This window comes from Cupressus sempervirens, chromosome 11 (assembly GCF_028749045.1).
Source record: "Cupressus sempervirens isolate cs-2001-9-10 chromosome 11, ASM2874904v1, whole genome shotgun sequence".
Classification (NCBI taxonomy): domain Eukaryota; kingdom Viridiplantae; phylum Streptophyta; class Pinopsida; order Cupressales; family Cupressaceae; genus Cupressus; species Cupressus sempervirens.
Window position 1 is genome coordinate 637780196 of NC_143128.1, and position 288358 is coordinate 638068553.

Below are 288358 nucleotides of genomic sequence, written 5' to 3' on the forward strand. Positions count from 1 at the left end.
ATATATTCAATGTTGTTTTATGTCCATAAACAAAGCAACTCATGTGGCACATATACAAATTTGTATGGATAAATAGCAGCGTACATACCATTCTGTCAATGTTTATATGGTGGGAGGCAGTTCTCAATGTATAATCCATATGAGGCTTCAATTCATAACATTGTTGGCATGATCTTGAGATGCAATAATGCAAAAATGGCTTTCCTTCATCAACTGAATGTGAAGTCGTATCTTACTCTATCAAGTTGCAAAATGTGAGTATGAATTCCAATAGCGCTTTGATAACAATTCAATTCATCCCCCAAAATGAAGAAATGAGGGTCTCTTAAATAGATTTTTCTAAAATACTCCAATGGTTGAGATCAATTTCAATCAATGGTCAGGATTGAAGATGAGGTTCAGTTAAGGTGGAAGATTCCCAAATTAGAGGGAGTTAACTAGCTCAGATCTAAGTGTAAGAGTCAGCCAGTTCAGATAAACTTTAGTGTGAGAGTAAGTGATCTAATTTGATTAGTAGTGAACTAGGAATTTCCATTTTTGAACTGAAGAGAAAATTATAACCTTAACTGAACCTCATCTTCAATCCTAACCATTGATTGAAATCGATCTCAACCGTTGGAGTATTTCAGGAAAATCTATTTAAGAGACCCTCATTTCTTCATTTTGGGGGATGAATTGAATTGTTATCAAAGTGCTGTTGAAATTCATACTCACATTTGCTCACATTTGCTCACATTTTGCATACACTTGCATCCATAGTTTAATTTCATTTAGCTTAACTATGCATATGTTGATCTAGTTTACTTTATTTTGTTCTTGGATTACATTTCATATCTCATTTAAAATAATTTTCACATTCATCTAGGCTAGCTACATTCATCAAATCCTTCGTTCTTAGAGGGTTTGGTTTCCTACGCCTCGATTCTAAGGATATTAATAGGCAAAATCCTTCTAGATAGAAGGTAACAAGTCATCTTGTAGGATTTCTCTTGGATGAACAATCTCATGTTCATTCCGGGATGAATTCGCACATAATGACAATGTTGAAGTGTGTGTGTTAATATAGGCCACAATTCATGCATACATTTTTGGCGCCCACCATGGGGCCGAGAAAATCAATTTCTCTGGCCTTCTCTGCACTTTTTTTATTAGTTTTCAAGCTCTTTGTCCGAACAGTTTCATACAGATTCCAGAATCTTCGCACGAGATAATCCATTTTCGTGTGAGGATTCTGAATCTTTGCACAAAGATTCTTTTTAGTTCACATGAGAAAGTGCCTAGGTGCATGAACCTTCATGTGGCCGTAAAAAGATTTTGCACGGCTCTACTAGAGATCTCACATGAGATCTTGTTACAGCAGCCTCTGTTTCAAGCATTTTTTCTTTGCAATTTACTCAATTTTCTTAACATACTTTTCTTGGAATCTATGTTTCTCTGTTTCTCTGATTTCTTGCTGCTTAACTATTGTCTGCAAGATGATTTTTCAAAGATTCCTTAAACAACCCACTCAAACATGGACTAATGGTTTGCTTGCAGGATGATTGCCAAAGATACGTTTGACAAAGACCATTTCTAAAACCCACAAAATAGCATGTCTTATTTATTGCTTTCAAAACATAGATTAATTAGGGGCTTGTGAACTTCCTAGGGTGCAAGACAGAAGAGTAGGGGATTATGCTCTTCACCACTTGGAGGTCATGACCAAGGGTGAATCAAAAATCTAGACACTTTTGAAAGACGGCATTTTGAAGAATGCAAGCAACTTAGTGGTTATCTAGTACGGCTCCTTTTCTATGAAGAGATGATGATTTCCTTTTAGGGAATCAAAATCTTGAGAAAGGACAAGTCTAGATTGATTAAGCTAAGTCGGTAAATCAACTTATTTTTCATGTTTGGATGAGAAAGTAAGGTAGAGGAGTATGCTCTTTCCCCTTGGGGAAATCAAAAACTTTGACCCTTACAATCAAACCACCAATCCAAGTCAATCATTTAGAAGGCCTACTGGAGTGATCCAACCTCCGAGAAGGACCCAAGTGAGCACACTTCTTTTGCCAGAGATTCTAACTCACTATAATCAAGATGCTTTGTAGAGCGAAAGACTCCAAAGCTGGATTAATTTCTTCCCCTTGATTCTTGATATCACATATCAAGGGGAAGCTTTGTCTGTGCACTAGTCAGTGCCAGCCCTTGGCTTGTTAAGCAAGTAGTGTGCACTTTCAAATATTGGTGTGGGCTACTGGTCTCAACTCTGCTTGCAGAGCCACCAAAAATTAATACGAATAGAAGCCAAGTAAAAACCTTTAGTTAGAAGCCACCCGATTCACCTCTAAAAGGAGGCATAATCTTTGTGCAAGGAGGGGGAAGAATCTCTCCTGTAGAACTCACCATAGGCATGCTACTGGACATTTGAAGGTGGTATATGCACTAGTCCCCTACCACAAGGGCACTCATTCAGCGTATACTATTGAGTCCTTTGAATATACCAAAAACACAGGGGCCCTCTAGGGGTGACATGGTTGTGTGCGGTACATGCATACACATAAGATGTGGGACAAAGATTTTTCCTTCTCTACCAATTTTTATTTTTAGGGATAAAAGTGTGTTTTTTCTTGAATCATAAACAAGTCCAAAACTATCTACAATGAATGAAGGTCAAGACTCCCCTATCCTATCGAGTTGCTTTGCCCTTGATAGGATTTTTTTTGACTACTGCTTGCTTCCCATTGTCTTGTTCAAACACATTGCCTTGATTGAATCCTGAAACATTGTCCAAATGTATTATTGAGTTAACCTCGTTGTCTATCCAATCAATTTTTTTTGATAAATTTGTCCAATCTATCCAACAGTCTGAAAATCTCTTCGAAATCCAACATTGTTGTTAATCTAGTCCTAATTTTTGCGTAGACTTGTACTTTTTTGCACGAGAATTCATCTTTTCACACGAGCTTGTTCAGGTCTTCATGCGAGATCTTGTGTATACCTGCGTGAAATCTTGCCTCTATCTTAGCTGTCCTATCATTTCTTTGTGCGAGATAGAAAAAGTCCTCACGCAAAATTAAACTACTGTCATGAGTCTTCGCACGATCTTGTGAACTTCCTCACACAGCTTGTAGAGAATCTTCGCTTGAAATCCTGCTCTAAAACTATCAAATCAGTCAATTTGACCAATCAGTGATCTTCATCCAATCAATTTCCTGTACTGAGTTGTCCTTTTCTATCTATGCACAGTCCTGAATAGTGGCATTTAGTTGAACCAAAGATTTGTGATCCACATTTTGACTAGTCTTATCTTTTACTTCTCTGGATTCTTGTTTCTTAATGCTTGTCATACTCTGTGTTACAATAGTCATAACCTTTGGCTATTCTAGCCTTCAAATCAGACTACTCGTGCCTTAGTATATGGCATTCTTGTCTTACCCTATTGAGACTCAGTCTTAGTGCAGTTCTTATCCAAGTTCTTGCTTCTTGTCCTTGTCTATGATTGTCGCAACCAAGAGCAGCAACATATTTTATCCTCTTAGACTTAGATGGGGTTGTGTTATGGGTCATAATCATAACAGAGGTCACTTACCTTTCGTTACACAATCTGTATCTAGTTTGACTAGTAAGGCATCTTCACGATCCCCCTCACCTGTCAAGTCAACTCAAATTCAGTGAACATTTTCCATAAACCTGCAAAAAATTAGGAATCCTTTTTACCAAGAAAATACTGAGAGAGGTAGAGGTCCTATATCACCAAACACGATGTCTGATTCTTTTTTTAGAGGACCTTTCAAAACACAACACACTAAAACTAAACACATTCCTACAATGACTAATCATAAACCTGAACATGGTAGTTATAGTCAACATCAAGAACCACCCAGGAATGACAAAGAGAAAGAGAAAGAGAAAGACCATGACATCGATGAGGAATAGGAAGAGGTGGAAATACTCCCTGAACACATAGCAAAATGTCAAAGAGACAAAAACTTTCAAAAGGTCATGGGAATCCTACTCAACAAAGAAAAAAAAAAAGTACTTTCTCAAACTTTCCCAAGAGGGAGCTAAGCTGCCCTCTCATTTCAATGTGGAAACCATTATCACACCTGAAGAAGAAACTGAGACTTCTAAATTAGTAAGTGATCTGAGTCTCTTAATATAGTCTTGCATTACAATGCTTCACTTGCATAAGCATGCAATTCGATTATGATTCTATTTCTCCCCTGTGTGATGAAGGATTGGGGGCATCTTCAAACATATCAGGTTTCTCCACGGCTGCACAAGCATTTGATTCATTGATTTGCGCTCCTCAATGGAATACCTATCACTATCAAGTAAAAACATGCTACATGATATGCTAGTCCATTTTCCATATGTATTGCATCCATATACTCATAATATTTAATCTACATGCTCATAATCACATCATATCAAAGTACAACATACATCTCATAATCATCATATTGATATCTCATGTACATCAAAGTGAGGTAGACACAAACAATGGGATGTACACACTGATACTCGGCTCAAAAATATTGTATATATATCTATCAAAAAAATGGGTCAGTACAAAAATGGGCACTACTCCAGTGTTATTGATCAAAATGATACAAAATGGTGTTAGCACACCAATCAATACATAGCCAAAGATCAAAATCAACAACCAAACACACAACATCTAACTATGTCCTCTGCTCTCATCTCCAAGAGGAGCAAGAGCAGGAGCAGTAGTTGGAGGAGGAGGTGGTGGCATGTCCGACCTCGCAGGAGGTCATGCACCTCCAAACTCTCGTGCATACTATGAAAATCATTGCACCTGCAGAGCCTCATCAGCCACCACTGTCGAATATGCAGCAAAATAGTACAATGCTCTGGCTTACTATAAGCAGACCTCATCCTACAGCATCCTTGCTCTCCACTCAGCAGTCTTAGCATGCTCTCTCCATCGATCGATCTCCCATTTCTACTCCACCAGCTGTGAGTCACGGACAGCTACCTGTATTTACAAATCTCCCAACTATTGGGAGGCTTGACAAATCCTCTCTCGATAGCTTCACACTGTGTCCTATGTCCCAGTAGTAGAATGATCAAGCATTTCCTCATCCAACATCTCAGGTGCCTACCACTGTGGTAGTGCTTGCTGCTATCGTGGTGTCTACTCCTTGGTCCTCAACCTCCGTTGTCGACCGTGCTCTGCCCCGCTACCTCTAGCCCCTGGATTGGATCTCATCTATCATGCAGGGATCTCTACATGCCTCATCCTATGTCACACCTCTGGTACTAGATCCTGTGGCTATGGTTGTGCCTGTTGCTGTTGAGGCACCTGACCTGCCATCCCCAGTGGATTAGTAAATCATGGGAATGGATGGCTAATCAAATGAGCCTGATAGGAAGGCGTCATCATTACATCTGCTACCTCCGAAAGGTAGTCCCACTGAACTGTAGCTAGACTATGTACATCTATCATGGATCAGCCTAGATCCATACATGGAGGCCACCCTCACTCTACATCCCTCTGCAGTCGGGCGTAGGCATAGTACTCCTACGAGATATCTTGTGGTCGGCCATACTGCCGCCACACCCATGAAATCACAAACTGCTCTATGATCTACGTGGTCCTTCCCAATAGTGGTTGTGAGCTAAACATCCAAGGCAACTCTCTCTGGGCGTCATCCCAATCCTTTGTCTCTCGCCAGGGCTGCCATACGACAGAGACCAAGTCATCAAGACGTATCCTCCAATGCTCTATCTTACCCAGGAAGACCTGGGTAATATGCCCTCAATATCTGTAGATATATGGATCCATCAACTCTCGAGCATCCTCGTGAATGGGTCTACATACAGAAAGATGTTCCCATGCCCAGATCTACAACACATAAACACTGGTGGCCATAATCTTCTTCACATGGAAGACTATCTCATGCATCTCATGGAATAGGTGGGCTAGCATACACTAACCCCACCCAAAAATCTCACGTGCCTCTACCATCCGATGAAGCATAACTCCCCACTGACACTCTAGCCCATGCTATCCTCTATCAAGCATCAGAAAATAGCTTAGAAAGATCACTAGCACAAATGCCAGTCTGTGCGTATGTCCATATGTGTGCATCAGCTCATCCCAACTGATGGCTCGACCTCTCTGTAGCTCCCTCCCAAGCACAACAAAAAGTGCCTTTATACCTACTCAGGGCACCGTATCATAAACAACTCGTGTGCTATGAAAAGGGATACGCAATATCCTCTAGATGTCCTCCGGGGTGATTGTCATCTCTCCCACTAGTAGATGGAAGGTGTTCATCTTTGAATGGAAATGCTCCACCAAAGCTGAGTAGGCCGTGATTCACCATCATGGCTGGGATTCGGCATAGAGAGGATAGGCCCAATCACTCGATGTGTGCCAGGTCAGTAGCATCGAGACTCTGAAGTAAAGGGTCGTAAGGCAGGTAGTGTGACCTGAACGACACATCACCAAAGACCTCCTACACACATAACCAACAATGACAAGCAAACAATCAGTACCAGAATGAAATGGCAGAACAAAGCTAATAAAAATGCAAATTTTAAGTACAAAATTGAAAATTTTAAACTCTGCTATCATGGGTTCTCGCACGAAGATCTTCAGATCTCCCGCAAAGATCTCAAGATCTTGCGTGAAGTTTCTCTCCTTTGCACAAAGAATCTCTTCCACATGCGAGAAACAAATTTTTTGTGTGCGAAGAACCTTTTTCTTCGTGCGAGAGGTGGGTATCTCCCACACGAGAAACCTCATCCACACATATGAAGAAACAATGCACCCTATTTCTTCACTCGAGGAAAGAACATCTTCACGCGAGAAAGGACAATCTCGCGCGAAGACCGATTGGACAACCCTAAAACAAGCTAAAACATGCAATAAATGACCTCAAACTATGTAAAAGCAAAAGTACGAAGGTGGGAAATCAATGACTCATCGGTGGTCCGTAGTCTGTTGGCCGGTTGTGTCGTCTGGAGCGCTAAAAACAATAAAATCTCATGTTCACTACCATGTCTCTCAGAGCTCAATTCACTAAAGGACAAAATGCACAAATGATTTGAAAATGACCCCTTGGGACCTTATATAGCTATTGACCTAATTTTTCAAAGTGCTTCAATTTGCGCAAAAATCACCCCCTGGCTATTTTGACCATTTTGCATCCATTTTCGGGATCAAATTCGAAATCTGACACACCTTAGTGCCTTAAAAATGCATTTTAAAATTTTGGGACCAACACGATTGAACACTTGTGCGGTCCAAATTTTTTTGATACTTTCTGATTATTGGAATCTTTTCAACTCAAAATTCTTCATATTTTCAAAATTTATGTTTGAAAAAGTCAACTCAACTCAACTCAAATCAAATTTGGCCAACTTTTGGTCAAATTTGATCTTCTAGACCTCAAAACCATTTCGAATTAACTCTAAATCTTCTTCTAATTTCCTCTACATTCTGTTGAATCTCAAATTTCTTCTACTACTGTACATCATATTTCTAGTGTGTCATCTTTAGATTTTGCTCCCGAGGGGGCAAGATGATTACATCATTGAACTTGAATTTCAAATCAATTTGAATCTTCATCGCTAGGGGCATCTTGTTCCTATCTTATGTCCTCATCATTCAAGGCATCTCACCACTAGGGGCATCTTGTTTCCCTCTTTCTGGCACCTTTTTCATCTTGTCATCATTTGATTACAGGTATCGGGACAATCCAAACCTTGACTCCTGAGGATCAAGCCTCGTCCTGGGGATGGTCCTATGAATCATAAATCAATCTTAGGTATCTAGGTGTTCTATCTGGATCCTTAAAGATTAAGCTTCGTTCTAGAGATAATCTTTTAAATGCTTTCAATCTTAGGTATCTAGGTGTCCTATCTGGATCCTTAAAGGTTAAGATCCGTTCTAGAGATAATATTTTAAATGCTATCAATCTCAAGTATCTAGGTGTTCTATCTGGATCCTTAAAGGTTAAGCTTCGTTCTAGAGATAATCTTTTAAATGCTTTAAATCTCAAGTATCTAGGTGTTCTATCTAGATCCTTAAAGGTTAAGCTCCATTCTAGAGATAATCTTTTAAATGCTCTCAATCTCAGGTATCTAGGTGTTCTATCTGGATCCTTAAAGGTTAAGCTATGTTCTGGAGATAATCTTTTAAATGCTTTCAATCTCGGGTATCTAGGTGTTCTATCTGGATCCTTAAAGGTCAAACTTCATTCTAAAGAAACCTTTTAAATACTTATCAATTTTAGGTATCTAGGTATTCTACTTGGATTCCTTGGGATTAAGCTCTGTTCTAGAGATAGTCCTTAAAAGCTTATCAATTGGTCTTTGTATCATCAATTTCGAAACCAATCTCATTTCTTAATCCTCACATCATGCTTTCTGATTTTCTTTGAATTGAACATGTTGCTCGCACATTCATTCAAAGAGGGGCAAAATGTAATGCCCCAAAATTGGCTCATTTCCATGATCACCAATTCTGGTTTATTTTGATCAATTCTAAGACCTATTCTAATAGGCAATTCTCATTTTGCTACTCGCTACTTGACTTAATTTTCAGATGCAGAAAACCCTAATCTGCATTCATCATACTCATTATTTAATCCCTATAGTACGCACTCATATTAGCTACATTAAACCTATTTGATTTCAATTTAATTTAATATAAAGTATTCATACTTTATTAAATTAAATTATCTCCTAAGGCTAATGTACTACAGGATTAAATTTATTTTATTTCATAAATACGCCTATCTCAATTAATTAAAAGGAATTATTTAATTAAATGGGGAAGGTATTTCTAATTTATTTTTGTAAAGAGGGGTAAACGCTTTTAACCTAGAGCTATGAACCAGTGAGGCCACAACGGGGGACCTCATCCCCATTAGATTTGAACCTTGATGGCAAGGATAACAACTCAACAACTTAACCATCACAACATGCCACTATTGGCAAGAAGGTATTTCTAATTAATTAAATAAAATTATTTAATTAAATGGAGAAGCTACTTCTAATTAATTAAGCAAAGTTATTTAATTAAATAGGAAGTTATTCTTAATTAATTAAATAAAGTTATTTGATTAAAAAAAAAAGTGTCTCTAATTAATTAAATCAAATTATTTAATTAAATAGAAAACATATTTATGAGAGCATATCTCATTTTATTAAATTGAGTATCTCTCCTAATTTTCTCTTCAGTTCAAAAATGGAAATTCCTAGTTCACTGCTGATCAAATTAGAAGTGACCCTGATCACTTACTCTCACACTAAAGTTTATCTAAAATAACTAACTCTTACACTTAGATCTGAGCCAGTTAACTCCCTCTAATTTGAAAATCTTCCACCTTGACTGAACCTCATCTTCAATCCTAACCGTTGATTGAAATCGATCTCAACCGTTGGAGTATTTCAGGAAAATCTATTTAAGTGACCCTCATTTTTTCATTTTGGAGGATGAATTGAATTGTTATCAAAGTGCTATTGAAATTCATACTCACATTTGCTCACATTTTTCATACACTTGCATCCTTAGTTTAATTTCATTTAGCTTAACTATTCATATGTTAATCTAGTTTCCTTTATTTTGTTCTTGGATTACATTGCATATCTCATTTAAAATAATTTGCACATTCATCTAGACTAGCTGCATTCATCAAATCCTTTGTTCTTAGAAGGTCTGGTTGCCTGCACCTTGTTTTTGAGGATATTAACAGGCAAAATCCTTCTAGATAGAAGGCAACAGGTCATCTTGCAGGATTTCTCTCGAATGAACAATCTCATGTTCATTTTGGGATGAATCTGCACATAATGACCATGTTGAAGTGTGTGTGTGTTAGTATAGGCCACAATTCACGCATACACAAAACACTAAATTAGGATTGAAGTGAGGAGACTATGTACCTCCAACCCAAGAAGGCTTTTTTTGGGTTAAAAACCTCATAAGAGGAAGCTGCTATTCAATTACGGAGTGTGTGAATGGGAGTCTAATCGAGTAGAGAAGTAGTTTTTCCCAAAAATGTGGTAACCTTGAATTAAAGAAAGTTCTGATGGTTCATTTTCAGATCCATAGACAAGTTATGGAGGATATAAACAATGCCTGAGACTATATTGTACTTTTTTGACTTAATGTCTCATTAAAAAGGATGGAAAAGCATGCAAAATGCTTGACAAAATGAAATTCTCGTTCTTGGCCTATTGCTTTGAAAGATTCATTGAGTTTATCTCCAAACATTAAGTCATCCAAATTCGGATCAGCATCCTTATTTTCTTTGGCATTCCGTATATTTGAGAAAAAGATTGGTAATCAAATTATGAAGTATAAGTATCAGAGGCTGGATTATGCTCCCATTTTAAAAAGTACACTTCCAGACATTGGTGATACCATTTTAGGGAGTGTTTTCCTTCAAGATTTTTGGTCATCCCTTGAAAGCGAGGATAGGACCCCATTAGTCAAAAAAAATTTGGAAAGTGGTTTGGCTCGAGCAAGAGGGCACCCAATTTTAGTACAGTGTCTTGATCTAGTATTGGAATGCTAAAAGCCTACCATCTGAATACCAGGGAAGTTATTTCATCAAATAATAAAGTAATTGTTTGTCTAGATCGTATCTCTATTGCCATTGCTTTTTGATTGCCTACCAAAGTGTAGTATGCCAATATCAATCTAAGAACTGCCAAGGAGTACTTTATCTCGAATCAAACTTAGTGTTTGAACACTGTTGCCAGGTCATGGCTCTTGCAACCAAGGAAAGGGAAATCTCAACTAGCTAAATCCATTCATAGATCATTGCTAAAAGAAGACATAGCAAACATGGTAACTCTATTAAGTAGGATAGTTGGACTTCGAGATTCACATGAGTTTGAAGGTTGAATGTTCCTGTTTATTAACATGGTCTGCGAAGGGAAGCAACACATTGATTGGCCTGAAATTATCAGTGACTCACTACATAGACAACTCATGGGTCTTCAAGAAAATGACTACTTCTACATGACTTCATACCTTTTCTATGCTATTGCAAGTACCAAAAGTTGGCCAGGACTTAATTGGTAGGGTATTTATAATGATGCAACTCTCATTTACAATCATCTTTCTCAAATTCAGTATGACAATAGCCTGCACCATTTTAGAAGAGTGAATGATGTGTTTACAATGCTAACTGTAAGAGAAATTCAAGGGAATATCAGGCTTAGAATTTCACCAGAGGTAGAAATGAAAGAACAAAAATATGGAAGTTTTTTCATATAGTTCTCGAAGTTTACTTATATCAGTTTAGCTGCCTATGATCGATGTCCTCTAATGTTACCTATATTTGTTGATGATAAAATGGTCTTGATTGAAATGTGCAAGCAAATTAGTCAAATCAATAAACTCTACAGGAACAGGAGGATAGATGAAATACCTTTTCCTATCAGCATCAGACATTATACTTGTGATACTGCATCAAATGCCAGGAATATAGAAAGATCTATTGCCACAATAAATTTGCATCCTTAGACGATGTTTTTCGCTTATGATAGTAAGGGATATGCAATGAATGAGTTAAAGTTAAATCCCAGTCTTGGTCACTTCCTAGCTCTAGAGGACTTTTGGGAGGATTGTGAAAATGATTTTGAAGTTAGGAAGAGAGGCTGGATGTGGCTTACAGTGAGGCAGGTAATAGACTTCAAGATGGATATTGATATGATAGGTGTAGATGATAATGAGGCTTCCTTGGTTGATCCTTTCTACTATGAGAAAATCAAATTGCTAGATCTCCATCATATTGATTGGTCGATTATGGAGTTAAAAAGCTTAAAAGAAAGGACTTCCTTTGTTCTTAAAAGGACAAGAGACTGGGTCAGTAAAGTCAAAGCAAAAAGGGCAGCTATTGAATTCCAAAGTAGGGAGAGAAGAGGTGATCAAGGAGAATCATCTCAAATGGAATTAAAGGAAACTTTTGGTGAGAAAATGCAGCAATTAGATGCAAGTGTTCCAGATCAAGATGAAGATCTAAATCATCCAGTTAAGTTTACAGTCAAAAAGAGGAGGACAAAGATGAAAAGTAAATCTACTAGATCAAATCAGGAAGGAAATGAACCTAATATGAAGGATCAAGGAACTCCCCAAGCTATTGAACCACACATTCCCATTACATCCTCTCATGATGTAGCAATCCCTCATTTGAGTCTCTCTCCTCCTAAGATATCATTAATAGACATCACACAACTAGATAATCAATTATCTAATTTAGAAGATTTAATGATGATTTCTGAAAATATAACAAGTGATGTGCAAGTTTCAATTACTACACCTTCACGGTTCTAAAATAGTCTTCAGAAGAAGAAGAAAGTTGTTCAAATGATTCCACCTCCATTTGATGTGATCTCTAGTTTCCTTTAGAAGCCTCCTAAGGTGAAAAAGACCAAAGTGATGTCTAGGTTAGCCATTGATAAAACTTTAGGCAACCTATGCATAGAAATAGCCAAGCCCATAATTGAAAAGAGTGTTGATGAAGCATCTGAATTAGACTTCATTTTAGATAAGGTTGATCTTGGTCCATCTACTATAGAAAGAGATTTTCAAAATTTTGAAGTGACTGCTGCCCAAATGTTACAAAGGGCGAAGAAAGAGAAAAGAACCAAGGAGCAACTCAAGGAACAAGTTCAGATGCTGGTATCTTATATCGATTCAATCAGTGATTCCTCTAATGCCAAAGTAGTGGTTACTTCATTGGGTTTAGCAAGCCCTAATGGTATTTTAGATCATATTTTTGTTGAAAGAATAGACAAACACAAGTCACATAGTATGATGATCGAAGCTTAGATAAACAAGATGATAGAAGATGCTTAAAAACTCATAACTGGAGTGAAGGAGATATATGGAAAAGCCATTGAACAAATATAAGAAATTTCAAAAGAGCTAGAAAATAGCAAGGAACAAAAATCCACCTGGAAAAAATTAGTTGATGAATTAAAAGAAATGGCCAAGTTAGATACAAGCATCCTACTTCTTGAGAAGATTATTGCTGATCCAAGTGAGAACCAAACACGTATCTGGAGTAAAAGTGTTGGTTGGAAAATGATAAACATCAGCAAAGGGATCACTGAGTTTGAAAAGCTAATAGCTTCTTGGGAGCAATTGAAAACAAAAGTTACAGATGAATTAGTCTCTACTATCACAGGTGGGGCAGCAGTAAGTGACCTTTAGCATATTAATTGCCAATTTCTCTTTGATTTCTTCAGTGTCCAAATTCATTTAGAAATAGAGAATCATGTATCAAATGTTGAAACTATGATGAAACTCAGCCTAGTTGTAGTCATTCTAGGAGATTGTTACATTTCAGCCTATCGACAAGAGTCAAAAGAGATTCAGGATAGATACTTCACAGCTAAACTCAGGACATCTGGAAAATGTGTTCATTTCAAACTATGAATCAATGATGATCATCCTAGATATATGCTTACAGGGCTTTTTGAGATAGGTCAATTATGTCCAGATAGATAGAGTTAGTAGCTAGAAGATTAGTGATTGAATATGCATACATCCTTAGAAGCTCTAGCCAAAAGTTTTATGTTTTAAAGTTTTCCTTGTAGAGGTTAGTTTTATTGAAGTTAATTAACCTCTCCAAAATTATGTATTTTGGAGGTGGTTATTAACCACGAAGAGGTAGTTATTAACCTCTATGTCTATATAAGGACTCCTTTTGGCTTTGTAAAGGGACTTTTTGGTTTTAAAAATAAGGGAACACTATGCTGGAATTTTGATCAAGAGATCAATTTTGGAAAGTATGTACAGTTTTTATCTCTAAAATTGAAAAATCTCTATTATCTTCTTGGTGCAAGGAAATGAAATGAGATGTGTTTTTGATCTCTTGTTCTAAAATCAAAATTGTTGCAATTGTAGTAGGCATTATTACAATATTGTGTGAGTGTTTATGAATGATGAATGTGCATGGTAATACTAGTCACTTTCAAGCGTAGTTCTTGATCACCTTTGTCATCATTCTTGTTTACCCAAGAAAGTTGTGAGGTCATGTGGTGCATTTGTCTTGAATGGCTTTCTCTTAATCTTTGAAGTTTTAGATTCTTTATTTGAAAACCTTTTAAAAATTATATCTTACGAGGGAGTTGCCCCTCTAAATGCAGAGGAAGGCCGCATACCAAGTGCCTATCCAACTATTGTGAATGGTTTTTCACATACAATCTGTTGGGAAAATTCTACAGTGACAAATTTGTTTACCAACAATATTGACTCAAATTAGGCAAGTTGTCTACATGAAAGAAAAATTACTTTAGGAGCAGCATTTTCTTGGGTAATAGGCTAGTGTGTTGGCATAGTAAGAAGCAAGAATCTACTACACTTTCTACTGCAAAGGCTGAATATATAGCCACGTGTTCTTGTTGTCAACAGGTTCTTTGGATGGTTAAAACTTTATTAGATATGAAAGTAAGAGTGTCTAAACCAGTTCCTATCTATTGTGATGATTAGAGTGCAATCAGCATTTCTAAGAATCCAGTTATGCATTCACGTACCAAGCACATTGATGTTTGTTATCATTTCATAAGAGAACATGTCTTGAATGGTAATGTTGAATTAGAATTTGTTCCTTCTTTAGATCAGCTTGCTAAAATATTTACAAAACCTCTCTCAAAAGCTACATTTGAAGGATTAAGAACAAGATTGGGGGTGTTATTTCTCTCTTCTCTTGCATAAGTTCATGAATGAGTGATAGGTTTTAGGGGGAGCATATTTTGCTTATCTTTTTATTACACTAAAACCTTGGTATATCTCCTTTGTCATTGATGTCAAAGGGGGAGTAAAATGAAGATGTCTACATGATGTATATATAGGTATAGGTACACATGGATATGCAGGTATATAGGTACAGATACAGGATATATAGTTACACATGGATATAAAGGTGGAAATTGGTATTGACATCAATACCAAAGAGGGAGTATGTTGAACCCTTGGTATTTGGTCTTTGATTGTTGTCATTGATGTCAATAATGAGAATATGATATGGCTAACATCATTTAATTATCTTATTTGATGTCCTCCAATAGTGTTTAAAACATATTCAAGACAAATACTTATGTGTTATGCAATTAACACTTAATGTTCACATTGTTTTTGAAAACGGATATAAAAATATAGCTTTGGTCTATTAGAAAGTTGAAAAGCTTTTTTATCAAATAGACCCCAACTATCATAACTTTTTGGAAAGGACTCAGAGTTAGCTAAAATGGTTCATCATTAGTTTTTACATAACACATGTATGGAAAGAGAAAAAAATATATTTATCATAAACAAGTACCAAATTTTTATGACAGTTTTCAGCAGTTTTGGTCTAATGAAAGTTTGTGGTATGTAAATGCCTCCAAAATTTTGAATTTCTTGGTTTATAAGTAGAGGATAAATTCCTCTAAAACATCTAATAGGTGGTTTTCATAGAAGTTTCAAAATTGGTGTGAAATTCCTTGTAGACTGAACAGTTTGCAGGTAGATTTTTAACAGCAAAGAAGAGGGTAATGATTTATGTTTCTATTCTCATATTTATGATTTGATTTTTATAGAAGAAGTTTATCAAAGGTAGAAGAAGGGATATATATTGCTGCTTTATTCATTCATATCAGTATTTGATTAGATCTTTCAATAGAAAAAGAAAATATATGTAGATATTGGATGTTTTGAGGAGAATACAAGTATATCCTACATTGTGTTTTCAACAAGAAGTTGAAACTAGTGATTCATGATTTGTGTTGTAACAGAGATGATCCTCTAATTTTATATCTCATTTTTTCATTTTGGAAGTTGGTGCTTCTTGTATTCATGAAGTTGGTGCTTCAGGTGTAAGGGATTGGTGTTCCTTCGTATTGGTGTTTCTAAAATAGGGTGTTGATGCTCCCTAGAGTTGTAGCTCTAAAAAAATTTCCCAAGAGGCCAATAAAGTTTCGGATTCAAAGTGGTTTTTTACCCTAAGGGGTTTTCCATGTTAAAATATTGTGTCACTTTGTTATTCATTAACTATCTTGCTCATGTGTTAAATTTTTATAACTTGTAATTGTTTCAAGTTATAACTAAGGAACCAAAGAGAAAATAATCTATTAAGTTATAATGTTTACTAAACTATTTTTATTCTTTAGGGTTTATTTAACATCAAGATAACAATTTGGACACAATATAACTCATACCCATCAATTACACATAGGCATTGCAAATACAATTTCCATTTCTCAAGGGTTCTTTCACGTTATGTAACATGTATAAAGTTTTAATAATTAGATGTAATATTAAGCTTAATGTGCATAACCATAATAAAATAAATAGATACATAATCTCATAAGAAAATATATAAGAAAACTTGATATAATGAAGTGCAACCAAATAAACAATATCCATTACACATGTCACAATACAATACATTATCCCATGGGATCTCAAGATACATGATATATGAATACATATATACTATATTTGAATAGAAAATCTCCAAAACAAGAATATGAAGGATACAATCACAAAAATATCCAACATGGGTGCCACTCTATGGTGGGGGGGGGGGGGGGGGGGGGGGGGGGGGGGGGCCAAATGGTAAGAAGTCACTACCTCATGACCTTGTGAAAACTTAATTAGGTTCACTCCCCTTATACAGGGCTGATAATGCACAATCCGCATACAAATATCAAATCATAAAATTAAATCCAAAGCAAGGAGTCTTGAAATATCTCTCTACCTCAAGAATACCACAAAATACTCATAAAGAAAAGATAATAAATGTTCAAATAATATCAATTGATTAATACCAAAACCACATACCAAAGTCAACAACCAAATATCAAGTCCAAATCAAGTATCAAGACCAAAAAGATACAGCTACTAAAAGGATATCCACTTCCAAATCAAATGAAAAATAGAAAAAGAATAATAATCAATGAATAATTGGCAATCATCAATAGAGACTAGAACCACAAATAATAAGTAACATCCAACAATAAGTAACACCCATGAGAGGAAAATCCAAAATCTATAGAGGAGACTTGGGTTGCATGCTAGGGAGTGTAATCACATGGTCAAACCACTTGAGTTACCCTAGAATGGTCTCTCACTATACCCCAGACCCTCAAGTGTTGAGTTACCTTAGACTAGTCACTCTGAACCTTGGACCCTCAACATGACCCATATAGAACCAAAATACTCTCTCATGAAGATGAGAAATACTAGTCATACCACCCACTAAGTATCATCGCATTCACATCATTAGCATATACAAGAACTGAAGACATGGGTGAGGCAATATCTCTATTTATCTTTATAATATTTGTCTAAATGTTTTAATTACTATGTTATCACTAATTATACACCTTACAATAGGTTACCAAGTAGCACTGACCACTTTGGGCCCTAGACCCCTATTGTAAGCCACCCCCATAGAGTGCACTTGGAAAACATTTGTTAAACTTACAAACCACAATTGTCTCTCATACCAAAAAGTAATGATAATCGAAATCAGTTCCATGACAGGTAACCGGAAACTATACTAGTTCTCAAAACCCCAAATATCATAAAGTTTGTCAAAATAATTCTCATAAACATAACTTCAAATTGAACCACAAATACATCAACACATCTAGTAAAATAATCATCATAAAAGAAATTGCACAAGCCTCTAGTGCACATCCCAATTTGGCCAACTAAACAACTAAAACAAAACCATCACGAGACAAATACCACAAAACTTCAACCGAAGCATATTAAAAAAACATAAGGTTCCATACATGTGATTCAGATTCATTTATTTTCAATGGTTTGATTTGGCCATAAGGTTGATCTTATTCATAAATATTACAACAATAATATGTTTATTTTATCCTTCATTAAATTATCCATATATACAAATTTTCCATTATGATTCAATTAAATTTGTAATTGCTTGAAGTTAATTGCAATCTAGAAATAAATTCTTAATTGAATTAGATTTTAACTTAAAATTAAAATATAATAATTTAAATTTGTACTAATTAAAAATTTTGAATATATTCTTTATTTATTTTTTCCTAAAATAAAATTTAATTTACAAGATTAATATAAATCATAAATAATTTTATTTTTTTTAGTAATGGAACAAAGTCTAGATTAATTATTATTATTTATTCAAATTAATTATGAGTATTTGTTTAAGTTCAAGTTTACTTGAACCCAAGACCTCCCACATGTGTGTGTGTGTGTGTGTGTGTGTGTGTGTTTAAGTTCAAGTATACTTGAACCCAAGACCTCCCACATGAGAGGCTTGCAAATTACCATTGTGTTATAAGTGTGTGTGTCTGTGTGGGGCTTGCAAATTACCATTGTGTTATGTGTGTGTGTGTGTGTGTGTGTGTGTGTGTGTGTGTGTGTGTGTGTGCGTGCGTGCGCATGTGTGTGTGTGTCTGCGTCTGCGTCTGCGTCTGCATCTGCGCGTGCGTGTGTGTGCGTGTGTGCGTGTGCGTGTGTGTGTGTGTGTAGAGGAATGTATTACTGACAAACTAATTTAAAATAAAGAATCTCAAAAATTAAGCAAAGTTAAATGAAATATTGATAATACAAAATAATAATAAAGTGTACCTTTTTAAGATTAGCTCCATTTATATGAAGAAGGGGTTATGTGGCCCCCATATATATATAGGAATTTTATTAATGACAAACTAATTTAAAATAAAGAATCTCAAAAATTAAGCAAAGTTAAATGAAATATTAATAATATAAAATAATCATAAAGTGCACCTTTTTAAGATTAGCTCCATTTATATGGAGAGGGGGTTATGTGGCCCCGCTCCCTCTTTCCTTCTTTTAAAACATTATTATATTAATATGAGTTATATAGGGAGGAAGTGAGGCCTCACTTGCCACTCCCTCTTCTCTTCCATAAGTAATGGGTTCACACTTTATTAAATTGTCCCTTTTTTACAATTTATGATTTTATTTTCTTCTTTTTTCTTTTACAATTTTTTTTGTGCGAATTATGAATGGAAAGGGGTGGAGTGAGCAATCGTTTGGCATGTGACCCCACCGCTATCCATTTAAATTTTTATTTTTTATTTTTTTAATCAAATTATTGTTGTAGTTTGATAGGAGAAACAATTTCCAACAATTACATTTAATTCTTTTTATTTCAATTTGATTATGAGTAAGTAAAAATTACAAGTTTCAAATAGAGGAAATTAGATAATTTATGAGTTTATTCCACATAAATTTTCAGTCAAACCTTAGTTGGTTTAATTATTTTCTCTAGTTTTCTATTGGTGAATATTCTAACATCAAAAAGGGTTTAGAGATTAATATAAAATCATGGGTTTCCAATTCCTGTAAATTTTAATGTAAATTTCCTAACGGTTGCCAAGATTTGGTTTTTCTAAGAAAAATTTCAGCAGCATGATTCTATTGTCTTACATCTTTCACAAATATTTTTAATCAAGGGTGATTTAAATCTATTTCTAAATTACAAACTAATTTTTTTTCATATATTCCATTCAGAAAAAAATTAAGCAGTCAAATTCTAGCAATGTGGCAAACACGAGGAGATTTTTCCAAAGTAATTTCCAAAAAGGCTTCTCAAGCCCTGCCTCAATTTGACTACTAAATTTTAGATTAATCTAGTGAATACCTGCTATCCAAAATACTCATAAAATGACCCAAAAAGTCTCCAATAAATAGTCCTAATCCTACCTAGGGTTTCCAATTTATGAAAAGAAACTCACTTTAATTAAAATATTAAATAACTTAATTTATTAAATCTTCCATGCACAATGCACTTTCAAACTAAGATATTCTTTTCTTTTCTTTTTCTACTTTATTAGTTTGTGTAAAGCACTTTTTAAAAGCATAAAAATTATTTTAATTAATAATAATACTTAAAGCCCTTTAATTATGTGCAACTTTAATTTTATTATTATTAATTAAATAATTATAATAATCAATATTTAATATTTAATATTTTAATTTCTCTTTTTCTACTTTTCAAATTTAGACTTTTAAGTTAAAGTTTTTGAAATCAAAAATACATATTTAATTAATTTCTAATTAATTTAATATCATTATATTTTAATATTTCTTTTTAATTAATTAATATGTAATAAATCAACTATCGTATGATTATTCAAGTGTCACAATTAAATTATTTACTAAACAATTCACAACTCCTAAACCACATAAATGTCACATACAAAAATAGACCAAAAACCAAAATCAAACAATATGTACAAAGATAAACTCATTGGTTTAAAAAGAGTAGTCAATTAGATACATGTCCTCCTTCTCAAGATAATAGTCAGGCTTAGACTAAGATTTAGACCTAAACATTATCTCCCCACTCTTACCATTGAGTTATTGCAATAGAGCACTTGGAACGCCCCACTCAAGAATCCAAAAGAAATAAACCTAATATGATACAAAGCTTACTAAAGAATTTTTTTTTAATAAGTTTAAACAACATGAAAGTAGCAATGTGGAAGTGATATATACAAATGCAATTACAATATAGATTTCATTCCTCAAGGGTTCCTTCACATTGAGTTTTGTTTAAGAAATGTATGTTAATTAGTTTAAATCTCAAGTAAAATGTTTGGGATCCTAAAGGAATAACAAATACATCATATCATAAGAAAATGCATAAATACAATGAATTATGTCTAATGAATAACATCAATTGCATATGATGCAGGGTATGCAAGAATAGATACAAGTACATCAAAATACAAGATACATAATTAAAAATATACATCAACTAAATAAAATTCTCATAGATAAGAATAAGAATGATAATGGTACAACTGTATCAACGAGAATCCTACATCTTTCAATCTAAGGGGGGGCCAAATGGCAAGAAGTTACTACCTCCTCGCCACGTGGTCACCTAATCAAGCTCTCACTCCCACTGTGTAGGAGAGATAATGTATGATCCACACACATATGGGAAAATAATAAAATAATCCTAAGCAAGAGATCATGATAGCCAAATCTACATGAGGGTACCTCAAACTACTCATAAAGAAAAGATAACCAAAGTCAAAAAGACACTCATTCAAAACATCACATACCAAAATTACCAATAGATAACAATAGTCGTCAATAAAATTAAATCACCAATATCTAACTCCAATAGTAAAAACACTACCAATGAATAATTGACACTCATCAATAAAATTCAACTATCAACAATAAATGATATCCAATCAATAAGTAATAACTCACAATAAATATACCATCAAAAGTAACATCCAACAAGTACACCACTAGAGGAAAATATAAAACAAATCCTAAACGAGACTTAGGCTACATACTATGGAGTGTTATAATATATGCCAACTCTAAGGTTACCCTAGTAGTCTCTCAGAACCTCGACCCCCTAGTGACTCTATGTGGAACCAGAATACATTCTCATGAAGATAAGGAACTAGTTATACCTCTCAAGGTATCATCTTATTCTCACCCTTAGCATATGCAAGTCTCTAACTTATTAGTTTAATTTATCTCAAAGCATGGGTGAGGCAAAAAAATTAATTACTATGGTATCACTTGTTACACAACTTGCAATGAGTTACCCTGACATAAGAATATACTTGTTATTCTAAATTATTAATATAAATATACATACGTGTGTACGTGTGTGTGTGTGTGTGTGTGTGTGTGTGTGTGTGTGTGTGTGTGTGTGTGTGTGTGTTTAAAAATAAAATAAGAATGCACATATTAATATAAATTATTATTCTAATATACTTATTTAAATCAATAAGTATTTAAATCTCAAATCTCTTTGTGTATGCAAAATATCATGCAATATTATCATATTATTAACTTAAATAATCTTATCATAAATGATTTAATTAATAATTTAAATTTATATATTATTAGATTAAATATTAATATCATTTTCATTTTCAAAAATATCAATTTGACTTCTATTTAAGTCTAATATTAATATTTACTTTTCCTTAAACTCATAATGCAACTACAAGTAACTAAAACTTGAAATCATAATTTTAATAAAGTTATTTACAATTTCTCTCATAATATTTAAATATTCATAACTAGATGATTATATAGTGAACTCTACTATAACTTCTCTTAAAATATAACTACGTCACAATTATATATTTATTAATTTGTAGCTCCACTTGCATTAATAAATATATAATAATTTATAATCAACTAAGAGTTTTAAAAAGAATTAATATTAAAAACTGTCCAATAAGAAAACAGGTAGTATTTATTTAATTGTTGAGAAAAAAAATTAAAAAATAAATTTATTTTTAATTATTTTTTTATTTCCATAATTAATAATTAATAAAAAAATTAATCTAAAAATTAATTATATTTTTATAATAAAAATAGACATGCAATTATTATTTTCACGTGCCTTTGATCTTCTGAAAAATGCAAGCATAATATTCTTTGTTCTCTATCATGAATGCATTTGTTTTTCTCCAATTTTTCTTCTGTGAAGTTTCAATTAAGGGTTTGATAATAACAAGTTTTCTAATTCTTCCAACTTAGATATGAAATTTTTAACCATTTGCACAGATCCAAGTTACTACAATAAATCAAACAACCAAATTGCAAGCACTCAAGAAAACATGAAAAATACAAATCTTTTCAAATGAATTTATTATCATGGGTTTCAAACCTTGCCTTAGTATGTTGCTACTAATCTACACAATCTGGTGAAACCCATGCTAACCCAAAACCCTTGAAACTTCTAATAATTATTTTTCTCTCATTCCAAAATTTGCTCCCATAAACCTGAGTGTCTCTCAAATGAACTACAAACTCTCTAATAAAGAACCATAACCCTGACTAGGGTTTATGCTCTCCAACATTTCAAAAGCCACTAACTTTATTAAAAATATTAATATTTTAATTGTTTAATCATTTCGTGCACACTTAAATGATTATTTTTTAATTATTTTTCTCTAGTTTATTAAATTGTGCAAGTGCTATAAAAAGCATAATTTTATTATTTAAATTAATAATAATTAAAGCTCGTATTTAAGTGCAACTCTAATTTAATTTTTATTAACTAATGAATTACAATAACACAATATGAACTCTTTAATATTTTTATATATTTTTATCCAATTTCTTAATTTAGACTTTTAAATTGAAGCACATATTTAATTAATTTTCAATTAACTAAATTTCATCATATTTTAATTTCTCTTTAACCAATTTTCTAAATTAGACTTCCAAATTAAGGCTTTTAAATTAAAGCACATATTTAATTAATTTAAATATTCTCGTATTTGAATATTTTCTTTTTAATCAAATAATATCTAATAATTCATAATATTATATGATTAACCAAAATATTATAATTAAATCATTTATCAAATAAATCACAACCAAATCCACATAAAAATAACATTACCAAAATTGACAAAACTCAAAATTAAACAACACGAGCAAAAATAAACTCATGGGTTTAAAAAGGGTGGAAAGTCAGATACATGTCCTCCTTCTCAAAACACGTAATTAGGCTATGGTTGGGATTGGACCTGAACATTATCTCCCCATTTTTACCATTAAGTTGTTCCAATAGGGCATGCTCATCCTATCAATTCATGGAAGTTGATGCTTGGTACTTGTAAAACTATATAAAAAACAAAAGTGTACATGTGTGTGTGTGTGTGTGTGTGCACGCACATGTGTGTGTGAGAGAGCTAAACTAGCAATGGCGAGGAGTGGTACATCATGTAGATTTTGACTAATAGGTGATTATGACTCCCTCCCTCAACCATATCAAGCACATTAAACATAATTGTAAAATAGACACACACACACACAATACACATGCAAGTATGGGGTAAGTATAATAGTAAATCCTAAATATAAATAACATCATATTCTAACATGAACATCTCATCATCATGAAGGCACAATAAACTTCTTTCTAAGATACATCATATGACATTATCATAAAAGTAATTTTGTTAGCTAACTAAGAGCAATTAAAGCATCCTCGTTGCAAGTAGGAAATTGTTACAACCTGACATAATCAATTACTCAACATATCAAAGTATTGCATTTCAAATATCAATTAAGGGCTAACACATCAATAGAAGAGTCATGTAGAACTTTAACAACTAAGTCTATGATAATAGCAAAAGAAATTGTAGACACACACACACACACACACACACACACACACACACACACACACACATAAACTAAAAAGAGAATGGTGGGGAGTGGTACATTGTGTAGATCCCAACTCCTAGGTGACTACGTAATGAAGGGTGACACCACCCTTACCAATTCATAACCAAAAACATGACAATATGAAGATAAAGAGAAGATAAACTATTTATTAAAATATATATTAATACTTTAAATTCCTTAAAATATCAACAAGATGATATCATAGCTATGACTTCTTCCAAAAGAAGCTTACAAATTCTTCCAAGATGAGAGAACTCCTAAATAAGAGTTTCCAATCTAAGAGCTTCCACAAGAAGAGTCTTCACACCAAGGGATTCCAACTAAGATCTTAAACATTAAGATCTTTCACCCCCAAAGCTTGCAACCAATGAACTTTCACAAGAAGAGCATCCACCATAAGAGCTTCCATCCAAAAATATTTCATCCCAAGAAATTACACTTTTAGAGTTTGATTACAAATGTTCATGTGTCTTGCTTATATAGGCACTTACCACCCAAGATATTGCAAACACAACCAATGTTGGATTAAAGGTAAATGAAACTATCTCACAATAAATATTAAATTATTGCTCAATTACAACTAAGCACCACCATGTGGTCCAATTAGAAAAGTGCATTGCTTGTGTGGTCTAGAATAGATATTAAATGTGGTATGTATAAAACTTTCAACAAGCTTCTAAAATGCCACCTACATGCCTCGATAAATGAAATGACAGTTTTTTTTCTTTTATTCCACCTGTTAACCTTAGTAAATGAAAATACCTTTTTCTCTCCTTTTTTTCATTTTTTTCATTTTTTTCTTCCATTTTCATCATTTTCTCTCCAATTTTGTTTATGTCATGCCCCATTTTATTATGTGGCACAAGATGCTCCAACATCAGACACCTAAGATAGGGAAATTTCTATGAATATGGATTCACAAAATGAAGTAGTTGTTATTGATATTTTGTTTTCTTCTCTTTCAACACCTTGTTGGAACAAGTATTTGTTGCCAATATATTTCTTTTTTTGTTCTTTTCCAACACCTAGGTAGAACAAGTATTTGTTGCTGATAATACTCCTTTACAAATAACATCATCCAATTGTAACTCCCAATGTCCTCCAATCTTGTACAATCTAATGTATTTATAATAAATTATGTATTACCATACAAATCTTCTTTTGCATACCAAGCATCACTTGCAAGGCCCTCATATAAACCATCATCATTATCTTTCAAATCCATCTCAAATTCAGCATGCCACAATTCATGAAGATTTACCTCTTCCACACCTTCATATTTGTTTTCTTCTTTAAAATATTCAACAAGGCATGTAACAACTCCTCTTCTTTGACCTTCAACCAAGGCATTCATCTCTTACTCTACAACTGCAATCTTCTTTAACAAATCATCTTCTTTAATTATAGGTTCATGAGTATTTTCATCTTCATGCTCTATGAATTGTGTTTTGCAACTTTTTCTTGTCATCTCGCTCCAATTTTCTCAACTCAGCGAATCTTAAGAATCCATCAGTTCGTAAAAGTCATCTTCTTCTATCTCTTCTCCATAGTCATTTCTTCATAAGACAAACTAACCCAACCTAATGTCTTGGTGCAAACTACCTCACACTCGGCTATCTGTCTACACATCAGAAACTCACTCTAATACAAGTAATAAAGGGCCACAACACCCTTAACAACTCATAACCAAAAACATTTTAAAAATATGAAGATTAAGAGAAGAAAAAATTATTTACAAGGCATATATTAACACTTGAAATCCCTTACAATATCAACATGTTAATATTGAATAGCTGTGACTTCTTCCAAAAGAAGCTTACAAATTCTTTAAGATGATTGAACTCCCAAATAAGAGTTTCCAAACTAAAGCTTCCACAAGAAGAGCCTTCACACCAAGGGCTCCCAAATAAGATCTTACACACTAAGTTATTTCACCCCCAAAGGTTGCAATGAAAGAGCTTATAAAACAAGAGCATCTACCACAAGAGCTTCCATCCAAAGATCTTTCATATCAAGACCTTACACTTGAAGAGATTGATTACAAGTGTGCATATGCCTTTCTTATATAGACACTTACCACCCAAGATATTACAAACACAACCAATGTGGGATTAAAGTCAAATGTAACTACCTTACAACAAATATTAAATTCCCACCCAATTACAACCAAGCACCACATGTGGTCCAATTAGAAAATTATATTTCCTTTGTGGGCTACACCGAATATTAAATGCATGATTTAAAAAACTTTTGAAATACCACCTACACACCTCAATAAATGAAATGATATAATCTTTAATTTTTTTTCTTTTATTCCACATATGCACCTTGGCAAATGAAAATATATTTTCTCTTCTTTTTTATTTTTTTCTCTTTTCATCACTTTCTCTACCCTCCATTTTTTTTATCTTACATCACTACGACTCCCTCCCTCGACTACATCAGGCACGTCAAATAGAAATATAAAACAAACATGCACACCATACACATGCAAATATGGATTATGTACCATTAATAAATCACAGATATAAATAGCATCATATTGTAACATTAGCATCAAATCATCATGAATATAACAGTAATGATCATTTAAAGACATATCACATTATGTCATCATGAAAGTAATCATATTTACCAATACAAATTAAAGCATCATCATTATGAAATTAATCATAATAATCAAATTAACACATGAAATGCATCAACTTTGCAATCACTCATGATATAAAATCTAATCATAAAGTAGTGTTATATAACTGTAAAATCAAGCATCTCTGAAAACTATGCATGAAAACTAGGCTAAAAGAGTTTGACAAAAGGAGCAAGTGTTACATTAAACACTACCTTTCGCACTTTATTTTCCATTTATTCAGCATGTTATAGAGGAAATTGGGTACATTCATTAGTTAGTCATGTTTGAGGTGTCTTATGATTTTGAAATGGACAACATGAAGCTTAGATTGTTAACCTTAACATGTAAGTTTTTCTACAGTCCCACAGAAAGATAATCTTTGTGTCCCTTGACTACTATTTCCAAAGAAATGTCACTAGCCATGTGAATTCAACCCTATTTTTTCTTACATCCCTACCTTCTAGAAATAGATCGCTTATTGTTGCTTTTCCTATCATGTTTACAATTATTTGTCATATGATATCTATTTTCAATCCGATGGAAAATGTTTGGTTATTTCTTAGATTCATAATGAATTTCCACCCACATATTTAGTATATTGGTCCATATTCTTGGTCTTTTAAGATGATTTTATGGCCTATTGGTTTATAGTGAATTGGAGCACCTCCTATTTCCACAAATTCTTTACTCTACAAACTCCTAAATTATAAATGTTAACTAAAAAGTTTTTTTAAAACCCCTTCTTCTTTCTACACTTTAAATTTTTTTTATTTACAAACTTCTTCCTTATTCTACAACACAACCCCTAATAGAAAATATTTCATCAACTAAAGTCACTTTGAAAGGGTTATCATAAAATATTACAACTACAAGCGTAAGAAGATGAGAGAAAAAAAGTAAAGAAGCGCATTATGGTGAAGTATATATATTAATCTCATAGACCTTGGGAATTAAGATTTGGTGGGATAAGATACAAACATGTATTTTAACTTAATGAAAAAATAATAAAATGTGGCAAATACTCCCCACCCCCCACAACTTAAAATATGTCATGGTTCCACACTTGTGGATGGATAGATAATATTAAATGCAATACAAATATATAATTATAAAAAGGGAGAAATTTTGTAATTTGACTATTGCTTAAGAGAAATATTGTGTTTACCTTGCAAATATGACCAAGGTAGTGCATTATGATTACTAAATTGCTATGCAAACTAAAGACTTGAAAATTAAATGTTCAAAAATAATGGAAAAGTAAATGTGTCAGTCAAGAAAATTGTGATGGGGAAGTGAAGTGGAATTGAAATGGAAATAATATTTCCACATAAACATGGAAATTCTTTTGTGAATTTCTTGCAATATTAATCAAACATGTGGTGATATCGAAGGGTCACTTGATTATCTTAAGAAAGAATACCATTGTTAGATTATGCAATATGGTTCATAAACTTCTTGCTAGAAGGTCTGTGAAAAAGGTGTAGATGGTGGTCGTTGACTAACAGCTTGAATTTGACATCATCTTTACTAATTATCTTGACAACTCCATTATAATAAAAATTTTGAATCTAATAAGGACCCAGCAATCTAGTTTGAAGTTTCCTCAAATTCCCCTTATACCTTGAGTTATACAAAAGAGCCCAATCTCTAGGACCAAATATTTTATGTTGGAATTATTTTAGAATAACTGAGAGTTGGGGTGAATCAATTATTGAAGGTCCATATGCAGAAATAGAAATTTTCAAAATTCAATGAACCCATAAAACATTCTCAACCATGCATGCATTCATTGTGTGTTAACCAAAACTGAAATGTTACTATCAAATCAACATGCAGAAATGTAAAACATAAAATACAACATATCCATCAGCACATTTGACACAATGATTTAACAATTTGAGAAAAACCACTAGTAACATGCTACTCCTTTTTCACTCTTCTGAAGTGATGCCCTATTAAAGGCCAACCCTATTAAAGGTTACAACACACACTATTAAATGTGACCTTGTTAAGGGATTTCAATCACCCTGTCAAAATGAGCCTTGTTAGAGGACTTTAGGCCATTCACTTGGAATGTCACCCTGTTAAAGGATTTTCTAATGACTGTTAAGTCAACCTTACTCCAAAGGATTTACCCTGGGCTGATACAATTGTTAGAAAGTAGCAGTAGAGCTTTGATCTAATACAACTTACAACCTTACTTGCAGATTATAGATCACTATTCAGTCCTCAACTCTGCTTGGCTTCCAATCTTTGCAACTCTGATAGCTTGTTCACCCTTCAAGCATTCATCCTCCTTAAGCCTTCTTTCTTAGTACGTCATTGCAAACTTCTTCCCTTGGGTCACTTGATGAAGCAAACCCTTTTTCTTTTTCCTTGTCAACTTTTTGCATCAAAACTCTCTAACCTCTTTTCTTCATGACCATACATCCCTACATATAGGAAATTAGAATACTTTCCCTCTCATTATCCATCACCAAAATTAGGGTTTTTGATGCAGTAGGTAGGATACAATATATCTACCCCATATCTTGTCTTCTCTAGAAACTTCTCTTAGAATCCATTTGAATTTTCCTCCAAAATGGTATACATAAGATTTTATGCCACCATCTCTCAATCTTATCTTCCTCCTGATTCACAAGTTCCAAAAAAACAAAATTTTCAGCTTTTATTTGGTGAATCTTTGATCTTTTCATAATGCAGTAGCTCGACATTATCAATTTACTGATGCTCAACACATATTGTGTTACTCGACATCTACTGTAAAATCACTCGGCATCAATTGGATTTTACTGTGTTTGGCATCAACTAAAATTACTCGGCACCAACTAACTTGCTCAGCATCTACTAACTTACTCAGCATTCACTAGAATTTTCTTTCACTCGGCTCCAACTGACTTTTTGCTTAGCTTGCACTAACTTTTCTCAGCACCTTCTATGAACTTGGTCAAGCTTGGCAAATGAACTTTGTTCAACCTTATTCTTGTAAACTTTCTAAGTATAACCAATCATTTTGTAACCTCAAGTAGATCATCAATACATTATGTTATCACTGTCTTAACTGATTATTGCACTTCAATACATAATCATAATTCAACCTTTCCTCTAGGTACTTTTGTTACATCTTATTGATCAAGTCCTCCTCATCAATCAAGTAAGTGATAATGCTTGAAACATATAAGCAATTGTCTTACCAACATGTAGCAGGTTTGACATTAGTGACAAAATAATGATTGAAACACACAGTCTTCTTCAACAATCTTTCTACTCAAATGATCTTTTCAATCATATATCAACATTTTATTCTTAATTTATTCTTCATGTCATTTTTTCCTTTGCTGTTGTATTAATTATTTGTATTGCAAGATTTTTTGTATCATCTCATGTACTCCATCCTAACAACTCCATTAGAATAAATTTCCTCAATCTTATAAGGACCTAACAATATAGTTTGGAGTTTCCTCAAATTGTCGGTATACCTTGAGCCATACAAAAGATCCCAATCTCTATGACCAAGTGTTTTATTCTTGATGTGTTATTCATGTCATGTTGTCCTCTGTTGTATTAGTTCTTTGTATCATAGGGTGTTTTGTATCATCTCATCTAGTTTATCTGGTTGTAATACTCTCTGTTTGTGCTTGTGATAGATTCATGCCTAATTAAAACATTATTTTTAGTTATTATGTTCAAAATCAACTAGAATCATTTATTTTTTACCACATACCAACTCAAAAGGGGTGAACATTGTTGCAGTCCTCCATATTTTCCTATAATCACATATTGGTTTTGGCAATCTATTGACCCAATATTTCTTATGCAATGATATTAGTTCGGTTAAAACAACATATATTTCTCTACTACTTACCTTATCTTTCCCATTTTCCTGAGGATGGTATCTGGTTTATTTCTTGTGCCTAATTTTATATTTTTACCACTACTACTACGAGGTTAGATATGAATTGAGCTCCTTGATTTGTCACAATTGCTCTAGGCACACCATACTTCATAAAGATTTTTCATTCAAAAGCTTTTTATTCTTATTATCCCTAGAATTCTTTATAGCTTTAACTTAGCCCATTTTGTCAAATATTAGTACAAACCAAGATATATTACTTCCCATTAGAAGGCGAATCAATGGGTCCTATAAAATCCACACCTTACTAATCCACTAGATTAATAGAGACTTGTGAATGCGATGTAATTTTAATAGATCTTTATGGTCTTCCCATCCTCTAGAATCCATTGCATGTTCTAGTACATCTCATAGCATCCTTATGTAGAGTAAGTTGATAGTATCTAATGTTGAGAAGCTTCATGGTTTTCCTTTTATAAGAGAAATCTCCACCACAAGGATCATTGTGATAGGCATGGAGAATAGGATTTGTTTCATCCTTCGTGATGCAACTTCTGATTGCATTATTTGACCATGTGTAATATAAGCACCCTTGAATCCATTTGAAGGTAAAATTATCTTCTATTAGCACCATCTTCTTCTCAAGAAAAAAATGTGGGGGTACCTTTCCTACTACCAAATTATTGGTAATGTTTACATACCATGATGTTTCAATGGTTATAGTAAATAGGTTCCCATGTAGAAATAAATCATTAATAGAAGGTTCCTCAATGTTTCTTGTCATCATAGACAAAAAAAATCTACAACATTTTATTTCCTTTTCTTGGTGATGATGGTTATACTAAATTCTTGCATCAAAAGCAACCATATAGAAAGAATAGTGGAAACAATAGGTTTATTCATCAAATATTTGATTGTAGCATAGTTATTATGAACAAATACCTAATTTCATGTAATATATTTTTTCAATTTATTTAAGGCATAGATGAAAGCTAATGTTTATTTTTCTATGATAGTGTTAATTCAACTGTGCTCCTTAGAGATCCTTGTTGATGCAGGAGGCTGCATTTTCAAAAGTTCCTTCCAGAACTACTCCCATTGTATGATCTGAAGCATCTATGTGAACATGGAATGGAGACTCTATTGAGGTCCTTTTAAGGATAGGAGATTGAGTCAATACAATCTTGAGATTTTGAAATGCATGATCATAGGTTTGATATCCACTTGAATATTGCATATTTTCAATCTTGTGTACAATGGTCTTTTAATTTGGTTGAATTGCTTCATTAATATCTTATAATGACTAGAATGACCTTGGAAACTCCATACATCCTTTTTTCTTAATAGATGTTGTGAGATTTTTTATTACTTCAATTTTAGACCCTTAGAAAAAATATAGCTCCATAGGACTACCCCTTCCTGTGTCATAAGGAAGGACTTCCTATTATTTAATAAAAAAATCCATGTATCTTTGTAGCATATTTTTCAAATTATCCGATGCTTCTTGACAAGATTCTCCATAGATGGTAAAGTTGTCCATATAAGTTTTCGTACATGTATAAGATATATTTGAGAAGATGCTAATTATTATCATTTAAAAAGCTTTTGGTGCTTGAAAATCTAAATTCCATATCATGCTATGCATACGATGCCCATGGATATGTGAAATTGGTCTTCTCTTGATCCTCTTGTCCAATCTCAATTTGATTATATCCAAGTATGATAAATATTTCTTGTTTGCTAGAGAATCTAAGAATTCATTAATGAAAACTAATGAAAAGTAGTCATTCTTGGTTGTTGAATTCATCTCCCTATAGTATACACAAACTCTTCATTTTCCTCCCTTTTTACAAATAATAACCAAGGAAAATACCCACTCACTATCAGAAAAAGGGTCTATGAAACTTTTAGTCAATATTTTTTGTAATTCTTCTTGTAATATCTTTCAAGTGTGGGGTTGAATCTCCTCTAATGTTGACTATCCTCCTTGAATCCTAAGTGTGTAGAGTTTTGGATCCAAACCATTCTTGACATTATAACCTAAAAACAATCATCTTTATGTAACTGCAAGAGGGTAATTAAGGGTTTCGTTTTATCAAAAGTGAGCTTGTTTGATCATTTTTTATTTCTTTCCTAATGATACTTCCATCTACCATGTAATTTCAACCATGAATTCATGATTAATTTTTGACATTTTGATTTAATGAGTTAACAATGTGTACATAAATGTCATGTTTTAGTATAGGTTGACAAAGTATATTTTGGAAATAATGTCTATAGTAAATGCTAGCTAGTGATGTATTTTATCAATGAAACAACACCATTAGTGAAGCATTTGTAAAAAACATTTTCAAATAGGTTAGTGAGAAAATTTTGATTGGTTTCACTCCACGAAGGGTTTCCACATAGGAAATTTTGTACATGAGTTTATGTGTTATTTGGTCTCTACAATTGACTTATCTATGTTATGTCATTTAGTTTTTTTAATTTGTTTTATTATGATCAATACTTTTAAATTAGTCTTGACTATCTCAAATGTATGATAAAGAAATATTATTTGTGTTCAAAGTTATTCATTTGATCTACTTGAATATATTTAGAAATATTATTTATGTTCAAACTTATTCATTTGATCTACTTGAATATATTTATTATGCATTGTGCTAAATTGATCAAAAAGCCTTGATATTTTTTATGTTTCTACAAAGAGCATTTATGATAATTTGAAAATGGTATACCATTGATTCACCTCCCACTCCACTCATAGTATCATACTCCATGACTCAACATCGGCTCAAAGCCCTAGTTTATAGAAGTCTTGGGAGTGAATGAGTGGATAACATTATGATATCCTAAAACAAGAAAAGTCACTTGGAAAAATGCCACACCTACCTTCTTGGAATCATGCATGTAGCCCAAAATAGCCACTCACATGTGCTCTTACAACTCTCATAAGGCATCTCACTAAATGAGACCAAGGTAGGAATCTTCTATGATAAATGCTCTCCTGATAAATAATGACATATTTCATTATCATCATTCATGCACTTAAAACTCATTGTATGTCTCCAAAAATATAAAAATAGAAGATTTCAAAGGGGGTGCCTAGCTATTTTATTCTTTCTTAAAATTCCAAATAGTAATTGTACATCATTTTTTATAGGATCTCTTTTACCATCACTTAGTAAATGTGATGCAAGAGCATCCTAGGTGTAATAGCAATCTTGCATCACAAAAAAAAATTCCCTTTTGTTTCTTCAATAAGGGTTGTCTTAGTGCAAAGTCGTTGTCAAGAGGGTTTTCTACTTATTAAGTCAATCATACAAGCTCGGAATGTCCTAATTTTAGAGGTGGATGTTCAACTTGGATATATTAGCCTACCTGTTGAGGCTCAATATTATATCATGAGTATTCATGGATTTATTACAGATTTTTGGTGTGCAATTTTTGTACAAAAACTTTAGGCTTTCCGTTGAAGACCTTAGAGCCTCCAGATGGGCTCTAAAATGGGGTCAACTATCACACTAATTGGACCCTTTAGATCAGAAGCTAAGGATTTTGAAAAGTGGTTATAATAGCCAATTAGAGAAATGATTCAGAAGTTATAGCATTCTAAAGTTGTGCCAACCAAAATTTCCAAAATAAGTGTCAAAGGTGTATCAGGCTGACTCTGTATGTAATTTTAGAGTTAGTTGGTCTCAAGAGTTAGGGTTTGATGTCTAGAATCTTCCCAAGCAGTGTAAAAATGCCTATTTAAGGAATGCTTGTACATTGTCTATAACAGCTCTAGGGTGATAGTTCACAGCTCTGTGTTGCAAATTATTGTAAGGAAGGCACCCATGTGGGTTTGCATATTGTATTTCAAAATTATGTAATTCTCCATTTGCGACAATAATAAAAAGCCCATATTTTGTTCTCATAATCTTTTGTTATTTCTTTGTTTATGTTATGTGTTTGTGGTATTAAGGGGAGCATCCTTCATCAAAATTGCTCCCCAACTTATGGGTAAATTACAAATAACATTGAGGGATTAAATAATTCAAGGATTTATAAGGTTGATTGCATTGAAACCTAACAATTATATAGACTTTCCATGGTATTCTTCTAACACTTTTCTTAATTCCATGTTTCTCGTTAATTTTGTTAACTTTTTTCTACTTTTCTAAACTTCCAATTTGTTTATTTTAAAATTTTGGTACATTTTTATCTCTTTATTGGTAGTGACCCACATTGGCAGTCTTCTTAGTGTGCTCACTCTCAATCTTTCTATTTTTTTCATCCTTCTGCAAAACACTTATTGCCACTCTTGAGTTTTTTTTTTAATCTATTTTTGATGCTTTTATCCTACATGTTCAACTATTAGGTAAACCTATCTTAATCTCATATTATCTCCTTTGGCCATGAGTGTTAATAATTTGGTATTTTATTACTCATTTTATGCATCCAATTATGCTATTGTACACTCACTTTTCTTTTAGGGATCTATTTTTCCTTTTAGGGGTCTCTTTTAAAGATTTGAACCCCCATCATTCCATTCATTATCCCTTCTTTATCAAACCCTCTCTCAGGGTATTTTTCCATTATTCTCTAAAAAAATGTGCCTCTTGTATCATCTCTCTTAGCAAGTTTATTTGGTTCTCTAAGTTATTCATTTCCCAAGTGAAGTCTCAATAATGTAACCAGTATTAGCAAGAAAAATGGATCACTAGGATTTTTTAAATTGTATTATACCCCAATAACAACAATAATAGAATAAACAAAGGTTGTGTAATAACTTATCACAATGTTGTAATAAACAAGAGTCATATATATCATAAACAATAATAAAATTTACATTTAAATCAACACCAATATTTTCCTATCTATATTATATTATATTACATTATCAAGCTCTTAGAATGTAATCTTTACTTTTTATGTTAATAAATTCAAACATTACCGATAAAAAAAACCATTATTTTTATCATAATGCACTACCTTTTCTTACCTTATTTCCTTATACATTATTTTTCTCTTGTATGTGTCTGTGTGTGCCTGTGTGCATGTGTGCACGTGTGTGTGTGTGTGGAACATGTCTCATATAATATACTCACTTTCATTTTAGGCCTAGTTGATCTTATGTTTAGCCTGATATTTGTGGCTACCTATGTTAATTAATACTAGAGTTAATTATTTTCATTTTATTTTATTATAAGCTCTACCAATGTAAACCTTGAAAGTCTTACATTAATGAATAACTAATTCTTACAAATATTTTCTTGTAGAATCATGTGTGATTTGTCAATATGTGCAAGTTGCTTCATTATAATTTATAAGTCTACATTAGATACCAAGTGCATTGTGGAAAAATGTCCTAAGTCCTTGGGTTTTAATCCTTAATTAAAATTAAAATATTATTCTTGTCTAAGCATTGGCATTGGCATTGGCAACTCCTTATCTAATTTTATTTCTAACTCTTTGGATGTCGTAATGTCATTCCATTCAATCCAAGCACATGGTTTGGTAGAAAGAAATGTATCAATGTCTCTTCCTACTAATATCTAGCTAAAATATATATGTATGTATGTATGTATGTATATATATGTCTATATGTATATATATGTATGTGTGTGTGTGTGTGTGTGTGCGCGCGCGCGCGCGCGTGTGTGTGTGTGTGTCAATTATGGAAGTAACATCTTGATTATGACAAGTTGGGGATCTCGGTTATTTATTAAGAGTATTATGAGAAATATAAATCTAATAATGTGTCATGGTGGCGAGATGCAAAATCAATGTAGAAAATCCCCCCTAGTGCATGTCTTTGTATCTATCCAATTTTCCTAGTTGAGCCCTTTAAGGGTCAAAAGTATGATCAATTGAAGTTCAAAGTAAGTCACAAAGATTTTGTATCTATGTCAGAAGTATAAAGCCCTCAATATATTCTCTATTAATCAACGATGCTCATTTTTTTGTGTACCTCCTTTCTACAAAAAGGTTTTGTTAATTCTTGAGTCTGCATATGAGGAAGAGCCTATAGATGTCTCATTAGATAGCAATAAAGTTTTTGAAGAAAGAGAATGTTGAAAACAGATTGATACAAGTATGATAAATATGTTTCAATCATTGTTTTGTCACTGATGTCAAACTTGCTTTCTGCTAGTAAGACAATTGCTTATATGATTTAAGTACTATCACTTGTTTGATTAATGAAGAGGATTTGATTAAAAAGATGTAACAAAAGCACCTAAAGGAAAGGTTGAGTTATGATATAAAAAGGAGTACAAGAATTAGCTAAGACAATGATATCATAGTGCATTGATAATCTACTTAAGGTTGCAAAGGTTGGTTACACTAAGCAAGTTCAGAAGAACAAGTTAAACAAAGTTTGTCTACCAAGCTTGACCGAATGGAGAGTAGGTGTCGAGCAAAATTAGTGCAAGCCGAGAAGAAAAATTCGTTGGAGTCGAGTAAAAGTTTATTTTAGTGTATGCTAAGCAAAATAGTGGATGCCAAGTAAAGTTTATTTGATGTCAAGCACCAGTAAACTTTAGTTCGTGTCAGATAATTTTTAAGAGGATGTCGAGCAACGCAATATGTGTCGAGCATCTGAAACAAGTTAATGTTGAGTACCAACATTATCAGAGAGATCATGAATTTGATGGATCTAAGCTAACAAGTTTGTTTTCTTAGATTGTGTGAACTAGGTGGAAGATAAGATTGATGATCTCGTGGCAAAGAATTCATGATAAACCATTTTGAGGCAAATTCAAAGAGGATGGAAGGAGAAGTTTCTAGAAGTGATATGGAATGAGGGGTTGATTCATTGAATCCTACCTAATCTGTCCTAACCCTAAATTAGATGATGGAGAATGAATGACAAAAGATCTTAATTCTCTATTTATAGGGATAGTTGGTCAAAAGCAAGGGTTGTCATGTGTGAGAACCTAAGGAAGACAAGGAGTGAAGGGTATTGCTTCATCAAGTGACCTAAGTGAACAGTCTGCATTGGCAAGTTAAGCAAGAAGGCTTAAGGGTATGAATGCTTGAAGGGTGAACAAGCTATCAAAGCTTAAATGTGTGAAAACCAAGCAAAATGGAGGATTGAAATAGAGATCTTTAATCTGCAAATGGAGTTGTAAGTTGTTATTAGATCAAAGCCTTATTGTTACTCTCTAATAATTGTATCAGTCTAGGGTAAATCCTTTGGATTAAAGTTGACCTAAGAGTCATTTGTAAATCCTTTAACCGAGTGACATTCGAAGTGAATGGTATAAAGTCCTCTAACAAGGCTCACTTCTAACAAGGTGATTGAAATCCTTTAACAAGGTCACATTTAACAGTGTGTATTGTAATCTTTAACAAGGTTGGCCTTTCACAGGCCATCACTTCATAAGAGTGAAAAAGAGTAGCATGTTACTAGTGTTTTTTTCCAAAATTGGGTTTCCATGTAAATCATTATGTCAAATGTGTTGTTGAATTTTTTATGTTTCATCTTTACATTTTTGCAAATTGATTTGACAGTAACCTACAAGTTTTAAGTGAATGCATAATCTTTTGAATGCATGCATGATGATAAATGTTTTATGGGTTCATTAAGCTATGAAAAGTTTTATTTATACATATGGACCTTGGATAATTGATTAACCCCCTTACACCCCCCCACCATCCTTAGTTATTCTAAAGAATTCCAACAAAAGTGAGTTGATTTGAACTATTATGTGAGCATGTTATAAAGCTATTAGAAGTGTCTTTAATAGAAATGGAGTTGAATGCTTAGACTTTTTCAAGAGAAAAAATGACTTTCATTTTCCTTAAAAGGATTTTCCTTCCAATGTCGAGAATGAGAAAAGGATGATGACATCTAGGAAAGGAATTTGGACAACTATATCCATGAAAGCATCTAAAAAAAAATTTAAAAGGCCTCTTACTAGATGACGTGGAGATCTTGCATTAATAAGAGATTGGACAATATATTGTTGGTTTACTTTCATCCCTAGTAGAAACTCCTGCCTATTAATCTAAAAATAATAATCATGATCATGAGTTAATCACTACAAATGTAGTCATCAAATATGGTTAGTGATAATTTATGCCTTCCTAAGATAGTTACATATGAAGTATGTGGCTAATTATAGACAACAAGAAATGTTCTTTAGAATGATGTGATCGTGTAATCCTAATATGTAGGACCATGAACCTAATATCCTTTACAACCATGTACAGCGAAAGGGGGCAACTTATGCCCTATAATTGCCCTCACTTAGGGCCACAAGACAAGTTTAAGAATATAAGAATATATATATATATATATATATATATATATATATATATATATATATATATATACGGGGTTTAGTTTTAACAATAAGAAAAAGTGTAGATGGATTAAAGACTAAATACATTTTACATATTCCTTAGAAAAATATATAGATAACTTGTGCATAGATATACTTTTTATTATCTCAAGATGACCTCCATATATTGTCATTATTTTGGGTATTTCATCATCTGGTCTCTATCCATTGTAGTAAAGATTTTCTTAATACACAGTAATTTGTGCCTCCCTTATCTCGAGAACTCCAAAGTGAGTTCACTTTATGACTACTAAATCACCTAGTTGTGTGAAGTAATGAGATACCTACACAAGAAGTTGAACACCTATTGGTGAGTCCCACCCAACATCTAATTCAATTACTCAATGTCTCATTTCCTTTGCTACCATTATACTCTCACCTTTGGCATTGCACCCACCTACTCCTTAAATTAGTGATTGACATCTTCAAATAAACTCCTCTATTTGTAGGCCAATGGATGGGCCCTCTATTATACTTCACATAGGTCAAGTACTTGATAACATATTTTGGGCAATTGTTTAAAGTTCTTTCCAAATATTTTTCTTGATTGCACAACAAAATAAAGGGTGTGAGATTCAATAGTGTTAGGTCTAGCATCGTTTAGACTAGAGTGTTGGGTCTCATCTAAGCTTCGCAACTTGGTCATAGCTATAGTCATTCCCAATTAGTACCTTGATTTCACTATTATATGCATTGAATTGTTTTGTTTAATGTATAAGGTATATGGTCCCTTAAGTTTGTTTTCCTTAATAAAAATAAAATTTTCCAGCAACTTCAATCTTCCATAATTTTGTCAACTTCAACTAATTATCATTGAATTAATGATATTTTTATTTAACTAACTAATGAGTATAAATAAAAAGAACTTGCATAGAAACACATAATTTCACTAATCTATGTTTTTATCCATTCTCAAGCTAACTTTTGTTTATTGTCATTGGACTAATGATTCTCGCATACCTTACCAATAACTAAAAGTCAAAAGAACTTGATACACAAATACATCTAAACATGATGCATTGAATCCAAATGTGACTGCAAGATGGTGCCTTGATACACAAATGCATCTAAACATGATACATTAGAATTCAAATGTGACTAGATAATGGTGCCCCTGCCCATTACATAAACAAGGCTAATGTTCCCCCTCCTATGCACCCTAATTGCATTTACATAGGCCTTCTCTATACATGGATTTGGTAGCAATAATAATGTCATGTTACAATGTTAGGTTATTTGGTCATGTACAATGCTTTGATTGTGGGGGTTGTGAATTCTCTTGCACTAAGGGGCTGCATCAATGGAAGGCTTGCTACTACAATTATTTTCTCTTTACATCAAAATGTTTGGCCCCTGCCTTTCTCGTTGTTGGGCATTTTCATTGTATGTGGACAAGATTTGTTGAACAATGAATCTTATGATACTTTTTGAGTCTATTACATAGGTTTACCCTCTTCTAGCCTTCTCTTTCAACCCTTGCAAATTTATGTTTTCGAGACTTGAAAGCCTCTAAAGGAATACTCGAGCATTTTTTGTCCATGGTATCTTATCATAAGCTTTAGAACTCTGAAGAACTTAGAATTCGTGTTGAATGATCATTTATAGTTCTGTGGCAAGTGTTCCCTCTCTAAACTCGTGGTTCCCTTATTTCAAACCTATGGCTAAAGCTCTCAATATTATGTCAGTTTGGCAACAGTCCCTCTCTATTTCTTGCTTTGAGAATATCAACAATGCCATCGGTTATTTTTTGCAAGTGATTTCAACCACTTCCCATTTTTGGGTGGACCACAACATGTCTGAGATGCTTAATGAGGATGTTTTGATAATTGAAGATAAACATGAGGTTTAACTATTTGATTGTGAGAGCGTATCATTCTATAGTGTGTGAGTTTTCACAATGAGACATTGCTTATGAATGTTTCCAATCTCATTATATGAATGCAAACTCTATCATATGATGGTAAAATACCTTCCCCAATCATCTAATTATGAATGTGTCTATTGTTTCAGAATCTAGGGGATGAATATCCACTTTCTACCCCAACTCCATTAGTGGACCGAGATGTGACCTTGGTGCAACCACTTGAAGTGGTGCCCCTAAGGATGGACACAATTTGATCAATATTTTTGCTACCTATTATGACTTTTCCTTCTAAATTGGCTCGGACAACATGTAATGCCCCCTTTCCCTATGATCAAATTTAATATAAATAAGTCAATAAGATTAGTAATAATCAATTTATTATTGTTCAGATAAGAAAATAATAACATATAAAATAATATTAAATAACAAGCATAATAATATATTATATTATTATGAATTCATAATGCAACTTGAGAGACCACATGATGGTAAGAGCTTGATGGGATGGAGTCTGCGTGCAGTGTCTGTGCGTTGTTGTCGTGCCCTAGCTCTTTCCTAGGTCTGTTGTGCGTGTGACTGCGAGAGGGTGTGTTTTGATTGCGTGGAGGAAGGTATTGGGTGCGAAGCGTGGGTTTTCTGCAAGCTGAGCCTTGGTAGTTGCATTCTTGCGGGCTATGGGGTGTTGAATCAGGTGGAGCCTGGATAGTGACCCCCTGCAGTGATCACCACAGGGATGTGCAAGATATGTCTCGAGGTGAGCCTTTTGTGGCTACACCCAACATAGTTTTACATGACACGGAGGACATGCATCCGCCAAAACAAGGGGCGAGGGTGTTTGATAATGGCCTTTTTTCTTAGAGCTCAGGAGCTACATATTCAAACCCGTCTGGTGGATCTCGAATCATGAAGATAAACGGGTGTCTTGAATGATGCAAAGAAAGACTGAAATTGATAAATCCCTTATGAAATGATTTTTGAGGACGTTGAGTATTTTTCAAGGCACTCGTTGTATTGTAAATTTATGGGTTTACAAGTATCCCTTCAATTTCTAGAGAATTGGGCTCGGAGAGTCTGGGAACCAGAGGGCGAAATGGAGGTCACATTACTTGCAAATAACTTTTTCATGGTCACATTCACCTGCATGGCTGATCGGAACAAGGTCTTTGAAGCTAGGCCCTATTTTTACAACCAGGTTGGGCTATTTGTTAAACCATGGCATGTAGGATTTAATCCTTCTAAGGAGCTTCCGAATCGGGTTCCAGTGTGGGTTCGATTACCCAGATTTCCAATAGAGTGCTGCTGAGAGGATGTTCTTCATATGCTTGCCTCGATGTTGGCAAAACTAGTGGGGCCTTCAAGTCAAACCCTTGGTAAGAAGGTGATGACCTTTGCTCGAATTTGTGTGGAACTTGATTTGAGTAGACCGCTGCCAAATGCGGTAGAAATGCATGCAAGTACTCATTCTTGGATGTAGCAATTGGATTATGAGACCCTTCCTTTCCGGTGTCGTCTGTGTCATGAGTATGGCCACCTACTACGTAGGTGTCCGAGGGCCAAGTTAGTGGAACAGCAACCTCCACCTCCTTTTCGTAACATTCCAGGTGCTGATAAAGGGAAGAAGCCGATCTCTGGTGAGGGTAAGGATGCTGAGGGTTTTGTTCACGTTAAGGCTCGGAACCGTAATAGAGGACAAAAGAGGACTCTATTGGAGAGACAAGAGGAGGATACTTTTAAAAAATTTGAGGTTCTGGATGAATTGGGATAGCATGGAGTCAATCCAGGTTTTACCAGTATGGATCACATTGATGCAGAATCTGACTTGGAGATTGTCTCTTCCATTCCTCATCCTGTTCCACAAGTGGAACCTGCCATGCCTATGGTCACTGAGGGGCAGCCAGGGGCTTAGGTGATTATGGAGTCAAATGATTTTTTGGGTCAGGGAGAAGTGTTTGCTACCCTTCTAGTACGAAATGTTATTTCGGATATGGAAAAGCATGGCAAGTCTTCTCCTCATTTGGGTATTCTTCAGAAGGATGGCAAGAAGGGGGTTTCGAAGAAAAGTGGCAAAAATGGGCGCAAGAAGGACATAGAGAAGATTAAGATGATTGGGGAGAATTTGGTGGAGTCAGGATCTGTCAAGACCTTGGATTCCCATTTTCCAGGCCCCCCCAAAATGATCATTATTTCATGGAATGCAAGGGGCTTGAACAGTGGCCCTAGACTAAAAGTTGTTCGAGATTTGGTTAGAAGTCATTCCCCTGATGTTCTTTTTCTTCAGGAGACCAAGTTTTTTGTTGAGTGTATGATGGGTATAGCACCTAAATTGTGGAGGAATGGTCAATGTCAGTGCATTGGAGCTCAAGGTTCTTTCGGGGGTGTGGCATGCTTCTGGAATCCATGAAAGATCCAACCTTTGTGGTGGATTTCATTTAGGTACTCCTTATCCTTGGTCTCTCTATGCCATGATTCGGATCTCTCTGAAAAATGAGGGGGTATTGCAAGACTTGAGCCCTCCTCTGTGCTTCTCTGAGATAACATTTTGGCTCTCAATCTCGTGGATATCAAGCCTAGTAATGGCCAATTCACTTGGAATAATAGAAGGACAGGAGATAATTGCATTGTTGAATGATTAGACCAGTTCATGGTTTCCTATTTTTGGGTGGGTAGATTGTGGTCATCCAGGTCTGAGATATTAGATTGGAGAGGTTCGGATCACTGGCCCATAAAGTTAGCGATCTCCTCAAATCGGCTGCCTCAGAGGTCACCTTTTAAATTCTAGCTCATTTGGTTGAGGGACCCAGACCTGTATGGCTATGTGGCTGAGTGGTGGAGGGATGGTAGACCTGCCTTTGGTACAACAATGTACATTTTTGCTAAACTTCTTCAATATGTTAAGTACCAGCTTAAACGATGGAACAGGTATAGCTTTGGAAATATTTTCCAGGCAAAATATGTGGCCCAGGCTAAGTTGCATGATATTACTAGGTTGATTAGGGAAGATGGGGTGTCAGAGTATTTGTTGCAGGAGGAAGCTAGGGCTCTAAAAACCTTGGAGGAATGGGAGCTGAGAGAGGAAATCTATTGGAAACAAAAAGCTCGGATTGACTGGCTTCAATAAGGTGATAAGAATATTGTTTTCTTCTTCAACTTGGTGAAGGCCAGGCGACATGGTAATTTCATATCTACGTTGGTGACTAATAGGGGGGAGATTCTCTCTTCCTCTCAGGACATCTTCAGTGAAGCTGTGCAGTATTTTTCGTCTTTATTTAGGGAGGAATCGCAGGGGGACTTGGTTGAAGAGGCTCAAATCCTTTCTTGTATTCCTTCTTTAGTATCTTTGGAAATGAAAGAGCAGCTTATGAGTGCCATATCTTTGGAGGAGTTAGAGAGGATTGTTTTGCAGATGTAGAAAGGAAAAGCTCCAAGTCCATACGGCTCTCCAATTGAATTCTTCTAGGAATTTTGGGATATTATCAAGTTAGACTTATTGGCAGTTGTTCAAGAATCCCAGAGGAACAAGCAAATGCTTCGGGCCCTGAATTCTACCTTCCTTGCTCTCATCCCCAAAGGGGAAGGCGTTGACCGGTTAAATCAATTCCGCTCTATCTCTCTTTGCAATGTTATTTATAAAATTATATCTAAGCTGATCGCTGATAGGTTAAAGAAGTGGCTTCCAATACTAATTTTTGAGGAACATAGTGGATTTGTGACAGGCCGCTAGATATTGGATGGGGTGGTCGTGGCTACTGAGACTATTCGTTCTATGGTCAATTCTAAAGATAAGGCTATATTCATTAAGTTGGATATGGCTAAGGCATATGATAGAGTTTGTTGGTCATTTCTCCAAAAGGTCTTGAGAGCCTTTGGTTTTGAGGAAGAATGGATTAGGTGGGTTATGAGTTGTGTGAATTCGACTTCTTTTTCAGTCTTAATTAATGGAGAACACTCTGATCTTTTTGGTGCTTCTCGGGGATTACGGCAAGGCGACCCCTTTCTCCTTATTTGTTTCTTCTTTTGGCGGAAGGTTTGGGACGCTTGATAAAAAAGAATGTTGAAGGGGGCTACATTCAGGGTTGGCAATGGGGAGGAAGCCTTCCTGTGCAATCTCACCTACAATTTGTGGATGATACGGCTTTGATGGGCATGGCTACCATTCGTGAGGCTTCTAATATTCGTAAGGTGTTGGATGTTTATCTTGTTGCTTCAGGACAGTTGATTAACAAGGGCAAATCATCCATTTTTTTTCTTCAACACTCTGCTCTCTATTCAAAGAAGAATTGCTCGTATTCTTAGATTCCAGATTGGTAGTCTTCCTTTGCTCTACCTTGGCATTCCTATTTCGGGTGGTAGGCCGTCTAAGGAATCTTGGCAGGATATTCTAGATAAGTTTTGAGTCAAAGTTACTCATTGGACCCATCACTGGCTTTCATTTGTTGGTCGGGTCAAATTGCTTCAATTTGTGATTCAAGCTCTTCCTCTGTATAGGAGTATGGTTCAGGTGGCACCAATTAGCTTTGTTAGGGAATCGGATTCCCTAGCAACACAATTTTTATGGGCTGGTAATCTATCTTCAACTAAGTGGAGTCTTGTCAAATTGGAGGTTGTTTGTAGCCCGAAACAATTAGGTGGTCTCGGATTACGGCAATCCTTGCTAACTGGTACTGCTTTGGCTGCCAAATTGTATTGGCAATGGTGTGTGGAACAGGACCAGGTATGGGCTAGAGTTTTGACTCAAAAGTATCTTCCTGGGATCCCTCAGAAAGATATCCCGCGGTATAGCTTGTATGGGAAAGGCTCGATGATTTGGAATACTCTCAAGAAAGGGGCTACGCTTATTAAGGGTGGTTTATTTTGGATCTACAAGAGTGGTTCAAAGGCCCAGTTCTGGTATGATGCTTGGGATGGCTATCCTCCCATGGTTTCTCAATATCCTCATTTACGCATATTAGCCCAGGGATTCTGTGATGCTGGTTGGTCAAGGGTGGTGCGCGACTTTAAGTCATTTTCCCTTCAGGGTCAGATGGTGGAGGCAAGGTAGATGAACCCAGAGGAATGGTCTATTTTTGGTTTGGAAGTGGAGCGTGCTGAGCTCCAATATATTCTTTCTAGGCGAAGTTGTAGTGCCCTTATGAGAGATGATGTGTTGGCTTGGTCCCCTAATCCCAGGGGTGCTTATATTGTTTCCTCTGGATATTAGGAGTTTCTCTCCCAACAGCTGGTGGGGGAGGAGGTTCAATGGTGGAAGAAAGTCTAGAATTGGTTTTCTTGGCCAAAATGTAATTGCTTCATTTGGGCTTTAGTCCAGAATAGATGCCTAACTTGGGACAATATTCACAAAAGGGGTTTCTCTGGCCCTTTAAGATGCATCCTTTGCAGTAGTGGAGAGGAAGACTCTTCGCATTTGTTCTTCTGTTGTTCTTTCACCCTACAGTTATGGCATTTTTGGTGGGGTGTTTGGAAACACCCGTGCATTCATGCCTCCTCCTTGGTTGATTTCTGGATGATCTTGGGGAGGCCCCCATCCTTGGCCCCCTTCCTGCAAGATGTTTGGTATGCTGGACCTATCTTTCTGCTTTGGCAAGTCTGGCTGGAATGAAATCGAAGAATCTTCCGGGGGGGAGCATTGGGGATTCATCAGGTTTGGAATAGAATTTTGGGAATGGTTCAGGATACTGTCTTGGCTAAGAGTGAGATAAGTGCTACCACTTGAGAGAGATGATGCTACGATGGTTGATAGGCTCGGGATACAAGGAATATCTTTGGAATTACCCTGTGTCAGGAAAGGCAGAAATACAAAGCAAAAAGTTCAATGGATGGGGAAATGGATGGTCCCTCCTACTGGCATTCTAAAAATTAATACAGATGGTTCGTCCAAGGGAAATCCGGAGCCAGCTGGAATAGGTGGGATTGGTGGGGATTCTACTGGATCGGTGGCCTTTATTTTCTTAGTCAATGAAGGGATGCAAACTATTAATAGAATGGAAGGTCTGGCTATTCTTTATGCTTTGAAGCGGGCGTATGCTCTGGGATGGCGTAAGGTGATTTGTGAATCTGATTCTCAGGTTATGGTGAATCTTCTCCTTGAGAGGAAGAATTCGAATGTTAGTTGGGAGTTGTCTTTGATAGTGTAGCAGATCTTACAGATTAGCTCTGTGATGGATTCAGTGTTGTATGCCCATATTCCAAGGGAGTGGAATAAGGTGGCAGACTGCTTGGCAAAATGGGCATCAGGAAATATAGATGGTTGGAGGATTGATGAGTGGGAAAAAATGCCAGGTGAATTATGTCAAGACTTGGAGAGGATTTTGACAGAGGAAGTAAGTGAAATCAGGGAGAGATGATTTGGTTTTTAGTGTCTTCTAGGGCTTTGGCCCTTTGTTGTTTTGTACTGCTTTGTTCTAAAGTTCAATAAAGTTTTTACCCCTCTTTTTCAAAAAAAATATATTATATTATTATATATTATTAATAAACATATATATATATATATATATATATAAACAAAATAAATAAATGATTAATGAAACATATATTAGTGATTCCCCCATTCATATTCATTATTATTGATTAATCTATAAATTCAACTAATAAGAGCTCTTTGAGAGCTAAGTCCCTGCCTCTAGGGAAACAAATTGGACGTAATATTTAAAATTATGCTTTTGAAAAGAGAAGTTATAAATTTTAGCAAATTTAATTTAGATTTTTAATTAATATTTTAAATTTTAGTTTTATAGAATAATGTGGCAACGAGCCATTGTCTAAAAATATACAACTTAATGTAATGCATTTTAAAATTACGAGATTTGAATTAATAGATTTTTAACCACGAAATTTTAAAAATTTAGAATTTTATTACATAAGTTAAATTTAGAAATTAATTATTTTTAATTTTTTTAATTAATATATACTAAAGTCTATATATAAAGCAATACAACTCTTAATAGTAATAATATATTTTAATAAAAAATAAAATTTAATAATTATTGATTTATATAAAACTAATTTTTAGAATAATTTAAAATATATTAACATTTTTTAAAACTATTTTGAAAACCAAAAATTGTGATATTAATATTGATAAGACATTATTTTTGTTGTCGAAAATAAAAACATGATTGAGAAAAACAAAAACTAATAAACTTTAATTAATTTGGAAAGTCGTGACCCAAGCTTGGTCGCAGCTCCTTTTCAACTCCTGCCAACATATAAGAAGTAATTCTTTATCTGTAGAACAGGTGAAAAAATTATGAAAACGGAGAATCGTGGACCATGGTTTCACTTATCCGAAATGTCGTGGGAAGTAGATATCAACTAACCTGAACACACAAAGTCTTCACAATGTCAAGGAAATACCCTCACGACAAGGAGCGAAGGAAGGACAATGACAGTCTGGTAGGAATGATTTAGTATCGAATACAAAGAATTATCGAATGAAGAACACATTCATTTCTTTACTATTCATCAATCGAGAAGAAACACAAATTTGTTTGGTAGCGGAAGACAGTAATCCTAGGGGATGAGATGTAAAATCAATATCCTAGGAATAGAGATGATATTATCCCAACCAATGAATATGCAATGGAGAGAAACAATGTGTAACCCATAGAAATACACATATATATCAAGCGATTGTGGAGCTCGAGCGGGCAAACCACATAATAGACAGAATTGGGTGGATACGAAAGAGCGTGGGTTCAGATATGATGAGTCGAAGATCTATAATGAACAGTACCAAATATTAGAGACTATATCTCAGTCAATGAAATATAAGGCTTGACTCAGCAAACAAGACTTACTTCGATGTCTATCATGGACTATCCAAGAAGAGAAACCAGTCTACTATCAACTGAAGGTATGTTCTACAGACCAGAGCGAAGAGAGATGGGAAGGAGGAAAAAGAAAGGAACAACAATGACTTACGATAAGAGTAAGGCTCAACAATAGTAACTGATATCTAGCAATGACAGTATAAGGGAGGCCCAAAGTTATAGTCGATAGCAATAGACGCTACTGGCACAACTATTAAGGAATGCATTATTAATCCAGGGTAGAACTTCAAAGATAAGAGGATGAAACAGAGGACTATTAGAGAAATGCAGTGGAGAACACAGGGACAAGACTTGTTGATCACATCAAATGATAATATCAAAGTAGAAGTTCAAAACATTGAGTTTGGAGATTATCAAAGGATATCACAATCTGTTTATAAGGAATCATAGTTTATAAACCAATGCTATAGCATACTGGTTTGAGAACTAAGTAAGAGAGATATACATAGTAGGATAAAGATCCAAATGCATACTAAGATGGAAGAGATGCCCTATAAAAGATACCTTGAAAATACTAACAATAGTCAACCGAGACTTTTCCCAATAGCATGACAACTATGTGAAGGCAACATATTCATTTCGTCCAAACATTAGAAGAAGATACCAAATAAGGCAATAATTTTAGATTCCATATGCATTGCATTATCAACATTGAAGTTACATGAGGGATATTGTCTAACAAAAGAGTTTTGGTAATTTGAATAAACTTGGTGGTACAAATTTGAAATGAAGCTATCATTGTCGCCTCTTACCCAATACACATAATTTTAACAAGATGTTTGTAGCACAGTAAGAGGATGCAAGAAATTTGTCTGAAATTACTAGAGCAAATACAAGGGACATTACAATAGTATCAAATCATGATTTTTCCATCCTGTAGGGTGAATCTTAAACAAAGATCAGCATATAAGAACAAAATTTGTCATCAACGATATGTAGAAGAAGAATAAAAAAAGATGCGCGGTCATAAGGGGAACCAATTATTTTAGACAGCAAATATATGAATCAAAAGGCTTAAAGAAATGGAAAGCATTAGTGCCATGGCTACAAAGGATTGCTATTTAGATTAACAATGAGTTCATATAATTGGAAGAATGATAGGAGACCTCATCCATTGAGAACACATAAAAATTGAAGCCTCTATTCAAACTCTATCAAGTAGAGGTATAATTCATATCAAAGCAGGCAGAGGAACATTTTGGAAATAGTGACATATCTATGTAGTGTTAACTGTACATGGTAAAAGGATACTTATCGCATGTAGTACAGTAAGAGATAACACAGAACAAATACTTTATTCATATATGCAATATATATGCACTTCAATGCTTATAATATGATTATGCTCATTACAATGATTACAATGATGATGATGATCCAAAGTCCCTTCTGGATAGTGTACATATACTTTTCTGAAGGGGTGACTCAATCGTCACGGACCCATTCAGATACAATTCTACCCATTGGCTACAATATAGAATTTACCGACAACACGCAACTTGGGTCCTTGGACATAACATATATAATTTGCAGATGCTTCAAGGGTATTAAGTGACCAAGATATATCTTATATTATGGAGCAAGCAAGGTAAAGGCAATAACAAATATCAGATCAAAGCAAGACTTGGTTATGAGTAACTTAGTAAAGGAATCCTCATTCGCATCAAATTCGAAATAAAGATAAAAGCAATGACATTCTAAATTGAATTTTATAATTCCTAGTATGGAATTAAGGCAGAGAGCTAACCTCTCTGAATGACTTCACAAGATATTCTATAATTGAATACTCTTAAGGAAGTGAGGCAAGGAATCGAGTATTCTCTAAAGGATAGTACATATTGTTAAGGAAAATAATATGTATATGTAAGAATGGATACACCCAGAGTGGGTATCCATAAGGCCTAGGATGAGGAAGAACTCTCTCCTAGGAAGGATGGATATATCAAGATTGATTATCCATAAGGTCTTAAAGAGAAGTATCGTGAGAAGATGGTGCTTAGTGGAGAGTTGTTCTATTAATTAGAGCCCCAGGAGCTAAGCATCTGATCACTTCTCCTTAAGAAGGGTTTTAATTGGGAATTAGGATCTTATAAGTAAATGACTTACAAGATTGAATAATGTTCTTATCATGGTTTTGGAGTACTAACATATGATGCAAGTTTATTTTTCAAGGAGTTAGTTGCCACTAACTTCGGTAGCCCGAAAATGATAATTAGAGGAAGGAGTTTACATGCGTATGCATTTCTTGTATCAATGTGTATACTTCATGTCTACATCGTGTCTTCATACATTGATTATATATATATTGTGTGCATGCTTTATGTTTTCATATATCCTAGTATACAGTTTTTTAGTGAGTGTTGGGATCAAAGACATCAACTTGGAGTATCCAAAGCATGAATGTTCGTAGTGAGGGTCAATGCGCCATGGACATTATTAGCAAGTGTTGAGATTGAGAACATTCTATCAAGATTGGTTGTTAAAGTTAAGAGGACATTCTAATGAATGTTTTAGAAAGGAATTAAGACAAAGACTCTACTTCTTCGAAGACTTACTTATCCAAAAAGGAAGAAACACCCAAAAAAAGGAGAATCACAAGTGCTACAATACATCAAGATAAGTTCCTTCTTTAAAAACATTCTTAGTAATGTAAATTTAATCTTGCGATATTTAAATTTATATTTTTAACTATCCAACCCAAATTGAAATTGTTGTTCCAAGATTATCGATCAAATTATAAGGAAAAAATATTGAATTTCTTGTGGACAAGCAATTTTTGGGAGGAGCGGATTGTAATGGCCCCTTTCCCTAAGATCAAATTTAATATAAATAAGTTGATAAGATTAGTAATAATAAATTTATTATTATTGAGATAAGAACATAATAACATATAAAATAATATTAAATAATAAGCATAATAATATATTATATTATTATATATTATTAATAAAGAAATATATGTATTATTAGAATAATAAATTAATTAAAATATTAATATATAGACAAAATAAATAAATGATTAATGAAACATATATTAGTGATTCACCATTCATATTCATTATTATTGATTAATCCATAAATTCAACTAATAATAACATATAAGAAATGTTAGTAACATACATCAATGATTGAGCAAAATAAAATCTAATAAACTTTAATTAATTTGGAGAGTCGTGACCTAAACCTAGTCGCAACTCTTTTTCAACTCCTGCCAATGTATAAGATAATAAGATAAGATAAGATAAAATTATTAATGTCCACGAAAACCAAAATAGTTTATGAACTGAGCATACAAACAGAAGAGCTAGCCAAGTAAAGGCACCAAACGGTGACTGAAAAGGGACAAAGCAACAAGAAGAAAGAAAGACAAGGTAAGGACTAAGGGTCCTTCATTGTCACAAAGAAATCCATAATAGAGAGGTACATCCGTGGACAATCCATAGTCTTCAGATGCCGTGAAGAACCCCTATAGGACTAATGTTTCCTGAAGAGACTGGTACAATGTCTGACAGATCTGGAATGTGAAGTAGTGAAAGGCCTTTTCAAACCCCGTAGAGGAGACAAAGGAGAGAAAAAGGTGGTAATGAGTTGATCAGAAGTTTGTCTCTAATGAAAGGACTGCAGAGTATTCTCTTGAAGATGGGCAGCCTCCTGAAGATAAAGTGCTAAACACCATTGATCAATATAGCTGAAGAACATCGAGAGAGAAGAACAGTCTCTGAAAAGGCAATAGAATCTCCCTCTGATCTCATAGTAATGAGTACAACGAAATATGAAGTGAGTCTCAGTCTCAACCTCCATCAGAGTGCATAACTGGCATAATCGATCAGCCTAATCCATATGGTGATCAGTCTGAGCCCTGAGACGATGAGAACCAACCCTAAAAGAGCCCAAAGAGAACCGTAATGCATGATTCCAACGTTGGTAAAGATAGGCAGGGTGAACAACAATACCATCTTGAATAGAAAGAAAATGCTCAGCATAGAAGGCCATCTTAGGTCGCAAACCACCCAGGGGATGACACCAAGTAGTGGTAATGTACTGCCTATAGATATCCTGTCTGACATGCTCGTTCAACTCCTAACGAGAGGGAAGAAGATGAGTCAGGGCATCCAGTGAAAACTGTTAGGGAGGAAGATGATCAATCTCAATCCCAATCGAACCCAACAAAGAGGTGGCCTAAGCATACCAGCATCTTGATCTAGCATAAGTGTCAGATCTCATAATCTTCACCGAAGAACAATATGCCAAAAAAGAGTATCTATGTCAGTCAACACCTGTCTCCATAAAACCACGAAGTCGATGAAGAAACCAAATCAAGTCAAAAATAATGGCAAGTTTGAGAGGATGAGCACCAAACTCCGCTAAAACAATGTTGTGAGGGGTGAATATGTGACACCTAATGATACGACACAACAATAGTGTCTGGACCCGCTCAATAGAAGCCCAATCAGAAGCAATAAGAGAACATCCCCAAACCACTGAACCATAGAGGACTGTCGGATGAATCAAGGAGTCAAAAAGGAACAACTTGGATGAAATCTCCAGAAAATGATGCCTGAAGCATTGTCTCTCCAACAAAGCCAAGGAGCCCATACCCTTACTGATTCTGGACTAAATAGCAGGTCTCAAACTGAAACGTGGTCCTGGGAACTTCACACCAAGATACATGTAGGAGGGACTAATCTCAACCTCCTTCCCCTGGAAGAAGAAATGGAGATGAGAGGTCTTTAAACAGTTAAAGACCATAACCCGTGTCTTAGATAAATTGACCACAAGCTATCGCTGAGTACAGAAAGAAGCAACACTATCAAGGAGTCTCTGTAAGCTATCGGGAGAAGAGGCCAAGAGAACGACATCATCAGCAAAGAGGAGAATAGAGATCAAAACCTGATGTAAATAACACCCATCTCCTGGTTGAGAGGATTTCATAAGGAAATCCTCCAACTCATCAATATACAAGCCAAACAATATAGGGGAAAGAGGACAACCCTGCTTCACGCCAATGGTGCTCTGAATCGAATCAGAAAAGCCCTCCGGAGTTTTGAGCCTACCAGTAACCTTCTCATAAAGTCTCAAAATAGCAGTGTATAACATATCTGAAATCCCAATCTCTTGAAGTCGCTGAAATAAAGCCAACCTAGGAACAGAATCAAAAGCCTTACGAAAGTCCACAAAACCACAATAGACCTTCTGAGAGCGGTGTCTAGCCTCCTCAATGATAGCCCATAGTGTAAAAACATGATTCATAGTCTAGTAGTTTGCCTGAAAGCCAGCCTGACCTCTCGCCCTACATCCCCATCTATCAAGCTCACTGGATAACATTGTGTTCAGAGCAATGGCATAAAATTTGGCAAAAGTATGACCAATCATAATAGTTCTATAATTTCCTGGATTAGAAATAGGCTCAGACTTGTGAATAGGGTAAACAACATATCTAGACCAGAAATCAGGAAACCCAGTGCAAACCACTCTATTAAAGAGTGTAGGAAGGTAAGATCCAAGAACTGAAGCACCAAGTTTGAAAAATTCTGCTTGAAAACCCTCTTCATCAGCTGCTCTGCTGCATAGATCTGATGGCCTCCATAATGCTAGAATAGGTGAACAAATGGCAGTGGGCAGGTGGAGTGAAGTATAGAGGAGGTTGTCCAGGAATGTCATAAAGTGTCATGATATGGGAGGTCAGAGAACGGTAGTCGAGAGTGGAGGATGGGGGGGGGGGGGGGGGGGGAAACGAGGGAAAAGGGTACGCCAGAAGATCCGCGGATTCTGGATAAGCGTGGAGCAAAGGGTTCTACACTGAAAAGAGGCAAAGGAACATTTCTTATGACAAAGAAAATGCAGATAAGAAATGCGCAGATGGGTAAAGGCAGGAGACTGAGCCTCAAAGGCGACACGAACAGAGCAATGGAAAGCTTTGCAGTTAGCATCAAACCATTTATTCATTAGACAGGTATTCAGACGATTAACTGTGAGAGAGAGAGGGGAACGGTTGGGAATAGAAAGGAGAGCAGAATCCCATATGGCGGAGGCAAATGAATCAAACATGTCTGAGGTAGCCAACGAGTCATCAAAACTAGCGGGTGACAAAAGACGCCTAAGGTGATAAGTAAAGAGCTCACCATCACTCTCAAGGTAATGGAAGCAAGTAGGAAGGGAGACGGTACTAGTTCGGCAAAGCAAGGGTGAGGAAGGATGGGGTGAAACGCAAATAGAAATGCTAAGAAGAGCATGATCGGCTAACGAAAGACGCAAAATGGTGAAATTGCGAATGGAAGAAATGAAAGGAGGAGAGGAAATGACATAGTCAACAACACTCGCACCACCACAGTGCGGCCAACAAGTAAAGAGGTCTAATCCAAGAAGGATAAACCATTCAGGATCAACAACCCAGAAGACTCACAAAGCTGGAGGAGGTGGCGACCATAAACAGAGAACAACCCAAGAACATCCTCTGAAGTGCGCTGCAGGCCCATAGTAGTCGGATCTAACTCAGAAATGCAGTTTGAATCAGAGCCATGATCATGTAAAGGGATCTGACAATCCTTGGTACGAGCATTGAAATCACCAAGAATAACAATATCTCCTAAAGCCTCAAACTGCAAAATACTCTCCTGAAGGTCAAAATAGGGATCGCCATCCTCCAGGTCATGAATAGCATAGGGAGAAGAGTTCGGAGGAAAATAACAAACAGCAATAAAAATATCTCTCTGTCTATATTTTCGCCGACCAATCTGGACCCACATAAATTTGGCAAAGGCATCAGAGTGAACAACTGACGTAACCTTGAAAATATCATCTCGAACCAAACAAGCAACACCCCCAAACCCACAAACCCCACCAGACGTCTGAACCTCATCCCTACGCACTGACAAACACTGATAACCATGATAACCTGGAAGAGGACGCATAGGGCTCTCGTGAGTCTTAGTAACGACCAAAATATCTAAAGACCCCAACACATCCTGAAAAAGACCAGGTAATGACCATAAAGAGCCATTACTATTCTAGCAGTTGACAAGAAGAGAAGATCTCTTATTATCAGGCTGTTGTCAAAACCGTCACACTGATTTGGAGGTTGTCCTCTCTACCCAACCAACAAGAGGAGAATTGTGAACCACTGCCTTAAGATTCCAAATAATAGCCCATTTTCTAGCACGTCTAGCCTCTGTCACAATACCCCGAGCCTGTTTAAGTTTTGCAACTTGTGCTTTAGTAAGATCTTCATCCAGATAGATTTTAGAGGGGAGAGAGAACAACTTTCTCTTTGCTCTAAGGGCACGAAGCCTATCCGAAAAAGAGAAGAATTTGATAAAAAGGATGTCCCCCGTACCAAACCAGCATTTATCCAAGGTGATGTTCGAGATGCCAAGTTGCTCAGAAAGAAAGGCATGCCTAGCAGCAGCAGGGTCAAAAGTGGGTGAAAGACCCTGAACGTGCAAGTTGAGCTCACATGCCCACCGCACTCTCTCGTCATCAATCTTACCTTGAACAATCTTGTCTATGCTTAGTCTCGGAGTAGTAGTATCAATATTTATACAAAGTGAAGCCCATGATTTCACCTTCTGTTTCGTTTTCGCAACCATTTCGGTATGTTGATCGTTGATTTTATCCAGTCCAACAAGTTGTTCTATAACTACCTCAATATTGAATTTCAGCATTGTTGTTTCGGAGATGAAGGTATCTGCGAAATGTTTGATATTTGATTCAGTTGACTGTTTGAGATTTGTGAGTTCTGTCGTTAGGTTCCCAATCTGATCTCTCAATATGATGGTGTTGGCTTTTAACTTGACCACTCTGTCACAAAGCTTAAGAGAGAGCGAAGATGCGTCAACAGCAATGTCATTTAGGGTTGCATTGTCACTCTCTATTTTCTTCATGCCCTCAAGTAGTTGTTGGACTGTGATTGGATCGAGTTGGAAGTTCAAAGTGGACAAACCAAAATCTGCCATTCTATATTTAAATCTACCCAAAATCAATACAGATAAAGGTTTGACACTCTGTCGAACACTTCCTGTGCAATCATGAAGCCCTACAGAACCCTCGCGAAAGCTTGAAATAATGAAAACAGCAACAGCAATGGCAACTAATGAACGAGAGCGACAACGGAAGACCACGGCAACGAAAGACCACGGCAACGAAAGCCACAATGGCAATGGCAACTGAAGAATGTGAGCGAAAACGAAAGACCACAACAACCAAGCTCCTATCTCTGTTGTTTGTCGAGCAAGGCTTGTGCTGCTTATGCTCGCTTGTGCAAGAGAGGATGGAGACCCAACTAGGGCATCATCGTGCAAGACAAAAACCAAGAGGTAATTCTTTATCTGTAGAATGCGGGTAAAAATTATGAAAACGGAGAATCACAAACCATGGTTTCACTTATCCAGAATGTCGCGGGAAGCAAATATCAACTAACCTTAACACACAAAGTCTTCACAACATCAAGGAGATACCCTCAGGACAAGGAGCAAAGGAAGGACAATGGCAGTTTGGTAGGAATGATTTAGTATCAAATATAGAGAATTATCGAATGAACATATTCATTTCTTTACTATTCATCAATCAAGAACACAAATCTGTTTGGTAGCGAAAGACAGTAATCCTAGGGGATGAAATGTAAAATCGATATCCTAGGAATAGAGATGATATTATCCCAACCAATGAATATGCAATGGAGAGAGACAATATGTAACCCATAGAAATACACATATATGAAGCGATTGTGGAGCTCGGGCAAGCAAACCACATAATAGGCATAATTGGGTGGATATGGAAGAGCATGGGTTCAGATATGATGAGTCGAAGATCTATAATGGACAATACTAGATATTAGAGACTATATCTCAATCAATGAAATATAAGGCTTGACTCAATGAACAAGACTTACTTCAATGTCTATCATGGACTATCCACAAAGAGAAACCAATCTACTATCAACTAAAGGTATGTTCTACAGACCAGAGCAAAGAGATGGGAAGGAGGAAAAAGAAAGGAACAACAATGACTTACGATAAGAGTAAGTCTCAACAATAGTAACTGATATCTAGCAATAACAATATAAGGGAGGCCCAAATTTATAGTCAATAACAATAGACACTACTGGCATGACTATTAAGGAATACATTATCAATCCAGCGTAGAACTTTAGAGATAGGAAGATGAAACTGAGGACTATTAGAGAAATGCAGTGGAGAACACAGGGACAAGACTTGTTGATCACATCAAATAATAATATCAAAGTAGAAGTTCAAAACATTGAGTTTGGAGGTTATCAAAGGATATCACAATCTGTTTATTAGGAATCATAATTTATAAACCAATGCTACAATATATAGGTTTGAGAATTAAGTAAGAGAGATATACATAAGAGGATAAAGATCCAAATGCATACTGAGATGGATAAGATAAGATAATGATATTAATGTCCAACAAGAGACCAACTAGGGTATATGGGACTGAAAGATACAACAGTACAAAAAAGAACAACGTGGCGAGAGTGCCAAAAAGGCGTCCAGGAAAACAAAAACAAGAAAAGGGGAAAAACCACAACCTTGAAAATACTATAAAAGATACCTTGAAAATACTAACAATAGAGGAGATACCCTATAAAAGATATACCTTGAAAATACTAACAATAGTCAACCAGGACTTTTCTCAATAGCATGACAACTATGTGAAGGCGACATTCATTTCATCGAAACATTAGAAGAATTCCAAATAAGGCAATAATTTTAGATTCCATATACATTGCATTATCAACATTGAAGATACATAAGGGATATTGTCTAACAACAGAGCTTTGGTAATTTGAATAAACTTGGTGGTACAAATTTGAAATGAAGTTATCATTGTCGCCTCTTACCCAATACACATAATATTAAGAATAAGTTTGTAGCACAGTAAGAGGATGTAAGAAATTTGTCCAAAATTACTAGAGCAAATACAGGAGACATTACACTACATTTGGCTCATGACTGGATATAAAATGAATTAATAAATTTAATTAACTCAAGGAAATGGTAATGCTTCAGCTGCAGCGCATCTCCGAAGGTTTTTATCCACTCTGAGAATTGGCATTAATCAAGACAGAACAACTACCATTTTTACAATAAATGTATTATTTCATGGCTTTTCTTAGATACTACTTTATGTTTCCGTAAGTGGTAAAGTCAAAAGAAAATAGTTTTAGCTTGACACATCTTTCTACAGATATACTGAAACCATCATATCCTTGTAGTTTATTCCTGATTTTTTTAAGTCAGCAATCTACGAGATGAGATTGCTTGTTTCATTTTGGAAACAAATTATATCCATTCTTCAGTGCTCTTTTGCAGGCCAGGTAGGTTGCTTTCCCTGCCAAGTTTAGCCAATAATACTGCTGATGGATACAAAACATCCCCCTTATTAAGGACTAATAAATTTCACTTGAGACTAATTTTATTTAACAGTCATCTGTTCTTTAATCGAAAAACATGACTTGTTTAAGCCTTGTATCACTAGGTTGCACACTGCAGCACAAGCAAAGGTGTAATACATATTCAGAATACAACTATATAGCCAACAAAGAACATATTTTCCACTCCAACCAAACATTATACAAATGCTCCATATATAGGATTCATCAAGCATGAATTTTTTACTCATGTTTGTTGCTCCATCTGACCTGTCATATCTGCCACCAAATTTGACATAAAGGATACATGTTTTAAAGATAATCAATTTGCATCCAAAAAACAAAATGAAAAGAGCTATAGAAAACAGTTTCCTAGAAAGCTACACATACAGAACTATGAATCTATAGGATTCATCAAGCATTCCAGTGAAACATAAAGGAAAACATATTTATCTTAGTTGTTAAGATGGCCAGAATACGTCTCCATGAGAGCAATGACAGTAAACAAAGAATTAAAATAGCATAAAGGTAATCTATTTTTCTGTCTTCGATCCCTTTAATTTCCATCGAGAGTACGAGGAAGTTCTAAAGGTATACTCATTTTGAGACGAGGCACCACAATTGACTTGGTTTTCCTGTGACTTGTACTCTTTAGGTTTGGGTTCCCATGATGATGGTCCACCTGTTCCGATTTCTACTTCTCTCAAATTGCGAAGGAATGTGGGACCAAGTTTACCAACTCTCCCTTTAGCTTGAATGCCTTTTGGGTTTCCCCCCAGAATAGACACCACACCACTATCCACTTTATCTTTTAATATCGGCATTTCACCAGAACCATCAGAATTCCTCTTTTCCTTAGCAACTTCATTCTTTAATGTTGCAACCTTTTCCACAGGAGCAATTAGATCAATGAAAGGCCTGTCATCATTGCTGTCATTTTTGTCCAATTTTCTTTCCTTTTTATCTTCACCCTTGCTTTCTTTAGAATGTTTTTTACGAGTTCTCTCGTGTCCCTTACTCTTGTGAGTTGTTAGACTTGGACTTATATCATTGGCATCCTCACTGAGATCCTCATGATCATGGCTCTTCGATGATCCTTTCCTTTTCTTCTGGTGTTTTTGAATGCTAGCAACAGGATGTCCATCAAGGATCTGCAAGTTTGGAAGCAATTCTTTGATCTGCACACACAATATTAGCATATTATCACTCTTTGTTTCCTACAGATGAAAGAATTAGAAAATAATTTAAATTGTTATTCATATCTGGGAAAGACCAAAGAATTAGTTAAATACCTTATACTGATATTGCTCGTCTTCACTTACACCATTCCCATGTAAATTGAGGTTTTTCAATTCATGGAGAACACCAATAACCTACAGTTCATTGTATGCAAAATTTGCTCATAAATTTATGTTTCTCGGCATATTATTATACATTGAGCCATAGACACATATGGATTACCTACATTTTATCCTTCAACAAGAAACACAACAAACAAAGAATAGAGTTGCTTTCCTATCATCATTATACCTGTATTTCTGACCAGAGACGAAGATGATTATGTCCCAAGTCTAGGATTTGAAGCTTTCCATTTTGCTCCAATTCTTTTGGGAGATTCTGTAAAGAAAAAACAGATTCTTAAGACAGATATCAATTATTAAAATTAACTTTTATTACATATACTGACTTTTGCATTGAGGAAATTGATAGTTCTCACACAATGCATAATCCCATAAGAACTGTGAACAAGACAGTATAACTGATTGGAAGCATTAGCAAATAAGAAAGTAAATTTGATAACAATGTAATACAATACCCTCCTAGTATCTAGTCGTAAGCAATACTCATTTAGATTCAAAGTTTTTATGATGTAATAGTATGTACTAGTCCGGTCTTTTGCTTAATAAGGAATTTATTTGTTGCAGCCCAACAATCGGCATTCTTTAGCAACTGTTAAAAAAACATGTAGAGCATGCTTTTGGACGACAAAGGGAAAATGTATAAATGATTTTAGTACTAATATCAAATGTACAATATCCTTACAACTGTCCCAAACAAATACTGGACCTTTATCTACTGGTTAAGGTGAAGCATCAACAATGTTATTAACTATGATTGACAGCATCTGTGCATATATACCAATTTGCCATTGTATTATTCAGCCTGCTGTGACCTTTTCACAGGTCACCTCCATTGCAAATAGGGACCCCTCTACATTTCTGCCCATTTGGTCATTTGCTTGTGTCCCTGTGGCTCAGTTCTCCAAAGTTCCTTGTGTTTTGAATGAGCATTGAGCAATTTATGCTAAGTCTGGAATGAAATGTCACCTGCCTTCACTTCTGAAAAGGGGTTTTTTGTGAAAAGCAATGAATTTGGTCCGAGTATGAAAAGGGATTGATCTTTCAGAAAGAATGCTAGTAAAATTTTGAACATTTTGATGTAATTGTTATTTTTGGAATTTTTTATTTTTAGCTAGTCTATTTTAGTAATTTTCACATCTCAGAATGAGCTAATTTAGTTTGAACTTACTATTTTTATGCATGTCTATTTTTAGTAAGTTTCACTGTCCCGGATTGGCCTAATTTTTTGTTTAAACAAACTTACTATTTTTAGTAAATCTAGTTTTGACAGGTCTATTTCTGGCAGCTGATGAACACTGACAGAAGAACAAACAGAAGTACCCAGTTCTAAATCCAGAAATATGAACAAATCGAGCAGATGATTCAAACTCTACTAACTCTAAGAATGCCCAAGAGAGAAAAGAGCAGAGAAGATGTTGAAATTTCATTGAGTATGGAGGAAAGTTCTTGATCCCACCACAATGAATGCCTAAAGTGGAAAATCATGAGAAATTGACTTAGTATAGGAGAATTCCACCGACATCCTAATGAACGCCCAAAATGGAAAAATCTGAAAAATGGCAAAGCGTTGATCAAAGAGACATGAAGGAATACCAAAAGTACAAGAAAAATCCTCCACATCAAATTGCTGCCCGAGGGAGGGAATCCTTCTAGTCCATGGAATTGTGCCCAAGATGAAAAATCCCTCACAATAGCAAATCAGCACTCTTAGGAATCCACTGCGTTCACAGAATTCCTCAACATTCCAAAAATCCACCCAAGGAATTCCATCCAAGTGGTAAAATCCTTCACTCGGCCGACACTAATCCACTACATTCATGGAATTCCTCAACATTCAAAAAATCCACCCAAGGAATTCCATCCAAGTGATAAAATCCTTCACTAGGCCTAAATGGCGCTCTAAAGCACTAATCATTGTGTATCAAGAAATGTATTGCGAAGTCAAGAATCCTCCACAATGACTAGATGTGCATAAGAGTGTTAATTTCACCATTCCAAGAAATTCTTCAAGTGAAAAACCTGCCTATATATCTAATATGTTCCCATGGGTGCAAAAACAAAATGGGCAAGAAATTGGTTTGAAGTATTGAAAATCCACACCTGTGTCTAATTTCACTCAAGAAAGAGTTGAAAAGGAGATGAATATAATTTGCACAAGTATGTGAAATTCTTCATGTCAGTATTTAATTGGCGTCCAAAGTTTAAACTGCAAACCATTGGAATGATGAAAGTTGCCTGAATGTTAAAATCCACTTCTATATCTAAAGTGTGCCAATGAAATAAGAAGTGTAATTATGACAATAAAATGACAAGATAAGAATTTTCCAAGACAATGACACCTAATGATTAATGTAAGAATTTTTGTTTAGCAAATTATGCAATGACGAGAGCGAATATCTCCTTGAATAGCAACATGGAGAGATATTTTATGCAAATGCTAAAATTAACTCATTGCCAATTCTAGGCAACCAGTAGCAAATGTCGAGACAGATCAATCAAGTTGTTGCCCACAGAATGTCTCCAACAAAATATTTTCATACAAGTCACATTGAATTCTCCATGGAAGGGTTTTTTGAAAAGCTCATGGAGGATTTGGGAAAACCCAAACCCAAAACATATCTTCAAAAACACTTTACCTCCAATACAAAATGACTCAATCAAGAAATTAAAATATAATATTCCACCCAATATAAAATCTGAAAGTAAATTTTCAAAATATACAAGCCCATATTAATATTAAAATCCCAAATCCATTAAAAATGTTGAATAGGTGACTCAAATTAATTACGTATATTATTTTACTCGAGCATTGCTAACAACAACTATGACCAACAAGAAGGCACAATACACAACCCACTGGTCTCATCACATGATACAAAGTAGCCGACAATTACCACACGATAACTGGGTGGTAGATATAAACAACATTGTGTTGGTCATCCAAGAATAGGAACGACATTTAGGCTTAGAAACATGATTGGTCATACGACTTCAATTTACCTGTCTTCAAGTATAATATAGGTAGGAGTCGATGCCTGGCACCTACCATTACTCAAACACCAAGTGTCACGAGTACCAATCACATTAACATAAATAGCGGCATAATCATTCTTTGGACGTTACGACACTACCCTACCCATTTTCAACCCATTAATAATCATTTTGTAACAATAATTATCAGCCATAATAAAGATAACATGAGATATCAAGGGAGATCATCAACTTACATTGTTTATCATTTAACCATGACAACATAACCTTGCTTAAGCCATAATGTTAAACATTATTAATCATCGATTATTATAGGAAATCTCGTTAAGGATCATTCATTAGCATTTACATCAGTAATCATCAAATGATAAAATAAATCATTCAAATCATTAATTAATATCAACATCATTTAATTAACATCGGAGATAAAATGATAGATCTCCAAAACAAGTTACTAGCAATGCATGATCACCCATAATATGCATCTGGGATCATCTCAATACTCATCATATAATTACCAGTAATGGCACAGGGCCATCATAACATTTGTGCAAGTAAATGATATCGGACATCACAGTAGTGAACAATAGTTAGATTCATCATCCACACACCAATATCAAGAGTGATAAGCGAACAATCACATAGATACCAACCACAAGGTATGTCCCAAATCATAATACGCAATCTGCTAACAGCCCCGCATAGTTTGAATCATCAAATAGGCACCATCATCTCATGGACCAAGACAACTAAACAGCACATACCCATCTAGAGGATCACACAATAAAAAGCATGCAAGAAGGGCAGTATACCTGCAAATTCTAATAATAAATTTCAAAGAATCTTTCAAGGCAACATTAACTGAAGAAGTGATAGAGCTAGAGATTCCCATCCCAAAGGAAAAATGTCACGAAGAAACATGTCTGAGCAAGAGCAAATACAAGTGCATGGATAGCATTCAGTTGCTCCAGGGTGTTTAAAAGAGAGGATGCAGCAAGATCCTAAAGAAGAGATTGATTGTGCACTAGAGTTGTAGGAATTATTGAGCAAAGTAACAAACCAATGGAGAAAGCCAAGGCAACAAAGTTCTCCAAGGTCACCAGGGATGAATAAAGGTGCAGAACTATACATGTAGCCATGTCAAAGGTGGACAAGGCCAAGGACAAATTCACCCCAGAGGAGTGTGATGTAACCACAATTGACATAGGGTGTGTTACTCAATAAACTTGTAGCTACATATGAAACAATAAATTTATTTTTGTTATATTTCAACTGTGATATGATTCATGTGCAGTAGAGCTGTTGATCTCTAGCTACATTAAAGTTATTAAAGTTCTTCATTCTGCATTTACTTTATTTTATGCAATTGGAAATTCTCAAAGTGTCGCTTCTAATGTGTTTAATGTTTCTACTTGGTAAGCAATATTATTATCATGTCGTTTTGTCTCTCTGTCAGCAGATGTACAATCCGTCATTTCAAATCTCAGCATAAGACATGAATTACTCTCTTAATTGTTGTCCACCCTAGGAGGCTGTTGTCGTGGCAATTCCAACTCCTTCCGTAACCATCATGTTCAATCTTTTTCAAAATTTCCTTGGCATAATGAAAATTGGCAAAGGTTGGATTCAGCACTTTTACCATTTTGTGCTATGTCAGATCAGAAGGATATCGCAGATGTCGTGGCATCAGTCATTCAGGCATTTTGGTAAAGACAATGTGTGTATTCTGTGAGAACGACTACCTCCTTTTGAGTGGGCTGTGTTCTTTGTCAATCTAGTAATCAGATTATTCTTCGATGTAGAGTTTCTCCTTAGCGTGTAATCTCAACAGAGGTTTTTGTATTGCTTTTCAGTTCTATAGTTGTACAATCTCATCAGAGATATTACATATGATTATTCAATTCTGGTTGTTTTGGAAGGCTGAGCAACAGTCATCACAGCTTGTACTGTAAGCTTGTACATGACTATCTGCTAAGCTATTGCCCTTCAGATTTAATCTACAGTTTGATTAGAATCTGTGACAGACTCTATTTTGGAGCATCGTAATTCTTCTTTTGAAATAAAATATATAGGTTTGTGGGCAAGGTTGTTTCCCCCTGTGAAGAGGGTTTTTCCCAAGGTAATTTAGTTGTTCTGAGCATTTTAAGTTTTATTATTTCTGGTCCATATATTTTCAGCATTACTAAGGCATTGTGATGGAGGAATTTGACAATTCTACCCACGAACTCAGAGAAATGATAAAGAAGATGAAGAGAACTATGGAATGTTGAAAAGTGAAAACAAGGCTTTTTGCGGATAATTGCAATGCCTAGCAGATCCAGCTAGGCAGGAAGGTCAAGCATTTGTTCTCCTTACATTTCTTCTGAAAGCATCTGTTGATGACATTTAAAGAATAGGGAGAGTCACCCAAGGCACTGAAAAGTTGGCAAAGAATATTTAGAATATTGCCTATAGGTTTGTTGAAGACCTGACTCAAATGTATGCAAAAGCTTAAGTTGTCCTTTCCTAGATATAGTTCATGGATGAAGCAGAGAAAGATACTCATATTTATTAGAATGAAACCATCCCACACTATGGGGATTTGATGGTGTTAGAAAATTAGTCTTTCCTTGGATGTATTAAATAAGGGATATTCTAAGGATCCCTACAACTAGTTTTTCCTCTTGTGAGGACATGTCATATTGTTGTCCTCTTGTACAAGTGTGAGGATGTCATATTTTTGGAATTCCTTTAATAAGGAATTAGTTTGTCCTCAAGAGGATGTTGACACTTCGCACACATGTAGATTTGTGACTCCTCTCTCTATTTTGAAGCATTGTAATTCTTCTTTTGAAATAAAATATATAAGTTTGTAGGCTGGGTTGTTTCCCCCTGTGAAGAGGGTTTTTCCCAAGGTAATTTAGTTGTTCTTAGCATTTTAAGTTTTATTATTTCTGGTTCATATATTTTCAGCATTACTGAGGCATTGTGATGGAGGAATTTGACAATTCTACCCACGAACTCAAAGAAATGATAAAGAAGATGAAGAGAACTATGGAATGTTGAAAAGTAAAAACAAGGCTTTTTGCGGATAATTGCAACGCCTAGCAGATCCAGTTAGGCAGGAAGGTCAAGCATTTGTTCTCCCTACATTTCTTCTGAAAGAATCTGTTGATGACATTTAAAGAATAGGGAGAATCACACACGGCACTGAAAAGTTGGCAAAGAATATTTAGATTATTGCCTATAGGTATAGGTTTGTTGAAGACCTGACTCAAATGTATGGAAGGGCTTAAATTGTCCTTTCCTAGATATAGTTCATGGATGAAGCATAGAAAGATATTCATATTTATTAGAATGAAACCATCCCACACTTGGGAAATTTGATAGTGTTAGAAAATTAATCTTTCCGTGGAGGTATTAAATAAGGGATATTCTAAGGATCCCTACAACTAATTTTTCCTCTTGTGAGGGCATACCATATTGTTGTCCTCTTGTACAAGTGTGAGGTCATATTTTTGGAATTACACACACATGTAGATTTGTGACTCCTCTCTCATCTCTATTTAAGAGATGCTCATCTCTCATTCTTTTACACATCACATTGATGTTATTATAAATGAGCGTCTCTCTCTCCCTCTCTCTCTCTCTCCCCTTCTCCCCTTTCAAAAATATCTTGTCTCCTTGCTGACTCTTTGGGTGATTTCTCCAAATTTTTGCTATTCTCATGATAACATCTTTCTTCATCATCCATCTCTCTTGGATTGTGTTATTTCCTTGCTCTTGTTATTTTTCCCTTCATGATATCAAACTCAAAGCTCGGTTACTAATCATTTTTGAGCGAAAGTTGATGAACATTACCCATCTTGTGGAGCACCCTTGTTTTGAGCATAGTTTCAAAAAACTGCGATTAATAAGAAAAATTGAGATATATCGTGAATATCTTCACTGATATAATCACCCTTTATGCGACACCGATATTCTAATGAAAATCATGGCAGTATGTGACAAAAAATCACTATATCGCACCGATAAAAGGTGAGAAAAACGTTGAAGAAGTCAACGTCAACCACTTAAAACTGAAAATATGAAGAAAATAAAATCGCTGGCCCTGAGTTACGCATTTAGGTTTGTGTAACCTAAATCCAACTTTGACCATTCATTTTGTTTTGTAGCAAGTAGCGATTGCGAGTGGAAAAAGACAGCAATGAACCTTGAATACCAGACTACGAACAAACTTGGAATACGAAACTGTGACTGAAAAATCTGAAAAAAGACATCGGCTCTGTCTGAGACTGACAAGTTATCTAGGTAGGTCCATCTTTCAACTTTATCTCACTATAATATATAATTTCAAATTTTTTAATTGTGTGTCACCTCTGTCCGAGTATATTAAATATTTTTAAATTTATATATTATATATTGTCAGTCGGCTCTATCTGACCATTTAAAATTTAAGTTTATATGCAATCCAAATTCCATATTTTATTATTTTTTAATGAGTATTTTATTATATGATTATAATTTATAATGTCTTATAGTTATATATTTAAAAATAACTATTTTATTTTTAAGTGATCCTTTTATACAGTTTTTGTTTTATAATCATATATAATCATGAATTGTAAAGTCTGTAAATATTTACAAAATTAATTATACTATTTTATATTTAATGATTTTATTTTTAATATATAACTATATAGTTAAACAGAATTATATAATTGTATATAAAAAAATTACTTTACAGCAGTATTATATAATTATAGTCTAACTCTGCTCATTTCTTTACAAGATGGCTGGTGGTAGAAAGGACACATTATGGAAATATGGGATCCCCGGAGAAGTCAAAGGACATGTCGAATGTATCTTTTTCCAAAAGCATATGACTTCAAGTCTAAGTCGATTGAAATACCATCTTGCAAAGATTTCATGCAATAATATTACACCGTGTGATTAATGCCCGGAAGAGGCTGTTTACCGCATAGGTTAATTAAGAATTGCACACAGATAATGGACACGAGCATGAACAGCAGAACTCTTATTATTATTCGCATATGCCAAACAGTACATTATGCTTCAATGATAAGATCTCCTGAATACAATGCTTCCCAAAGGGGTTATAAATACTTTCCGAAGAACTTTCCCGAAGGAGTCCGTTGGCCATTTACAACATGTCGCTACATAACAAAAACCTTTCCGAAGGGACCCGTCGGCTACATAACAAGAACCTTTCCGAAAGGACCCATCGGCTGATACACAATTTCCTTCTCAAGGGTCCCGTCAACTGATACACAATTTCTACCGACAACATCATCCCCCCCAAAAAGAAAAGTCGTCTCCTGATGACTATTACAAAATCTCTGAGACAAATCAACAACCAAAATACATTGACTGACTAACTGGTCTTCAACACTGTCACCTTAGCCAATCTGACATCTGACCCTGATAGCCACCTGTGTCGCTTTCTGCCTTCCAATTCCGAGTACACTAAACCAAGTGTCGCTGCACTACCTCCAACTAGATGATCAGCTCCTCCTGAGCTCTCTACGCATCCACCAAGACAGCCTCATGACCAACACCTACTCTCAGTGCCTTTGGTACACAGACACTCCATGCCTGCAACAGCTCTAAGTCTTCTCAACTGGTCAGACTCCCACGACTGATATCCGCAACGACTGGGGGTCCAGGGGGCAACGGAACACACCATTTCTGTCATTTCCTGCTGATTCTACACTCTGGCAATCACTGATGCTTCCCCTTCCCTATGGCATCATCTGATACTCACTCTGAGCATTCTTGATTTGTCGACTTTTTTTTTTTTTTTTTTTTTTTTTTTTTTGTAGAAAACCTCCTGTCACCCTTACACCATACATCCTGCCACTGTATCGACTCCTTCCTTATGCAATATCCTGTAACGTCCTCCAAAGTCTGAATGCAATAGAAGCCGCACACCAAAACCCCACTCTTCAGAATCTGTAATCTTGCAATCCAAATTCGTACACATGATATGCTTGCAAAATCTGTACAATTACCTCGCATTCCAAATTATAATTTCCGTACGCTGTCTTTACTTCCAAATTCTGTATGCCGTACGGCCAAAATCCGCAATGTCAATGGCTTTCCTCAAAAATCCATACAGCACATGTAGAAATCCGTACTGATCAAACCCCTAAAAAATCCGTACGGTCACTATACTAGAAATCCGTACCATAAATGTTGTTGAAAATCCGTACTAGGATACCATACAGTGATTTCAATAAAGTTCGTACGTTAACTTTCTCAGGCTATTAAAAACCGTACGGTGGTCTCAGTGTTACAATATGCAGCTCTTTAAAAAAACTGTACACTGCAAGAAAAAGTCGTACTGCAACAAAACCGTACACCAACTTTCAAAATGGGAATCGTACATTGTCTTAAAACTGTACTTCAAAATGAAAACCGTACATTGCCTTAAAAACCGTACTACAAATATGAAATTGTCCTAAAAACCGTACAACAGCCTTCAATTATGAAAAACCGTACGGTACTACCTTCTCCCTTCCAGTATGGAACCCGTACGGTATTCTCCCTTTCAGATATGAAACCGTACGGTATTTTCACTTCAAATATGAAACCGTACGGTACTTTTCCCTGAAAACTGTACGATACATAAGGAAGCCGTACGGTATTCTTCCATCCACTAAGAAATCCGTACGATGCTTATGGAAGCTGTACGGTACTCTTTCCTTCAGTGTGAATCTGTACGGCACTTCCCTTCGCCTATGAATTCCTTTAAATATGAAACCGTACGGTACCTCTTTTCTCTTTTTTTTCCTTTTTTTTTTTTTAAAAAAAAAATTTCAAAAAAGGAAAAAATAGCAGTCAGTTTTCCCTTCGACCGTCGTCACCGTCGGTATGCAATGACGAAGGGGTCTCCCGAAGGCCATTCTGTGATGCAGAAGTCTTCCGGCCGTGGTATATCTTCAACTTCGAGCCATTCACCACTTGAGGCACTTCCTATCCATCCAAAGTCCATAATTTTATTGCTCCATTGTCCCCTACTTCCTGGATCTGATACGGCCCGATCCACTTAACTTTGAACTTGCCTAGTTTGATCTCATTCCACTGTCCGAGTTGAAACCTGCTACGCCTGTTCTGTGTCATCTCCATATCGCCCAATTTGTTCCCAAAGTTCGCTACCATGGACTCCGTCAGTTGCCCCTTTTGTTCATCAATAACACATTCACTTTGTACTGCTGCAACTTTTATTAAACCCTTCCGCTTTGTTGCCTGTGCAGACCGTATCATGTGTCTTCCTTGTTGCTGGTACCTTTCTGCTATATTTGTGGTTCGACGTAATACTTTCTTCCGACACAGTCGTACAGTAGAATCTTTCCTTCTTTTGGGTTCGTACTGTATGTTCTGTCCTTCAGCTTCAGTCATACCTGCGTTTCCTTCTTCGGCTTTTCTGTGTTGCTTCGAACATTCATTTCCTCCTTCGGCTTCTCCATGTTCCTTCAGACATTCATTTCCTCTGTCGGCTTCTCTGTGTTCCTTCGGACATTCATTTCCTCCTTCAGCTTCTCTGTGTTCCTTCGGACATTCATTTCCTTCTTCTTTCTTACCTTCATCGATCCTTAGCATATTACAACTTGGAAAGAGCTCGTAATCCTCTATCTACCAGTGGTAAAGACCATTTACTGAATCCAGATCGTCATCTCCTTCCAATCGTAGGACTCCCTCCTGATCGAGTTCCATAATCTGCCTCCTCTCATCGTCTTCTTCTTCAGAATCCGACGATAGAGCTTCTTCTCCAACCATCTGAGTGTGTAGATCGATGACATACTTCCGACCTTTGCTTTCAAGTGATAAAGTATTTTTCTTCCAATCGTGTTTTGCCTTGGCTTGTATCAACCACCCCCGGCCCAGAATGGCATCATATCCTCTCCGCTTCAGTGGGATCACGACAAAGTCCAATAGGAACGGTTGTGTTCCAATCATCACTGGTTGCGCTCTGAGTACTCCCAATGGCTTGATTCCATGTTGATCGGTCGTTAGCAGCTGGAAGGTAGGCGGCCATAATGTCGACTGTCCCAACTTTTTTCAAGTGTCTTCGGGCAACACATTGACACCGGACCCTCCGTCCACAATTGTTTTCGTCAATACAGTCCCAAGAATTCCCATTTCGACGACTACCAGATGGCGTCCGGATGAGAGGGCTAATAGCATCGGATCTTCTGCACTTGCGCCACTTTCCTTCCCCTTTTTGTCCGCTGTACTTGCTCCACTCTCCTGCTCCCTTCCATGTTCTCCTGGTAGTTGAGCAACGAGTATCTCGGCTTGCAATATTTGCCGTACAATGTTTTGTTCGGCGCAGTTCCGTACGGAGGTACTCGGCGTGTCCTTGAGGTGTGTTGTTTCTATCTACGTTGCTCTCTGGATCTCTGCCCGTGCTTCCTCTAGTCTCTTCTTTTCCTCCGTCGGATCAGGGTATAGCTTCGTCTGCTTCCGAGTGATTGCCAGAACTTCTTCGTCGTTTGTCCCGACGGTAATCAAGTTTACTCCAAACTTCGGGCACTTAGCATCGTCATGATCGCCAAGTCCACACCATCGGCATAGCAACTTCGGTGTGTTCGTCGTTGTGCACTCTCGAGCAAAGTGACCCCACAGATTGCATGCGCGGCATTGAACTATCGGCCAACCATTCGCATCATACTGAATTCGACTCCTTTCGCCTATATTGTTGTTGTTGCTATTGTTGTTGTTTTGACCGTGCCGGTTGTTTTTGTATCCGCCCGATGTGGCACCTTCCGTACTGGTGTCCCCATTCCCTCCTGACGGAGATGCCTCCTGTGTCAGTAACACTTGCTGCAGTGTTCTTGTTTTCAAGTTGAAAGGGCATTCCTTTACCGGGTGTCCCATAATCTGGCAAATCTCACAAAATTGATCTTTCGAGCATGATCCCTTCGTATGGCCTTTTGTCTTGCACTCCGTGCACCAAAGGTCGTTGCCCTTAGTCTCCTTGTTCATGTTTTTGAACTCCCTCATCATCTAAAGCATGTCCTTCTGCAGAGCACGGACTTTCTTGCTACTGCCTTCATCGTCGCTGCTATCTTCTCCCAAAGGCTCGTCGTCATTTGAATCGGATGAGCTGGTCTTCCTCTTCTTCTTTGTCTTCTGTTCACTTTCGAGGTTCAATGCCCGATTGTATGCTTCAGTATATGTCGACGGTGGCACGATCTTCATCTTTTTCCGCAGCTTCGGGTGAAGGCCTTCAATGAACCATCTTTTCTGGAGCCCATTTGCCAGCTTATTCTCCATTTTACTGATTAAGTCCTTCAACCTCCTGGCGAAGACCCGTACTGTTTCATTCTTCTTTTGTTTGGTATTGAATATCTCCGCTACAATTTCATTATCGTCGCGCAAAAGTTGAAATTCTGCAATGAACTCCTTCTTAATGTTATCCCAACTGTTTAACTTTTGTGGATCAGTATCAGTAAACCAATCAATCGCAACACCCCGTAGGGTAGTGGAAAATTGTCAGTTCCATTCATTTGTATCTATTATGCCATTTGCCCTCCAGATGGTTTCACATATTTTACAATGTCGAATGGGATCAGCTGCTTCATCACCATCAAATTTAGGCAACTTTTTCTTCGGACCTGCCATTATCACTGTATGTTGGGGGTTTTCTTGTGTACCTGCGTTGTTTTGCACTCCCGCGCTGTTTTGAGCACCTGCATTGTTCTGAGCTCCCGCGCTGCTTTGAACACCCGCGTTGTTTTCTACACCTGCACTGTTTTCGGCTTCCGCGCTGTTTTCAACACCCGCGATGTTTTCGGCTTCTGCACTATTTCCAACACCGACGCTATTTGCAACACCCGCGTTGTTTTCGACTTCCGCGCTGTTTGGTGAAGAAGAGGGTTCGTCAACTGAAGTTGTTCATTTCGGAAGTATATCTCGGACAAAGAGGTCACTCCACGCTCGTGCTCCCTCAGCACTCCGAGCCGTGCGAGTCGATCTCCTTCTGTCAAGATTCTCTTCCCGTGGCGTATGCAGGTTTAGAAACTCCTCCCTCGCTTCTTCCACCAAATCAAGTCGTTGTCGAGTCTCCTTCAACAATCCTTCCGCACTCCTATTTCCGTCGGCAATCTTCTGGAATCTCCTTCGGCGCTCTATCTGCTCTGGCCAGAATTAAATTTTCCTGCGCAATGCGTATGTCATCCTTTTCCTTCAGCTTACTCTTATCTTTGTTCAACTGATTCGGCATTTAATTCATATCCGCCTGCCTGCGTATCAGGTCCATCGGGCAACGGCGCCAAATGTTTACCGCATAGGTTAATTAAGAATTGCACACAGATAATGGACACAAGCACGAACAGCAGAACTCTTATTATTATTTGCATATGCCAAACAGTACATTATGCTTCGATGATAAGATCTCCTGAATACAATGCTTCCCGAAGGGGTTATAAATACTTTCCGAAGAACTTTCCCGAAGAAGTCCGTCGGCCATATACAACATGTCGCTACATAACAAAAACCTTTCCGAAGGGACCCGTCGGCTACATAACAAAAACCTTTCCGAAGGGACCCGTCGGCTGATACACAATTTCCTTCCCGAAGGGACCCATCAGCTGATACACAATTTCTACCGACGACAGAGGCTACAAGAGAGGCTTTGACAAGCCTTCAAAAATATGCACAAAATAAGGCAGCAAAAAAGAGAACAGTTGAAGCCATGGCAGTCCCAATGGAGACTTTTAATTCTACAAGATCAAAAACTGGTGGAGAGGCTGCTTCTTCTGTTGAGCCTCAAATACGAGGATCGCGAAGTGTGAATGAGTCTTTAGCAGACTTTTGAGTTCCACGTAACACTCCTGATGCTCAATCCAACTTGCTAGGCACTACATGGAACAAAGAGATGCATGAGAAGACAAAGGTGGCAATTACAAGATTTTGGATCTGCAAAGTTATTCCCTTTAATGCTTTATGTAGTTCGTATTGGAATCAAGTGGTAACTTCAATTTCTTTGTCTGGTAAGGGGTTCAAGCCCCCAACTCCTTATGAGGTGAGTGCGTCGGTGTTCAATGACGAGGTAAGAAACATTCATCAGCTTGTGGAAGAGCAAAGAAAAGTTTGGGAATAAAATGGTTACACTATTATATCTGATGGGTGGACAGATGGCAGGAATAGGACACTCATCAACTTAATAGTTGCCTTAGGGGGATAGTTGATATTTCTAAGATGCTTTTGATCAAGTAAAAAATGCAGAAAATTTGTGCAATATGTTGGGTGAGGTGGTAATAGAAGTGGGAGTGGCTAATGTCATCCAGATTGTGACCGATAATGCAACTACCTATGTGGAAGCCGATAAACTTTTGATGGAGCACATACATGGGTCTTGAATCTTATCAGAGAGCATACTAGTGTGCATGACATGGGTCTTGAGTCTTATGAGAGAGCACACTAGTGGTAAGGATCGTGTACGAGGAAGGGTCACGTAGGTTGCTACTAATTTTCTGAACTTGCAAAGCATATCTGAGACATTGTTAGACCTAAGGCTCATGTTTCTAAATAAGAAATGGTTAGCCAATCATTATGCCAGGAAGCTTGAAGCATAGAAGATTGTGAGGATTGTATTTGATGCTAGCTTTGAAGAGCTAATGGAAAAGATCCGCAAAGTAAGTTTTCAGGTCTTCATTGATGATTTAGTATTTAATTTTGAAATATTTTCATTGGCTGATTTTGTATTTTTTTTATGTCCAGGTGTCAGAACCGTTTGTGAAGGTTCTATGAATTGTGGATGAGGATAACCACCCCATGGGGTTTCTATACGAGGCCATGGATAGGGCCAAAAAGGTCATTCAACACTTGTATAGGTCAAATGAGACCAAATATAGACCCATTAGAAACATCATTAATCGTAGGTGGAACCGACAACTCCACCAAAATATTCATGCAGTTGCCTACTACTTGAACCCCAAGTTTTATTTCTCCAACACTTTTAGAGCAGATGTAGAGGTTCAAATTGGCTTCGATACACGTACTTGAAGATTGGTTACTGATTTGGACCTCTGAGACCTCATACTTGATGAGTTACAAAGCTACAAGAGGGAAGAGGGGCCATTATTTTCTTCTCCTGATTGCAAACGTAGGCGATACACCTTACAGCCAGGTAAAAAAGAACATGTATTTAGTTTTATCATACCATTTATTTCACTCATGAAGTTTGCTAGAAGTTACCAAATCATAAATGGTTAATTTTAATCCTTGCAGCTCTGTGGTGGGAAGATTATGGTGCCACAATATCTAATCTCCAACAGCTTGCCATCTGAATTTTATCACAGCCTTTTAGTGCTTCTGATTGCAAAAGAAATAAGAGTACTTTTCAAAACATATACACAAGGAAACATAATAGGTTGACTCAAAAGCGCTTGAATGACTTGGTTTATGTGAAATACAACCTTCTCTTGCACGAGAAGAAGGTGAAAGGGCAAGCTTCATATGAAGCACTAGACTTGGATGACATTGATCCATATTCAGAAAATTGAATTGCTCATCCTGATAGTGAGGATGCAGATGCGGATGTGGTGAATCTTTATTGACAGATGAGTAGCTTGCTGAATTTGATATAGAGGTAGATTATTGGGATGCGGATGCGGCAGCATGTGAGGAGGAGCACGAGTTTGGTCATCCATCAGAGCTTTTGTCAAGTGTAAGGCACCTATTAGGGCACCTGTTGAGGATGTTGCGACAACAACTACTTCAACACCACCCACCCGGTAGCAACATCTCTTTTGAGTTTTACTCGTAGACGCAATTTATGATTGCTACCTTTAGTTCATTGATACTAAGACTGAACTTAATATGTATTCAAAAGTTGTAGTTTCATGGAGTTTGAATTCTATATGTATTGAACTTATTTATATTCAGATGTTGTACTTTTTTTTGGTATATGATTCTAGCACTATAATAATCCACTAACTTTTAGTTGCTATGAATTATTGTTTAACTCAAAACTTTAATTGATATATGGTGGATATCTCAAATCATTATATGTTCTACAAATTTTGTGTATGTATGCGTTTTTTATATTTTAAGAAATTGTATATTTTCAAATGTTTGATAAAAGTGTCGATTTATCACAAGTTTTTGTTGAGTTCGAGATTTTCGAAAATTTTGGGTCGGCCGAGATATTGCCAATTCCAAATTTTTAAACAATGGTTTGGAAACACATTTTGAGGACAAGACAACAACTCATTTCATTTACTCATTTGTGTTGCAGGTTACTTGATTTATTTTGTTTTTTATTTTAATCCCACTTTAGAAGGCTTGCCACCAATTTGTAATTATTCTGTTTTAAATCTGTAATACTAACCCTCTTTAAAAGGCTTGCCACCAGAGAGTTGTTTTTATTTTTTTATCTTTTTCAAAACATAACCTTAGTCGTGAAACAACAAGGTTAGAGCTTTGTTCTCTCAATATTTTGCTTGCGGTTTTTAAGAAACCTAACTTCTCTTTCAGTTCTTTTAACAGATAGCTTTGTGCATGCAAATTTTTAAATGTTTATTATAATATTTGTATAAATTTTCAGCAAGCCCTCAAAAACGTTTATTATTTAATCTCATTATTTCTCTGTAGTGCATCTATTATAGATTCAATATCTTTAGATTTAATTTTATACCTATTTATTCTTGAAGTTTGTACCCATCTTTATCCCAACCCTCATTCTTTTTTTTTTGCCTCCAAGCTCACCACAGTTCTGGTTTTTTTAGCAGAGTTTTGCATCATGTTTAGATTCTTCAAATTTTATCTTCAATGCTAATTTTATAGGCTGTCGATATAATTTTTACATATATTTTCATTGCTTCTACATATTATTTAAAAAAAAAACTGTCTTATCGCTGCTAATAAAAAATAGCGTCTCTATTTTTCCATTGCCACCTCACTTCGGCATTTTATGTTCTCATGTCATCATCAACCCACAATCATTAACTTGCTAATTATAATTAAATTAGAATATAATTAAAAATTTCCTGCTGCCAACTCCATTCTCCGTTCACAAGAGATCAGAGTCCTTTTTTATTACCTAATTCCTGAATCAATTTCATTTAAAATATATTCTCTTCTAGCAGCATTTTTTAATCATTATTTCTGTCGGTTTCTATTTTGTTTAACGTTTATTTTTTTAATATATTTCTCTCATTATTCCCTATGTTATTTCTCTCCTCTTAATTCGATAATAGTCTTTTTTTCATGTGTTAAAAAATAGAACTTCAAAAAACCTAAGTTTGTTTCTTTTAACAAACAAGAGCTCTGAGAGAGCTTGAGTCCCTGCCTTATGAAATCAGTAAGTGAAGCATTAATTGAATGAATATGAGCAATAAATGAATGAAGTCATCAATGTAAGAGATGCATATCAAAATATACAACATGACATGTTTGATCTAAAAGAATGAATCTATAAGTGTTGTGATGATCTTGCACTGATAACTTAGCTTTGGAAGAAAGATCATTTTGGTAAGAAGAAATGTTATAAGATGGAGGTTAAACAATAGAGCCCATGCTTATCCTTCAAAGATATATCACAAAGTAGATGCATTATCACAATCTAAGTGATGATTGGTCATTAGTAAGTGTATAGAGGAAAAATAAATGAGTGATAATAGAAAAATCTTGTATATAGAACAAATTCTTATCCATCTATAATGTTCTTTGAGAATAACAACTATAGTGTGACTGATTGTTTGTGTATTGATTTTGCAATGGCCTAATTGAATTTGCAAAAACTAAAACATGAACCTTTTTTTATTATATTAAATTGAAATTTATTTCTTCTACAATTACAAAATGTTGTCTCTAATTCCATATTACGATTAAATAAAAAGAAAGGTAGAAACACATTTATTCAAGTAATATGATACGTAAAGCTAAATTAAATGAAATTTTTTTGTTAATTTTATTTTATTTTCTTTAATATCATTTTTTATAAAAAGTTTAAAATACACAAGCTTATCACATTTTTTTTAAAAATAAAACACACTTTTATCATTTTTACAAAATTGGAACTCTTATGTTAGTATATGTTTCTTGAGAACTTGATATTGACTTTTATTATGAAATAACAAAATTTTAGGCTTCATCTTATTAGTGCCTAGTTTGGAACTATATGCTTGACAAGTATCATAGTTGCAAAGTAGAGAATAATATTAAAAAAAATCTAAAATTTAAAATAAATTATATTTTGATATTTTTAATAACATGTTCAATTGTTATAAATATATAAAACTTATGATAAACTCATAAAAAGATAATTTTTTAAGACAATAATATCAAAGCTGTTGTTAAAATTCAAATCATTACAATTCATGTATATGATACATAAAAACTAATTATCCAATAAATAAATTTCACACTTCATACATAAGCACTAAAAATTAAATTTGAATAAAAATTATTTTAAAATGATCTTTAATCATGAATTCATAAACTATTTAATTTTAAATATGGTATAGCAACTATAATTTGAAATATAAAAAATCTTTTTTAAAGTGATATTTTTTCTAAACTAAAACATAGTTCAACAACTATAGTTTATAAGTAAAATATATTTAATAATTTCTGGTGTTCTTTCTTAAGTAATAGAACAATCTAACTTTCTCAAGTACAATGCAATCAATACGGCTGTGAAGATATGAATGTGAGCAGATAAAATAAGTCAGTATGAACGGTGTCTTTGTTGAACATAGTCAATGTTAAAATTAATGCTCACCAACAAAATGAACTCATATGGCAACGTTAGATTAAGTCGGCCGAGGGTAGAATTGGCAGTTGAGTGTTCGGATAATGGAGGTTTCCTGAGGCATGGAAAACTTCGGCTTCCATTGGCATAGCTCTGCGAGGCTACCAGAAGTGTGAAGAAGGTAAATGCTCGAGTGTCTCTATCCAATGGTTCGGTGCATAGTCAATGGGGACTTTGGAGACAAGCGTGAGCAAAAGGCCATGTCTAAGGGTTGGAGCTGAGCAAGGCTCCACACCCACCACTCACAAAGTTCTCTGTAATTCATGTCAAATGGAGGAATCTTTGGTTCAGTTAGTGCTAGAAATCTCTGATTCAGCTAGTGCTAGAAAAGCTTTTTTTGGGGGGATGCCTTTTACCTTAGTGGACGGTGAAGGGAGATGGAGAAACGTAGCTGCTTTATTTGTAAATCTGTAATTTCATAGGGTCCCCCATCACTCCACCATTTGCAGCATTGAGACATGGAGAGGAGAGAGATGTTGTTGCTGGGGTTGTCGACCATCCCTGGGCAAGTGCGGCACCAGAGGAATGCCCATCTTCTCCAGATGATTCACTGGTCCTATGTTGCTCAACATCAACAACTGAGGGCTCCCCACTGCCCCCGCACTCAATATCAACTCCAGGAAACCATGATTTGCATTCAGATATACCTTTTAAATGAGGCGGTTAACAGTGGCGCATAAGAGAAGATGGAGATTGTGGGGATTAGCATCTTTGAGGAGATCAGCGGAAGAGGAGATTCAGTCTATGTTCCCTGCCTATGGCAGACAAAAACCACCACCTACCATGATTTTTATTACAGTGTGTCAGAAGCATCTAGACATTTGGAAGAAAGTTGTGGAATTTAATTTCTACAAATTTTGTCATCAAAAAATCAATTTTACCTCTAGGAAAATGGGAGGCAGCCAATCAAAATAAAGAAATTAATGTGTAAAAATTATTTTAAAAATAAATCATTTTAAAACTTCAAGAATAAGATGAATCGAGATACAAATTAATTGGTGGACCACTACTGAAAACATTATTACCCTGCCTTATGCAAGGCAGGGACTAACAATCAATCGCACATTTTATTATCTCCACCCGTGGTTGCATTTTAAGTTTTGAAAAACATATTTTAGAACCAAACATTTTTTAAATTTTAATATTACATTTTCAAGTGCAATTTTGCTCTCATTTTTCTAACTTTAGTGTTAAGTTTTAAAAGAATTCAAAATAAAAAATTCAAAGGTAAAATTTTAATAAATAAATCAGTTTTGAAGAACCAATGTTGCCAATGCATATTTAATAAGGAGATCTTAGAAGTTTTAATACACCAAAGCTTTCACCTTTTTATTCAATTTCTACTATAATTGTTTTTAGAAGATTTTAAGTTTTTTATTATTTGCTTTAATTCTCTTTTCCTCCCTCCTATGTACGAGATCTTACTTTTTTCAAAGGTTAATTTTTTCAAAAGGGACTCGTTAAGTTTTTCAATTGCACTTGTAAAATTTGTTAATTTAAATTTTATTAAGTAATAAATTCTCTTAAAAAAAGTTTACTTAAGTTATTTAAAAAAAAGTTAGTTTTTTTTATTTGAGTTTTATTTAAAATCTTTTTGTGTTATTATATTGCTCGAGTATTATTTGCATGTGTTTTTTTTCCTTTCTCATTTTAATAGGAGAGCATTTATTTTTTATTTTTTTCTCAAACTAATTCAAATTTTTTAACTGATTTAAACAAAGGACATATTTTATTTTATTTTGGTATCTAAATTTGTTGTAATCATGTCAACTTTAGTTCCAAAAATCAAATTAAATAGCTCTAATTATCATTCATGGAAAACCCACATTTCTTTTAATTTTCCTTTTAAAGATTTGTTATATGTTGCTACTAATCCAGCGATTGAACCAGCTGCCTCAGCTCCTCAAGCCAACAAAGATGTATGGAAGGCTAAAAATAAAGAAGCTTTAGATTTAATTGGAATTTCAATGGTTTTCGATTATATATTTTGATTGAACAATGGTCAAAAGCCCATGAAGCATGGGCAATCTTAAAGAATACTTGGGATAGTACAACTGAATCAGCTAAAATGCAGATTTAAGATCAACTTGAAGATCTTAGGTATATTGGCTTTAAGACTATGGATGAATTTTTATTAAGATTTGATTCTCTTGAAGGTTAATTAATTGGGTTAATTAATTGGCTTAGGAGTTACATTAACTGATATATGTTTAATTCATATCACTCTTAAAAAGTATCCTCCTAGGGAATTTCAACAGTTTATTACTAATATTCATGCTCAGCTTGCTATTCCTAGTTTAGCTCTCAATTAGCTTATGCAATTTTTGAACATTTGTTACGTCAAGAGGAAGCTCTAAGTTAATACAATTTGGTACTCTCAAAACCAATTAACATGCTTTTGTCTAAAAATCAAAGTCGTAACTTTAGATCAAATGATAATCATAATTCTCGCCCTAATCATCATAATAATAACAATAGTCATAATCACTCTAATAATAAATCTCCTTCTAATAATAACCGTAATACTAGGAATAATAATTATAATAATCAAAACAACTACTCTCACTCTAGGGCCCATTGCACCTATTGTGGAAAAGTTGGTCATGTTATCAATAAGTGTTTTGAAAAGCAAAATAATAAAAAGCCCATGAATCGCAGTAAAAAAATAATCAAACACCTAATCATAACAAAGGTACCAATAATGGTCAACAATCTCATCGTGCATCTACATGGAGTTATAATGTTTCTAGACCACTAGAATGGATAATCAATAGTGGTGCATCTCAACATGTACCGATCATAAAGAAGTGTTTGATTCTTGGCATCCTTATATTTCCAACATTCCAACTCAACTTGCTAACAATCATAGTTATAAAGTTGAAGGTTTAAGTAATGTTATTGTTCCTAAGGGAAAACTTCATGATGTGCTTTATGTTCTTGAATTGAAATCCAATCTTCTTTTAGTTGCCAAGTTATCTCACGATTTTAGTATTGAGTTTTATAAAAACATGTGCTATGTTATTGATCCTAAAAATAATCAAGTTGTTGCTAATGCAAAAATGGATCATGATAACTTATTTAAATTCTATTAATTTTCTAGTTCAAGGTATTCTTCACATACTACTATTGATCTTAATGTATGGCATGAAAAACTTGGCCATTTGAATTCTAATTATATTACTTTGATGCAAAAAGAAAATTTGGTTGATGGATTGCCTCATATTATTCCTCCCAAACTTGTTTGCAATGGTTGTATGAGTGGTAAGATCCATAGAGAACTCTTTCCACATGGTAAATCTTGGAGGGCAGCTCATAAATTGCACCTTGTTCATAGTGAACTTTTGGGGCCCATAGAGAACAACTTCATCCAAGGATCAAGGTATGTACTCACATTTCACTCATCTTTGTTGATGACTTTTCAAGAACTTGGATCTCATTTTTGCATAGTAAAGATCAAATTCTTGATATATTTGCTGAAACTAATTTATTTGTTGAGAGGCAATCTAGATTTAAGATAAGGATCTTACAATTGACAATGGGATGGAATTTGTGAATAATGCTTTTCATTAATCATTTGGAATTAAACATGATCTTACTATTACTTATACACCACAACAAAATGGTATAGTGGAAAGGAAGCGTAGAACTATTGTTGAAATGGCTAGATGCTTACTACATGCAAAAAATATGGGTTGTAAGCTTAGTTACCGGTTCGCTTGTACAGCAAAATTTTGCAAAGGGTTTTGGGTTCGTTTGGGTTCGTTTGGGTTTGTTCGTACAAAAAAATGTAAAAATTATTAAAAAATTATATATATATATATATATGAAGCCTAGAAGCATTGAGTATCATAAAATGATAAAATTATATGATGTAAACTAACTTAATCATTTAAACAACAAAAACACCATAGGTATAAACTTCAAACATGTAAGCTGTAATCATAGCATCATGAATAAAGATCATACCATCATATATTTCAATTTTCAAGTTCAACATCAGAGATTCAAAACATTAAAACTTAAAAGTAAATCATTATCCATGAGTTATAACAGCAAGTGCAAGTATCATTGTTTCAACTTCAAGTCAAGTAATCATAATGTATAAAAATTTTAAATTCATCTTCATCTTCTTCTTCTTCTCGTAGTCCTTCCGCATTAGTTGACTCAGCAATAGAGCCAAGGCCAATGGGATCAGCACCAACAACAGTAGTATGGGCATCAAAATCTTCAAAGTCTTCAATTGTAAGCCGAAAAGCAGAAATATCCAAGTCCGCCAACTCTGCATTTACATCCTACCTCTTTGTCTCTCCTTTGTATTCTTTAGTCTTGTGCGAGAGGAGACACAAGTCGTAATGCACATACACCAAGTTTTCCACTCTTTTTGATTGCAACCTATTGCGCTTCACTGAATGGATGAAAGAATATGTGCTCCAATTTCTCTCTGAAGTGGATGAACTAGCAATCCATGAAGACATGAAATGTAAACAATTAAAATAAATTTTAAATTATGTAACTTGAATCTTAGAATTTCTAACAATTTTTTTTAATTAAATGTACTTGTGATATCACTTTGATTGCAAGGGGCTGCAACCTTTGAAATCTTTGGCCATGGAGGTACCACCAACTATGAGCATCCTTCCTAAACTGATGACGAAGAGCATCATTACTTAAGTTTTTTGCTTCCACAAACTATATAAACTCATCCGTAATCAAATCTCACACTTCATCATCAGGAAAGAGTCTTTTAAATGTTGTCTTGTATCCATCAGACACTTCTATGTCTCTATAGGGTGGTAGCCTTCCCAGTAGATCAATATATTGGGTGCTATAGTATTTGGGTGTTAATGCATAGGCAAGAAAATATAGAGGAGTGGTCATTTTGTTCCATCTTTCTATAACAATTGCTCGCAATTGAAGGTAGTCTTTCGAGGATCTTGTTCCTTTTCATTTACAATTTGCTTGGTCTTCTCAAGCATTGAGTCTATGCCATCATAGATCTCTCCAAGGCAAGGCCTATCCATGTTTACGTACCTAAGCATGATCATAATGGGTGCAGTGAGATTAATGAGATATTCCACATGTTCCCACCAATTTCCATCCAATATCCACTTCCTTATTGTGGTTGCCCTCTCAATATTGCTTTGTCGCCATATAGCCCAATTGTTGTTGGTTACCATATTGGTAAGTGCCTCTTTCACTTGCATAAGTCGTCTCAGGACGATTACATTTGATGCAAAATGTGTCTCAACAACTTTTAACATAAAATAGAGCAAAAACAATACAAATTGTTAGATACATACTTGAAAAAAGAATATACATCATTACACAATCAAAAAATCAAAAATTGTAAGATACTATTTTTTTTTTAATTAACTAACTTGAGTTCGAGTTTACTTACCTTCAGCAACTCCAAACGTGAGAACATTCTAAATATCCCTCAAGTCATGTGGTGGTTTGTGATGCACATTTGGATGTCCTCAGCTTCTGCATACATCTCCTTGATCCACTGAATACTCTTCCCAATCTTTTGTAGCATAAGATTGAATGAATGAACTGCACAAGGTGTCCAAAAAATATAGCAGTATCTCTCTTCAACCAACAAACCAGCAACTCTACAATTCTTTGCGTTGTCCACTATGACTTGGACAACATTTCTTGTAAAGTTTTATATATCTTTTATTTGGTGTAAATCTAATTTCTATATATATGTAATGATATTAAAAGACTTTATATTCTTAAGGTAAATACAATCACAATATACTATCTTGATATTAATATAATTGAATTGATCAAGTAATTAATATAAGAAGTATTATATGTGTTAATTTCTTATTTACTAATGTATTGAAAAGATAATGATTATACTTGAAATGTGATGGGAATAGAACTCAATTGCCTTGGTGATTGATTGGTCAATCCCATCGCATTCAGATATATGTAATATGAAGCGGTATAGAAGATTAAGATGCGTCCCTTAAAATGTCCCATCGGTTTAGAACGACATGAGGACTCGGAGTGAAGCAAGCTGACAGACTGACAATAATCTGATTAAAAACATTCACCGCTGATGCAAGGTATCGAACAAGGAGTTCATTATAATGTGTTTTTATATTTATTACAAAGTGTTTGATAACTATTCAACTTGTTTCGTAGTGTATATATATTTATATATGTGTGTGTGTGTATGATAATAAATGTATATATAATATTATATATATGTATATATGGATATGATATATATAATTAATGAGCAATTTATATAATGTTGTAATAAAGTATATACACATAATAAATCTATAGACATAAATATTTGATTTCAATTTCTCACATGGCTAACATATTTAACACTCCTTTAGCAAGAAGGAAATTGAAAGAAAATAAACAACTTCACACAATAAGGTGTTATCATCATAGTGTTTGATAAGGTTTAACCCAAGAATCAAAACACAATGGATTTTCATGGTGTCCGGCAAAATCTGGCCCGAAGAACCATGAAGGTTATCGATGTGTCCGGCAAGATCCGGCCCAAAGAACAAGGATAATCCAAACTTCAAACAGAAACTGTTTGAAGACAGATCAACTATAAATAAAGTCGTCACTTGATAATAGAATCAAAACACAAGAAAGGTCGTCACCTTTCACAACACAAGCTTGCAATAAAAATTTTAGATTCATGAATATGATAGTTTAATAAATGCATTTACAACAATGTCATACCAAGTTTACCTCTGAAGTACACAATTTTCAACTTCGCAAGAGGCTTGGTAAAAATATCAGCATTTTTCTCATTTGTACTAATATAACTTAATTTAATAATGTACCTACCAACCATATCTCTTATATAGTGATAAGGAGTCTCGATATGCTTTGATCGATTGTGGAAAACTAGATTTGCAAAAAGTTTGATACAACTCTGATTATCACAATAAATCACTATAGGATTTAAAGGTTTTCCAAAAGATCCAAATAGGAGTTCCCTTAGCCAAACTATTTCACGTGCTCCCATCGAGGTAGCTACATACTCAGCTTCAGTAGAACTTAGGGCAACAACTGGTTGTATTCTGCTGAACCAAGATATCATTGTTGACCCAAGACTGAAGCAACAACCTGTAGTACTTTTAAGATTTGACTAGCAACCTACCCAATCTGAATCAATATATCTTTCAAGATTTATCTCAACATTTTTATACTTTAAACCAAAACCAATAGTTCCCCATAAGTATCTCAAGATGTGTTTGGCAGTCATTAAGTGAATCTTCTTTGGTTTGCACATGAAATGACTCGAGACATTGGTACATAGCATATGTCAGGTATGGTATTTACAAGATACACAAGAGATCCAATAATTTGTTTGAAGTGAGTAGGATCGATGTCCTCGGAGTTTATGGCTTCTTCTTTTAGCTTGTGCAAGTTTGTTTCCATTGGAGTGGATAAGGGCTTACTATCCATCATTCCAAATCTAATCAGAATATCTTGAGTATACTTTCCTTGATGTAAGAAAATGTAGTCCTTTTTCTGATTAACTTCTAGTCCCAAGAAGTAGTGTAGTAATCCTAGATCTTTCATCTCAAATTCAGCTATCAGGTCTTGTTTGCATTTTTCAGTCAATTTATCATCTCCTGTGATTAATAAGTCATCAACATATAGAACAAGTATTAACATCTCATCTTTTGAGGTTTTGAAGTATATGTTTGAGTCGGCTTCATTTTTTGAGTATCCAAGTTTGGATAGATAGTTGTATATCCTTTCATACCAAGCTCGAAGAGCTTGTTTTAGACCATAGAGTGCTTTCTTGAGTTTACATACATACAACTTTTTATCTTTCACAGTGAACCCTTCAAGTTGCTCTATGTAGACTTCTTCACTAATGATCCCATTTAGGAATGCAGTTTTTACATCCATTTGATGAATCTTCCATCCTTTGGATGCTGCAATTGCAATGATTGTTCTTACAGAAGTGTAACGGACCACCGGAGCAAAAGTTTCTTCATAGTCAATGCCAGCTTTCTAAGAGAACCCTCGAGCAACAAATCTAGCTTTGTGTTTTTCAATACTTCCATCTGCGGCATATTTGATTTTATATAACCATTTTGAAGATACAACTGATTTGTCTTTAGGTCTAGGTACAATATCCAAGACATCGTTTTAAAGTATGGAATTATATTCTTCCACCATGGCATCTTTCCACTCTAATGAATTTAGAGCTTCTTCAGTTGTTGATGGTTCAATTTTATTTAGCTTAGATATCAAAGCAATGTAACATGATTGATTTCGAGTTCTCTTGCTTTCTTTTGAGATCTCATCTGGTTCTACATTGTTTTCTTCAATCATCTTCCTTGCCCATAATGTTCTTTTCTTCCCATTGCTAATTTCCTAATTAGCTATATCTAATTCTCTTCCTTCAGATGTGTTCTCCCTCAGAGTCTTAGTTTGTCTAGATCCTTCATCTTCTGAGTTTAGTTCATCTTCTATGCCGGTTGAAAGTTTTAAAGCAAAGTGTTCTTCAAAAATTACATCTCTACTTATTTCAACTAATCTTTGTTCGGGAATATAAATTCTATAACCCTTGGAATCTTCACTGTATCCTATAAATATACCTCTTTCCAAAAGGTTCAAGTTTAGTCCTTTTTTCTTTGGGTATGTGTATGTAGACTGGACATCTAAATATTCTAAGATGACTTAAATCCGGTTTAGTCCCTGAGAAAACTTCTTCTGGTGTAGTATTTTTTAGAATTGAATGTGGACATTTGTTTTGAATGTATACAGTAGTCTTAGAGGCTTCTACCCAAAATGAAGCGTGCATATTTTAATCATGTAACATGGCTTCTGTGGCCTCAATGATGGTTCTATTTTTTCTTTCTGCGACTCCATTTTTTTGAGGATTATAAGGTACTGTATGCTCCCTCTTAATCCCAACAGAATTGCAAAAACTTTTGAAGATTTCAGATGTATATTCACCTCCATTGTCATATCTTAATGTTTTAATCTTCTTACCGGTCTGATTTTCTACTAAGGCTTTGAAGGTTTTGAATTTTAATAGAACTTCATTCGATTCTTTGACTTTCAAAAAATAGATCCAAGTCTTCCTAGAGAAGTCATCAATAAAGGATATATAATAAAGGAATCCCCCTATAGAAGGTGTGGGCATGGGTCCACATAGGTCTGAGTGGACTAGTTCCAAAACTGATTTTGACTCGTGTCCACTAGAGGGAAATGGTCTTTTTATAATTTTCCCTACAGCACATCCTTTGCAAGTTCCTATATGGGATGAGTCTAGTTTAGGGGTTCTAAAAGTGATTTTTTCTAAATTTGGAAGAGAGTTGAACCCAATATGCCCAAGTCGTCTATGCCATAATTCATTAATATTTGATGTTTCATAACTAAGGGCTTGCTTTTGAATATTGCTTAATCTAAATAATGTTCCAAATCTGGATCCTATGATAATAGCGCTTTTTAGATTTGAGTTATTAGGCCAATATAGTACTTTGTCTTTGTTGAAGTTGACTTGCCATCATTAGTTAGACTTGAGATTGAAATGAGATTTCTCTTTATACCTGGTACAAATAAGACATCCTTGAGATTAAGTGAAGCTCCATTTTTTAATTTGATAGAACAAGTCCCAATGCCTTTGACTGGATAGGTGGAGTTGTCTCCAATTGTGACCCCTTCAGTAATATGAGTTCCGAATGTATCAAATATATCTCTGAATCCAGAGATGTGACAAGATGCACCGCTGCCTATAATCCAAGCTTCCTTATTTGAATTTACTTCACTTGAAAGTGCAGAATAGTATAGTTGATCTTCATCTTCCTCTGTTTCAGCTAGGGAGGCTAGTATTTTTTCTCTATGGACAGTTTTTGAAGGTGTGTCCAATCTTCTCACACCCTTGTAACACTTAACTTTGGAGTAATCATTATTTCTCAAATTCTTTTTCTTATTATTGAATTTTCTCTTTCGCTTATTTGAGACAATGTGAACAACTTGATTTTCACCTTCTTGATTTGAAGTGATTCCTCTAGAGATTAACCTTGACTCTTCTGATATGCATTCATTTTTTAGCTGATCAAAGGTAGGAATTGAAGGTCTACTTACCACTTGGATAAAAATATCCCAAGACATTGGTAGACCTCTAAGAGCTATTAATGAGAGCTCTTGATCTTCTATTTTGTGTCCAATAGATGATAAGTGTTTCTTGGTTTTAGAAATTTTCTCGAAATAAGATTGAACAAAATCTCCTTTTTCCATTTTAGTATTCAGTAGTTGAGTTTTTAAGGTGATCCATCTACTTGAGTTATTTATCTCAAATGTATTTTTTATGGTGTTAAATAATTCATATGCACTTTTGATATCTGATATGGAAGGAAGAATGTGATCCTTTCATGAATCAACAATAATTTTCTTTGCTTTATTGTTCCATCTTTTCCAGGGAAGTCCTTCTGATTCATTTTGAGGTATTGGAATATCTTTTTCAATGAATGTTTCTAGTTCCAGTTCTTGAAGAATCGTAATAATACAAGTTTTCCAAGAGAAAAAGTTTGATGCACCTTCAAGTCTATCTTCAACTCTGACATTGTTTGTCATTATGTCTTTCCCTTTTTTCATTTAAATGAAATTTGAGATTTCTCTACCAAGTTGGCTCTGATACCATGTAAAGTTTTATATATCTTCTGTTTGGTGTAAATCTCAATTTCTATATATATGTAATGATATTAAAAGACTTTATATTCTTAAGGTAAATACAATCACAATATAATATCTTGATATTAATATAATTGAATTGATCAAGTAATTAATATAAGAATTATTATGTGTTAATTTCTTATTTACCAATGTATTGAAAAGATAATGATTATACTTGAAATGCAATGGGAATGGAACTCGATTGCCTTGGTGATTGATTGGTCTATCCCATCGAATTCAAATATATGTAATATGAAGCGATATAGAAGATTAAGATGCGTCCATTAAAATGTCCCATCGGTTTAGAATGACATAAGGACTGGCAATGAAGCGGGCTGACAGACTGACAACAGTCTGATTAAAAACATTCACCACTGACGCAAGGTATCGAACAAGGAGATCATTATAATGTGTTTTTATATTTATTACAAAGTGTTTGATAATTGTTCAACTTGTTTGGTAGTACATATATATAATATTATGTGTGTGTGTATATATATATATATATATATATATATATATATATATATATATATATATATATATATAATTAATGAACAATTTATATAATGCTGTAATAAAGTATATACACATATAATAAATCTATAGACAAATATTTAATTTCAATTTCTCACATGGCTAACATATTTAACATTTCTTGCACCCACTTGTTCAATGGCCTCAATTAGAATATTAGCAATGAATGGCCCATCTTTTACATGCCCCTCACAATCCAATACTTTCAAAAACATTGCCCCTTTAGGGGACACCACCAAAACATTGATCAATGGACAATTTCTAGCATCTTTCCACCCATCCGAAACAATTGTTACTCCTGTCTCAATCCACGAATCCTTGATGGGCTTCAATTGCTCATCAATCAACTTGACCTCATCATCCAACAAGGTGGTTTGTACTCTCTCAAAACTGGGACTTGAATACTTGGCAGGTGCTTTATTAGCACTTCTCAACATCTGCTTGAAATATGGAGAGCGAACAAGATTAAAAGATAGCCCATTTCCATACAAGCATCTTGCTGCATCAATGTCGGCAATTTCCCTACTCTGATTTTGAAATGCAGTTTCAAGTGGTCCCTTTCTTTTGTGTCGAATGGGTACTTCATTTTGAGAATCAAGGGCAGTTGAGGTAGTATAGAAGGGGTGATTTTCTATCACAACATCTGGGGTGGATTTCATTCATTTTGTTTGTTTCTTACTCTTATTACCATCAATGGCATTTTGTCTAGGTTTCTCTCTCTCTTTTCAGCTCGCTCATGCTCTTCAATATATTTTAATACTACTGAGTTTGACACAGATGCATTTTTTTTTTCCTGGACACTTCTTCACTCCTCTACCAAGGTATCCACACAAATGATCCACCACACGATAATATGAACTATTTCTTTCTACATCACAACCCCAACATTTCCAACGGAAGCCACCACCTCCTGGAAGAGGTTCTAGAATATCCACATACTTCCACAAAGGAGAATCAAATGGGGGTTCTTTTCTTTATGGAATATTGGCATTGCCTACTGAGGAAGATGTAGATCCCTTTGAAGCTAATTTTCCTATGATAAGAAATTGTGTACATATTGACATATTGATATTATTATTGAGAATAAAACTCTAGCCTTTAATATTTATGAAACATTGAAACAAAAGCAAAATAGAACAAGAACTTACCTCTTCCTGACATTGTAAGCTTGCAAAGATGCAGCAATTAGACACAAACACTTAAATATAGCTAACAATCCAGTCTTCCAACTCCACCTTGCACAAACTTCTTTTGCTCAATCACCTATTTGCACACCACAAATGATGTTAGACGCCAAAATAACCTACTTAAATTCACTTTTTAGGGCAACCGGACCTCAAAAAATATTAAATCTGTTATAAAAAGTGACTTGAAAGTTACCCAACAGTGGAAATCCGTCCCAAATTCATGACGGGTGTGATCTGGGCAGCCCAAATTCGCTCAGGTTCGAATTGTGGGCTGTGGGTTCGAACCAGCCCAAGGAAATACAAACCCTGGTCAAACCTAGGTCAAACCGGACCCAAATTTTGAATAGGTTCAAACCCAGGCAAGGCTCTTGGGCCAATATGGCGAACCTGAGTAACTAAGGTTATAAGTTTTGAGTTGAAGCTATGGCATGTGCTACATATAGGACTCTTACTAAAGCACTCAAGGACATTACTCCCGAAGAGGCCGGGTCCAATAGGAAGCTCAATCTTAAGAATTCTTTGTTCTATAGCTTATGTTCATAAACCTAAACAAAAACAGAAAAATTTAGATGCTAAATCTTCTCATTGTATTTTTGTTGGGTATGATAAACAACACATTAAGGGCTCATTTGTTTGCTGGAATTGAACAGTAATAGGAATCAACAAATTCCTAAAAAATTAATTCTCAGTTTGGGTGAGCTAAATCCGAATTGGGAATTGGAATTCATAATCCCATTTTGGTTTCAAAATCAGAAATTGCAATTCCACCAAAATAAGTGGTATTAGAATAGGCAATTCCAATTCCCATTCCCCTTTTAATATTTCATAAGTCTGCCTAATCCCATGGGTTTTGCAGGAAGCATTATCAGGTTTTTGGCATACGACATTTTTTGCTGCCGCAGACATCACAGGGCAATCTGCTTTAGTGCCCTTCTCACCTGTGCCCAGGTTGCAGTTTCACGCGGACATCACAAGTCAATTTGCTCCCAGGAATTCACTGCTTTTCCAGTCTGCTTATTTGTTTTGTTTCTACAGTGGCTGCTACTGATTTCCATTTGATTCTGAGGTTTTTCTTCTCTTGGTCTACGAACTTCTCATCCTATGAGAGAATGTTCTTCCATTTTCAAAAAAGCTTGCAAGCCCTTTATGAATGACTTCTTGAGGCTTTATGAATTTTTTCAACAGGGGTTTCATTTTGATACAAGCCATGGGCTAGGAATCTTCTTGACATGGCATTTCCTCTGTATTTAAAACTAGGAATTTTCCTCTATTTTTAACCTTTGAGGTTGCCCGTGAATACTTTCAGATCTGCATACAATGTTTGTTGCGTATTTTTTATCCTTGTCACTGAAGCTTGCAGATTCAGACCACACAGCTGACAGAAGGCTAAGGAAGATTAGCTATATTGCATTATGATTATGAAATAGTCCCCTGTATATATATAGTCTAATAATAAGGCTTCTAAGGAGCTTCTACTTGAATCCAAGTTAGCAATAATGACATCTTGTCCAAAGCATGTTTTGTTCCAGAGCGACTGGGGAAGGGTTTGCTGATTGGCATTTTCTAGGCCCAAGAAAGCCCATGAATGAGTAGTCTGCAACTTTTGCAGACTGTTAGGAACCACAGATATTACTCCAGGGAGCTCTGGAGCAGAACCATTCTGTTTACTGGAACTTGAACAAACATTTGGTTTGCCTAATACATGGGTCCTAGTCAGGCTATCCCCAAGTTTCCTAATTATCGATTGGATATCAAGGCTCTTAAGCAGAAACAATGGTAGAATAATTATTTTTAGGAGTGCCCGAATCTTTTTAGTTGTTTCTTAATGGCTCTCAATTTCAGAGTTATAACAGTCATTATTCTTTCTCAGATTTGAAAGCATAGATTTTTATTGGGTTCAATTCAAGGATTTTTTGTTATAAGAGATTTAGAGTGCTACTAAATATGGGGATATGGAAATTAAAATGTATGGTTTTCCTTTTTGGGATATGCAGTTTTACTATAATACTTGTATGAGATATAGAAGCCCTTGATGCTAGATTTTGGCTCTTTCCACACATGTCTTTTCCAGACATCGGCAAGCATATCATTCTGTGACTGATTTCTTTTCGCCTGGAAAGGACTCCTAGTCTCTCTCTCGGTCTTCTCTCTGTCTCTTTGTTTGCTTTTCTTGTTGTTTGTATTTATTTTTGGACACCTTTGTGTGTTCGGCCTTCTCTCTGTCTCTTTGTTTGCTTTTCTTGTTGTTTGTATTTATTTTTGGACACCTTTGTGTGTCCTGCTGCTGTCAGCCTCATTTTTGTAATCTTCCAGTCCCATAGACCTTTCTTGGTCTTTTGTTGGATATTAATATCATTATCTTATCTTATCTCCAAGTGTTCATCTGAATTGGGTTCTCTATTTGAGTAACAGTACTTAGTGAAGTTCAAATTGATATATAAGATCTGTATTCCATTAAATTTAGCTGTCTATTAAGCAGGGTGTGAATCAAACTTGGGTAGGATCAGACATGCCCATTTGTATAGCATAAACTTGTTATATATGAATTCTAGAGTTATATATTTACCATTTACAAAAAAACCGGAGCAAATTGTATCCAGCTCAGGATGGACCGTGTTTTAACTGTGCATTCTCAGTTAATTGGCCTTTTATGTCATCATGTAGCCGCTGTGCCAGGGAGTTAATCATCATAAAACGGTTTGGTTTCCAACAGCTTGTGGCTTCTTTGTATCAGCTTATCAATCTTTGAAGTTTTTTCATGTAATTAATGATATCAGATTTTACAATATATAGTTTGATTTACTTTTTAATTTTTGGATTAGATTATGTATTAGTTGTTGAATTAATATTTCGGATCAATCCACAATCCATCATCAGAATATTAGACACTAAACAGAATATTAGTGTTTAGGAGGGTTTCAACCCAATTTCGCTATGGATTGTTTCCTACTTATTTAGTTAAAGATAGAAATTATATTGTTACACCTAATTCTCATATTTTGTTATCATCAAGTGTGTCAAAGGTCTGATGTAATTTCATTGTCCGATATTTTCACTCCTTGGCAATTTATTCTACAAAAATAGAACCCCCTTGCAAAAGCAATTCAAGAATTCTCCCATTATGTCTGCTGTGATTTTCTCATGTGGCTCATTTTGGCACGCGAACTTTGTCGTGTTCCTGTACCACTAAAGAATCAAAATGGTAATCACAATCTACCTTGCATGATACCAAGGGTCTTGAATTTAGTAGGTTGATGCCAAAGTGATGGACTGCCTTTATGTGGAATCAATGGCAAGACAGAGCTTTCTCTCTCATCTGTCATCTGATATACTCTATCTTGTTCATGTTTTGCATGATGTTTAATCCAAACTTCACAAATTGTTTGGATCTTGTAGAATAAGAAACAGACAAAATGAAATGGAGTTTTCTACTTCTCATATATTTTTCCATGATAACAAGATTTAATCTCAATAGAGTAGTGACTAAATTTGGCTTGATATCACTATGAAACAATATACTTGTAGAATATAGAATTATTTAAGGTTTATATATATGGTCAGACTGATGTTGCAATTTAAACTGATCTAATCTAAAAACAGATCTGATCGTGATCGCTGCTATGGAATTATTGACATTTTATTGATGCTCTGCCTTGGTTAATGCTGATATTATGTATTAAAAAATTCTGATATGTTTCATGCAATAATCAGAATCAGATCTTATTCCAGCTCAAAATACTTATTCCATTCCCATTCCATGCTATCTCAACTTTCTAATGTTGGACTGATGTTAATAAATCAGATGTCTGCTATATTTTAATTATTTCCTGCTGATAATAAGACCTGAGTCTAATTCCTTTTCTGCCTCCCCCTTCCTCCTTCTCAATAGAAATATCTTCCCTTTATATCTTTCAAAGGATTGAGTTACATCTTTTCAACTAGCAAGGGATGGGATTATTCATAGAGTTTTGTTTGTTATTCCTAATTAATTGCTATTTATTGGTTTGGCCCTTATGTAAATTGTTGCCATTTTACTTCAGGTTGGCTTCTTCATTTATTTTTTTCACTTTACGTTTTATTCTTAGTGTATTTGCCTGTGACTAGGTTTCCTCAAGGCTGTTTAGGTGAGCGTGACAGGCATCCTTTTTTTATTTGTACTTCAGTGGAGCAATCACTTCCCCGCCCCCCCCTCCCCACCCCTCCCGATATTTTGTAGATTGCTTTAATTCCTATAGTGACTGCATTGAAACCTTACAAGTGGTTGAAGCACTTAGATAACGAGATAAGGTTGTTGGCTACTTCTTGTTTAATGGAGGTTACAAGAATTTTGGCAACTCAAGAACCTTACGAAGAAGACACAATGAAGGAGGTACGTAAAGCTAATCATTGACAGTTTTCAAAATCTTGGGGACATCAACAGTTGTCATTTCTCAACAAGGGCAACCATATTCAAGTCATTTGCAGAATCAGAACGTGCAATGTCCTGCTTGATATGAGATTGTATGATTTAATACGTACCATGTTTCAGCATTTCTTGGGCACAATTGGGGAAAGACGCCATGTAGATATTTTTGCAGTCGTGGAGACTATTATAGTTATGACCATAAATGAGAGTGAGACTCATTTTCAGCCTCTTATGCATACGTTGTTACCAATTTCAAGGCAAGAACAAGATGCTTCAAAAACTGCTTGTAAGTTGGTCAACAAGGTGTTGAAAAATGTGAGCCAAAAATTGAGAAGCGGGCTAAAGAAGAACTAAATATAAGGGAATTACAGGTTGTTGGATCCCAGGAAACAAGCAAGAACAAACTGAGGGAAGAACAGATGTTTTACACAGGCATATTTGGTCACTTGGTCATACTTGTGAGGATAACAAGGAAGAAGAGTCAGCTCAAGAAGTGCAGATCACCGCTGAGGAAGTTGAGGACTCGTTTATCTAGCTACAACATGATGAAGACCATGAGATGGAAAACACTATGGGTGATGGTACGGATTATACTATCATCTTATTTGGTGAATTGGAAGTGCTTATTGACAAGCCTTTTCATGAGAATGTCCATCTACAAGATATGTCCAAAATGGGTCTCTCCATGAGAATGAACCATTTGAAAACCATGATGTCATAGTTGATGAGTTGATGCATTTTGAGATGGAGCACATTTCTGAAAATGATGCAGCTAAAAGGGATGCCCAATCTAGAATCTAAGAGCTAGAGCAAGATGAAGCTACTATAGGGGCCGATTTGAGGGACCAATCAGAAATTCTATTTCTAGTTGCTGATTTTGGGGCATATAATTAGGAGAATTAGCTGAAATTATCCAATGATATGATCATTGCAGCCTTAGTGCATTTTGATAACACCCATAAAAAAATGAAGAAACCTTGTGGGACGTTAATAGTGTTGAGAAGAAGGGAATAACAAATGGAATCAATAGTGCATACCTTTACACTCTTAAGAGGGCATTGGAAAGAATGAAATCAGAATGTTTGAAGTTATTAAAAGACAGGGATATGGCTATCAAACATACAGACGGTAAAGAGGAGGCAGATGAGCTTTGTCTTCAATTGAGTACGACACTCTTCTCCATATATCAATAAGAAAATCAGATTTCTAGGGCAAGCACTCACATTGATGATGGACATGATCATACAATCAATGAGATCATACACATTATAGAAGGGATCTATAAATAGAATTTCATTTTGTCTGTTTCTTATCCACAAAGTAAAACAGCCAAGAACTTTGAAGATTTTTAAGGATTTAAAACTTGTTTCAAGCACCCTTTATTGAATAAACCATAGAAGCACAATAGCATTGGTAATTGTTATTTAAGTTGTACTTGTCAAAATGAACAAATAATAGGCTACAACTGAAGAATTAATCTCAATTGCTGACCTACTTTGCCAAAACTAAGTGGCGAGATGACAAACCTAAGAGAATTATAATGGTAAAAAAAAGGCATCGTGAAGAGTAACATTCAGATACAAGAACAGCAAACCCACTTAAAATGATCAAAAATGTGGAAACATTCTCACAAATAATTCTAATCAAAAGCATAATATGCAATTCAACAGATGCTTGATGCTTACCATTAGCTGATTATGAGAGAGACGGAGCTCTTTCAAATCCACACAGCACTTTAATGATGTTCCAATTGTTTGCAATCGACAATATGACAGGGATAACTGGAAAGAAAGAATATAAGTTTTAAAATCAAATAGCTCCCTTCTCATTTACCCAGTATAGTTGTCATCTAAAAATTCTTATGTGACTGTAACATTAAACAACAACCTACTATAGAAAACCATCAGAGACTGCTTACTTTTGAGATTGATGATATCTTTGCCAATGACTTTCCCAAATCACGAATAGGGTTATGTGAGAGCACTGCAAAATAAAATTAGAATTTCATTAGAACTATGCTTACCACAAAGAAAGAAACAGAAAAACAAGAGGAGCTTAGGCAAGCATTGCATTTTATTGTACTGGTGCTCCCATTTACAGACATGCAAGTAAATGTCCGCTCAGCAAATATGCATACATGTTTCTTGTATATGTTTGTAACCCTTTGAACAGAAGACAAGCATCAAGCATCAAGAAGACAAACTGAATGCTTATGCAGACTCTTGTTTGGTATTTTAAGACATCCACAATTTTGGACCTACTGCAGGTAGTCTCATTCCATAACAGAAGTTTACTAGTATATGATGCATACTCAACAGTAATATTAATACCGTACTCCAACAAGTTTCCAGGACAGCAATGGCAGGGGATGAGAGGGTGAGTTTCTGAGATATCTTTTCTAGGAAGACATCTTTGAGGGGATCAATAGGGATGTCAATTAAACAAATAGGGAAATTTTACATATAATAAATTTCAATAATTCATATCATAAAATATTCATGATATACATTATAGAACCTTATTTCATAACATTTGAACTGAATCGAGATTCCATAAAAGAACATACAAATTTAGTTAGTCAGGCAAATTAGTTTGCGGTTTTGTTTTCCAATGTGTTAACCTTGCCTGATATAACCCCCAAGAATAGACTTCACAATTGAGTGATACCATAATAGGTTTTGCTCTTGTGTTCCACCCTTAAACACCTGAAATACTGTATGCTCCTAATTAAGTTTCCACTGCCATTTTTTGAACTTGGTTTGTTCAGCTATCAAAAAAGAGAGACTGTGTATTTAGCTTCAGCACCGGTAATTTCAGATGCTGCTGCTGATGTTTTAGTCTTGTTTTGCCTGTTGTTTCTAAGGTTGGAACTGAAGTATTCCTAATTGGGTTGTGAAAAATATGACTTTTGAAAATCTACAACCAACAGTGATTCCAATTGTTGACACAGGAAATAAGGATGTTGATCAAAGGTTCTGAGAACAGTGTCATTTGATGAGAATATACTTTGCTATGTTAAATTTCAATTCAGGATTTGGTGTTTTTTTTCCAACTTTGTGTCATTTTTCCTAGGTTACTGAATCGGAATCAAGATCGGAATCAGGTACAGGTATTGGTAAGTAGATTCAGGATGCCAGTAAGAAAAATCATTCAAGGTATGCCTTTTCAATAAACACAAAATCGTAAATATATACATATTTGTGACCTAAAAATCATAGTGTTGTGAATTTTCCGCACCAGCCTCATTGCAGATGGGGGCACCCTCTTTTCACTTTGGCTGTTAGTAGGTGCTAGTTTAGAGTAGATTGGCAACATTTCGAAGGTTTAAGGAGTCTTGCTAGTTTCAAAGATCCAAGTCTTGGGCAAAGTAAGTCTTTAGTAAGGCAAGAGTTTTGAGTTGGAACGTCAGATTTCAAATCCTTAGACGTGCTCAACCATAATGAAGAGAGAATAAGTGGTTTCCCAACTTGATACAATCGCCATAAAGGATGTCAAAAAATTTATCAATCCCACATGTCAAAGCAAAAACGAAAATTGGGATAGGGAATGGTCAAGCAAGGGGTATGTTGTGCATGAGATTTGGGTGAGGATCAGAGTTGATTGTATACTTAGTCAGCTTTATGTGATCAAGTCAAGCCCAAGGGTTTGACAAATACTGCTCAAGTCGTGACATGAGCCCAATAGGATTACAATTTCTGACCTCCAACTTCATGCATGGCACCCAACTCAAGTGCAATCTCTGCCACTCACATAGAGCCCCATGGCTGGAAACTTTCCATCTTGGTATTTTTTAAGGTGTGTGAGCCTAAGCATAAGACAATCTCTACACAAGGTTAGCCTTCAAGCCCAAGAGAGACATTTTCCACCAAGTCCAAGGTGTTCGAGCCCAAGAGTATAGCAATTCCGTCTCAACATATACATGAACCCATCTCAGGGACAAATACCGATCAGGTCATCAAGTCGAGCCCAAAGAATGGACAAATTCCGCCAGCCATTCAATTTTCGAAAATGCTAGAACGCATCAGCCCAAGGAATATGCAATTTCCACCAATGCTCAATTGCAATAAAAAATTGATGAAAAAAGGGTTAAACAAGTCGGGCCTACTCTTTAGTGAATATGCCTTCTAAAGCAAACCACACCGATGCCACTATTGCCCATGTGTCTACTGTTGGAATCGATCCTAAGAGTTGGTGTGCATGGCCAGTGACCTCCTTAATATCTTGGAGTTGACATCTGGCCCTACGATCTTCCTAGTCCCCTACAACAGACTCATACCCGACCGAGTGAGATGCTTGCAGTGAACTTGAACTCGGCAACTCTGCTAACCAGATGTCGTTCTCACCTCTGGTTACCTTGGTGATCGAACTGTTGGAGCTACTCTATCGTGAAACCTATCAGTGATGACATGACTAGAGGGAATGGATGTTACTGTCTCCGACTAATATTGACTTGCCCGCAACCCTGCACATCTACTGTATTGCGTACAAAAATGACTGCACACTACCACAATCTTCTTGCCAATACTAATCAGAGCTCCACGGGTGGGGTTCTGTGAGTTATATTGGTGCTAACATCTACTATTATTGATGCCGTATGTTTCAATAACCACAGACGTATAGTAGACTGACCAACGATTAATCCAGCAAATATCAAAGAACTTACGATTGACTCCATTATTAACCAAATTACTTCTAAAAGAAGGCTTCACTAAATCAATGTGTTATTTTGCCAATTCGTACCCAAAATTGGGCAATCTTAGAAGAGATACTAGGGCTACGTGCAATCTCCCCAATCCTTCTTATGGGGTTTCGTCCTTAAGAAAATCAGTCACATTTAAGCAATCAAATTCATCTTCAATTTGTTGATATATTTTCATGGTGTCAATCCCAAGGAAGCTCATTGCTTTTATAACATCGATATGAGGGGAAGTAACAACAACTAGGCGATGTGGGATAAAAGCTATTTTCGTCTTTTAGTCACTTAAGTTACATTATAAAATGATTTTAAGTCATAAAGTAACTTTATAAATCCACTTTATAAAATAAAGTGACTTAACTATAGAAAAGCTCCTCAACTTAAATATTTCCCCAACAAAACCAAATAAATTCCTGTGAATGGTTGGCATCCTCAAGATTACTGTCGTTAGCCTATCCGGATGGAAAGATAGACCAACAAGGCGCCAGTACGGCCTAGCACGGAGAAGGGGACATTACATGATCTTTCAAGTCCCTCAATCCAAGACCACCCATGTGTTCAGGAACACAACACCAGTCCCAAGAGACACTGTACTCTTATGACTTCCCTATCCATCAAACCACAAGAAACCTCTAAGGATACTTTCTAGTCTATTTACTTCATAGTGAGAGAAAAGCTAGATAGATGTGAAGGATATTGCATGAGAAGAACGAACCTTTTGAACAACTTATCTCCTACCAGCCAAAGAAAGTAAATATGTTTGGCATTTTAGATGTGTTTTTTCAACCTTAGCAAAGACCCATTCTCGCATGTCTTTAACAGAGGGGCTAAGTGCAAAAGGAGTCCCCAAGTATCTGTTGATTTTATTGGGACCAGCCCAACACCATCCTTCAAAGGCCAACCATCTCAGCGGAGAATCAGCCCATCTAATCACGATTGACCTCTGAGTAGCCACCATTGCACTAGATACCTTACAAAAGAATTGAAGTCTAGTCACCGTATTAGAAAGGTTTCCCTCATCAAGTCCAATAAATAAAGCAATAGCATTAGCAAACTGAGCATGCACTAACTCCTCATTATTAGGAAGTTTAATACCTCTGACTAGGAACCCTAGGTCAGTACATGTCAATATATAGAATAATGCATCTATTGCTAGAATGAACAATGAGGGTGCAATGGGGCAACCCTAGCAAATTGACCTCCGCAACTAAATAGGTTCAAAAAAAATTCCATTAACATCAATAACAGTGGATGAGTCCTTAACGAGAATCTCAATGCATTTACAGAAGTATGGTGGAAAGCCAAATGCCTTTAACATTTTAGTTACAAATGGCCATTCTATTATGTCATAAGCCTTTTCTAGTCCAAAAGGATCATAAACGTGAGTCGCCCATCTTCCTTAGCCCAATGCATAGCCTCCCAACTTCTAATGAGTTTCTCAAGAATATACCTCCCCTAAATGAAACTGGTTTGTGTGTAACCAAGATAATCTTCCCTAGGAATCTCAAAGTCCTATTTGTCATTAGTTTAGCAATGATTGTGTAGGAGATTTTTAGCAAAATAATAGGCCTCCAATTTATAACTTGTTTCTTATCACCATCTTTGGCAATCAATTTCATCACCTATTTGTTAATGTGATTTCCGAATGATCCTTCATCAAAAGCGTCATTGCATAGATCAAAGAGCTCCATGGCAATCCATTTCATATCAGACTTCTAGAATTCAGCTAGCAATCCATCTAATAGTAATAGGCCTGCAGATTTATCATTTGTATGGAAACAAATGCTTTACTATCTAGGAAATTCTTTGATGACACATCTCCGAGATTAGATGGATTTCTCCATCAAAGAATTTCCTAGAGGGTAAAGCATTTGGGTCCATGCAAACAAAAAAAACTGCAACATTCTTCAATCTATTATGCTCATCCTTAATAGCCTTCAACATCATTGGGAGTAAGAGAAAGGACTTTCAACATAGGAAGCTTAGCATTCTCTTACCGTCTAGTGTCTACAATTGTTGGCAATGCTTCCATTTCTATCTCCATCTCCACTATACCCCAATAGTCCATATGGTCTCATTCAACCGAATGACAAGATTCGTCCATTACTCTCTATGGAAAACAGACAGACGGTTCTACTCTCCTCAACCGAAAGGATAGATTTGTAAGTTGATTTCCTTTGGTTATTTTCCACAGATATAACCACCTCCAAGTTGCTGCCTTGCATAGCATTTGAAAACCCATTGTTGTTGGGGTTAACATTCTCTTCTATTGTCTTGCTGTTGTGGCATTTCCCTTGGGAAAACAGACTAACCATTATGCGGAGGCAATGGTGGCCCTCCAAGCCACTAGATTGGCTAAAGACATGGGAGTTCCTAAACTATGGTTGGAGGGTGATTCAAACAATATAATAGATTGTCTAAAAGGGAAGTCCAAACCTTCATGGACCATTGACAACATTATTTGAAGAGAATTTGGATATCCTAATAACCTTAGAAAGTTATTTCATTTCTCATATCTAGTGTGAATCAAAAATGGTTGTTGATTTCATTGGCAACATGGCTATGAGACTTAATCAGGGAAGAAAGTGGCAATAGGACGTGGGACTTCCTATGGAGGTCATGTCGTGCATTGATTATGATTTGATACATGGAAACGTAGGGACTATTTTAATTGATGACGATGGTACTTTGGAGGGATGAATTTATGATTACGACGAGTCAGGAGAATTGTAAGGACAGATTTCACAAGTATGTGGCCTTTATCCTGTACATATTGTGGGTATTTTTTTCTTACCTAGATTTTTCTTTGCAAGTGTTACCTCTAGTTCTTGGTGATTGCTCTGTGGTGTGTTAACGATATGGGTGTCAGCAAAGGAGAAGAGATCTACCTAACTACAACAAATGGTGGAAGAGGACCAAAGTTTGAAAAAATCTAGAGAATGAGGGTTTAACTCCTTCCATAGAGAGATTGCAGGGTGCTAAACCTGAGGTTACCAAGTTGTTTCTTAAGGGTTGGATTGAGGGAACACTAGAAATTTTCGAAGCATACCTTTACTATCACTAGAGACCTCATTTCCTAGGTGACTAGTATTCCAATTGTTGGGGAAAAAAAAATACAGAGACAGGAAAGTCTTGGATGTTGTTGTGGAGGAGTTTCCTAAGGAGGAGGAGGAATGTGTCACCCTAATCAAAGGAGGTAAAACCTACTACCACCCCAAATGTATAAAACAGCACTAGAGATTTGTGTTATGGGCTATTGTGTATTATATTACTCTTGATGGTAGGTTCTCTCTAGTTTGCACCCACCGCTTTGTGATTTTGAACCATTTGAGGCAAATCCCATCAAGATTTCCATCCTATTCTATCTATACACTTCTGTGAATGCCAGCATTCATGATCTTAGGGAAAAAGGTGTGACTAACCCCCCTTAGGATGAGGGTTTAATGCTCTTAATTTATAAGCATATTGTGGCCCATTCTGTGGGAAAGTCCATTGACGAGGAAGGGGATCTGGAGGCCGAGTCAGAGGAGTTTGATCCTCAACAGGATTGATCGAAAACTAAGGATAGTGAAGATATGCACTTGAAGATTTCGACCTACATGAGGAAAGGGAAGGGGCCCAAAAGTCCCATAAAGAAGGTGAAGAAAGAATTTAAAGGCTCTACCTCAAAAAAGAGGATGAATAGAATGGTCATTTCCTCGGAGAAGTATAATGAAGAAGATGACGATATGGAAATGGACATTGACGACTTGAACAACGATAACAACAACAACAACAAGGGCTCTTCGTCCAGAGGCAACGAGAAATAGAGCAAAATTGCTATAAAGACCATGAGTACAAACTAGAAGAATCATGGCTCGGACACCCTAGTTAAGATTTAGCAGGAGCTTGTTAGAGAGTCTTTTGAGGCTGGTATGAAGATGAGTGACAAAGACGGTAAAAAAAAGGCTATTGACTCCCCTGATTTGTTTGATCAGGATCCTTTGCCTAATATTACTATTAGATGCCCTATCATGGATACTCCTACTAAGGAGAGGAGGGTTGTTTGGAAATACTTTAACATTGACTCTGTGTACTTGGGCATTACCAGGGAAAAGATTGAGATGGAAGTTAGAAGCGATGAGGGTGGAGAGGTGGAGCTTAGGGAACTCATTGACCCTTCTATGTTGATATTGAGCGATTCTAGCAACGAGCCGAACGTGGATGTCTTCAATGATGCCAAAAACAACCCCCTGGACAATTTCACGTCTATTTAGTGGCTTTTCCATAAGGTCATCAATATGAAAGACAGGATGAACAACCTGGAAGACAAGGTCAACATTGAGAAGAGTGTTGATGATGTCGATGGGGACGGGGTGAACACGAGCTCTCTTATGGACAAGGCTACTTTTTATAGGCTGGAAGCAAAGGTTCTAGAGCTGGATAATAGGTATTCTAGCTTGGACAATACATTAAGAAACATTGTTGATCAAACTATAGAATACCAAGGCTTCCAATGAACATATAAAGATCCTCATCAGCAATTGTGAAAATTGTGGATGATTAGGACTCTAGAGATAGTCAGGGTGGCCCGGGTAAGAGGACTAAGTCCAGCGCTAGGAAGCAAGCTTCTGCAACCACTAAAGAGATCACGAAAATCAAAAAGGTCGTTGAAGATATGTACCAGCTTGAGTTGCAAGCGGCGAAGCTTCTTAAGAACATGGCCTAACTGGCCTTTCTCTGTGTTGTGTGGTCTCTGGTCTTTGTGTTTTTTGTTTTCTATTATGTGTTGTCTTTCGACTATTGTCTTTTGTTGGTTGGCTTTTTGTTTCACTACTAGCCAGTTATGTTTTGTTTTGTCTCTGTGGGCTTAATGGTTTAAATCTTTAGCTTTTTGTACAGGTTTTCAGGGCCCCTTCAAAACATGTTTTACTTAATCAAAAACATTCTCTTCCATTAAATATCACACTTGAAATTAATATGTCTAGGGGCAGCCAGACCACGGCCAAGGCAAACAACGGAGAATGGGTAAAGCACAAACAGGGAATAAAAGAAAACACAAACGAAATTGAAGTCCAAGAAAAACACAAAGAACACAAGAACAAATGATGCAGAAAACAAGATGACCAAAGAAACCAGCATGTCCAAGGAAACCAAGGATCGAGTATGATGGTGCAAGTGTAATTTCTAAGGGATGACGAATCATCCCCAAAATGCAGCAACAAGGCTTCTTCTATGATGCCTTCATCCACAACAATTCAACAACCATTGAAAGAAAATCATTTGCAGCAGTTATACAGTTGCCACATGTACACCTGCTAAGAAGGATGTTTGAAACAATTGCAAAATTCCTATGAAAAAACACTGGCAACAAATACATACAGTCACTACATTGAGTTCCCTTGCAACGATTTAATAGAGGCTATGGAAAATTCATTACAACTATTGTCAGTAAAAAGTATCATAACCAACAGGTAGAATTGGTATTCGAAAGGGCGCATGACAGTTGAGTCACCCCTTCGGGAAAGTACATGTACATCGTTCGAATGGACTATTGAATCATCATCATCATTGTAATCGTTGTTTGCATACTACTTATATGAATAACGTATCATGTTCTGTGTTACATTATAGTAAGTTAATGCGTTAAGAATTTGTTTACCCTGCACGGTAAACATTTGGCATCGTTGCCAGTTGAACCTGGAATACAAGAGGTGTTATGAAGATTAATGTTGAATCTGCTCAATAAAGATAGGAATAAAATAAAAGACAAGGATGATATATGCACAGCATGCGAAGCATTAATTTTAACACAATAGGCAGAGTGCAGATAAAAGTTTCACGCAGCTTACCGATGGACACCGAGGGGGTGAAGGAGCACTAATGGAAGGAGTGCATTTACGTAGCAGACCGAAGAGTGCCGAGGACTTGCTCAAAGAAACATGCCAGAGATTGAATTTGGTAGAAGAGACAAGGGAGGAGTTCCTAAACTTGTACACACCAAGGGTAGTGTTGAGCTGTCGTTTTGCACGATGCTTCACGGTAAGAATCCTTTCGAACTCCTCTCTTGAAAAGCTGATCTAGGATCAACTCCAAGGTTCTGGACAATCTTGTGACCTACTGTAATCCGCTCAGTAGAAGATAAATGTGAGTGTTCACGAAGCCTTTGCTGGTTCTGACCAATTTCGAATAAGATGTTGAATCTACTTGCTATCTCAAAAAAAGTAACCATACAAAAAGAAATATATTTTTGTATTTTTTTGTTTGTAATGAATGCAATCTAACAATGCAACTGTATGAATTCCTAATTTAACCGAATGTTTGTAAAAGAAAATAATGAAGATAAGGTAACAAGAAGTTTAAGCAAATGACTTGAAAAGTAAATCCCTAACGGACATAAGCCACGGAAACAACACGTCTACGAGTTAAGCCTTTGAAAAGATCAGTAGGTAACCAATGAAAATAGGAACAATGCTTCCTTAATTCCACTAATGCAATCGTTGATGGAAATTCAGTAACTGTAAGATGTTTCACTTTTCATCAAAGCGCAAGGCCACAGAAAGTGCACTCATGCGAGACAAAAAAGCTATGCAAGAACAATAGGGTGAACTTTTCTCCAACTTGGTACGTCAGCGAAATTTGTAAACATGTGGCAAACACCAGAATTAAAATATCGTTCAATCAAAATATCACAATAAAACTATTGCCTCCATTACACTTCATGAACATACATTCACAAAATATAACACATTTAGGCAAGAATAACTACACTCTAAATGAGAGCACCAAAAGCATATATTATTGCATCAAAATAACGACAACCTAGAATACATATTACATTCCTCAATTTATAAAAAATCATCTCCTTAATTTGTATTGAGAGTGAGAGATCTCTTTCTGTAAAGATATGCTTCTAAACTAATAAAACAAATCTATTTATGTACAAATTGATTCTCTAACTAGTGCTAAGTAGGACTCCATCCTTATTTATATCATTTAATGGATGCATGAGCCTTTACGTGTCTTAGAACAAAGAAAGCATGAGAAAATAAGAAGAAAGCCATTAGATGGTGTAGGAGTCTCTGGAGATGCCAAAAATAGAAGCTCAACCTTCTCTGAATGTTTGTAAAAGTTAAATTGCCGTCAAAATGCATTTTTGATGCATGGAAAGCTCTAAATTTGGAACTGGTAGTTAACTGTCGGTGCACCTCGAACTTCTTCAAAAACTTTTGACGCACCTTTAGAGAAGCGCACCTTGCGCATATTGTGCACCTTGCGCACATTGCGCACCTTGTAAGACAGGTCAAAAAAATGCAAAATTTTACCGTGTCAAAACTGAAATTCTAGCTTCTGGGTTTTGTTCCCCTTCATACCAGAGCTATGTCTGGGTGTTTGCTCTTGAATTTCTCTACAATCCCCGTCACTTGGGTTGCATCTTGCAAATCTAAAGCATCATATTTATCCTTTACCTTTTGTCGATAATTGCCCAGCTCAATGCGAGTCTCAGCAAAATCTCCCAATTTCCCATCTAATTCTAGCAATGCCTCTTCAATCTTAAATACTTGTCTGATATCTATTGGTAAATAGATTGTTCTTTTTCAATAAACTCTCAAATGCCCAAATCTGAAAGAAATGATCATCTACTAATAGTTGGATAATCTATCATTGAGTTGATAGATTTAAATGTACAACTCCCTTATGAATGATATGCAATAAATTTGTTTAATTCCTAAACTAACTGGGTACGTTCTTAACTCGAGAACGGAAGAGGAAAACCAAGCCAGCCCTAGATAGAACTAACTCAGGCAATGAAATACAATTTTGAACCTAAACAACTCCAAGAATTCACAATACCTATGACTCCCCGATATTGGTAATGCAATATGAATACTACTTATGCAAATGCAAAGCAGAAAGAAGAGAAATCCGATCTAATTTCTGTGATAGGAATCGATCCAAATTCTCTAATTCACAACAAACTCAACTTTTGACTCAAGACACAAAAAAGTGCTCAAAACTCGACTACATCAATTCTTTGATTGATTATAATCAGAAAGATAACACTCAAATACTCAGATTCAAAAATGAATCCCTTCTTTGCTTTCGACACACAAATAAAATGCTCCAATTTTATTACAGAGATCAAAACAGAAAACTCCAATACATAATGTGAAATGCCAAAATAAAATGGTATATCCCCTCTACTCCAGCTCTCCTACTGTTTGCAGAGAAAAAAATCCCCTCTTTAACAAAAAGGTTTTACAATAAATACATTGTCCAACAGCCGTTTGGTTTCTTTCGGTGACTTTTCAATTCTATAACCAACTCTTGTCTCTTTGATTTCTCATCTTTTTCCTTTTGAAAACTGATATGCTAATTAACTTTAAAGTTAATAATGATATATCTTAACATATTTAAATTATATTTTAACAATTGACATTTAAATATGTTAAATCAAGATCAAAATCTTTCCTTTGTTAGGCGGATAGAAAAATAAATACTGCTACCAGTAAAATTGGGTCATATTTCGGGGGGCATATCTTTTTCTTCCATCGTTGGATCAAGCTCATTTTTGTTTATGTTTTTCCAAACCTAATTTTCTACATTCTAACTAAAGCGATCAGAAAAATAATCACCGAGTCAAAAGATATGAGCTACTGAATGCTGGTTTGTAAGACTTACAAAATCAGAATTGATAAAATAAGGTTTCCAGCCACTCTTCTTTCACATGCTCTATAACCCAGATGCCTTCAATTTGCCAGTACGTTATCTTCCATGCTAATCATGTTGATTCTCTGCTGAATTTTGGGAGTGAGTCTCTGGAATGTCTGTGGCAGAAAATCCCAAATGGAGGTCGAAAAGCGTATCAAGTTCTCAGTTTTCCGCTTCTTTGTTGTAGGTGAAATTTGTACATTCTAGTAATAGCTACGCTTTGTAAATAATTAACAAGTAATGCTTCTTTTTTGCTATCGAGTCACTGGCTACAGAACATTCCAATTCATTCTTGGTGGAAATTTGACTTTTGTCTTCTCCCTTTGGCGGAAAATTCCAACCTAACAACGAAAGGCGTAGCGAAAAATGAATTTTCCACTCCATAGTTAATGTCATGTTGATGTCCAAATCTTCAGGTGGTAAATCATTATGAGCTTATCATCCTTTGTTTAATCTATTAACATCTCTTTTCCATCTCTCTATTGTGGATTTGATGCTTGGTGGAAATTCCATTTTTGAGTGCAGAAAGCACACCCAATCTTCAATTTTCACTTCCATGTAGTGGCATAATTTTGATGTAGATTGATTCATAAATTACTTTTTTGGACAGATCTTGATACTAGACCCATATATCTTCATTGTGGATTGAGATTTGTCTTTTCTCTCCTCATGCGGAAAATTGAACTTTGACTGCGAAAAGCATAGAGAAAAATGAGTTTTCCGCTACGCATTTCCCTTTGGCGAAAAATGAAACATTTGCTTCTCTAATGGAAAATTTGAAAATGACTTCTCTATTTTAGTAAACATTTCACTCTTTTCTTGGCATAGATTTGCTATTCTATTCATCTCTTCACATGCTTTCCTTCCAATTTTAGATTTGCATTTTGGACTTTCATCTGTTATGTTTCTCGGCCTTTATTCAATCTTCATAGACAATAGATCTTCGCAAAACATGTGTTTACAACGAAACTGAATTTTCTAACAATCAACCTAAATCCATGGAACCACTGTATTAAATACCTTAGAACATTGAAACTTCATAGAAATATGGTTAGGGAAAATCATAAACATTTGGGGAAACTCTTTATAAGGTTGAATTTAAAAGTTTGAAAATGGTGTACCTAAAGTACGCCTACAATATCATCATCAGTGGAAGCTTCTTCAAAAGTCTTCCGAAATTGTTCAACAACTACATGCATAGTCATGAGTTTATCCCTTGAATCATCTTCAAAAATGTCCATGCAAGCATTGTTGTAATGTCTCTATGCCTCCAAAATCTACTCTTGGATTTTATCCTTGAGCTTATGAGTATCCGCATGTAATGTTTCCATTACTTTATTACCATCCACAATCTTCTCTATCCAATCATCTATCTTATCTAACTCATCTGCAGTATATACATCCATCAACATCCAATACCTCTGACCCTTTATTGACTATAATGCTTGCAAGTCTTTGCCCCAAGTATGTACTTAGTCCATTAAACCAAATTCCTTGTTCAATATAGCAACCAGCTTATTTGCACTATTTTGCATGTGATGTAGCACACCTTTCTCTTCAAAACTTTCACACCATTGCTGACAAGCCTTCAAAAATGGATCTAATTGTGTAGTCTCCTTATCCCTCTCATCAAGTGTCGCATTTAGAGTGTCCTCGGAGTTTTCAAGATCCAATGGACCAACTACTTCATTCAAATAACCTCTTAGGATTTCATTCTACTTCCAGAGGTTTAACAATTCAGACTCGTCATGTTCCAAGTGCCTAAACATTTATTTGATTCCCATAGTAACCATCAATTTGGCAGTATCCACAATGGGTTTTCCAAGCAAGACCACCTTGATTTGATAATATTTTGGAGTCAAATCCTCAATATCTGCATGTAGAGGAGGGATAACAACATGGGCGAACAAGTCTTGGTTTTGATCACTCATAACAAAGGCCAATGTTCGTGCATCACCTACAGGTGGCTCAGGTTTCTTGAGAGCTTCAATTCATTCTCCCATTCCCTCTTCCTCAATACAATACAACTACCTTTTGTGTCTAACCATCACCTCTTTCCTCAACCATCTCGGAGTATCTTCCATAGGAGATTTACCCTTAGATGAAGAAGGAGCTTGTCGCACTAGGCTTTTTCCCTTATCACTCCTCTCCGGAGTCTTCTCCTTTTGTGAGAGATCCACCTCAAGCATCTATGTCTATTGAGTCCACAATCCTCACCTTTGTATCTTGGGAAGTTTGTTGAGGTTCTTCATATATTTGTCCCTCCTCTTATACTTCATCGACGGGTATTTGTTGTGGCTCTTCTTCCTGTTCAGCTTGCATCTATTCTTCATTACCTAGAGGGAGAGGAGTAACTAAACCTTTATCCAAGCAAGATAAAGCTTGACTTGGTGATGGTGGAGCACTTGAAGGTCCTTCTTGCTGAGGCAGCAATTAACTCCAATCCTCTTGTGTAGGTTGATTTGTTGGGGTATTCCTTATCTTGTCGCCTAATAGCTCAGTGCCTACAAGCATGAAATCAAAATCTAGCATCTAAAAGACATCAACACCTTGATCCTCTTGCTCATCAATCCATTGTTGTAACTCATCCTCCAAAGTCGTAACCTGAATAGGTTGTGTAGGAATGGATGGTGGTGTTATAGTAGAGCTTCTTCTTCGTTCTACCACTATAGCCCTAGCAAGACGAGTCCTTTGACTCAAGAGAAGGTTATCTTCTTCATCTTCATCATCCTCTTCTTCCTCTTTTGGAATAACTTCAGGGCCTGATAGAAAAGGACTAACCTTTATCATCACCTTTTGTCTCCTTTTAACTAGAGTTTTCATCTTTCTTTTCTTGGGAGCCAATGGGGAGGCTTCTTCCTCTTGCGCAGGTGGAGACACTTCCTGTGCTTCTACTTCAGCTCCTTTCCCTTGTTCTGAAGGTGGCACTAGAGGATTATCCTGAGTCTGGATGACTTCTACATTTTCTGCCCCTTGTACATTCTCTCCCCCTTGGTCTTCTGGTGCTTGAGTTGCCTCTTCTCCAAGCTCAGCTTGCTGAGGGGAAGTTCTTTTCCTTTTATTTTTACCCTTCTGTGCCCTAAAGTATCCAACTTCTCTATCAAGTTGATGCACTGTTTCTAGCCTTACTGGAGACTGAGCTGTGAATGTTGGCACTATCACCTTTGCTCCTTTACCTTTCACTGGGTGGGTGGTATCTTGGAAAACTATAGTTTGTGGAATCGGATCCAGCTTGAATGGTCTCTTGATCAAATCCTTGGTTAATTGGATGATATGCCTTGCCCTATGATTGATATCTGTGTTTTCTTCTCTATCAATCTCTGCATTCATGATAGGTCGATCAGATATCTTGTCTCTGTTATACAAGGGATCTAAAACCTCTTCATTGTTTTGTTGCACAATCTTTAATGGGACCTTCATTTTCAAGGCACTGCCTGCCAAATAGAGAGTCATCCTACAATAATCCCTTATTCGGATTTCATAGCCATCCACTGCATTCATCCAGTGATCCTCTATGGCATCTTCATGTTGGAATTGTTTTCCTGCCAAGTATTGAACTCTGCCAATGTTATCAAAACAGGGACGAGGAGAGCTATAATCCTCCAAGGGATATTGATCCCACTCAAACTAAAAAGTAACAATATCCTACTTCCAGTTAACACTAAATAGACCTATAGTGATGGGTCATACCTAGGTCTTCTTATGTTGCTTCCTTACTCTCTCATATGCAGACGAGAGTTGTCGTGCAATCTCCAACAATATGAGTTTGTCACACAGATACCTAGGGAGCTTCTTCGGATTAACAATTGTACCCGCTACCCTTAAATAGGTGAATGTTTTAAATTGGATGTAATAGGCGCCAATTTCTGTAATTTTTGTCGCTGCCTCTTTTGACATCCTTTTCACATAATCTCCTTCAATGAATAGGATGATTGCAAAAAAGAAGGCATCATTCACTATTCTGTATTCCTTACTGTGCTTTGAAAGCTTTTTCCTTACCAACTGGGGGTATACCACTTAAGGCCATGCGTTTGCATCTTGCAAGTTGCCCTTTTTGAACAATCCCGGATACTCTATTGCTCTTGCAGCTAACAAGTACACCAAATAGGATGTCATATAGAACCTTTGGTTGTTCTTGACCACCACCAGTTGTTCATCTAAATTCTCACTGAGAATTAAAGCCCAATCAATTGGCATCTTCGTTGTCTTGATTGTCTCAATAAAGTGTACCATCCATATATTCAAGTGCCCGGCTGCTAGTACTCCCATGACTCCACTCAGGAGCACTATAGAATGTTCGATATCATCTTTCATATAGCCCCTTGTCATATCTACTTTGCCTACTTTTTTCCCAAGAGGATTCTTATCAATGAGATACGAAGATTGGATAATTTCTAATGCTTCCTCTCCATGTTCTCTATACCACCTTTCTGCTTGATGATATGTCAATCTTATATACTAATCTGCCCTTGGGAGATGAAATACTTTCTCGATGTTCTTAAGACTCAAATCCAGGACGATCTCTCCAGTTATGCTTTTTACAACCCTTTCCTCTGAAACATAGTTTTCTGCTAATGTCATAATCAACTCCGAAGACTGTACTGAAACCAAGTGTGATGCTACATTTACTAGTCTCGATCTGATAAGTGTAGATACCATAGAGGGCCTTTCATTTGGCTTGTTGCATAGCACCATGAATGCGTTCCAGTCGATACGGCCTACCTCAATATCTCGGATCTCTGAATATGCATCCTAAAAGCGAGACTTCAATGGAACACCTTGGAATTTGAAGACCACTGATTTCAGAGCCATCTTTGCAACGAGGGAGGACGAGGAGGAAGCCATTTAATCTACCCAAAGCAAACATCCATTAGTCTGGAAGGCAGAAAAAATAATTTAAAACAAACCCTAGTTATGACAAAAACAAACCCAGAAACCCTAAAAATTGGAAAAACTGAGACGAAACACCTAAAACCCCTTTTTACACCTCTAGAAGACAAAAATTGGCGTACATTGCGCACCTTGAAGGTGCACTAGGTGCACCATTACTAAGCAAAACCCTCAACACAAAAAATGCGCAAATAGCGCACCTTGTGATATGCGCTAAGTGTGCACCCTTGCAATGTGCAAAGCGTTTAAAAAGGATGCACACATAGTGCCCACACTTTCTTAGAACATTTGACTATTTTGCCTTTGCAAAGGTGTGCACACCTTGGATAGGTGCACACATGTGCATCTTTATCTTGGGTGAAGTTAGCTTAGGTTTTCTAGTTTTATTAAAGTTTTTTTTTTGGTTAATGTTTTTTCCTTAGTCATTTTAACAAGTTTGTGTGTTGTGTGCAAGATATGAAGCGGATTTGGCGCACCTCATGGGGTATGAAAGTGCGCAACAAGTTCAAGCAGGAGGAAGAATGAGACAGGAGGAAGGGGTCTCGGGCTTTTATAGGCCTGGGAAGCACCTGCACAAGTGCACACTTCCAAAGGGATGTGCTTCCACACTAATGTTTCTAGTGCACTAAAGCACCTTGAAGGGTGCGTTGGGTGCCCTAGTGCGCACCTTTTTGTTTGCAAACTCACTTTCTCTTTAAAATCTCCAATTCCTGGCAACTGGGCTTTTCAGCAGAGTCAAACTAAGCAAAAACACTGGGTGAAGCCCTAAAAAGACTGAGACCCCGGACCAGGGATCTGGAAAGCTAAAAAAACACTAGGGGTCCCCCATTTCTAAGATAAATGGGCGTGCGTTGTGAAACCACAACAGGTAGAAAATCCAAACGAAAGGGAAGCAACCCGCACGGCTCTAAGTGTCCAAGGAGCATGAGCGTGGCTTGAACTCTTCGTTCCTCATACACCTGCCGAACGAGTATAGGTAGAGAATAGAACAACTTCGCTTGAAGAAAATCTCTTTACACCAAACAACACAATTGACCACAATATGGTTGTCCGAAGTAGCACAGTTGTGTAGAACAACACAGGTATTCAGAACATGGGTACTCATAACAACGCAAGTACTCAAAACAACACGGGTACACAGAACAGCGCGAGTACACAGCAAGTACCACAAATTCAGAAGAAATTAACAATGGCAAGACCTAAGGAAAAAAATTTCGATGTTTAATGGCGATGGGACGACTGATCCAATCAAACACTGTAAGATGTGAAACAATTTGGACTGTGAATGGTGTAACGGACCAAGATGATTGGGTCTGATAGTTTCTAGCGACCCTACAGGGTGTAGCAATTGATTGGTTTTCGAATGTTAAACCGCAAAAATTAACTACATGGCCAGTAGTTAAGAAGGAATTCATAGTAGACTTCTGACTACTAAGGGATGATAACAAAATAGTAGCAAAAATATACAGTACGAAATAGGGAAAGAACGAAACAATTCATGTATATGCAAGAAGGTTGAAGGAACTGGTGGGGAAAATGGAAAGCCAACCAGCTGACCGGTTAAAGAAAAGGTGGTTTGTTGAAAGGCTACTACTAGCATTGAAGAAAAAGATGAAAATTTTACCTCCAGCATCATACATAGATGCATATAATTGGGCGATGGATCCAGAGAGTGGCAAAAAATGAGCAAAAAGAAGAAAAACAAATCGTCAAACTCAAACAATTCATCTTCAAAAAGCAGCAGTGATGAAGAGTCAAGTAAGAAGGTTTGAGCATTGCAGAAGGACATGTTATGGATGATAGAGTTCAAAAATCTGAAAAAGAATCCTAACTCACCGAAAGGAGGGGAATTATGGTGTACAAATTGTAAGGAGGAGGCCATACAAAGGGTTCTTGTCCGAAGAAACAATTTTGCGATATTTGCGAAATTGTGGGACATTCCACCAAGGAATGCTCGTTCAACATGAAGACGAAGGGACACCAACAAGTATTGCTAATACAAGAAGTGTCTGCCTTAGGAGCAAGAATAAATATGAACAATGACACAGCCTTCGGAGGATAGTGTAACAATAACTGACACGGACAGGGCGGTAACAATAATAATAACAATAATGGGGGTCGAAGTCGGATACAGTGACTCGAGTGGACGGTTGATGATACAATGCCGTGCATACAACCTCTGGGCACACTTCGCCAAAGACTGTACCATGAAGGAAACACTACAACTATTGTTAAAATGGTGTGGTCCAGGAGACTACGAGGATTCGAAATGCCCTAAGCAAGGGATGAACTTGTTAAATATAGAAACATGTGAAGAGACATTAGCCATCACTCGCGAGTAAGCAAAGAAGGCAACGTATCCAGATGCAGAAGAGGAAAAGAAAAGATTGCAACAAGCGTGAGCTGAATTAGAAAAAAAAATGGAAGCCAAAAAATCACAAACAAAAGACACTGTCGACACCTCAAATAGGAAACTGGCAGAACAAAATATTATACAGCAGGCAATGCAAATGAAAGTTCCTATGAAACTAAATGACCACCTTCTTACAATGGCTCAGCTACAGACTACAATACTAAACATGACACCACTCCCGAAATCGACGGAAAAGACAAGAAAAGATGACAACGAAACGACTACAACAGACCCAATGCTATTGGCACTCACTAAAGGACGACATCCTACAGTAGTACAAATGGGTGTCGTAGGAACCATCCTCACGGACACTATCGTAGATGGAGGATCAGGAGTGAATGCACTACTAGAGGATATATGGAAAAAGTTGTGACAACCTACATTGTGGCCACCTACATTTCAACTACTCACTGTCGATCGGCATGGGATCAAGCCTTTAAGGACCCTGATGACGCAACCTGTAACCATAAGGACACAACCATTCTTATTGGATTTTGTGGTCATACCATCAAAAAGAAAAAGTACGACGCCATTTTTGAACGAGACTGGTTGGTGCAGGCAAAGGTGAAACATGATTGGAAATAGAATACTTTATCCATGGAAGGCGGAGGCTGTAGATTTCGAATCAACCTACACAAATGGTAGGAGAGGAGGCAACATCGTCAGATTCCAAAGACGAAGGCGGAGGAGACGACAAAGGGAAGAAAAGAATGGAACCTCACAAAAAGGGAATATTGAGATTGGAAGGAGGGTCTAACAATGATGACCTAGACTCGGTGAACGACCTACTCCAATAGCAAATGGTATAAGCTCTTTCCGAGTTGTAACATGTTAGGGGTCGAGGATGGAAAAGAAGAGAATGAATTTTGGAAGGAGTATAGAGAACTAAAGGAAAGAAAAGCACAAATAGATGAAACGCATGCACATACGTTTAGTGAAGACAAACCCATTAAATATGAAGAACCCACTGTAAAGACAATGAACTTAAGGGACGAAGCTAACCCGAAGAATATATTTGTGGGAGATGACTGGAATCCGGTCCTGAAGGCAGTAGCGTTTAAAATATACATGGAATATACGAACATGTTCGCATGGAATATACAGACATGTTCACGTGGACGTATAAGGATTTGAAAGGGGTGCCACCAAAATTATGCGTCCATTGTATACCACTCATAAGAGTAGTACCCGTACAAAAACGGTCACACCAGATGAACAAAAATTATACCATGTGGGTCACTGATGAGATCAATTGAATGTTTGAAGCAGGCATTATTTTCAGGGTGTAGACGAGTGAGTGGGTATCAATGATTATGATATCGCTGAAGAAGGACACCACTCAGATTAAGATTTGTGTCGACTTTCGATGCTTGAATGCAGTAACGATCAAGGATCCATTCCTAATACCATTCACCGATAGTTTTTTGGAAGAGGTCGCAGGGCACAAAATCTATTCATTTATGGATGGATTCTCTGGATACAACTAGATATCCATCACGGAAGAAGATAGGCTTAAAAAAACCTTCATAGTTGAAGATGGAGTATAAGCCTGCAATAGGATGTCGTTCGGACTATGTAATGCTCCGGCAACATTTCAGAGAATTATCTTACACATATTTGATAAGATGTCAGTTGGGAATTTCAAGGCATTTTTGGATGATTAGTCAATTTCTGGTGCCCAAGACAAGAATATGACCGCACTAAAAGAATGCATGGAAAGATGCAGACAGGCAATAATGGCACTAAATCCGAATAAGTGCAAATTCATGTTACCGCAAGGGAAGCTATTAGGGCACATAGTATGCAAAGCAGGATTAAAAACGGATCCTAACAAAGTTCAGGTAATCTTGAAAATGCCACCTTCAAGGGATATAACGAAGGTAAAATCGTTCCTAGGACACATAGGATACTTCTGAAGGTTCATTAAGGGCTTTGTGAAAATATCCTACCCGCTGGACAAACTAACCTACAAGGGAGAACCTTACAAATGGGATAAAGAGCAGAATGAAGCCTTCGGAAGACTGGAAACAAGATTAGCCACAATGCCTATTCTAGCTTATCCGAACTGGGATAAAGAATTTCTTGTTCATGTCAATGCATCGAATTATGCAATTGGAGCAATGCTGGCACAAACAGGTGATCACGGATTGGATCATCCGATGTACTTTGCAAGTAGGCTACTATCTAAAGCGGAGAAGAATTACAGTACAACAGAGTGAGAGGCACTTGGAATGGTATACGTCATACAAAAATTCAGACATTATCTACTAGAGACGTCGTTCGTATTTTATGTGGATCATCAAGCTAATGAAGGGTGCTTCCCTTAATACCATAAACACATAAAAATAAAAATAAACAACAGCAGCAAATGCAAGAACAAAATATGGACTTTTTATTTGCGTCGCAAATGCAAAATTACAAAATTCACAAGTACAATTTGCTAACCCACATGGGCACCTTCATTACAGTAATTTGCAAGACTAAGCTCCGAACTACCACCTAGAGCTATCCTAGACAATGTTCAAGCCTTTCTTAAATAGGCAATTTTATGTCGCTCGGGAAGGTTCTAGACATTGAAACTTAATACCTAGGACCGACAAACCCTAACATACATATAGAGTCTGCCAAATACATCTTTGACAATTATTTTAGATAACTTTGGAAGGTCATAACTCTCGAACCATTGCTCTGATTCACTATTATAACCACTTTTTGGAAATGCCATCTCCTGATCTAGAGGCTCGAAATGGCGCTAGCGAGCTTCCATCAAGTTTTTGAACCTCATCCAGGCACTCTAAGACCTCCAAGGGTGAGCCTAAAGATTTTTCTGCAGTCTTTTCCACCGAAAATCCGCAATAACTTCTCTGATACTTAAGCTGGAGGAATGAGATTTTTATGGCAGGCTTATAACTCTAAAATGAACCTTCCTATAGAAAATGAGAACATTTCGAGCTCATATGACAAACTTACTAAAAATAGCAAGTTCCCATAAATAGTAACCACCCTGTCTACTAGTGCTTATTAAAATAGAAAAAATTGAAAATAAAATATTTTTGGGTTATGCAAGATTGCTCTTACACCCAGGATGCTCCTGCATCAAACACCCGAGGTAATTTGAGAAGTGACTCTGTCACGTCTCAGGTGTTCAGAGGAAAACCAAAATGGTTAACCTCCTCCCTTGCTTGCCATGGTGAATCCTCTACTGGCCTCCCTTTCCATTTGACCAGGTATTCCTCATAATTTCTGTTCCTGGTACTTTTGCCAACACAAATGTCCAATATCTCCTCAATCTCCTTTGTAGCCGAACTAGCTGCTGGAATACTCCACTTTGCTTCTAATACTTCATCTCCATCACCTCCATAATACTCTATCAAATCTGAAATATTAAATACTGGCAAACTATTCAATTCAGCAAGCAACTCCACTTCATAGGCATTTCCAAAATCATGCATTTTCACTATCTTGCACAATCCAAACTTCTTCATCTTCAGCTTATTATATGTACCCACTGGAAAATACTCCTTTCTCAAATGAACCACGACTTCATCTCCAATCTGAATTTCCTTATACCTCCTTTTCACATCTGCCTTAGCCTTATACCTCCTTTTCACATCTGCCTTAGCCTTATACCGTTTATTCATCTTCATAATGTGCTTCCTTACCTCCTCATAGATGTTCTTCAAATGTTCAGCAAATTCTTATGCTTCAGCACTACTAACCTCTCCTTTATCCAACTGCCTCAATTCAGAAGCATTTTTGGGATTACTCCCATATACAATCTGGAATGGTGATTTACCAGTACTCCTGTTGACAAAATTATTATATGCAATTTCCACCTATGGTAAAATCATATCTCATCCTTTTGGTTTATCTCCAACCAAGCATCTTAGCAAGTTTCCCAAACTTTGATTCACAACTTCTGTCTGTCCATCAATCTGTGAATGATGTGATGAACTGAACTTCAAATATGTCTTCAACTTCTTCCAAAATGCACGCTAGAAATACCTGACAAATTTGGTATCACAATCTAAAACTATACTCTTTGGCAGACAATGTAGTCTCACCACTTCTCTGAAAAACAACTCTGCCACATGAACAGGATCATTAGTCTTCTTGCAAGGAATAAAATGTGTCATCTTTGAAAACTTGTCAACCACCACAAAAATAGAATCAGGCCCTCGTTGTGTCCTCAATAATCCAAGAACAAAATCCATATTGATATCCTCCCACAACTTCTCTGGTACAGATCATGGTTGATACAACCCTATATTATACTTCACTTCTTTCGCCATCTGACATACTCTGCAACTTTATACAAACTTTGTCACATCTTGCTGCAACTGTGGCCAATAATAATTCTCAACAACCAAAGCTATGGTTTTATCTCTGCCAAAATATCCAGTCAATCCTCCACTATGCTTCTCCTTGATGAGATTCTCTCTCATGAAACTTCTAGGAATGCAAAACTGACTTCCTTTGAGCAACATACTATCCTAGATCATGAAATCCAACCACTTTGTACTGTCAAGTGTAACAGGTTTTGTACAAGGCTTCCATGCTTCACCAAAATCAAGATCATTTGGATACAAAGTATTGAGTTCCTTGAACCCAACCACCTCTATCTACATTTTTGTCAACAAAAGTTGTCTTCTACTAAGAGCATCTGCAACTTTGTTAGACTTCTCACTCGTGTTTCAAAACAAATGTATAGCTCTGCAAAAACTCAGCCCATTTTAAATGTCTTTGGTTCAATTTTCTTTGACTATTCAAATATTGCAAAGCTTCATGATTAGTATACAAAACAAACTCCATAGGAAGAAGATAGTATCTCCACTTATTCAACGCTTGAACTATAGCATAAAATTTCTGATCATAAACAGAATATTTTCTTTTTGCGTCATTCGATTTCTCACTGAAATAAGCAACAGGCCTTCCTTCTTGGCTCACAACAGCTCCTATTGCAGTACCACTAGCATCACAGTTTACTTGAAACACCTTGTTAAAATCAATAAGTGTTAAAACAAGCTGCTCGGTAACTTTATGTTTCAACAGATTAAAACTCTTATCTGCTCCTAGAGTCCACTTAAATTCTTTCCTATAACCTCTCATTGTTTCAGTCACGGGTCCACAAATACTGCTAAAACCTCTTATGAACTTTCAGTAAAAACTAGCCACTCCTTGAAAAGATCTTACCTATGTTGCACTTCTTGGAGTAGGCCATTCAAGGATAGCCTTCACTTTCTCTGGGTCCATTTTTAGACCTTCTGCTAAGACTACAAATTCCAAGTACACCAACTCCTTTACAAAACTGCACTTCTTCAGGTTTATCAGCAACTTTTCTTCCCTCAACTTATCAAACACCTTGGGAATATGGATCAAATGTTCCTCTAATGTCTTACTAAAGATCAATATATCATCTAAGTAAACAATGACAAACTTACCCTGAAACTCCGTCAGTATCTAATTCATGAGCCTCATGAAAGTGCTTGGTGCATTGGTTAGCCCAAAAGGCATGACTAGCCACTCGTATCTATCTTTGTGAAATACTCAACTCCACTCAAACAGTCCATAATATCATCCATCCTTGGGAATGGAAATCTGTACTTGATTGTAATATTGTTGATAGCGCAAGAATCTATGCACATCCTTCATTCTCCATTCTTCTTTGGTGCTAATATGGCTGGTAGAGCACAACTCACTCTCTTGAATCAACCCCTTTTGCAACAACTCATTAACTTGTCTATTCAACTCTTCACTTTCTATTGGTGTCATTCTGTGTGCTGCCTTGTTTGGCAAACTAGCTCCTAGAACCAAATCCATATGGTCACTGATCTTCCTCATTAGAGGCAATCCATCAGGTACATTATTAGATACAATATCAGAAAACTCTCCATCATATCTGCAACTTCTGCAGGTACCTCCTCTACTTCTTCTTTACTATCTTTAAGAATTATAGCAAAACACATATGCTCATGCTTCATACCTTTGAGAAACTATTTTCCATCAACAAAACATATTCTGGCAACACTACATACCTTTTCTTCTTTCTCCTTCAATGATTTCAACTTTTGTTTCACTCCATCCTTGGTCAAAGTGTAGGTATTTACTCGCCCATCGTGTACAGCATGCCTATCAAATTGTCACGGCCTACCTAGCAACATATGACATATGTCCATGGGTATGATATCACAAAGTACCTCATCCTAGTAGCTTCCAATCTTGAACTTCATTGAGCATTGCTCATTGACCATGACCTTGTGGTCATCTTGCACCCAAGCAATAAGGTATGGACGCGGGTGTTTCTGTTTCTTCAGCGTCAACTTCCTGACCATTGTTTCTGGCACAAGATTGTCAGTACTTCCACCATCAATGAAACAAGCTCCTCCTATGATCAGATTCATTCTCACCACTCAGCAGGAATCTTTTGTTATCTAGGACTTCTCCTCTTTCAGCATCTTTAGATTGTGATGACCTAGCATCTTCATCAACATGTGCAACTCTGGTCTGGCCTTCTGTTCTTCAATTTGTCCTTCCTTGGCACTGAGTACATTCAAATGCTCTATGCCCTTCTTCTCTGCAGTGAAAACATTTCCCACAAAAGCCTTCTCTTCCAGATCCTTGTCCTCTACCTCTTCCTCTCTAATCTCTATTGTTCAGATCATGGAAACGATTGGAATTATTTCCCCTTTGGTTCTAACTACTACTTCCAGCCTCATCCTTGTTCTTCTGATCATCATTACAGCCTCCATAAGATCGTCCACCAGATCTTCCACCGCAAACTCTTCTGCTATTCTTGTTGTCAAACTTCTGGCTTAGTTTTTCCTCAACTCTTAGGGCAAACTAGTATGCCTCCTCAATATTGTTCATTCGAACCAGACTCAGCTCGTCCTAAATACTTGGACTTAACACATTAAGATAACGGGCGACTTTCTCCTTATCAACTTCTACATGGCCAGTTCTAATGAGAACTCAATAGAACTCTTCGATATACTCTTGAACAGATTTTCCCACTTGCTTCAACCCTTGCATCTTCTTCAATAGATCAAGCTCATTCCATGGGAATGAATTGTCGTTTCAATTTAGCTATTATCCGCTCCCCTCTGGGGATTTTGTCCTTTCCTTTTCTATTTCGCTCTAACTGAACCTCCTGCCACCAAATCTTCACGTGTCTCTTCAGTTTTGCCTTCGCAAACTTGACCTTATCATGATCCTCAATATCTTCATACTCAAAGTACTCCTCTAGTTCATTGATCCACTCTATCAGCTCCTCTGGGTTAAGATTTTCCGAAAATGTGGGAACTTCAAACTTAGGTCTTTTTCCAATCTTGGAGATGGCTCTAAAAAGTCTCTCTTCCTCTAGGTTTAGAATTGCCTCTGCTTCAGCATTTTCTTCTATTTCGTCCTCATCCTCGCTTTCATCTCTTACGGGAGGGTTTTTTCCTCTAGGCATTTGTTCTTCAAATGCTTGCATTTGTCTTTGGAGGGCTAGGAAACCCTCAAGTGTAACACCTACAACTCTTCCGCCACGCTCTTCGTGGAGGCATTTTCGCACTTCCGCTGAAACCCTAGTGAAAATTGCCCCACAATCGGCTATCTGTCTACATGCTCAACCCAATCCATGGTCCTAATGCGAATTGCCTCACAATCGACAATCTATCCACACACTCAAGAACTCTAGCTCTGATACCACTTGATGAAGGGTGCTCCCCTTAATACCATAAACATATAACAGAAATAAAGAAACAACAAAAAATGCGAGAAAAAAATACAAAATTCACAAGTACGATTTACTAACCCACAGGGGCACCTTCATTATAGTAATCTGAAAGACTAAGCTGCGAACTACCACCCTAAGTTGTCCTAGACAATGTTCAGGCCTTTCTTAAATAGGCAATTTTATGCCGCCACCCAGGAAGGTTCTAAATATTGAAACTTAATACCTAAGGCCGATAGACACTAAGAATACATATAGAGTCGGCCAAATACATCTTTGACAATTATTTTAGATAACTTTGAAGGGTCATAACTCTCGAACTATTGCTCTGATTGGCTATTATAACCACTTTTTGGAAATGCCAACTTCAGATATAGAGGCTTGAAGTGATGCTAGCGCCCTTCCATCGAGTTTTCAAACCTCCTCCAAGCACTCTACGGCCTCCAACAGTGAGCCTAAAGATTTTTCTGCAAATTTTTCCACCAAAAATCCGCAATAACTTCACCCATACTTCAGCTGGAGCAATGAGATTTTTATGGTAAGCTTACAACTCTAAAATGAACCTTCCTATAGAAAATGAGAACATTTCGAGCTCATATGACAAACTTACTAAAAATAGCAAATTCCCATAAATTGTAACCACCCTGTCTACTAGTACTTATTAAAATAGAAAAGACTGAAATATAATATTTTTGGGTGATACAAGATTGCTCTTACACCTAGGATGCTCTTGCATCACAAGCACTGTTATATCTTGTGAACAAGCCCATCATCAAGGGAAGGATAAGCACATGGTTATTCCTGTTACAGGAGTTCACATTCAAAATTGTGGTACGGCCTAAAAAAAGCCATGTGAGCCCAGAGCATTTATCAAGGATTAAATCAGAAGAACCAGCAAAAAGAGTCAACGACGATTTTTCTGATGCACAACTGTTCCAAATTGTCATACTACCATCTTGGTACGCAAGTATTGAGGAATATCTTTTGACGGGACAATTTCCTAAGGAAATGCCGCCGAACGAAATAAGGAAATTAGTGCTAAGGAGTCGAACGTTTCAGTTGATCAACGGGTTGCTGTATAAGATGGGACCCGACCAAATTTTAAAGCGATGTGTTCTAGAAGAGGAAATAATAAAGGTGTTGAAGGAAGCACATGAAGGACCCACAAGAGGACACATAGGGTTGGATTTAACTGCGTGGAAGATACTTCTAGCAGGTTTATGGTGGCCAACCGTACACAACGTCAAGGAGTGAGACGTTGCGTGCAATACATGTCAAAGGGTTGGGAAACCACTAAAGAGGGATTTCATGCCCCTAAACCCTTCACACGCACAGGAATTAGTTAAACGCTAGGGGTTGGACTTTGTCGGACCCCTCAAGGTAATTAAAACCTGGAGATGCAGGTACATCATGGGTAGAAGAGCAGGCCTTACCGAACAACTCTGTAGTAAGCACAGCAAAATTCATTTACAAGCAAATCATCACAAGGTACAAAATTCCGCTACAGTTGACAAGCAACCATAGGGGGCATTTTGTCAATCACGTCATTCAACTACTAACCATAGAGTTCCAGATATACCATTCTTTATCAAGCCTGTATTATCCGAAAGCAAATGGACAAACGAAAGCTACAAATAAAATCTTAGTCAGAGTAATTTATAAATCTTGCGCAGTCGAAGGAGAGGATTAGGAAGAAAAGCCACCAACGACATTATGGGTGTACCGTACTTCATACAAGGTAACCACGGGGCACACTTCGTTTCAGTTGATGTATGGATAGGAAGTCGTGGTACCGACAGAATTCATGGTACCAAGTTTAAGAATCGTCATTGAAAACAAACTAGGAGATATGGAAACTCTGAGGGAAAGACTGTATAATTTAAATAAACTCGACGCACGACGACTACAAGCACAATGGGTCATAGAGGTTACACAGTACAAGCGTAAGGCATTGCATGACAAGCACTTGAAGTTGAACAAATTTTCACCGGGCCAACTAGTGTTGAAGTATAATGGGCGCAACGATATCAAACTGGGAAAGTTTAAAGTGAAATGGGTCGGGCCATATAAAATTTGCGAAGTTGGAGATAATGGAGCAATAAAACTATGGACAATCAACGGGAAGGAAGTGTTTGATGCAATGAATGAGTCGAAACTAAGAGTCTATCATGAAAGAAAAAACGTGCTTCCGCGGATGAATAACTCAGAGAGTATAAAAATAATAATAAATATATGTAAAATAAATAAATGTAAATAATAAAAAGAATGTATAAATAAAGCACATTAAAAATTCCAATGGTCGTACGGTCATAGAGAAACAAGCCAAAAGGGGATACCGTATGGCCTTACACCACATAAAGTTTCGCAATGAATATTGTATGCCTAGTCGGCTGGAAAAAAGGAGAAGTCCATATGGCATATACCATACAGTTTAAAAGGCAAGCTCACGACATAAAAGGTCGTACGGTCGTATGGCATAAGGGAACCACTTCATGAGAAGCAAATGGTCACCGTATGGCCTTCATATGAATAGAATGCCGACGGATGCAAAACACCACACCGAATGGGTATAGGAGAGAGGAAGGCCACCATACGATAAAACAAGAGAGATCGCAGCACGAAAGAAGGGTAACAAGAGAAGTTGATACTGTACGGTACTATGTACAGACGTAAAGGCAAGCTAAGTTAAAAAGACCACCGTACAGCTTAGTACGATAAGCAAACGCAGAGGGAAACCAAGTGTGGTTATACAGTGCAGTATGAAAGCAACACAATCAAACAGTATGGACCATACAGTATTGTAGGTCGATTGAAGGAGTACAAGCCGTACGTTTAAGCTGAAGCAATACATAATGTACCGTACAGCCTTCATGAGCATAAAATAAACTGAGCAGATGCCTATATGTACACTGTATGGTAGAGACAGAGAAGTATAGAGCATCACTGCACATCATACAGTAGAGACAGGAGATACTAAGCACCACTGTACACCATATGGCCAGGAGAACCAAGTTATAAAAAACCGTAAACCGTACGGCAAAGGGAATGAGATAGAGGTTGTACCACTCATACACGGCACAAATAAAAGCATACCATACGGCTGGACTCACACAAGGAATTGATAGTTGTGAAACAGGTACACCAGTTGCAACCGTTTCAACCGTTCTGACAAAGCAAAAACGACAAAAGAAGTGACCGTTATGCATTCAACCAGAAAGAGGGCTTGGAAAAATAAGTTGGAGGAAGATACTGCAACGACTGCAACCCTGAATAGAAACATGAAGAACTTGCCGTCAGGAGTGCATGTTGTAGCAGGCACAAGCACAGAATTAAGTAAAAAGAAAGGCAACAAACAACACAGCCAGCTGCAACTAATCATCTCATAGCACAAAATGTCTTGTTTGAGGGTTTGAATGGAGCAAAATGCAGGAAAGGTGGCAGGACACACCTGATAACCATCTAGTGAAAACCAACATTCGGAAGGCACGGGTTGAATGGGTAATACAAATGCTTGTATTTTGCATTTGAGACTATGAAGTGTTCCTGCACACAATGATAGAGATGTACGATAGGTTCTCTCGAACAAGTTTGTTCGCCTATCTTGGAGGTGACCTTGTAATATCATTCAAAGCACCAGACATCACACAAGTATTCGGAATATCTAGTTATGCACAAGGAGGAAAGAAAATCGATAACAAACTGAAAAAATTGAGTCGAGAGGTGAAGGCACAACTGGTACAGTTCGTATGCAGAGATTTGACACAAACGGAGAAAGAAGCCCTCATGGACACGTCGAAGAGTAGAGGACTGAAGAAGTCCAATGTTCAGGAAGGGCACTAGCATTGTCTTATGGACTTAGTAAACAATCACCTCATAGGATCCAATCACGCTTCAGACATTTCATTCCCAGAGGTTGTGATGATGAACGAGATCATACAGGGAAGAGTGTATGATTGGGTTGCATTGTTGGCAGAAAGGATGTGTAAATTTATGACACTGCAACATAAGACGTTCTACATGCCGCACTATGCAATTGGGCTATTCTTGGAGGCAACGATGTGGAAGATTCCCCATGACAAGCTAGGGGCCAAGCCTGGAACACTCATGCCAAGCAAACCCCCTATCATGTAGTGAAGACACCTCGACACACTTAGTAGCAAGACCAAGTCGAACAAAAACGACCGAGACCAGATGGAGGACATACTTACAATGGTTGGCAGGAGACTTCTTTCGATGAGAGTGAGACTGCTAGGGAGGATGAAGAAGATGATGGGATGGAAGTGATTACGGCAACACCATTACTATTTCCGCAGCCTATACTCTAGGCAACAACACACTTGGTTCTAGTGGGTACACATGACATGCACATTCCAGCGTTTGGCTAGTTTAGATAGCCAATAATGATGACTCTGACTACAATTGCGCTTCAAACTACTACAGAAACACTACCCATTCCGAAGGCCATGGCTATAGGGAGGACAGAGTCACATCCATCACTGATGGCAACAGCCATTCCGAAGGCAACGATGGAGCTTGTTTGAGAGGTTTTGCCAGTCGTACCAAAGGTAGGGATTGAGGTACTTGTACCCGATGATGAGATAAACATCGGGAAGGAATGACTGAGATAGAAACAAGTGAGGCTTTGTGGACACCTAGTGTTCACTTGGATGTGGTAGGTTCGGACACAGTGGTTACGGTGGATGCAGCGTTGTTAGCAACGCCAGTGGAGGAGACGACCAAAGAAAGTAAATCTCAAAGGTTGAGCACGTACTTGAGTACGAGGTTTAACCGGACACCAGCACCAAGGGTGACAAGCATTCTCACACCTACACGGGAAGTAGCCTGAGAAGGAGATCTTGTAGGCACACAAGTGGAGGAGAGTCACCCAACACAGATCGATGGGATACCACACTTCTCCATGGAGAGCACTGATGAGCAAATGGTACAAGCAGTGAAGACGACTATGGGCACCGAGCAGCCTACAGTGGGGCCAAATGCATCAATGGGAGAGGGTGTGGGGGCATTTATTGTTGATATAGCGACTCGGGCTCGCCGAGCAGTAGCCTCTGCACAGACACAAGCCTTGGATTCAATGGTAAAGGAGCTAGAGCACGTCATATCCCTCATGAGGGTAGGTTGCCCAGTTGCCTTTGCAGTCTACTTTGAGGAGCATGGGTGGTCCAGAGTCGAGACTTCATAGGTGTGCAAGGATTGGGCCAATACGAGAGAGTCAACTGGGGAGAGCCGCATAGAGGCTCTGACTTAGGAGATAGTTCAAACATACAAAGATGCTTATTATGCCCTTCGGAGGAGCCAGGCAGACCAGGCAACGGCAGAGAAGGCTCGGGAGGAGTCAACTACTAGGTTATCAGCGATGAAGGCAGAACTAGCTGCAGAGAAGGCAGCTCGAGAGTTGGAGAGAGCAGCCTAGGAATCTGAGCGGACAGCATTTTTGGCCCAACAGAGTCAACTATAGCAGGTGGCAAGGGAGAAGACAGAACTTGGAGAGATTGTTGGGATGATGCAAACAACTTTAGAGATTCAGATGGAGGCTGAAGCAGATTTGAAGGTACGGACTAGACAAGTGCGTGAGCTACAAGCAAAGCTGGACAAGCTTAGAGTACGGACATCTACTACACCAGGGACACATCCCTCTTCTTAGTTGTCTAAATCTTGATGTAATTAGTCGTTTGAGTTATAGTTTGATTTTTGTAAAAGTTGTCTCTATTTTGTCATCTGGATACAACTTTACTTTTAGGGGGGATGATGTTGTCGGTGAAAAGTATTATACCCGACGGGTAGAATTGGTATCTGAAAGGGCACATGACGGTTGAGTCACCCCTTGGGGAAAGTATATGTACATCGTCCAAATGGACTATTGAATCATCATCATCATTGTAATCGTTGTTTGCATAATGCTTATATGAATAAAGTATTTTGTTCTGCATTACATTCTAATAGCTTAATGCGATAAGAATCCGTTTACCCTGCACAGTAAACAACAACAGTTACAGAAGAGCTGCAGAAAGATCTCTGTGGAAGACACATAGATTTGTGATAAGTTATTCAGGTGCCATCAAAGATTATTTGCAGCAGCTGAAGAAGCTGGAGCTGTTATCACAAGTACACATGCATTCTGTCCAATCAGATGAGTATCAGGAGAACAGACACAACACTGAACATGAAATTCTGTCCAATCAGATGAGCATCAGGAGAACAGACACAACCCTGAACATGAAATTTAAAAGGAACAGTCAGTTTGTGGTTGCATTCACAAGACTAGGGTGCTGGACGGGGGATGGGCAGATGCAAGTGAATCTGATTTAAGAAAAAATGGAACAAAGAAAATTAATGGTATGAATGACAACATGCAAGCGCTGAAAGATGCAAAAATTCCAGAACATTAGCAGTCTTTCAAGACACTATACAGGTTGTGATCTGCTGTGTTTCTGGTGGAAGACACGGTAAAGTGCAGTTTGTTCAGATGAACAGGATTCCATTCAAAAGGCACTGTACATGGCATCAGCAGGTTCAGTGGTGTTGCTGATCAGTAATTTAGAACTGATGGATTTTTCTGTCATAAATAGTCAATTTGATTATTGGAAAAGTTATTCATTGGAGATAATGAACGTTAGCATGGCACACCAACTAGGAGAGGAAATAATGATGGATATCACTGGGGGTAATGAAGATCACAGCACTGGACATAAGGAATGATGCGATCAATCAAAAGTGGTGCTAGCAATTTAACAACTTCACACTCAGAGTAAAGAAAGATGTGCCTATATGTGATCATTAAGACAGCAATCTGACAACAAAGTAAACAATCACGCCATTCATGTTCAAATTAGAGGAGTCACAAGAGTTTCCATCCATAGGAACGTGAAGAATCATCATTTGGAAGCAAAGGTTTATCAAGTGGAAGTAAAGATCAAGCTTAAAGTGAAAAGACAAGAATTGAAGTTGTGGAGACTGATCTTCAATTTGGTTTCACAAAAACGAGATAGACGAAGGGTAGAACATGTAGAAAGAAACTCTTTAGAAAAAAATAGGAAGCTCTGAGAGAGAAAGCTGGGTACAAGGCCTTTGATTGAGACATAAAAGAGTAGGGATAAAGAATGGCTGAAGTAAGAATAACTTGCAGCTGCCAGTAGGAGTTCCTGTAGTAATTTCTGTAGTTGCACATGGTCAGACCTATAGCACCTTGAACTATTATCATCTCATGTTTACTAGTAATAAATCAAACTATAGTGTTTGTTATGTAGCAACAATCTCTGCAATAGCATGTTTAATAAAAGTATTGAACTTATTCAATGAATTCAATAAACAATTGGGTCCACTAAGGGGGCCTGGGATATGACTGCAACAATGTGTCATGACCCCACCATAAGGAATCTGAATGCAGATACCCATGCATTGGACAATTCTTATTCGTAAGACTTCACAATTTACAAAGTAACATACCAAAAGACCAGACAGCAATCATCCATCAATTAATTGAGAACAGTAAATAACCAAGGGACAGTGATTCTAATGGATGTAGCAATGGTAAAGAAACAACATTTAAATCATGATAAACAGAGATTAAGCATTAAAACAGGAATCCTTTTATCTTAAAAAGGCAAACAATAAAAAGGTGTGATTGAGCAAGCAAGCAAGGACAGCAATTAGTTATGAAAAGACACATCCCTTTCCCAAAGGTCAGCAATTTCCAAGAGACATCTCTCTACATGGCACATTAAGTTATAAAAGGGAAGACTACGATGGGAAAGAGGGGGTAGACAGATCAAGCAATTCAAAGAAAAATTGATCCTACTAAGAAAGGAAAACAATAAACAACACCAATAAATAGTTGAAACCAATAATAATTACGATTATTATATTTATTTGTACTTGTATGTGTGATTAATATGGTTACAAGACTTAAATTAGGATTTATCTTGTTAAAAGGAATTTTAATTGGTAAAATTATACCTCTTAAAATTCTTATTTAAATGGAACTTGTGATTTGTCAGCAAGATTTACGGCAATCTTAAAAGGGACATTACAGAATGGATTGTCATCAATTTGGCTCTTTATTCTTAAATGCATCATCCCCACCAAATCAAACATCAAATTAATCTGAGCCCCTCTTTATACAAGATGTCAGAAGGGGGTAGTTTTAATAATTTCACTTATGCTGCTTGAGGTGTACAAATCCAATCCACTCTAGATTAAAAAATGTGGCCTCCATTTTTGCGTACAGTGCATTCACCATCAGCCCACCTCACAATGTGCATGGCAATAACATTTGTTCTTTTAACTAAATTTTCTCTCATGCACTCAAGAAAAATGCTAATACCTTATTCAAAATGTTAAAAATGGAATTTGTAAGCATGATTATGAGAAACAAAATTCACAAGTAACTTAAATATGACCAAGATAATCATTAAACCTTACAATATTCTTCATCTTGGTTTATAGTTTCTGAAACTGATCGTACCAATATTTTCAAGCGTACATGTGCATTTACCATCATCCCACCTCACAATGTGCATGTCAATAACATTTATTCTTTAGCTAAATTTTCTCTCATGCACTCAAGAAAAATGCTAATACCTTATTAAGTTATTCAAAATGTAAAAAATGGAATTTGTAAGCATGATTATGAGAAACGAAATTCACGTGTAACTTAAATATGACCAAGATAATCATTGAACTTTACAATATTCTTCATTTTGGTTTATAGTTTCTGAAACTGATCATACCAATATTTTCAAGCAATAAATCTAATCAAACTTTTTGTATAGCACTTAGACCACAAAGTGCATACCCAGAGTATTGAGATTAATAAGTCGATCCAAACTGCAAATTGAATCAATCTCATTGTCTGCAAGACCAATGAATTTGCATTAAAAGACGGTAGCATAAATTCAATCTAAATGATACCTCGGGATAGAAATTATGCCTGGTTTACTTCCATCAATATTTTATAAGAATCATTACAAAACTAAATAAGAAACTATTAAAGAGCTAATAAAAATTTAAAATATTAACTACCATTCAAGATGAGAGCCCGAAGCTCTACAAGGAGTGAAACCTCATCCATGGATGTAAGTTCATTATGACATGCATTCAGTACCTACAAGATTAGAACTCCATATATTATAACCCAGCAACAGCCAATCACAATTAAGGATCTCATCACAGATGAAGTCAAATGAATACAAATGATATGTAACGATCAAACCACACACACACTCTCTCTCTCTCAAACTTCAACATCAAAGTATGAACACCGTCAAAAAAGTTTACTTTACCATATAAGCTTGAGCATGCTTCATATTACACAACCCATGAAATTAATAGAATAAATAATCTAACTAATATTTCTTGAGTGAATTACTACTACTAGATTCTTTAAATATTTATTAATTTTCCTAGGGAAACAACCAAACAATGTAAGGTTAAGAATATAGTGCGAGGGAAAAAGTGTTATGGAATCCTCTTCAAGTATGTTGCCTCATGGTCATGATAGGTTGTCCCATCAGGCTAAAGGGGTTGCAAGGAGTGGCATGCCATTGTGCTTAGAAGGGAAGGATGTTACAATCACCCTACAGTAGTTTCCTCAAACCCTCACCTTGGTTGACCTTATTGTTAAGGGACTCTAATCATAAGGAGAAGGAGAAAGGCAGCAATGGAAGGTGGAACGACTCGGCTATGAAATTCCTCACTAGGCACACCCCCTCATATGGATGGAAAAGTGCCACACAATTGCCAAGAGGGATAGCATCCACTTTTGGGCCTAGGATAGAGGATTGTGATTTTATATAAAATTCCTCACTAGGTACAACCCCTATGGATGGCAAAGTACCACATGATGGTTAAGAGAGATAGTATCCCCTCTTGGGCCTAGGTAGAGGACTGTGATTTGAAAATGCATTCCTCACTAGATGCATCTCCTCATACGAATAGCAAGAGCCACGTGATAGCCAATAGGGATGATATCCCCTCCTGGGCCTAGGATAGAAGATTGTAAAGAGCAATGGAATTCCTCACTAAGTATACCCCCTCAAATGGATGGAAAGAAACTAAGTGATGGCCAAGAGGGATGATCTCTACTCATGGGCCTAGGTCAAAGGATCGTAAAGGTTAAAGGCACCATCATATGCCCCTTATCCTAGCCCTCCTATGGTTGAGCTCCATCAATGGACTAATTGTATCTTATATTTAATTGATGCTCCTAATTGTTGATGTGTGTTTTTTGACCTACCAACAGTAGAACGATATTGAGATATCTTCTCTTTGTTTGATCAAAATCATGTATGCAAAATTGGCGGAAGATTATACAATTGATTCCAAGGTTCTTTTTATGTCAATTCTTGACCATAGATAAGCTCAATGGTAAATGTGATGTATTGTTTATCACGAGGGGACTTGCGGTTACATTATTTAACTTCTAATGATATGGGGAGTTGTTAGATGATATTGCAATGGAGTAATATTTTATTTTCTTGAACATGCAAAAAGTATTAAAAAAAATCTCCGCCTACGGGCAATGATATCAATAGACACTGCTTTAATGGGCAAATTCCAAAATAATCAAGCTTTTCTTTTCGAAGATCAACTATAACTTTGCAAGAACTAGTGCAATCTTCAATAGGTTATGCAAAAGATTTCAGTTTGCTTTCTAAGCGCTCATGAGAGATAGAGGAAAATTTCATCACTTTTCAGTAATTCCTGAGCAAATGCAAATTCGTACTCTAAGAATAGGGTATGGATTGTAATATTTTGAACAAACTCTTTAACTCTGTTTCCACAATTCACCAGTCAAATGATGTCATCATACACAAGGCTTATGTGGGGTCTTGACTTGTTGGGCGCATCTTATCCTTATGTTTCTTGAGGTAGAATCCACCAACTCAAGACTTCACTAAGACAAATTGGATTTGGGCTCCTTCATTTATCTCCTCTATAGCTTGTCATCGGGTCTACATGGAAACTCGCCACGCTTTTACTCCCATCGCTATATTTTCATCCCTTTGGTGTTATATTTGCATGAAACAATGCTTGGTTTCTCTTATGTGGAGTTGCCGCAAACTGTGGGAGCAACTATTGTCATTCTTTGAATGCGACATTGGCACATCAAGTATGGCAAAGAATTTTCATTTTCAGATTTATCTTTTATATTTGTAAGTCAAGCATTGCTAGGTGCTTACTAAGCTATGTGAAGAAGTTCCCACATACTTAGTCATTTTCAGCTTTCCCCATTGTTGGATTAACACTAACTTTGATTGCTCAATTTCATCTCCCACTTAGGTGCAAAGGGGCCTTGTAAAGAGACGCTTCACACTTCAAATCAGTTTCATGCCCTAGCCTAACTCAATCGCCTCTCACTTGGATCAGCAAGAAGCTAAGAGACTAATACCCAAGCTACCGAGAAAACCAAAACCTAAAAGGGAGGCAAAACAAATTGAGAGGAAGAGAGGGGTCCCCATTCCAAATGGGCAACGTGTGAATAGATCACAACACTAACCCCATTTGAATGACCTATACTTTCATGTCTCTAACGAAGAAAATTTTATTTTATGGATTATGTTCTAGTGATTGCCTAAACTATTGCAACATCTCAACTAGGTACACAATATTACTAATACTATTATACTTATTGCTCAATGTGGAATTTGTGATTCTAGGCAAAAACTAGCGCATCTACAAAGAGGACATTAGGAGGATGAACCCATTTTGCTCCCCAAGAGATTATCTTCATTTAGTTAAGTATTTCGAAAGTTAGGCATTGACATGAAAGAGGATATTATAGCAATTTGATTAGGTTTGTTTATAATATTTATACGAGCACCAAAAAATTATTAAAGATTATCTTGATGTTTTCTCTTTTATTTAATTTAATAATTGATTCCAAAACATTTGAGATTTTTTCATTGATTCTACTTGTAGAACATATTGATTCCAAATTGGTTTAAAAAAATAAAACCCACACACTTAATATAAAAAGTTCACTTGCAATCTCCACTAACTCCTTGACAATTTCAGTTGAAGGTCTTTGATATGCATGTTTGGATGCCAATTTAGAAATGAACGGATATTCGTTAGGATATTTTTAAACAAATCTTCAACAACTCAATAAGTAAATATTGACAAAAAATTATTACAAAAGATGTCTCAACCTTGCATCCTAATCTTAAGATACAAAAAAAATTAAACTTTTGAACTATTGATCGCAATTCAATTTTCCAAGCTCTATAACTCAATTTTGAGCCCAAAAAAATGCTGAAATGAGCTTTAATCTCTGCAGACTAGTTAAAAAAAGTTAAAACATAGATCTCTTGAAGAATCAATTCCGGAATCAAAATTTGTGGCCTCTGATTTTGGTATTAAAATATTTAATTATATTTAATTAATCATTTTTAGTTGCTCTATTAATGGTCATTTATTGTATTTATTTATTATATTTTGAAGAATTCTTTTATTAGAAGAAGTAGTTATTTCTGCTTCAATTTGAAGCTTCAGTAATCATCTTGTAAATTGCTATATATACCTTGTGTACTGGTCAATAGAATTATGCAACTTAGTTTTCATGGTATCAAAGGAAATCGAGGGTTTTTGAGGATATTTTTTTCTCAAAGGCTTACTTTGTGAAAAAATCTTCATCATATGATTTATCTTTGTGATGGGTTTTCATGTGATCGTAGGTTTTGTTCCCGTCCAAACTAGTGACACTCTCCACTCACCTAAGAGTTTTTTTCCAATTCAAGTGCAACTACAACAATTTTTTGACACCCAACTAGGGTTTATGTGATAGCATATTAACAATGGGATTGATCTCTATGACAAGCCTATTGTCTCCTTCCATGACAAGGACTTATCCATACGATTTGGTGCACTTGTGACTAGGTTTTTCTATAGTTCTTCTTAATGCACAACCATATTCTTACGCATGACTTGTTTCTTTCCTATGACTTGGTTTTTTTGTACAACACGGTTTTTTCTTTTGCCTACAAACACTACCCCAACACTCAAAAAACAATATTATAGGTTGTTTTTGTTTGTATGTTATTTCAGGGGTGGTGTTGTGTACAAGGATCTATTTTTGCATCATTATCTTAGGATTTGTGCATTGCATGCCTGAGGTTTTGTACAAGTTTTTTTTCCACCTTGAGATTCATGTCTCTAAGTTGTCGTCTATGTTGGCTACTATTTTTTGTGCATTTGGCTTTGTGCCTCAATTTTTTTGCAATCAACTTTTGATTGTTTTTACTAATCTGTCATTTTTTTATAGACCATGCTTTCGATCAAACTAATCCTATAAGCTGCACCATGTGCAAAATTTCAAAACTGCTATGTGCATAAAATTTTGTAAGCTGCTCTAAGTGCAAAATCTTGAATAGTTGATTTGGAGTTTTGTTTTTATTACACTCATATTTGTTGGTCTTTTGTGTGTTATCTTTTGTCTTTTTTTTTTGTTTTGTGTCCCTGTGCAGGGATGTCTGAGTTGAGATCTTTCGTTTGGAGGCTTGTGTCCTTAAACTTAGTAATGTCTTATATGTGTGCAATTTGACCATAATCATTTCTCCCTCTTGTTTCATTTACTGTTTTGTTTTCGTTTTTTATCTTTTTGATGATTGTCGTCTTTTTTGTCTTGGCTTTTATGCCCTTGTGCATGGATATCTAAGTTGAGATCCTTTAATTAGGGGCTTGCATCCTTAAACTGGTGATGAATTTTGTAAGTCGTTCTGTGTGCAAAATTTTGCCTAGTTGATTTGGAGTTTTGTTTTTATTACACCCATATTTGTTTGTCTTTTGTTTTTTTTTGTGTCCCTGTATAAGGATGTCTAAGTTGAGATTTTTTGTTTGGAGGCTTGTGTCCTTAAACTTAGAAAATGTCTTATATCTGTGTAGTTTGACATTGATCATTTCTCCCTCTTGTTTCATTTAACGTTTTGTTTTGTTTTTTGTTTTTTATGATTGTTGTCTTTTTGCCTCGACTTTTGTGCCCTTGTAAATGGATGTCTAAGTTGAGATCCTTTGTTTAGGGGCTTGCATCCTGAAACTTAGTGATGTCTTACCTCTTCTGCAATTCACCCATGATCATCTCTATCTCATTTCCCTCTCTCTGTAATGTTCCCAACCTAGATAGTTGGCCAACACCCCAAATCTTCCTGTGCAAATGTAAGTTGAGAATGTCGTATGGTGTATATGCTTGGTCGGTATAGTAGAAATACAGGTCATACAATATATATATATATATTTTTTTTTTTTGGTTTTTACAACTAAAATAGAGGTAGTCGTGCGGCAATGCCTTCAACAACTTCTTTCTCTGTGTTTGTACAATAACTAGCAAGAGTACATCAATGGTAATGTCCATGAGTTCTACCATACGGTGGTGGTGTTTGAGCGTTCATACCGATGTTATGTTTGAGGGTCCATTCGATGGTCTAAGTCGTATGTGATGATTGATGTCATATGGAAATGGTCTTTGGGCAGCACAATAACTCATGGATGATTGTGACCATACGGTGCCCTTCTAATTCATATGGCAACATACTTCTACTTCATGCAGAATTGTTAGCTACACCTCCCAAATCTCAATGATGCAACAAATAGCACTTTGATGGATTGCATTGCGCAAAGATGTCGATATGGACGAATATTTTCATAATAATAAGCACACTTCAGATTACACAAAATAAATCTATGTGCAACAATTTTGGAACAAGGCAAAATAGGGTGAGGAGTTACTCCCACCGAACTACAAATGCCAAGTAGGGAAGGATCTTCCACCTCCGAAATGGCAGACAAACTGAACTCCAATGGGAATTCGCACAAACAAAGAAAATACCAAAATTGCATGCCTAGAACAACAATTGACCCAGCCTTATATATGGCTCTGGGAAACTTATTGAAGGATTAAAAAATGTGTCGACATGGCCAAAACATTACAAACAATAAAATAAAAAAGGGCTGAAGAGATAATAATATTAATTTCATGGGTCGACATGGCCAAAACATTACCAACAATAAAATAAAAAAGGGCCGATGAGATAATAATATTAATTTCATGGTCAACACATATAATTATTAAATTAAATTATTTACTAATATAAAGGAAATTAGACTCTTTCCCTCCTTTCTTATCTCTTTTATTATGAGCTTGTGAGATTGTCTCCTACTCTAGCTAAAGTTGGGGCTAAACGTACCATCATTAATTACAAGTCCCTGACTTATGTGTACAATTTCATGATTATTTAGCACCCCCGTTAGTGTGTTTTCATTATGAACTTTATATGGTACTTATATTAACACCTAAATTCAAATATAAATTATCTATCATCTCAATATTGTTTAACATCGAGGTAGGCCCTTATTTCTAAGTGTGCTCCTCTATTTTTCCTCCAATCACATAATTAACTTCATCACCTAAGCCCTATACCATTTGTGGCCTTAATGTTCTATCCCAATCTTGGAACCAGTTGTACTCTCTAATTGGGGATCCCCTAATTGTCTAGGACCTGTAGTCATGATTTTAGCTCTAATTGGATAGGACATAATGCCTTGGTCATTTTGTTCCTCAAAGATCAGACCCAAATTGGTACCGAGGTAATCATCTCGACGATTTTATGGGATATTTGGATTTACAGTCGGCCCGCTTAAGTTTGCCCCCAAAATATTGTAAGAGGTATATAAACACCATATCTCTCCTCACTTTTGAAATGAACAAGATCGCGATTATCAAGCATTCATTATTGTCAAGTGCATTTGAGTTCAAGGTTTCAAGTCAAGCATTCAAGATATAGACTTTCTCAAGCATTCAAAATGTTCTTTTCCATTCATCAATCTTCTTTCCCTCGTTGAAGGCTCGATGAAAAGAATTTTCTATCAAGGAAGGAGATACACCCACATCTACATCTTCTTTCTTCTTCTCAATCAAGCATTGTGGCGAATTACAACATCCATCACATGCGGTTGTCTTTCATGATGTGTTTCAAAGAATTATTTCCATCAACAAGGTATATTACATTTTTTTTTCAAATCTAGCCTTTTGCCTTAGAACAATGCACTTTCATTTTATTTCAAGGTTGATTGCAAATAGGGATTTGACTGAGGTAAACCACTCTATCCAACATTCTTCCTTTTTTTTTGTGTACAAATACAAGTGGTACAGTTGTCAGAATTTGATCTGGCAAGTACAGAATCTAGTGAAAAGGCTACAACTAGATTCACGTAAAACATTTGGTACAAAACGCCTCAAGCTTCTTGTTCCCAAGGGCAAAATGATCAAGGCGTTTTGTACCTGGCAAATCACCTTCAAATTCATATTAGAGGTCAGTGCAATTCTCAAATCCATGTTTCTGGTAATTATAGCTTCTTGTTTGTTTTTTTGTCAGTTTATTTTTTTGACACTATCTACATTTGCTTGTTTAGCCTTCTATTTTTGTGTGATTGTCCATATCCATATCATTTTAAAAACCCTAATCAATGAAGGATCATTGTCCCACTTAATGCTTGAGTCCTACTTGAACCTATTGAGACATTTTACTTTCTGATTGTGCATAAAGAAAAAGGAATCTTTCCTCCACTTGTATCATGTTAACATCATTTCCTTTTTTCTATGTATATAGGTACATTTAGAAATTTGTCACAAGAGATTCATAATAGGGTGATGCCTTGATAATAGTTCCTAGATTACATAATTTCCTTGAAGTTGACAACCCAGTCGATCGAGTGCTTGCCCTATCTCCCAAACCCAAAAATCTACATTGTAGAAGGCCTTACAACATGAAATGATCTCTCTTGATTGCTTTTCAGTGTTTGCACACTAGATTCTAGAGAAAATTATTGTGGGTTTGAGAAGAAATATATGTTTTTGTTGAATTGGTATGGATGCATTTTAAGGATAGCATGGAGGGCATTTTTTAGGGAACGACCTAGGACAGTTATCAAAAAATCAAGGAAAATAAAAAAATATAAAAGATTTCAAATATTCATATGATAGCATTGATAAGGCAAACATCATAACTATCAAAGAACATTTAACACATAAAATAATTATATGAGAGTTCAATTCAAAATTTCCATTTCATTGAAACTTAGAAACCAACAAATAAATTAAGCTTGAAGATATGATGGTATGCTCGTTATTAGTTTATGAAAATGGAAGTTTAAGCAAGTGTCTACAGCAAGGAATGTTGGGTATGATGTCATTGATGTCAAAGGTTGATGATCAAGGTCGTTTAAATCTGAGAGGATTACTCAAAGTAATCCTCTAATTGGATTGAGTTGCTTGTCATGCTTGAGCTGCTTGTGTTTGAGCGGCTTGGGCTACTTGTATGTCTACTTCAATCTTGTCAGTTGCTTGGTTATGCCATGTCATTATGTGAATGTTTGTAATATCCCCCACTTAGCCAGTTTGGAGGTATGTTGTCGTTAGCCCATTCTTGTATGGTCCTGAGGGCTAACCAAGACTTCAAAAGGGATCCTGAGGTTATTTAGCCTAGTCAAATTTAATTACAGGCCAAACGGAGTTCGTTTGTTGGGTTGTCAGGAAGACTTACTATTTTTAGTAAGCCAATAGGGGGATGCAGTGCCTATGCGTTTTGTTGGGCTATTTCTAATGAGCTATTATATGTGGGATTTCGAGTTTATTTGGTATATTATTTTAATGTTTGAAGTTACAATGGTAAAGTGACTATTTAAATTAAATATTATAATGTTTCATAAAGTCACTTTATAAAAATCAAGAGTCCCCCTTTTGAGTACATACATGGACTTTGTAAAAAGAAAAAAAGAAGTAATATTAAAAGTCATGTATTATCCCACATTGGCAAGACGGAAGCGTGGAGCAAGTGAGGAAGGGATTAAAAGGAAGAGGATAGCTCTCATTTATTTAGGCTTGGAAATATCAAAAAAATTGGAGAATTTTCTGGAGATTATATCTCAATAGATTGAAGGACGAAATCCCTTCAAGCTAAAAATCTTGACGCCATTGAAAGATATGGTCTTGAGATTCAACATGGTAGCAGTCTGAAAAAAGCAGATATGAAAAAGCAGCCCGGAAAAAGCGAAACCGAAAAAGCAGGCGGAAAAAGCAATCCGTAAACGCAATTCAAAAAGCGGAACCGAAAAAGCAGGCTGAAAAAGCGGGTACAAAAAAGCAGGTCGAAAAAGCAATTCGAAAAAAGCAAAGCAAAAGGGGCAGCATAGAAGGAAATTATTTCAGCCATCTACAACCAGGTTCTTTGTTAGTATTGTTTTTAAGGTGTTATAAGCTTTCAGCTGTAAGTGTGCATTATACCAGCATTATCATTTTGTAATCCATGTAAATGCCAAAGTCTTGGCCATATTTCATGAGCATTGTAATTTTCATTGCAATTAAGAAGATAATAGTTGCTGGTGTCATTTAAGCAATTTAATATCATTATTTATCAGCTAGTTAGTTTGCATACCAACTGTTTGTAAAAATGACAGTTGGCTGTAGGTGTTCATTTCTCATGCTTAGATCATATAGATGCACTGAATATTGTCAAAATTAGTAGCACACTCATATTAGGTAATTTGTGTAGTCCATTGTAGTCTTCTAACACAAGATTTCCATTGATGCAAATTGTAAAAAGGTCATTTGAAGCTAGCTGAAATACTATATCAGTCATACGTCCCTTGCATGTGAATTGTTTGACAAAATTCTTTGAGCTTTCATCAGCATTTTTGAGGGCAGATTTGAGGAGGGTTATTACAGTGGTATCAGAGCTATAAGTCCTGCCATCTTGTGGAGATCTTATAGGGAATTTGGAACAGCCAGATAGTGGGGAAAGTGTTTGACAAAATGTCAAAACACTAAATCAGAGCATTTTTTGTTTGAGTATGCGACAGGGGCCTTATAATTTCCGCAATACCAGAGCAAGACAAAATAGGATTTCAGACCTGCAGAGCAAACAGTCTAGTTCATCCGTGCAGGTGGACATAGAATCCAGTCATACAGACACAAAGGAGGTATTCTTTCATCAAGACATCAATATGGGTGACCGAGATGACAGGAATGCTCGAGATCCTAGAGAGGAAAGATTCTTACAGTTATTAGAGACCTTGGCACAAGGACAGCGATTAGTAAAACAGAGGGCACAGGAACAAAATCAAAGAATGGAGCTTATGATGCAGATGATGGCTCGTCAAATGGGGTTGAACGCTAACATAGGTGGAGGAAATAATCAGAATGGTAATAATCAGAATGGTAACAATCAGAATGGGAATAATCAGGATGGGACACATAATGGAGGTGAACAAGTCGAGAACAATTTCGGTCATGCACCCCAGCAAGCTAGGACAGTGAGTTCGAGGGCCATGATTCCCACATTTCCTCCTAGAGCTCCAAAGCAGCCCGTACCGGAGCCCCAGATCACTGATATATAGGACCAGTTGAGGAGAGATTGGGAAGCCGGAGGTCCAGATTTTACTGCTGCAATTACCTTCAAGGAGTATATGGATGTGCGGATGAAACATATGCCACGTGGACATGATAGGAACCAGAGCTATGAGCTATGGAAGAAAGTAGAGAAACTTCAATTACCATATTATTATGGCTCGGGGAAGTCTACAGCAAGAGCTTGGGTTCAAAAGCTTGATACATACTTTCAATTGAACCCTATGCCTGAGGAAGAAGCTATTAAGTATGCAGCAATTCATCTGAATGGGTTAGCACACGAGTGGTGGCATCATGGTATGGTCACTATGGGTCATGCACACATTACCTCATATGTGGAGTTTACGGAGAGACTGATTGAACGTTTTGATAGGAAGGATCCAGAACTCCATTTCAAGGAGTTAGCTCAGCTTAAACAATGGGGATCATTGGAAAGATACATTTCAGAATTTCAGAAACTTGCAGTGTTAGTAACAGATGTATCTGAACGGAGGATACTAGTTCTATTTATGGATGGGTTAGCTGATCCGTTGAGAGGGTGGATTAAAGCTCTCAACCCTCCCACTTTGTAGGAAGCCATTAAGAAAGCTCGTGACATGGATTCCTCTTCAGCTTCTAAAAATAAATTCCAGGTAAAGAGTTTCCCTTCGAGGAAAGATAAGGTCAGTAAACCTTTTCATAGAGAGGGTCAGCCACATAAGGAGGAAAGTAAGAGGTTGGACAATGAGACACTTAATGATCTAGGAAGAAGAAGCTTTGTTTTCATTGCAGGGAGCCTTGGGATTTGTCACATAAGTGTCCATTGAAAGCAAAAGCTAAACAGATGGAGTACTTTTCAGCCGAAGAGTCAGTGGATGGAGATTCAGAGCAGTCATCAGAATCAGATGGAGATGATAATTCTTCACATGAGGAAGCACACAGTGATAGCACGATAGCTCAGTTGTCCAGCATACAGGAGGCCGTCACTTTCAGAGTTAGGGGAACTTTGGATGGACAAAGATTTGTGGCACTCATTGATACAAAGGCAACACATAACTTCATTGATGAAAAGTTTGCGACACGCAGAGGGCTACATACAGAAGAGCATAGAGGATTTAAGGTGATGGTTGCTGATGGCTTCAAAATCGACTGTACCAAGAAAATCTCTAACTTGCAGCTTCGTTTGGGAGATTATGACATGGTGGGAGATTTCTTTGTTGTCAACATTGGTGATCAAGATATGGTGCTTGGGATGAATTGGATGAAATCTCTGGAAGAGTTTACATTTAACCTCCAGAAAATGGAAATGAGGTTTGAGGCAAATGGTAAGAAGATAGTACTCAGAGGTTTGTCAGATGGGAGACTACGAGTGGTGTCACTCAAGCGGATGCAGAGTTTTTTCAGACACGACCAGGTGCAGTGGACAACAGAGTTCAGAGTAATGCCTGAAGTGACAAAGCAACATAAACAGGAGTATCCCCCTGATGTACAAAAAATAATAACCAAACATACTATGGTGTTTGGTGAGATACCTCCAGGGAGACCCCCGGATAGGGGAATTGAGCATGTTATTGAGTTAGAGAAAGGGGCTAAGCCAGTCATCATCACACCCTACCGCCATCCAAAGAGATATAAAGATGAAATAGAAAAGGCAATCAAGGAGTTGATTGACATGGGGCACATACGACCAAGCAAGAGTCCTTTCGCTTCTTCAGTAGTATTGGTGAAGAAGAAGGATGGTACAATGAGAATGTGCATTGATTATAGGGAACTAAACAAGAAGACAATCAAAAACCGATACCCTATTCCGCACATTGATGAGCTTGTTGATGAATTGCACGGTGCTTGCTACTTCTCTAAGATTGATTTGAGATCCGGCTAACACCAAATACGGGTTAGAGAGGTGGATGTGGAGAAGACAGCTTTTAGATACCACTATGGACATTTTGAGTTCTTAGTCATGCCCTTTGAGTTGACTAATGCCCCCGCCACTTTCCAGTCCTATATGAATAGAGTATTCAGAGATCAGTTGAGGAAGTTTGTGTTGATTTTTTTTGATGATATACTGATATACAGTCGTACTTGGGAGGAACATTTGAAGCATATTGATGCAGTGCTCAACATTCTAGAGAGGGAGTCATTATATGCCAAGATGAGTAAATGCGAGTTCGGGATGACAGAGTTGCTCTATCTAGGGCATATTATTAGTGCAGGAAGTGTTCGGGTTGACCCAGACAAGATCAAGGCCATTCTGGACTGGCCACTGCTGAGGAACATTTCGCAACTCAAGGGATTCCTTGGGCTTTGCGGATTCTACCGCAGATTTGAGAAGGGATTTTCACAGATAGCAGCACCACTTACAGATTTGACACGGAGAGACAGTTTCAAGTGGTCAGAGAAGGCTCAGGATTGTTTTGACAGGTTCAAGGAGCTGATGAGTACATGCCCTATTTAGCCATTCCAGATTTCACCAGGCCTTTTGAGCTACAGTGTGATGCCTCAGGAGAGGGCGTAGGAGCTGTCCTCATGTAGGACAAACATCCCATCACATACGAGAGCAGGAAATTACGAGGTGTTGAGAGAACTTATAGCATCTATGACAAAGAAATGCTAGCAATCATGCACGCGCTAGCTAAGTTCAAACAATACTTAGCAGGGAGCCGATTCACAGTAAAAACAGATCATAACAGCTTGAAACATTTCCTTAGACAGAAGGATCTCAATGACAGGCAACAGAAATGGGTGAGTAAGTTACAGGCTTATGATTTTGACAGTCTATGTCAAAGGGAAGAAAAATATCGTCGCAGATGCTTTATCCAGAAGGCCTCATTTGCTTGCTATTGGGATAGTCATGGACGATTGGAGAGAGTTGATCTTGGCAGAGTATGCCAAGGATAGTTGGGCATCTAGTGTTATTGAAGGAACTATTCAAGATAGTCGATACACTGTTGTAAATGATTTGATCATCTACAAGGAAAGGATTTATTTAGTACCCAGGTCTGCTATGAAGCAGAAGATTCTGAGGGCATTTCATGATTCACCATTGGCAGGACATCTCAGATTCTTTAAGACATATCGGCAGGTGAGAGAGCGCTTCACTTGGAAAAGACTCAAAACAGAGGTGCTTCAGTTTGATAGGGAGTGCCTAGTATGCCAGCAAAACAAACAGGAACATTCCTTTCCAAGTGGTTTACTACAGCCCCTACCCATACCAGAGAAGAAGTGGGATAGCATTTCCATGGATTTCATTACAGGCCTCCCCAAGGTACACGGTCGAGATTGTATTTTTGTTGTGGTAGACAAATTGACGAAATTTGCACATTTCTTTGCGATTTCATCCACATATTCAGCAGTACAGACAGCAGAGCTATTCTTTCGAGAAGTATTTAGATTACATGGGATGCCACGGAACATAGTCAACGACAGGGATAGTAGGTTTATGAGCCACTTTTGGCAGGAGTTGTTCAAGTTGTGTGGAACAGAGCTAACTCCGAGTACCAGTTACCACCCCCAAATTGATGGGCAGACAGAGATAGTGAATAAATGGGTTGAGGGGTACCTTCGAAACTACATTGCAGGAGAGCAGAAGGCTTGGGTGAAGTGGCTGCATCTAGGGGAGTACTGCTATAATACCTCTTTCCATATGTCTATTCAAATGTCCCCTTTCATGGCACTATACAAGTATGATGCTCCTAATTTTCTGGATTTGTTATTTGGGGACAGTAGGGTGCCTAAGGCCAAGGATATATTGCAAGAGTGTCAGGACATTATGCAATCCTTGAAGGAAAATTTGCAAAGGGCACAAAATCAGCAGAAGCAATATGCTGATCAGCACAGGGTTGAGAGATCTTTCGAGGTAGGAGACATGGTGTACCTCATGTTACAGCCGTATAGACAGTCCTCTCTCAAGAGGAGTGGAGTAGAAAAATTGAAACCACGCTACTATGGACCTTTCAAAGTAATCAGGAGAGTGGGTGAGGTAGCTTATGAATTGGAGCTGCCTGCAGACAGTAAAGTACATAACGTGTTCCATGTGTCACGCCTTAAGAAGGCATTGGGGCATAATGTGGTGCCTTCAGTAGTATTGCCACCTCTCGATGATGAGGGAAAACTTATCTTGATTCCTGAGGCTATACTTGACTCCAGGGAGAGGGTGCTTCGCAGGCGGACTATCAGGGAGTACCTAGTAAAGTGGAGGAACCTACCAGTTGAGGATGCGACATGGGAGGCAGAGGAGATTATTCAGCATCCTGAGTTGAGATTGCTTGGGGACAAGCAATTTCAAGAGGGGCGGACTGTAATGTCCCCCACTTAGCCAGTTTGGAGGTATGTTGTCGTTAGCCCATTCTTGTATGGTCCCGAGGGCTAACCAGGACTTCAAAAGGGATCCTGAGGTTATTTGGCCTAGTCAAATTTAATTACAGGCCAAACGGAGTTCGTTTGTTGGGTTGTCAGGAAGACTTACTATTTTTAGTAAGCCAATAGGGGGATGCAGTGCCTTCAATTTTCAGTGACAGGATGAGATGCGTTTTGTTGGGCTCTTTTTAATGAGCTATTATATGTGGGATTTCGAGTTTATTTGGTATATTATTTTAATGTTTGAAGTTACAATGGTAAAGTGACTATTTAAATTAAATATTATAATGTTTCATAAAGTCACTTTATAAAAATCAAGAGTCCCCCTTTTGAATACATACATGGACTTTGTAAAAAGAAAAAAAGAAGTAATATTAAAAGTAATGTATTATCCCACATTGGCAAGATGGAAGCGTGGAGCAAGTGAGGAAGGGATTAAAAGGAAGAGGATAGCTCTCATTTATTCAGGCTTGGAAATATCAAAAAAATTGAAAAATTTTCTGGAGATTATATCTCAATAGTTTGAAGGACGAAATCCCTTCAAACTGGAAATCTTGACGCCATTGAAAGATATGGTCTTAAGATTCAACATGGTAGCAGTCTGAAAAAAGCAGATACGAAAAAGCGAAACCGAAAAAGCAAACGGAAAAAGCAATTCGTAAAAGCAGTTCAAAAAGCGGAACTGAAAAAGCAGGTTGAAAAAGCGGGTACAAAAAAGCAGTTCGAAAAAAGCAAAGCAGAAGGGGCAGCATAGAAGGAAATTATTTCAGCCATCTACAACCAGGTTCTTTGTTAGTATTGTTTTTAGGGTGTTATAAGCTTTCAACTGTAAGTGTGCATTATACCAGCATTATCATTTTGTAATCCATGTAAATGCCAAAGTCTTGGCCATATTTCATGAGCATTGTAATTTTCATTGCAATTAAAAAGATAATAGTTGCTGGTGTCATTTAAGCAATTTAATATCATTATTTATCAACTAGTTAGTTTGCATACCAACTGTTTGTAAAAATGTCAGTTGGCTGTAGGTGTTCATTTCTCATGCTTAGATCATATATATGCACTGAATATTGTCAAAATTAGTAGCACACTCATGTTAGGTCATTTGTGTAGTCCATTGTAGTCTTCTAGCACAAGATTTCCATTGATGCAAATTGTAAAAAGGTCATTTGAAGCTAGCTGAAATACTATATCAGTCATACGTCCCTTGCATGTGAATTGTTTGACAAAATTCTTTGAGCTTTCATCAGCATTTTTGAGAACAGATTTGAGGAGGTTTATTACAATGTTAGTAAGGCATTGAGTATTTATTTTAGACAAAAGCAGTACCCTCTAGCTGCCTTGGAAAGAGAAGATAATCAAAGTAAAGTTTTTTATTCCTACAGGCTGTTTGTATATTGAAATATTCTACTCTTCCTGCAGAATTTTCTTTATGTGGGTAGCGCATGAAGTAAGACTTGACAGCTATGTGTATCGCCTTCTTCAATACTTTGGATTTTAAGCAAGAAGCGATAATCATTTTTATTAACGGATGAAAAACTGGAGCTGCATTCATGGACTGCGCAAGTAATCAGATCATGTAACTTAAACCAATGGAGCCATTTTCTCAGGAAATTTATGGTGCATTAATCTTTGAATACAGCTGGATGTCTTCTTTCTTTGGCTGGGCACTATTTTTGGAACTGTGTTACTTTTAAAATGCTGTGAGCAAGTTTTAAAGAAGAAAAAAGTGCAAATTGGTTTAAAAAGGAATAACATTTGCTGCTACAGATGAAACATCTGAATCGATGATATAAAAATGCACAGTTATGTTTAATTTGGTGACCATGAAGCATTGTTTATTCTGAATATAGGCTGGGCGGAATGCTTTAAGAGTTAGTGCGTGTCAGGCTGAATATTAAACAAACATTTGTTATTTGACAGGTGATAAAAGATACATTTTCTAAAGACAAATAGGAGAGTTGCTTTTGATGAAGTGAAAAAGCTGTGATTTTGAATAAATAAGGCAAAGCTTCTGATGTAGCATGATGGGACTTCTCTCTGAGACCAACATTATTGATGGTGATTTTATAGAGGATTGTATGGTGTAAGAACTGGTTTTCTTGTCACGTGGCGTTTCTCAGATGAGTTTACAGCATGGTTATCTTTTCATAGAGCGTGTGATATCTGGAGCTACAGGGCATCAAGGGAGATGAGCATTAAAGGGGTCAGTTCTATGATTGACTCGAGCATGTTGTTTTGAATTATATGATATCATGAGTCAAGTATGATGTTTTTAAAGTGAAAAACATTTTATTAGGGGTGTGTAATAGTCAGTTGCTAGCTTATATAATATATTCATTGATACACCTACTGCTAGAAAAAACAGAGGTGTTGTGTAGTTTTAAATTGGGAGTTAAGTTCTGATAAGTATTATTTAGTGATATGAGTTGATACCTAAACTGGGGTTGGTGCCTCGACTGACTGGAGTTGGTTCTTGAATGTTCAGAGTTGATGCATTGAAGAGGGTTGGTGCTCTCAGACAGTTGGTGTTCAAATTTGTAATCTGGGTTGGTGCCCATTGGGTTGGGTGCCGATTTTGTTAATGAAAGCTTTGTATGCCATTGTTTTTTACCCATAAGGGTTTTCCGCAAGAAATTTGGTGTTTGTGTATGGTTGCTCTTTATTATGTTTTAATATGGATTCGTGCTTTTTAAAATTTAAAGTTCTGAAAAAGTGATTCACCCTCTACCCCCTCTCAGTATTCCCTATGTACTATTCAAGAAAGAAATATCAATCTATTTTAAAAAGTTAATTTCATTTTAAAAACAGTACTTTATTCATTTCATATTTCTATAAATTGGAGCCCTCCAGCAATTAATAACTAGTAAGAGGGAAGAATACTCCAACCTTTGCTCCAGAATAAAGCTCTACAGAAGCAAGAAAGAAGAGGAAGATGGCAATAATGAAAAGTATGGCATGTGAGCAAAGGTGAAAGATAACGGACAATAGCATGGGCCATAGAGTTTCAGACCAAGAAAATATGTTTTTTCTAAGAATCATATCATAAATGGTTGAACTTGAAGATCTATTCTTCTAATACAGTCAAATATATTTTTACTTTCAGCTTTTTTAATAAGGAACAAGCATTTTTCTCCTCCACATGATAGTGCGGTTGTGAGCAACAGGCTGGTGAAATGAAATCTATTTTAGGTCTAACCCCCTTAAATGTACTGAGGGCTATTAGCTTGTGTACACGTTGTTCTATGCATGAATTCACTCCTGATAGTTATTAAGATAATATCTTATACTTTCTATAATAGTCAACTACTTGTCTGTAGTCCGTCTTTCAGTCTAGATAGGAATGTTTCCTATCCCGTCTCTTTTTTCTTCAGTCCAGATAGGAATGTTTTCTATCCTGTCTCTAGTTTTGTTTCTAATTCCATCTTCAGTCTACGTTGTTTCTTTTAGAAACAACGTCCTTGTAATTCTTTATAAGGAACACATTTGTTCCTCTGTTAATCAATGAATCATCCGGAAATCCGTTAATCTGCCAATTCTTGAATCTTGTAACAATAGTTGATACCCTCTTGCTACCATAAACAGTTAAACTTTTGTGAGCCATTGCCCTCCCTGAATCATTTGTAAACATGTCTGAACTCTCCAAATAAATGATATGCCATATATATAAAATTTAATTTTGTCTTTTTTAAGGAAAAGAAATGAAAACATGGAACAGCTTGCCATCTGCTTCTGTTTCGGATAATTTTACAAATGGGACAGCAAAGGGGCATTTGCAATACATCCATGTCCCCAGAACATCCCCTGCCGGAGGCATACCCATCTTGGCCAGGTAGTCATCCCCGAGTAACATAGGAACATACACATTAAAGATTGTACAAGAAGGTAATTCAGCACCTCGAAAACACAAGCAAAGATAACTAAAGAAACAGAGGAAAAATATAGAGGTGGGAGGTTTTACAAGTTAAAACATAAAAATTTATATATGTTAACCACAACAAGTAGGCACAATATGTCAACAAATACAAGAACCTCCCTGGGAAAAGTTGAAACCAGCAGGAGAACATTTTTAGGCGCAATTACTTGTCAACATTATTAGGAGCACATTCCCAAAAGAACTAGAGGTGAGAATATCCATTTTCCAAAATTTTAAGAAAATCATTTTAGTAACTCACAGTGAGCTTTGATAGACCTTCAATTCCTTTTAAACTCTGAAGACAGTTTCCTGCAACTGAAAGCCATTTTAGGTTTGAACACAACGCAAGTTCCTGTCCAATGTCATAAAAGAGTAAATGTAAGTGGTGAAACTTGATCAGATGCTATTGCCAAGCCTAACGAGCATAAAGAAAAAGAGAAGTAACAAGTTGGTATGCCATGCTCAATATTTAACTTTGAACTCATTTTTTATGCTGATAAACAATCACAAGAATGCATAGTATAGCTGCATAAATCCCAAGATATCATGCTCGTGGCATAAATAGCTCGCTTGTTACTATACGATTAGTCAAATCAATTTATTTTTCTCACTTGAGTAACAGATTTGATAACTACATTTGGTTATGAATATCTCATGCCTTTATACTTTTCATGATAAATATTAACAAACTTTTATTTTTTTGGTACTGTCATATCATTATAGCTTACATTATTTTAGCATATTTTGGGATTAATTACAAATATCTCACAACAAAATGTGTACTTAAAAAATGTAATGCGATCAACTTATCGTTTGTCATACCATAAGTCTCATTTTAATAGACCACACTTACCTTGCAATAAGTTTGATTGATCTTATTACCATATTGAGACAAAATATTACCTAGACAATAGACATTACATTAATAGAATAATATACTATTATTAGAAAACAATAAATACCCCCTCAAAGTATACAAAGGTCAATCAATCATAGTCTTTATTATCGCTACACCACTTGTACAACCTATTTCATTATGGCATTACCAAAGACTTATGTTGTTACTACTTAACAAAAAGAGGAAAGCGAGTCGAAGATTATGGGCACTTCATTCGAGGATAAGTTTAGCATTTAAAAAAATTCTCATGTTCTATTCATCTAATTATCAAGTGGAAGATATACTATGATAAAGCAAAACAAGGTTGGAATCCCAGCACACACATATCAAACCTCTGTGCAATACCAAATTCTTTACATACAGATCAATATTTGGGGTTAAAATGATGCCAATGAGAGGGAACGTGCATGTCAATGACACCTCCTAGTGGCTAAATCCAGGATATAAGACCTAACAAGCATAACATAAGATTAACAGACCTTATTTTTAAGAGATAAAGACATTGTAAACTCGTCTATGTAATGAACCTGGGAGAGTCATATAATATTTGTATCTTGTTCAAACTTAAGGATATATAATATTATTTATATTATCTAGGAGAGTCATATAATATTTATATCTTGTTCAAACTTAAGGATATATAATATTATTTATATTATATGCTTTAGCATATACCATTTAAATACTTAATGATTTAATATAATATCAGATTATTGATTATTAACAGTGTAACACGAGGACTCTCACCCCCTCCCAAATCTCGAAGTACCCGTCCCCGCACCGGGTACTTGCGTACCCAAGTACCCCCACCTCCGCCATTCCGCAACCATGCTGCCACTAGGATGGGTAGTTGAGTTTCTATTAGAATTTTGATTTTTGAATGTTACTATTGGGTATGTAACATGTTATTATGTTAACTTAATGGTTCTAGGCTCTAGCTCATGTTGCAATTTTGCTATGTTCGAGTATTTTAATTTCGCATGTTAAAACTGAAAAATCATTTCATAACAAGCATTTCTAGTTCTATATGTATACTATACAACACCACTTCTTGCCTCGTCCTCCCCTTGCCAGCGTCCCCTAGCTGTCCCCCCATCATCCCAAAAATGAGGGCCATTTTCCCCCCGCCCCGGAAACGCGCCCTGCTGTCCCAACGTACACCAGTACTGGGGTTACACTGATTATTAATAAATGGCAAAATAGAATGGATATACATTTAATGACAATTTTGTCCCTCGTTGGGAGAAATGAATTTGGATAATAGATTCTATCACTACACACAAGGAATATTTTCATCTAGTGAAAGTGAAAAGTATTATTATTTCTTCTTGACCATGTGAAATCTTATACTGCAATTTAATTTATTTGTAATAAATTGATAACTAAAAATTCTAATTTCTAAAAAGGGCCCATCACATAGAATTCAAATTCTATTTGAATAAGATTAATAAAATTAACAAGGTTTTTAATATATTCTCAATCATAGGTTAAAAAGATGGGAGGAAGGACTCGTTGGAAGGAAAGAGCAAGGTGTAGAAAAGATCAATGGACATGGGGAGATCAAGGACATGCCATTGCCCCCGACAACACATTTCTCCATGGATTTGTCTGCAGAGGGGCTGAGACATCGATTCTATGCACACAACAGCTGACAAGGATTTGAATAGCAACGTCGAGACAAGTTCACTCCCTTCTGGGTAGAAAGAAGTAAAGACTGGTTCAGTAAAGTTAATAGAGTTAAAATGCCACAGGAGAAGGGGGACTCTGAATGGAATAGAGTGGCAAAGAAGATAAGAAAACCAGAGGAACTGCAGAGTAAAGACAACAGTGGGAAGGAAGATAGGACAACCTCAAAAAAGGTAAGCAGTGCCCCGGAAAAATCTGGAACTATTTCAATAATTGTTTGCTCTGAATGTTAGAATGGTTCTCTTTCTTAGTTGAAAGAAAAAGGCCTGTTCATAAAATGGGTTGGGGAATGATCATCTGTAGCAAAGGTGAAGAAATGGTGTGAGGAATCTTGAGCCTTCAAGGTAGATTTTAAAACCTCACAAAATGCTTTCTTCTTAGTGGAATATAGAAGCAATTTTATTTCAGAAAAACTTCCATTTCATCATTCCATGAGTTTAATGCATTTTTCTCTTTTGTTTTTGCAAAGTAAATATGGAGCAAGGAAATGATGGCAAGGACAAATTCAAGACTTCAAACAAGTGGATGCTGCAAAATCCAGCTCAAGGACTTCAAATGAGGAGGTTCAAAATCAGCTTATCCAAATACAAATTCAAGGCAAAGATCAAGATGGAGCTCAAGAAAGAGAAGAAAGAGAAGAAAGAAAAATCAAAGCAAATTTATAATCAACTTGAATTTCCTCCAAAAATCAAAGTTCATTTTGAAGGATCCAGCAATATGAAGAGCTTTACCACTTCAAGAAGATTAAGATCAAGGCATCGAAAGAGAAATCAAGTTTGCAAGTACAATCACGTTCAAAATCATGGCACTAAGAAGATTCCAAAACAAAATATGAAGAAAATTAAGAAAATTTGAGAAGATGAAACAATTTGGGAATATGTCATCACAATTGAAGGCTTGATAATGTTGAGTATCAAGAGGTATTTTCTCATCACCAAAGAATTAATCAAGTCTATGAGATCAAGATGTTTACATGGCAAACAATTGTCTTTGACCAATCAAAAAATTCTAGTTACATGTGTTCAAGCACATTCAATCATATTATGCCAAGTGTACATATTTTCTCATTGGCTCTAAAAAACATTGTAATATTCTCAATGGCCCACAAGATGGTGCCTTCATGTAATTGGATGATAGTGTGACAACCCTAATTAGGGTTTGTATTAGGTTAATCTATAATTGATGTAAAATTAATCTTGACATTCATTGTAATTGCACAACTATAAAAGGCCAAGGTCTTCTCATTTGTAAAGAATTAGATTTTAGATTCATTAGAGAGGAAATTAGTTAAAGAGTAGAGTTGGAGGAGATTTGTTGAAATTGTTGCAAAAATGCTATCAAAATAATTGTTAATTCATTGTTGGTCTTCGTGGTGGATTACTTCTTGTTGCTTTGGACTATCACATGGTTTCTTTGATTCCTCATTTAAGATTTAATTTCATGTTAAGTAAAAGTAGACGTAGATGGATGCAAGATATTGTTGAATGGTGATTAGTGGTAGAGCTAGCCTTCATACCTTTTGGTACTTGTTGAATGTAAGTAACAGTGCAAGGTTAGTCTAGGACTAAATTACAAGTGTTTAGTTTCTATTGGAGACATTCATTTAGATTGTGCCTTCATATGGATGAATATTAACGTGGAAACCATTCCTACATCTGTAGAAGATAGCAACCTCCTATGCCTCGCTGACATGGCAAAGTGAAGACTAGTTAGAAGTTCACCCATCATCAACATTGTCTTATGTCATTAGAGTTAGGTAGAATTTATAAACCCTTTCCGTTACAATTTATTTGATTAAAAGTGATTGAAGTTGCTAAAGCAGTTCACATCCATTGAATGAATAGTATAAGTCCCTTTGCAATAACCAACATATCACATCATAAAACTATTAGAATATGATTATTAGCCTAGATTCTTTTTATATTTAGCTTGTTATTCTAGAACCTTCATTAATGGTCATTTAGGCATATTTTTAAGTTTTCTTAGTTTGATCTACTTTTAGACAACTTGCTTTTTCAATTAATGTCATTTTGAGCATCTGTAAAACTCTATTTATTCGTGCATTGTAAATACAATTCCTCAATCTGTTTCAAAAAATTTCATGGTATCATAGCAGTAGCAAGCCTCAGTATGACTCCCTCATGGGAGAGCCCAGGATCACAAAGAATTTCTAAAGATTTTTTATCTTTGTAATCGGCGTCTAGAAATCATGTGAGAAATAAAACTAAAATCCAATCTCTAGTGTCAACTCGTTCACTAGTGCAATTTTAAAGCTCGCTATTTTTTACAGATTAGTTGGTTGCGACAGAGCCCCTGTTCTGTTTTTTTTTTTTTGCTTTATCTTTACCAAAAAAAATCAAGGCTTCCACATATTCTTTTTTTGGTGGTGGTTATTGTTGTGGTTTTCATGGATCTTTTCCCTATTATTGTGGTTTTCATGGGTCTTTTTTTGGGAATAAAACTCTAAATCTGAAAATTGTATTTCAAGTTGTGAGTTTTTGGGATTTATAATTTTCTTTGACATATGGATCTTTTTTTGGGAATAAAATCCTAAATCTGAAAATTGGATTTCAAGTTGTGGGTTTTGGGGGTTAAAAGTTTTCTTCGATATTAAATTATTTTGTGAGTTTTTCATTATTTTTTATCCTTGAAATAATTCTAAGGTTTTTAATATTTTTTCCTTTAAAATTATCAGGAGTGTTTATAATTTTTTCCTCAAATATTAAGGGTTTGCTCCTGAATACCCTGGTTAGGGTTTCCACAATTTGGGAGGGCTCTTTGGGTCTTGTTGAGTTTTATATAACTTTTTCTCAAAAATTATCTATTTCATATTCTCCAATTCGTGTCTCAAATTCTCTGTTTGGTTTTGATGAACTTTTCAACTCAAATCATGTTTGCTTTTGATTTATTTATCACCTCAACAATCATCTTTGGTTTTGGTCGATTTTTCTCCTCAAAAGTTGTCTTTGGTTTCTATAATTCACTAAATTCCCATGGGATTTTCTAATAGGGGATTTTGCTTTAGGGTTTTTACCTTTTTTTTTCTTAAAAATGATGTTTTATAAACTTCAAATCATAGTACCTTGCAATCGGTTTTGGAGTGCTTTGCTCATCATCAAAAGTTTGGAGGGTTTACTATTTTTTCCTCAAAATCATGGCAATTGTTCTTGGTATTTGTCTCTATCTACAAGTAAGGAAAATTTGTTGTCCAACATCAACATTTTCTGAATGGTTTTTGGTCAGAGGTTTTGCAAATTCTAGAAGGGTTCGTGATAGACTCATCTCATTGGGATCTCAATGGAAAAGTTAGTGGCGAGCTTTTCAATCTTGTTGCGAACATTCTAAAGAAGGGACATCAAAACTCTCTATTTTTTCTGGCTACTCTTGGTCATTGACATTCTACAAATCTAGAAAAGATCTCAGTAGCAGCAAAATGTTCTAAAGGGTTTATGACCACAAGACATGTATACTCTTTCGCAGGGTAGCTGATAGAATGACCATTAAGGTAGGGCATTAGAATATTTTTTGATATCCTAGGTTCTTCCTATATTTAGCAAATTATTATAGAACCTAGTTAATGGTCATTTAGGCTTAATTTTTACTTTTCTTAGTTTGGTCTATTTCTAGATGACGTCTTTATTTAGACAACTTGCTTCTCAGTTAACATTATTTTTAGCATCTACAAAACTCTATTTATATGCGCATTGTTAATAAAATTCCTCATTTCATTTTTGAAAGTTTAAAAAACAGAGTGAAAGTCCACAAAAGGAGAGAACCTTGAGGTTGTCTCATTTAGTCACATAATTCATCTACATTGTTTAGTCTATGAACATCCTTATTCAAGAGAGGATTGGAGATTTAACAAAACTCACATCAATAGGACCTAGTCGCCCCAGTTGACTTGGTCCCTCCAACTGCACTTCAAATTAAATTTACAGGTCAGTCTCTATCTCAAAGTCTTGTTTCTGATAACAGAATTGGTCTTTCTAGTTTTTTTGAGTCCGTATTTGTTGAAAGTCAATTTCCTTCACTATTCTGTCCTAAATCTTGTATCCATCATTCCATTTCCATTTGCATATTTTTTTGACTGAAGGATCATTGTACTCATTTAGCACATGAGCCTTCTTGAACCTACTTGGTCATCTTTCTTTCGAACGTGACTAAAGAAATAGGACCATACCACAATTATCCCTATATATATATATATATATATTATCACATGTTAATTAAGTTTTACAAAAAATCAAGACATGTATTGAAGAATTGTGTCCCCCTCAAATGTTAAGATATAATAAGGAAGACCAACTCATTTGGGGATCAGCAAGTTTGGGAATTTGGACAGTAAAACACCAACAAGAGTGGTCCATTTGTGAGGGGGCATGTCCTTGAGAATCATATGATTTTGGTAAAAGGATGTGACTCTCCCCGCTAAAAATGAAAATATTAAAAACACAAAGCACTTCATTTTGGAAGAACGGAATGGAGGAAGAAAGAAGAAAGCAGAAGGAATTAAAGAAGTATTATAGAAAAAAAAGGAATGGGAATAAGAGAAGCAAATGACTCTCTCAAAGGGGCCACAATGATGATGGTTGTGACCCTTTCAAAGGGTAGAAATTATGAAAGGTTGTGACTATTATAAAGAGGTGTAACTCTGCCTCACATTGGAGTATATAACTGGCAGAAGGTTTCCTTTGAGGACATCCAAGGGAGATCAATTCTGGAATGATATATTATCCTCAAAAGGCAAGAATTAAATGTGGTTATTCAATCTTTATGAAAGGTGGTGACTCTTGCACCAATAAAGTATAATCCATTCCAAAACATTGAAGGGGATACGTTGTGTTGTAGATCAAAGGATAAATAATCAATATTCAATGAGCAATTGGTACTCATTAAATCAGATGATAGATCAGCCTATGAGGCATGAGTTGATCATCCAACAATTAAAACAGTGAGCAGTTCCTTGCATCAGCAGATATAATCATCAAGGAATATCTAAGGAATCAGCATGAAAGGACTAAGATTGATTCATAGAGATTACTCAACATTTACATACAAGAAATTATCTTCAGATCGGCAAGCTGATATTATATCAGGTCATCCATCTTCAATATTCTTCCTTCTTACTGTTGGAGATCCATACCAGAAATGAAGATAAACAACAGAAAAAATTAATGAACAAAAGACAGCAAATTATCCTGGGAAAACCCTCCAACTTGAGGGAGAAAAACCCAGCCACAAATATATTACTTATATATTAATGAATGAGAAGAAGACTACTTTAAAATGCCCAAAACTAGGCAAAAATCATCATCCCTATGATCTGCAAACAATAAATGAAATACCCATTTGATACAATCACTCAGCAAAGAATATCAAACCAGCAGCTTGATTTCTCTTGCATATTGGTCTTCATAAAACAAAGAAAACCAATCCATACGTATATGTACAAATTCCTCTTGGAAGAATATTTAAAATTGCCTTGGCCCTTCATTGTCTTGCGGTTACAGAGTGAAGACCCTTTGCTGTCTTGACCCTTCATTTCTTGATTCTTTAATGTCTTGTCCCTTCAAGGTGCAGAGCCTCCTTGACTTCAATTAATGATAATTTCAAATTTAGGAAAGAAAGATAGCTCCCAATGCTATAACATCAGCACTTCCTCTTAGTTAGGGAGGTATCTTTCTAGATATCCCTGTCAGCAATTTCTCAACATGACAGCCACAATGGCTACACCCATTTGTGGGCAAGATTTTTATCATGCAATTTTCAACATGATAACATCATGGAATCACTCAACATGACATCCACCATGGATACTCCCATGTGTGGAAAGAAACATATACACAAGCCATCATCATGAAATCTCTCAACATAATGTCCACCATGGCTACACCATGTGTGAGAGAAGCATATACACAAGTGCCCATCACTGAATCACTCAACTTGATGTCATCATGGAGTCCCTCAACATGACGTCCACGATGGCTACTCCCATGTGTGGAAAGAGCAACATGTCTCAAGGGCTTTCACCTTATATTTCTCCATCTCAAAGAAATATGCATCTCTCAAGGTCTTTCACCTCATATTTCTCCATCTCAATGAATTAGGCATTAAAGTGCATATAATAAGACAAACTAATGTTATGACTCCTCAATAGAGACTCCCTCTCAATATGGGCAACATTGCGACAAACAGCTTCACACAACTTTGATTATCACAATAAATTACAGTTGGCTCCAATGTTTGACCAAACAAGGAGCTTTTGAAGCCACACTACTTCTCAAGCTTGCTGATCCTCTGTAAAGGATTTGGCATCCTCCCTCTGTCGCTCAAGCTCCCTCAGAATCTCTAACCCTATATGAAGGAAGAGTTACTACAGAGTATTTGCACACTCGAACAAGGTATTAGACACGCTTTGCCCAATGCAAACAAAGAACCCACAGATTGCAGTCACATCCAAATAAAAGCCCACTGTCTGTAAATTCCTGGCCAGAAGTCACGCAAGGTAGATATTTAATGCCTCTGTTGATGAGATGTGGCTTCCATCTCAGGTAACTGATATGGTAGTAAGCACAACACAAATACCCAATGTGACAACTCTCTTGATTCTGCCAAGGTTTCCTTGTTAATGTTGTCTCAATATGTTTAGAATTATACCACTGTAGCATCTCTGGATACATATAATTACCAATTGCAGACATTAGAAAGTCTGGTCAATAAATACTATAACATCAACCCTAATAATAGAAGGCAGCTACCATTAGAATACATCAATTAATAATCTATCCATAGACATATAATAAATAAAATGTCTCAAGTTACAATCCAAGCAATCACAATATTGGATTTGATAATAGGACTTATCTGCAAATTTGTCCAGACCGAATAGTTCTAGAAGACTTCCTCTGAAAAGAATGATTCCAAACCACAAGACTTTTATTGACTGATAATTATGACATGATTCTTCCCACCAGCTCCCAGCCAGAAATAGAACACAATCTACTCCTCCAAATTCCCACTCAGAATAGGTTCTATGGCTTTGATAGATTGTGAGTTGTCGTTAATGAAATACAATTAAATTTATCACAGCAATGATATCATCCAATAATAATGACAAAGCAGTAAACTAATTCAATAGACTTCAAGGCATGAACCAAAACCAGCCTAAACACAGGAATCATGTGTCCTTGCTACTGCCCCAGGGCAAAAGCACGAAGCTTTCCATGTGTCGTTATTCATCAACAGCCACAAGCTAACCAATTGTATAATCGATTCAGGAGCATCAGACAATGTAATGCGAGCACCAATTACTCATGCTCTGGGACTCCCCCGACCTTCAGTAGATGCTATTCCATGGATGCCAAGCAGGTCCCTCTAGTGGGGCAAGTCAAGGACATGCAAGTAGCTTTGGAGGCTCACCCAGCTAAAAGGTTAAAGATGACCATCTTGGTGGCCGACATCCCTACCAGTTATGGTATGTTATTGAGTCAGAGTTTCTGCAGGACATGGGAGGCGAAATCATATTGGATTGGTCACACGTTGTCATCCCAATTGGTAATAAGAAGATCAAGCTGGAATCAAAGGAGAGAGCGAAGTTCACTGTAATGAAATCAGATGACTCTAAAGCCCAAATTATGTATCACAAACTTGAGTTCAAGAATTACATGCTTATCCCTGACCCACCACCGATAGAAGAGGAGGCAAAGCTCGCATATGAACACTAGAGTTTGACGGCAGTTGTGCATCTGCTGGCTCCAAGGTCAGCATTGTGTTGATATCTCCAGAAGGTGAGATGACTCACCTTGCATACAAACTTGAGTTCAAGAACACCGACAACGCAGCAGAGTACGATGCGTAACTGTTGGGCATAACCGCAACCAAGGAGAGAAAAGTAAAAGTCCTCAAGGCTCAAGGAGATGCTGAACTGATAGTCAGGTAAGTCTGAGGTTTATACAAGGTCAAGAATCACAGAATCAAAAACTATAGAAACCATGTTTGCGATGAGATAGAACGGTCTGAAGCTTTCTCCATCGAGGTGATCCCTAGAGATCAAACATGTCAGCTTCTCTCCTCCTTCCACACCCGGATTTCAAAGAACATGAGTACAAGGTGGGGTGCTTTTCCACCCTAATGTACCAAATAATGTTGATTCATGGCAAGTCTTCGGAGGTGACTAGAAATTGCAATTGCTCCTAGAAAATGTTGAGGCATTTGCAAGGCAGTATTTCAAAGGCGGTGAAAACAAGTGTTGCGACCTATCTCCTATTAGCAAGAAAGATCTAGAGAAGGGCATGATCCAGTTGAAAGGCAACAAGATTCCATCTCACCTCATTTCCCTCAAAAAGCTCTTCAACAAGCATGATGCTTATATCCAGAAGAGACAAAGCGAAAGGGAGAAAACCTCAAGAGAATATGAAGGTTTGAACATTGGAGACGAATGTAATTTGAAATTCGTCAACATTGTCAAATGTCACAACAAGGAAGAGAGAACATAATAGAGACAATTACTCACCACCCATCAAGACGTGTTTGCTTGGGATACAAAGATCTAAAGAACTTCATGGGAGGAAAGTTCAAATATCAAATTCCCTCAAGCAGCAAGCAACCACTTCTCACCAGAAGCAGGGGAACTATAACCCCATGGTAGCGGATGCTATCTTCAGGGAAGTGGACAATATGCTTATAGCCAAGATCATTTATCCCACACACCACTCCACCAGGGTTGCGAACATCATACCTGTGAGGAAGAAAAACGGGGAGATAAGGATATGTGTCAACTTCAAGAATCTGAACCAAGCTTCGCTTTAAGACAATTATGGCTTACCAAACATGGATCACTTGTTGCAAACTGTGGCAGGATCAAAAATGGTGTCAACGCTAAATGGCTTCTCTAACTACAACTAGATCAAGGTGGAAGAGAATGACCAGCACAAAAACGACATTTACTACTCACTAGTACCATTGCCTACAACAGAATGCCATTCGGATTAATCAACATTAGTGCCACATTTCAAAGGGCCATGGATCTGTCATTTGGTGATCAGATGGACAAGATTATAGTCATATACCTAGATGACTTGACCATCGTTTCCGAGGCTTAGAGAAAATGTTGAAGAGATGTCAAGAACACGTAATTTCACTGAATCCAAGGAAAATCGGGTTTTTGCGTCACTGAAGGGAAGTTACTTGGGCACATCGTGTCGCAAGAAGGAATCTAGATCGATCCCAAAAGGGTTAGAATCATACAGCAATTGAGTCTCCCGTCTAGCAAAATTGGGGTCAAATCCTTCTTTGCTCAGGTAAACTTTTTGCGGAGGTCCGTGCCTATTTTTTCCAAAATTACAAAGCATATAATGGACATGATGAAAGGGATTCAAAACTTTTGATGGAATGACTCTAGCAAACAAGCATTTAAAGATATCAAGAGAGCCATTGCAAAGGCCCTGATCCTAGTTTGTCCCGACTATACCAAGGAATTCATCATCCATTGTTATGCCTTCGAGCATACCCTCTCGACTACACTCATGCAGGAGAACGAAGAAGGGAGATACAAGCAGCTATCGCTTTTGTGAGTATTCCCCTCAAAGATCATGAACTCAAGTATTCTCGACTCGCGAAACATGCCTATGCCATGGTTAGGGCCCTAAAGGATTTTAGATTTTATATTTTACACTTCCATTTGTGGTGTATGTACCAGAGGTGACTTTGAAAAGTGTGCTCGCACAACAAGACATAGGATGTAATGTTTGAGAATACAACATTGATATCAAACCCACTAAGTTGATCCAAGGGAACAGATTGTGTAGAGCAATACCCGAAAACCAAATGATGACAGAAGATGAAAAAATTCCAAGGGTATTAATGGTAAGCCTCTAAGACCCATGGTTCTCTAATATAGCATATTTTCTCGCATATAGGGAATGCCTAGATGGCTTCACTCCCAAATAGAAGAGGGACCTTACGATGAAAGTGTCAAAGTACATGATTTGGGTGGATAGACTATACAAGAAAGCTATCGACCTTTCTCAGATGCGTAGATAAACAACAACAAGAAAGATCATTTCGAACCTTCCATGACAAAGCTTGCAGAGGTAGCTCCTCTACTTTCATGGCTTTCAAGATTTTAAGGCAGTGTTACTACTGACTAGGGATGTTTAAAGACACATACAAATGGGTCGCCCAATGCAAGAAGTGCACGATGTTCACAGGAAAACCGCAATTGATCGCTTTGCCCCTAAGACCATTTGTGATAGAAGGCCCTTTTCAACAATGGGTATTGGATTTCATAGGACCAATCAACCCACCTTCTGGCTCGAGACATACTCACATTATAACTACTACAAATTATTTCACCAAATGGGTCGGAGTTAAGCCGACCAAGAAAACTACAGTAGTGGTGGCATGTGAGTTCTTAAAAGAGAATATGTTGGTTCGTTTTGAAGTTCCGAGGAAGTTGGTGATGGATAACACTTCTTATTTCTCTTCGACGGAGATTGTCCACTTATGCTATGATCACGAGATCCAGGTGGGTCACTCTTCTAACTATTTCTCGCAAGGCAATGGGCAAGTTGAGTCAAGCATCAAGAATTTGGTCAACATCATGAAGCAGCTCATCACAAACAATCAGAGGAGTTGGCATAAAAAATTGCACGAGGCTTTGTGGGCCAACAGGACTACACCCAAGCGAGCCATTGAAATCTCTCGCTTTGAGCTGGTGTTCACAACAGAGGCCAATCTCCCTCTCCCTCTTAAGTTGTCCACATTTAAGCTTCAGACCATGGTAGAAGACAGCACATTCCAAGACGGTTTGGACAAAAGGATATTATACGTGACCCAATTGGAGGAGGAAAGTGAAGAAATGGTGGACCGGATCACTAAACATCATATGCGAATGAAGGATCTCTTTGACAAAAGGGCAAGACCCTGAAGGTTCATGGAAGGGGATCTGGTTCTACCATGGGATGCATTCCAAGTTTGAAAGCTTGTGGAAGGGCCCATTAAAAATACATCAGGTCAACAAGCACAACTTCTTCAAGTTGGCATACCCGAACGACGAAGTCTTACCGTTGTCATACAATGGTCAAGACAAAGTTATATCAAATCTAATAGCCCCAGTCAAAGCCATTTGTTGTCGCCATTTTGGTCCCCCTATCCTTGTGTCATATGGTAGTATGCTAAATTATGATTCCAATCCTAAAACTCAAAATCTAGGTCCAAAAGTGAGGGTATGAGTCAAGTTGTTTCTCATCAAGCTCTTTACCTTAGTTACGCAAGTTATCTGGATTTCCATTTTCATGCTTCTCCCCTAGTTGCATTATGCAAATTTCATGAAAACTGGCGCGCACAATTAATGTTGGGCAGTTTGTTTATTTAGCGAGCAGATAAGTCATACGATACTCCCCCGATGAGAAATTAGTCCAAGCATGTCAAATCTTTTAAGTGATAGCGATTTCGAAGTTTCACCATCTACACTACTCCTTCGACTAGAAAAGAATTAAGGTGGCTACTATTTCGCAGACCAAAGCAATATCGTGCCTTCAATATGCCAAGATGAAGGTTGTGCAATATTCCCTCGAGGATTCCTCCAACACACTACTTGGAGAAAAAGCTCCCCCTTTGCATCCTTGCAAAGAAGAAAGTGATGAAACAAAGAGCTTGAGAAAAACAAATGAGTGCCTACTCCAAGTTTAGATGGCTCACTTAAAGGGTATTTGGAGCATGTTCCTGGAATTCCCATTAACAAGAGGGATCACCAACTCATGTCATGAAGTTGAGTATTGAAAAACAATAACAATAGTGCTTCCAAGTTTTAAAGTGAAGGTTAATGGGAAATCAGATCTTCCAAACATTAAAGTAAATGCAACAAGATGTGTTGACATATATCAAGTCATTAACAAATTGCCATTTGATTTAAATCCGATCGTTAGCAAAAAAGGGTCATTCCTAAATAATTCATTCATGTAGCAAAGAAATACAAACCCAACAATCACATCACAAATCCATAAAATGGATTTGCGGGAGATTTACCATCATCACTCCCAAACGGGCATTCTCGATCTGCGTAGAAATACAATAGCCTTGTTCTCTGATATAAGCAATGGTAGTGAAGTTTGCTAGATATGATAGCTTAAAAGGGATTGTTTATGAGTGGAAGAGCTTGAAAGGAATTGATTGAGAGAAGAAGAGCTTGAGCGACACCCAGCTCAGATTCTCTGACTTGGGGGACCTACACAAGAGGTTAAGATCGGATCCAATCCACCCTATCACAAAGAAATTGAAGGAGAGTGATATGGTAAAAACAGAAGGGTTTTCCATAGTCGTTCAAGCCCCAGAGCTAATTCTAGAGTGCATTGCTTGCTACGACCCCACCACACAACAAATCAAGATGCCAAACAACAAGGTTCTGCTCACAATTGATCAAGATACAATGCAAAATTGCTTTTGCTTACCTGCTAGAACAAAATTCAATGAAATGAATATATGGAACTAGACATCACTATACAACGAGAAGAAGGCGGTGAGGAAAGGTGATCTGCTAGCGACATGGTTCTAGGTTCCGAGAAGCAATTCGAGCAAGGTAATAAAGACACTCTACAGCACAAATCTGAAGGAGATTGTTGATATCTTGGTGCTTCTACATAGACTAAAGGGGGATGAAGATACCCTAAATTTTGTAGAGCACTATTTTGATCTAGTGCAAATAATATGTGTTGATGGTCAGTATGTACACTGGGCCCAAATTTTGAGTGAGCAGTTGTTTGCGTGGCTCCAAACGATGAAGACCCAGAGGTAAATTTTTAGGTCCTCATATTTAATTTATGCCCTAGCTATTGTTCAACTCTAGCCCGGGCTTCCTCATGTAGAGGAATATGACGAAGACATCCAAGTGTATAATTTCTACCCATGCCTCCAGTTGCATAGAAGCTATGCCGAGTTCAGAAAAGTGAACGACGCCTTCACAATGAGGCTATGCCAGGAACTCCAGGGATGCCTGGGAAGGAGATTGTCCAAAACAGTTGTCTCTGTCGTAACCTAGTTCGACAGCTATTTCATACAATTCCCCACATTTACATTATTGCCAAGTTTTAGTCTTCCCTTTTTAAAGCTTGAGGTCGTTGGTTAAAGTGAGTAAGAGGTGTCTAAGTCTGTTTGAAAATACTTACTCCTCATCTTTCTCGAAGCACTATGCTATCTTCATTTTTCAAGTCTCCCTTTGCAATACATTTACCTAACCTTTCTATGTGGGTTTTCTATTTTTCCGATGCGCACAGGGTTTAGGTGATTTAGGCATGGTTGGGGTGCGATCTTGCATCCTCCCGATGAGAGTAAGTGTTATACACCTTATTATCTATAATCTTACCCTTACATTGAACATCTCACGGGTTATAAACTCTCAAGCTAATTCTCCCATCAAGCAAACCACACCAATTGTGAATCCAAAGGTTGGAGCCATGGAAAATGATTAAAGGGGCTATGAATATGCTTTTGCCAAATGCCCAAGGATTTACGATGCTATGGATAGAGGCCAAGGTGTTTCTCATTCATATCTGTGGAGATAAGATCAAATATTGCTAAGGAATACGAGTTTATGGTTTGCTGCTGCATATTCATGGAAATGCAGCCGTTTTATTTTGTTTCCGAAGCCTCATGAACCTGAGCCAAATCCCAATTCAGATAATCAAATAGTGTGAGCATAATGATTTAAAGGCTCATAACTAGTAATGCGTGCTCGAGATCTTTCATTAGGCCAACAAGTTGAAGTTAAAGGTTGAATGTTGTTTGTTGTGCCTCACTCCAGAAAATGCTACTAAGAAAGGGGTTTTCCACCCAAAGGTAACAAGACGGGCTACTTTTCCAGAAGCTTGGAGAATACAAGGCTAAGTTTACCTAAAATTCAAATATTCTTCGGATATGCCCAAAAGATAGTTCCGGAGAAGTTGGTGTTGGAGATGTGAACCCGTTATGAAAGAAAAGCAATGTTAAATGCCTTAGGTGGAAATTGAAAGAGCGGAGTGCGCAAGCTAGCGAAAGGATTATTCCTCGAGCTACGATTCCGAATAAAAGGAAAACTACATTATGGAAAAGCTAAGTGTTTCTTTCTCTCCCGCATATGCTAATATTGTTAAGAACATCTTCATTCTGGATTCTGAAGCAAAATAAGGCACTTTCTGGAAAGCTAAGTATTTATGTTGATCAATTACTTTTAGTCATATCACTTTACTTTAAGTAAAGTAAGAGTGCTTTCGGGAACTTAATATTTTAAGTGCAAATAAACGGAAAGTTAAATAGCCGTTACTCATGGAATTAAATGCAAATTCGGTTGTTATAATCGTTGGCCAGACTTAATTTCGTTCGTGTGGTGCCAACATTCTAATTCCTTAAGGCTATTTCATCGGATTTGCAAGCAATTGGTTTCTACAAATTTATTTAACAACTATTTATCAAAAACTACATCCTGTGCAATCATAGCAAATGGCAATGAGAGCTGCTGGTTACGAAAGATTAATTGGCTTGGAAAGCGAGTTAAAAGATTATACAGATACGTCCTTCAAGTTCTACAACTTGGGTGATCTACATAGGAGGCTAAATTCCCAACCCATTCCCCCAATCACTCTGAAACTCAAAGAGAGAGGATTTGTAGAGGCAGTCGGCTTCCCAATGGCAATTCATGTACCTGAGTTAGTAAAGGAGTGCATAGAGAGATAAAATCCAAAAACAATGCAGATTTTGTTTCCAAATCATTCCATTCTCTTGTCAATTAACAAGGTGTTGATGCAATCAGCATTTGGCATCCTTGCACATGAGGAATATTGTGGCATTGATTTTGGGTCCTCTGCGTCCATGTTTAATGAGAAAAAGACCCTTAGACGGGAAGACATGCTGAGGACCTGGTTCTAGACTGCCCACTCGAAGAAAAGCAAAATGTTGAAAACTCTGTTTGGCACCAATCTAAAGCGAGAGATCGTGGATATCCTCGCACTCCTCCTCAGACTGAAGGGAAAAGAGGAGATTTTGGAGTTCATCGAGCATAATTTCTTCCTAGTACAAGCAATTTGTGTTGAGGATATGAAGAATGATTGGGCACAGATCCTCTATCATGAGCTCACTTCCTAGTTGAATTCTGCCAGAGGATTCAAGCAATTCCATATGTCCTCCTATTTGATTTATGCTTTGGCAACACACCATTTGTAGCCTGGTCTCCCAAGTATCCCAAGCTATGATGACCACACCAAGATCTATGAGTTCTATCCACATCTACAACTACAAAGGAGCTATGAGGACTATGTAGCTGTCAATGATGCCTTTGCAATGAGGTTGTGCCAAGAATTGCAAGTTTGCCCTGAGAGGAGATTCTCACTCGAGGCAATTTTGGCTATAAGTCAATTTGGATGCTCATTCATCCAGTTTCCGAGCTTCTCCTATTTGTGAATAGGAGCCTATGATGGATTTCCCAAAAGATTGCCCGAATATCTGGAGGACAAGGTAGTTCTAGTCAAGCTATGTCAACAAATTCTAGAAGTGAACAACTTGTGTTCAAATATTAAGAAGATTGTCGGGATTCCATTCCCTATTATGGTAGGCCCATATTCATGTGCCTCCAAATCAAATGCTAGGAACCTGGTGAAGAGTTTTGAAAGCAAGATCAAGTTGATAAACTATGAGGTGCTTAGGCCTCAATACGATCCAATAAATTTTGTAAAGGATCATTTGAAGATGGGATATGTCTATAGGCATATCCTGAACATTGAAGATTTTTAGTCCAGGTGTCTCGATGAGCATCAAACTTGGGAGAGATTTTGGTCACAGCTAACTGTTGACGAAATAAAGCTATATAATGATTATGTGGATGTTTCTGATCTTGCAGATGATGGAGCCTACATGCACCCCACATGTTATGAGAAGATCAAAGGCACACCTATCCTATCTACCCCACCTGCTGAGCCAGTCATTGATACAATGGAGGTTCTCATGTGAGGGATAGTTAAAAGAACAAACAAATGGGTGGAGTGGACCTGAGCGAAGAAGAAAAGGACTGGAGCTGCGAGTTCAACAGATGGAGTATCAACTAGAGTCGCTCAGTCAACTGCAACTATGACCACTACGGCCACTACAACAACATCTGTTGGACCATCACAATCCATTGGCTAGGAACAAGACCAGCCATCAAAAAAGAATGTGCCACTTACTCCCACTTGCGGAGTCGGCCCTCTTCCAAACATTGGGAAGACAGGAGAGAAGAAGATGACAACAATAAGGGGAAGGAACAAGACAAATGTGTGACCAAGCCACCCTCCCCTGTTCAAGTCATTAATCTGGATGGAGACACCAACCCCATGGATGGTCAGGATCAAGATGCATCTCAGCAAGGGGATACATTAGCCCTTTCTGTAACCAAGGTAGCCTTCCCTATTGCTTCCCAGAGCAAGCCAACTCCATTGATTCCGAGGAAGCCGTTCAGCCCATCTGCACTGCAATCTGCTACCAATGTGCTCTCTACAGAATCTTGGCTTGAAGAGACCATTGATAGGAAGAAGAGGAGATACAAGGATGCGGCCCCATCAAAGGACTTGAACACACAAGTCACCTCCTCTCAGCCATCAAAGAAGACTAAGAAGCAGAAGACAATCATTGCATTGTCTACAAATTCAGCAACTAGCCATATGCTAGTTGAAATTGCTAAGCCTCAAAAGGAAGGAAGATTTCACGAGCTCTCAAAAGATGACTTCCAAATCAGAACACTGGATCTTGGCATTCCAGTTCATGACTCCATGGTGAATATGTGGAAGTCAACCAATGAGAAGACTGAGGACAAGTTAGAGGAGCTAAGAGCAAAGAAGGAAATATTGAAGGCCTCCAACAAGGAGCTGGTAGAGTACATAAAGCCTACACTTGGGAGTACTTCTTCTAGTCAATTCGACCCAAATGCAGAAGAAAACAAGAACTTATTGCTCAAGCTGCAGCAAGAGAGACAATTCGGGCAAGTAGGCCGAGCATGGGTAGATCAGATAAAGGCCCAGGGTCCCCTACTAGTTGAGAATCTAGGGAGCTTGGTACTAGACGCTCACAAGCTCAGAGAGACTGCCTCAGATCATCAAACAACCATACAAAAGATAGCAAATAAATTGACAGAGCAATTGGCCCTTCTGCAAGGAATGATAGATATGAAGACCAATGTGGCCTTTGCTCATGGGATTCTAAACACTAGCCAAGAGTCCTTGTTCCACTGGAAGCAATCCTTGGAGTTTGTCATAGAAAACTCTATGAGATCTGCAAGTGAACTCAAGGATGTGCACGACCTGGTGTAAAAGATCATCGACAATTTGTTTCAATACTTGAAGAACTTGCATACAGAGTCCTTTGTGTCTACTAATGGCAAGCTGGTGGACATCGAAAGAATGAAGTTCATGTTCTTGGCATTTGTTGACGAAGTCGTTGACCTGCTTAACTTCCAAGTGGCCAAGATCCAGGAACTGTTAGCAGTTGATGCAATCATAAAGAGGGAAATGGAGAAGTTCCAATCAAGGGTGGACAAAATTGATGAACTTACAGAAATGCATGATTACTGGATGATTGGAGCCGACAACATCCTCCATCCCAGGTGTCGAAGAGCTGGATAAACTAGCCGAAGCTATGAAGGCATATAGGGCTAAATCAGTTACTTCTAAGGCATAATGATTTTGATGCTTCTCCAGACATCTATCATTCTTTCCCTCTTCCTTCTTTTGTCATCATTCTTGGCATTCTGCTAAATCTCTATAATGGACAATGATTCGAGCTTGTCCTATTTTTAGATTATTCTGTTCAGAGATGCTCTACTGAGCAATCATCCATGTAACCGGCCATTTTGAAAAGGCCTATAAATGTAATCTTTTAAGATGTAAATAAGATTGGCAAAATTTACTTTGGGCAAACCCCTGTAGCTGCGACTATTGTGTGAGACTCTGAGTTCATTTTAAGTTTTGTTGTTCATTTAGTTTAAGTGGAGTTTATGGAATGTATGTGTTAATGCTGAAAGTTGAATGAATATGAATGAACTTGGCTTTATTTCTTTTGTTCAGTAGATTGTATGCTTTACTCTTTTCAACATAAGCAAACCCCTGTAGCTGCAACTATTGTGTGAGACTCTGAGTTCATTTTAAGTTTTGTTGTTCATTTAGTTTAAGTGGAGTTTATGGAATGTATGTGTTAATGCTGAAAGCTGAATGAATACGAATGAACTTGGCTTTATTTCTTTTGTTCAGTAGATTGTATGCTTTACTCTTTTCAACATAAGCATGTCTTCTGTTCATCATAGTCTGTGTGCTTAGTTTAGTTCTCTACATAAGTAAGTTAGAAATTGGTGTGGGAGCAACTGAGGAATAGACAATCTGGGTATTGTCAAAACATTGGCTAACTTTGTAATCCGAGAATTACTTATTTCACTACCTTTCCTTTCTTCCTGCTGTCACAGTTAGTTTTGCATGTTTCCATTTATCTACATTATAGATTTGAGTAGATTGCATTTTGTGAGATAATCCCCCTTCTTTGCCAAGGCTGTTTAAAGTGTTGAGCAGCTTGGTTTTTGCCTCTTCTGCTCTCTGGTTAAGAGTATACCCCCCAAAACCCGAAAGATAAATTCATTGCATATCTTGCACTCATAAGGGAGTTGTACCTTTCAATTCAGGGATCTTTGATAGAATACTACATTGACCCATTATGTTGTTAACTTTGTGCTTTCCATAAGCCTTTGGGCAAGTACAGAGCCAAGGTATAAAACAATATATCAAGGAAGACAAACTATTAGCCAACATACACATATCAAGATAGCTGGATTCGACAACTTCCCTTGGAAGTTGACAAGGTACCCAGATGGTAGAACCAGCCTAATAAAGCTTTGCTGCCAAATTCTGAAGGTAAACACCCTTTGCATAGACACAAAAATTGAAATTCTGCATCGCTTTCCCTATCAGAGATGGGGCTTATTCCCTTGCTTTGCTTTCCAACACGAAGAATATGTTGCAAGTGTTCGGTGAAAGGTACAAGTTGGACTCAAGTGAGGTAATAAGATCGAAGTTTGATTGTGTTGATTATATCAAGAAAAATCTGCAGCTAGGTCTAAACTTTGGGCACATCCCTACACTAGAAGACTACTAGACGAATTGTGTAGATGACTTGGATAGTAGGGGAAAGTTTTACTCGAGACTAATTGTACAACAAATCAAAAGGCATGGAGTAAACATTGATGTCTAGGGCATCGAAGATGATGGTTTGCATATGCAACACTCTACCTATTTAAAAGAAATTAAAGGTACCCCCATCTACTTTGCCCCACCTACAGAGCCCATGGCAAGGACCTTGGATGAGCTAAGGGCTGGCATTATGAAGCGAACAAACAAGTGGGTAGAGTGGACCAAAGCAACCACCAATCCAATGCAAGCCTCCTCCATTGTTGCCACTAATTCCACTGCTGCTACATCAGCTACATCAGAGCCTTCCCAAACTATTGGTGGAGAAAACCAACCTCCGAAGAAGAACATTCCAATTCATCCTACTTGCAAAGGAGGTCCCGCCGCAAATATAGGGTTATCTGAGGAAGCGGAGAAGGATTCAGAGAAGGACAAAAAAACAGTGCAAGAAGAGGAGAATGGAAAAGAGGCAAATGTGGAAGTGATCAATCTAGACGGACCAGATGGGAACCAGCTCTATGATGGGCTAGACGGAGGCCCACAACCATAGGAGACACCACAAGGCCAAGAAGATCCAGGTAATCATCCTACTATTGTGGCTTCCTCTAAAACAATTGTTTTTCCCTTTTCCTCTAAGCAAAAGAATACTCCTCTTGTAGCAAGGAAGCTCTTCGATGCAGACTCCCTATAGTCCTCTCTCAATGTTTTAATTACAGAGCCATGGTTGAAGAACACTCTAGAGAAGAAGAGCAGAAGGGCAAAGAAGAGTGCTCCTCCCAAGGATCTACTCACCCAAGCAACGAAGCCACAGTCACCAACCTAGAAGGACTCTAGCTGCATTAGTGAGAGATACCACCACAGGGAATATGATAATGGAGATTTCTCAAGCCCAAGGTGAAGGAAACATAACAGAACTTTCACCGGCAGATTTCAACATCCAGACATATAACATGGGACCTCCAAGACATGACACCACAATGGAAATGTGGAAATTCACGAACCTGTAGGAGAAAGAGAAGCTAGAAGAACTAAAAGTGTCAAAGGTCCACCTAAAGGCATCTAACCGGGAGTTGTCTAAAATTTGAATACATCAGAAAATTATTGACACCACTCGCCCTCCTACCAAGGGAGTCTTCTGCCTCCAAGTCTTTTGACCCATCGGCAGAAGAAAACAAAGCCTCACTCCCCAGATTACAAGAGGAAAGGCATTTTGGGCAAATTGGATGAAGTTGGGTTGAAGATGTGAAAGTGAGAGGATTGCCTAATGATCAACAAGCTCGACAATCTTTGCAAGGAAATTATTAAGTTAGGAGAGGCTATCTTTACTAACCTTGAAGTGTTGAAAGTGGATGCCAAAGTATAAGGAATGCATGTCCTTACTACATGAGGTCATAAGCTTAAAAGTTGAAAATGATATCAACATAGGAATATTGACGACCGGCCAAGAGCCCTTGACACATTGGATGCAATCCAATGTGTTCAAAAAGGAAAACATAATTAGGGTTGAGAACCATCTAAGAAAAGTGTATGAGTCTATGAAAAGGGAAGAAATAGTCTACAAATATCTCAGCGATCTGAATGCAAAATCCCATACAAGCAAGAGTGAGGAGGTCACTGATATTAAACATATGAAGACCTTGTACCAAGACTTCATTGATGAAGCAGAACATCCTTCAAATTTTTGAGTTTCCAAACTCCAAAAGTTAACCGCCTTGGATGGGATGTTGGTCAAGGCTTTGGAGAACATGCAAGCACAGTCCGATGCAATCAAAAAATTAGCAGGAGACCACAAATACTGGATGATTCGCTCGGATATTGTGTCGGTCCCCGACAAAGACAATCTAGCAACTATCTTGGCGGCTATGCAAGCTCATCAATTGATGAGCTTGCAAATGCCAAGAAGGCCAACAAAGGGAATATTGATGCTTCCACTTCCTAATCCCCTTTTATAATCATTGCTCTGTCTAAAAATGGCAAGTGTCTCTCTCCTCCTCTCTTTCTACTTCTTAAAGAAATGTAATTTTGTAAAGGCCAAAGAAACGGGGGCCTATATATACTATTTTCAAAATTAATAGAAGGATCGAAAAAAATTGGTGTGCATTCTCCCCCTATCGCTAAGACAACTGAGCAAGTCGCGAGAAGCTTATCAAGATTTGTTGTTCATTTGTTGTAGTTATTTTCTTATTGCATGTAATGGATGGAATGTTAATCGAACTAGATGGTTGTTAGGTTTTAGCAAAGTAGAAGCATTCCTAAAGTTTGATAATCAACAAATAATTTGAGAATTAATGCAGTTTTGTTACCTTTACTTTCATTGCTCTTTTACATTCTTAAAAGTAAACTAATAATTGTGTGTGAGTTATCCATATAGAGGTGTTGTTAGTTCATGTAGAAGTAGGAAGGAGGGAGATAAAATTCAGCACATTCACAATTGTGAGTGGAGTAAAATCAGTTGTGAACAATTTTATGCCCGTCTTTTATGGATATGGAAGACTTGGTTATTAGTTCTTCTACTCTCAGTTTAAGAGCATACCTTTGTAATGCAGGAGCATACCTTTGTAATGCAGGAGCATACCTTTGTAATGCAGGAGCATCCTAGGCTTTCTTGCAATCCTGCATGTTGGAGCCAAGTGCCAATGGTTTCCAATTATCTGTTGTTGTCGAGCTGTTTAGTGGAGGCCGAGTTACTATAGCTCCCAGTGGATGTCGATTTACTGTAGCTCCTAGTGGGTGTCGAGTTACTGTAGCTCCTAGTGGATGTGTAGCTCCTAGTGGATGCCTAGTTACTATAGCTCCTAGTGGATGTCGAGTTACCACAGCTCCTAGTGGATGCCAAGTTACTGTAGCTCCTAGAGGGTGTCGAGTTCCTGTAGCTCTTAGTGGATGCCGAGTGTTCCTGAATGTTGAGGACCTGTACATTGGAGAGCCAAGTAACCCACTTAACACCTCCACCCAACTCCACAGGATGGTATGTGTTTTCATAAAGATGAGGCAGGATGGAGAGACCAAGTACAAGGGACCAAGTGGGAGGATGTGGCAGACATCCCTCTTAAACTTGGTGTAGATATGGCTTCAAACAAACCCATCATGTCTCTTCATCCAAATCCTAAATATGTTTGTGAAGTATTATTAATAATGTATGAATATAATGCGGTTTTTAACCCTAATTGTTTATATATGTATGTGTGCACTATATATATATATATATATATATATAGTTTTTAATTGTAGGATTCAAGTGTCGAGGTGCATTACCAACAAAGATATTTAACTGGTGAGATGTAACCCTTACCCTAATTTGTTGCAATTTTGATCTTAGAGTAAATTTTAGGGCAAAATAGGAAGGTGGCATTACAAAATAGAGCTCATTGCTCTTCAAATTATGAATTATTTTAACATTGTCACTCATAGTGACTTCCTACTGAATGGACAACAAGTTAGTCTTTCCTTTGCACCAAAGTGGAGAGATTAATCTTCATACTAACTATTGTACTATTATGATCAATCCGCTTCTTAGAAAAAATTTCAGGAACATGATAAGAGCATATAGAATCAACAGTTGGGCAAAACAAGAAAGAAAAAGAGCAAAAGCTTAACCAAATTGTAGACCAAAAGTACTCTAACATTGACCATTGCATCACTCTTAGACACTTCAATAAAAGAGTTTGGGACACAAAAGAGAAAGAAGCTTTATGTTGCTTCACTAATTCCAAGGAAATCTTTTATACAGTTCTTTGGAGTAAAATGAGATTATTGGGATTCCTAATGAGCTTAAAGTTGCAATGCATAAATTCTATGATCGGGTTAGAGCTAAAATTAGAACTAAGGTGGGGATATCTAAATATTTTGGCAATGACATTGGAGTTACACATAGTGTCTTCTTTCACCCAATCTATCTGACCTATATATTAATAAACTTCAAAAATTGCTATACAACAGTATCGGGATTAATGTTTGTAGTTGCAAGAGATATTATTCTTACCTGTGATGGACATGTTGTCTTCATTGTTGATGCTCAAATCAGATTTGTTGATCACAGTTATCTTAAATTGGTTCCTTTGCTTAAGCTAAATCACTTTGTTCTCTTCATTGTTCTGCATTAGCCTATTGAGAAACCTAGCTGACTCATCACTGCCAACTTAGATGCCTTTGTGATTCATCTCATGTTCAATATACATAAGACTTTGTATGCTTTGAAGGTGAATCAGCTATTCTTATAACCTTCACTGCTCTCATATTATAAGTCAATTAACAATTGTCACGTAGCATTTATCACGAGTGAATGTGTCATGTATGAGTTTCTCTTCATGTTCACGTACATCGTTGAAGGAACTCTGACATCTCTTTAATGTAACCATCACCAACTCATTTATGGTAACAGTAATGACTCTTCAGTTGTCAGCTCCTTCTCAAATTAATGTTATGTCTAGTTGGCTCATGATTTTTGGAGTTGAGACAATTTTTGGTATTAGAAGAGTGTGGTGCAACTTTAGTAGAACAAAAATTATTCTGAAAATGAGGAGTATTTTATAAATTTATATCAATAAAATTCAGGAGGTGAAATATTGTATATGAAGCTGATCATTGTATTTGTGATTTAGTAAAATTCTATATTTGTTTAGATACTATGTGTACGACCAGTGCTTGATCATTCTTATCATGCCTATATTTTATTTAATATCTATGTAGGAGTTAAGCAAGTTATGCTTGAACTCTCAAGGAATTAGTAATATCTAAATTGTTTTGATCATATGTTCAAGATTGATACCTTTGTACAAAACTTTTGAGTTTTGATTCTTGAATAAAAGGATCAATTTCAAGTGTGGTTGGGCTTTTCTCCTCGAGTAGGAGGGCTTTCCTACGGTTAATCATTGTGTCTTGGGAGTTTATGTGTTTTGATTATCCTATTACTTATTTATGCTATTTTAATCTTGAAATCATTAACAGGGAAGGTATTTAGCTTGTAGAGGTATGTTATGAAACTATGGCAGATGAACTTATCCTAATTGCAAAAATTGCAAATGACTTGAGAAAACATTTGAAGGTGCTTGAACTTTTTTGACAAGAGGTTGGAATAAAAGCAAGTAAACACCAACAAAACTAAAGTCATAATCTTCTCCTTGAAAATTAAAAGCAAAAAATTGACTTCACGTTTAAAAGTGGTACTATTGGAGATAGTGGAATAATACAAGTACTTGGGAATTGATTTCCACAATATGCTCACTAGGAGACTTGTAAGCCAAAATGGATTCCAAAAGGCTTCTTATCTCTTGCAAAAAAAAATGTTGGAAAGCAAACTTATGGGATATGAAAATCGAGAAAACCCTCTACAATTTGTTGGTTATGCCATATATCCTTTTTGGTTGTGAAATTTAAGGAAGTAGCATGTCAAACCACAAGTGGAGGCAACTAGAAAGATCCAAAAGCATCTTAGCATTAGTAGTCTCGAGGTAAAATCAACACTTCCTAATGAGATTCTTTTAGCATAATCCAAAATGTTCCAATGGAAGCCTCAGCAATATTGTTTTTGCAATGTTTTTTATAAAAAGTCAATAACATGGATAAGCAATGCTGGCCCAAAGTGGTTGTTGAAAAGGAACTGAACAAAGGAAGAAGACTTGGGGGTATAACGAGCAGATGAGCAACTGGACATTGATTTGCAAGATTGCCCCAACAATAATGAAGAGATTAAAAAGTTTGCGTTTAAAAATTATGAGTGCTATGTGCACAAAGCAGTTTGGTCAATAAAAGCACATTACATTAAAGAGTTCAACCCCTTGGGCAAGCATGATAAAAAAGACTACCTAAGGGCAGCAATTAAAGAATAGTCTAGACTTCTAGTTGCACAACTCAAATCCATATCTCACCATGAGTGAGATGAAAAAGTTTATATTTTCTGTTATAAGAGGTGGTAAAAACTGAATAGCACTTCATCTTAGAGTGTACAGCATATGAGGATATTCATACAAATATGAAAAGAATTTGAAGGTACAGCAATAGCACTTCATCTTAGAGTGTACAGCGTACACATTATGAAAAGAATTTGAAGGTGAGCATTCTAGATTAGCTCTTGCAGGAGGTAAGACTTCACAAAAAATTGAGTTTTTTTATCAAGAGCAGCATCAGAAGAGTCAACAATGTTGGGAATTTGAAAATTAAAAATTGTGAACGATGAGGCTCTTGGTCCCATAGACTGATGGTTTCGTGAATGTTATTAAAAACTCATTAATTTAAGTGAGATAATTCATATTGAAATATTTTTCTCAATGAAAGAAATGAATTTGCAGATTTATAGTGACTTATATCAGTATACACAAGAAATATCATTGACGATTTGAAAGCAAAGAGAAGCATTTCATATTATATCAATTTTATTTATTGGTAATGACTAACTAATTTCTAACGAGGTTCCACTAAAGAATTCTCATAAACCCCCTGGTGCAGCCACGAGGGACGACTGACCAAAAAGATCTGCTTAGGAGAAGAATAAGCACATTAATCGATACACTCGTATATGTAGACTGTTTTTATAATATTGAAAGTGGTTGTATCAAAAGTAAGTGTACAGACACAAAACAATCTATTGGAAGACATTACCTCAATGGAAGACAAGCTGTTGTTACTGAGGTCAAGGCGTGATAACTTCTCGCAGGCATCGAGTCCTACAATCTGCCAAAAAAAAGATGTTAGAATGCCATATCGAAACCTTTAAAACCCGGCTGAAACCTAAAATATTACGTTCGTACGGAAACGTAACATATTTAGCAATACCTGTGTAATACCACGTTTGGGAAATGAGAGAGTTGTAATGGTGGCCAAGTCCTTGTCAGGATGTTGAGCTGAAATGAATGGAAGAGTCAGCCGCTGCATTGCTCCCATATTTCCCCCAGCTAGCATACTTCCGCAACTTGCACCATCATAAATCTCGGCTCCCTTAAACTGTTTTCCTGATGGTTTGAATTCCCGGGTGTTTTTTAGGTTAACAGCTAGCCCGTGTGTGCGCGATGTAGGGCCCTGTTTTGAAGTGATACCTATAATTAATCGAGATCAATGATATAACGATACGTTTCTCCTTGCCTTGACCCCCTCTGGACAACCAACCTACATAAGCATTTACAGCTCTTTCGGCTCCTCCCTCCTTCATATACACCCATTTAAAAATGAAGTACAAATTTTTTTTTTAATTTACTGTTTAAATTATTTCTCATTTGTTTTATTTACACTCATTTAAAAATGGAGTGCAATTTTTTATTTATTTCTTTTTTATTTAATGTTTAAATTATTTCTCATTTGTTTTATTTTTATTGAATTATTTACTTTAATTTTGTTGGAATATTTATTTTATTTATTTAAAAATAATTTATTTTTAATATTAGAAGCAGCAATATATTATGGTGTTGCCTATGTACAACAAAAGTCTAACAGACAATGATGAGCAAAAAACACTATCAACATGTCAATAGCACACAAACTCAATATAAAAAATAGACACGCTAACTTATAAATAGCAAAATCAACTGAGTATATTTTGGCATAGCTACCTTTCATATTGCTATCAAAAGTAGCTATGGTAAACAAATTTTCTCTAGCATAAATGGCAATACTATTAAGAGTATTTGGAGTGGGCTACAAAGAGCCATACTAACATAAATAGACAGAGTTATACATAACAATAGTAGTGACATAAACAACAAAGAAAAATAAGGTTATAAGGGCCACTATCAACAATAGTCCAGAAAATAAAAAGAGATTGTATCTTTAAGCCTAATTCCTCTTGCATGTCTTTGGCAACATTATCCCTACCCAATCTTTGTAAGGAACTTAAAATTACCATCTTTATTTTCATTTAAACCAAGCAAATCCTTTTGGAGTAAGTGCAAGGTGGTAGTCAAGTTATGGATCACCTTTAGGGCAAAATAAGAAACATCTTTGAACTTTTTGTACATATCATCAATATCCTTTTTAATTTTTTCCATCTCCTCCCAAATGCCCTCAACTTTATCACATTTCATAGTGATAGAGGACTTACGCTTATACATAGTGGGTGATATGGTTATATCCTTCTCAACCACATTTTATGTAATTTTCAAAGTTTTGGTTTCTAGAATCTCTGAGACTTGGGATGAATTGTTAGCATAAACTAAATTATTTTCTCCTTTTTATCATTATTTTCACTCTCACATCCTTCTAAGTCTAACTCATCTTTTAGGTATTTAGCCTTCTTAGTAGGTTTGATTGCTAGCCTAATAGACTATTGGGGATGTTGGTTTCTTCAGTCACCCCAATGTCAAAATCAGTATGTTGGATGTTGAATTTAGGTTTATTGGGCTCTTTTTCGGCCTAGTTAGGGGGTGGGGAGGGAGGGTAGGGTTTTTGATACATTTCTTCTTGCACGAGTTCGGAGAATCTATGACTTTGATTGATGGAGGAGTTGTGGAAGCGAGGGGGTGTTTAGTTTCCTTCAGCCTCTCCATAAACACAGTGATAGGTAGGGTATTTGGAGAACCTTAAAGGTTTTTAAAGGTAGGGTTTTTGATACATTTCTTCTTTCTCGGGGTAGGATAATATATGTTTTGGTTGATGGAGGGGTTGTGGAAGGTGGGAGGGAGGGCAAGGGGAAATGGTTGTGGGGAGGGGGGGCACAATGATTGGTTAGTTATTTGGAGGACCTTAAAGGGTTTTAAGGGTAGGGTTTTTGATACATTTCTTCTTACTAAGGTCAAGAGAAATTATGATTTTGGTTTGTGGAGGGGTTGTGGAAGGGGGGCTCACAAGTTTTAGTTTAGATGGCCTCTCCACAAACACAATGATGGATGGGGCATTTGGAGGACCTTGAAGGGTTTTAAGGGTAGAGTTTTTGATACATTTCTTCTTGCTTGAGTAAGGAAAAAAATGTGATTTTGGTTGATGGAGGGGTTGTGGAAGTAGGAGCATCCTACACAACAATAGGCCTTAGGGACAGAGAGTGAGGTGGAAGTGGTAGGTTTTAAAAATCAGGCCATGATGGAGAATAGTTGATTTATAACCCTATTTTTTTGCCTACGTCACTTCCTTGACCAAATTTTGTTAGCATGAATGTTGATGATATTCCTATGAGGGAGTATGTTAGCATTATTGGAGACGTGATTCAAAGCTTATGTATCACATTCATGATAGTCTGTCATTAATGTCAACATATTGATTATTCTGTGAAGACTGATAGAGTTATAGAGGTAAAATCGTTTGGCACAGTTTGAGGATTGAATATCAGCTATGTGCGCATGAGGTTATGTTCTACAGTATGTTTAGAGGCTATAATTAAGATGCCATACAAAAATATGAAGACTGGATAGAGTTATGAAGATTTTAGTCAAGGCAACTTTCAAACAACATTTTTGGAAAGCAAGTATTATTGTTTTGATTCTATATTCTTGTAGAGATGGAATTGACTTAAGTGAACTAAGATGAAGGTTGAAGACATGTTAGAGATGTCTTGGTTAAGAGGGCATAATTTGAGTATCATTGAGTGAAAAGTTATGATGATTGTGAGTCGACAGTTTATTGTTAATCTTGAAAATAGTGTATAATTATTTAATGTAACATGTCCTATATTATTTTTGTAAATTGGGAAAGCCTTGAGGCTAAGTCAATAACTTTTTTTAGGACTTTGTATAAAGGGAAGGTCATTTCCTTTTGGTAGTGTGTGGTATTCATCAGTGAGATCACATGCATTGTGATGTTTGATTGAGCGAACTTGAATGTGAATATCTTTTGATCAGAGCAGAGATTGATGATGAGGATGTATTGTGAATTTCAAAGGAATTGCATTGGAAAATGAGTTGTTGTTTAGTTAGTTCAAAGATCCTGGATACACTTATCTAGAAGATTGTCTAGTAAAGACTATTTCTGAGGCTATTTGGGAAGTGGGTTTAGTTGTCCTTCTTTTACCTCCTAACAAGGATTAAAAGTCTACTAATAGGGAGTCGTATGTACTGATTGTATTTCATTGACTCCTAGCAGGGTCTATCCTCTAACAAGGAACTTTTATTTTAGTCATATGTGATGTTACTATGCATGGTTGTCTCTTTATGACTGGTGCATCTATTGTTTACATCTTTTATAATTAATAAAGATATTGAACAAATCAAGATTGAACAAGTGACACCCAAAAAGAATGTGGCAAAGAATCATCTTATTGAACATATCATTGGGAGTAAAGACAAAGGAGTCATGATGAGAAACAAGGCACATGAAGAACTATGTTTTATTTCTCAAGTTAAACCTAAGAATGTTGATGAAAATTGTAAAGATGATTGTTGGATAAAACCTACAAAAGAAGAATTAGATCAAATTGAAAAGAGCAAAACTTGGGAATTGGTTCCTAAACCTAAAGATAAGAATATTATTGGAATTAAATGGGTATTTAGAGACGAGATGAATGAACAAGCTAAAGTCATAAGAAACAAAGCAAGATTGGTATGTAAAGGCTATTCAGAACAAGAAGAGTTAATTTTAAAGAAACTTTTGCACCTGTTGCTAGATTAGAGGTAGTAAGAATGATTTTGGCATATGCACTTAACAAGTAATTTAAATTTTATCATATGGATGTCAAATCATCTTTTCTAAATGGCGAACTAGAAGGAGAGGTATACATTGTGAAACTTGATAGGTTCCCTTTGATAGATAGAGATAATATGGTTTACAGATTGAAAAAGCTATTGTATAGATTGAAACTATCACATAGAGCTTGCTATGCAACACTGGGTAAATACTTGACAAATTTGGGATTTGTGAAATGTAATGGTGATAGTATCTTGTATTTGAGAAAGAATGATAAAGGATTATTGGTTGTATTATTATTTGTGGATGACATTATTTTTGGAGGTAATGATGAAGCGAGTCATTTTGAGAAGAAACGAAGAAAGAATTTGAGATGGGTATGATTGGAGAGATGAAATACTTCTTGGGATTGCAAATTGTAGATAACAATGATGAAATTTTTGTATCACAAATGAACTATCTTAAAGATTTGCTAAAAGGGTTTGGATTGAAAAGTTGTAAACTTGTTAGAACACCTATGGTAACTGGATGTAAGTTATCTAGCAAAGATAAATCCCCTACTGTTGAACAAAAAAAGTATAGATCTATGATTAGTGGATTGTAGTGTTTACACACACACTAACCCTGATATAGCTAGTGCAATTGGAATTGTGGCAAGATTTTAGGCAAATCCTAAAGAGACACATTATGCAGTAGTAAAAAGAATTTTCAGATACTCGAAAGGCACACATGATTATGGAAGATGTTATGACATATCACATGATTTCACTTCATGTGCATACATTGTTGCTAATTGGACATGAAGTGTAGATGACAAAAAGATTAGTAGTGGTGGAACATTCTTTTTGGGAGGAAGACTAGTTTCTTGGCTGAGCAAGAAACAAGATTGCATTTCACAGAGTACAACGAAAGCAAAGTATGTAGCAACAACAAACAATTGTAATTAGATTATTTGGATGAAGTAGATGTTGAAAGATATTGGGATAGTGTTAAGAAATTAACCTGGTAATCCACAAGTCTTTGGGTACAAATCGTACCTTACTCTCATAACTATATATTCCATTGCAAATGGCATTTTATAATTATTTATACTAGTTCTAAAGGTGTCAGCAATCTGGGTATAATAGTCTTTAGTTTTGTGCCTTAACTAACTTTAGTTAAGATCAGACTAACAACTGTTAGTTCGACACCAACTTAGGGTAAAATAATTATTAGTTAAATGTTGAGGGTTATGTCCCTTAATGGACATACCCTCTGAAATGGATATATTAGTGGGCTATGAAGATAGTATGGGGACACATAGCAAACATACAGTTTGATCTCCAAGTCTGCTTAGGCTCACGAGTTTTATCTGCAACTTTTAGTACTCCAATTTATACTTGTACCAAGATCTAAAATAATTCCATTAGCATATTAAACTTGAATATCAGTGTTATTGTTGAAGGTTATTCTTGTGCCTATCTAGTCTTTACATTTGAAGTTTGATCTATCCTCAGAATCTGTAGAACATTACATCGTATCAGAGCCCTGTTATCAGATCTAGGGCTCTGCAAATTGTCAATTATCAGACTTGTTCATATCCAATAGTTTTCCTTCATTTCCAATGGCATATACAATCAGGCGTGAGGATAGATTTGATAGAAAGGAACATTTTGAAGCATGGAAATTCAAAATCTTGATGATTCTCGAAGAAAATAATGTTCGACAGTTTGTTGATGGAGCATCCAAACAGCCACCTGTTGAACCTCACAAATCCATATGGTCCAATGGAAATAGGAAAGCCATTCAAATCATCTTGGATGGATTGAAGAATGACATCGTACCTATGCTTACAAAACACCTAACTGCCTACGATATGATGAATGCATTACAAAATGCATTTGAAGTAAATAATGCAACGAGGGTCCTTGCACTAAAGAGACAACTAAATCACATCCAAATAAAGAAAGGAGAATGAATAAACTTCTATTTTCTAAGATTTTTTGGTATTAGAGATGAATTGGCAAGCATAGGAACCATCATAAATGACACCGAATTAATGCTCATGGCCTTAGATGGACTGCTAGAATCATGGGAAACATTTGCACAAGGAATAAGTGTTAGAGACCAGCTTCCAGATTTTAACAAACTTAAGAATGATTGTCTTCAGGAAGAATCAAGAAAACTAAAGAAAGGAGGAAAACCTAAAATGGAAGATGAAGAACTTCACGTTCTTAATGCCAACTCTTATAAAGGCAAGAAAAAGCATTTCAAGAAAAATAAAGGAAATCAGAAGAATGGAAAGTCCAAGAAAGACCTATCAAAAATAAAATGTGAAAAATGTGAAAAATTTGGACACTTTAGATCTAATTGTCCATAAAACTCCAAACAACAAGCAAATTGCACAAATATTAGAGAAGAAGAAACTTGTGATCTAGAGAATCGTGTTTTGTATTCCTCCTTGTAAAATGAAATCTCAAATAAGGCATGGGTAATAGATAGTGGATCCTCCAAGCATATAATGGGATATAAAGAAACTCTAGATTTCTTGTTCGAGAAAGTCAATAGTGAAGTTACTATTGGTGATAACTCAGCACATTCAGTTAAAGGGATTGGTAGTTGCACCTTGAAGCTAAAAATAAGAAATACTCTCCTTCTGAAAGATGTACTATATGTACCAGGGATAAAAAGGAACCTTATATCAATTACAACGTTAGAAGATGATGGACACAATGTTGCATTCATGGATGGCAAAGTACTAACTTGGGCTAAGAATTCTTCCATCAAGAAAGCCAAAGTAATTGGTCAAAGAAAGGGATATTTGTATGAACTAAATATAGAATCCATTCAAGCCCTTGTTTCCCAAAGCAAAAGATTCAAACAAAATATGGCACAGAAGATTAGGGCACCTAAACTTTAAGACCCTATCTACCATGGAGAAGATGGTTACCAGATTACCAAAATTAAAACAAGATCGCCCTAGTATTTGCAAAGGGTGTGCCCTAGGTAAAAGTACTAGAAGACCTTTTTATGATAGTACTAGAAAAATAAATAATGTGCTAGAATTAATTAATTCAGATTTATGTGGACCCATGTCCGTTCCCTCCCTTGGAGGATTCTGGTATTATGTCTTGTTCATAAATGACTTCTCTAGGAAAACATGGATTTATTTTTTAAAATGCAAAGAATCAGAAGAAATCTTACAAAGATTTAAGGAATTCAAAGCATTAACTGGAATTTTTTGAGGACATAAAATTAAAACCCTTAGAACAGATAATGGAGGAGAATATACTCGAGATTTGTTTTTTTTTTTTTTGTAAAGAATCAATAATCAAGAGGGAGTATACTGTTCCTTATAACACTGAACAAAATGGGGTAGCGGAAAGGAAAAATAGGACAATTATAGAAGCTGCTAGGTCTATGATTTTTGACCAAAATCTAGAATACTATCTAGGGGAAGAAGCCTCTTGTACTGTTGTATATATCCAAAACAAAAGCTCTCACTCCTATCTTAAAGATAAGACTCCTGAAGAAGTATTTACTAAAATAAACCTAATATAAGTCATCTCAGAATCTTTGGATTTCCTGTATACATACATGTGCCAAAAGAGAACCAAATTGGAACCATTTGGAAGGAAGGGTATCTTTGTAGGATATAATGAAACTTCCAAAGCATATAGAATCTTCATACTTGGACAGAAAACTATTGGACTGAGCAGGGATGTAGTCTTTGAGGAAGATCTTGCATTTAAAAGGGCAATAAATTCTCATGAATCCTCTCCTTTATCAAATTTTGAAAGCATAAGTGAGTTTGAATCCCAGAAGGAGAACTTAGAAAAGGTCAAAGATGAAGTAAACCTTGAAGAAAGTTAAAAGAAAAGGCCACTTTGGGCCATAAAAATAGTTGAAGTGGCTTAAGATTTTGTTGCACCTTTAGGATCAATCAGAGAAAGTAAAAGACCTAAAAGATTCTTTGGTTATACAACAAATATGATTGATTTATCCAAAACAGAGCCAACCAATCCTTCTGATGCTATTAAACATCCCGCTTAGAAAGAAGCTATGACAAAATAATATCAATCAATTGTGAAAAATGATGTTTGGGAAATAGTTCCAAGGCCAAAAGGAAAATCCATTGTTTCTTCAAAATGGTTATTCAAAATAAAGCATGTCGCTGATGGAAGTATTGAGAAATATAAAGCCAGATTTGTAGCCAAAGGTTTTTCTCAGAAAGAAGGAATTGATTATGAATAAACCTTTGCTCTTGTTGCCAGATATACTACCATTAGAGTTGTCTTAGCAATTGCCACCACTAAGGGATGGAAGGTACATCAGATGGATGTAAAGACAACATTTCTCAATGGGAAGATTTATGAAGAAGTCTATATAGAGCAACCGGAAGGATTTGAAACACATGATCCAAATGCCTTTGTTTGTCGACTCAAGAAAGCTCTTTATGGGCTTAAACAGGCTCCCAGGGCCTGGTATGAAAGGATTGATAAATATCTCATTGGCTTAGGATTCTCTAAGAATGAAGCTGATCCAAACTTGTATTATAAAAGAGATAAAGATGGTATGGTAATATTGATATTGTATGTTGATGATTTATTGATCAGAGGTGACGATCTTTGAAATAATGAATACTTGTGCAATAGGCATTATGAGAGGTGACGATCTCTTAGATAATGTCCTAACAATAGATTTTACTCTAAGATCGAGGTGAATTTTAAATTGTCTCGTGACATTGATTTGTTCATGGGTCACAAATTGGATAAAGAAAGAATTCTAGAAATTCTTTAGGTTTATCCTGTATTCTGGTAGATCTTAAATTCAGGATCTAGTTGTGATTTAGAAGTACCAGTTTCTATGAGTCACAACATGTATTTTATCACTAGTAGCAGTGATTTGTCATATCACAGGTTTAGTAATATGACTTTGTATTATATGTTTTATAATACCGTGTATTGAGAAGAGATAGACAGATATAGAGTATTAATTCTTGCTTAACATCTTTATTGATGTTGCTAGATATAATATCTCTTTGTAGGATTATCAGGTTAACAGGGAGTGTTAAGAAATTAACTTGGTAATCCACAATTCTTTGGGTATAGATCATACCTTACTCTCATAACTATATATTCCATTGCAAATGGCATTTTATAATTATTTATACTAGTTCTAAAGGTGTTGGCAATTTGGGTATAATAGTCTTTAGTTTTGTGCCTTAACTGACTTTAGTTAAGATCCGACGAACAATTGTTAGTTAGATGTCGACTTAGGGTAAAATAATTATTAGTTAAATGCTGAGGGTTATGTCCCTTAATGGACATACCCTTTGAAATGGATATATTAGTGGGTTGTGAAGACGGTATGGGGACACACAACAAACATATAGTTTGATCTCCAAGTCTGCTTAGGCTCACGAGTTTTATCTGCAACTTTCAGTACTCCAGTTCGTACTTGTACCAGGATCTAAAATAATTCCATCAGCATATTAAACCTGAATATCAGTGTTATTGCTTATGGTTATTCTTGTGCCTATCTAGTCTTTACATTTGAAGTCTGATCTATTCTCAAAATCTACAGAACATTACAGATAGAATTATTCGAGCATGTTATCATACATTGTTGTAACACAAGTACTATCATTATGTCGAAGAATCCAATATTACATTCAAAGACAAAACCTATATCTATTAAGTATCACTTTTTGAGAGAGAAAGCAACAAGGAAAGAGATCATGTTTGAATATGTTAGCAAAAAGGAGCAAATAGCATATATATTCACAAAACTTTTGGCTAAGGATACATTTGAGTACTTAAGAGGTATGCTTGGGGTTATGCCCCAACCTACTTAAGAGTTGTTGATGTGGTGATTGCATCAACCTAGCTAGTAGCAGAGCATAGTCCTTTATATGGACTAAATGCTTGATGCTTCTTCTATGGGGGAGTATCTATGTTTGAGCCAAGTCATTGAGGACTTTGGGTATTGGTATTATATAGTGTCTTTAAACACTATAGATTGTTTTGGAAATGATTGAACTTTGAGAGTTGACATAATGATACATTTGTCATTGATGTCAATGGGGAAGATATATGTACATAAAAAATATTATACTTGATACATCCTTTGGGGAGAGATGTGGATTTGATTGATGAAGAGGATTTGTGAAAGATTTTGACGTATGGGGGAGATTAACACCTTCCTTATGCACATCGGTTATTGTATGGTTGTGATTTGAACACGAAAAACTCTTTACAACCTATCTGAGGCTGAGATGTATGATTACATTCATGAGCAACATGAATGGGGGTGTAAAGACAGATGAGGAAGAAGTATATCTGGTATTCTTGGAACTTGGATGTTTTTCATCTATGCTGTCACAATGACAAAGGTGGAGATTTTTACCAGTAATGTTGATGATATTCCTATAGGGGAGTATAATATCATTTGTTGAGACATGATTCAGAGCTTATGTGTTGCATTTATGATAGTGTTTGTCATTGATGTCAACATACTAGTTATTATGTGAAGTCTAGTAGAGTTACAGATGTAGTAGCATTTGGAGAGGTTTGAGGATTGAATATTAGCTTATGTGCACATGAGGTTTTGTTATATAGTATGTTTAGAGGCTAAAGTTAAGAGAGTGTACATAAATATGAAGGCTAGATAGAGTTATGAGGATTTTAGTGAAGGTAGCTTTCAGACAACATTTCTGGAAAGTGTGTATTGTTGGTTTGATTCTATCTTCACACAAAGATGGAATTGTCTTGAGAGGACTAAGAAAGAGGTTGAAGACATGTTAGATATGTATTAATTTAGAGGGCATAATGTAAATATCACCAATTGAAAATTTATGATGACTACGAGCTAATAGTTTATTGTCAATCTTGAAAACAATGTATAATTATAATGTAATGTGTCATATATTATTATTGTAAATTGGGAAAGCCTTAAGGATGAATCAATAAATTGTTTTAGGACTTGGTATAAATGGAAGGTCGTTTCCTTGTGGTAGTGTGTGGTATTCATCAATGAGATCATATGCATTGTAATGTTTGGTTGAGCAAACTTGAATACAAATATCTTTTAATCAAAGTAAAGATTGATGTTGAGGATGTACTGTGAGCTTGAAAGGAACTATATCAGAAAAAGAGTTGTTGTATGTTTAGTTCAAATACCTTGGATATTCTTATCGAGAAGATTGTCTAGTGAATACTATTTTTCAGTTATTTGGATAGTGGGTTCAATTGTCCTCCTTTCAACTCCTAATAAGGTTGGTACATTTCCTAACAGGGATTCAAAGTCTCCTAACAGGGACTCATATGTTCTAATTGTATTTCATTGAATCTTAACAAGGTCTATCCTCCGCAAGTAACTTTTATATTAGTACATAATTTTTTCAGTACCATCCCCACTAGGGTTTTCCCTCCAATCAAGGGTTTCCCTAGTTAACATATATGATGTTATTGTGCATATTTATCTTTCTATGGCTGGTGTATCTATTATTTACATGTTTCATAATTAATAATGATATTGAGAGTTGTTTTAATTACATAACTAATTCACCCCCGCCCCCTCTTAGTTATCTTGGTGGATTTTATTTTCTAACAAACTCTCCAAGGAATAAAGAAGAAGAAAATAGAAATGAAATAGTATTTTGGTTTCTTAAGTGGTTGAAAAAAGGAATACAATAATACTATTAAAATCTAATGCCTCTTGAGAGTAGAATAATTCAATAACATGGTATACACTTGGTCTTGAGGATCAGGGAGTTACTCCCAAACATAGTCATTATGCAACTTGACAAGATGTCTCCCCCTTAAAGTAGTCACTTGAGACTAGTAATGTTTTAAAACCATACTAGTTTTTTCCACATCTAACCTGTCATCAAGAGACTCATGACCTTAACAACAACCTTTGCATTCACCTCAAATAAAATGTCACTCATATCCATTCTCATCTCCACCTAGGAGGTAACAAGTTGCTGAGAGAGGCTTTCATCATACCTTGTTATATATTTATATATTTTAGGATCCAGGCGTGCATTACCATTGAAGCTTTTTAAAATTTTAGCCTGATTGGGATCAATGAAATTATGATTTTGATGAGAAATAGATGCAAGTGTTGGGACACTATGTTGACCACCATTATCCATCTTCGATTCACATGAACCATTTTTCTGATCAAAGTCTTCCTTATAATCACACGTGGAACTTCTTTCTAAAAATGTTTTTGGTTTGTGAGAGAAAATTTGATTATCTTTACCATCTTCTTCATATATTTTTGCAAAGATGGATGGATCTTTTATGGATCTAGTTTCCGCCCACCATAGAAACTCTTCAAGAAGCTACCTTGCTTAGGATCAATGAAATTTTGATTTTGTTGAGAGACAAGTGAAAGAGAGACATTCTCATTATTCTTCATTTCTGATTTAGATGAAAGGAATTTTTCAAAAAGACTTTTATATTTATATGTTGAACCTTTTTCAAATAAAGAATAATGATCACGAGAAAGAAACCCATAATCTTTTCCATCATCTCCTTTGATCTTTAGAAAAATTTACAGTTAGTCGGGATGAACTATTCTAGGATCTAGACTCCTCCCGACATAGAAATTCTTCAAGATTTCAACTTGTAGAGGCTCATTATGAATCTATTTCTTGGGATATGAAAAGTATTCATCATCACTATCACTATCACTCTCACTTTCAACTTTCCCTTTGTATCAAACCATGTTTTGAATTCAAACCTTAGATAGAGTTGCCAATATTCAATCTTCTAAATAGAGTCGCCAACCTTCATTCAAGGGAAGGTACCTTTATTAGCCAGCTTACTGACTATTATTTACTTGACCTTGGATGTGACCAATATTTTGCTTGTTCCATTTTAGAATAACAAATATTCTTTCAATGACTACAATATTTTGACCAAGAGGAGCTCTTTGCAAGATTTCCCCAACTTCTTCTTCTTCTAGAACTCGATTTACTTGATGATATTACTGACCACTTTGTCTACACCTCTAGGCTAGAGTGTTCAAATCTAAAATAATATCTTTCTACATGTCTTGGAAACCAAGATTCAACTAGAGAATTGGGAGCACACTCTCACGAGGCAACACCATCTTACTTCATCGTAGGCAATTGATTAATCTTTCTTGTGTCGGTCCCTAGTAGAGTAACCAAAAATCATCAATTGTTGCCTGGATATCAAAAATTGCTCTAAATTTTCAAAATCCCTGTCATGTAAAACTATGGCTATTCCTTGGATGTACCTCTTTTTAAGGATAAATGATCTCTTCTCCTCAATCTTTGTAAGCACTTTTACCTTTTGAATATCTTTGGCTTGTTCCTATCTCCATCCAACACTTCAAATTTTTTTAATTTGGTTCCTAAGTCCCAAGTTATCAAAGGTTAATGAAGCATCTCAAAACACATGTTTCATTTCAAAATTTTAACCTCTCCATTAAAAAGGTTAAGATAAATTTCCAAAATATGTGTTTTCATTTCAATCATTACCCATTAGCCTTTAAAAAGGTTAAGGTTCAATGTCCAAAATACATGTTTCAATTTGAAATCTTAACCTCTCCACCTTAAAAGGGGTAAGATAAATTTCCAAAACACTAACCTTAACCTCTCATCCAAAAAAGAGAGGTTAAGATTGGAATTCAAAACATGTATTTTGAATACGGTTATTAACCTCCTTCTCCAAGAGATAAAAATGAGAATTGAGAACTGGATCATCTCATAGGTAAGTGCCAAGATAGGGAAAGGATGGTTGTCTTAGTCAACTGTAGGAAGGTGAATGACATAATTAAATGTTTGGATCAAACACTCCTCACATATTCTAGATTGTGAGATCATCAATAAAAGATTTATCTTGTGGAATGGCCTGCAAACCATCTTACAAAGTGCCTCAAAGAAAATGGGAACCTCAAATCTAATAAAATCTGTAGGTCAAAGAATGTCTTCTAATGGACTACAAGTATTGTGGATATGCATAAGATGATAGGTTCAATGTGATATCTATCAATGTGTAATGGATAGAAGAATGGATACAGTTTACAAATTAAGAAAATGCCTGACATAGTTTTAGGATTGAAGTCATCAAAGTGTTTGATGAAATGTATAGTGTGGACAACAATACTATAATCTGCCACTACATGGAATGTAGAGAGAAATTTTGGAGCTATAGTCACAACTAGATTTGGACAGAGAATCAATTTTGATTAATATAGGAATATGATGGTATCCACTTGAGAAAATAATTACATGTCGCACAAATTATTTGAATAAATGCCTCTATTGAGCTCTTCCTCTCTCACGACATCCATGGAATGTATATTTTGTGTCACCATTACACTTTCAGTTTGAAGATTTGGCAATATGATTGGGCAAGTATTGGTGATATATATGCTTATTGTGGTAGCCCAAAACAACTGGAGATGTTTCTGTAGAATCTAAAGAGCATGAGTGGAGATGTAAGTTGTAGAGAGAAGAAGTTGTAGATAGAGGTAATTTTGTGTTTCTGAAGGTTAGCAAGATGTGTTGATGTTGATTGTATGCATGGCATAGATGAAGAATGAGGAATGTGTCCCCATTCTGTGGTGTGTCATTACTATCACATGACTTTAAGACCATCAACCTACTAGCAATGAATTACCAATCCTAATATTTGAAGATAGCTTCAAATATTTGAAAAAGTAGATATAATAATGCATGAAGACTTGCGAACTATTTAACACAATGCATTAATATCCTATCTACAATATGAAGGAGATTTTGTGTATGGTTTGTGATAGAATACTCCAATCCAGACCATGACACATTTGATGGCATTAGGCAATCAATTCCCAATTACTTAGAGTTCTACACAAGGAAGGAGTATTTTAATGCTAACCTGATAGTAGAAACATCACACATGATATGATTTACATGATGTTAACATGACAAGAAAGTCCCAGAGAAATCGATGGGCAGTTGCGAGTATTAGAGAATATTGTATCGTGATCTATGTCTCACCTCTAGTTCAAGCATAGATGAGACCACACTGCCTAAATTTCATTCACATGCATTTTCCACCGCATGATGAAAGCATAGTCACAGATATGGTGAAGGTTCAAGAAGTTAATTTTGAAGAGGATGAGTGGGAAGTGTTTGATTTAATGCTCAATCATGAATGCAATGTGTGTAGGCACAAAGTTTGTACCACTAAATACACTGGATTCTGAGTATCTACATCAAGAAATAATACAAGGAACACAAGATATGTGTGCGGGAATGAAATGCATTGATTATTTGAAGTAATACCTCTTCTAAAGTAGCATAATCATCTTTTTGATGCCTCTGCCACATATAAAGCACATGGTCCTTATGAGAATATTTTATGCAAACACCAGGTATGAATATATAGTTAATGTATGTGGTTTGGAAAAGAGCATTCAAATTTTCTAGTGAGTTAAAACACATGGCATTGATATAGAAGACACTATTATGTGAGGCATTTAGAGCATATTAAAGTGTTAAAATTGGAGTGGGTAACAGATGTTTGAAACACTCAACACCAATGGAAGGAACATATTGTAGACACATATTGAGAATCATTACAAGATGTGGGATGAATATGATAGGTAGAGCATAAGGTACATTCATTTACACCTTATGAATGGGTTACCCAAAAGAAGAAGTCAAATAAATCATACAATCACAAGCAATAAACCATCACTAACTCAATGAGTGCCAAGGAGGAAGTGTTGTCTTGCATAAGGATGATGAAAAAATGAGAAGGTGCCAAATAAATGTTAATGTTTGAGTAGAAGATACAATGTAATGAGATGTAATCTCAGACTCCACAAATTGAGCATTCCCTCCATATTGATAAAGCATCTCATATATACCTGAAATAATTTCTCAAGGAGGATACATATATGTCAACAATAGTGATGGATTATGAGAATATGTCCACCATTGCATAATTATATCAAAACTCTAGAGCAAGGACATATTTCTTACATGTGCAGGTAACTGGAGTCAATGCATTGGAATCATTCAATAGAATGCCATCTCTTGGGGATGCAACAATTGCATGAATCATAAAGTTCGTCAACTTTTATCAAATATTTGTGGAGGCAAGAATGAAATTATAGACTCGACACCTAACTGTTTCAATGGAATGCTCTGAGATACTCTCAAACAATATGTGATAATTGCAAAATAGATGGGGGATTTTGGTACTTGTGTCTATACAAGAGCCAACCTTTCAATAGATGCTATCATGAAAGAAAAGCACAGTTGGTAGATATAAGCACAATTGGAGAGGTCATGAACATAAAGTTAGTATCCTACACACTCATGCATGCCTCATGCTCTTGATCTCTTCATTAAAAAGAGGGATTTGTGTTCATTAATTAAATGGTGTAACTTGAACAAATCATTCAAATATCGAAAAGAGATAAACAAGGATTGATTATTCAATTTTCCTCTTGAAAGGTGTAAGGTCTAAGTTTGAGGTCTACTTGGTTAATATTGTAGAGGTTAATTGACCTCACCCAAATCATGTATTTGGGAAGTAGTTATTAAACATAGAGGAGTAGTTCTTAACCTTGATGAGTATAAAAGGGATCATTTTGGCTTTGTAAAGGGATTTTTTTGGACTTTTGAATAGGAGACGACTTAGGTTAGATTCTGGTGATAAGATAATATTTTGAAAGTGTGTACAAATTTTATCTTTGTAATTGAAAATTCCTCTTAGGTTCTTGGTGCAAGAAAATAAAGGAAAATGTTATTTGAGTTATCTTCTTTCAAAATCTAAATTGTTAAAAATGTTGATTCTTTTTGTAGTGAACATTTTCATTGTATTGTGCAAGTGTTTATGAATCTTTGGGTCAACATTGCGCTAGTGGTAATTTTGAAGCATAGATCTTGATTGTTGTTATTAGCAGTTTAAGTTAGTCCAAGAAAACTTTGAAGTCATGTGGCACATTCATCATCAATGGCTTCCTATTGATCTTTTAAAGTTTGATTTCATCTTTATTTGAAAAACTTCAAAATTATATCATACGAGGGAGCTTCCCCTCTAAACACAGAGGAAGACCACATATCAAGGGCCTATCCAACTGTTGTGAATAGTTTGTCACATACACTCCATTGGGCCATTTTCAAGTGACAAATCTATTTACCAACACTTTGTTATGAAAATGTTTTGTCATAATCATGGGTAGAAATGAAATATTAAGTTATGGTAGATTTTGTGGTCTTGGAATATCCACCATATCAAAATAGAACTTAATGTAACAGTTGCCAAGGAAGGGACCAATCAAATTAATAAAGTATGTACATGGCCATGTAACATACAATCATTAGAGAATGAGGGGACACGTAAGTTGGGCAAGTACACTATGCTACACTATTGTCTTTCACAAGGAGAAAAAGGTTTTCTTTTCTCTTAGAAGGGTCTTCATATTAGAAGGCAATGGGTTTTCCTCCCTCCAACATTGTACGCCATCTAAATCCAACCTCATGGAAACCATTGAATTATCCACAACATTTCCTTCTCTAAATATGTGTTGTGTATTAATTCATCAAACCTAGTCAATAAAGTCCTCACATCCTACAAAATCCCCTCCACATTCTAATTAGTAGTCACCACCTTTGGTAACTTCAATAATTAATTTTGAGTCCCCTTAAATTTAAGTGGCTTTAATACCAATTGACAAGGTTATCTTTATACCCTAGAGCATGGTCATTCTCTCTGTAGGGTCACTAGTGTAGTCCTTTAAGTTTCCAATATAGGGATTTATAAAGTCACCTTTGTTCCCTAGTTACATCTCCCATGGTTTCTCCCCCCCTTAAGAAACAACATTAAAATTTAGTTTATTTTAGGAAGGAGGAGGTCTCCACTTGGTATTACTTGCAGGAAGTTTCTTAGTATCATCAAACCTACGGAAAGCCTTCGAGAGTTTATAGATTTTATCAAGCATACAATCCCCACTATTTGGGGGGAAATTAGGAGTTTTCCAATTGCTAGTTGTAATGTTTTCCAATAAGATTTTGTTAAAATCCAAAAGTGTATCATCAATAGCTTTGTCAGTATCCCTAAAAATCATTTTGTTTCTCTCTTTCCAGATACTTCACTAGATATGTAGACATGGGGGGAATCTACTTTGAAAGCTACCTAATGAGTGGGTATTTTGATGGGCACCTCGAGTTGAGTGTGGATTGTTAAATGTTCATATTGAACACCCATTGGGTTGTAAACTTGTGGAGGACACTCCTCCAGATTTACAAATCAAATTAATAGTGAATAAAAAGATGTTGAATTATTCCCTTCTCCTGCTTACAAATAATACATTTTATTGGGAATTGGAATCCCTTTTAGAAAGATCATCCTTGGTTGATATTTTTCCATGGAGAGTGTCCCACCCAAAGAAAATGACTTTTTGTATCAATAGAGAATTCCAATCCTTAAACAATCAAGGTCATTGTTATACTCCATCAACATATTGTAAGTAAACTTGACTTAAAATGCTCCAGTTTGATTCAGTCTAAAAAATATTTTATTAAGACCTGTAATTTATAGTAAAAGTACAAAGGGAAAAACATGTCATATAAGTATAACCAACTATAAGGGATAAAATAACTAATATTGTGAGGCTTTATTCTTACATATTTCTTTACATGACTTTCTTATTTTTACATCTAGGTTTTACATAAGAAAATTATTAAACTTATTGACCAAAGTCAACTAATCATGGATTAAGTTTCAAAGTTCTAGCTTGAGAACAAACTTAGTCAACCTTTTAAGTACTATACACTTCTATCATGATGTTATTTTTTGTCCCAAGATAATTGGTTAGAACTTTAAGGTTTATGTCTTGTAAGTTTGTTATGCACCTCTTTTCTTAGGTTCATTTTGGTAGAGAATATAATATGTTACTATTTTGTCTCTATGATTGTGTTGGAAATGATTGAATAAGGGAGATTGTTGGAAATGATTGAAATGATCATAAGATAAGTTAAGTTGTTGGAATAATATATGGAACTGGTAAAGAATGTCCTCAATCATTGTTTTGTCATTGATGTCAAACTTGCTACTTGCAAGAATGACAATTGCTTTAGTGATCCAAATACTATCAATTAGTTGATTGTCAAGGTGGAGGCAATCAATAAGATGTAACTAGAACACCTAGAGAAAGGTTGAAGTTATGATGTTGTAATGAAGTACAAGGATCAACTAAGCCATTGATGAAAGAGTGTATTTGATGATATACTACAAAGAATGGGAACACTAAAACATATCAAAGATTTAAGGTTTCAGCTAAGTCTTTTGTAAAGCTCAAACTAAGTTCATTAGAGAGAAGGAGCCAAGCAAGCTAGTATGAGTCAAGCAAATTCCTAGTTAATGTCGAGTAAACTCCAGATGTCGAGTAAACTCCAGATGCCGAGTAAACTTTAGATGTCGAGTAAACTTAAGATGCCAAGTGACACAGAGTTAATCAAGTGCCGAGCAGAATCAAGTGCCGAGCAGAACCAAGTGCCGAGCAGGTATAGGTGCCGAGTAACACAGAGGTGCCGAGCACCAGTAACTCAATAATGCCGAGTTGCTGCATTATTTTGAAAATTGAAGATTTGCCAGATCTAAGCCAACAAGGTTGTTATCTAGAAATTTGTGAATTAAAAGGAAGATAAGAATAATGAGCTGGTGGCACAGAACACCATGTAGAACGTTTTTAAGATACAACTAACGAAGTTTCTAGAAGAGAACAAGATATGGGGTAGATACATTGTATCCTACCTAACCCATTTTGAAACCCTAAAATTGGAGAGGGAGAATTGAGCGGCAAAGGAAAATCAGACTTCTATATAAGAAGAAATAAGTTAATGAAGAAAGAGAGAGAGAGAGGTGGTCAAGCATAAAAGCACGAAGTGCTGAAGAATGTGCTAAGGAGAAGAAAGCACAGGAACTTTGTTTGAATAGACGACTACAAGGATGATTGCATTGGTAGAATGAGTAAGAAGACTCAAGGAGATGAAGCTTAAGAGGGAGACAAGCAGTCAGAGCTGAAGTGATTAAAGCCAAGCATAAGGATTGAACTGAAAGTGTGATGCGAAATCTGCAAAGTATGTTGTAAGTTATATCAAATCAAAAGACCATTATCGTTACTTTCTAGCAATTGTAACAACAAGTTTAAATCCTATGGACTTAGGTTGGTTTAATAGCCATAAGATAAATCCTTTAACAGGGTGACATTCCAAGTGAATGTTCTAAAGACCTTTAACCATGCCCATTCCTAATAGTTTGGTGAAATCTTCTAACAAGGTCACATTTAACACTGTGTTGTAAGCCTTTAACAGGGCATCACTTCAGAAGAGTGAGAATCAAGTAGCATGTTACTGGTGGTTTTTCCCAAATTGGGTTTCCACGTAAATCATTGTGTTATGTGTTGATTTTGGATGTTTTATCATTGCATATTGATTTACTATAACTTGCTTATATGATTGATTTAAGTATTGGATGGATGAAAAGTGTATGGATTCATTAAAAGTAGTAAAAAGGTATTAATAGGGAATTTTGGACCTTGAATAACTGATTCACCCCCCTCTCAGTTATTCTAAAGAATTCTAACAATTGGTATCAGAGCTAACTGTTGATTCAGTTTAAAGGGACTACAAGCAGAAAAGATCAAAATGGCAAAGAGAGAAGTTCCCAAGCTCAACAAAGACAACTTTGTTTCATTGCAAAGTTTGATGAAGCTACATCTTGGATCCATAGGAGATTATGCCCAAAATTCAATTATTACTGAACATGTAGATCGAACAGGTGCTCCTACTGCTGAAGACATGAAAAACAAGCAAGAACACAATCAGAAAATGCTGGAAATTGCCTCTGCACTCAGCTATGCTGAATTTGATGATATGAAAGGATGTGACATTGCATTCAAAATGTGGAAAGCCCTATCAGACATCTATGGAGGAGATCAGAATGTAAAAAGAGCAAAAAGAGAAAGTCTTAGAGGAAAGTTTGATGACATGAAAATGGAAGAAAATGAGAATGCTGCTCAATATGGTGCAATAATAAAGGAAGTGGTAAGTGCAATAAGATGCTTGAGTGGTCAACTGGATGAAGATACTATTAATAGTAAGTTCTTAAGGACCTTGCTCCCTATCTATGCTATTAGAGTATCAGCAATACAAGAGCTACGATGTATACTAGGAAATAATCTAAGTTTTGAAGGTATAATAGGTAGACTCACTGCATTTGAGTTGTCCAACTTTGACAACTACAAACCTGAAAATGTTGAATCTGCTTTTAAGGCCAAGTTATCACTGAAAGATGCCAAATAGGTGAAATCAAATAAAGGAAGAAAAATGAAGTATGTATCCAGTGATAGTAGTACTGATGAGGAAGATGTGGAACAATTGGAAGCATTGCTCGCTAGAAGATTTCACAGGGGCAAAGGAAAATTCAAAGCTAAGATGCCTATCATTTGTTTCAATTGCAATGAAGTAGGTCATATTGCTGCAAGGTGTCCACAGAAAAAGGATTCCAAGGAAGGCAACAAATACAAGAACAAAAGAGATGATGACAAGAGAGATTACAAAGAAAAAGGTAAGAAGTGTTATATTGTTGAAGAAAATTTTGATGACAATGATGATGAAGTTGTTTATGTAGCCATGAAGGACCAATCTGATGAAGAAGAGACCACAACACTAGTAACATGCATAAACAAGAATGACAAATGGATCATAGATAGTGGATGCTCACATCACATGACAGGAGACAAAAGTAAGTTTGTTAACTTTACTCAGTATGATGGAAATAGTGTTAGATTTGGTAATGATGCTCCATGTCAAATCAAAGGAAAAGGTTCCATTAAGCTCACAGAACAAATTTCATGGGACAATGCATACTATATTGAAGGATTAAACTACAATTTACTGAGTGTCTCACAGTTAGGCAATATAGGTTGCAAAGTGGAATTTGGAAACAAAACTGCAAAAATCTACGATACTGATGGTAAACTAATAGGAAAAGGAGATCAAAAAAAGAGTAATTTGTTTTATCTTGATATGGATGATGTTTCTTGTCTATTTGCAAAATTTGATGATGAATGGTTATGGCATAGAAGATTATGTCATGTCAACTTTGATAATCTTGTCAACATCAGTAAAATGAAGAAAGTTAGAGGTTTACCAAAATTGAAGAAGCCTGATAATATCATGTGCAAACAATGTCAGCTAGGAAAGATGACAAAGTCAAGTTTAAAAAGAAAAAACTATACATCTAAAGAAATACTTGAGATAGTTCACACTGACTTATGTGGTCCAATGGAAATACAAAGCTATAGAGGAGATAAATACATGATGCTATTTGTTGATGACTATTCCAGGATGATGACTGTTATGTTCTTAAAACAAAAATCTGATGCTTTTCAAATGTTTAAGTGGTATGTGGCTAGAGTAGAAAAGAAAACTGGGAAAAGCTTGAAATGCCTAAGATCAGATAGAGGTGGTGAATTTACATCAAATGAATTCGAGATATTCTGTAATGACAAAGGAATCAAAAGACAAACGTCAGCTCCTAAAACTCCCCCACAGAATGGAATTGCTGAAAGAAGAAACAGATCTGTGATTGACTGTGCCAGAACATTAATGATGGAAAAGAATGTTGCTCTAAAATACTGGAGAGAAGTTGTAAGTGTAGTTGTTCATACACTGAACCGAGTACAAGTCAAGAAAGGTACAAATACAACACCTTTTGAATTATGGTATGGTTACTCACCCAATGTAAAACATTTCAAAGTATTTGGTTGCAAATGCTTTATCCTTAAAGATGTTAGAAATGGAAAATTTGATGCAAAAAGTGATGAAGGCATATTTCTTGGTTATTCCACTAGAAGTAAGGCATATAAGTGTTTGAATATTAACACTAACAAAATTGTGAAAAGTGCAAATGTAAATTTTGATGAGCACACAGAAGTCCAAGCTGAAAAACCAAAGAAAATGGAAGAGTACAAAACCTTTGTGTATTCTTATGAAGGAATGATTGTTGATAAGGATGATGTCAATCAAATTGAAAATCAACAACAAATGTCAGTTTCAGCAGAGTCACAACCAGTGAATGCCGAGTTGCATTCAGAAGCCGAGTTGCATAATGAAAAAAATGCACAATCTAACTCTGAAGATAGTACACATGATGAAGAACAACCTGACAACGAAGTGCATAGTGATTCTGAATCTGAAAGATCAAACATGGAAACAAGGACAGAACCAAGGTTATCCAAATATGTAAAAAGACATCACCCTGTTGAACAGATAATTGGTGACAAAGATGCAAGACCAATGACAAGGAACAGACTAAGACATGAATCATGTCTGATCAGCAAATCTGAACCCAAGACAGTATATGGTGCATTACAAGATGATGACTGGTATAAAGCTATGGAAGAAGAAATAGATCAAATAAGAAAAAACAAAACTTGGAGTTTGGTTCCCAAACCAACTGACAAGAATGTGATTGGCACCAAATGGGTATTCAGAAACAAACTAGATGAGAATGGTGAGATTACCAGAAACAAAGCTAGACTGGTATGTAAGGGTTATGCTCACAAAGAAGGAATAGACTATGGAGAAACATTCACTCCTGTTGCTAGAATGGAAGGAGTAAGAACTTTACTTGCATATGCTGCCTACAAAATTTTTAAAGTCTATCAGATGGATGTAAAATCTGCCTTCTTAAATGGTATACTAGAAGAAGAAGTCTACATTGAACAACCAGAAGGATTTGTTGATGAAAACAACAGGGATATGGTGTGTAAGCTACATAAAGCACTCTATGGTTTGAAACAAGCACCCAGAGCATGGTATGAGAGACTTCACAAGTATCTAGTGCAAATTGGATTTGAAAGAATTGATGATAAAAACAACATGTACATCAAAGCAGAAGAAGGTAAAGACATTATGTATTTGAAATCTTTGTGGATAACATAGTGTTTGGTGGTAAGGAAGTACTTTGCAAAGGTTTTTCTGACAAAATGAAACATGAATTTGAAATGTCTATGTATGGAGAAATCAAATTTTTTGTTGGATTGCAAGTACATCAACTCAAACATGGAATATTTGTTACACAATCAAAGTACATCAAAGAAATTCTTAAAACGTTTGGATTGGAGGAATCTAATCCAGTCAGTAATCCAATGGCCACAGGAAATAAGCTGTCCAAAAATGATGAGTCAGCTGAAGTTAATCAAACAATGTATAGATCCATGATTGGAAAACTGCAATATGTTGTACATAGTAGACCAAACATAGCATTAGCAGTTGGAATAGTGGCTAGGTTCTCTGCTAATCCTAAAGAAAATCATCTCATAGTAGTAAAAATAATAATGAGATATCTTAAAAGAATTGATGACTTTGGTTTATACTACAAAAAGAATGGAAAATTTGAGCTCAATGCAAATACAGATGCAGACTAGGGAGGAAACATTGATGATAGAAAAAGCACAAGTGGAGGTGCATTATTTATAGGCAAAAGGCTGGTCACCTGGACTAACAAGAAACAAACATGTACATCACAGTCCACTGCAGAGTCAGAATATGTGGCAGCTGCAGTCAATTGCACAAACATTGTATGGCTCACACATCTATTGAATGGAATGAAAGAAGAAGTAACAAAACCTGTGATATTGTATTGTTATAATACAAGTGCAATAAATATATCCAAAAATCCAGTGATGCATACAAAAACCAAGCATATTGCAATCAAGTATCATTATGTCAGAGAATTGGTAGAAGACAAACAAGTGAAGTTGGAATACATTCACACAAAAGAACAAACTGCAAATATCTTCACCAAACCATTGCCCAAGGATGCCTATGAATATCTTAGAGGCAAGTTGGGGGTAATACCCCTAACTCAAGCAGTTTAAAGCAACAAGGAAGTTGTCCTGCATCAATAGGAATAAATCATTGAAATATTAACAAGTTGATGCAAAGGATGACAGTAGGAATAGAAACTCCAAATCAGTCACAAGCATGGTGACAGAGGGAGAAAATCAACAAGAAGCCAAAGCTTATATTTTGCATGATAAAGATGTTACATCTTTGGCATTTATGTTAAAGAGGGAGAAATATGCAGAAAACTGATCAATACAAAAAAAGAGGGAGATATATATATGAGATTAGTAGTAAAAATACAACAAGACAACGTATACAATCTTGGTGGTAACTAAGTTGATTAATTGATCAGTTTGGTTTGCCATCAATGCCAAAGAGGGAGATTGTTGGAAATGATTGAATAAGGGAGATTGTTGGAAATGATTGAAATGATCATAAGATAAGTTAAGTTGTTGGAATAATATATGGAACTGGTAAAGAATGTCCTCAATCATTGTTTTGTCATTGATGTCAAACTTGCTACTTGCAGGAATGACAATTGCTTTAGTGATCCAAATACTATCAATTAGTTGATTGTCAAGGTGGAGGCAATCAATAAGATGTAACTAGAACACCTAGAGAAAGGTTGAAGTTATGATGTTGTAATGAAGTACAAGGATCAGCTAAGCCATTGATGAAAGAGTGTATTTGATGATATACTACAAAGAATGGGCACACTAAAACATATCAAAGATTTAAGGTTTTAGCTAAGTCTTTTGTAAAGATCAAACTAAGTTCATTAGAGAGAAGGAGCGGAGCAAGCTAGTATGAGTCGAGCAAATTCCTAGTTAATGCCGAGTAAACTCCAGATGCCAAGTAAACTTTAGATTCTGAGTAAACTCCAGATGCCGAGTAAACTTCAGATGTCGAGTAAACTTAAGATGCCGAGTGACACAGAGTTAATCAAGTGCCAAGCAGAATCAAGTGTCGAGTAGAATCAAGTGTCGAGCAGAACCAAGTGCCGAGTAGGTATAGGTGCCGAGTAACACAGAGGTGCCGAGCACCAGTAACTCAATAATGCCGAGTTGCTGCATTATTTTGGAAATCGAAGATTCACCAGATCTAAGCCGACAAGGTTGTTATCTAGAAATTTGTGAATTAAAAGGAAGATAAGAATAATGAGCTGGTGGCACAGAACACCATGTAGAACGTTTTTAAGATACAACTGGAAAAGTTTCTAGAAGAGAACAAGATATGGGGTAGATACATTGTATCCTACCTAACCCATTTTGAAACCCTAAAATTGGAGAGGGAGAATTGAGCGGCAAAGGCAAATCAGACTTCTATATAAGAAGACATAAGTTAATGAAGAAAGAGAGAGAGAGGTGGTCAAGCATAAAAGCATGAAGTGCTGAAGAATGTGCTAAGGAGAAGAAAGCACAGGAACTCTGTTTGAATAGACGACCATAAGGATGATTGCATTGGCAGAATGAGTAAGAAGACTCAAGGAGACGAAGCTTGAGAGGGAGACAAGCAGTCAGAGCTGAAGTGATTAAAGCCAAGCATGAGGATTGAACTGAAAGTGTGATATGAAATCTGCAAAGTATGTTGTAAGTTATATCAGATCAAAAGACCATTATCGTTACTTTCTAGCAATTGTAACAGCAAGTTTAAATCCTATGGACTTAGGTTGGTTTAATAGCCATAAGATAAATCCTTTAACAGGGTGACATTCCAAGTGAATGTTCTAAAGACCTTTAACCAGGCCCATTCCTAACAGTTTGGTGAAATCCTCTAACAAGGTCACATTTAACAGTGTGTTGTAAGCCTTTAACAGGGCAGGCTTTTAATAGGGCATCACTTCAGAAGAGTGAGAATCAAGTAGCATGTTACTGGTGGTTTTTCCCAAATTGGGTTTCTACGTAAATCATTGTGTCATGTATTGATTTTGGATGTTTTATCATTGCATATTGATTTATTGTAACTTGCTTATATGACTGATTTAAGTATTGGATGGATGAAAAGTGTATGGATTCATTAAAAGTAGTAAAAAGGTATTAATAGGGAATTTTGGACCTTGAATAACTGATTCACCCCCCCTCTCAGTTATTCTAAAGAATTCTAACAGATTGCTCAATGTAACAAGGTTTTTATGTGTGTCAGTCTTGGATTGGTACACTACTTGTAATACTCTATTTCCATTTATTTGTAGCCTTTTAATTGCTTGTATTTATATATTTTTTCTTGTACTAGCTCAACATTTAAAAAATGTCGCATAGTGACTATAAAAATAAATTATTTTTTACTTTAGTAACTAGTTACCCAAACAATTATTTACAGGTTTACTTATTTGACTACACAAAGTTTCACTACCAAATATGGTTTTTTTTGTTGTTGAAAAAATAGTAAAAATAGAAATGATTTACTTGCTTTTAAAGTTTTATGAAAATCATCCATACAACTAAAAAGGGTTCACCTCCATTCAATTGGATTTTGATAGGATTTAGAACAAAAACATTTATAGGTTGAAGTTGTTAACCTTGCATAACTTTGTTATTTGAATTTTGTTAAAGGTCCAATCTAATCAGTGAAAATTTTGTAGCATAAAATAATGCCAATAAAGGTCATTGTCCCTATAATATTTATATATTGTTCTAATATATTAGTAAAAAATCTTAAACATACATCATTTAAACAACTAAAAATCTAATAAAGTATTGTATAATTATTTATTTATTGATTAAGTTGGTAGGCATTTTTTATTGTGGACATCGCCCACTATTAATCTATAATAACTAATATGGAAAAAAAAATGATCAAGCATCCAAGTCAACAAAAGGAGGGTGACGTCACTAGCCATTGGAGGTTTTTTGGAGACCCACTCACATTTGTAGTGTAGGGAAATGTTGTAGGTAGTAATAGATACTTTTGAAAGAGACTTGTTTTGTGTGGTGCTTATGTGGTTTCATTGGACATTAAATAGTCATTACTCCAGTGATATCACCACTCATTAATTTCTCTGTCCAATAGGTCATGAAGACATACTATGTTTCTCCTATGCAAAATTCAAGGAATTGATTAAAATTACTCCCATTGGTTTCTTTCTACCCATTTTACCTATAGAAGTCCCCAGATATATACAACAAAACAATGTATCATACTTTTTCAACTGACTTTTTCATTAACATTTCCAAGTTTCATGTGTACTTTTCTTTGTGGGTTTGGAAGAATCAAGTTAGCCATTAGGTTATGTGGTTTGCTTCTAATATGCATTATTTGGTAATTTGTGTGAAGAAAACATATTGTAGATGCACTCAAAGAATAGTAATGATAATTTTTAAATTATCGTAGGGTTACAAAAAATAATTCTTTTTTAAGATGCTCAAGTCTTAGTATATATGAATGTAGTTTATGATCTTGTATGGTCTGCCTAGGTTTGAGGCTAAAGGTTTGTTAACCAACGTAGAAATTCATATTAAGGATTCAACTTTCCAATTTTACAAGTTACAAGAAGTGATTCGAGACAACCTCATATATCAAACAGGCATGTGTCTCTATATAGCTTGCATTTGGTTTGAATTGGTATTACTTTCTCATTGCATGCCTCTATTGGCATCATTTTTATCATGACACACATCTATTATATTTCATATTTAAAACTTATTTGTAACATGACACACAAATTGAAGATGAAAAAATATTATTTTAATTTACATAAAAGCATAAGCCCCAATTGCATGCTTTCAAAGATATGTATGTTATTGAAGTTAGATAATAAATTCATTTATGTCTTACTTTTGAGGGTTTTTTTTCCTTCCTAAAGATGTAAGTTTTCTAAAAGATCAGTTGTTTTATGAATGTGGATGCTTCATGGATGGATTCATTTGCTTTCCAAAAAATTGAATTGTGATAATTTTTTTATTACCGTGATATTTCATTATTTTATTTAGGAGAGGTTAGAAGTAGAATTATTTTAGGATTAAGCAAATGCTCATTCCAAAAGTGTTACTTAGTGAGATGGGGAAAAAATGACACTATAATAATATTTATGATAAGTATAATCTTTCAATGTGTCAAAGGTGGTGAATTGAGAGGACTTGATACAAACAGGCATGAATTTTAGTTTTGTTAACTTGTAGCATGTGAGAGTTGAATATGTAACGAATTTTCATGTAATTGATTATAGATAGTCTCAAGACTAACTTAAATTGTAAAACATATCCAAAAGTCCAACATGAAGAGTTTTTTATTTATAGGCCCAAACCTATAAGCACCCCAAAAAATATATTTATCCATAGATTTCAAAAACAAAAAAACTTTGAAGTAGAGTTATATTTCTCAAGAGGTAACAAGAAATATGCATAAAGCTTAGATGGGGCATATTCTTTGTATCTACTTTAAAATATAATTGAATGCCTTATCATAGTATCTAGGTCATTCTTTGTGCAGTTGCATATCATGAATGCCCCTCATTTTTAGCTACAGGCTTAGACCTAAGGTCAAGTTTTAAGGATAGATTATGTATAGAAACCCAATCCAAATTGTAATTTTCATGTTGCACAAATGTTGCCACTAATAATACAAGATAGGAATACAAGTGGACCTACAAAAAAAGAGTAAAACCTAATTAGTACACTCGATCAATGCTATGGTAAAAAGAGTTAGATACTAATAAGATTGACATTAGAGTTAAGGAATAATAGCCATATCTAACTATTTATTAAAGTTGTAATTTTCCTAAAATATAGATGGTTTAAGAGTAGTTGCCTCCCTGTGCTTGCTAATACTTGATAAAATCCTTTGTAGGTCTTAACTATGATTATTTCCTCTACAAAGAGAACTTTCTAAGTTTATATTTTTCATAGTTATTAATGTATTTCAGCTTTTACACATGCCTCTATGTGCTAAGTGGGTCAAAAATGCCACTTGTTGGCTTCTATTTCTAAATTATATGTAATTTAAGTCTCAAAGTTTTTTTGCATGATTGAACTTTAGACTTTATTTATTTATTATCTAATGAAATTGCATTTCATATTGGTTTACTATCACATAAGAGTTATTTTTGTTGACATATCAGTCAAGTTTGTTATTAGTGACACACACTTATTCAGATTATATATAGCTACTGAGCTCTTCGTATAACTATTAGTGTTTGCCAAGTATTTCAGTTGTCACCGAGTTCTATAGTTGCTATCAAGTCCTTTGAACAAATCTTAGTGATTACCAAGTAGTCACAGTTACAGTGAAGACTGGTAGTGTAAATCATGCATCTCAGTACATGTTGAGTTCACCAATGCAAGCCAAGTTGTGCAGTGTTCACTGAATTCACAATGTATGTGATGTGAGTCTAGTGTTAACCGAGTCACTTAATGTTAACCAAGAGACTCAATTTATACCAAGCTCAAAGTGATAGTGTTTACCAAGTCATACAATGTAAATCAAGAGACTCAGTTTATATGACGAGTTTCATAGTATCTACCGAGTCACCAGTGTAGACTGGGTTCAAGACTACTTAGAAGTGATCAGTATGGGTCAAGCTTCTACGTCTACCAAGTGCATGACGATGCCAAGCATTGACAGTGGATACCAAGTATCAGAACCTCATCGAGTCAGTCTTTAGAACCTGAATGTCTTCATGTGGGCCGACTTTGTAATATTTGTGGTAACTTGTATTGTAGCTGACTTTGTAATTTGTGTAATTGAATTGGTATATATGTAATGAATTGTATCATATCTATGCGTGTAAGGAAGTAAGGAATGTGAATTTAATCAGAGAAAAGTAGAAAGAGTGAATTACAAAGGCTATAACAGTATAAGGAGAAACAAAGTCATATCTATCACAACAAGATGATTAGCACATAAAGGACTCTCATTCAACAAACCAAGTTGTAGATCAGAGATCGCCTACTATTTCATCCTAATAGGTGGATTAGTCAAATCCTTTGACAAGGTAGACCTAATAGTCTTTTGTAAATCTCTTTACCAAGTGCATAATTAATTGTATGTTTGTAAATCCTTTCACAAGGTGGACCTAGTAGTCTTTATTACTCCTAATAGGGTAGATCATCATAAGTGATCAATGTAAGCTTTAACAGGCTAACTTTATACTGTAGTACTAAAGTTTGTGGGTATCATCCCCACCCCAATTTTACTTTCTATTGGGAAGGTTTCTGGGTCACCAAATCTTTGTGTCACAATGCTATGAATGCTTTCATGTTTTTAGTTTCTTATGCATGCAATTAGATCAGATTACATGTAATGGATTAAATGCTAATTAGATTTTTGGATTAAGAGTTGAAATTGTTGAAACATTAGAAGTTACTGATTCACCCCTCCCCTCTCAGTAACTTAGCACCGTCTTGAATATTTCCAACAATTGGTATCAAAGCATTGTGGTTCTTAGGAGAAAAGCTTAACAACTTGAGCATAGATCAATATCATGGAGATATTCAGACTTGACAGAGCTATTGGCAATGAGAATCTAGACTTGGAAATGGTCATTGCTCAACTCAAGAAAGCAAAGGAGCAACTCTCTCGATCCCCGAAAAGTAGAAAAGAACTCGCAATTCAAATGAACGATCATCTCTACATTGAAGAAAGAATTGAAGACCTTCATTCAAGCAATTCAAATGAAGCCAATGAAGCAATCAAAGAACTCTTAGAAAAGAATGGTTCCTTACAAGAAGAGGTAAGAAAACTTATAAGAGAGCAATAAATTCAAGCAGTAAGGTTATGTGAAGTCATGGAACAAAAAACAAGATATAAGAAGAGATTGATGGAAGGAACAACAAAATTCAGAACCAATCCCTTCAACAAGTAGACCTTATTGATCAGCTTTCCAATGCAAATGAGGAAATTATGAGTCTAAGATTTGAAAATGAAAGAATGAGGAATGATCTAAAATCTGAAAGGCAAATCAATGAAAGAATGAGGAATGATCTAAATTCTAAAAGGAAAATCAATAAAAGATTACAGAATGATCTGAACTTTGAGAGGCAAATCAATGAAAGAATGATGAAATCACAAGAAGACATGAATCAATTAAATGAGAAAAATCCTTATAGACAAAAAAGAAAGCAAGAATCAGATATACAGAAGAAGTAGAATCATCCAAGCAAGGAGCTCAAAACAACCAAAGACCTACTTGCAATCATTGTGGTAAGCTAGGTCATACATCAAACAAATGTTGGAGTAATGAAAATGCAAAATTTAATGGAAAGTGCTACAATTGTAATCAACATGGTCATGAGGCTAACGAATGCAAAGAGAAACCAAGATTTGAAGGCAAATGTCACAAATGTAAGAAACATGGACACAAGTCATCGTAATGCAAAACCAAGGTATTGAGTCCAACAGAGAAAATTGTGAAAGCAATACTTGGTTGGGACTACAACACCTAGTGTAGATGTCATTATTGTGGAGAATTTGGACACATTGGAATAAATTGTGTAAAGCATTATTTGAGGAAAAGAGAGACTATTAAAAGATGTTTCATTTATACAGAACTTGGTCATCTTGCCAAGAACTACATGAATACTGGTAGAATTGAAGATGAGAAAAAGGGAAAAGTTGATAAGATCTGAAAATAAACGAGATAGCAATGGGTTCTTAAGTCTACAAAGGATACGAGTCCAAGTAATGATGATCAAGTCACTCAAGAATTAGGCGACTCTATCATTTCTACTTAATTTCTCAAAGGAGAAACTGTAACTATGCTATCAAAAAAGATATCCAAAACAGTTCCAGATTGAAAGAGAAAAATGATCCAAATCATTATTTAGGATACAAAGGGATCACCAAGTACAAGTGTCTACCAAGTGAGGTTGGTCACAGACTCTATCAAGCAAGGTCGGGAGTGATAAAGATGCTTATGGTTACCGAGTCACGAAGACTTTGTCAAGTGTTCGGTGCAAGCATAGTGGATGATAGTCTGTCAACATGATGTCAGTAAATATACCTTTTGTATTGAGCATTTATGGAAATTTTTTAACAAAAAGAATGAAATCAAAGTCATTTCTTATCGTGAAATTTTGAGTGCTATTGCGAAAGATTGATCTTCAAAGCTTCCAAGTGATTTAAGCAAATTTCCAGTGAAAGTTTTTGAGTTCCCTCAAACCCTACCAAGTGAAGATGGCATCCAACAGCAACAAGGTTAAGTGAGGATTTGACATGTTGGTTTATGGAGTGGAATGGAAAGCATCGAATTTCAAGCTCACTCCTGTGATCGCTGAAACCCTAGATCTAAGTGGAGCGCAATCTCAAATCCCTCCAAAGGTACTTTTGATCAACAATATTTGCACTCATTTCAAATGTGTTATTCAAGAGAATGGTACATTAGAAATGGATGATGCCCTAGGCCAACTGTGTGTAAATGGAGTTTTGAAACCCGAGCACCAAAATCTAGAAAGCAAAGGGTTAACTTGCATCCCTCACATGGTCCATGAATTTCAAGTTAAATAGATTAGGCTTATCCTCATTTGGGTGCATAATGGTCAGTTGTGGTTGGAACAACTAGTGTTGATCACAAAGAAGATGATTCATCAAATCACTAGCCTCTGAATGCTACCCAAGGCCAAAACCAAAAAAACCCTAGGTCAGGCTAAACTTAAAAAGAAAATCCTAGTAGAATTGGATGGAAGAGGAATGAAAATTAGCAATTTTTCAAATATGGAATTGAAGTTTGGTATTTACATCATTGTGCACAAAATATACAGCTCTAGCAGGTTGAATAGTGTGTCATGTGAAGCTGTGAACTTGGCATACAAGGTGGTAAAGAACAACTTATCATTCGACCTTACTGAGCTATTGTTGAAACAATTCAACAAAAACATGGAAAGCATAAGGACTTCAAAGAATAACTTGTGTAAGTTCGGTTCCTTGTTATCTTGTCTATTCTTTTATGTTCAGAAATTCTTCCCTTCAAAAGGCACTGTTGTTTAGAGAAAATATGTGTTTGTGTTATATTAGATAAATGAGTTTATTGTTGAAATGGGTAAAAATTACAATAGTATTATGGATAATTATTTTGATGCATTGAAAGAGAAAATGAAAATTAGGTTCTGAATCCCCAAGAAACTAGTTGAAGATTATAAGGATGATGTATGTTTCATGGTGGATTGTGACAAAGTGTACATTTAGGCAGTTAAGCTTAGAATTGTGTGGGTAAAGCCTCTTGGTTATGAGGTTAATATTGATGAAACTAAAGACATCATTGAAGCTCATGTCAATGAGCCAGTTGATCCTAAGGCTACATATTTTAGAACATATGATGAAGCAAAGGCCAAGATTAAACTCGAAATAAAGCTCCCTCAGGTGGTGAACAAAGGAAAGAAGAAGATTGAAAAATTGAAAACCAATTCTACCCTTTTGTTAATCAAGGAAAAAGGTGAAGACGAGGAAGCATAGGATGTGGAAGTAGAGGATGAGGCAGAATCTGAGGAAGAAGAGCCATTAAGGAAGAAAGGCAAGGTGATTATCACCAAGCCACAAAAGCCATCCACTGCAGTTTTTACTAGGAGATCCTCAAGGAAGAATTTTGACAAGGAAGGAGGACATATTATATTTAGGAAACCTCCAACTACCTTCCAAGATAGACTGAAAGAACTTTAGGAAGGAGTAGGAATAACCAACTTTAAAGCATTAAAATATGAGACTAGGACTAAGGAAGAAAAGAAGTAGATTGAAGACCTGGTGATGAACAAAATGGGTATGTGGAAATACTCACCAGACCAACTTACTTCTTAGCTCCCTAATATTTTGTTCGAAAAGATAAAGCCAAGATGGGATTTTTCCATGCAAACTATCAAAGACATATATGGGCAAACCTTGAGGCAACTAATACCGAGCATATTAGATGCTGAGGTAAAAGAGTCATTGAAGAAAAATGAAGAAAAATTGACTTTGAAGTTTAATACTTGTCTGGTTTTGATTAAAGACATTAAGCATGTTGTAAGGAATGCAAGAAACACTTGGAAGAATATTTATCTATTACATAAACCAAGTGATTTTCCAGTTGATGTTAAAGATGATGATGATGAAGAAAATAAGGAGAAAGATAAAGAAGAGAATGTTAAAGAAGCAACTCATTTTGACAATGAAGAGGATCAACGACAAGAAGCTACTAGGGAAGAAAAGCAAGATGATGAGGAGACTGATCCAGTTAAGATAGTTGCAACAGTCATTGCCTCACTTCCTCACTCTCCAAGCAAACCAGTGACAATATCAAGCGTGGAGACAGCCCCAACAAGTTTGATTGTGACCACCAGTGCCAAAACAAATGTCTAATCACTCTTTTCTCCTACTCAACTCAGTACATCATTAATAGAAGTAACCTCCACTTCATCTACCAGGTTGTATACTCTTTCTTCATCAACCGAGTTGACTAATTTAGTTTTGAGCACACAAGTTTTGACTACTTCTGTTTTGAGCACATCAATTTTAGATTCTTCAGGTATTTCTATAAATATTCCTTCAATAAGTACAATATTATTTTAACAGCCAGTCCTATCATGTCTACAATTATTTCTATTCTGGGCACAAAAGCAATAAGTGTAAGGACAGTTAAGCCCAGGGTTTAACTGACCACAAAATTTTTGAGTAAAGGAAAAGAGTTGGAGTAAGAAATTGATTTAGATGAGGAAATTATAATCCCAAGTTGGGAAATTTCCAAGCTTACTCCAGACCAAATGCAATCATTTGGTGAAGTCCTCCAGAAGAAGGCTAAACAACAAAGACAAAGAGAGGAGAGCGATAAGGAATTTAAAATAATTGAAGCTGCAAAGAACATTTTGGTAGAGGCCATAGGTATTGAGGTTGACTCTTCTTAGCCAATTTTGTATCAACTAGTAGAGGTAGTACATAAATTTAATGAAGATACCAAGGGACAAGATAAGCTAGTGCAAAAAGTAGGGAAGAATTTTGATAATAAAGTGTTGGAGCACATTTCTCAATAGATAGCCATTTATCAAGTAGAACTTTCCACAATTTTAGGAAATTTAGAAGCATCTTGTACAAATGTGTCATCACTCTTTGGAAAGCTATGTGATGTTTATGCAACTGCAACTTGACCCTAGTTCAACCTCTGCACATTTTCAAAAGATAAGAGTTTTGTCAGATATGCAAGCAGAATTGCTTAGAGAAGAAGCAAGGATAAGATCCACATTAATAGATATACAAAATATGATTCTTCCCATCATGGATTCATTGTAAAAACATATTGTACATCAAAAAATCTCATCTATGACAATAACTTATCCATTGTGGATCATACGATAGAATTGTTAATAGAGGTCCAAATTGCACTTCACACATGCAAGGTCCTACAAGACAATTGGGTTAACACCTTGGTGATCATTCTCAAGGTACATTTAGATTTTTTATCTCATTTTGGTGTTACTATGTAAATAAATAAAATACATCTTTGGCATTAATGTCAAAAAGGGGGAGAAAGATATATGTATGGAGAAAGACATATGTTATGGGGGAGAACATGCAAAATCAATGGGGGAGTAAGATATGTACAAAGAGATATGTTGTATATAGCAAGAAGATGTGTAGTATACTATATGAAAGAACCTTACCATGTACAAATATATCCCTTACAAAATCAATTTTGAAAAATCTAAAAATTAGTATACTCTACTGAGCTAGTATCGCAAGGTGATGGATAAAAGGTATTTAGGTAACTTTTTGAATTTAGTTTTGGCTGATACGTGTTTTTGTCACTCATGCCAAAGGGGGATATTGTTGACATATCAGTCAAGTTTGTTATTAGTGACACACACTTATTGAGATTTTATATAGCTACCAAGCTCTTCGTATGGCTATCAGTGTTTTCCAAGTATTTCAATTGTCACCGAGTTCTACAGTTGCTACTGAGTCCTTTGGACAAATCTCAGTGGTTTTTGAGCAGTCACAGTTATAGTGAAGACCAACAGTGTAAACCGTGCATCTCAGTACATGTTGAGTTCACTAATGCAAGCTGAGTTGTGTAGTGTTCATCGAGTTCACAGTGTATGCAATGTGAGTCCAGTGTTAATCGAGTCACTTAGTGTTAACCAAGAGTCTCAATTTATATTAAGCTCGAAGTGATAGTGTTTACTAAGTCATACAATATAAATCAAGAGACTCAGTTTATATGAAGAGTTTTACAGTATCTACTGAGTCACTAGTGCAAACTAAGTTTAAGACTACTTGGAAGTGATCAATACAGACTGAGCTTCTACATTTACCAAGTGCATGATAATATTGAGCATTGGTAGTGGATGCTAAGTATCAGAACCTCTCTGTATTAGTCTTTAGAACCCAAATGTCTTCATGTGGGCCGACTTTGTAATATTTGTGGTAACTTGTATTGTGGCTGACTTTGTAATTTGCCTAATTAGATTGGCATATATGTAATGAATTGTATCATGTCCAAGTGTGTAAGGAAGTAAGGAATGTGAATGCAATTAGAGAAAAGCAAAAATAGCAAATTACAAAGGCTACAACAATATAAGGAGTGGCAAAGTCATATCTATCACGACAAGGTGATTAGCGCATAAAGGAATCTCATTCAACAAACCAAGTTGTAGAAAAAAGATCATCTATGTTTCATCCTAACAGGTGGATCAGTCAAATCCTTTAACAAGGTAGACCTAACCGTCTTTTGTAAATCTCTTTATCAAGTGCATACTTAATTGTATGTTTGTAAATCCTTTCATGAGGTGGGCCCAGTAGTCCTTATTGCTCCTAACAGTGCAGATCATCATAAGTGATCAATGTAAGCTTTAACATGCTAAATTTATACTGCAATACTAAAGCTTGTGGGTATTATCTCCACCCCAGTTTTACTTTCTATTTGGAAGGTTTCTGGGTCACCAAATATTTGTGTCACAATGTTATGAATGCTTTCATATTTTCAGTTTCTTATGCATGCAATTAGATCATATTATATGTAATGGATTAAATGCTAATTGTATTGTTGGATTAAGAGTTGAAATTGTTGAAGCATTAGAAGTTACTGATTCACTCCTCCCCTCTCAATAACTTAGCATAGTCTTGAGTATTTCCAACAATTTTGTATGTCTTGACATTTGTACTATCTTGGGTTAATCAATTGTTCTCATCCAATATTTTTGCATCGAGAATCAAAGGTATGTAATATTCTCACTTATAACCATTATTTGTAAATATTGTGATCACAATTATAACACTTACCAATAACAATGTAAATAGTATTTACCTTTTAGGGCCTTTAAATCTACTAGAAATACCCAAACTAAGATATATCCTAGATTTTGATGTCAACCATAAAAGAATGTGGTGCAATGTAGTCCTCTTCTAAGGTCGATTTGCCTCTTTTCACCATTTCACAATTCTCCATCCTATAAGATTCCCTAGAGCTAGCAGTTTCTATCATATTTTGTTTGAATTATTTTATTTTCTTTGTATGTCATTCAATTGAATTCTACAAATGAACTGCATTTACATACATCTTTTTCAATTTTGATATTTCTCTCTCATTTGGCGGGTTCCCTAGAACTAGAGGTTCCCATAGTATTTTATTGTAATTTTTTGGTTAGCTTAGTGAGTTTTTTTTCTTGTATGGAGTGGTTAAGAAGTTATAAGAACAATGTAAAAATATGTGCTTCAAAGATTGCAATCACATATTTTAGTGATGTGTTTTTATTGATGTCAACATATTTATGCATATGAGACATTGTTATAGAAATGTTTAGAGAATATATTGGTTCAATCTGGCTATTGTATTCAAGATCATATGTATAAAATGAAAAAAAAGTTTGAAAGATGTTAAAAGTTTTCTTATTTCAATTTACAAAGGATCGCATTAAGAATTCGACGATTTATGGATGATTAGTTAAAGAGTAGTGTTTTATATTTCCATGAAGAGACAGAGTGATAGACAATTAGTATGGATCAATAATGCAATATATTTGTTTATGGATTTATGGTGTGTTTGGGACTTGGATTTGTGTCCTTCGCATGATTGATTCATACTTTCAAGGATCAAAACCTATATTTCTTGATTAATGGAGATTTTTATTGGTGTTCTTTATGAATATTTTAGAGATGGAGATGGATTATAAGACATGGTCATTATTGAGGTATTTCATGGTTCTTATTGATGATTCATGATCATGTGTTGTTTGTGTTACTAGATTGAATTGACTAGTGTAATCAAATTTAAGTATTTTCTAGAAGTTTGTTGATGGTCTTTGCCAACATTATGCTAGAGGCATGTTTATTAGAGTTGTTTCGTGTTTGATGATGGATATATGGATCATTGTTTTATCTTATGTGACATTAAATGGATCACATTGAAGATGGTATTAGATTTGATTAATAAATTTGTAACTAGGTGTTAAGGTTGAGTTGACCTTATCTATTCCTACAAGGTTGATGAATTGTATGAATAAATGTAATCATATGTAATTGAGAAGGTATGAGTGCAAATGAGATTGATGTATAATTGGTGAATGTGTGGATAGATATAAGTAGAATATACAATTGAGGTAGATATTTAATGTATTTCAATTCAACTAACTTTACATAATAGAGATACCATTAGAGTCCATGACTTGTAGATTGTTGTCCATTGTAGATTGTAGTTCATGTAAATCTTTAAAGTAGTGATCCTTAACTTGTTTTATTTGAGTGGTAAGCTCTATTAAGTGTGCCTAAATGCATATGAATTCCCATTATGACACCTTGACCAAGGTATTGTTAGGATTATAAAGGTTGTTGGCACTTGGATACACTACTTATGTGTTGGATTAATGATAGGTTTAATGTCATTGATGTGAATGCATATATGTTTGGATATGTGAGAGACAAAGGTTTTATACATTGTAGAGGTTGGATTGATCAACAAAGTTGGGACTTGATAAGAGATGTTATGTGATCATAAATTCATAGTCAAGAATATGTTCAAACACTATATGTTTATTCATGTATGTTTGTATAGAGAATTAGATAATTTAAAGATCATTCTGTGGAGACTGATAGTGGGCCACTATGTGGGAAAATAGGTTATAGATTTATGGCTATATCTTATGAGAAATATGGAATCAAGGTGAGTGAGCTTGGATCTATTAGACTAACCGCCAATGTTCCCCTTCGAGATTCATGGCATGGCTTAACTGCATCATGTGTTCTATAAGTCTAGTGGTTGAATTGGGCATTGATAGGTCGATCTTTTGATGCAAGAACAACTTTAGCTTGTAACAAGTGGTATCAAATCTTGGTCATAGGTTCAAATATCCTTGGGTAACACCAAGAGGGGATTGTTGGACTAATAGCCAACATTCTCCTTTGAGATTCATAACATGGTGTAACTACCTCCTATGTTCTATAAGTCTAGTAGTTGTATCGAGCATTGACATGTCGATATTTTGGTGCAACAAAAACTCTAGCTTGTAACAAGATCATGGTTGGAGTCATTTTCATGATGATATGTTTATGCTATTAGATGATAGAGATCATTTTGGGGAAGGCCGTTGAAGTGTAACGTGTGATATGTTCACTAGTAGCCAACTCTTGTAGTGCAAAATATTTGGAAGTTGTTAATTGTAATGTAATATGTTAGAACTTAATGTAATATCTTAATGAGGCCCTATACAATTAATTATACCTTAGGGAATCTCAATAGACCAACCTAAATAGTTGTTAGGACAAGGTATAAAGGAAAAAAAATTTCTTTGGTTTGCAAGTGAGTGAGTGTGTGTGTGTGTGTGCGCGTGTGCGCTTGTGCATGTGTGTGTGCACTTGTGCATGCATGTGTGTGCGCACGCGCGTGCAACATTGTGATGTAATTTTTGGATGCAAATTTGATTAGAGTAGAGTAGAGGATTATGCTAATGATGGTTTGAGAACTTTAAAGGAATTGTACTAGAAATTGAGTTGCAATATTAGTTAGTTCACTATGTGGATGTGTTATCCTAAATATCTATTTGTATAACATTAACATAAGAAATTTGGACATGGGGTTCAATTGTATTCCTTATGCTCTTAACAGGGCTAGAATCTTTTGACAAGGATTCAAAGTTTCCTAATAGGGATTATGTACTAACTGTATTGTAATTGGATCCTAACATGGTCACACCCTTTCATAAGGAATATTTTATATTAGTACATCATATTTTTGGTTCTATCCCCACTGGGGTTTTCCTTTGATCAAGGGTTTCCCTAGTTAACAAATCATTCTTTATGTTTTATCTCTTGGCATTGCTCCTTATTTTGTTATTTGAAGTTGGATTAAAGTTATATTTGGAACACAACTGATTCACCCACCCCCCCTCCCCACCTCTTAGTTGTGTTGGTGGGTTTTACTTTTTAACAATTGGTGTTAGAGCATCAGGTCCTTGATTAGGAAGCTTTGTTGCTCAAGGAGATCAATGGTATTTAGGAAGGAAAGTATGAAGTTTGATGGAAAGAACTATGATAATTGTAAGGAAAAGATGAGAAATAATTTACTCTACATGGGAATTGATTACTAAATGATTACAAAGACTAAGAAGACTGTCAGGGAAGAAAACTATCTTTCTACATGTATTGTAGAGGAAAAGGGAATTTTCATGTACAACATATTTACTAGAGAAGCACTAATCTTGACACTTATATAATCATATTTTGTTGAAGTAAAATGTCTACATCTTGCTTGTGATATTTTGACAAGGTTATAAGCACTTTATAAAATGAGATGAATATGCAAAGAAGTCTAGGTTTTAAAATTGGAACACTATGCCTGTGAATGCAAGGATGCAAGAAGATGAAATAGTTAGGTCACATTCTCAAATCACTGAGATTGTTGCAAGCATAAAAGGTTATGGAGGAACTATACCAAATGATGAGGTAGTTTGTTACAAAATTCTAAGATAACTAAATCCTACATATGAAACTAAGGTGTTAGCTATAGAAGAAGTCATAATAGTTATGTCATATATCAATAGAGAAACTCTGATAAGAAAGTTACAAATATTTGAATCTAGATAATGAAAAACCAACTTAGATTTGAGACTTCTTTAAGAGGTAGTGTGTATAAGGATAGAAAGATACTAACTAGAAGTGCAAGCACTAGTGGTGATTATGCTAGAGAATGGGCAAATATGAAAGAAAAAGAAAGGAAGATTGATTAAGTTGTTTCATTAATTGCAAATAGAGAACCTAAATGTAAGGAAGATTTTTCTTTTTGGAATTGTAAATAATTTGGTCATTTTTCATATCAATGTCCTAAGAGAGAAAGAAAAGTGAAACCTAGAAATCCTTACAAATCAAAATTTCCAAAAGATTTCTTTTATGCAAGTGATGATGAATTTGATTTGAAGGAGATCAATTTACTAGACAATGATGAAGAATATGATATAAGATTTGTTGCTATTTGGGAAGGAATTCATGTAAAATAGGAGAAAACAATTGTACCGCATGTAGGAAGTAAATTTTTCAATTGGATTATATATAGTGAGTGTTCACATTATATGACTAGTAATAGAGAAAATTTGTTAAATTTAAAAGCTATGATGGTGGAGTAGTTAGAGTTGGTGACAATGCTTTGTGTCCTATTAAGGGGAAAGGATCTATTACACTTGATGGTAGAAATAACACTAAGGATATATATTTTGTTGATGCATTGAAACATAACTTGTTGAGTGTTGAAAAATTTGTTTATAGGGGATATCATTTGTAATTCACTAAGAAAACATGTACAATTAAGGACAGAAATGGTAAACTAATTGGAATAGGTACAAGAACTAGAGGTAATGTCTTTCAATTGAATCCCACTGAAATAAGTTGTTTAGTTGCTAAAATTGCTGACAATTGTATCAGCATGAATGCTAATGGTATTCCTTTGGGGGAGTATCATAATCAATAGAGATTTCATTATCATGATTGACATGTTGCATTCATGATTGCATTTGTAATGGATATCAACATAATATTATTTCTATAAAGATTGGCAGAGTAGCAAATAAAGAATGAGGTTGTATTGATTGTGTATTGATAATGAGGTTCAACATAGTTAAGGATACGTTCTAAATTGTGTTTTGATGAAGTGGAAAAGTGTGTGTGCAAAGAGGTGAAGGCATGCAAGAGTTATTCAAGAATTATAGAGGATAGTGTGTAGATAGAGTACTTGAGAAGTATTTCTGATGATTGAATTGTATCTCTTAATAGGTATAGAACCGTGATGAGAAAAGTTAGAGAACGATAGTAGATAGCTTGATGATGACATTAGTGAGTGCATGAGGTCAAAGGTTTCACATGTGAGAATTTTTATTTACTATGAGCCAACAATGATTTGTAATTGTGAAAAGATGTAATGAATTATAATATTTTAATGAGGTCCTATTATAATTAATTGGGAAACCTCAAGGTTGAATTAGTGAATTATTTTGAGGATATGGTATAAAGGAAGGTTATTTTCCTTATGGTGAAGAGTGTAAGAGATGTGAGTGATTATGCAAGTACAAATTAAATATGTGATATGCGAAGTTGGTAAATGTGTGTGAGTAATCAAAGGGATTAGTGTGATGTGAGTTCAAAGACTTGGCATTGAGATATGAAGAGGTTTGGTCTGATCAAGAGGGTAGAGAAGGAGTTTGAGTTATTTCATTTATATTATTTTGCAAGAAATAATATAGAGATCAGTTAGATAGTGTGTTTGGTGGTCTTTCCTTGAAGTTGTTTGGACAGTGGGTCCATCTACCTTCTACAACTCCTAACATGGTTGGAATCTACTAATAGGGATTCAAGGTCTCCAAACAGGGACTGATATGTACTAAATGTTATTCATTAGCTCCTAACAAATTCCATCCTCTTACAAGGAACTTTTACATTAGTACATCATTTTGAGGGTACCATCACCATTGGGGTTTTCCCTTTGATCAAGGGTTTCCCTAGTTAACATATCTGGTGTTATTGTGTATGTGTACCTTCTTATGGTTTCTTATTGTATTGTTTATGTGCTTAAAGTTTAATAAGGTTGATAAAAGTTATATAGATCTGATAATTGATTCACCCCCTTGGTTATCTTGGTGGACTTTACTTTTCAACAATCGGTATAAGAGCATCAAGTCCTTGAAAGAAAGGATTAACAACTTAAGGAGATCTATGGAGAGTCATTTTATAAAAGAAAGTCCTAAGTTTGATGGAGTTAACTATGACAACTTGAACGAGGAGATGAAGACTCATTCGCTATGTATGGGTCTAGGATATTGGATGATGATGAATAATGGAAAGAATATTGTGGAAGAAAGAAAAATTGAAGAATGTCGTGAAGTCGAAAGAGGTATATTGATGTGCAATATGCTTGCTAGAGAAGCATTATTGTTATATCTTCCTAAAAATGAATACAGTCAGGTAAAATCCTTAGAAACATCTCATGCAATTTGAAAATCTTTAGAATCTACTTTTGAAGCTGATATGCATGCTAAGGGAATTAGATTACATAATTGGAAATGTTTCTTTCAAGATGCTAAGATGATGTAAGATGAATTTGTAAGAAGCTATATTGGTAGAATATCAGAAATTGTTGCAAGAATTAAGTCTTCTAATGGATCTAAAGAGGAAGATAAGTTTATTTGGAAGATCTTGAAAGCCTTGACACCAACATTCAAGAAGACAACATAGATGATTGGACAAGCGATACCTTGTACTACAAATTTTACTACAGAGACTCTTCTTGGAAGATTAGAAACAATAGAAGTTAGCTTGAAGCAATATGGAGACTTTCCTAGAGTAGAAACTTCTTTTAGTCCATTAATTATTTTCCCTTCCTTGTCAATAAGTGCAAGCACTAGTGGAGACTATGCTAGTAATAACAAATCCAGATTTGAGGAGGATAGAATAATTGAAGAAGGAATTGCCCTTTTTGTAAGGAGAGAACTAGATGGTAAGAGAATCTTCAAATGTTGGACTTGTAATGCATCTGGTCATTATGCTTCTAAGTGTCCTAAAAAAGAGAAAAGCATATGAATAATTTCAAGTCTAGAAAGCCTAGAGATTGTTTGTATGCAAATGAAGATGATGAATTCAATTAAAGAGTTTAGATTGAAAGCAATAATGAGTTGGGATTTGTAGTTATAAAAGATGAAGTGAGAGAAGAGAAAGCCCTAGTTTTACAACTTGAAAATAAAGCTTATTGAATCATAGATAGTGGTTGTTCACATCATATGACTAGTGACATGAATAAATTTGTTAAGTTTAGTAGTCACGACGGGGGGATTGTTAGAGTTGGTAATAATGCATCTTGTCATATCAAAGGAATAAGATCTATTACTCTTGATGAAAAGAATAACATGGATGATGTCTATTTTGTTGATGGAATAAAACATAACCTATGACATGAATGAATTTGTTAAGTTTAGTAGTCATGATGGGGGGATTGTTAGAGTTGGTGATAATGCATCTTGTCATATTAAAGGAATAAGATCTATTACTCTTGATGAAAAGAATAACATGGATGATGTCTATTTTGTTGATGGAATAAAACATAACCTATTGAGTGTTGGACAATTAGTCGATAAGGGATATCAATTACAATTTATAGAGAAGACATGTATTATCAAGGATAAAGATGGTAAGTTGATTGGTACTGGCACAAGATCTAGAGGTAATGTTTATCAGTTGAACCCTATAGAGATGACATGTTTGGTTGCAAAAGTAGATAATAGTTGGTTGTGGCACAAAAGATTTTGTCATATAAACTTTGATAATATTGTGAAGGGTAGTAGTACATTTTGATGTGGGTGGATGGATTTTATCCACAATGATAATTAAACACATAATACACACTATAGGCACTTATAGAAATTTTAAACTCATTTCGTTGACTGATCATAGAAAACATTACATTGTGCCTCTTTTATAGAGGTCTTTGATTATTTTTGGAAATATCCAAACTAACCGACGTAAGACAAGTAGACTTTTCTAGAACTATCTAAACATAAATGACTTTTAGAACTTTACCTAACCCTATTTGGTAATCCAGGAATTTCTAGAATCCTCTATTATGCTTTTACATTTTATTTGAGGGGAAATTACACATTCAAACACTCTCCCCTAATTTCAACCTCAAATGTTGTTGCATACAAATCTAAATCCTTTGTTTTGTCTGGTGCCAAAATGCTATCTTCCAATAATCTTCATATCGATTAATGCATGAATAGTGTCTTCCAGAGCTGCGACCTTTAATTTATATAATATTTTTTCAGCAATTGGCTAAATCTTTTACCAATAATTTCCTCTTTTTACAAGTTCCACTGATAATCTTGCCTCATCTGTCACAAATGCCAATGACAGGGTTCACTAATAACCTTGATCAAATTCATGTCTTCTTTTAGCTACCCTTGATTGCTTCATGTGTCACAAATGGTGAAAAAAAAAATTCCACAATGATAATTAAACACATAATACACACCACATGCACTTATAGAAATTATAAGCTCATTTCATTTCCTGATCATAAAAAACATTACATTGTGCCTCTTTTATAGAGGTCTTTGATTATTTCTAGAAACATATATACTAACCAACATAGGACAAATAGACTTTTCTTGAACTATCTAAACATAAATGACTTCTAGAACTTTACCTAATCCTATTCGGTAATCCAAAAATTTCTAGAATCCTCTATTATGCTTTTACATTTCATTTGAGGGGAAATTACACATTCCAACACATTTGTCGTTAGATATTTACCTAAAATTGTGAAGTCTACTGATGTTGTTTGCAAAGAATGTGTTATGGATAAGTAGAAGAAAAGCTCCTTTCCTAGCAAGAAGTTCTGTACAACAACAAAACTGGAGATTGTTCATATAGATCTAAGTGGCCCTACTAGGACAAGAGGATTGTATAGTGTAAGGTAATTCATGATTTTTGTTGATGACTTTACTAGGATGATATGGGTAGCATTCCTTAAAGAAAAGTTTGAGGCATTTAAGATGCTTATGAATAGAGTTGAGAATGAATATGGAGTGAACATTAAATGTTTAAGATTAGATAGAGGTGAATAATTTACCTTGAATAAGTTTAACACCTTTTGTGAAGTGAATGACATTATGAGACAACTATCAACACCTAAGAATCCTAAGTAGAATGGATTTTCTAAAAGAAGAAATAGATCTGTAACAAAAGCAGTGAGAGCCATGATGTTTGAGAATGATGTATCAAAGACATTTTAGAGAAAGCATCAATACAACAATATACACAATGAATAGAGTGGAGATAAAGAAAGGTACAAACAAGACTCCTTATGAATTATGGTTTGGAATGCACCCTTAGTGAAGTATTTAAGAATTTTACATAAAAAGAGATGATGACATTGATAAGTTTGATGCAAGAAGCGATGAAGGTATGTTCCTTGGTTATTCATTGGAAATAAAAGCTTATAGATGTTTCAATCAAACAACTAATACTATTGTTGAGTGCACAAATGTGAAAGTGGATGAAAACTTTGGAGTCAAAGAAAGAATGTTGGATTATAATTCTAATGAAGAAGAAGCCAATCCTAAGCCTATTATAGAAAATTTTGAAACTTTCTTTGAGACTAACAATGATTTGCAGAATGATATTCAAGTTGTTGAACAAAGAGAAGAACCAAGATCTGAGCCTAGAGAAGAAGCAAGAATTGAGTTAGTAACACTTACACCCAATAGAAATTTTACAAAGAATTACCTCACTAATTAGATTATTGGATGCAAAGAAAAAGGATTTGTGACAAGAAATAGCGTACATGAGTAATTGTATCTAATTTCTCAAGTCAAACCAAAAAAGTGTAGATGGGGCAGGCAAGGATGATCATTCAATTCAAACAATGAAGGAAGAACTAGATTGGATTGTGAAGAATGAGACATGGAAATTAGTTTGTAGACCCTAAGATAAGAATGTTATAGGAACTAAATGGGTTGTCAGAAACAAGATGAATGAACAAGGTGAGGTTGTCAGAAATAAAGAAAGATTGGTATGTAAAGCATATTCACAACAATAATGTATAGACTCTGAAGAGACATTTGCCTATGTTGCTAGAATTAAAGTAGTAAGAATGTTCTTCACTTATGAAGCAAGTAAGAAGTTCAAAGTGTATCAAATGGATGTAAAGTCAACATTTTTGAATGGAGAAAATGAATAATGAATTACATTGAGCAACATGAATGACTTCCTTTGATAACAAAAGGAGACATGGTATACAAATTCAAGAAAGCATTGTATGGACTATAGAAAGCGCCTAGAACCTAGTATGCAAGGTTATAAAATTATTTGGCAAAGTTGTGATTTGCTAAAGTTGCTACAAATAGTAAATTGTATTTGAAAGAAATTGAGAATGGATTTTTGATCATTGTGATATTTAAGGATGACATAATCTTTAGAGGTAATGATGAAGCAAGTGACAATTTTTTTGATGAAATGAAGAATTGATTTGAGATGAGTATGATTGGTGAGATGAAATATTTCTTATGTCTACAAATTGTCCAAAATAGTGATGGTATTTTCCTATCACAAACTAAGTATTTGAAAGAGTTCTTGAAAAGATTTGGCTTGGAAAATTGTAAGCCTATTGGTACACCTATGATAATTGGTCATAAGTTTTCTAGCAAAGAAGAGACACCTACAATTGATTATAAAAAATACAAATCTATGATTAGAGGTTTGCAATATCTAACTCACACTAGGTCAGATATAGCAAATGCAATTGGTATAATAGCAATGTTTCAAGTAGACTCTAAGTAATCATACTATGTAGTAGTAAAGAGAATATTTAGATATTTTAAGGGTACACCTAATTTAGGCTTGTGGTAGGATGGATCAAGTGACTTTACTTTGTGTGCATATACTAATGAAGATTGGTGGATAGTATAGATGATAGTTACTAAAGAGTACTAGTGGTAGAGAATTTTTCCTTGAAGGAAGATTGGTTTCTTTGCTAAGCAAGAAACAAGACCATATCTCAAGACCATATCTCAGAGAGTACAACAAAAGTAGAGTATGTAGTAGCAAAAACAATTGAATTAAGATCATGTGGATGAAATAAATGTTGAAGGAAATTTGGATAGAGTTTTCAAAACCTTTTATCATACATAGTGACAACACAAGTACAATAAGTATGTCTAAGAATCATGTGTTACATTCCAAGACTAAGCACATATCTATTAAGTATCATGTTCTAAGAAAGAAAGTTACAAAGAAAGAAATTAGATTAAAGTATGTTAATATGAAAGAGCATATTGCAAATATTTTTACGAAGCCTTTGCCTAAGGATACATTTGAGCATTTGTGAGGTATGCTTGGGGTTATACCCCTGCATACTTTTGAGTAGATGATGTAGAGAGTGTATTAGTCTAGTGGTACAAAGTACTATTATTTATTTGGACTAAATGTTGATGCTTCTTGTATGGGGGAGTATCTGTGGTTCGACAGAGTCATTAAGGACTCTTGGTAGCTTGTATAGAATAGTGTCTTTAGACACTTGAGCTAGTTTAAGACTTTAAGAAGATGATTGGCATCATGAAGCATTTTTAATTGATGTCATTGGAGGAGAGATTGCATGAAAAACATCTCCTATGAATGAGGGGGAGTGTATGTTGGGAGAGAGATGTACTAAAGGAAGATGATCACATTGAGTTATATCAATGGGGAAGAAGTGTGAACAATTTATGCCATCCATGTAAGAATGAGGAAGCACAGATGGAGAGTTGTTCTTGTGAGTTTTAGATTTGATTGATGAAGAGGATTTGAAAAGAAGAGAGTGGCAATAACAGAGCCATATTGGTATTCTTGGAAATTAGATGTTTTTTTATTTATGTTGCCATCAATGCCAATGGGGGAGATCATTAGCATTAATGTTGATGGTATTCCTTTGGGGAAGTATCCTAAGCATTGGAGAGTTCATTAGCATGATTGACATGTTGCATTCATAACTGTATTTGTCATTGATATCAACATAGTATTATTTCTATAAAGACTGCCAGGGTAGTAGACAAAGAACAAGGTTGTATAGACTGTGTATTGAGAATTAGGTTCAATGTAGTTGAGGATAAGTTTTATATTGTGTCTTGATGAAGTGGAAAAGTGCGCATACAAAGAGGCAAAGACATGTGAGAGTTATTTAATAATTACAGAGTACTGTGTGCAGACATAGTACCTAAGAAGTAGTTTCTGATGATTGGATTGTATCTCTTAACAAGGATAGAATCATGATGAGAAACGTTAGATAGTGATAGTAGATAGCCTAATGATGATGTCAGTGAGTGCATGAGGTTAGAGGTTTCATGTTTGATAATTTGTATTTATTGTGAGCCGAAAATGATTTATAATTGCAAAAAAAGTAATGAATTGTAATATATTAATGAGTTCCTATTATAATTAATTGTGAAAGCCTCAAGGATATTATTTTGAGGTTATGGTATAAAGGAAGATTATTTTCCTTGTGGTAAAGAGTGTAAGAGATGTGAGTGATTATGCAAGTGTGAATTAAGCAAGTGATATGTGAATTCGGTAAATGCATGTGAGCGATTAAAGGGATTAGTGTGTTGCAATTTTGAAGATCTGGTATTGAGATCTGAAGAGGTTTGGACCAATCAAGAGGGTTGAGAAGGAGTTTGAGTTATTTCATTTCTATTATTTTGGAAGGAATAATATAGAGATTAGTTGGACAATGTGTTCATTGGTCTTGCCCTAAAGTTGTTTAGATCATGGGTCCATCTATCTTCTACAACTCCTAATAGGGTTGGAATCTCCTCCTAGGGATTCAAAGTCTCTTAGCAGGTCCTAATAATGTACAGAATGTAATTCATTGGATCCTAATAGAGTCCATCCTCTTACATGGAAATTTTATATTAGTACATCATTTTGTGGGTACCATTCCCATCGAGGGTTTCCCTCTAATCAAGGGTTTCCCTATTTAACATATCTGGTGTTATTGTGTATGTATATCTTCTTATGGTTGTTGATTATATTGTTCAAATGCTTAAGGTTTAATAATGTTGATAAAATTTATATATATTTGATAACTAATTCACCCCCATACCCCCCCTCCCCCACTTCTCAGTTGTCTTGGTGGACTTTACTTTCTAACAAGTTGGTTATGACACAAAAGTCTTTGTCATATAAACATTGATTACATTATGAAGATTAGCAACAATAATACAATAAGGGATTTTCCAAAGATTATGAAACCTTCTAATATGGTATACAAGGAATGTGTGATGGATAAATAGAAGAAGAATTTATTTACAAGCAACATATTTACTACATTAGAAAAGTTGGAGATTGTTCATACAGATTTGTGTGGACATACAAAGACAAAATAGCATTTTATGGTGAGAGGTACTTTATTCTTTTCATTGATGATTTTATAAGAATTTTGTGGGTAACATTTTAAAGAGAGAAAATAGAAAATTTTGAAAAGTTTAAGATATTCAAGGCTAAGGTTAAGAATGAATATGGATTAAGAATACAATGTTTAAGATATGATAGAGGAGGAGAGTTTACATCAAATCGGTTAAATAACTTTTGTAAAGATAATGGAGTCAAAAGACAAATTTCAGCTCCTAAAACACCACAATGGAATGAGATAATATAAAGAAGGAACAAGTCCATAAGTGAAGCAACTAGATGAATGATGCTTGAAGGAAATGTAGAACATGTTTTCTAGAGGGAGACAGTTACTATAGAAATATACATCATGAATAGAGTTAAAATCGAACAAGGTATTGGTAAGACATCTTATGAACTTTGGTTTGGGCATACACCTATTATGAAATACTTTAGAATATTTAGGAGTAAATTCAATATCAAGATAGAATATGACATAGGGAAATTTGATCCTAGAAGTGATGAGGGTGTATTTCTTTTTTATTCCTTGAAAAGAAAAAAATGTAGATGTTACAATCAAAGATTGAGAACAATAGTTGAGAGTGCTAATGTGCAAGCTGATGAGAAGTTTAAAATTCATGAAAGAATACTTGATTATGATGATGAAGCTTGCAATCAAATTACAAAATAGGAACGATTCTTTGAGATGGATATTGATATATAGGTACAGTTTGAGGGACTTCTAGAAGAATGTGAAGAAGATCCTAGAGAAGAGAAAAGGATACCAAAATATGTTACAAGGAATCACCTTGAGAATTAGATATTGGAAGTACAAAAAAGGACTATTTATGACAAATCAAGTAACATAAGAAGTTTGTTTGATATCACAAGTTGAATCTAAGTCTATAGATGAAGCATGCAAAGCTAAATATTGGATAAAGGCTATGAGAGAAAAACTTGACTAGATATAGAAGAAGAAAACATGGGAATAAGTCCCTTGGTGTAAAGACAAGAATGTTATTAGCACAAAATGGATATTTAGGAACAAGATGAATAAGCAAGGTGAAGTATTTAGAAACAAAGCAAGAATGGTATTCAAGGGATACTTAGAACAAGAAGGAATTGATTTAAAAGAAACATTTCCCCTACCACAAGATTGCAAGTAGTAAGAATGTTCTTAGCATATGCATCAAAAAAAAACTCCAAGGTATATTAGATGGATGTAAAGCCATAATTATTGAATACCTAATTTCAAGAGGAAGTCTACATTGAAAAACCATATGGTTTTTCACTCATAGAAGACAAATACATGGTTTTTAGATTTAAGAAGGAATTATATGGATTGAAACAAGCACCTAAAGCATGGTATGCAGGGTTAGAAAAGAACTTGATAAGATTAAGATTTAAGAAAGGTAATATAAACAATAACACTTAATCAAGAAAAAATTCATATGGATTACTAATAATCATAGTATTTGTTGATGACATTATTTTTGGAGGCAATGATGAGGCTAGTGAAATTTTTTATGAAGAAATGAAGAATGATTTTGAAACATCTATGATTGGTGAGATGAAATGCTTTTTGGGATTGCAAATAATGCAGAATAGGGATGTAACTTTCATATCACAGACCAAGTGTCTTAAGGATTTATTAACAAGATTTGGATTAGAGAACTATAAGCCAATTGGAGCACCTATGATTACAGGATGGAAAATATAAAGTAAGAATGAGCCTCCTACTATAATGAAAATAAGGTACAAATCAATGATCAAAGGATTACAATACCTAACTCACGCAAGCACAAATATAGAAAATGAAGTTGGAATTTTTGCAAGTAGGCAGACCTTAAAGAGACTTATTTAGTAGTGGTATAAAAGGTATTTATGTATTTGAAGGGAACATAAAATTTTGGGTTATTATATGACAAATTAGAGTTGATTTTACTCTGTGAGCATATACTAATGTAGATTGGGTAGGCAATGTTAATGGTAGGAAGAGTGCAAGTGGTGGCACATTCCTCTTAAGAGGAAGGTTGGTTTCTTGGCTAAGTAAGAAACAAGATTGAATTTCAAGATCTGCATTAGAAGTAGAATATGTGGAAATAATAAACAATTATAATTAGATCATATGGATGAATAAAATGTGCTAAAGGATATAGGTATTGAATTTCCAAAACCTATTGATATTAATTGTGATAGCATAAGTACAGTAAGCATGTCAAATAAGTCATTTTTACACTCAAAGAAAAAACATATTGCTATTAAGTACCATTTTCTAAAAGAGAAGGTAGTAGAAAAGGAAATCAAATTAGAGAATTGATGTCAATGGGGGAGAATTCAAAAAATTTACAAAGGATACTCAAAAAATTACATTTAGTTGCTTGACTCCAAGGAGGATTATTGGGAAAGCATTATTTGTTTAGTAAATCTTTTTAGGTTGATGTTTTTTCATCATATGTTACCATCAATACCAAAGAGGGATATTTTTAGGATTATAAAGGTTCTTGGCCCTTAGATACATTTCTTATGTGGTGCATTGATGATAGGTTTGTCAATGATGTCAACACACACACACACACACACACACACACACACACACACACACACACACACACACACACACACACACACACACACACACACACACACACACACACACACACACACACACACACACACACACACACACACACACACATATATATGTATTTGGTATATGATATAAATTGAGTTTGTATATCGCAGAGGTTAGATTGATCAACAAAGTTAGGATTCAATAAGACAAGTTATGTGGGATTAGATTCATATTTAGGAAAATTTTCAAATACTAAACCTATGTTTGTGTACATTTGTATAAGGAATTAGATAAGTTACAGATCATTCTGTGGAAACTGGTAGTAGGTTAGTATGCAAAAAAATAGATTGCAGATTGATGGCTATATCTTATGACTGAGATGGAATCAAGGTGAGTGAGCTTAGATCATGATTGGAGACATGTTTATGATGATATGTTCATGTTATTAGATACTAGAGATCATTTTGGGAAGGTCGTTGAAGTGTAATGTGTGATATGTTCACTAGCAATCGACTCTTGTAGTGGAATTTATTTTGGAAGTTATAAATTTTAATGCAAGGCATAGAACCTTAATGTAATATCGTAATGAGGTACTATATTTAATTAATTTCATATTGGGGGATCTCAAAAGAATGACCTAAATAGTTGTTAGTATAAGGTATAAATGAAAGAGTGTTAACTTGGCTTACAAGTGGGTGTGTGTGTGTGACATCATGATCTAATGTTCAAATCATGAACATATGAATTTAATTAGAGTATAGTAGAGGATTGTGTTGACGATGGTTTGACAAATTCAAAGAAACTATATTTCAAATTGAGTTACAATATTGGTTAGTTAACTTCTTGAATTTTTTATCTTGAAGATCTGTTTGTATGATAGTAACATAAGCAATTTGGATAGTGGGTTTAATTGTCTTCCTTATGCTCCTAATAGGGATAGAATATTTAGACAAGGATTCAAATTCTCCTAAAAGGGATTAATGTATTTATTTTATTGAAATGGAGTCTTAATAGGGTCACACCCTTTCATAAGTAACTTCTATATTAGTACATCATATTGTGGGTTCCATCACCACTGAGGTTTTCCCTCTGATCATGGGTTTCCCTAGTTAACAAATTATTGTATCATTATGTTTATTTTATCTCTCATTATTGCTTGCTATTTTGGTATTTGAAGTAGGATTTATGTTATCATTGTCACATGACTATTTTATCCCCCCTCCCCCCTTCAATTATGTTGACATAATTTACTTTATAATAGGCATAGTGCCATTATAGAGTACATTATCTTGTGGTTTCATCCCCACCATGGGTTTTCCTTTTAATAGGGTTTCCACATCCCAAAAAATTGGTGTTATGTGTTTATGTGATGTTGTCGATCTTTTTTTGCATGTTTAATTATCAAATCTAAGGTTTGAGGTTTTAAGTTCTGCAAGTTGGCCTATGTTTATGAGCTTTGGACACAACTAATTTACTAAACCCTCCCCACCCACACCCCCCCACCCAAATTGTGTGGTGAAGTGCCCCCACTTGCACCCATCAATTGTGCGGTGAAGGCTTATTTACATTAATTGGTATAAAAGATAGTTCCTTTTTAGATGCTTAGAAACTTCAAATGATCTAGGATGACCTAATCTTTGATGGAAAAAACTATTCATTTCTAAAAGGTTATAGAGAGACATTTGAGATTCATTGTATTAGATTAGTGGGACATCACCAAAAATCCTTACAATCCCCGTAATTATCTTTCCAATTGTAGCATTGATGAGAAGAAGAAATTTGAGTATAACATTAGATCTAAGGAAGCATTTTTTTATTCTCTATCAAATTCAAAATATTCAAATGCTATAGATTTGAAGAACAAATGAGATCTAGACAAAGTTGGAGACTTGTTAGATAACTGGGGGTGGAGGGGGGTAATCAGTTATGTTTAGTTATCTTATAGTCCCTTCAAATAATTTTAGTACCAAAAAAACTTCATAAACATCATAAGAATTCACTCTATATACTCATTAAACTTATCAATTAACTTAATCACTTTAGTCCAAACTGTTCATTCATTGTTATGTTATAACTGACTGACAACAATAAAACTTAGTTATTACAAACTACTAACTTATTTGTTACCGAGTTTTAGTAAAATGAAAATAACATGAAAATTAACTTGCAACATAACAACATTCACAAATTTGACACCAAGATTTTTAACTTGGAAATCTTGTAAAGGGAAAACCCACCTGGGATTAGCAACCCAAAATTTCCACTCTTCTAAAGTGAAATCTATTAGGAGCCAAACTTGTTAAAGGTTTGCATACATATTATTAATTTGAACTTTTTAGAGGATTTACACCAAAAGATCATTTAGACCTTATCACTCCTTGATCATGTCTAAAGAGTGGCCAGCTCTAAAGGACTTATAAACACCACTAATTTATGTTATTGTATAGGATTTCATATATTTGTTAAGTCCACTTGGTTAAGAGATTTTTCTAGTACAATAATTATAAAGTAACAATACAAATGATATGTTAGGTACAACACTACATTGCTTGTTTAGATCTCCTTTCCACTCGGTCTCCTTCTAATCTCTATCCTTTGATCTCTTTTCTTTGTTCTCTTTATTGGTTGATTCACTCCTCTCTTTCTTCTTCCTTTCAACTCTGCTTGATTCAACTAGCTCAATAATCTTCTTTCATCTTCAACAACTTTGCAAATTCACCACCTTAACAATCAACATCAACCAACAACCAAAGCTTGTCTTGAACATCTCCTTAAATAGTCATCTTTGTGCTTCCAGATTCTTCCAAATATTGCCACTTCATCATAATTGTCAATCTCAAATTAATACCTCATGCAATGAATCTAGACACTCAAAAAATAGAACTTTTATATAACTTTATGTCCATCCTTATCCTTCTTCAATCTCCATCATCAAATATTTCTTGCATTTTTCCAATCATTGATCTTGTAACAAACTTTGGCTCGCGCCTTTGAAATTCTCAAACATTATTGAATTACATCAAAATTTGGCCTCAGATTCTATATTTACAAATTTATTCTTCTTATTGTTACTTAGTAAATGTAACATTCCACTTAGGTAGTATAGCACTCAATTAATACTGAACTTGCTCGGGAAATACTAAACTTCCACAGTACTTTGCCAATTGCTTGGTGAATAGTATGGTCACTTGATGAATATTGTCTTCCTTCTTTAACCTTTTCACTTAGTGTAGCTTGTGTAGCACAATACATTATAATATTACATGATTGTGAAATAGTCAAACTAACATTACTTTATCACCATCCAACTCATTTATCAACTCTATTTTCAACATACTTTCTTCAAATCCTCTTCATCAATAAACTTGATATAGCACTCCATTGATTTAGCATAATTTCTATCCAACCAAGACTTTGACATCAATGACAACATAACAAGTGATATGACTTTTTTACATACATTTATAGCATCATCAATTACATTATCAATTCGGGTTAACAATCTCTTCCTTTGACATTGATGGCAACACATAACATCTAATTTTACATTACAAAAAAATACATAAAATAATCAAATTTATGCATTGAAGACAATACAAATTTTCAGCTCTTTGACTTCATCAACATGTTCTTTGTAACTTGGTTGTATCTATAGCAACAACAATCTGCATCAACATTTTCTCAACTTAGGATACAATCTTTTTTAATTTAGCTTCATTATTTCTCCCCTTTTGCATATCATCCTTATAATAATTAATTACATCATCTCTCCCATTGGTTCATTTTTCCTTATTGATATTCTCTCCCTTTTTGGGTATACTTCCCCTCCTTGGATAATCTTCTCCCTTTCCAAGTTCTCTTCTTGCTAGATCTATCTTCTTTACTGGACTTCTTCCCCTTTGACAACAATGCCAAATTTTGTTATAAATTTAAATATGAAACTTATAAAACCTTGTATTTATCCTTATACCTTGCATGTACAATACACATTAGTTTCTTCGCAATTTTTTTCACAATTTCAGAAATGTTCCTAAAGCATGACCTCTAGCATCAAATCCATAAAGATATTTATGTTCATTCGTGAATTAAGGCAACATGCATCTTCACCTAGTGAATTTTGGACAGGGGAAGGACCCCAATTTACCTCATAGATGCTCAAAAGCATCCTTAGGCAATAATTTATTAAATATGTCTACATTTTTCTCTTTAGACTTAATATATTTGAGCCACACTTGTTTCTCTTGTACTTTCTCCTTTAAATAATGATACTTGACTGATATGTGCTTTATTTTTGTATGCATCACTAGATTCTTTGATATATTTATTGCACCAATATTATCACAATAAATAGTAACAAGCTCGGTTATCTCTTCTTACATACCTACCAATAGTTGCTTAATCCATATAATATTTGAACAATTGATTACAACAACAACATACTTAGCTTCAACAATAGATTGAGAGATATAGCTTTGTTTCTTGCTTATCCATGTAATCAATTTTTCTCCTAAAAAGAAATCTCCACCACTCGTGCTTTTTCTATCATCCACGTTACCAGCCTAATCAACATTAGTGTAAACTTTAATATTAAAGTCATCATCTTTTCTGTACCACATGCCATGATATTTAGTTCCTTTTAGATATTTGAATATCCTCTTTGCAATAGTCATATGTGTCTCTTTTGGATTAGATGAAAAACTTGCAACTTTACCAACAACATGTGCAATATCTGGTTTACTATGTAAATTTTTATTTATTTATTTTTAATCATAGATATGTATTGTGTTTCATTTACCTCTCTAGTAGTTTCTTCCTTTGATAACTTCACTCCAGTCACCATAGGTGTAGTGATTGGCTTAGACTCATCCATCCCAAATGTCTTCAAGATTTATTTTACATACTTAGATTGAATCACATATATACCTTTCCTTGTTTGATGAACTTGTAATCCAATGAAAAATTTGATCTTAACAAACATTGACATCTCAAATTATGTACTCATTTATTTAGCAAATGCCTCACACAACATGTAATTTCCTCCAAATAGATTGTCATCAATAGATATTTGACCAATCAACACCATATAATCAGATTCACATTTCAAATACAAATAATTTATTTTCACTTATTATGGAAAATCCAATATTTATCAGATATTAATGTAACCTTTCATACCATTCTCTCAATAATTGTTTCAGTCCATAAAATACATTATTTATTACCACTTTTTCATTTTCATTCAGCCTGTTCCTAAAAATTCATTTGGCTTGAATCTCTTTCTTATCTGCAGGTCTTAGTACTAATGTCCATGTATTTTACTTCTCAATTTGATCAATCTTTTCATTCATAGCATTTATCCAATCCTCATTATCCAATGCATCCTTAAATGTTCTTGGTTCAAAATCAGCAATCAAATAGGTACTATCTCTCAACTTACTTCTTGTCTATACTCCAACACTTTTGTCTTCAATAATTTGTTCAGGCGAATGATTATTTTTGACATATTTTTCCAATACAAGTTTAGTTCTTTGATTTTCAACAATTTCTCCACTCAATAGGGGTTTAGTTTCATGCTTGGGTTGTACTATATGGTGCTCGAGTAAAGCATTTTGTAACTTAGGTGACATTGTCTAGTGCTTGGTGGCTCTCTGTTGTAACTCGAGTAGTGTGTCTGGTGTCTCTTCATACACATACACAAACTTGTTGTAATCTTTAAGTTCCTTTTTGCTCTCTACTTCATTCTTATTTGCAAACTCATCAATTCTTGCATTTGTATTTTCAATCATCTTGTTAGTATATTTTTAAAAAAATTTATAAGCTTTTCTCTTAGATGAATAACCAAGGAATATACCTTCATCTTCTTTAATATCTTAACAACCTCTTTTTCAATCATCAATGTCCTTGCACAATCAACATTTGATCTATTTCTTCTCTCAACAATTCCATTTTGATGTGGTGTCTTTGGAGTAGACGATTGTCTCTTAATACCATTATCAGCACAAAAGTTAGTGAATTTAATAGACACAAACTCACCACCTCTATCAAATCTTAAGCATTTCAAAGATTTGCAAGTTTCTTTCTCAACTCTGGCTTTATACCATTTGAACATATCAAAAGCATGTGATTTCACCTTCATGAACATAAAAATCATCATTCTAGAATAGTCATCAACAAACAATATGAAATATTTATCACCATAATAATTGTCTACACCTATTGGTCCGCATAGATTAGTATGCACTAGGTCTAGGATATCATTTGAAGTGTGCATTTTTCTTGAAAAAATAGATTTTTTCATCTTACCAAGCTAATAAAACTTACACATAACATTCTCAAGTATTTGTAAATTCAGTAAGCCTCTAACTCTTTTCTTTCTATTGACCTATCACATTCTCAAGGTTTACATGACACAATCTTTTATGCCATAACCATACATCCTTAACTTTATCAAATAAGCATGTCTCAATTGTAGGATCAAGATAAAATAAGTTACGTCTTGTTTGCATTTAAGTTCCAATCAAATTACTTTTGTCATCAAAGATCTTGACTTTTCTGGTGTAAAATTCTAGCTTATGAGCTAAATTATTCAACTGAGAAACACTCAAAATATTATACTTTAGTCCTTATACCCAATATGCATTATCACATCTAATCTTCTCACTCAAAATTAGTGACCCTTTACCTTTCACCAGACATGGAACATCATTACCTAGCTTAACAGTTCCAGCATCATCAATTTCTTCAAATTTATTGAACTTACTTAGATCACCAGTCATGTGATGTGACCAAACACTATCTATAATCCATCAATCATTCTTGATAACATGTAAAATAAGGATAATTTCACTTTCATACCTTTCAAAATTGGGATCTTCTTTGATTGCAACATATACCATCTCAACTACTTCCTATAGACACCTAAAAAATCTTTTAGAAAATAAAATATTTTTATTTTCTAAAAAAAGTCTCTGATGACATCATCATTAATTAATTAATTAATTAATTTTTATGCCATTAAATCCCTTTATCTTAATTAAAAATATTTAATTAAGGAATCCCTCCCAGAAATGTTTAAATCTTATTTAAACATCATTTCCTTATTTATTAATTATTTAATTAATAAATTGACCAAAAATCCCAAAATAAATAATTTATTTATTTTTTGCCCAAAACTTGGCCAATTTCCTTAAGACCACTAACCTCTTCCAAAATCTTCTAATCTTTCTTTAATTTTGATTAAAGGCTAATCCCATCATTTCCTACCCCTAATCCCAACTCAAAATATTTAATTAAGATAAAATATTAATCCTCATGTTTATTAAAAATATTTTAATAAATATCTCCTCAACCCAAACCCTTGAAATAAATAAAACTTTATTTATTTCCTAAAAACCTTTCTTATCCTCATCTTAGGAAGTTCTAGACTCTTCTAGAAAGTCTTCATCCTCATCCAAAGCCTAGACTCTTCTAGAAGATGTCAATCCTTATCTTTAATCCTAATCCTAATCCCCTCCTAACCTTGTCACATTCCCTAAACATGAGTTAAGACTTGCTAACCCAAGCCAAAGTTAACAAATATCTCCTCCTTCACCCACCCTCATTTATTGCCATCCACTTGCCTATCCCTAAGCTAATCCTAAACCATCCTAATCCATCCTCTAATCATTTGCACAATCCTAAGCAAGCTTAAAACCTTCCTAATCCAACCCAAGTTGAAATTCCTCACCCTCCAACATTAATGACCCTCAAGTATCTCTTACACTCTCCTTCAATGCTCTTACAAAGCACTTATGAAGGGTCTTTATGAAGATATTATCCCTTGAGCCTCCTTTGTTGACTCATCCTTGCCCTTTCCTCCATCCTCTCACCTTGTGACATGTGTCACTTTCTGATTGGCTATAAGGAAGCACAATCCATGTGCTCTCCGCTCATTCAATCTGAGCCCTCCATAAGCTTTCTCCTTTCCTTCCATCTTAACCCTCCATCCCTCAAGCCTCTTGCCTATAAATTGGATCCTTCCCCTTTGATAAAACAACACAATCTAGAAAGTAAAGCCATAATGCCATTTTTATATCAAATCCATTCACCAAAATCTATCAAAAATCTTCCATTGAAGCCCATTTGAGTATTTGAGCGTACATACATAATCAAGCCATTTTAGCTATTAGACACACCTCTACATCAAGTAATCATCCTCATTGAGAGAGCCTATCCATGGCTCATATTCTCATTTGAGGACTTCACTTTGTCTCTCATGAAGTTATGTTAAATTAGTATGCAAATGCTTTTGATTGTTTTAATTTGGTGTTTCTAACATCACTCTTGAGTGCCATGGATTAAAATCAAGTTTTTTTTTTTATGAATGCATGATTAAAACAACAAATCCAATCTTGAATGCCATAGATCAAATAATCATCTTTTGGGGCATAAAAAGAATCCACATTTTAGAAACTTTCTAAGTTATAAAAACAAATAAAGACACTTTGAGTGAATTTGTTGTTGGACTCACCCTCTTTAATCACCCATCATTCTAACCATTGGTTGCAATATCAACGCCATAAATGGGGATGGGTCTACCTAAGAAGGTGTTAAGTGCTCCACAAAAATCAAATTCCACTCACTTGAGTTTTTATTGGTTTTTCTAAGATATAAATTTTTTTGAATGCACATTAGTCTCGCTAAGACTTCATTTGGGCATAAAAATTGAACAAATCTTGACGTGGGGGGCCTCCGGGCGCGCGCTTGAAATTGAGCTTTACACACATCTTTGTTTTGGGGTTAAAACAAACTCACACTCAATCTTGAATGCCTTAAAGAAAATCAATCGATACTTGATGTGGAGGGCCTCCGAGCGCGTGAGTTTACTTTTTGTTGACCCTAAATCTTCTTGGTGTATTCATTCTTCGATCACTTCTCTTTTGTTGGCACATTTCAAATTGGAATTGAACCTTTGCATCTTAAATCACGTGTGTTTTCAAAAGGTCTAGATCAGAAAACTTAAAGCGTCAGTTGGAAAAGAACTCTGTCTTTTAGCCCAAGATCATCCAAGTCTTCTCTCCCCTTGTCGTCTTTCAAGGCCATCTTGGGTGCATAAGATTAGGATCCAAAATCTTATCTTAGCTTTTAGGAGGCTTGCTTGGGGATTTCATCACCCCTTGGGACGACCTCAACTCCAGCATTTCGACAGAGTATAAAGATTGGGAGGTGAATCCAAAGACACCTCTCTTGGGATCAAAATTCTATCACTGGGGCTAAGCCTCAAGGAACTTTATACCCTTGAAAAGTGAAAGAGGAGAAGTGGGTTACCGCTCCTCTCGACTATGTGACATTGTTTTGGTTTCATCTACGGATTTGGGCCTCACGTACCTTGGGTGTATCGAGGACTCCCTAGCTAAACCAACTGTTAGCCTTGTAGACAACCATCTAGGATGTTAATGTGTTTGAAGTGACTGATCGAAACATTTGTACAATATACACACTCCACGATGCAGTTACTGTCTTCTAAGAATCAAAAATTCTATCTGGTTGTTCCTATCTATTGCTTGATCTTTTACTTGTTGAATGAATGTTTGCCAAACTCGGTCAATCCTAGCTTAGGGCACACTTAGTGTAGTCACTGCCTGTTTTAGAAGCTGAACAAAGTTGAAGCAAAACAACCACGATCTCTCAAAGCCAAACAGATTCAGGAATTTATGTCAGAACCCCAAACCCAAACAGAAGTTTCACAAAGCCAAACTCAAGCCATCTCAAGTATACCAAGAAATTTCAGCCAAGAGAAAGGAAGTAACACCAAGCCCTTGAATTACCAAACTCCACAAAGCAGAAGACAAAGTTCTCGACGAAGCCCTTTAAGATGCTTGGTTAGATCACACTATCAGATTTAGCAAACATCCAAGAGTTAACCATGCTTATGCCTTACCAATTAGGCATGATTTTTATGATTAGACCCCCTTGTTTCTCCACATCTTCTTGCATAAACTTCACGTTAGAGTCATCTTTGTAGGAAAGCCAACCATTCTAGGTTATCCCTTTAAGCATTTTAGCTCATCCATCTCATCTAGTTCTTTGCCTTAGAACCAAACCATCTAGCCAGCAATCAAAAAGTTTACATCCAAGCTTTCAAAATTGTTGTCACATTGCCAGAACTTGCTTTTCCTATCATCTTGCAAATCCACTAGTCTCACCAAGGTTATCTCTCTGACAAAGATTTGTCTAGGGTAATCTAGCCTTGTCACTTGTCATCCCTCATCACCTTGAGCTAAAGGTTGGGATCCACAAGTGGTCAATCTTGTGTTTTTCCCAAGGGATCATCAGTCTATCCTTAAGTTGACACAATCACCACCAAGCTTGCACATAGGAAAGCAAACCTTTCGTGCTTTGGCAACATATCTTTGAAGTTAGAATCCCCAACCAAATCTTCCTTGGGTTTGTCATATAGCTTTGCCTCAACCTAGGAAATCATTTGCATAGAAAAGCCTCCCCCCTTTTGCATCCATCAATATTTGTTGCACCTCATCCCTAGGAACATTTTCATGCCAACCTTCACTCACTTAGCCAAGAAGAAGAAGGAAACAATGGAACCCTATCATTTGGATCAGACAACATTGCTCCCCTTGAGCACTCAACCATCCTTCAGCCCAGAGAACACTATACCATCACCTACTAACATTGAAGCTTTCATGAACCAACCAGGAAATGCAGTATTGGTGAATGCCATTATAGACAAGAACAAGGAAACAATCATGGAAAACTTTTAGAGGGACAACATAGGAGCCTTTGATTTTGGAAGATCTCCTCCCTTATTAGATCCTTCTCACCCTCTGTTTGGGCAGCTGCCACCACCCATAGGCTCTTATGATCCAAATCATTCTTTGTATATACCAAAAGAAGAGCCTCAACCCACCTCATATGATCCAACAAACCCAAACATACCAGCCTCCACTCAAGTTGAAATCTCCATTTCGCAAGCCAATCCAGCTACCACCACTCCACCATTGGTCCATACCACTCCATCCCAAACCCCCTTCGCCCAAAACGCCTCATTATTCACTCCCTTCACTATTGCTACTGCTGCTCTCCAACCCAGCCTTCCAAATCCACCCATCTCCCAAATCAATGCTAGCATCTTTGGCCAACCTCAACAATATACAATTAGGATGCCACCCATGGGGCCAAGTAATCAACCTTTCATCACCCCCAGCTTGTTTACCTCAGCTTAGAGCACAATTCCATCATTTCCACTAGGTCCTTGGAGCTTAGTGCCATCAGCCACAAATCTACAAGCTACTGCCCTCACTCCACAAAGCTATCAAACCCCACAAGCTACTACCAATGTTCTGCCAAGCTCTCAAGTGACCCAAGCTCCTGCCACAAAGCTTTGAAATCTAGCCACCAAGCTATCAAACCCCATTAGTTCCATTTCCAAGCTTTCAATTCCCACCACCTCCACCACCAACTAATCCATTACCTCCTATTACTAACTATTTTGTTATGCCGCTTTTAGGAGGAAATCCACCACCACCAACCACCAATTACTTGGCCTCTTTTTCCATGCAGATACCTTCCCAAATGGGGGCACAACCCACATATATTGGTCAAACTCCTCAAATCCAAAGTCAAGTTCCATAAGCTCCTCGATCCTTTCCCCAAGCTTCACAACCATCTTATACCTTACCTCCACAAAGCAATCCATTTATCCCACAGCCAACTTATGTTCCTCAATCCCAACCTCAAATCCAATATGAACAGCAAGCCTCACAACACATGCAGCAATATGTGCCACCTCCACCTCAGCAACCCATCATCCACCATTAAGTTTCCCAAGCCATGTACAATACCTACCAGCCCATACCTCAAAGCCATCCATATTCAATTGCACCATTCAGTGCATATCTCCCTCAGAGTGCTCCTATAGTGGAGGCACCACAGCCATCACCCATTAATTCAGAATGGGAAGCCATGAAGACAACTTTGAAAAACATCCAGGAGGGAAATGACCCAAAAACCTTCAAGTTTGAGAATGTGTGTCCTTACCCATTTGACAAAGCCATTACCATGACACCATTTTCCAAACACTTTGAGATACCCAAGTTTGACAAATTTAGACAAAAAGGAGACCCTGTCACACATATCAAAGAATTTTACATGCACTGCCTAGAAGTGGCTTATAGTGACGTCTTCCTTTTGCGCCTCTTCCCCAAAAGTTTGGCCGGACCAACTCTTGAATGGTTTTATAGAATCCCATATGGCACAATCAAAAACTTTGCTGAATTGTCTGAGACATTTGTAGCCCAATATGCCCATCTTGTTGAGACAAAATTATCAGTGGTTGATCTTGTCCACACCAAGAAAAAAGGTGGAGAAAGTCTTGGTGAATATCTGCAAAGATGGCAAACCCTTACCACCCGCATATCTTGCACCCTGCCAGAGCGCCATTTGGTGAAAATGTTTATTGATAATGCCCATCCCAGCTTAGCTCACCACATGACCATGAACTATTTGCAGACCTACAAAGATATCAAAGAAAAATGAATGATCCTGGAGAAAGGAATCATTAAAGATGGTGTGGTCAAGATTTACAAGGAAGCCAACCAAAATCAAACACATTCAAATGACAAGTCTAGGCATTGGAACAAAAACAAGCACGTTGCAACAGATGGGGTCATTGACACTAGACATGTGAATATTGTTGGTCCTTCCCAAAATCAGTCCAACCCACCTTATCAACCAAACAATCAACAAGCTATCAACAACCAACAGTAGAATCAACAAAGCTTTCAAACCCACAATCCAAAGCCCAACTTTCAAGGGTCTAACAATCAAGCTAATGCCATCAATGTAGTTGCAGGACCAAAGCCTAAGTTCCAACCTGCACCTCGAAACTATACACCCCTTGGTGAGCCATTGGATGTCATTTTTGAGAAATTAGTCAAGGAAAACCTCATCAAATTTCCTCCTACCCAGCAAATTGACCTAGGCCAATCCAAAGCTGCATGGTATAGAGACAATGAGTATTTCAAGTTTCATAGGATGAAAGAGCACACCACCCTCAGATGCATGAAGCTGAAAGATTATGTACAGGACCTCATTGATTGGAAAGAAATCATAGTTGGAGCACAAACCTCTCCCAATGTAGGCTTGCAGATCTATCAAAATGCTTTTCCTTCTCACAACAACCAAAATCCTGGAAAAGCACCCATTCAAACAATTAACAACAACACCAACAACCACCAGCCAAACCAACAACATGGGAAGAACAATGACCACACTTCATCCTACATAGACTATGGTAGCCTCATAGGTTGTATATCTGAGAAAGAGCCTTCTGTCAATGTTATCAATATCCAAGGCCCAAACAATGAGTGTGCAGTCACCACTCGAAGAGCGCAATTGAACATCACAGCCCCATCAGTCCCATCAGCACTATCAACCTCAGCAACATCACCAGCTCCATCAAAAAGCCAGTATAATATCTTGGAACACCTTGAGAACATCCCAGCTCAAATCTCCATTTTAGACCTTCTCCACACTAGTCCTATGTACAAAGACATCCTTGATAGTGCTCTCATAGAATCCCATGTCCCTTTGGATATCAATGCGACTGATTTTTGTAATCTTGTTGGACACCTTTCATCCTCATGTGCCTTATCATTCAAGCCTACTAACATACCTGTGGTCGAGCCAAATCACACCCTTCCACTTCGCATAGCCATTATGGTATCCAATTTCACCGTAAAAAGAGTAATGATAGATAATGGATCAGCATTGAATATTTGCACCCTAAAATTCATAAACCAAGCTGGGTATACTGAGGTAGATATTATCAATGAGGTTATCACCATTAAAGCTTATGATAATCTGTAGAGAACCACAGAGGGAAAAATTTTGCTACCCATCAAGGTTGGGCCGATCATCCAGGAAACAATTTGCCATGTTGTTGATCTAAACCTACCATTTAACATCCTCCTTGGATGCCCATGGATCCATGCCATGAAGGCCATTCCATCCATATATCATCAGTGCCTCAAATTTCTGCATTAGGGCACTGAAGTGACCATCCATGCCAATCCAGAACCCTTTGCTTATTGCAATTCAGTTGAAGCCTCATATACAAACCATTGTCCTAGCATCAAAATTGGCCAATCCATTGCCAGTTCATCCAACACTTGTAATGACCCAGAAACCATCCTCGCCTCCACCCTATCTACCCTAAAGATCAACAACAAAAGTTGTGGAGAGTATAGCCTGTCTGATGCATTTGCAATTGGTGCATTGCCACTTGATCCACACACCCATGGACAACCCACATATCATAGAGCCAAGGAGACTCCACCTCCTTGATAGACACAGCTTGGCCCAACAACCTTTGTATCTCCGAGAATCCCTCTTCATGAGGAGCTCACTTTGGATATCAACAATTGGTTACATAAGCATGCACCTCCAAGAAATCAAGCATGCCTTGATCACTTCAGCCAGAAGTATCCCCAAGCACATAAGCTCATCACTGAAAAATGGAACTATAAAGGTGGTGGTCTAGGACCAGAGGAAAGAGGCATGCAGTGTCCCATCGAAGCACACAAATTGGAAAAGAAGTTAGGTCTAAGCTTTGGCATACCCACAACTAGGGGCACCAATACTGACGGTCATGCTTTTTTGAACATCCACCATGACTTTTTTGAAATTGAAGACATTCTGGAGGAAGTTGAAAAGAGAGCCTACGACGACATCCTAGACCAAATCTCCATGGGAGACTTTATTCTCCAAGAACTATCCATCCATTTCATTGACCTACCACTCGCTCACCCTGAACTCATAGATTGGGACCAACCAAGCGTCATACACATTGATGAGTTCACATAAGAGGAAGCGCTTCTGAGATTCATGAGAGCTGAAACTCCTCACAAGAAAACAAAGCCAGATTCTGCCTATATCTATAAGCTAGATTCCAAGGGGTATTTTGGAGAAAATCCCCAACCTAGTTTCAATACACCCAAAATTGGAACTAAGGTGAATCTAAGACTAGCTAAGGCAGTGAAGAGAGCCCCTCAGCAAAAAAATCCAGAGTCACAAGTAGAACATGAGGGTTTAGCATTACCTTCTCAAGATAATTGACCAAAGGTGTCTTCTATTCTAATTGAGGATAGTAGAGAAGTCAACATTGGTTCTTTAGAGATCCCCAGACTTGTTCACATTGCTGCATCCCTATCGCAAGATCAAGCTGACCTCCTCTTTGAGGTCTGAAGAGAGAACATTGGCCGATTTGCATGGTCATATCAAGACATGCCAGGACTTGATCCAAAGCTTGTAGTTCATCATCTTGCAGTCGATCCAAAGATCAGGCCCGTTAGACAAAAGCTTAGAAAAATGCACCCCAAGGTGGCATTACTAGTCAAAGCTGAATTAGAAAGAATGTTAGCTGCTAAGGTTATCCAACCTATCGACTACTCAGAGTGGATCTCCAACATGGTCCCCGTCACTAAGCCTTCTAGTGACATCAGAATCTGCAATAATTTCAGAGATCTTATAAAAGCTTGTCCAAAAGATGATTTTCCCGTACCCAACATAGATATGATTGTAAACCTTATAGCTAGACAGGAAATTCTATCCCTCATGGATGAATTTTTTGAGTATAATCAAATCAAGATTGCAGAAGAGGATCAACATAAGACATCATTCACTACCCCTTGGGGAACCTTTTGCTACAACATGATGCCTTTTGGCCTAAAGAATGCTAGGGCTACCTATCAAAGAGCTATGACAACCATTTTCCATGATCTTATCCATAGCATTTTGGAGGATTATGTGGATGATATCTTGGTAAAATCTCACACCTTCATGGATCATCTTGCTGACCTGGAGAAAGTCTTTGATAGGTTAGCCAAATATCATCTCATACTGAATCCCAAGAAATGTGTCTTTGGGGTCACATCTGGCAAGCTTCTAGGCTTTATAGTTTCTAAACGAGGTATAGAGATTGACCCCAAGAAGGTCAAGGCTATCTTAGACATGCCTCCTCCCTAGACACTGCGATAGCTTCGTACTCTTCAGGGAAAGCTTCAATCCCTCCGGTGCTTCATCTCCCAGCTTGCAGATAAGTGTACGCCATTTGCACATCTACTAAAGAAAGGTGAGAACTTCAAGTGGGATTCTTTATGTCAACGTAGCTTTGATCAGCTCAAGTAGTATCTCGCCAATTCCTCTATCTTGGTTCCACCAGTTCCTGGTCATCCCTTCATCTTGTACATATCAGCAATGCCTATTGCTCTAGGGGCACTTCTAGCATAGCACGATGACTATGACAGAGAAAGAGCCATCTACTATATTAGTAGAACCCTAGTTGGTCATGAACTCAATTACACTCCTATGAAAAAAGCTTGTTTGGCAAATGTAGACACCTAAAGATCCTTTAGAAAATAAAATATTTTTATTTTCTAAAAAAAGTCCCTGATGACATCATCATTTATTAATTAATTAATTAATTTATTTTTATGCCATTAAATCCCTTTATCTTAATTAAAAATATTTAATTAAGGAATCCCTCCCAAAAATGTTTAAATCTTATTTAAACATAATTTCCTTATTTATTAATTATTTAATTAATAAATTGACCAAAAATCTCAAAATAAATAATTAATTTATTTTTTGCCCAAAACTTGGCCAATTTTCTTAACACCACTAACCTCTTCCAAAATCTTCTAATCCTTCTTTAATTTCAATTAAAGGCTAATCCCATCATTTCCTACTCCCAATCCCAATCAAAATATTTAATTAAGATTAAATATTAATCCTCATGTTTATTAAAAATATTTTAATAAATATCTCCTCAACCCAAACCCTTGAAATAAATAAAACTTTATTTATTTCCTAAAAACCTTTTTTATCCTCATCCTAGGAAGTTCTAGACTCTTCTAGAAAGTCTTCATCCTCATCCAAAGCCTAGACTCTTCTAGAAGATGTCAATCCTTATCTTTGACCCTAATCCTAATCCCCCCCTAACCTTGTCACATTCCCTAAACATGGGTTAAGACTTGCTAACCCAAGTCAAAGCCAACAAATAACTCCTCCTTCACCCACCCTCATTAAATGCCATCCATTTGCCCATCTCTAACAAGCCTAATCTAATCTTAACCCAAGCCTAATCCAAGCCTTAATCATTTGCACATTCCTAAGTCAAGCTTAAGACTTTCTTAATCCAACCCAAGTCAAATATCTCAACTCTCTCACAAATATCCCAACCATAAAATTTTATGAAGCCCAAAAAGCCATAAATGACTCTTACAAGCCCATTCATTGCTCTTACAAGCCATTATGAGGGTCTTTATGAGCTTTGAGCCTCCTTTGTTGACCCTTCAACCCCTCTTGCTCTAACCAATGACCCTGTGACATGTGTCACTTCTTGATGAGCTGTAAGTAAGCACAATCCATGTGCTCTCCTCTCATTCAATCTAAATCTTCCATAAGCTTTCTCCCATCCTTGCATCCTAGCCCTTGATCCCTCAAGCCCTTTGCCTATTTAAGGAATCCTCTCCCAAGCCATTTTAACACAATCTAGAAAGTAAAGCAATAATGCCATTTTGAGAAGCCATTTTTACATCAAATCCATTCACCAAAATCTATCAAAAATCCTCCATTGAAGCCCATTTGAGCATACATACATAATCAAGCCATTTTAGCTATTAGACACACCTCTACATCAAGTGATCATCCTCATTGAGAGAGCCTATCCATGGCTCATATTCTCATTTGAGGACTTCACTTTGTCTCTCATGAAGTTATGTTAAATTAGTATGCAAATGCTTTTTGATTGTTTTAATTTAGTGTTTCTAACATACTAAAGTAGCATATACATTTTGGCACGCCCGGTGGGACTCCGCATGGGCCATCTTCATTAGCTTTTTTAGTCAAGTTTTGTATGTCATTTGCTGATTTTGGCTAATTTTGCTTGTTTTTGTGATTGGTAGGATTGTATAAATTGGTTTTGTAGGTCCACATGAGCATGAAGAAGACAAAGGAACTCATAGTCTATCTCATAGTGTTTGTAAATTTTTCAAGCTTATAGGTGGATGAAGCACTTGGAATTCTTCTTCCTCTTCTTGTTTATATTCTTCTTCTATTCTGTCTACTTCTTCTTCTTCTTCTTGAGGGATCTTGGCCTTTTTTTTTTAAGGAAGCAAAATCATACACACTTTTTTTAAGTGCTTAAAATGAACCCCCAAATCATACTTAAATCCATTACAAACTATAAATTTGCAAAAAAATAAATTATTTTAACAAGTGAAACTAAACCAATCCAATCATTTGCATCCTTGCAACATCAAGGTTTTAGATGAATTCATGCAAAGTTAGGAACACTTCATTTTTGGAAACTTAAAAAGAACTTCAAGTTTCCATTTCAAAAGGTTCAAAATCAACACTAAGTGCACACAAAATTCTAAATCAATCTCAAAGCATCAATCAGGGATAAAATGAACTTCATTTGCAAATATTTTAAAGTTCTTTTAAAATCTCATGAAAACTAAGAGTCCTAAATGGTTGCCAAAATTTTCCTAAAAGCTTTGTTATTTGTTCCAAACAAATGTCTTGTTGTAAAATCTTGAATGTTTCCTAGGTTTTTCATACATCAAAACAATCTAGGAATATCATTTTTGGCTTAAAACATGCAAACTAGAACACAAAATCTTGAATGAAAACCAAAGTCCAAAGAATCATTTTCAATTTTGAGTCCAAAACAATCTTGAATGATCTAAGGTTAAAAAAAAACACTTCAAAGTTCTTAAAACAACACACAAAATCTCAATCTTGAATGCTCAAAGGAAAAAATTTGAATGTTTAATCACTTGTCTTTGAATGCATGTTGCTAAAATCACTCTTGAGTGCCATGGATTAAAATCAAGTTTTTTATTTTTATTTTTATGAATGCATGATTAAAACAACAAATCAAATCTTGAATGCAAAAGGTCAATTAATCATTACAATATCTCACACTTCATCTTTTGGGGCATAAAAAGAATTTACATTTTAGAAACTTTCTAAGTTATAAAAACAAATAAAGACACCCTGAGTGAATTTGTTGTTGGACTCACCCTCTTTAATCACCCATCATTCTAACCATTAGTTTCAATATCAGCGCCATATATGGGGATGGGTCTACCTAAGAAGGTGTTAAGTGCTGCACAAAAATCAAATTCCACTCACTTGAGTTTTTATTGGTTTTTCTAAGATAGAAATTTTCTTGAATGCACATTAGTCACGCTAACACTTCATTTGGGCATAAAAATTGAACAAATCTTGACATGGAGGGCCTCTGGGTGCGCACTTGAAATTGAGCTTTACACATATCTTTGTTTTGGTCTTAAAACGAACAAACACCAACTCTTGAATGCCTTAAAGGAAATTAATCGATACTTGACATGGAGGGCCTCTGAGTGCGCGGGTTTACTTTTTTCTTGACCCTAACTCTCCTTTGTGTATTCATTCTTCGATCACTTCTCTTTGGTTGGCACATTTAAAATTGAAATTGAACCTTTGCATCTTAATCACATGTGTTTTCAAAAGGTCTAGATCAGAAAACTTAAAGTGTCAGTTGGAAAAGAACTCTGTCTTTTAGCCCAAGATCATCCAAGTCTTCTCTCCCCTTGTCGTCTTTTGAGGCCATCTTGGGTGCATAAGATTAGGATCCAAAATCTTGTCTTAGCTTTTAGGAGGCCTACTTGGGGATTTCATCACCCCTTGGGATGGCCTCAACTCCAGCATTCCGACGGAGTATAAAGATCGGGAGGTGAATCCAAAGACACCTCTCTTGGGATCAAAATTCTGTCACTCGGGCTAAGCCTCAAGGAACTTTATACCCTTGAGAAGTGAAAGAGGACAAGTGGTTTACCACTCCTCTCGACTTTGTGACATCTTTTTGGTTTCATCTACAAATTTGGGCCTCACGTACCTTGCGTATATTGAGGACTCCTTAGCTAAACCAAATTTCATCCTTGTAGAAAGCTTCCTAGGATGTTGGTGTGTTTGACGTGCTTGCTCCAAAATTTTGTCTATTTGTTTGTTCATATCTTTTGAATGAATTTTTTCCAACTTTGGTCAAAATTCCAAAAAAGCAAAAATCTCCTAGCTCAAGGCATACTTAGCGTAGTCACTGCCTCATCAGAAAATCATCCAAGCTCCCCCGCCGCAACCGAATCTATCTAGTTCTTTTCTTTAAAACAATCCCAAATCCAAAGTCCATCTAAATCATCCCCCCATCTAGTTAGCAACCCAATCCAAAATCACCCAAGCCTTTAAGGAATTGTTGTTACTCTGCCAGAGTTTGCTATCCAATCAATCTATCCAAATCCCTCAATCTCCCCAAGGTTATCCCTTTGACAGAGCTTTGTCTAGGGTAATCTAGCCTTGTCACTTGTCATCCCTCATCACCTTAAGCTAAAGGTTGGGATCCACAAGTGGTCAATCTCGTGTCATGCCCATAGGATCATTTGTCTATCCTCAAGTTGACACCAAAAGCCACCAATCCTGCACATAGGAAAGCAAAAATCTCACTTTTTGACAACATACCCTTGAAGTCTTCCATCCACAGGAAAGCCAAAAATCTCCAGCCAATCCTCCTTAGGTCTATCATGTAGCTTTGACTCTTGCTAGGAAATCTTTCATCAGCCAATCCAAAATCTGCACTTAATCCAAATCCAACCATGAGCTTCCGCGTTCATCCATATGCAAGACCCCATCCCCATCCAACTCATCATCAAAAAATGAAATCCCAACCCTATCATGATGAGTTTGGTCACATTGTCCTTTCTCCCGCTACATCCTATTCCAATGATGATGAAAATCTTGTTGACTATGACGGGTATCTTGAGAGCCTTAGATGCCTTCTACCAACCATCCCCCAAAATCCAAGCATTCCTCCAAACTATCTAGTCATGCCATCTCATATCCCAACTTCTCCTCCATCACCCAATCAACCAAGCTTCCAATCTTCCACCCCCATCACACCAGCTATTCCTATCAATCCACCACCTCCACCTCCGACACACGAGTCTCCCAAGAATCTCCTAGATGAAATACAAGAAAAGCTGCCTACAACAATCGATAAGCCATGTCATCTAATCCAACCATGTGAAGTAGTCAGTGATGAAGCTTCCCCATCTATAATATCACCTCCATCTCCCATAGCTATCATCCTCATACCATCCGTCAAATTGCTTAAAATCCTTCCACTTCCTGCAAGCATCAAAATCCCACCACCTGTCAAATCCCTCCAAATCCTATCCACATCACCTCCAAGCATTTCCCAAATCTCCCATAATGACCCTTATGAATCCATCTTCTACTCACCCATCTCCACTACCAAATCTCCCATCTATCCATCCGCTGCCTTTGAAGAATCCATCCCTTCACCTCCTATCACACCATCCACTCCAATCCAATCCTATCAAGATCCTGCCCAAAAGCATGTTGACATCCCCCAAAGCATAAACAAAGATATCATCGTACCATGTCTTCCATCCATAGTGTAGTCACCATCCCCTCCATCTCCAAAACCTCAAGCCATACCTCCTCTACTGCAGGATATCTTTTCATCCCATCAGCTAAATCAAGATCCTATCTTACCATCTCCTCCGCTCCATGCTTCCATCTTACCACCTATCCAAGCTATTCCACCATCTATAATCTACCCTCTTGGTTCACTTACATTCATCCATGGTGGCCCCCTCTCAGCAGAAGAATTAAGAATAGTATCTCCCCGTTGTAATACATCTAATAAAGCACTTCTACCATTTTCTACAAGTAAAAAGTTTCCTCAGCTCGTTCAAATGCTCAATCGATGACATTATCAAGGTCAAGGTTTAGGACCACAAGAGCAAGGAATCAGAATGCTTATTATTGCACAAAAGAATCCAGGATTTCATGGTCTTATGTATCCAAAGGCTCACCATCTAAAAGTGTTGGTACACGCCATCCCCAAACCAAGCCTATCTCCAAGCCCACCATGCCAACCTCCCATCACTCCTTCAAGAAATCTTATGTCATCCCCCCTTCACCATCTTTGTAACCCAAAACAACCTACCATATCCCCCCTTCATCCGCTAAATCCATTTTGGGTCCCTATGTCCCAAAATTCACCATCCTCCATCCTCCTATCAGCCATCATTAAAATCCTATTCCATTCATTCCTATGCAAGATCAAAAAAGGCACATATCAGGGCACATCATCCACCATCATCCCCCTATACGCTCTTCCATATCCTCTCCATATCACAAAGCTTCTCCTAACCATCTTCCCAAAGCTTACCACAACAATGTGAATGCCAACTTCAAAATGCATAAAGCTAAAAATCCACATCCTAGGCAATCATATGTCTATTCTAAAAGACATACTCCGAAAAGGCAAAATCCAATCAAAGAATGCAAAACAATGCAAAAGCTTATGAAAAGAAAATCCAAAACCATGTGGATGCCAAAGAAAAAAGTTGAAACCCAATGCATAATGGCATCCACCATTGCTAATACCCCATCCAGTGATTCATGTCCCCCATCTCCTAACTCCATCTTGGGTGCCTATATCCCCAAGCGCGCTTCCACAAATCCTCCATCAAGCCCGCATCTACCATTTATCCCCCATATGCTCTTTTCACACCCATCCTAACATGTGCCAGTGTTGATCCTGCAAGCATCCCCATCTCATGCTCCTTTCCAACCTTTTCATCCCTCCATCTCCTACCATCAATCCCATCTAATCCGATCTATTGCATAAATCACACATCCAGTGTACCAACAACTAGCAACAAAATTGAACATTCCAACAGCCAGTGAAAAATCCCAAAAAAAGCCAAAAATAGCTGAAGAAAGGCAAAATCATTCTAGCTAAGTCCAAAGTCAAAAAGTCAAAAAAATAAAGAAAAATAAAGCATCCACTGGTGAAAACTTGGCAATTCAAGTGCCTTGGACAAATACCATGATGAAAACTTGGCAAACAAGCATCATGCGTAATCCAGCCATCCCTAGCTTAGCCTATTATCCTCATTCTTTTGGTCACATCTTGCCATCCAGCTCCATCTTCAATTTATCCACCTATCTTTCATCCTCTAGCTTTTATCTATCACTATCCACTTATCTTCTGCAACCTCACCCCATCATCCCAGCTATCATCCATCTCCCTAGCGCCTTCAACTTTTCCATCCTAGCTTCAGTCCTATCCCATCCATCGTAAGACCTCCTTCTGCATGTCATCTTCTGACTGGGGCACTGTATTCCTTGGAGATCTTGTCTTGTCCATCCTCCCTTGTCATTGGTATCTCGCTCTAGGCTATCCTCATGCAAATCCAATGTCATCCTCTCATTAGCCATTCACTCTAGCGCCATCTATCAGTTGAGCTACCACCAACCTTAGCATTGTCCCCATCCTTGGTCGCACATCTATCATCATCATTGGATGCATCCTGCCAAATCCATATCTTCCGCTATCACCTCATCCTTAGCTTCTGCATCTTGCACCAACTTGAGCCATCCCACTATCTTATCATCTGGAGCTCCTGTATAGCTTGTAAATAATCTTGTATCCAACGCTTGTATCATAGCTTGTATATCCAATCTTGTCCAAAACAACTTGTACATTTGTAACATATCTTGGTCTGTCAGCTTGTACATCCTCTTTAGCTTAGTACCGTTGTATCTATCCAACTTTTGTGTTAGTTCATCCTTGATCAACATCTTGCACACATCGTACAAATCTTGGTTAGCTATTCCATTGCATCCTTTAGCTAGATCTCTTGTCATCAAAGTGTTATCCTTCTCAGTTCAACTTGCCAAGTGCATCACTCATCCAAATCCACCAACTTAGGTGCTCTCCGATAGATCCTTGGAGGATATAGCTTTCCTCATGTTTGATCTTGGTCCATTAGTACCTCGTCCTACCCATCTCATTGGCAAATGGTTTTCTTTTGGATTTTTGCTTTCTTTTGATTTGGAATCTTCCCTTTGGGTCTTGAAGTATCTTTTCCAAGCAATCTTTTTGTTCCCTCCTCAAGGTTTCCACGATCTTCCATATCATGGTATACTGTGAATGGGGCAATTTGAGCGTAAGGTTTTGATCAAGTCTTTTGTTTGTTTTTCTTTTCTTCTTGTGGGTTACCCAGTGTCAGTTCCACGCTGCTTCCTCTGGGATTCATGTGTGCTATTGGGGCAATCCTTGCATGTTTATTTTGAGTCAAGTCTATCAGTCCTTTGGACGGTTGGTGAAAAGGCCTTGATGTTCTTGGTAACCTTGGCGATTAACCAACAGTCCTATAGCAAATCTAGTGCTCAACTACATGGTGGTCCTTCTCTTTGAAATATCCCCCCGCTCAAAAAGCTTCAATGGAATCCCTTCATCTCCATTATTCCCCATCCATATCTAGCATCTGTCTCTCCTACCCCAGCTTATGCATCAGTATGTCTTTGAATCAATCATCACTCTTAGCTTTAGGATCCACAATCTTAGTCTTAGGATCCACCAATCAAATCAATCCACCAAGCCTCATCTTTCGAGATCCACAATCCTAGTCCTAGGGATCTCCGAAACCCATCTCTCACCAATCTAGCTCTTTGAAATCCTGTTGCATTAGCTTTATCATCCCCTCATCCATCTCCCTATCCTGGATTCCTTTTTATAGCGCTCTGTTCCTTCATCCTCCCCCCAATCCTAAAAGTCTTAAGCTTATTTACTCTTGTGCCTCTGATTTTCTCCTTTATCATTCTCCCATAGTGAGAGTTTGAGCTAACTAAACCTCTTCTCTTTAGTCACTCTTCATCCTCCCACCCGCCAAGATTCTTGTACTTTTCAAGAAGCCATTGAGCCTCACTTTCTCTCCCTGCCGCCTTCTTGAGGGGGCATCTCGTAGTCCTTTCTCTCCTCTTCTGCTCTAGCCTTGGGAATCTTATTTTCTTATCTTTGATGCCATGCCACTTGCGGCATCACATCAAAGAGGGGCAAAATGTAGACACCTAAAAAATCTTTTAGAAAATAAAATAATTTTATTCTCTGAAAAAAGTCCCTGATGACATCATCATTAATTAATTAATTAATTAATTAATTTTTATGCCATTAAATCCCTTTATCTTAATTAAAAATATTTAATTAAGGAATCCCTCCCAAAAATGTTTAAATCTTATTTAAACATCATTTCCTTATTTATTAATTATTTAATTAATAAATTGACCAAAAATCCCAAAATAAATAATTTATTTATTTTTTGCCCAAAACTTGGCCAATTTCCTTAAGACCACTAACCTCTTCCAAAATCTTCTAATCCTTCTTTAATTTTGATTAAAGGCTAATCCCATCATTTTCTACCCCTAATCCCAACTCAAAATATTTAATTAAGATTAAATATTAATCCTCATGTTTATTAAAAATATTTTAATAAATATCTCCTCAACCCAAACCCTTGAAATAAATAAAACTTTATTTATTTCGTAAAAACCTTTTTTATCCTCATCCTAGGAAGTTCTAGACTCTTCTAGAAAGTCTTCATCCTCATCCAAAGCCTAGACTCTTCTAGAAGATGTCAATCCTTATCTTTAATCCTAATCCTAATCCTCTCTTAACCTTGTCACATTCCCTAAACATGGGTTAAGACTTGCTAACCCAAGCCAAGTTAACAAATATCTCCTCCTTCACCCACCCTCATTTATTGCCATCCACTTGCCTATCCCTAAGCTAATCCTAAACCATCCTAATCCATCCTCTAATCATTTGCATAGTCCTAAGCAAGCTTAAAACCTTCCTAATCCAACCCAAATCGAAATTCCTCACCCTCCAACATAAATGACTCAAATATCTCTTACACTCTCCTTCAATGCTCTTACAAAACACTTATGAAGGGTCTTTATGAAGATATTATCCTTTAAGCCTCCTTTGTTGACTCATCCTTGCCCTTTCCTCCATCCTCTCACCCAATGACATGTGTCACTCCTTGATTAGCTATAAAGAAGCACAATCCATGTGCTCTCCTCTCATTCAATCTGAGCCCTCCATAAGCTTTCTCCTTTCCTTCCATCTTAGCCCACCATCCCTCAAGCCTCTTGCCTATAAATTGGATCCTTCCCCTTTGCAAAAACAACACAATCTAGAAAGTAAAGCCATAATGCCATTTTGAGAAGCCATTTTTACATCAAATCCATTCACCAAAATCTATCAAAAATCCTCCATTGAAGCCCATTTGAGCATTTGAGCATACATACATAATCAAGCCATTTTAGCTATTAGACACACCTCTACATCAAGTGATCATCCTCATTGAGAGAGCCTATCCATGGCTCATATTCTCATTTGAGGACTTCACTTTGTCTCTCATGAAGTTATGTTAAATTAGTATGCAAATGCTTTTGATTATTTTAATTTGGTGTTTCTAACTTACTAAAGTAGCATATACACTTCCTCCTCTTCATTAGTACTGGACATAGTGTACTCTTCTTCAAAAATGTAACATGATTTCTCCCTTTATCTTTGTAATCCCTATTATTCAGATACTTGTAACCTTTCTTGTCATTTATGCCACTCTTAATTCTATTAGGACATCTAGCAGCAAAATGACCAACTTCATAACACTTGAAATAAATCACGGGCAATTTACATTTGTATTACCTTTACCTCTTGACAACCTTCTTGAAAGTAATGCTTCAAGTTCATCTAGATCATCCTCAAATTTTGATTCACTTTATTCCTTACTTTTCTTTTATTTCTTGTAACTTCTAATGATTAGTGAAGAATTAAAATGATTTCCAATTGTAACAATACTATTATAAAAATTACTCAATTCAAATGCAGTTAATTGACCAACCAAATTGTCAAGTGTCAAAACATTACCAAGCATGGCTCTCACTTCTTGAATTGTGAAAAAAATGATAGCATAAATAGGTAGAAGAGTTCTAAGAACTTTACTTACAATTTCACTGTCACTGATAATTCCTCTAGTAGTTTTGATTGTGTTGATCTTAGATTTGTTTTGACAATTGAGTGTCAACACACTTGGGAAATTTTTCTAAGTTGATGTCAAGTATAGTGTAGATGTTGAGTAACAATATGTGCCAAGCCAAAAATTCAACAAGTGCTGAGTCATTCAGATATCGAGCAACCAAACAGTGTCGAGCAAGTTTCAAGTGCCAAGTGAACAAATAGATGTCGAGCAAGTTCAAATGTTGAGCAAGATAGAATGTAGTATGTGCCAAGCATCAATAATCAGTAAGTGTTGAGCAATATAGAATCAACATAAGAGTTTGTGCCTTCACAAACTAAGATGTAAACCATTTTTGAGTCGACATATGGATAAATCTCAAAGGATTAAAGATAAGATCAAATCTATTTGAATTCCCTATGCAATCAACATGCAACCAATTAGAAAAATGGAGAGATTTGAGTAGGAAAGTTGGATGAATCTCAATCGTAGATTCATACCTAACCCTAAGTCATGAAATCTTTTTAAGGAGAGATGAAGCCCCAAAATTCAGTGTGACAGTATGTGAAAAGAGAATGCATGCGAGGAGATAATGCTAGCAAAGTGAAAGGGGTGAATTGATCAAGTTAAAGGAGATTTAGGAAAAAGGACATAATTGCAAAATTAGTTATCAGAACAAAGAATTAAGGTTACAACATTTTAATACTAGATTAGTGAGGATTAGATTGGACAAAACAAGGATCTAAAATCAGCAATAGCAGATTGCAAGTAATCAAGTCAAACATTATACTATACTTTCTAATAATTGTATTAGTAGAATGAAATCCTATGGAGATAGGTTGGTTTAACAACCATTATATAAAGCCTTTAACAGAGTGACATTCCAAGTGAATGTTTTGTAAATCCTTTAGCCAGGTACACTTTTGATAGAGTGTTAAAATCCTTTAACAGGTTAGGATCTAACAATCCTTGTAAGCCTTTGACAATGCAGGCCTTTCATAGGTAGATCATGAGAATGGTCAAAACATGTAACCTTAATAGTTGAACTTTATTGCTACAGTAGTGAAGAGTTGTGGGTGTCATCCCCAAACTAGTTTTACCTTCTCATTGGAGGGTTTCTAGGTAATCATATATGGTGTTAAGTGTGTATGTGAACGCATTTTCTTTACATGTTATTTCCATATGTTTATGCACGTAATCTTTTAAAGTTAAAAGTTTTATTGGATAAAGTTTAGTACTTCTGATTCACCACTCTCCCTCTCAAAAGTATACTTCCCACTTGTAAATCCCAAAAATTGGTATCAGAGCTAAGTTCTCATCAGGATAAGCCTTACAACTTGGAGAAAAGATCTTACGATGGAACTATACAAGTTGGGAAAGACCATTGAGAATCAAGAGATTGAGATACACCTCTTACTGCAATAATTGGATGAAGCTAGAAATGCTTTGAGAAGTTCACTAAAGAGAAGGAAAGAGATTGCCATAGCTAAGAATGACACCCAATAGAAGGAGATTGACACCACAAAGTTATTTGCATATGGTAACTTATGTGAGTTTGATGTAGCAATTGCATATCTCATGGACAAGAACATAACACAAGCTAAAGAGATTAGAAATCTCAAGTTGGAGCAAGAATCACAAGCAATACTACTATGTGAAGTGATTGAACAAAAGAAGAAAGCCATTGAGGATAAGGTCATGATTGAAGAAGACAAAAGAATCTTGTCAAACAAATTGGAAGAAAAATTAGCATAACTGTCTAGGATCTCAAACATGCAACTAGACACCCTAAGTCAAATGATGAATGCCCATCATGAGTTGAATACAAGGACATTGAGATAACTAAATTGAAGTTACAAAATGAGCAACTATAGAATGACCTAAAAAGAGAGAAGGAGTTTGTTGAAAGCTTCAACAAGCCAAATGAAGCCATCAAGTACTTTGAGAAACTATTGAAATCCCCTAGATCTAGTAAAGACACATCAAGCTTGGGCTACACAAGCACTAAAGGAGAGTCATCCAAGACTGATGAACAAAGGAATGAAAAAGGTAAGAACTCCAAACCCACTTGTCATTTTTGTGGTAAGAAAGGACATATAGCTAATGTTTGTAGGAATAAGAATGGTAGTCAGAATGCCAAGCCAAATAATTTGATTTATTGTTACAAGTGCAACAAACAAGGTCTTTAGGCACATTAATGCAAAACCAGGACTATGCATGCACCAAGATTTGAAGGGCACTGCTATAATTGTCAGAAGTTTGGACACAAAGCCTTTGAGTGCGGATCCAAGATCGCATGGTAATCAAATAAGGGAAGAAGCCATGAAAATTCCTACAATTGGGACTACAATACAAGACATAGCTATCACTACTATCAAGAGTATGGACACATCCCTAAGAATTGCATAAGAACACATTTTAGTGGAAGCTATCGCAGATGGTTAAGCCAAACTACATGCTTTAGTTGTTTGAAGACTAATCATATTAGCAAGCACTACCCAACAAGATCAAAGGCACCTAACTCAGAGTTAAACAAGGGAAAAGGAAAGTTAGATGTTGAGCACACAAGAGGAGAGATGAATAAGACATGGAAGAAGAAAGATGGATGTAGCACATCAAATGAAGAGATCACTTCACCTAAAGGGTCAAGTGGTCATACTTCATCAAACTAAGCAAAAGAAGGTATGTGGGAGTAATATTTAAATACTTTATCATACAACAATTCTTAGAATAAGCCAATACTAAAAGGTATAGATCAGCATGAATAAAGATGCAAGGTGAAATCTTCAAAGTTTTCACATTGTTGCCAAGTAAGGAAAGTTTCCTTCATATGTTGAGTAAAATCCTAGTATATGCCGAGTTGTCTGCCAAAGTCAGTTGGAGCCAAATAAGTAGCAACTGCTGAGTAAAAAGAAATTCTTATTGAGGCAGAGTAAGAGAAACTCTAGTGGATGTTGAGTGTTGGAAAATCAATGGAAGCTGAGTGAAATAGAAATTGCATAAGGAGCTGAGTGGATAACTATACATGCACTAAGCATTAAATGCTATGTAATGAAGGATATAAGGTCAAGTTTTTAATTATTTTTCATCATTGTGAACATAGAGCGAGAGTGATAAGAGCACAAAAATAATTTCCAACTAGAGATTGATGCTTTTGCAAAGATTCCAGCAAAGATTCAACATTTCTTTTGTCGATCTAAGGTATTTACTCAAGTGTCGAGCTATGTAGTTACGTAATTTTTACATCTTGAAACCCTAGTTTTTAGAAATGGCATCTAGCTCTAGGAATCCCAAGGACAAGGAACTATTTGAGGTTTAGTTGGTTAGCAATGAAGTTAAACAACCATATTTTATGCTAATTCCTGAAGTGGCTTACAAAAACAACCCTGTTGGCACTTTATCTATTATTCCACCTAAGGTTGTTATGGTGCTAGATGTCAGAAAGTGTTATAATTGCAAAGTTGGAGCAATTGGTGACATGGAGATTCAACAAGCCTATGATAAACTTTGTGAGAATGGGGTATTAGAGGAAGAATTTCATATTGTTGAAAGGAAGGGCTTAACCTGTGCCCTAGATTTCCATACAGTCTTCAAGATGAAGTGGATAAGAATAGTTTTGAGCAAAATTCATGATGGATGCTTATGGTTGGAAGATGGACCTATTAAAATATCAAAAAGAATTATACATATGGTGACAGGATACCCAACCCTAGAACGGCTAAAGACCCCAAGGAGTGATTCAAAAGAAGCCATAGAGAAGAACATTGGGGCAAAGTGGAACAAAAGAGGCATGACTATTGACACAATCAAAGATCCACTTGTAGAATTTGCTATTAGGGTCATATCCCATAAATTATACCAGTCAAGAAAACTAAATAGTGTACCATGCATTAGAGTTGATGTGGGATACAAACTTGTCAAGAAGGATCATACATATGATCTAGCAGAACTACAACTATAGTAGAATATGGAGAATTTGGGAGCAATAAGGAGATCCAAGAGTGCTCAGTGTAAGTTTGGATCAATTTTGATATGCATATTTTTCTATGTTCAGAATCAATTTCCCTCTTTTGGTAAGATAAGTTGGAAGAACAATAGGTCTATAGCAATACAAGTAAATGAGTACATAGAGCAGATGGGAGCCAATTTTGAAACCTTAATGACAAGCTATTTTGAAGACTTCAAAAAGTCTATGAAGCAAAGGCTCAAAATACCAGTTTCCCTAGTGGATCAGCACATCAATGACATTTATTTCTTAGTTGATATTGACTACACTTATATGCAAGCAATAGCACCAAGGTTGAGATGGCTAAGGCCACTTGGATATGAGATAAACATAGATGAGGCCTCAACAACAATCACAACATTGCTTGCAAAAGAGATTGATAAAAGTGCAAAACCTTTTGGCACTTTTGATGTTGTAAAGTCTAAAGTAGAAATGGAGTTGAAAAATGCTTCAACCATAAAGAAAAAGGACAAATTAGTCAAAAATCTTAAGGCCAAATTTGGTGAAGGGACAATAGAAGCAGAAGAAGAAGAAGAAGAATAGGGCCAAGAGCCACTTGCCTTGACACAAGTCATGGGAGAAGATGCTGAAGAGGAAGAAGGTATCGAGGAGGAAGAGAAAGTTGGGGAAGCATCAACCAAACCAGAGCCCAAAAAGAGAAAAGATCAGAAACAATCTACAACACAGCCCAAGGGTAAGAAAAGTGCCAAGCCAAGTCCAACTAAGCCTACTACAAGGGAAAGTACAAGAGCTACAACTAAGGAGGCTAAGGAGCAAGAAAAGAAGAAGGCTACTAAGCAACAAGGTCTAGCAAAAAAAAAGCTGAGAATAAAATATATTGCTCAAGCTGACTTAGATGAAGAGAGAATAGAGTCAGAAGACACAAGTCAATTTAGAGTGGTAAGTCACACCACCAAGTCTGATTTAGAAAATATATGTGATAATATTAGAGATAATACAGACTTAACTGGCTTAAAAAACATTGATTTTAATAAGTTGAGTAGAGGAGAGCAAAACATGGTTGAAGAATCAGTCTACACCATGATGGCCAAGTTTAAGAACACCCCTCTTGAACTTGACAATTCAATGCTCAAAGAGTTATATTCTATTGTTGAAAATAAGTCACATTATTGCCTTAAGATGGAGAAAGAAATAAGAGAGTTTGCAATGGCTCAAGTAATGCTTGAGTTCACAAAAGGGAAAATAACCAAGGCCAATAAGAACCATGGGAGCAAATTTGCACCCAAATATAGAGCCTCTAGCATTCTTCAAAATAAGATTGAAGATGTTCTCAAAAAGTCCACTCAAATGTGGAAATTAATTTATGGCCTAAAAAATATTAAAGAAGGAGAGGAAGATCCCTTTGAGGGGAGAAACAATGGAGAAGAAGATGATAAGGAAGGTGAAGATAAAAAAGAAAAGGCAGATGGAACTATGGAGGAGGAAACACAAAAGAGAAATGATATGGCAACTGCTGAAGAGGAATAAATAGAACAGAGTGTGCAAGACACACAATTGCGTCCTCCATATGGCACCTCTACACCTGCAGAATCAATAAAAGTAAAGGATGCTCCTGTCAACTTTGGTCAGAATGTCAATCCATTGATTGCAGAGGATCTCAAGAAGATCCTTGACCAATCAACTCTACAAGCCCAATTATGCAGTAATCTAGTGTTGGTCAGTGTAGATGAGTTGCAAAAATTAGTAGTTAACTTGACTAGGGATAAGATGGCAACACAAGAAACATCTTCTGTCATCCCTACAACTACAAGTGGACAACCTAAAGAGAAAGCTACACAAGATACATTAGCTAAGGTTGACTCCACAACTGTCGAGGAGCTAGTAAAGGATCAAACAGGACATGTGGATATTTCTATTTCTACTATACAAGTACAAGGTGCACCATCTCAACCAATAGTAATTTACCAAGGAAGATCAGAGGAGGAGAAGGAGACCCCAAAAGAAAAGGAGCAAGAAGGAATTCAAATTTTGGTTAATCTACCAACCTTTGAGACTCCTACAAGAATCCCTTGAAAGCTAATCACTAAAGCAATACCACTTCAAATTTTAGCACCAGGCTCGAGCTCTACAAAGGTTGCAAGGGTACTTCACTATGGAGACCCTACACTAGATGAAGAAATAGTCATTCCTAAGTATGACTATGCAACCATGAACATTGATTAGATAAATGAAGTGGAAGAGGCACTAGAAAGGAAGAAGAAGCAGGAGATACTCATAAATGAGTATAAACAAAGGCAAGCACTAATTGAAATAAAAGACATCTTTTTAGATACATTTAGCTTGCAGGCACTTGATGAAACAAAGCCCATTATGGAGCAACTTTTAGAAATAGTGGACTAGGTGCAAAGTGAAGACCATGATACTAATGCAAAAATAATGGAATGGTTAGAAAAGAAGTTCCAAACAAAGGTGAATGAAAGAGTATCCAATGAGATAACACTATCATAGGTAGAGCTGGCTAAGAAAATTGAAAAGGTGAAGACAATACTTGAGAATATTTTCTCATTGTACACAAAGTTGTGTGTTCCATCAATTTTCACACAGGAAACCAACCAAAGAACAATGAGCTTGGAAAGGAACTTGAAGATATCTAGGATGCAACTATCAAAAGATCTAGCTCAAAGTGAGAAGCACTTTAACACAACACTTCACACACAAAAGGAACTAGCTGTATTAGTAGTAGAAAAGGCTAACAAGAGAGCTAAACTAGTTTAGATTCAATCTGCCCTAACCCCTCACATGGAAATTTTACAAAAAGAACTAGCCTACGTAGAAAATGTGATAAAGAAATATCCAAATCTTTCTACATTAGGTGGCTTAGTTCACCTTGTAGTAGAGACAACTATACAAATCAAATCCCTAGAAGTTGCAATACAAAACTTGGATGCTGCTTTAAGAATTGTAATGGAAGTGAACAAGACCTTCTTGGCCAAATGTTCAGTTAGTATATAGACCCGACATAAATGTCAAAAAGGGGGAGAAAATTGAAAAAAAGGGAGAAATTAAAAGAAAAGGGGGAGAAATTGAAAAGCAAGAAGGATACTTAATCTACAAGGGGAAACATGTGAAAGGGGGAGCCAAAATGAAAGGGGGAGTGATAAAATAAATAGAGAAAAGAAAGGAGAAGAGAAAAATAGGAAACGGGGGATAATAGGATACATTAGATAAAGAGTATCAAAATTCAGAATAAAGACAAGGAGAATTAGTAGAGGCAAATCAATCTACTCAAAAAGATCTTGGATACAAGGATATGGCACATCAACTCAGGGGGAGATACAAAATTTTGAGGTATATAGTCCTTCACAAAATTTTGAACAATTTTGAAGTTTGTTATATATGCCGAACATAATGTATATTATACTCAAGGAGATTAGTTTCATCATGAATAGTTGAGTGTTTTTGACACTCATGTCAAAGGGGGAGATTTTTGATTTTAGATTGGTTTTGAAAATTGAGTGTCAACACATTTAAGAAATTTTTTAAGTTGATGCCAAGTATAGTGTAGATGCCAAGTTACAATAAGTGCTGAGCTAGAAATTCAACATGTGCCGAGTCATTCAGATGTTGAGCAAACAGATAGTACCGAGCAAGTTTCAAGTGCCAAGTGAACAAATAGATGCTGAGCAAGTTTAAGTGTCGATCAAGACAGAATTTAGTATGTGCCGAGCATCAGTAATTAGTAAGTGCCAAGCAATACAAAATCAACACAAGAGTTTGTGCCTTCAAAAACTAAGATGTAAACTATTTTTGAGTTAACATATGGATAAATCTCGAAGGATTAAACATAAGATCGAATCTATTTGGATTCCCTATGCAATCAACATGCAACCAATTAGAAAAATGGAGAGATTTGAGTATGAAAGTTGGATGAATCTCAATCATAGATTCATACCTAACCCTAAGTCACGAAATATTTTTAAGGAGAGATGAAGCCCCAAAATTTAGTGTGAGAGTGTGTGAAAAGATAATGCATGCAAGGAGATAATGCTAGTGAAGTGAAAGGGATGAATTGATCAAGTTAAAGGAGATTTAGGAAAAAGGACATAATTGCAAAATTAGTTATCAGAACAAAGAATTAAGGTTACAACATTTTCATACCAGATCAATGAGGATCAGATTGGAAAAAACAAGGATTTGAAATCAGCAATAGTAGATTGCAAGTAATTAGGTCAAACATTCTACCTTACTTTCTAATAATTGTATTAGTAGAATGAAATCCTATGGAGATAGGTTGGTTTAACAACCATTGTATAAAGCCTTTAATAGGGTGAAATTCCAAGTGAATGTTTTGTAAATCCTTTAGCTAGGTACACTTTTGATAGAGTGTTAAAATATTTTAATAGGGTAGGATCTAACAATCCTTGTAAGCCTTTAACATGTAAAGCCTTTCACAGGGTAGATCATTAGAATGGTCAAAACATGTAACCTTAACAGGTGACCTTTATTGCTACAGTAGTGAAGAGTTGTCGTTGTCATCCCCACCCTAGTTTTACCTTCTCATTGGAGGGTTTCTAGGTAATCATATCTGGTGTTAAGTGTGTATTTGAATGCATTTGCTTTACATGTTATTTCCATATGTTTATGCATGCAATGCTTTAAAGTTAATAGTTTTATTGGTTAAAGTTTAGTACTTCTGATTCACCCCCCCTCTCAGAAGTATACTTCCCACTTGTAAATCCCAATAGATTGCACTCACAAGTTCTTTTATTCGGTTCACATACTGTGCAACATTTTCAACTTCTTTCTTTCTCATGTTATCATACTTACCTCTAAGACATTCAACTTTATCTTTCAATAAATTTGGATCTCCACCATTTACAAGTGCCAATTTGATCCACATCTATTTAGCATGTGTGCAGTTCTTGATATCATCAAACTCGACATCATTAAGTGTAGATGCAATCTCAATCATCAAACTATTGTGGTTCTTCTCAGTCATTTATTTCACTATCATAGGAGCATGAAGCACAACATATTCATAATCCAATCAATGAGTAATGCTATCTCCAATTCTAGATAGGTGTAACCTCATTCTATCTTTCCATGATGATAAATTTTCCTTGTTCAACTTTGGCACCTCTCTCTTAAACATCTTGTGTTATTTTGCTCAAGTTCCTTTAAACCACTTTCTCCAAGCGCTAAGCTTTGATACCAATTGTTAGATAATTGAGAGGTGGGGGGCAGGTGGGGGGTGGGGGGTGAATCAGTTATTTTCAATTATCCTACAATCCCTTCAAATAATTTTAGCACCAAACAAACTTCATAAACATCATAAGCATTGACTTGGTATACTCATTAAAGTTATTAATTAGCTCACTTAATCACTTTACTCCAAAATGTTCATTCAATTTTTTGTTATTATCGAATGACAACAATAAAAATTAGTTATTACCAACCATTAACTTAGTTGTTACCGAGTTTCAATAAAATGGAAATAACGTCAAAATTAACTTGCAATATAATAACATTCAAACATTTGACACCAAGATTTTTAATGTGGAAAACCTGTAAAGGGAAAAACCACCTAGGACCAACAACCCAAAATTTTTAATCTTATGAAGTGATATCTTCTAGGAGACAACCTTTTTAAAGGATTAAATACACATTGCTAATTTGACCTTTTTGGAGGATTTACACCAAAAGATCATCTAGACCTTATCACTTCTTGATCCTATCTAAAGAGTGACCTACTTTAAAGGACTTATAAACACCACTAATCAATGTTACCGTATAGGATTTCATGAACTTGTTAGGTCCACTTGGTTAAGATATTTTTCTTCTATAATGATTGGAAAGTAACAATACAAATGATCTATTAGGTATAGCACTACCTTGCTTGTTCAGTTCTCCTTTCTATTTGGTCTCCTTCTAATCTTTATTCTCTAATCTATTTTCTATTTTCTCTTGACTAGGTGATTCACTCCTCTCTTTCTTCTTCTTTTAAATTCTGCTTGGTTCACTTGGCTTAAGTATCTTCTTTTAGTTTCAAAAACTTCGCACAATCACCACCTTAACAATCATTATCAACCAACAACCAAAACTTGTCTTGAATATCTCCTTAAATAGTCATCTTTGTGCTTCTAGATTCTTCCAAATATTGCTGCTTAATCAATATCATTAATCCCAGGTTAATACCTCATGCAATGAATCTAGACACTCAAAAAATAGATCTTTCATAGAACTTTTTGTTCATCATCATCCTTCTTCAATCTCCATTATAAGACCTTTCTTGCATTTTCCTAGTTTTTGATCTTGTAACGAACTTTGACTGACACCTCTAAACTTCTCAAACATTATTAAATTCTACCAAAAGTCAGCCTCAGATTCCATCTTTACAATTTTTCTTCTTCTTACTATTACTCGATAATTATAAAATTTCACTCAGGCAATATAACACTCTATCAATATTGAACTCTCTTGGGAAATACTAAACTTCCACTATACTTTTCCAACTACTCGATAAACATTGTGGTCACTTGACAAATACTATTTTACTTCTTTACCCTTGTCACTCAATATAGCTTGTATAGCATAATACATTACAATATTGCATGATCGTGAAACTTTCAAACCAACATTACATTATCACTGTCCAAATAATTCAAGTGCCCATTGAATACCATGTACTTGTTAACTCTATCTTCAACATACTTTCTACAAATACTATTCATCAATCAAATCCTCGTGATCAATCAACTTGATATAGAACTCTATCGAGTTAGTATAATCTCTAGCCAACTAAGACTTTGACATCAATGACAACATAACAACTGATATGACTCTTTTACATACATTCATAACATCATCAATTACATTATTAGTTGGGGCTAAAAGACTTTACATGAAGAAGATCCTTAATTAAATATGGCTACATTTTAGACCCTAAAAGGAAAGTATAAATCCTCGAGGATGGGTGAAAATGAGAGTATCACTTTTTACATGTAAAAGGTGACTAAACTTGTTAGTAGCATCACATGTGTTGGCAAGAAGTTATAAGTGTAGACACCTAAATCTGATTATATAATTAAGTAATCATATTTAGTCATATTATAAGGTATTATTAATTAAGTAATTAACATTTAATTAATTTATGTTCTCTACTAGTTAATTAATCTAATTGATTAACTGTAGTCCAATCAATGAATCAAATGACAAACTAATAGTTTGATTATTAATTAAATCTCCCTTCTTCTATTAAATTGAATAATTGCACAATATCTATTTAATTTAATTCTATTTTCCCCTTTTGATCAAATAATACCACTTAATTAATCCTCAAAACTAACCTAACCTTTAACTCAAACCTAACCTAGTGGGTCAAACTCCACCCAACCCATTCACCCATGCTAAACATACTTGATTATCTAATTAAACCTAGTTGATTAAGATATCCACTTGAATTCTCCTAACATGCAAACTTGCATCCTAATCACTCCCAAAGCTAAGCCTAATCTCACCCTAATACTTCACAAAACCCTAAGAATGAGGATTAATAACTCCTAACCTTCTCCCAAGTCAACTCTTGTCACATCCTCTTGCACCCTTAACCACATGCATTATAGTTTACCTTAAATTCCCTTATGCATCTCTTACATATCTATTGCACACTTCAAATCCATCCTTATACCCATTTCCCCTTCACAATCCCCAAAATGGTCACATTCCTTCCAAAATCCTAATCTACTAACATGCATACTCCTTGTGACACTTGTCACAAGGCTATGCATTTGTGAAAGCACAATCCATGTGCTCTCATTTCCTTACATCCTAGAAACTCCTTACGATCTCCCAATATTACATCTTAACCATCCATTTCCACCTCCATTTTTCTATACATTGATCCCTTCTCCCTTTATAATTCATCCAATTTTTGAGCTAAATTTATATTGCTAGTTTCAGAGCTAAAAACTACTAAATTGCTATTATAATGCCAAATTTCCTACAAACATCCACAATTGAGCTCTTCAATTCATCATCAATTTCAATACCCTTTGAAGCTTGAAGCATCATCTTGAGAAAATGTCTCATCCTTGGACCACATACAAACATCAAAAGAGCTACAAGGTTATTTCAAGGTTTGCATTTTATTTTTAGGGTTTTTTATGGTCTTTTCATAAGTGTTAAATTAACTTATTTTGATGAATATTTAGATTAATTTGTATTCCTTTACATCACATTTTAGTTTATAAAATAAGATGATGAAATTTTTGCTAAGGTCTTGAGAACCCCACCTCCTTCCTACAAATAAAAGGTTGCACTTGTTGAAGAAATTAGAACAATAACTAAGGTGACAAGATATGTGTTACTTGGTAAATTGACTACTCTTGAGATGAGTGAATTTAGACATGACCTTCCTAAAGTCGTAATGACATTGAAAGATACTATTTATAAGGAAAAGAAAAGAGATGAACATGGAGAAAGTTAATCAAAGTATATTTAAAGTTATGCAAAGGAGATGGAAGATATTGAGGAAGAAGAGATAAAAACTTAAAGATCTTGTAGCCATGATTGCTAGAAGACTGTTTAAAGATGTTGGCGAGTATGAAGGAAAATTACTTTTGAAATGACTTTCTTGCAATAAGCTTGGTAATTTCACATCAAGGTGCATTGGAAGAGTTTCTAAAGTAAAGCCTAGGAAATATCAACCTAAATATTAGAAGAAATATTATCATGCTTTTGATGAAGGTGTGATTGATGAGAAATATGAGAAAAATGATAAAAGTGATGATTAATTTGAATTTGTTGTTATCAAGGAAAAAGATTCAACTCCTAATTTGAATGTGGAAATATATTTGTCTACACATTTTGAGGATAAATATGATTGGGTTATTGATAGTATATTTTCACATCATATGACTGGAGACAAGAACAAGTTTGTAGAATTGTAAATATATGATGGTGGTATAGTTATAGTTGGAGATGACACTCCTTACATAATATATGGTAGATTATTTATTAATCTTGATGGTAAGAAAAATCTTGATGATGTTTTATATGTTGAAGGTCTAAATCATACTCTTTTGAGTGTTCTAAAACTAGTTGATAAAGGTTATGATCTAGAATTCAAGAACACAAAATGAAAAATCATGGAGAGTTCAAGAAATGAGATTGCATCATGTAATAAGACTAAAGTTAATATTTTTCATTTGAATAATGCTAAGAGAATATGATTTATTGTTCATATTGATGGTAGTTGGTTATAGCATATGAGGTTATGTCATATTAAATTTGATAAAATTGCGAGTAAAGTATTACTAAGGCAATGCGAGATCTAGCTAAATTGATGAAGCTTACTAATGGTATGTGTAAGGAATATAAGATGGGTAAGAAAATTAGATCTAGTTTCAAGAGAAATACTTATTTTTCAAATGGATTGTTAAGTCTTGTGCATACAAATTTATATAGTTTGTTTAGAAATATAAGTTATCATGGAGAAAAATATTTTGTATTTTTTGTTGATGATTATTCAAGTATTATTTGGTTTACTTTATTAAAGAACTTTTGATTTTTTTAATAAATCCAAGATCTTTAAGGATATGGTTTAGATAGATCTATAGGTTTGAAGATAAAGGTTAGAGGTCTGACAGAGTTGGCAAACTCAAATCTGATGAATTTTATGAAGATCGTGAGATAAAGAGGCAAACATTTTCACCACATATCCAAAATAGAATAATGTTTTAAAGAGAAGAAATAGAACTATTCTTGACACTTTAAGTACAACGATGATTAAAGGAAATGTTTCACATATCTAATGGACATGGGTAGCTAGGACCGTAGTCTACACATTGAATCAAGTGCAAATAAAAGGTAGAACTAACAATGTACTTATTTTGAGCTATGGTATGATAATAATCTTATTGTGAAATATTTTAGAATTATTTGGAAGCAAATGATATATCAAAAGAGATAAATACTTAAGAAAGGTTGATCCAAAAAGTGGTGAAGGTATGTTTCTTGGTTATTCTATTAAGAGAAAGGCATAGAAGTGCAATATTAAAATGTTAAGAAAGACATAGATGGGGTAAAAATGTGAGATTTAATGAAAGAAGTAATAGATAATATAGACCTTGTGATTATGATTCATATGATGAAGCTATTAATGCAACTCAGGGAACATAAACTCATTCCCATAATCAACTTCAAATTGTCCATAGAGTTCATGATGATGATGATGAAGATGTTCATAATTAAGAAGATACCTAATAATTAGGTATTAATGCATATCTAAAAAATCCAAAATATGTAAGAATAAATTAATCTAAAAAATGTATTATTGGTGACAAGAATCAAGGTGTTCAAACTAGGAGAAGGTTAGCAAAAGTTAGAGATGATATTTGTTTGATTTCACAAGTTAAACCTAAAGATTTAAGTGAGGTATGCAAAGATGAAAGTTAGGTTAAATAGATGGAAGAAGAATAAGATCAAATAATAAGAACAAAAAATAGGTTCTATTTCCTAGGCCTAAGGAAAATAATGTAAGAGGTACTAAAAGGGGTTTTATAAATAAATTGAACGAAGATGGTGAAGTTGTGTGAAAAAAACTTGTATTTGTTTGCAAAGGATACTTTTGTGAATCTATGGGAAATGTTAGAGGTTATTACCCATCTTGATTATAATTGATATGTATTATATCACATAAGTCTAAGGTACTTATACTTTTTGTTCAAATTGATGTATAGTGGCTACTCTCTAGGGGGAGTAGTGAGACTTGGAGTTGAAAAGTTTAATATTTAGAACTTAATATTTTGGTATGAGATTGATGTTGAGGTTATTTTGGTCTAGAATTGGATATTTATGAATTCAAATATGTCTCTTTTTCATCAATGTCTAAGGGGAAAATATATACATGTGAAAAAATAAGACTTATACAATGTATGCATAGTACAATGGTAAAGAAATGTAGCTAAGTGGGTGAGCTTGCTACCTAGATGAGAAATTTGATAAAGAAGAATTAAAAGATAATATCCATAATATTAATAGTAAAATTTTTGGTAGAATATTGGTACTACTTTTTATTTTATTTTGACATTAAATCATTTTTACATCACACGTTGTCATTAATGCCAAAAGGGGAGATTGTTGGAATAATGTGCAAATGTATGATTTAAAGATTGTTGTCACACATTTAAGGGATGTGTTGTCATTAGTGTCAAAATAATTTTGTGTATGAGACACTATTACAAGAATGCTTAGAGGATAGATTTGTTGTCATTAATGTCAACATACTTTTGTGTGTGAGACATTATTACAAGAATATTCAGAGGAGATATTGGTTCAATATGGATATTATGTTGAAGCTTCGGTGCAACAAATGTACATATGATTTGAGGCATGTATCTAGTTGATTATGTCAACTTATAAAGGATCAAGTTGAGAATTTAATGAGTTATGGGTGATTGATCAAAGGCAATACTTTGCATGTTTAAGAAGAGATATAGTGACAAAAAAAGGATTGATGTGGATTGGTAATGCATATCTTTAGTTTTGGGCCTCATAACATATTCAAGACTTGGATTTGTATCCTTGACATGATTACTTCATGATTTTAAGGACCAAAAGCTATATTTATTGATTGATAAAGCTTTCTATTTGTATTTATTATGAATAGTTCAAAGATAGAGTTGAATTCTAAGATATAGGTGTTATTGATGTTACTAAGGTATTTCATGGTAATTGTTGATGTTTTATGATCATGTATAATTGTGTTGTTAGATTGAATTGATTGGTGTGATCACATTTGAGAATGTTTTGGAAGTGTGTTGATGTTCTTCATATTCTTGGTCAGTGATTATGTAACATGTTCTGATAGATCTAGATATGTTTATTGGAGTTGTTGCATGTTCAAGGATGAAGATATAGATCATTTATATATCTTATCCAACATTAAATGATCATATTGAAGATTGTATTACATTTGATTGAATATTTTGTAATTAGGTATTAAGGTTGAGCCAACCTTGTTGATTCTAACAAGCTTGATGAATTATATAAATAAATGCAATCATTTGTATTTTCAAAGGTATGAGTGTGGATGAGAATAATTGGCGAATGTGTAGAATCTATAATTAGGGTAGAGACACAATGTATTTCATTAGGACTATCTTGATATGATAAATATGTTGTTAGATAGTTCATGACCCATGGACTGTTTCCCACTATGGATTGTAGTCTATATATATATTTGTAAGGAAATGAGACTTCCCTTTTTATTTGAGCATTAAGCTCTAGGAAGTGTGATAGAATGCACATGCATTCCCATTGTAATACCTTTAACAGTGTATAGTACTTCTAACATAACACATCATCTCATGGTTTTCATCCCCATCATGTTTTTCCCCTTAATAGGATTTCCAAGTAAAATATCTTGGTGTTATGTATTCATTTTATGTTATGGATCTTTGCTTGCAAGGTTAATTATCAAATATGAGGTTTAAGGTTTTAAGTTATACAAGTTTGTTTATGTTTATGAGTTTTGGACATAACTAATTCACCCCCCACACCCACCCCCCTCAATTACACAATGCTACTTTATTTCCATCAAACTCAATACAGTTGCTTCAAAAAAGGTCCATAAATAGTGATTTTTATGCTCCTAGGTTACTAAACCATCCATTTATTATCTAAGGAAGATTGAGAAATTATTTTTACTATTCTTTATGGATTTAATTTATTTAGGGTAAATATGCACAAAATAGCTACTTCACTATTTTTGGCACACAATATTGGTCTGAATATATATATATATATATATACCATAGTTTTTGGGGTTATAGGATTTCTAAGGTTTGTAACCAAGGATATTTTTGTAGTGTCATGTATCTTTTATAAAATTTCTTTGCTTATATAGAATTTGTGTCTATAAGGTGCAACATGGTTTCATATATTCTCTGAATAGACATAAAAATTAGTAAAATTCAATAATGAATACTATGTATTATGTAAATTTTAAATCTCTAATAGATTCAATTTCCAGTTATACACAAACGTTCACACATATCTTTTCAATCACATTGTACATTTTTTTTTGTCACTAGAAATTCTAGCTCTGTGTTAATGGGAACGTTGAATTAGTGTGGACTATCAATTCAAAATAAATTTAATATTACTTTTTGAAGATAACCAAATTGGATTTTTGACAATTCATTTTACACAACTCCAACATGCTATCGATTTTTCCAAAAAATTTAAGTCAACACTTGATTTTTGCAAGCTATCCATTATACATTCATGTATAACTCTCTCACCAACTATTATGGTAATAAAAGATATAAGAGATTACTTTCAAATTATTTGTATAGTTGCTTTCTAGATTATGATAGACAACCAACCAACCATCCAACCATCTTGAGTAATAATAGACATCCCATCTAATGATAATGAGAAAATGACCTCAATGCCTAAATGTTTATGTTGATCAATTGGATGGGACCTTAGAAAACCAATATTGTAATATTGTCATACATGTTGTGCACAACCTGCAAAGACATGATTGGATGCATCATAGGCACTAGTGTGACTGAAAGTAATGTAGACCACATTTAGTTTGCAAATATGAATGACGCTTCTAGAAAATTCTACCTAGTCAACAAGTAATTAAATGCTCTCTATAACCTTTTGCAAGGGTTGGCTTGTGACCAATATTACAACATGGGGAGTGTAAATGAACTTTGAGCTATGCTCCAAAGGCTTTTCTATATCCTTGTAATTGTTCACAGACGTCAACATATGTACATAGCTATCTAGGAGTTGAATATCCTTTTTAAATTTTGGATCTATATTTTTTGGTTTGTATTGGGTTGCAAGATCCCTAAAAAATATTGCTAAGGTTATTCATATTTTATTTACAATATTAATCTTGGTGTGTAATATCCCATGTTTTGAATATATTTAGACTAGTTTTTATTTTGTATTCAAGATCTTATGGTGCCTAGAAATATATTTAGTCAATATTATTTCCTTTTATGCCTACAATTATGATTAACTATGCATCCAATTGATGATATCATTGCAAAATCATCTCACTCTAGCTCAAACAACATGTAAGAAACTCTAATATTTTTTAATTTAGGGTTTAAAGTTTCTTGTCTAGAAAACTCTAAGGATGGACATGGATCTATTACCTTCTCATCCAATCAATTAAGAACTATAAATTGGACCTTTATATTTTTCAAGTTACATTGTAGTTAAGGGGTGATGCACAAGAACACTTAATTAGCAATAATCCTTATTGGTGCAATGTATACTAATATATTAGAGCACCCCACAAAAAGTCTTGCATGGTCCATAAAAACTCATATTTCCCTCTTATTTACATCACTCATCTAGAAAATTGGTAAAAGAAGAGAGAAAAATATAGCTATTATTTGTATCATTAATGACACAATAATAACAAACATTAAGATTATATATTTTTCTGTATGTTAAATTTAAGTGGTGAAGTATTATTTTCGATCCTAGATTGACTTACTACATATTGTTTCTATGGATTTTGAAATTATCATGTGATAGAAGAACTCCCATTTTATGAAAAAGAGTCCAAAAGGTTTATCTCATTCTCTACTTGATATTTTGTTACTTTGTTTTCCAATATAAAAGTGGCACATTCAAATTTATATTAATTATGTATTTTTAACTATACTTTTATGGTTTTTGAAAAGTTCAAGGAAATGACCATCTGAAATTGATGCAAGCAATTCTCCACGAGGTAAATAGATGGTAAAGTCTTTCATATCCTTGTAATTAGTTTTTGTTTGAATCCTCTTTCTTCTAAAAAATGTTGATTTTGGTGTGCATGCATTGCTTGTTTGGTTGTATTAAAAATAGTTTGTTAAATACAAGAGGGGTCATTGGCATTTATGTATCATAAGAAGACTTGAAGAGTCATGGTAAGCCAGAACTATTTGCGTACAATATTAACTCTACACTAAGCTAGTAGGTTTCATATAAAAATTTATTGTGAACATGGTAAAAAAGAAACAAAAGTGAAAAATTTTAGCTTTGAACTTTAAATCTATAGTTAACTACTAGGTTTCATCTATTGAGTTGTTGTGACCTTATAGAAAATGGAGGCATAAATTAGTGAGTTGGTTGTGGGTAAATGATCATTCAATTTCATTAACCATAATGAGATGTTGTGTTCAACTATCTCATCATTTTAAGTTTAACGCATATTCCCTTCTCACCTATCCCTAAAAATTATGACATTACTCAGTAGTGACCTGTCTTAATTAATATAAATGTAATTTTGAATCATCTCCAATATTCAAGTCAAAAGATAGAAGATTTGTCATTGAGTTATGCATTGTTTGCTAGGTTTCTATTTCTATCAAAATAAAGAGTAAAGGGTCTTCATTTTTAGCTATACAAGTATATAAATTCTTATTTTCTTGAGAAATTATAAGAATTTGTGCATTTTTTTAATGTAATCACCATTTCTCATTAAAGATAGTGATTTTACAAGAAGTGATTAAAGTTTTGAGTGTAGACAACATTGTAATGACAACTATGAATAAATATAACTTTGGAGACATAATTGTTGTATTAAATTTTATCTAATTGAATTATTACACAATTTATATTCTTTTATGGTGGATAACATCTTTAGAGGATTTCATGAAAGAAGGAATAAAACAAAATTAGCGTTCTTTGAAAGAGGAAGAGTTGAGATAACTTGAGTGTCTTTCTGCAACTATCAAAATTATGTTTTTTTATGGTCATTGTAAATAGGTGCAAGAAGTGGTCCATAAGGAAAACGATGTTGCAATCTTTCATATCATTGTAATGAGTTTTCTTTAAACCCACTTTCTTCCTAAACATGTTAGTTTTATTGTGCATATATTGCGTGTTTGGTTGTATTAAAATTGCTTGGAAGATATAATAGGGGCCATTGGAATTTATATATCATAAGAATAGTTGAAGAATTATGGTAAGTAAAAATTATTTGCACACAACATTAGTTCTACACTTAGCTTTATATATCATAAGAAGAGTTGAAGAGTTATGGCAAGTCATAACTATTTGAATGCAACATTAGCTCTACACTTAGTTAGTAGTTTCACCCACAAAGTTGTTGTGACCTTGGTCTTGAAAAGAAGAAAAAGTTAGAACTATTAACTTAGAACCTTAAATGTACAATTATTTGGTAGGTTGCATGTATGGATTTGTTGTACCACATAGACTATGGAGGCATTGATTAGTGATTTGGTAGTGTGTATGCGATCATTAAATTTCATTAACCATAATGACATCCCATAATTTTAATTTTCTCTATCTCTATTTTAGTATCTCCCATTTTCCAATCTTGATATTGATTAATTTTTAAAATATATTTATTTAATAAATTTGTTTTTGCAAAAAATATTATTGCATTAAAGTTCATCTAATTGAATTAGTATATAATTTATGTTTTTTAGTGGTGGCTAAATCTTTAAAGGATTTCATGAAAGAAGGTACATAATTTTTTAATGTTCTTTAAAATAGGAAGAGTTGAGGTCATTGGAAGGTCATTAGATGTATAATTGTAGTGTATTTTCTTATATTAGAGAGGGGTTTCAAGTAGTCCATGCATAAATTTGTACTAATTAAGCTATTTTCACTTTGGTTATTAGTCTTGCTTGTTTATAGGTAGAGACTACAGTTTTCACATGCTTCTTCACAATTGATCTACATTTGGATAATTGTGCACAATCCCATATTTTCCATTTTGACCTATGGTCCCTTAAAAATATTTCATTAAACAAAAATAACTTCTCTTTATTTCAAATCTTTTGATTGGCTGTATTGGTTTTTCCTAATCGTCTATTTTACTTTTTGGCAACAAAAAATAGAGAATTTAGGCCATCCTTTAGGAGGCCTATTTCCTTCTACGCGTAGCCTTGTTTCCTTCCATGTGTTGGTGTTGGGTGCATGTCATGGATAGACAACATTGTTTCCAACAAACATGTGTCTAAAAATAGTCTCCACTGCTATTATTTTATGCTACGATACAAAATAATGTCATCACTTTCTTTATCAGATGTCTTGCTAGATATAAGTCACGTTAAGTGCATCAACAATGTATGTGAGCCTACCCTATCTTCAGATTGCAGTTGATGTATGACTATTTTTTAATTTCTTGACCAATCAATATGGGGATTTCAGGAGCAATCATGGTAGTGAAATCAACACTTTTTTGCTAGAAGGTCAGTTGTTTTAGGTTGAATAGGCAAAAAAATTTAGGGCTTCCTCTTTGAATTTTAACTAAAATTAGGGTTCTATCTCTAGATTTCAACATCAAATAGGGTTTCTTTTTGAATTATGCATCTCATTTTATGGTTAACAAATTTCATACTACAAATGCTTCAAATCTAGCAAAAAGTGGATCAAATTTATGTGTTATAGGGTAAATTGTGAAATCCTTTTTCTTCAATAAACCAAAAATTTCACCAATTACTGATTTTATTCCTAATTAATTTGTGGACTAGTGCATCTTGGTTGGTTTTGGACCTTTGTTTACTTCTTACACAATAAGTTAAATGTCTATAATTGGTGGATTACATAGGGAATGATTGATGCACAAAGATTATTTACTACTGAATAAGAGATAGTGTACCATAAATCAAGGGATTTCTTCTAAATTTTGATATTATATTGATCCAATTTGTACATTATGGAAATGTCCATTAGTTGTTTGTCTACATAGCTGAAATATATCCTAAGAATTTGAAGGGAGGAATAACAAAAACAAATCAAGTTCTTATCTATTTTAAATATCTCCTAAAAAAATCATAGATAGATAACTGCTGCTTTTTGTTTTTCATTAAGGAAAATAGGTTTTATAGGGACCTGAAACCTGAAAGTTTTACAGCATAAAAGATAGACAATAAAGTCCAACAAAACACGAAACAACAGACAACAACCAAAAAGAAACAAAAGGCCAGAGGCTAGGAGGCAAAAGCTAACTGCCAGACCGACAAGGAAAACCAAACCTAAAGGTTCTCCTTATCCAGATCCTGCAGAGTTTCTGTAGCTTCATTATCCTTCTGGTTGTCCGCTCCTTCCTAGTTGAAGTACTGGGCTTCCTCCTAGTCCAAATGATCCACCTGGTCCCTACCTGCATTCAGATCGGCCTCTTCCTTACCAATGTTCTGGCTAGTTAGCTTCCCCATGTTCTCCCCGACTCCAATTCTCATAAGGGTATCCCCTAGGTTGACAATGTTCTCGTTCAAAGTGTGCAGAGTGTCCACAATTTGATTAGTTAGAATTTGGATGATGTTGTCTAACCTCTAGACTTTCTGTCCAACCCGAGAAAATCTATCCTCCTGATTATTTCTGGAGTCCTGGCCGTTGCAGTTCTTTTGGCTGTCATCCTAGTCGTTCATCCTTTTGGTGTTCTCCTAGACTTTGTGGGGGCTCTGGCTGCTATCCTAGATAATCTTTTCCTTTAGAGCCTTGAGTTCCTGAAACAACCATTTGATAGATCGAAAGTTATCTATCAAGCTGTTCTTCACATTGTTTAGAAGGTCGAAGCTGGATTCTTGCATGTTATTAGACAAGACCAAAAGAGCGGGGTTGATGAGCACATCATAATGGGTTGTGTTGTCGAGGAACCACTATTTTTTGTTATTAACCATAAGATTGATAATTAAAAGGATTTTCACTTTTAATTTCAATTTCTCTATTTTTAATAAAAAATTATTATGAGATATTTCCTATTTTATGAATGACGTATCATTGAATTATTTATGTTATTAACCATAACATTCACAATTAAAATAATTTTTACTTTTAACTTCAATTTCTCTAATATTAATAAAAATAATTGTTAGGGATTTCCTATTTTGTGAGTGGTGTATCACTAAATTATTTCAATCCTCCATATGAAAGATTTTTGTAATGATAGGTAGAGTGATAGTTTATCTTATGGGGATGCTCTTGAATTGGCTGATTATTTCTCTAATTGGTATGTCTAATATCAAATTCAAATCCAAAATTCATTAATTTGCATGCCCAAAAATAGAAGATATTGGATTTGAAAACATTAAGCCAAAACTCTTATTGGAAGAATGAAATTATCAATCCTTGTTTATGGGCCATAAATACTCCAATATGATGTACAATTACCATTGCATTAGACATACTAGTGTTGTAGAATTGATCAATTCCATGGCACTCTATTTGATAGGAACTATACCAAGGATATTGTTAGTTGGGGCTATTTTTCCTTATTCTCAAGTCTCCTAGATGGTTGGTGAGTATTCTTATTCATGTTGGATGTTCTGTTATAACCATGACTCAAGCCACCTTTTGACAATCTCCATCATACAAGAGATTACAACTTGGAGCATTTACAAGTACTCTATCAAATGCACCTCTAATAAAAACCATCTCACCATGAATTTATTTACTATAATTCTTAAAATTTTAGGTTGAAACTTTAGCATGTGTTTGTACTTATTTTATAAATAGAATTTTCTCAAAATAGTTTTAAATCACATAGTCTGGAAGTTTTTAAGTATTATTAGCAACCTAGTCCTGGCGCAAGTATCACCATCTTGATTGCCCAAGCTTTCAATGTTTCAATATATCAGAAAAGGTTGTAGTATTTGTTGACTTTGACATTTTTGGAATCTAATTGTAGAATCATCTCCCATTTGAAAAACCCAATACACATACCAACACCCTTAGAGAGTGTGATGCTCTATCTACTACATTTTTATCAATGTTTTCTAGGCAAAGATTGCTATTCATGAAGATTTTAAAGAAGCATTAAAAGATCTTAGGGGTAATCAATATGAAACATCATCTAAAGAAACTAAAATCATGGTGATTATGTTTTTCTGTACTATATAAATTATTATTTCACTAGTATAATTATATCAGCTTCCAATAATTCCAAGCTTAAGCCAAAATCTGAGTTAAAACATTTGAGGTGATTAAATTCATTTCAGTAGTTGATTAAAACAAATTAGTTGATTACTACTAATATTTGATTGTCAATATATTTAATATAGTATATATAAATAAAGAATTTGAGAAATAAAAATACAAAACCCAAAAAAAAAACTACATGTAAAAACATGTCACAGAGAAGAAAAAGATAAGAAGAGGCAAGGGTTTGCTTTGAAAATATGCAAATTGTATTCTTAGAAATGAAAAAGATGAGAAATAATTACAAAAAGATCCATCCTTATAGAAGGAGATTGAAACCTGAAAAAGGGTAACCTAAAAGGTAAAATGCTATTTAATAATTACTAATTAATTATTAAATGAGAATGCAAAAGTGTATACAGTGAAATCTCAAGAAGAGAGCAAAGCACATTTAATTAATGAAATTAAATTAATGATTTAATCTAACACCCCCACTTAAGATGAGCAACAATGTAGCTACAAAAAATGCAAAAAGAACAAGGAAACTACAATGCAAAGCGGAAAGCAAACTTGGGTCCTGACAATAAGGCCTGATGAGGTACCCAATCACAACCAAATATATATGAAACAAAGAAATAGAGAAAACCCACTGGGAAAAACTCTACTCCAAAAAGTGATAGCAATAAAAAGAAGGAAGTAAGGACTCATCACTGAGACCCTCCAAAGACAATTTCCTTCACCCCAAGCATAGAACACAAATCAAGATACCGCAAGGATGTAAAAGGTTTAGTGAAGATGTCTACAATCTACTGAGCAGTAGGAATGTGATCCAAGCTCAAAGGGCCATCCTGAATAGATGCCCGATAAAGTGCATGTGAAGCTTGATGTGCTTGGTCTACTGATGCTCAACTAGGTTATGGGAAATGTGTGTAGCACTTTGATTGTCACACCACAGAAAGGTGGGACTATCAGGAGGAAATCCAAACTCTATCATCAACTGTCGAAGCCATAAAACCTCTTGAGTAGCCAATACAACTACCCTATACTCTACCTCTATAGATGATAATGCCTGAGCATGCTACTTCTTGCAAGACCATGTGATAGGACCAGAACCAAGACAAAAGAAAAATCTAGAAGTAGACTTGTGATCATCAATATCACTAGCCCAATCTGAGTCTGTGAAACCAACAATATGAGGACCCCTGATGTGTAGTGAATTCCATAACAAGTTATACCCTGAATGTACCTTAAGATACATTTGGAATCTTGCCAATGAATCTTATGTGGATCATGAGAGAATCGAGAGACAAGTCCAATGATAAGGGAAATATTAGGACAAGTGTCTATCAGGTACAACAAACTACCCACAAGTTGTCTATATAGAGTGGAATCCACTATAGGAGTAGAGTAAGTGGTAGATAAAAAAAAACTTGACTAAAAAGGTGTGGGAGTAAGCTTGCAATCAAGCATGTTGAATCTCTGAAGCATATCAAGAGCATACTTCTGCTGGAGTATGGCTATCCCATCCAAAGACTGAATAACCTATAGGCCCAAAAAATAGTGTAGAAGTCAAAGGTATGTCATCTCAAATTGCTCTCTCAATGCTTGTTGAACACTTTGTATCATGGAGATTGAGCTATCTATATTGATGAGGTTATCTACATAAAGCACAAATATCAATAAGTCAACCTAATGATGTTGAATGTAAATTGTATGATCAGAATGACACTGAGTGAACTGTGAAGCAAGCAAGAAGGAATCCATCTTCTCACACCAAGTCCTAGGGGCCTATTTGATACCATATAAAGACCTTTGAAGCCAACATACTGATGAAGAGTCCTGCACAAAACCATGAGGCTTCTCCATGTAGATCTCCTCAATACCCTCAATGTATGAAAAACCTTTGCAACAAGACATTCCTTGTACCTATCAATAGAACCATCTGCAACATACATGGTATGATACACCCCCCAACACTAAACCAAATTTCTTCCTCTTAGAAGAGGACAAAGATCCCATGTGTGGTTCTTCATCAAAGAAGAGTACTCCACATACATAGCCCTATCCCACTCTGAGTGTCCTATCACCTATAAAATAATCTGTGGATCATCTGAAATGGCATGACTCAAGAGGGAACTACCTACATTTTGAGAACAAGTGAGATGAGCATCAATAGGACCACCTACCAAAGGTTTGACCTCATCAACAATATCATGAGCCCAATTGGGAACTCACTAAACATTTGGTGGAGGTGGTGAAGGGGAATCAATGTCTAGATCTTCCTTAGAGGATGCATAATCTTGTAGAGGAGTAGAGAAAGTACTGGGTAGTAAGGAAGAAGTTGGAGAAGGAGGATCCATTAGAGGACAACACTCATCAAACTAAATATCTTGTTGAAACAAGACATCTCTAGAATGAGGATCAAACAACCTGTACACTTTCACATCCTCACACTAGCCAAAAAAGATGAGTGGTCAACTCTTCTTCTCCATAGCTTTCTATTGAGAATCTAGAATAAATGCCCAAGCCTCACTACCAAAAATATGGAAAGTCAAGACATCAGGCTTGAAATGAGCCCAAGCCTCCTCAGGAGTCAAGTGTTGTAATGCTTTGTGAGGCATTTGATTCTGAATATAGTTGGCACAATTGATAGCTTCAACCTAGAATGAAGAACTCATAGCTTGAGATTGAATCATACAATTGACCATCTCTCATAATATCCTGTTCTTTCTCTTTGCAACCCCATTTTTTTGTGGGGTGTAGGGAATAGAGAAATGATGTTGCAAGCCATGCTCAGTGCAAAAATCTCTAAAAGATCGATTCAAAAATTCCCCCATTGTCACTGTGTATACACTTGCCATAAAGACTAGATTGCTTCTCCACAAATATCTTAAAGATTTGAAAGGAATCAAAGACATCATACTTGTACTTCAAAAAGTACACCCATGTGCATCTAGAGAAGTCATCTATAAAGGTGAGCACATATCGAGCACCTAAAAAAGATGGAGTGGAAAATAAAATAATATCACTATGTATCAACTCCAATGGTGCCTTGGCATGTGTGAATCTACCTGCTGGAAAAGGATCTTTGTGATGTTTTTGAAGTGCACAACCTTGACACAAACTGTCAGTACAAGAGATCTAAGGTAACCCAATCACTAGCTCCTATGTACTCATCTACTATAGATATTTGTAGTTGACATGATCAAAATGCTCATGCCAAAATTTTCTCACTATGTTTGCATGAGCAATGAGAGAAACACCTATAGAATCAGAGCTCTCAAAGCCATCAAACTAATATAAGTGAGACTAAAGATCAACACTCCCTATAGCAATAACCAAGTTAGGATCATAGAGATCTTGAATAACCACATCATGTGGTGAGAACTCATCTGTCTTTCTAGAGCGTGAATAAAAAATCTAAAAGATAGACATAAGGTTCAAAAATATGGCTGGAACCAAAAG

At 35.7% G+C, this 288358-nt stretch overlaps 1 protein-coding gene across 1 annotated transcript; it reads right to left on the reverse strand.

The window, feature by feature from the left end:
* Nucleotides 1-59228: 59228 nt before the first annotated feature.
* LOC149531381 (Leucine-rich repeat (LRR) family protein) lies at nt 59229-180940 on the reverse strand. Its single transcript, XM_089810223.1, has 10 exons — nt 180582-180940; nt 180408-180479; nt 152320-152412; nt 133435-133516; nt 133208-133264; nt 97910-97974; nt 97677-97772; nt 60598-60684; nt 60360-60440; nt 59229-60245 (listed from the first exon to the last, which is right to left on the reverse strand). The coding sequence occupies exons 1-10, from the start codon at nt 180705-180707 to the stop codon at nt 59601-59603; spliced, it is 1404 nt and encodes a 467-aa protein (XP_089666349.1). The 5' UTR covers nt 180708-180940; the 3' UTR covers nt 59229-59600.
* Between the last annotated feature and the right edge of the window lie 107418 nt (nt 180941-288358).

What these genes read in the sequence shown, in the direction of transcription:
- LOC149531381 (XM_089810223.1), bottom strand. Translation starts at nt 180,707, where the DNA reads ATGCTAGCTGGGGGAAATATGGGAGCAATGCAGCGGCTGACTCTTCCA. An exon ending in CCAAACGTGGTATTACACAG is followed by an intron (nt 180,480 to 180,581) that starts GTATTGCTAAAT and finishes TTTTTTTGGCAG; the next exon opens with ATTGTAGGACTCGATGCCTG. An exon ending in TCGGGCTCTCATCTTGAATG is followed by an intron (nt 133,265 to 133,434) that starts GTAGTTAATATT and finishes TTGGTCTTGCAG; the next exon opens with ACAATGAGATTGATTCAATT.